The sequence below is a fragment of the Panonychus citri genome, unplaced genomic scaffold (genome assembly GCF_014898815.1).
Source record: "Panonychus citri isolate SS breed McGregor unplaced genomic scaffold, ASM1489881v1 Contig00119, whole genome shotgun sequence".
Taxonomy (NCBI): domain Eukaryota; kingdom Metazoa; phylum Arthropoda; class Arachnida; order Trombidiformes; family Tetranychidae; genus Panonychus; species Panonychus citri.
This window is the reverse complement of record NW_026515524.1, coordinates 65,754-318,548: the sequence shown is the minus strand read 5'-3', so window position 1 is coordinate 318,548 and position 252,795 is coordinate 65,754. Positions and strand designations below refer to the sequence as shown.

General features: G+C 30.3%; 32 protein-coding genes, 5 long non-coding RNA genes and 2 pseudogenes across 53 annotated transcripts; 19 read left to right on the top strand and 20 right to left on the bottom strand.

Moving 5' to 3' along the window:
- The first annotated feature begins 49,648 nt into the window (after positions 1–49,648).
- LOC128390376 (uncharacterized) lies at positions 49,649–70,511 on the top strand. The gene is made up of 6 exons (XM_053350087.1): positions 49,649–51,049; positions 51,137–51,865; positions 64,808–65,118; positions 68,193–68,446; positions 68,575–68,788; positions 68,900–70,511. The coding sequence occupies exons 1-6, from the start codon at positions 49,649–49,651 to the stop codon at positions 70,359–70,361; spliced, it is 4,371 nt and encodes a 1,456-aa protein (XP_053206062.1). The 3' UTR covers positions 70,362–70,511.
- LOC128390370 (uncharacterized) lies at positions 66,333–68,023 on the bottom strand. The gene is made up of 3 exons (XR_008325607.1): positions 67,660–68,023; positions 67,232–67,349; positions 66,333–66,855 (listed from the first exon to the last, which is right to left on the bottom strand). It is a non-coding gene; the product is annotated as an uncharacterized LOC128390370 (long non-coding RNA).
- Positions 70,512–70,905: 394 nt separating the features above from the next.
- On the top strand, positions 70,906–73,570 carry LOC128390385 (uncharacterized). Its single transcript, XM_053350097.1, has 5 exons — positions 70,906–71,062; positions 71,176–72,506; positions 72,603–72,716; positions 72,938–73,152; positions 73,224–73,570. The coding sequence occupies exons 2-5, from the start codon at positions 72,431–72,433 to the stop codon at positions 73,362–73,364; spliced, it is 546 nt and encodes a 181-aa protein (XP_053206072.1). The 5' UTR covers positions 70,906–71,062; positions 71,176–72,430; the 3' UTR covers positions 73,365–73,570.
- A 270-nt stretch (positions 73,571–73,840) lies between these two features.
- Positions 73,841–76,604, bottom strand: LOC128390384 (syntaxin-18-like). Its single transcript, XM_053350096.1, has 5 exons — positions 76,202–76,604; positions 75,696–76,082; positions 75,347–75,465; positions 74,836–75,265; positions 73,841–74,720 (listed from the first exon to the last, which is right to left on the bottom strand). The coding sequence occupies exons 2-5, from the start codon at positions 75,950–75,952 to the stop codon at positions 74,474–74,476; spliced, it is 1,053 nt and encodes a 350-aa protein (XP_053206071.1). The 5' UTR covers positions 75,953–76,082; positions 76,202–76,604; the 3' UTR covers positions 73,841–74,473.
- Positions 76,579–93,270, top strand: LOC128390378 (rho GTPase-activating protein 100F-like). The gene is given in 8 exon segments (XM_053350089.1): positions 76,579–76,880; positions 77,839–79,795; positions 83,489–83,691; positions 85,109–86,333; positions 91,234–91,394; positions 91,482–91,668; positions 91,953–92,024; positions 92,027–93,270. Coding segments are annotated over 8 exon segments (4,815 nt in total). The 5' UTR covers positions 76,579–76,682; the 3' UTR covers positions 92,839–93,270.
- LOC128390391 (uncharacterized) lies at positions 76,722–77,843 on the bottom strand. Its single transcript, XR_008325615.1, has 3 exons — positions 77,563–77,843; positions 76,942–77,430; positions 76,722–76,864 (listed from the first exon to the last, which is right to left on the bottom strand). It is a non-coding gene; the product is annotated as an uncharacterized LOC128390391 (long non-coding RNA).
- Positions 79,777–85,120, bottom strand: LOC128390390 (uncharacterized). Of its 4 annotated transcripts, none has more exons than XR_008325611.1 (10): positions 84,982–85,120; positions 84,652–84,822; positions 84,047–84,337; positions 83,546–83,780; positions 83,144–83,389; positions 81,627–81,964; positions 80,651–81,334; positions 80,272–80,321; positions 79,981–80,138; positions 79,777–79,910 (listed from the first exon to the last, which is right to left on the bottom strand). It is a non-coding gene; the product is annotated as an uncharacterized LOC128390390 (long non-coding RNA). The 4 variants fall into 4 exon arrangements; XR_008325612.1 differs by having other exon boundaries at positions 84,250–84,337; XR_008325614.1 differs by lacking the exons at positions 83,546–83,780; positions 84,047–84,337; positions 84,652–84,822; positions 84,982–85,120 and having other exon boundaries at positions 80,606–81,334; positions 83,144–83,497.
- LOC128390380 (cytoplasmic polyadenylation element-binding protein 1-like) lies at positions 87,859–90,955 on the top strand. Its single transcript, XM_053350090.1, has 2 exons — positions 87,859–90,291; positions 90,363–90,955. Exons 1-2 carry the CDS (start codon positions 88,585–88,587, stop codon positions 90,537–90,539), a joined length of 1,884 nt encoding a protein of 627 aa, XP_053206065.1. The 5' UTR covers positions 87,859–88,584; the 3' UTR covers positions 90,540–90,955.
- LOC128390383 (SPRY domain-containing SOCS box protein 1-like) lies at positions 93,162–96,707 on the bottom strand. Of its 2 annotated transcripts, none has more exons than XM_053350094.1 (3): positions 96,572–96,707; positions 94,469–95,310; positions 93,162–93,370 (listed from the first exon to the last, which is right to left on the bottom strand). In XM_053350094.1, exons 1-3 carry the CDS (start codon positions 96,634–96,636, stop codon positions 93,225–93,227), a joined length of 1,053 nt encoding a protein of 350 aa, XP_053206069.1. In that variant the 5' UTR covers positions 96,637–96,707; the 3' UTR covers positions 93,162–93,224. The 2 variants fall into 2 exon arrangements, with proteins under 2 accessions (XP_053206069.1, XP_053206070.1); XM_053350095.1 differs by lacking the exon at positions 96,572–96,707 and adding an exon at positions 95,556–95,921.
- Positions 96,048–98,266, top strand: LOC128390388 (uncharacterized). 3 transcript variants are annotated; one of them, XR_008325610.1, is made up of 5 exons: positions 96,048–96,203; positions 96,279–96,432; positions 96,596–96,947; positions 97,324–97,985; positions 98,127–98,251. It is a non-coding gene; the product is annotated as an uncharacterized LOC128390388 (long non-coding RNA). The 3 variants fall into 3 exon arrangements; XR_008325608.1 differs by lacking the exon at positions 97,324–97,985 and having other exon boundaries at positions 96,057–96,203; positions 98,127–98,266; XR_008325609.1 differs by lacking the exon at positions 98,127–98,251 and having other exon boundaries at positions 96,057–96,203; positions 97,324–98,100.
- Positions 98,212–99,155, bottom strand: LOC128390387 (uncharacterized). The gene is made up of 2 exons (XM_053350099.1): positions 98,802–99,155; positions 98,212–98,624 (listed from the first exon to the last, which is right to left on the bottom strand). Exons 1-2 carry the CDS (start codon positions 98,863–98,865, stop codon positions 98,344–98,346), a joined length of 345 nt encoding a protein of 114 aa, XP_053206074.1. The 5' UTR covers positions 98,866–99,155; the 3' UTR covers positions 98,212–98,343.
- A 1,331-nt stretch (positions 99,156–100,486) lies between these two features.
- LOC128390381 (glutamic acid-rich protein-like) lies at positions 100,487–102,766 on the top strand. The gene is made up of 2 exons (XM_053350091.1): positions 100,487–100,756; positions 100,890–102,766. The coding sequence occupies exons 1-2, from the start codon at positions 100,749–100,751 to the stop codon at positions 102,505–102,507; spliced, it is 1,626 nt and encodes a 541-aa protein (XP_053206066.1). The 5' UTR covers positions 100,487–100,748; the 3' UTR covers positions 102,508–102,766.
- Positions 102,511–104,489, top strand: LOC128390382 (claspin-like). Its single transcript, XM_053350092.1, has 3 exons — positions 102,511–102,651; positions 102,817–102,879; positions 102,954–104,489. The coding sequence occupies exons 2-3, from the start codon at positions 102,818–102,820 to the stop codon at positions 104,269–104,271; spliced, it is 1,380 nt and encodes a 459-aa protein (XP_053206067.1). The 5' UTR covers positions 102,511–102,651; position 102,817; the 3' UTR covers positions 104,272–104,489.
- A 728-nt stretch (positions 104,490–105,217) lies between these two features.
- Positions 105,218–110,692, top strand: LOC128390375 (general transcription factor 3C polypeptide 1-like). The gene is given in 5 exon segments (XM_053350086.1): positions 105,218–105,257; positions 105,538–105,948; positions 106,043–106,591; positions 106,594–107,616; positions 107,695–110,692. Coding segments are annotated over 5 exon segments (4,932 nt in total). The 3' UTR covers positions 110,604–110,692.
- Positions 110,693–113,607: 2,915 nt separating this feature from the next.
- On the top strand, positions 113,608–134,723 carry LOC128390386 (uncharacterized). The gene is made up of 3 exons (XM_053350098.1): positions 113,608–114,385; positions 114,504–114,677; positions 134,261–134,723. Exons 1-3 carry the CDS (start codon positions 114,325–114,327, stop codon positions 134,524–134,526), a joined length of 501 nt encoding a protein of 166 aa, XP_053206073.1. The 5' UTR covers positions 113,608–114,324; the 3' UTR covers positions 134,527–134,723.
- A 665-nt stretch (positions 134,724–135,388) lies between these two features.
- On the top strand, positions 135,389–137,932 carry LOC128390369 (pinin-like). The gene is made up of 6 exons (XM_053350081.1): positions 135,389–136,009; positions 136,112–136,225; positions 136,328–136,574; positions 136,791–136,946; positions 137,047–137,185; positions 137,266–137,932. The coding sequence occupies exons 1-6, from the start codon at positions 135,897–135,899 to the stop codon at positions 137,871–137,873; spliced, it is 1,377 nt and encodes a 458-aa protein (XP_053206056.1). The 5' UTR covers positions 135,389–135,896; the 3' UTR covers positions 137,874–137,932.
- Positions 137,933–138,229: 297 nt separating this feature from the next.
- LOC128390368 (uncharacterized) lies at positions 138,230–146,080 on the top strand. Its single transcript, XM_053350080.1, has 4 exons — positions 138,230–140,711; positions 144,290–145,364; positions 145,493–145,615; positions 145,691–146,080. Exons 1-4 carry the CDS (start codon positions 138,705–138,707, stop codon positions 145,810–145,812), a joined length of 3,327 nt encoding a protein of 1,108 aa, XP_053206055.1. The 5' UTR covers positions 138,230–138,704; the 3' UTR covers positions 145,813–146,080.
- A 1,567-nt stretch (positions 146,081–147,647) lies between these two features.
- LOC128390393 (tRNA pseudouridine(38/39) synthase-like) lies at positions 147,648–149,374 on the bottom strand. The gene is given in 3 exon segments (XM_053350103.1): positions 147,648–148,626; positions 148,629–149,091; positions 149,162–149,374. Coding segments are annotated over 3 exon segments (1,344 nt in total). The 5' UTR covers positions 149,219–149,374; the 3' UTR covers positions 147,648–147,802.
- A 190-nt stretch (positions 149,375–149,564) lies between these two features.
- On the bottom strand, positions 149,565–151,206 carry LOC128390398 (uncharacterized). The gene is made up of 2 exons (XM_053350107.1): positions 150,381–151,206; positions 149,565–150,271 (listed from the first exon to the last, which is right to left on the bottom strand). The coding sequence occupies exons 1-2, from the start codon at positions 150,381–150,383 to the stop codon at positions 149,780–149,782; spliced, it is 495 nt and encodes a 164-aa protein (XP_053206082.1). The 5' UTR covers positions 150,384–151,206; the 3' UTR covers positions 149,565–149,779.
- Positions 151,207–153,242: 2,036 nt separating this feature from the next.
- Positions 153,243–166,590, bottom strand: LOC128390392 (protein zer-1 homolog). Of its 2 annotated transcripts, none has more exons than XM_053350101.1 (16): positions 166,189–166,590; positions 165,385–165,535; positions 164,053–164,982; positions 159,082–159,481; positions 158,656–158,882; positions 157,218–157,372; positions 157,048–157,102; positions 156,868–156,921; positions 156,456–156,534; positions 156,150–156,320; positions 155,949–156,038; positions 155,689–155,856; positions 155,461–155,587; positions 155,262–155,362; positions 155,043–155,169; positions 153,243–154,933 (listed from the first exon to the last, which is right to left on the bottom strand). In XM_053350101.1, the coding sequence occupies exons 1-16, from the start codon at positions 166,191–166,193 to the stop codon at positions 154,870–154,872; spliced, it is 2,904 nt and encodes a 967-aa protein (XP_053206076.1). In that variant the 5' UTR covers positions 166,194–166,590; the 3' UTR covers positions 153,243–154,869. The 2 variants fall into 2 exon arrangements, with proteins under 2 accessions (XP_053206076.1, XP_053206077.1); XM_053350102.1 differs by lacking the exon at positions 166,189–166,590 and adding an exon at positions 165,708–166,069.
- Positions 166,591–167,006: 416 nt separating this feature from the next.
- On the top strand, positions 167,007–169,520 carry LOC128390402 (uncharacterized protein DDB_G0283697-like). Its single transcript, XM_053350110.1, is given in 7 exon segments — positions 167,007–167,335; positions 167,458–167,513; positions 167,602–167,707; positions 167,779–167,827; positions 167,830–167,962; positions 168,034–168,653; positions 168,722–169,520. Coding segments are annotated over 7 exon segments (1,374 nt in total). The 5' UTR covers positions 167,007–167,284; the 3' UTR covers positions 169,081–169,520.
- A 2-nt stretch (positions 169,521–169,522) lies between these two features.
- On the bottom strand, positions 169,523–170,924 carry LOC128390395 (L-xylulose reductase-like). The gene is made up of 2 exons (XM_053350105.1): positions 170,086–170,924; positions 169,523–169,993 (listed from the first exon to the last, which is right to left on the bottom strand). The coding sequence occupies exons 1-2, from the start codon at positions 170,536–170,538 to the stop codon at positions 169,661–169,663; spliced, it is 786 nt and encodes a 261-aa protein (XP_053206080.1). The 5' UTR covers positions 170,539–170,924; the 3' UTR covers positions 169,523–169,660.
- Positions 170,925–171,414: 490 nt separating this feature from the next.
- Positions 171,415–172,369, bottom strand: LOC128390397 (3-oxoacyl-[acyl-carrier-protein] reductase FabG-like; annotated as a pseudogene).
- A 1,300-nt stretch (positions 172,370–173,669) lies between these two features.
- On the top strand, positions 173,670–177,875 carry LOC128390401 (hexosaminidase D-like). Its single transcript, XM_053350109.1, is given in 3 exon segments — positions 173,670–173,911; positions 174,056–174,685; positions 174,774–177,875. Coding segments are annotated over 2 exon segments (1,995 nt in total). The 5' UTR covers positions 173,670–173,911; positions 174,056–174,345; the 3' UTR covers positions 176,429–177,875.
- A 635-nt stretch (positions 177,876–178,510) lies between these two features.
- LOC128390394 (3-oxoacyl-[acyl-carrier-protein] reductase FabG-like) lies at positions 178,511–179,632 on the bottom strand. The gene is made up of 2 exons (XM_053350104.1): positions 179,052–179,632; positions 178,511–178,983 (listed from the first exon to the last, which is right to left on the bottom strand). Exons 1-2 carry the CDS (start codon positions 179,502–179,504, stop codon positions 178,624–178,626), a joined length of 813 nt encoding a protein of 270 aa, XP_053206079.1. The 5' UTR covers positions 179,505–179,632; the 3' UTR covers positions 178,511–178,623.
- A 154-nt stretch (positions 179,633–179,786) lies between these two features.
- LOC128390396 (3-oxoacyl-[acyl-carrier-protein] reductase FabG-like) lies at positions 179,787–180,983 on the bottom strand. The gene is made up of 2 exons (XM_053350106.1): positions 180,331–180,983; positions 179,787–180,269 (listed from the first exon to the last, which is right to left on the bottom strand). Exons 1-2 carry the CDS (start codon positions 180,781–180,783, stop codon positions 179,952–179,954), a joined length of 771 nt encoding a protein of 256 aa, XP_053206081.1. The 5' UTR covers positions 180,784–180,983; the 3' UTR covers positions 179,787–179,951.
- A 678-nt stretch (positions 180,984–181,661) lies between these two features.
- Positions 181,662–186,246, bottom strand: LOC128390400 (hexosaminidase D-like). Its single transcript, XM_053350108.1, has 3 exons — positions 185,767–186,246; positions 185,008–185,607; positions 181,662–184,957 (listed from the first exon to the last, which is right to left on the bottom strand). Exons 2-3 carry the CDS (start codon positions 185,315–185,317, stop codon positions 183,231–183,233), a joined length of 2,037 nt encoding a protein of 678 aa, XP_053206083.1. The 5' UTR covers positions 185,318–185,607; positions 185,767–186,246; the 3' UTR covers positions 181,662–183,230.
- Positions 186,247–188,059: 1,813 nt separating this feature from the next.
- LOC128390367 (uncharacterized) lies at positions 188,060–191,263 on the bottom strand. Of its 2 annotated transcripts, XM_053350079.1 has the most exons (7): positions 190,853–191,263; positions 190,468–190,642; positions 190,137–190,318; positions 189,532–189,610; positions 189,149–189,275; positions 188,701–188,900; positions 188,060–188,395 (listed from the first exon to the last, which is right to left on the bottom strand). In XM_053350079.1, the coding sequence occupies exons 1-6, from the start codon at positions 190,862–190,864 to the stop codon at positions 188,729–188,731; spliced, it is 747 nt and encodes a 248-aa protein (XP_053206054.1). In that variant the 5' UTR covers positions 190,865–191,263; the 3' UTR covers positions 188,060–188,395; positions 188,701–188,728. The 2 variants fall into 2 exon arrangements, with proteins under 2 accessions (XP_053206054.1, XP_053206053.1); XM_053350078.1 differs by having other exon boundaries at positions 188,060–188,900; positions 190,853–191,261.
- A 3,751-nt stretch (positions 191,264–195,014) lies between these two features.
- LOC128390414 (calcyclin-binding protein-like) lies at positions 195,015–196,415 on the bottom strand. Its single transcript, XM_053350127.1, has 2 exons — positions 196,257–196,415; positions 195,015–195,893 (listed from the first exon to the last, which is right to left on the bottom strand). The coding sequence occupies exons 1-2, from the start codon at positions 196,278–196,280 to the stop codon at positions 195,264–195,266; spliced, it is 654 nt and encodes a 217-aa protein (XP_053206102.1). The 5' UTR covers positions 196,281–196,415; the 3' UTR covers positions 195,015–195,263.
- A 94-nt stretch (positions 196,416–196,509) lies between these two features.
- Positions 196,510–198,832, top strand: LOC128390416 (uncharacterized). 3 transcript variants are annotated; one of them, XM_053350129.1, is made up of 3 exons: positions 196,510–196,675; positions 197,359–197,768; positions 197,851–198,116. In XM_053350129.1, exons 1-3 carry the CDS (start codon positions 196,645–196,647, stop codon positions 197,881–197,883), a joined length of 474 nt encoding a protein of 157 aa, XP_053206104.1. In that variant the 5' UTR covers positions 196,510–196,644; the 3' UTR covers positions 197,884–198,116. The 3 variants fall into 3 exon arrangements, with proteins under 3 accessions (XP_053206104.1, XP_053206105.1, XP_053206106.1); XM_053350130.1 differs by having other exon boundaries at positions 196,513–196,675; positions 196,770–197,768; XM_053350131.1 differs by adding an exon at positions 198,207–198,832 and having other exon boundaries at positions 196,526–197,768; positions 197,851–198,122.
- LOC128390413 (cell growth-regulating nucleolar protein-like) lies at positions 198,785–200,497 on the top strand. The gene has a single exon (XM_053350126.1). The coding sequence runs from the start codon at positions 198,932–198,934 to the stop codon at positions 200,228–200,230; it is 1,299 nt and encodes a 432-aa protein (XP_053206101.1). The 5' UTR covers positions 198,785–198,931; the 3' UTR covers positions 200,231–200,497.
- A 169-nt stretch (positions 200,498–200,666) lies between these two features.
- LOC128390415 (uncharacterized) lies at positions 200,667–201,391 on the top strand. Its single transcript, XM_053350128.1, has one exon. It carries the CDS (start codon positions 200,679–200,681, stop codon positions 201,255–201,257), a length of 579 nt encoding a protein of 192 aa, XP_053206103.1. The 5' UTR covers positions 200,667–200,678; the 3' UTR covers positions 201,258–201,391.
- Positions 201,392–201,499: 108 nt separating this feature from the next.
- LOC128390411 (prolyl endopeptidase-like) lies at positions 201,500–205,645 on the top strand. 2 transcript variants are annotated; one of them, XM_053350122.1, is made up of 13 exons: positions 201,500–201,657; positions 202,218–202,352; positions 202,414–202,541; positions 202,651–203,017; positions 203,095–203,234; positions 203,304–203,841; positions 203,913–204,026; positions 204,099–204,247; positions 204,323–204,439; positions 204,505–204,600; positions 204,685–204,786; positions 204,891–205,101; positions 205,397–205,645. In XM_053350122.1, exons 1-13 carry the CDS (start codon positions 201,613–201,615, stop codon positions 205,460–205,462), a joined length of 2,208 nt encoding a protein of 735 aa, XP_053206097.1. In that variant the 5' UTR covers positions 201,500–201,612; the 3' UTR covers positions 205,463–205,645. The 2 variants fall into 2 exon arrangements, with proteins under 2 accessions (XP_053206097.1, XP_053206099.1); XM_053350124.1 differs by lacking the exon at positions 201,500–201,657 and adding an exon at positions 201,721–201,876.
- A 23-nt stretch (positions 205,646–205,668) lies between these two features.
- LOC128390412 (probable inactive serine/threonine-protein kinase scy2) lies at positions 205,669–215,249 on the bottom strand. The gene is made up of 3 exons (XM_053350125.1): positions 215,111–215,249; positions 209,654–210,795; positions 205,669–207,029 (listed from the first exon to the last, which is right to left on the bottom strand). Exons 2-3 carry the CDS (start codon positions 210,784–210,786, stop codon positions 206,048–206,050), a joined length of 2,115 nt encoding a protein of 704 aa, XP_053206100.1. The 5' UTR covers positions 210,787–210,795; positions 215,111–215,249; the 3' UTR covers positions 205,669–206,047.
- On the top strand, positions 210,790–216,919 carry LOC128390417 (uncharacterized). Of its 5 annotated transcripts, none has more exons than XR_008325620.1 (6): positions 210,790–211,536; positions 211,626–211,824; positions 213,945–214,323; positions 214,450–214,655; positions 215,239–215,423; positions 215,845–216,919. It is a non-coding gene; the product is annotated as an uncharacterized LOC128390417 (long non-coding RNA). The 5 variants fall into 5 exon arrangements; XR_008325619.1 differs by lacking the exon at positions 215,845–216,919 and having other exon boundaries at positions 210,790–211,076; positions 211,254–211,536; positions 215,239–215,539; XR_008325617.1 differs by lacking the exon at positions 215,845–216,919 and having other exon boundaries at positions 215,239–215,539.
- A 16,453-nt stretch (positions 216,920–233,372) lies between these two features.
- Positions 233,373–236,938, bottom strand: LOC128390421 (peroxisomal biogenesis factor 3-like). Of its 2 annotated transcripts, none has more exons than XM_053350136.1 (4): positions 236,798–236,938; positions 235,987–236,112; positions 235,001–235,667; positions 233,373–234,483 (listed from the first exon to the last, which is right to left on the bottom strand). In XM_053350136.1, exons 3-4 carry the CDS (start codon positions 235,640–235,642, stop codon positions 233,887–233,889), a joined length of 1,239 nt encoding a protein of 412 aa, XP_053206111.1. In that variant the 5' UTR covers positions 235,643–235,667; positions 235,987–236,112; positions 236,798–236,938; the 3' UTR covers positions 233,373–233,886. The 2 variants fall into 2 exon arrangements, with proteins under 2 accessions (XP_053206111.1, XP_053206112.1); XM_053350137.1 differs by lacking the exon at positions 236,798–236,938 and adding an exon at positions 236,390–236,698.
- Positions 236,939–236,940: 2 nt separating this feature from the next.
- Positions 236,941–238,651, top strand: LOC128390420 (pleiotropic regulator 1-like). Its single transcript, XM_053350135.1, has 2 exons — positions 236,941–237,339; positions 237,431–238,651. Exons 1-2 carry the CDS (start codon positions 237,108–237,110, stop codon positions 238,528–238,530), a joined length of 1,332 nt encoding a protein of 443 aa, XP_053206110.1. The 5' UTR covers positions 236,941–237,107; the 3' UTR covers positions 238,531–238,651.
- LOC128390419 (nucleolar transcription factor 1-like) lies at positions 238,602–241,415 on the bottom strand. The gene is made up of 2 exons (XM_053350134.1): positions 239,454–241,415; positions 238,602–239,372 (listed from the first exon to the last, which is right to left on the bottom strand). The coding sequence occupies exons 1-2, from the start codon at positions 241,218–241,220 to the stop codon at positions 239,046–239,048; spliced, it is 2,094 nt and encodes a 697-aa protein (XP_053206109.1). The 5' UTR covers positions 241,221–241,415; the 3' UTR covers positions 238,602–239,045.
- Positions 241,416–241,546: 131 nt separating this feature from the next.
- On the bottom strand, positions 241,547–242,857 carry LOC128390423 (uncharacterized; annotated as a pseudogene).
- Positions 242,858–252,795: the final 9,938 nt, after the last annotated feature.

Sequence of the window (252,795 nt, the reverse complement as noted above, 5' to 3'; positions counted from 1 at the left end):
TATGTTAACTGGCCTCATAAATCAAACCCAGTGTTTGGTAATGTTGTTTATCTTATCACACTCTCTTGATTCAAATTAAACTTCAATGGTTGACAGAGTTTACAATTACTGTATTATAATTGTTGAAACTTTTTTACTCGACTTGATTAACTTGAACAATTAAAGCAAATTTTAACATTTGACCACATTAAAATCATATGGTGATAATGGTAATTGTTAATATTGTTAATATGGTAAAAGTTATTTTGTTGAAATTTTAGTTGCAATTTCAGCGAATTGCAATTAACGCTGATTAATAATATTGAGATTTTGATTGTTACTTGATTTGCATAAGAATCAAGTGAAAAAGAAATACAATTCAGATGAAATAACAATTTTATTTATCATTGTCAATGAGTTGATCTCCTCTCAATGTTAACTTATTGTATTTTGTTAGTTTTTTTTTTCATTATCATTACATAACATTTTGTTTTAAAGTATTTTTTTATACCTTGAATGATAAAATGAAATGGATCAATGAATTTGATAGGAAAAAGGTGTGAGATAATAAAGAGGGAAGAAGTTGAAAGAAAGATGATAAAGAAAGAGGATAGAGATTTTTTTTTCTCACAGGGATAGAACTGTAGTTTTCTCACTGGGGATAACATGAAATCTTTTGTCTTTTTTGTCAACCAACACAAAAAAAAGAAGAAAAATCTTGAATTCTCTTTCTTTTTGCTCCTCAGGATGATCAGCTTATTTCAAAGAAGATGGAGAAACATCTTCTTTCTTCCCCATAATCATCCTTATCTTCATCTTCATTCTCTTTCTCTCTCTATTTCTATGTTTCTCTGTGTGTATCCTTAGAAACGCATCTTTTGTTTTTCTTTTGTCTTCCACAAAGACGTAATCTTCAATGAAGATCAGATGATGATGATGATGATGATGATGAAACCAAAACGAATGAAGATAAAGATGTAGATAGTGATGCCAGTGATGATAATGATGATGATAAAGTTTTACCAGATGGAATGAGAATAGACTTGAGAGATTGGTTGAAACAGAATGTGTGACCTGAATTTTAATATTTTTATAACCAATACTATTATTCGGTATATAAGTTAACTTGTCTTCCCAAAAATGATGATGTTTAAGATGAAGATACTGGAAGATAAAGGATGAAAAGTTGAGAATGAGTAAAATGATCAAATTTGTATTCAGATCAACGATATCATCTTTCTTAGTTTGATTTGTTTTCTTTACGCTGTTGCTATTTTATCCACACCCATTGTTTTACTTTATATCTCTGGTTTGAAAAATGACCAAAAATATTGAACAAAATGTTGACCACGATTCATTTTACAAGATAACTGAATAATCTAGAAAAACCATTATGAAGATTGTGATTGGCAAATCCATTGAAACTAAATGATTACCGACTAATCAAATAGTAACAATTTTATCATTAAAAATCAAGCAATTACAATGATCATGCTAATTTCTTGCTCACATCATGATTATCGTTTTATCACTATTAATATTTATCTAACAATTTCTCCCAATCAATAGTAATTATAATCGATAATCACAAATAACTTCCTTGTTCAGTGAAAGTGAAAGTAATCAAAAATATATCTTATTGATTTTTCTTACAAATTTGCATCAGCTGATTACTCACATAACTCATTCAGTTATTAACGTTTATTTATTCTTGAATTGAATCAATAATTTCACTCATCATAATCAAATTGATCCAGTTATCTATTAATATAAAAAAATGTCGATAACTTGATTCGCTAAAAATATCATTGATCAACTTTAATTGTCTTTGAAAGTTCATTTTCTTGTTTATATTACTATCACTATATATAAACTCCCAAGGTAAAGATGATTAAGATGATGAAGAGTATATTAATACCATTTGATTCCTAAGGCATTTTTAGTTTATATGATATCAAACTGTTCAAATTGGGTTAGAAACAAAATTAACTTCTCACATCAATTACAATTAGATTTAATTCAATCTCGAATTTCCTTTTCCTTCTTTATTTTCCCCCTTTTTTTACCACCAGCATCAACATCACCCAGTTTCTATCATCCTTTTCATTTTAACCTCCATGATGAGTAAAAAAAATTATCATCAATCCTCATCTTCTTTCCGGTTCACTTTTTTTTCCATCCTCAACTGGAAATAAATTTGCTCATATCATGAAAACTTAATCATCAACCAATTTGTTTTGCCAAATTGGTTGTTACTGTTAATCACCCTAATCAGTAATTTTAATTGCTACTTTAAATTGTATAATCTATTCCTACGATCAATGTAACAAAAAATATATTGACAAACAAGTAGCTAACTTGATATTCATCTTACCATGAAAAGATTCAGAAGATTCTGAAAATGATAATGGAATTTGGTGAAGAAACAAAAAAAAAGTTATTCTAAAGCTTAAAGGCAAAAGTGTAAGATGATGATGATGATGATAAAGTTTTACCAGATGGAATGAGAATAGACTTGAGAGATTGGTTGAAACAGAATGTGTGACCTGAATTTTAATATTTTTATAACCAATACTATTATTCGGTATATAAGTTAACTTGTCTTCCCAAAAATGATGATGTTTAAGATGAAGATACTGGAAGATAAAGGATGAAAAGTTGAGAATGAGTAAAATGATCAAATTTGTATTCAGATCAACGATATCATCTTTCTTAGTTTGATTTGTTTTCTTTACGCTGTTGCTATTTTATCCACACCCATTGTTTTACTTTATATCTCTGGTTTGAAAAATGACCAAAAATATTGAACAAAATGTTGACCACGATTCATTTTACAAGATAACTGAATAATCTAGAAAAACCATTATGAAGATTGTGATTGGCAAATCCATTGAAACTAAATGATTACCGACTAATCAAATAGTAACAATTTTATCATTAAAAATCAAGCAATTACAATGATCATGCTAATTTCTTGCTCACATCATGATTATCGTTTTATCACTATTAATATTTATCTAACAATTTCTCCCAATCAATAGTAATTATAATCGATAATCACAAATAACTTCCTTGTTCAGTGAAAGTGAAAGTAATCAAAAATATATCTTATTGATTTTTCTTACAAATTTGCATCAGCTGATTACTCACATAACTCATTCAGTTATTAACGTTTATTTATTCTTGAATTGAATCAATAATTTCACTCATCATAATCAAATTGATCCAGTTATCTATTAATATAAAAAAATGTCGATAACTTGATTCGCTAAAAATATCATTGATCAACTTTAATTGTCTTTGAAAGTTCATTTTCTTGTTTATATTACTATCACTATATATAAACTCCCAAGGTAAAGATGATTAAGATGATGAAGAGTATATTAATACCATTTGATTCCTAAGGCATTTTTAGTTTATATGATATCAAACTGTTCAAATTGGGTTAGAAACAAAATTAACTTCTCACATCAATTACAATTAGATTTAATTCAATCTCAATTTCCTTTTCCTTCTTTATTTTCCCCTTTTTACCACCAGCATCAACATCACCCAGTTTCTATCATCCTTTTCATTTTAACCTCCATGATGAGTAAAAAAAATTATCATCAATCCTCATCTTCTTTCCGGTTCACTTTTTTTTCCATCCTCAACTGGAAATAAATTTGCTCATATCATGAAAACTTAATCATCAACCAATTTGTTTTGCCAAATTGGTTGTTACTGTTAATCACCCTAATCAGTAATTTTAATTGCTACTTTAAATTGTATAATCTATTCCTACGATCAATGTAACAAAAAATATATTGACAAACAAGTAGCTAACTTGATATTCATCTTACCATGAAAAGATTCAGAAGATTCTGAAAATGATAATGGAATTTGGTGAAGAAACAAAAAAAAAGTTATTCTAAAGCTTAAAGGCAAAAGTGTAAGATGATGATGATGATGATATTCATTTATCCATAGAACCAACGAGTGAAAGTGAAAATTGAGATAATTACAATCAACCTGAACACTTTGAACTTCTCTGGTTTCGTAAGATTAACTGATAATTGTGACACGATTCAATTTGATTACATGATGATTAGTAGTGAAAGAGTAATGATAATACTAAAGCTACATTATCCTAAATTGGTTTTACAATTTCACTTTTGATACTTATCATCATGTAACAATAATCATATGTTACTCAGAAATGAAATGTGTTTATATTACATTACATTGAACAGTCGAGAATTACAATCCTGATATATATCATGTTTTTGTTTTTCTGGATGAATAATCATCAAACTTGAATTGAAATCTCTCATGAATTGTTATTATTGTTGTTGACCAGATCTACTCATTTAACCTCAACATGTTTTATTACATTGTTGTCAATCAATATGATAGTGATAACAATCAACAGACCCCAGAAAAAAATAAAAAGAGAATTGAATTTATTAATCATGATAAATTCAATGATTCTGATGAATGTATTTACTTATATTATGAATTATTATTAATAATAATATCAGAAATTGATGAAAAAAAAAACCAGAATATTGTTTACTCGTCTATAGCCTAAGGCTATTGATTCAATCATTGATTTCAATGATGAGAAAACTTTTTCTCCCTGACACAACCATGATAATGATATAATATATTCAATAATAAATCAAGGTGAATCATGATAAATGTTTTTAGTCCAATGAAGATTTTTATATATCATTATTATATCAAAAAATCAATGCTCATGATGATGATTATATTGTTGATGAATATATAACCTTAAGGTGTAAAAAAAACTTACCTGAAAATATAAATAAACTAAATCCACAAGATGAATTTGAATTGTCATGATTAATTTACAATCGCCGTTGAAGTTGATCAAAACCTTTTCCTTTAGACAATCAATCTGAAAAATCAATTAATCTTAATTAAAAACAAAAAACACAAAAAGTTTTCGTCTATGTTAACTTATGTAAATTGTTGTAAACATTTAGTTGAATATATTTTAACCATTAACCTTTTAATAAAAAGCTTTAATCATCATTATAATCAACCAACAATCAAAATTACATCAAATTGACTAAGATTTATTGTTAGGTAATAATCAACATGATGTTAATAATTAATGAGCTCTTTTACCTTTTGATTATAATCATAAGTAATAATAATAATATTATGATTAGTGAAATAAATTATCAGAATTGTTTAGTTGAAAGATAATTAATCTTACACTTAAATCAGACTCATCGTCATTATCTTAATCAACTTCACAATCATTATTAATAACATTACTAAAACTTATAAACATGTTAATCAAACAAGTGAATTATCAATCTATTAATAGATTGATGTATCTCAATCGATAAGCATTTAATGTAATGTCAATGTACATTTATAGTTATATTATTGATTGTTATCATTATTATGAAGATGATAATTCAATCATGTTACTTTTTCAATAGTTAATTTTGTCGATACTAAATTTTATTACTCTGTCAATTGAGTTGCTTCTTTGAGAAAAAAAAAATGAAAGAATAACAAAAAATGAAGCAAAATTTTAAAGAACAGAAAAAAAAGAGTAACAATTTTTGTTTAAGGAAAAAGAAAGTTATATTGCTTTTCTTTTTCTATTCTTTCTTTCTAATTCTGATGAAATTTTTTGTTCCTTTTCTTTTCTCTCATGAACGAAATGAGAAACAGTGAACTCTTTTGATAAATGATTGGATTGGAAATAAAATTTCAGTCCAAAAGTATAAGGGAATGAAATTATACTGAGGCAGATTGAAAGTAATATTTTCTCACCTTTACTGTTTTAATAACAAAATTTCATGATAATAATGATGATCATGATGATAATATTGATAAGAGTTAATATACTTCTTTTTAATCATTGTTCCATCATGATGCTAACAGTAACAATTTACTCCCAGCTGATTCTCTGTAAACTCTCAGAGTGTCTCTATTTGGGAATGAAATGTTGGAACATATTTTTTGCATCGAGAGGTAAAAAATCATTCAACCTTAGATAATAACCTCAATGATGGAGATATATCATCGACTTTGAAAGTTTTATCCTCTCTTTTTTTTTCTCTCTCTCTCCTGATGATCAGAACTCTTCGTCAAAGCTTAATCATCATCTTTAATCTAAAATCTTACCCTAAGTTTTAGTTTCCTGTCATATTAAAGTCTCTTTTTTTCACTAATCATGATAACGATGAGTTAGTGATTATGATGATCAAGTTGATCTGTATGTTGATAAGGTGAATGCCTTTTCCTTTCATGATAAAAGGTAAACATGCTTCATGTGCCTGACTCACCGCCTAACCAAACCCACCCTCTAGCCTGGTAAACGGTAATATTATTATACTCAGAATTCATTCTTAACCAGAATTCTGAGAAGCGTGAAATTGAAAGGTAGATACAGAAAAAAGAGAGAAAGACATTTATTCAATGCATTTATATATTAATGCTCATGATGATAAGGATGATTATGGATGGAAGATAAAAATTATGATATTATCCATCCATGCATATCTTTGTCTCTATTGATGATAATATAATAATAACAGGGGTGACGATGACGATAATAACAATACTAATGAGTTGGCCATGATACTTTATGTTGACTAGTTGAAGCAATAAAATGACCAGTCAATTTAATAGTCTTACTAACAATTAAATCAACTGATCAACAATTAACGCTAATAATTTGAAACAAAACAGAGTTACCAATATTATTGTATCATGTCAATCAGTATAAACTGAAACTTAAATTTACCGTTATATCTCAATGAGAGCTATCTGTATCTGTGGAGGAAAAATTCACAGTAATTCCCAGAAGATTTTTCTTCTTTTTTTCCCTTAAAACTGAATCATGAATTCTGATAATATGTCTAGATATATATTACTATTATCTACATGATGACAAAAAATACTCAGCTTTTTTATCATGAGACTATCATCATGGAGTAAAACAAAAATACATGAGATGAATAAAATAAGACTTTATATTTTTTCAATCTAAATTTGATTTAATTTGATTGTAAATGGTTGGCTCGTTTGATTCATTGATTGATTTAAAATTGAATCAGTTATGTATGTTTATTTGATTGAGATCATGGCAACAATTTATCATGAGTCCAACTTTAATTGTTTCCATGAGATAATTACTCTTATTTGTCAAGCATATCAGGAATTTTATTAATATTAATATATTGAAATATTTAGCATAAAGTTATCATCATTTTAATCAATATCAATTGTAGTTTAAAGAGCCACCTAATTTTAAACTAATTGCTTGGAGTTGTAACCGGCTTTAGTACTGTTTCAGTTTCCATCTTCAGTTAAATTTAATGATCATTCAGATTCTTATGCGCTTGATTTATTTGATCAGAACTTTTCAGATAAAAAATTATTATTATTTTCATCATTATCAACCTTTTTTTTTATCATTAACTTGATTACTATTTATTTCAGTTTATCTCAATAGGTTCAAACCTTTTTTTTTCACAAAACCAAAATAAACTTTTTTCTGTCATCATTTATCACTTCATGATGTTCATAATGATTTTTCATGGTGAAGGTAAAATAATTTCACTCTACCTGTTTAATTAAATATCAAACTGTCAACTATCATAGTGGTTTCAAGGATTACCTTTTTTTTTGTTGACACTTATGTCAAAAAAAACCTTTATCTACCTTGATCTGGTTTAGTGGTTGGGTTTGTTGATGTCTCTCTCTCTCTCTCTCTCTCTCTCTCTCTCTCTTCATTCATGTTACTACCCAATTTATTATTAATTTATTTTCACCCATTAAACTGTTGAATAAATGATTAACAATAATAACTGTTTCCTTTCAACATTCATGAGTATTGGCTAATAATTTACCTTGAAAATGATTAAGTTGATATGAAAAATGGAAATGTATCATAATAGTGTCCAGTTTTGTTTCTCATTGGTCAACTTAATCATATTATTAAATTGATTACTTTAGAATTGGATAATGAATTGTAGACAATCAGTGAATTTTGTCTCTGTTAGAATTATAATCAATTGTTTATCGCAATGTTATATATCACTACATGTGATTGTGTATTCAATTGTGATATAACATTAAATAATGTTGAATGCATTATTTATTAACCAATGTTAATGGGTTAAGGTTAAATAATCAATAAGGATGATGATGATGATTATAATGATTATGATAAAAATGACAGTTATTATTATCATTATTATTATTACAATTGAAGAATCAGGTTTAAACATGAGTAAATGTTGATATCTTGTAAGCAAATGATTTATATTATGATGCAATTGAATCATTTGAGAATCAAGTCACACATATAATAATAATGATATAAGACAATAAACACCCAAGACATTCATGGTAATAACCATGTTTAACACAAGTAAATAATACATGGATCATGGTTTATCATTATCACAATTATATGAGTGAGTTTCTTTCAAATATTGAATTGAATCCTAATGAAACTTTTTTCCCCTTCAAGTTTCCACGAAGATCTAATTGATTCAAATGATGATTTTTTTCTCGTTAATTTAGTTCAGCTAATGAATTATCAATCCAATTTTTTTTCGAACAATCTTTTTGTTTCTTGAGAAAACACGAAATCTATCAGGAAGTTTAAGTAAACTTAGATAAAAATGATTTCGTGATTGAACTCAGTTGATTACGTTGTCTTTATTTAGTTCACAGGCACCGAGAGACTCAGAAAGAATTAGAAGAAGCATGAAATACATGGAAGAAGAAAAAAAACAAAAACATGAACAGTTAATGTTCAAGATTTTTTTTCTTCTCGTTTTTTCTCTCTCTCTCATCTCTTTACTAATGATGATGAAAATGATTTTTTCCCCGAAGATGAGATAAGATTCTGGTGACAAGTAACTTAGCATAAAAAACGATGAAGATTAAGAAAAAGGGAGAGAAAGAGAGTAACCATTAATTTGTTGAGGATAATGAAATGAATACACATGGATATTTACAGGGAGAAAGTAGTAGGTGTACATGAGAAAGTGAAACCCGATTGTTCAAGAATCAGGATGGAAAAAAACATCAACATCATCAGAATACACTGAGAAAACAAAGAAGTTGAAAAGAGAGAACATTAAACATGTGGAATTAGATGCAAAGATCAAAATAGAGACGAAAAAGACTTAATTTTAAGAGAAAAAGAAAGTGAAAGTTGCAAAGAAAGACGAATAAAATAAAAAGAGGGATACGGATGGAAGATGAAAGTTCTGGATGATAAAAAAACGAGGTTACGAGAATGAGCTTTAAGTATCATCAATATTAGTTTGCACTTTTTTTCATACTTACCTTGCAACCTCAAATTACTTTGCAATAAATTTTGTGCTTACAATCATTTTTTTCAATTTCACTTTTATCATCATCATGGATCATCATCTCCCTCCCACAACATCGTCAGCATCTTAAATAAATGATACTGATGATGAAAAGGAAAACAGGAAGTAAACCGATAAGATGATAATGATAATCAAATTGAGGAAAAGGGTTGAAACCTAAATTGTTTCACTCACCAACATAAACATGATGATGATCATTTGTTGTAAATTATGATTAAGTGGTAATCCTTTGAATGTTGATGATAAAATCAACATCAAATTAATTTAATGAATCAAAATAACAATTCATCATGACAAATTTATGATAAGACAAACTATTAATTTCCTCTGAACTTATTTCCATGATATCAACACGATGAATATCATCACTTGTGAATAGTTTAAGAAATGAACAAGAAACTTTTTATCCAATTGAATATATTTTACATCTATTTATGAATAAATGTCCAGTAATCTTTAAATATTATCATGGAAATTGTTTCTCAGAACTCATTTGGTAAAAATGCTAATGATAAGTGTCATTACATGAAACTGGAATTTTTATCTTCTCTCAATGAATGAGCTATGAAAAATTCAAATGAATGATAAATTTTTATCACTTATTGTTAGTTTTTTTTTCACAAATTCTGAATAACAATAAAACTACAAAAGAGGTGGAAAAATTTTTTATCAAACAAAATAAAATAATAGCCATTGGTCAGAGAAAACAAGACAAGACAAACAAACAGAAAGAAAACAATGGTAACAGCAAACAATAATGTTCTTGGACAGAGGAATCAGGAACATGAATTGTTATCATGAATGTCATTTTCATCACATGTAATAATAACATGAAAGGTGTTATCCATCTAGGGGAATGTTGTTGATTCTGCAAAACATTTTCATATCTTTTCTCTCTCATAAATATCTGAGAATAGGTTATATATGCAATGTCAAGATATAAAGTCATGATAAATATGTGTATTCAACATGGATTGAAATGTTTTTCTTTCTCCGTGCATTCTTATTGTTACCATTCGTATGGATTATTATTACTTTCTTTATGAGTTATGTTTTCATTGTATTCCAAGAGAAAAAACAATGAAACTGCATAGCCATATGAATATGAGAAATATTCCGGACAATTTTCATTGAAAATCTCATTCAAAAAGATTATATTGAAAGCAAAACAGAGAGGAGAGGGTTGTCGATGTAGGAATATTCTGAACATGTTGTGAATAAGTTGAAACAAACAAATGAATACAAGAAACAAAAGTACATGAAAATATATGTATAAATGTATGAGTAAAAAAAATGAGTAAACATTGAGTAAAATAAACAAAGATATGCTGAGGAAAATGTCAATACATTGTGTGTATTCTGGGTATGGTTAAAAGATGGAGAAGATGAAATAAGGAGAGAGATAGTAGAAAAAGAGTGAGTGAGAGTGAAAAAATCAAGAGACATGATGAAAAAACACGAGAAGATGAAATAACTGTACATTTAGAGAAGGGACAAAATTGAAGGTGAATTGAAGTTGGGGAGAGTATTCTTTGCATACCCTTGAGACAAGCTCAATGTTATCGGATTCTGTTTACTTATATATATGTATATTGACATAAATACTTTCTTTTGGGTATTTTATCATCAACATCTTATTGCAATTCTCACTCTTTTGTCTTCACCATCATATTCATTCATTGAATCAATATCATGTTAAGATATAAATTTGATGTAGAGAATGAGAGAAAACAAAAGTTATCTCAGAATCTGTTATTTTTCACCTTGATTGAATTTTCCCAGAGATTCAGTGATGATAATCATCATGAATAAAGTAATAACTCAATTATTACATCACCTTAAAGTTTTCTCCTCATTCTTACCTGAGATTTCACAGCTATTTATGATTACATTTTGCTGTTCCAAAGATAAAAGTTGAACTTATAAAATTTTAATCTTAATTAACTTTTTTTTCCCTTCTGGTTCTCTATTCATTAATGATGATACTGTTTCTTTTCACAAAGAAAATGCTTCTCTGTGTTATTATTATTCATAATACATCAATTTATCAATATTTGTATGAAAAGATGAGGATGATAACTCATTTATTAATATTTTCTCCTTGTCTCATTTTAAACATAAGATGAACTCAAGAGATAGAGATATTATTCACCTTGAATTTATTTGGAAATTTCTTGAGAAACGGGAAAAAAATTCTGTGAACATATTGGATTATTATTAATAGAGCAACATTAATCTTCATCTTATTATGAATGTAATAATAAGATGATAAGGGAAATGTTTTCATCTTCATCACATGTGTAAACTTAAATTGAGTTGATTGAAGAACCTGATTCTCTACATGTTTCATTTTCTGTTTTGTCAATCAAATGCTATTTTTCATCAATGATTATTGATATTGATTTGATTGTTACCTGGCCTTTCATCATTTGATTAATCAACAGTTAAATGTATTTACTTTCATCAAGCTTATTTTATCATATTGTTTACCATGGATGAGACAATGTAACAAAAAGATTTAACTGATCGGAGGATTTAAGCATAACTTTTTGTTTCTCTTGTCTCATTATTTCACAATATAATAGTTATCCAATTCATTCCCTGGGTTCCAGTTTCCCCTTATGTGTTATAATAATAACATATATGTACACAACAAAGTTGTTTCATCATTCTCGCCTTGTCCAGTTGAAATTGGTATACGCTTGGACAAGCATGATATTAACAAGGATCAGAGAGAAAAAGTAAACTAACCTAAACACAATTAGTTGATCATGGATGGAATCAGTTTTTTTGGCTACACTCACTTCATGATGACCATCATAATGATTCGGATAATAATAATAAGAATTTCTTATTATTGAGAGAGAAAGCTCTTAGAAATTAAGTTTCATCTTACAGAGAAACTTATTGTCTTCAATCATCTTATCTGGGTGATTATCGCTCTAATGAGAATAGGAGGGATTGATCAAGTTCCAAGGAGACAATTTTTGGTCTGATTTGATTTCAAAAATCAATTCAAGTTCAATATCCTGAGTTACAGGTTGTTATTTCAGGGGGAAAATGTCAGAGTGTTGATATCACTACAAGAGTGATGAAGAGGTTGAAGGTGTGTGAGCTTTTTTTGTTAGCAGAATCTAAAAGATAAGACTTAGAGTTTTCATCATTCGGATTCTTAAACCTTATCATCTTTTTTCCTTTATCTTCCTTGATTTCATCTTCTTCAAATCAGTGATTAATCGATAAAATACTTTTTCTTTCATCTTCCTCAAAGCATAATAGGTAAAATAAGAATAGAGATTTACTTTTCTATTCCTTAATCTCGTTTTTATCTGGGAAAAATTTCCAAAATGATGAAAAATTTTCCTTTTCATATGATTAGATAAACGTTAATAATACTTGTTGTTAAGGAGAGGAAGCAAAAAAAAACTCATGACATTTGTTGTTCATGATTCGCTCTTGATTAAGATCATCAAACGAAACAAATTAACATCATTTTAAAAATCAATGAGAAACAAAAAAAATCCTCAATCAATATAATCATCAGGGATGTTAAAAAAAAGTTCTAATGGAAAATATTTCATTCTAATGGATTGATTTAATGATTGTTTCCATTATTATATTATTAGCATCATCATCATTATCATGGTAAATACAAATGCTAATCAAGATAACAAGATGAATCCTTTTGTTTTTGCATAATGATAACTATGCTAATAATGAATGTGGAAAACCAAAATTAAACTCATTAAAAATGTTCAATTTGTCAACCATTGAACAAATTAACTCTCATTGTTAATATCACAATCTATATTTATAATAAGTTACATGAACTTATCATCTTAAATTTGAATCTTTAATTGAATCGGGCACCTTTCCTATCACCATGAAATCATTTTGATTGTTACCTGAGTAAAGTTCATTGAAACTTGAGCATTTGAAATCAGGTAAATTCACTTTTACCTTGAACATTTTTCTTTGTATACTCTTGAGAAAAGGGAAACTCAATTTATTATCACAAGGTAAAAGGATGAGCAAGATGAAATATCAGGTAGATGATGATGATGATGATGATAAAATAAGTTAAGGTAAGGTCAAAGTGAACTTACCAGAGAGAAAGGAAAAATCCAATTGATTATGTCCAAAGATAGAAAGGTAATATTTTATCATCACCATCTTCTTAGGATGATGATGATGCTTTTTATTTGTCACTTTTTTTCTTGTGTGTCCTTCCTGTGATTCAGAGGATTAGTGAAGCAGCAAATTAACGTCAAAACCATTGTCTTTTTTTATCATCTCTCTATCATCATTTTTATCTTCATCCTTTTCCATCTTCATCATCATCTCTTTCTCGCCTCTTTCTGTCTTATGAACAAATGAACCCCATCTCTCTTTCACACAAAGATAATCTCAGATTCCCAACAACTTCAACCTTATTCTGATTTACTGTTCATCTCATGATACTGATTTTCAATCTCTCACAAACTCCACCCTGATTATTGTGGCGCATCTCAAAATAATCAATAAAAGTATAAAAATTGAATTGTTTTTATTTCAATCTACTAAATCATTAACATGATTTGATTGAGATATTGAACTGATAATTTCTGACACGAGATAAACTATTATTTATTGATTAAGATTTCATATATCAAATACTTTACACTGAAAATTTGTTCCCTCCTTTAAATTGTTAATCATTCCTGTTTACCCATTAATCAATTATCTCTATTGACAATTAAATCTTAATTTAAAACAAACAAAAACAACAACATTTAACCAATAGTTTTTTTGTCATTTGATCTCAATGATATTACAAATATAAAGTGATAATTGTTTTTATTGATTGTGTTTTATTGTCAAGAGTAAAGACAATCAAGTTAATCAATTGTAGCGTAATAATTTGATCATGATTAGGATTTTATGAAAACTGATCAAGAGTAAATGATAATAATAATAGCATTATTATTAATCTGATGATAATGATAATATCTGTGACTGTTGTCATTGTAATATTATCACTATTATTGATTGAAATGATTAGTTGACGAAAAAAAAATCAGAGATAAACTTAATCGTTAAATTGTATATAAATCACATTTTCACTTGAATTGATTAGATTTAGCTTGTATTAATTTCATTGTATAAGATAAACATTATATTCATAAGGCTGTAAACAATTTAATAACAATTAAGCTGATTAAACATTGACTATTAACACTCAATGCATAAACAATCAGCCAGTTAGTTGCTTTCAAATCATTTTGATTATATTGTCATCAATATATTTAAACTGGATTAAAAAAAGGCAACTAATAATCAGTATTGTGAGTATAATCACTCTGAAATAATGTATCATGATGTTAATTAACTATACAAATGCAATTACAAAGTAATTAATAGTTTAATTGTAATTGATCAGTATTTCAAGATATGATAGTTGAAAATCAAATTAAATTTGAATTAAATTGTTGGCTAAGAAAAGTCATTGGCCTATTAAAGATGATAAAGATTAGTTGTGAAAATAAATGATGAAACAAAGATGAGAAACTATTTTCTATGTAAATTTGATTACAATTAACTTAGAAAATAGACTTAAATTGTTGACTAAATCAGAGTTTGCATTAAGTGTTTCAAGGGTAAACCATTTTAATTGCATTTGTAAACTGTCTCTTTAATTTCATATCATTTATCATGCAAATGAGTCTCATCTTAAACCTGAAATTACTTATCATTTAGACGGAAATTTGGTTGTTCCATTGATAAGAAAATAAATATTCAGTAAAGAACCAGAATTTACCATTGAGTTGAATTGTTGATGATAACTCTGAATTAGTGTCTTCAAGAGTTGAGAAGAAAATTTTCCCCATTGATATTGTTGACAGTGAATTTAATCATGATGATTTTTGGATATTATCATGAAAGAAATGAACAAATAATAATAATAATAATATTGAGAAACAAGAGTGACTTATATAATTAGATTGTTTCACTCGATTATAAATATAATTGAATTTTATTAGATTGTTGAGTGAAAGATGTCCAATGATGATAATGATGATCATGTACAATCCATGATAATAAAAAGTCTGCCCAACAGATTAAACTGAATCTTCATGAATTGAATGTCTTCATTTTCATCATCATTGATATCATCAATCCTGTCAGATCAATGTCCTCTTCATGTTATATATATATTATATGAACTAATATTTAATTTCATCTTGACAATCAATTACATGAAAGGAAATCATCAGGATTGTCTCATCAACAGACAAACAGTTAATTTAACAGATAATGATTATTAAGATAATCATCGTATCACCTTGGTTATTATTGTGATTGAGTTAATTGTTTTTATCACAGAAATATCAATCAACAGACTAATTAAACATAAAATAAATCCAATAATAAACAATCAAGAATCAATCAACTATCAATAAGTATAATTATCTAATCACATGAAATGTATATATATAGTGATTATATTAAATAATCAATCACCTCTCATCTACTCAATAGTTATCCCTTTCATGAATATTGATTATTTCATCATCATCATGAGTATCATGAACGATTTGCCATGATAAATATACTCAATCATGAAATACATGATATTTCATCTTGGATATTGAAAATTTATGTTATTACATTGGAAAGTTATTTATCTGTATATGTTTTCCTGTCTATTTGTTATGATATATAAAAAGTTTTATACTGACCACTGATCAAAAAAAGCAACAAAAAAAAATGAAAATATAACTGATAGGCTTCAACCCTGAGTTTATCATGAAAATACAATAATAACCTTTTTTTCACCACAAGATGAGGTAACCATGGTGAAAATGAAGGTTGAATTGAGAATACTATGAATAAACATATATATTATTACTTATACAGGGAATGAAGGTCATGATGAAAAGTTTTTTCTTCCCTATCATCATGCACTTCAACTCCACCCATGAATTTTTCACCATCAATATAAAACTTCATCTTGATATTTGTTAAAATGAGAATTTAAAAGGTAAATGAACTTTACGAAAAATTCCAATTTCAGCAATTAAATTGATTGTTTATTATAAATAATACAATTGGATTCATAAACTAACCAATTAATCAGAAAAGTTTAAGATTAAAAAGGTTAATTTAAGGTTAAATGTCATAACATTTTTCTTTTTCTTCTTGTTTGTTTACTATTTGTGTTGAATTTTCTCACCTCTTGTGAAGCCTTTTTTAATTTACTGGACATCAAATGACCACCATTTTTCTTCCTCCTACTATTTACACCATTTTTTATCATCATTATCCTCATCATCATCATCATCATCATCCTGTCTCACATTTTGTTTGTTTTTTAACTTTTTCACCTAAAAACCTAAAGCCAAAACTTATGAGTTTGTTTATGTTTCACTTACTATACTTTCCATTACTTTGTCTTGTTTATTATTAGGTTAGTGCTTTTCAAGTAATCATCATGAGGAGGAATCGTTTTCCTCTCATCATCATTTTAATCTTAGTTAATATCCTTTGACATTACAGTTCAATTCAAGTTCAGGGGAAGATTATATTTCAATTAAGAGAAGAAAAAAAAATTTAATCTTCCATCAGAATCATTACCCTATGCATCATGAGCCCGAAATAGTATCAAGACTAATATCATCTTATCTTCATTCAATAAACTTAAAGATTATCATCTTCATAATTATACAATGAAATGAATAATATGAAAATAATTAAACTCAATTAGTTGTATACATTAGTTTCATTGTAGTGAACAAAAAAAATGATGAAATAGTTACCATAGTAATGTGAATGAAATGATGGAAAAAAAATTTTCTGATTGGAATGTATTTATGATTAAACGTAAGGGTTAATTTAGATCCTGATTAACAATTTAAATTACTTATTTGATGAAAAATCGTGATTCCATCACTATGGAAGCAGATGAATAGGATTAATTTAGTTGATTGCTATAGATTATAAATATATTAATCTAATGAATATATAAAATGAAATGAGATTCATATTGATGTTTTTGTTGTTTGTTCATTGTTGTGATAAAATTTACAGCATTGACCTTGTATTTCAAGTGATGATGACCTTTTTTTTCATATCATCGCAACAAGATTTGGTGAAAAAAAACATTCACGATTTTTGTTGAACTTGAATCTACATTGTTAGGGAGTTACTATCATCAATAAATATCTATGATGATGATGATGATCATCATCTATGGTTGACTAGGTATTTGCGATGGATTTGAAGAGGAAGAAACAACAATAACAATAACAATAACACTGAGATAGTAGTAATAGTATAAAAAAGATCACAATTCATTTGCTTTTCATCTTCATCTTTCATCTTTACTTCTCATCTTCATCATCTCTTTGATATATATAAAAAAAGGGAGTAAGTAGGAGGAAGATGATGAGGAAATATGAAAAGATCGTAAACCATTAGAGTTGCTGATTACATCAACAACAACAACAAGAGTTTCAAACAATGATAGTTACCATGATGAGTAAGAATGGATGATAAAAGGGATGATAATCAACAGAGAGAGAGAGAGAGAGAGAGAGAGAGAGAGAGAGAGAGAGACTCATGTTTTTGCAGGGAGTGAATAAATCGTCTCATCTTTATCATCATCATCAATCTAAAACCGTTAGGTGGCGTGAGAAGATTTCTTATTATTCTTATTCATCATCATCTGTGTCTTCCTCTTCTTTTCATCATCATACCCTTTCATGTATCTTAAGTATTGGTCACTTGTTTTCACTCGCAACCGATGAACTAAGCACGTTTCATTTGGTTTCTAATCATCTTAATCATCATCAGCCTCTTCTTTTTACTTCATCATATCATTTTCTTACTCGCAAGTAATAATATTATTTATCATTAACATTATCTCATTAATTAGGTCACTTGGAAATTGATCAGAAAAAAAAGAGAGTGAGTCATGAAAACGATGAAGAAAACAAATTAAATTGCAAATAAAAGTTTGTTATTAACAATTATCTTTGAGATGATAATCAAATTAATCATCTCAATCAACTTTAATAACTCTATTCACTTATATTGTTTCCAATGAATCGATTGGAATTATTTTCCTTTCCACTTTAAATGAAGTGAAAAATTTTCTTCCCATTCATTAACTTTAACTCTTCTTATTACTACAATTAGTAGTCAAGGAATTCCCTTGAAATTATAAATTCTTGACAATTAAAATTAACTTCTAATTGTGCTAATTTGCTGTAAGATAAATTAGTATATTGACTAATTAATATTTTGAAAAGTTTGCAATTTTTGCTTACCAATGTCTAAATTGGTTGACAAGAATAAAAAAATTCCCTACTGTTAATGGTAATGTTAATGAACTGAATTTAAATTCAATTTCATTTTTTCCCATGTTCATGGTTAATCACAATTACATGATTGATGATGATGATTGTACATAACAATCAGAATCTCACTTTTGAATCTAATTGTTAATCATTGGAAAATTTTTCGTTTCCTTTATCTTTTTGTCACATACAATAAATAGACTTTTATATTATGTTGGTGAAAAAGTAAAATAATCATTTTAGTTACAATTTTCTCTCATCAAAATTTCCAATCTAAGGTCATTTCAAGGATCTGAATAGATATCATCTCAAATGTCATTTTCTCAATGAAATATGAGATTCACTCTTTTTCTCTGGTTATTACAATTCCATGTTACATGGAATTGATATGATAAAAATGAAACAAATTGGATCTCGAAAGAGAGACATTTGAAGATGAGAGGGAGGATGCGGAAACAAAAGATTTGCAAAAGTTTCAAGTATTAAAAAAGTTGAGATGAGGCGTGAACAGCAATGAATTGAAGTTAAATGAAATAGAGATGGATGATGAAATGCTAATAGTAATGGAGGAATGGAAGATGATGACGATAATAATGATGAAAATAGTGAAATAGTAGTTTAAGTTGACAGAAATGATAACATTTTCGCAAAAGAATCGAGATAACAACAGAAATAGGAACATTTTTCAATGAAGAATTGGTAATAATAATGATAACTGGGAGTGTAAATGTGATAGAAATGAAGAGAAGTGATGATGTTGATGGAGAATATTGAAAAGACGAGGAAGAAAAAAGATCTATTCAGAAATAAGTGAGACTCGATGATGGATTAATTGTCGAGATTTTTTTCTCCTCTTTTTCTTTTCGATTCTTGTTCTGATTCTAGAATAATTTATGGTGAAATGTATAATTCATCAGGCGCTAACACTTCTTATTTATTTCCCATGACTGTAAAGAAGAGAAATAAGGAAAGAAAATGATGATTATGATGAGAAATGAAGAGAAAAGGACAGAAATGATAATATTTAGTGTAACAATTCAGTATTTGATTTCTATCAACAGCTAATGAATCTAAACAGTTTCATTACCTTTTCATCATTAACCATAATCATCATCGTTTACCTGATAAGTTCCCTTTCGTAATTCAGATCAATTGACATTAAACTTGCTTATCATTTCTCACCATCAACAAAATCTCATTGACCATTCATAAGATTATAGATTAAGGTCAGTCTCTTTTCCCCTCAGGTTTTTATCCAATTGCGTGTTCTAATATATAACTTTACCTGTCAGGAAAAAAAATCAATCGATATGAATCTAGATTAGCTAATATTAACTCTTGCTCAAACACACACACACACTAACAGTCATAATTCAGAATACCCATCATGAAATTCATCCATGTATCTGACTGGACCTTGAAATTAACTTTTCCGTTTAGTATTTTTTTCTGTCTCATTTGATTTACTTCTCCTACTGAGTCCATATAATCATAATCATGCAATGAAAATTGTATGATGATTATGGTGATGAGTTGAGTTCATGATGATATAAAGTTCAGAATGTCATCTCATAATTCCTCATCATTAATTATTATTATTAGGATTTTCATCATGAGTTTCTCATGAATATTATCATATTATCTGGACTCAGCTTACCATCATCATCATCATCATCACTATGGAACCAAGAAATTGTATTATGTGTTCTCTACTCTCCATTTTCATCTTCCTCTCCTTGTTGTGTTTGATGAAGACAAGAAAAGGATAGTGATGATGAATAACATGATGATAAACATGAAAACGATGTTGTCTTTATCAAACAAGATGATAGACAAGAAGATGAAATTTTTTGTTCCTCATCTTCATCTTATTAGTTCATCTTAACAATAAGATCATTTAATCCGTTATACTAACCATAACTATTATCATTAAAATAACAATGATGGAGATGATAAAAGGGGTTTCTAAGAGAGATAAAATGATGATAATGATGATGATGATGATGATAAAATAAGTGAATATATTGTATTATAGTAAAAGAGAGTGAATTGAATAAGTTACGAAATGAGGATGAAAACAAAGAGATGAAGATGGAGTAAAGGGAGACCATTGATCAACAAATGAACATTCAGAAGATAAATCAGATGAGGAAGATGAACAATCCGATTAAGGTTGATAAAAGAATGAAAAAGAAAATGAGAAAACTGGATAGAAGACGGATGATGAAGTCGAGAGAGAAAAAGGGATGAAGATAAACTGATGAAGATGAGTAAAAGACAATGATAAATGTACAGATAACCAAGAAATAGATAAATTCAATGAGAATCACAATTTTCAAAGATATACAATCAGCTCAATGGATTGAGAATTTCAACTCTGAGAATCGTACATTGAATCTCATATGATAAGAGGAATGATCTTCTCTATCGTTATTCTCATGACTGATTATAATTATGACAACAATAGAGAGAGAGAGAGAGAGAGAGAGAGAGAGAGAGAGAGAGAGAGAGAGATTTCAAATTCAACTGATTGTCTTCAATTCATTTGTTTCTTTAACCATTTGAATGAATTAATAATCAAAATGATCAAATGTCAACTCATCAAGATGGTTATCATGATTATCTACTAAATCTTTGCAACTAATATTATCTCTCACTCTCTGTTAATAACATGATGATGGTTATGACAATGATTGGTTCTAGTTATATATTTATGTCACTACATGAATGATACATGGAGATGATATTTTTATCTTTATTATTGATTTTATTGAATGAAATTCTGTGAAGATGATAAATTGTAATCCCATCGCCAAAGGCAATATCAATTTTTTTTTTCTGAATACTATTTAACATTAAGTTTCTCCTCCATGTTTGATTTTTATCCTCTCATCTTCTTCCTTTACCATGATGAAAGTTCATACAACTTAAGTGCGATAATTGAATTACAGTCAATAGCCAGATAGTTAAACTTGTGTGTGAAACTAATCAAGATTATACATAATAACATTGTCATTATCGTTCTGACGTTATTACATTGATAGTCCCGTTATTCAGTTGACTCCATGCATTCGCATACATGTACATTCAAAATGAAGATTTAATCAGTTAGAGTGTCAACATTTCTCGAATGAAGATAAATAAGTGTTTAAGATAAGCTTAAATCCTTGGTGTTGGTGATGAAGAAAAACAAAATGAAAAGAAAGACGAAAGTTGCATTTTATATTGTTAAATATTAGTTGGAACAAGAAAATGTCGTTCAAAGTGGTGACAAAGATGATGAAGATGATCTTAAAAGGTGTAAAGATTCACCTTATTACCTCTTTCTTTCTCTCTCTCACTCTTTTATCATTTTTCACCTTGAAACGAATTCATCTAGAATCTGAATCATTTTTCTTTATCTTTTTTTTTCTTCTTTCTTTCCTTATGAGTTTACCTTGTCTGCAGATTATTTTGAATAGAAATGCTCAGTGAAAGGGAGAGAGTTTAGTGAGGTTTTCAAGAAAGATTCATGAAAACTCAGCAGAAAAAAAAATGATGATGAAGATAAAGATGAGGAGCCTTTTTGACATTCTCTTATTGTATTTTTACACCAAAAACTCACACTTTACTTATTAGTTTATTATGATTGTTGTTATTATCTCTCTTATTTTTTGTCTCATTTTCTCAGGTAAAAAAAACCAGAAAACCAAATGATATAGAATGAAGATGAAGAGTGAGATAGAAATGGTGAAAGATGATATTCTATCAGTGAAATACTATCACTTTTTTATAACCTGGTTCAAGGACATAAAATGAAAGACACTTTCAAATTGTACTTATCTTCATCTCTTTCTCTCACACACATATCTTCATTTTCATCATCATCTATTTAATACTTGGAGAGCATCTCAAATGGATCATGAGTGTTTTCATATTCACTTATTATAATTCCCTTCGACAACAGAATCTCATCTCTTCATCTTTTTGATCAATTTTCTGTTCGCTTATAAACCTAATCGACACTTTAATTTAGACCCAAAACTATGATGATGAAAGCCAGAAATTATTCCCTAAAATTATCATTATAACTAAAGGTAATTACAATTAATTATTCTCATGAATAATTAATAAATCTCATACATTCAAATTTACATGGTAAAGTTGCACAATATTTTTTGTTATTATCTGAAACCAATCAATTTCTAATTCTAATAAATGATATTAATGGTATTCACATGGTAATTTATTGATATTAATTGTTCATTAAACTTTGAGATTGAGAATAGATTTGAAATCAGTTAAGAGAACAAGAAAAAAAAAGAAATTAAGTTCAATTGGTTTACAATTTAGCTAAAGACTTTTGAGAAAAAAAAAACATTCTTAGTGATTGATTGATTGATTTTCGGTAGTGTTTCCTTTTGATTGAATTAATTTTCTAGTAAAAGAAGAGGCAAAGTTTAAAAAATTGATTGAAAAGCTATAAATCCTTTGGAATTGTGATTCAAATATTTGCAGGGATCTGAGATTTTTTCAACATGATGTTTCATGATTGAATTAAAATGACTATTACCTAATCCATTATCACAGATTGAATGAGCAGGGGGAGAGGGAAACACCATCGAATAACTTATTGGGATTCAATGGTGACTCACCTTGAATCAATGTATATCTCATGATTGCATGGTATGAATGACCTAATTGAGATGTAAATATTATAAAGCTTCAGGTGGAAGGTGAAAAAAATTGTTTATCCTCAAGAGACTTGTTTCTATCATCCCACTGACCTTGTCTTTATTGCCAAGAACGATGAGGATATTTTTTTTATGAAATAAAGTTATTGATATGAATGAGCTTTCTGCTCAAAATCTAAGATGATTAAAGTTTATCATTATTTCAATGTTCACAATTAAGGTTCAATGGATGATTAAAACAATGTCAACAGAAGCTTATATTTCATATTCAATTTGTTTAGATGATTATGTTAAAGGAGGAGGTTAAGTAGGTTAAGGAGGGAGGTGGAAGTGGTAAAATATGTATCAGGTTTTGTGTGTGAATTTGCAGGAAGATGAAGATGATAATAGTTATAATAATGATGATGATAATAATAACAAGGGAAATAATGAAATACTAGAACACGCATTAAGACAACTCAGGGAGTGAAAACAAGAAGATGAAGATGGAGTAAGAAAGAGTAAGAGGAGGAGGTAGTGGTAGTAGAGTGTTGTGGATGATGACGATGATAATAATGATGAAAAAAGATGTGATGATGAGGAAGAAAAATGAAAGGATAAAGTAGTAGAGATGAAACCGTTCATTTTCACCCTTAAGATGATGATAATGATGAAACTTAATGACCTGGGTTTTTCAAAGATGATTATCATACTCTATCATCTTTCTTTTCCTTTGTTCTCTTTGCCTTCTTTATTTCTTTATAAACGCATCTAAATATAACAAATATATATTCTTATCATTAATATTATATTCAAGTGTTCATTGCCTTTGATACGATTTCAAGCTTATCCTGTTTTCTTGTGAAAATTTTTCCTCTTTTTCATGATAACTTTCCAATCTCTGATTTTCTTAAGGTCTACTAACCTTCTCGACATTTAATCTTTTGGAAGAGAGAAATAAAAATGACAACAAAACACGATAATAATAATACATCTCTCTCTCTCTCTCTCTCTCTCTCTCTCTCTCTCTCTCTCTCTCTCTCTTCATCTTATCGCTTTCATTTCTCCATCACTTTAATCAGTTTACTTAGAGCTTTGAGATGAATGGAAACTATTTCCTTTTCTAAAATTGTCAAAATATCATTATAATGATGATATTTTGAAAACCAAGCAGAAGAAACTGTTTTTTGAATGAATTTTTGTTCTAATTCACAAGAAAATACATTCATATCTCATATTACGATCACCATTGATAGTAATGATAATACTAATGATGATAAAAGATGAAGATGAAGGTTGTTGCAAGGAAGGACAAAAAACTGGTCAAGAGTAAGATGATGATTGTGTTATTGTTGTTTGTTGTTATCACATCTCTTACAGATGATGATGATGATGAGTGAAATAAAAAAAGGGATATCATTGTAAAGAGCTCAATAAGTAGATTGTGTAAGTAAGATGATGAGAAAGAAATGATGAAGATAAAAAAAGATGAGAAAGTAATAAGGAACCAAAGTTCCGTTGGAACTTTGATAATATGACAAAAAATGGGTGAGAGAGCAAGTTGAAAATAACAAAATCAATAAAATCAATGGAGGTAAAAGTGACATTTGTCAAGCGTAGCCTTCCCAAAGATTTTTTGTCTTTGCAAAACTTTCCCTACTCCCACAGTCCCTCATCTTCATCTTCACCCTTCTCATCATTCTCAATCTTACTCTCTTTTTTTGCTGCTTTGTTCCGCAATCTTCATCCTCCCTCGATGTTTCCCTCAACTCACTTTGAATTGTATTTTGTTGTTGTTTCTCTTGTTTCAACTTCATTTTTACTCTGACCGTTGGTCAAGCTTAAATTGATGACCAAAAGATTTCGTCCAAAACCATTTAATTCGTGATAATCTTCTTGCCAATCCATTTTGTCTCTCACTCTTTCATCTTTATCTTCCACCATCATCTTTACACCTTCTACTCTTTTGACTATTACATCTCTCTCTCTCTCTCTCTCTCTCTCTCTTAATTTTCCGGTTCCTTACGTTAATCATTTCCATCCGTATCTCTACTTATACAGAACAATAAGTTTTATCTTTTTCTGAGCAATGGATGATAACCCAGAATTTGAATCCTCATTTTCTAAGAAAATTTTCTGATTTTACTTGAAATTTTCGTAACAAAATTTTTCCATCATGGTAATTGTACAAAATAAAACAGAAACAGCAACACTTATCAAGTGAATACATTGATTATCATTATTATTACTCATCTAATAGTGTTATTACAAAACTGAGCTTAAGTTGCTCAGTAAATTGTTATAACAATATTGAAGTTTAATCGATTACCATTAAAAGAAAGCAGGCAAAGAAAAGTTTCTTTCTCTCTCTCTCTCTTCATCGATTAATCGATAATTTCCCATATGAAAATATCGATAATAACTGATGATGAAAATACAACAACAAGGTAAGAAAAACAAAAACTAGATGAAAGTTTTTCATATACATTATTTGTAATAATATTGAAAAAAGACACTGATGATAAGGAGAGCGTAAAAAAACTTCATGACTGTTATTCTGATTTTGAAAAATGAAATATTATCATGATAATGATTGGAATTGAACTTTTCTACTTATCCAATATCTATTTTAGTTAATCATTATCTCATTGTGCTATATTTCCACCATGAAATGATTTATTTTTCATAATCAAGTAATTATAACAATTTTCTGATCCAAACCATGGTTTAATCAATTTTCATACTGATACATTAATGAAATACGATTAATCAATCAACTTGACGATTGTTGGTTTATTAGTCCTGAATTTTTGTTGATTACTTTCAGTTCAATTATCTCACACTAAAAATATCATGAAATTACTAACAATTGGCTGGTGATTGACTTGATAACAATTACAAACAGAGAGTTAATTAAATGATCAACTTGAAAAAAAACTATTCATTATAATTGTTTACTCAATTGCCTAATTGTTTACTAAGTTACGATGAGAAAACGTATCGTTGTAACGAAACGAATCAAGATTTCAGAGGTAAATGAATTAATTTCATTGAATTTAAATTAATCATCATTGTTACTTGTTTACCTTTTTATTCATCTGTATGATACTTTCCATGAAATTATCCATGTAATACCAGAAATAAGTAAACAAAAAGATTCTCATCAGAACTTTTCATTTAGAACTTTTTTTCCTCCAGATTTCATGATTTTAGTAAATTCTTGTAGGTGAATTTCTCATGCAAATTGATAATAATACACTCAGAGTTTCCATCATGAGTTTTTTTTATTTCATTCATATTAATATAATTATTCAATGTAATATTTACTCAATCATGCAAACTTATTATTATCGTTATTAATAATACCCATTGTAATGATAATATTGTTTGCTTCATGATTTTTTTTACCTGGAAAAATTTTATTACTCTGAATAAGTTGATCATCAACTCATGCTAATATTTGGTTAATATGAGATTTACCTTTTAATCCAATCATAATTTAATTTAATTCGTCAGCTGATTCGTGTTAGCCAACAGGTCATTTCGGTTGGTTAATCATTAAATCAAACAGCTAATGATAAAATTAAATAATTGGTTAATCTTGTTTGCCTGGAATTAGGTTGATTTGATTTTTGACTTAATTTATTTTTCAATTTTTATCACAATCAAATATATAATCCTTGATATAATCATGATGATATAATAATAATAACATCAAATGCTAATAACAGACAGTTAATATTACAATTGAAATATTTCATTTGATTCGTTTCCATGGTTACCCTGGGAATGGAGGAAAAAAACTTGACAGATATTATTATTTTCATGGTTTTATATTTTTATTATGTAATAAAAATATTTACAGTTGATTGAAAGATAACCTTTCTCAAGTATTAGTTATTATCATCATGAGAATGGTGAACTTTTATTATTATCGAACTTGTTTTTTTTTTCATCATCATGTTCGATAATTCTGATTTCCAAGGAAGAAAAATATTCTTCTCCATTATCAAATTCTCTGTATTAATCACTTATCAATCATTGGTGGTTCTCTTCAAACACTTCTCAATTCGCGATCATGAAAACAGATACGAAAAGATCATGAAAGTTTCCATTGAGTTGCAATAATCGGGTTGCACTTTGAGGTCAATTTTCATTTCCAATATCCCCATCATGCTGATATAAATAATAATCATCGTTCATGGTAATTAGACGGTGAATATTTTTTATATTTATTTCGAGTCTTACAATTAAAGAGACTAATTATTTTCATGTTTTACATGAATCATTAAGAACCAACATCAATTAATGTAAAAAGATTCACAGAGATACTTAACATTATTCTCATGATTATCAAGTGTTTATCATCATCCTAAATGGAGAGACAGTTATAAATTGAGAGACATGGTGATGATGAGCATAACCATGGTAAAGTAAATTGAACCTTTAGAATTTTCATCTTCAACAACATCAACTATTTTCTTGCTCTTTTCTTGATTATCGATAAGATAAAAAAACGATTAAATTAGTTACAATTATCATTTTGAATCTTGATGATTTACACGCACCAATAACAATACCAACACTGAGTGAGATGATCAAGATTAATCAACTAATTGAAGTTAATTAATTTGTAAAAACAAATGAAAGAGAAATCAACATGCATCTCAATTTATCATTACGGAAGTGAAAAAAAGTTTTAAAAGAAAAGGAAAGTGAAGAGAGAACGAAATAAAAAAAAAGTTCTGAACTTTTCTCATGTGAAAAAAGTTCCAAAAAAGAAGAGGAAAAAAGTTTCCCTTCAATTCAACCTGTTTCCATATTGAAAGGCTGAATTTTCAATCACCATTCATGAGAATTTTAATTAAATCAGCAATTGAGAATCTCAATTTGTTCTCATCTCATAAACAACCTGATGATTAGAGTTCAAATGTCAATTAGAAACGAGAGAGAGAGAGAGAGAGGGAGTTAATCATGTGAATATATTGTGATAATTTATAGAAATAATTTTCTATCTACACAGTTATGAGATTCTATCATGATGAAGATGATAATTATCATGATTAACTCTTCCTCTACGATATTGTTGTACAAAGTTATGAATATGATGAAAAAAAGCAACAATATCCACTAAATATCATTATGATTAAATAGTAGATAGAAAAAACATCGAGAACTGAATCAACTGAATTTATATATTGAAACTGAAACTTTGTTACACTTCTTGTTATATTATCATCCTCATCTCTCTCCCACCCTCTCTCTCTCTCTCTCTCTCTCTCTCTCTCTCTCTCTCTCTTCATCCTCCTTCACATCATCATCATTAATTAGAATGGCAGAAATGTAGTTAATTAACAGTTTAAGCGAAAATATAAAATGTCAAGATCTTAATCATAATAATAATATAACAATATGATGTTATTATTATCCCTTCATCGTGATAATATTATCATGGAGTCAGAATTTGAGATGAATTTTTGCCTTTCAAATTTTTCAGATACTTTAAGGTACATGTGTGGGTGGAAGTTGAAAATTATCTGTCAACATTGCAAATTCTTGTGAAATATATTAACTACAATATTCTAAGTGAACTAGAAGAAAAAAGTTATGGAAAATATTTTCACCAGTCATCATGATCATGATTATTCTGACTGATTAATGATCAATAACATGTTAACTTTTTCATGAATTTCTGTTATTCAAACACATTTATCCTGGATCATCATGAGAATCAACATCTTAACCTTGAAACTTTTAAGTGTCTTGGTTAGTTTTATTGATACTCATGATTCATATTCTCAACAGAATGAGGATTAATGTTTGAATGGTCAAAAGTTCAAAAAGGAATAAATATTTTTTTCATCATTTCTGTCATTTCTCCCTATCAGAAAGTGATTAATGATAAAGGAAAAGAGACTTTCATTCCAACAATAATCATGATTTTCAATATGATTCATGAATCTCATTGAAAAATGAGATTAAAAGTAAAAACAAATGTCAAAAGATTTCAGCATCAACTCAGTTTGTCGGCCATTTCAATTTTTCACCCAAAAGTTCATGAAACTTTTAACCATTGAGTCAATTGATTGATTACCTGTTCATAAGATAACATGAACTTTTTTTCCTGCTCATCATCATGAAGATCATCGAGTACTACATATTAATGATATTATCGTCTCAGTTACTTGTTCCAACCATTCCTAACTGTAAATATTTTTGCCGGACAACGACAAACTTAATGGATTAGTCATTAAGCTGAAAATTATCAGATAAATAACATGGGAATGGCTCAGGGATGAACTTTATATATTTCACCCTCTCTCTCTCTCTCTCTCTCTCTCTCTCTCTCTCTCTGTCTCTCATTTTCTTGTTTCAAGAGTTGATAACTTTTTACTTCCCTTTTAAAATAATGGGAGCCTAATTAACTGAATTTCGGATGATGATAATGGTTGAAACCAATAATGATAATAAGACGGTAAAAGTAACCAAGAAATAGAATACAATATATATTAACCGGAAGTTAATTTAGGAAATTGGATCTTTGCTCTTTCTCTCTCTGTCCCTATCGCTCTCTTAATAATCTCTCAACTAATCATCATCATCTTGGTCATCATTATCATTATTATCTTGCTTGATATAAGTTTCGAGTGACAATATTTAATCGAATATAAAGTTTCCGTTATTCTAGGTTATAACAATCTCATCTTTCGTAATATTATCAATGAGTATCACTTATACACTCTGATCATCATCATAATCATCATTATCATCTTAATATCACAATAAATCAAGAATCAGTTAATGTGACTCTCTTTTTATAATAGTCTCACTGAGCAATTACCATTATCATCAGAAATGATTACATTGTCATTTCATTTCATATACACAATTTATTTTATGTACTAATACAATGTATTAAAGGTAACATGCTAATCTCAGTGTAATAAATCAGTTAAAATTAATATTAAAAAAAATCACTGAGTATTCACTGATTAACTCGTATCTCATTGAATTAGGGTTACAGTGATTTGGAAAAATTGATTGAAGGATAGAAATTTCAATGAAAATAATAACAGATGAAGTATTAATAGATATCTCAACTATCTGATGATGGGGATGCTGTTGTTAATGTAGATGATAAAGTGATGCGAACACAATGAGAAAAAGAGAGAGAGAGAAAGAGGAAGAGGATAATGATGATAAAGAATAATAATATCGAATGAAAGATTCTTTCAAGAAGAATATTCATCATGTTGGGAGGTGACAATACTTTTGTAGAAAGGAAAGAAAATTTTCTCTCTACATGAAATTCATTTTTCTTTCTCAGGTATTCGAGCCTCTATTCATCACCTATTAAGCTACAGTTGAGATTTTACTCTTTCTACTATTATTATCATTGAACTTGTTCATATATATGAACATTTATGACAATATGCTTTAAATATTTACTCAATAATCAGGGTAATCGATATATATACTCTCTCACTCTCTTTCTGCTCCTTTAATATGATCAGAATTTTTCCAATCTCATTCTTTAACTCCATTTACAATCCATAACCCATCATCCAAGGGAGCAAAGTGGAAAAATACCTTTGTTAAAACAACAAGGGAAAAAAATTCCAAACAAAAAATGAGTCTCATGGATAAACATGATAGATCACCCGGTATATAAATCATTTATATCATGTTTTTCATATCTTACACAAAACTGTCTAAATCATCTTATAAATTATCTAATATTAAGACTGTAAACGACTTTATCTTTCCCTTCATTTAGCTCCATTACCAGAATATTTTTTTCCGTCTCTTCCATGATAATGGTAACATTATGATACCACCTTCCACCACCACCATCACCACCACCACCCACCTTATTCTGATCCTCCTACTTTTTTCTTTACTGTCATCATCTTTTAAAAGTTTTTTTCTTTTTTCTTCTTTCCCTCTACTGAAAACAATGAGAAAATTTTATCACAAATACGATCATCCATAGATGATAACGATAACTTATTACTTTTTATCTAAATAATAATAATAACAAAGAAAAAAAAGTTCTTACTTGGAATGAGAATGAAGAGAAAAAAAGTTCTGATTATAAATGTTGGTGTCATGAACATGAACTCAACATGACAAACTATTCATAACAGGAATTGACAATAAGGTGAAAACTTTTAATCTCACTGATTATAAACTAGATCACAACTTTACTCAATTAATTTATTTAAGTAATTTGGGTTAACTCATGGAAAAAGTTTCAACTTGAAACATTTAGATAAATGTGATTACAACTTTAATATCCTTCGTTCAAATGAAACCATTAATCGTGTTAACATAATGAGACTCAACTAAAGGTCATCATGTGGCCTTTTCCGTTAATGGCGAATATTATTAGAAACGAGAAGAAGCCACTTTTACTCAGTTGAACGGGAAAAAATCGGAGCTGATGATTTAACTGAAGGGATTGGTGATGAGCCTGAACAATTTTTGATTTGCTCTGAATTGAAGGGATGAAAAAGGTTAAATCAAGTGAATTCAAGGTTCGAATCCAATGAACAAAACCAATATTGGTATTTCCTGAGCTTTTGAAATTCATTCATACAGATGTAATGATATTGATCAGTTGAGAATGTTCAAGAAAGCGAAAACAAGAAGATGATGAAGATGATAAACCAAAGGTATTAAAGATGATGATAAGCACCATGAACAGGTTATATTGTCATCCAATGGATTTGATTAGCCTTTGAAAATCCTTTTTCTATCATCTAACCAAAATGTGATGAGAAAGTTTCTCATTTAAAGGAAAAACAAACTTTACCCTCATTCTTAACCATGAAGATCAGCAATCAATTCAGAACTTTATTTATAACCCAATTATAAAGTTACGATAATTTTTAGGTAGAAAATTTCATCAGCATATTTGTCATGATGATTACCTTTTTGATGAATTAACTTGAGTTGAGACTTCCCGAGAAAGTAAATATTATCATGGTAAATGAGAATGATAATAATAACGATAAGATTAAATCTTTTCAAATGTTAATTCATTTGAAATTATACCATGAATATGATTGAATCTAACTGGAAGATTTAATGTTTTCATGGTAAGAAACAACAAAAAATCACAGACAGAAATAATTTCCTGAGGGTTACTTAGTCTTCCATGTATTGACCATTATTCATGAACATCATGTCCATTAACTTGATTTAATCAACTAAATTATAATTAATCGTCAGAATTAATTAGTTACAATATGATAAAAGTTGATCACCTTCATAATGAAATATCTTTATTCATGTAGCTGAATAAAAATGTTAAGAATCTTGAATAAAGTGAGGGAACAAATTCCAATCACGAAAAGTACATAATAATAATACATTCACTTTATTTGTTAACTTATAGTTTTGTTGCCCGCCGGGTATATATAGACATCCAAAGAGATGCGATTCTTTCCCTGCTAAATCTAAGAAATAATCAGAATCAGAATCCAGAATCATCAGAATCTCTGCTTTTTTTTTGAAGATTCACCTTATAAAATACCATTAATATCCTAATCAACTTGATCAATTATCATATTTTATTCATTGACTTGATCGCTATTCTGATTCTGCTTATAATTATATGAAACTTTTACCATGATTTTGTTCATTTATTCAGTTTATCATGATGATTGTCATGGCAAGAAAAAAAAATTCAATGATGAAGCAATAATAATAAGATGATAATAATCATAATGATAAGAAATGTAATAATAAAAGTGATAACTAAGTTTCATCATCATCATCATAATTATTATTATCATTGACAATCTAAAGATGATAAAAGGATGAAAAAAATTTCTAATTGCTTTTGCTTCAAGGTATTTTGATTACTTTTGATCAACTATATTAATATTAAATAACTTTATCATCTTCATCATCCACCAATCGATTGCTATCTTATCAGCCGCGAGCATTTTCATCTTGATCAACATGTATATTACTTACATTGATCTAATCATTCAAATTGCTAGCAATTGATTAATTGTTTCACCAAGAATTAAATTAATTATCACGTTGATTGGTTGGTTGAACAATTAACCATTTAATTGACTTGAAAATGTTTTCCATTCTTATTATTCCAGTTGATCTAATTGTTGTCACAGGTTAAATTGTTTCTTAATCTTCAAGGTTCAATCCTCAATTCTGTATCACCAGCAAATCTAATTGTTTAACCAGTAATGGTAACTTAATTGTAATTAACATTTAGGTTAATTAAACTTATCTTTGGGTTTCTAATTTTTGTATATATAAGAATGAGTTGAACTTTCATTGTAAGAATATGATCTGTTTTAATTGTCTAATTATTAATTGTTTGCATATTTGAATATTCATCTTGGGTTTTCAAATTGCTTCAAAATAAATTACTAATCATGATTTGAGGTGAAATTATAATTAAAATAATTGTTGGAAATTTTTTGCTTCCTTATAAAGACAATGAGACTTGAGTTGAGTATCAAATGAATACCCTTAGGGTACATTTTCATTTTCTTTCTCAGTTTTCTCATCATTTTTTTCTTGATCATCATCAGTGTTGTGTATATTTACTCATGAATAATGAAACTTTATTATCATGAACTTGGAATAGGCTTCATAAATATCTAAAAGAAACCAGAATAAAATTAATCGATATCATCATCATAATGTTGAGATGAACTTAGATGATATTTTCAAACTGAGAATCAAATATTATCTCTCTCTCTCTCTCTTATGTAATCATCATGAACTTTATCTTATCAGATTGTGTATCACAATTGGTATTATCATGAATGATCAACATTCTTCTTGTCAGAATTTAGTTTCAATTTTTTTCCTTTTCACCTTTTCAACAGAAAATACTCAATATAACAAGTTTTCATGTTTACGAATTGAAATTGTCAAGAGAGATTATCATGAACTTATTACTATATCATCATGAACATACTGATTGCCTTGGTGATTAAATATCATACATTTCTCATCTTCTTGATTCTGTAATTATAACAGATATTTTCACCTTCACTTTGCCATATCAAATGTACATATTAATAATATTACATAATAATAATTTTTTAATTCCAACTTGAAATATTATCATCATGAAAACTCATTAATATAAATTGTTGATTCAGCTGATGGATGGGAAAGATATCACAAAAAATATGCAAATTAAAATATGAGTTTGATCAATTTCTGTATTGAACTTTAAGATATGAAATAATATGTTGACTGTTGATTCATCATCATGCATCTAATATTAAATGTAAATTCTTGAAATTGAGAAACTTATCTGATCAACAGTTTCCAAATGAATTCTGAAATTTTCGGTTTATTATTTTCTATTCATAAGTCAATAAGAAAATCTTTGTTTCCATCATTTGGAAATTATGTAAACATGATTCATCTCTCTGAATTATCAGAGAGAGAGAGAGAGAGAGAGAGAGAGAGAGAGAGAGAGAGAGCTACTCATGGTGAGAATATTGAAATTTTCGGTTCTCATTTGATTATAAGAAAATGCTCCAAGGTATGAAAAGGAAAATTTTTCAGCTCCATTTTTGGTGAAAACACAAATTTCATGATCTGAATTTTTGGACATAATTGAAAATGTAAACATGATTTCCAGAATTTAGATTTACGTTAACGATTAAAATGAATGGAAAATAATTTCATGGTATTTGAACTAAATATTATTATTACATGAAAAACTGTCCAAACCTTGAGTTTCACCCTGTTAATTCATGACAGTTATTTCTCATTCAATAATAAATGAGATATTAATTGCCCAATATTCAAGGTTTTTACCTGGTAAAAGTTTCTCGTTACTATGAGAAATTGTTTTCTCGTTTCACTGATTATCATGATTTCATCCTGGAATCAAGGTGAACATAAATTTCGTCTCTCAACTATTATTATTATCATCAAAAAGTAAATCAATCTAACAATTTGATTGTTATTCCCACTAAATTGGATCAATAAATTTATAACTCAATTCTTAACGATATCATGTTATCCAGACCATCAAAGTATTAAATTGTTTTTCTTTCATCATCTAATTAGATATTAATTGTCTTCTATAATAATTGGAAACAATCAAGAAATTTAAAACTCACCATTATTAAGATTGATTGTTGAGTATAATCAAATTAATAATTACCAATTACCATCATCAATGAATATAAGTCATGATATATTTTCATTAATATTTTCTGATTTCTGTAACAATCATAATCATCATTTAATTTATTTATTGTTTAGATTAACAGTAATTAAATTACATGATCAATCAATCAAAATGATCCAATGTAATCATCAATCATTAAATTATCAGATTACTTATTTAATTGTTAAGATAATTGTTGTTGTTATTTTGTTAATTATTTTTATTGTGAGGAAGAAGGAAAAAACTCAAGACATGATAATTAAGAGACGAAGACAATTAATTGATTAATTAATTATTACTGTCAATTGGAATCATTATATTAACTGGATAGTTTATTAATTGTCTGCTCAAGTTTTTTTAATGATTGGGAGTGAAAATCTTATGACTTTCATGAAATAATAATAATAATTAACTTGAAGTAATCATTGTAATTATCTTGATTGTGGTTGAATCACAATTATAAATCAGTTGATCTGATATCGTCGCCATCATCATTATCATCAGAATCATCTTAATGATTTGTCTTCATCATTTTTTTTTTCCTTATATTTCAGCTCATTACTTTTTTTTTGTCTTTCCTCTGATGATGATGATGAAAAAATATGCTCCAATTGTATCTTGATCATCAATCTTGATGGTTTATGATGATGATGATGGTGTTGGTGGGTGGGATGATGATGAGCAAGATGAAATCATCTTTCAAGAGTGATTCTTGTGGCTTTTGATATTCATCTTAGTAGATTAGCTTGAAATCCTTTCTTCTGGTCTTGATCCCATTCATGGGATAAATGAATGTTAACCACCAAAGGGAACCAACAACAAATCATCATCATTTTAATCATCACAATGATAACGGTAATCACTGTGATTATAATGATTATCATCTTCATCTTAGCTCTAGCTAGAGATGAGAGAATGAGGGAGAATTTCATTTTCTCTTAGTTTTTTTTTTCACTTTTTTCTCTCTTCTTTTCCATGTCACAATATATATTCCTTCATGCAACTAGATCCTGATTCCTTAAACTGAACTTTATGTTCAATCAAAAAAAAAGCTTTTCATCATTCATGTTTTTTATCTTAATGATGATGATAATGATTATCATTATTAATATTATGCTCGTCGTCTTTATTTCTTCGTCATTAGATTTCATGATTATTATCATGATTTTCTTGTTCCATTAGTAGAAACATCAATTGCACTCACCTACACCCACTTTCACCTTTTCCCCAATTGAACTTATTCCTTTGGGTTCATTAAACTTTTTGAGAATTATTTTTTTCACTTTCCCTCATCATACCACCACCTCAGCTCTTTCCTCCTCTTTCTTGGGTTGAAAGTTTTATCCTCATCATTTTGAACATGAGAAAATGTGGAAAAAAAAGTTCTAACAAAACTAATTAGAGTCCATGATGAGTTATGAAGGATTGGAAAGATGAAGGCAAAAAAAGAGATTGGGTGGAGCGGGAAGGATAAAGAATAATAATAATAATAAAAGGTGTTCGAAATATAAATAAACCATGATAATGAAAAAAAGATTCAGTTGATTGGTTTACAATAAGAAGTTCAAGTTTATTATTTTCCATCATATTTGCTTCTGTTCACAATTTGATAACATACACACTCGGTGCGTATATGTTATCACCGCCAGTATCTGAGAGACTCTGAGTAAATTTGTGATGAAGGAAGTAACAGAAAAAGTTCAGAGCCAAGATGAAATTCAAGTAACAGAATTGACGAAAAAAAAAAGAAAAAAGAAAGAGAGAGAGAGAGAAACGAACAAAATTTGAGCATCGAATGCAAGGTGATCCAGTTCAGTGGAAATTTTTTTTCTCTCAAAACTAATGATGTTTGAAATACTATTGAGAGCGAAACTCAAGGTAATAGATCTTGAATTACATGAGTTGTAGACTAGTTAAATTCTGAGTCAATCCCTCATGATGATCATCATGGTTGATATTTTTTTTTAATAACAACAACGATAATCAATACCTGATGCTGGTGATACTTTGAACTTATACTTATACATGTATTACATGTATGTTGATAAAGTTTAGTATGTGGAGGAAAACTGATAAACTCACCGACTGATAACTTTATTTTCATTGAGTTCATTTCAATTCTCACATGGGAATCATAATAGCAACATGATAACTGTGAATTTGTATTATTAATATTATTATTTCTACTCTTATTATCATTGTTAATAATCATGATGATGATTTGCAGAGAGTGATAATCAAGCAAAAACAAGTAACCAAACAACAACAACAATAATGATAATAACTCAGTTTCATGTAAATTTGAATTGATGGTAAGATGATAACCTACTGTTAATGATGAAGAAGATGATATAGATTTCACAATTCATCATCTTCATCCTTGTTAATGACATTGGATACATATGATGATGATAAAGATTCAATATCCATTGTCAACCCATTATGATTATCATGATTACTGTAATCATTATCATTATCATCATCATCTTTATCATCATTATATCAACACTTTCCCTCTCTCTCTCTCTATGTGTGATTATCATTATTGTATTTAATATCATTTCATCAATTGTTTTCATCATCATTATCATTATCACCCCTCATCACCATTTAAACACATCTTAGCATCTCAACAATAAATTACAAACATTTTTTTTCATTTATATATTTTGATAACTTGTAACTTCATCATCCTATTTATTATAATGATAATAATTTGATAGGAAACAAATTATATTATGTGAAAATAAAATCAACACATAATAATGATATTAATAAGTAACGGTATCCATTCAATTTACCTCCCACTTCCTCATCATCATCATCCTTATGATAAGATCCAATTACCAATCCAATTATATTATATTATTAACTATTGCAATTATATTATATTGTTACAGTTATCATCAACTCTAAATGACTTTAGTATTGAATTAAAAGTCATCAACAACATTTGAAAATTATGCTACATTTCAATTGTTTCCACTTCCTCCTTTCTATCACCATGACTATATGATCATTCATATAACATTTTGTTCATATGAATCGATTGGTATGAAATCGTAAATATTACGACAATAAACACCTAAAGCGATCTAATTATCGGATTTTTTTTACTCTTGTTCAGAAAATTTTCTTATCATTTTCAATTTATTCCCTGAGTTAATCATGTGACTCTCATGTATTTGGCATAATATCTGCTTGTATTTACTTATACAAGAGATTTGGGCAAGGATGCGGAGAGTCAAATAGGTTATCATCAACTTTTAATCATCTTGAGAAATGATGATTATAACAAACAGAGGATAAAAAACATGATCAACTGGGAAGATGAACAAAGTCATAGTCAAAGATTAACACTGAGTGGGAGTGAATCCATCATTGACCACTACCCCCTCTCCTCACTCCAGGGGACATAATCACTGATCAGAGATTACGATGTTGTTTGTTGTTACTATTTATTACCATCACGATCGGGATATAGTATTCAGATGATCATGAAAAATAAAAAAGAACAGGAAAAAAAACATAAAGTCTTGGATCTTGAATTGTTCAGATTCAACGGAATACTGATGTGACCATAGTGATGACCATCACTCTGTGAAACAATGAATCAATGAAATCAATCAATCTTAACCTGGATATTTTTTTCCCTGTTTGATTATCATTAATCAATTACAATCTTACAATGATCGATTAAGAACAAGGAATAAAAAAAAATAACCATTTTGATTAAGGCAATTCGTCTGACTAAACTTAACCTTAATTCAAATTTCGCGTCAAAAAAGACACGACTGAAAGTTCTGGTTCAGCATGGACACTTGTTCCTGAATATCCTGTAACGGGTTAAACACTAGTGTGACCACTTGAATGAACCTTAGTTTTAGAGTTAGTGAATCTTACGTATTTACTATCATGCAGTAATAGTAACATGATGATAATCAGAGATACTAAGCAATGAATAATATAGCCTGAGGGTGGAAGAAAATTCTTGTTTGAGAGAATTCAAAAATCGGAGATAAGTTTATTATCCATGATAGTCAAAAATTGAGAATTTCAATTTGATTTAAGTTTCCTTTTTTGTCCTCAACATGATCGTAAAAGATTGACTCTCATCATCATCATCTTTTTATCATCTTTGAATAAAAATTGAAATGAACAATAATATTACTCAAGAATCCAATAAAAAAACTCATTCATTTGCCTTAAGGTTATTCATTCAAACTCAATATCATCACCTACTTTTATTATTATCAAGTATTGACTCGTCTCAATCCCAAAGTATCATGATTATCCAGATAATATTAATAGTTAAATCAAACTTTTCCTCCATCAATCGGTATATATAATCAATATTATTATTCATTAATTACCTTTCAACATTTGATTAGCATTTCAATCAATTTTCATGATTAACTTGCATTTAATTTACCAGCAAAGTTCAAGTTGACATTTACCTGTGAATTATTTTTCCTAATATACTTATTTTTAATAGAAATCAATAAACAGTTCAATGATTTGATAAAGTTTCCAGAATTTTTCACCCTGTATTTCAAGGATGAATTATCATTTAACCATTTGATTTCATCATGATCACAGTTAATTATGATTATTTCAATTTGAATATTAATCAAGGATACAAAAGGGATTCTGAAAGCCCTCTTGAAACTGGTTAGGGAAATTGAATAGATAACAGAATGAGTTCTGTAAGTAATGGTGATTTTTTTTATTCAATCAGAATCGGTCATCATCATCATCATCATCATCATGGTCAATATTATATGAGAGATAATGTTAATACTATTACGAAAGAGTAAAGAAAAATAAATTCAAAGTAAAATGTCATTGGGAATTTTGAGATTTCTTTTCAGGGTGATTTCATTGAAACTTTTTATTCAGAGTAAACTTTTAGTAACATCATCATGTTTTTTACTCTTACACTTATCCAGGTATATAATACATGTATCAACCTATCAGGTAGTAATGATCATTGTATTCAAGTCTATGAAATTATCTTATTTGAAATCGTCAGAAAAATCTGGTCACCAACATTTACCTTAGTAGATTTCACGATTCTTTATCCAATAGTGTATATATATTGTATATATATCTGATTAGATATTATTATTATTTCAAAAATTGTTTCAAAATGTAAAAAAAAGAAAAGTTTTACTGACCAAATAACTTAGTCCAATAGTATTAGGTATTAATACACTGAATGTATTGAAGATGCAAATAACATTCTTCTTGGATAGAATTAGAAAGGTAGAATCTAAAAGAAATTCAATTTCTTTTGTTTTTTGTTCTAAATTATTTGCTTTTACTCAATTTACGATTTTACTGAAACTCTCAATATCTCCTCGTGGTGATTTCTAATCACTAGGAACAATTAGTTTTCATTGGAATTGATTGTTTAAATTTCCTTAACAAATGATTTAACTTTGATTTCCAAAGGATTAAATTGTCAAGACAAATACCCTCGGGGTCTATTCCATACATCAAATCATTCAATTCTAATCCAATGGTTATTTTAATTGTGAGAAATTGATTAAATGACTCATCTTATGATGATTAAATTTCCATTAGATTTTTGTATCTCTCTCATTATTTAATTACCATTTGATTTGTTAATGATGAAAAAAAAGTTCTATTGCTAAGTTTACAATCAACTCTCGTCAACAATTAAAGATTTTAATCAACTTAGATAATAACTATACATGGAACCTTTTGTTTTCCTTGATTCATATTGATTGTTGAATTGCTGTTGAAATGATCATTTTGTTGGATTTAATTAATTAACTATCAATGATTGGAAACTGTCAAGTCTCTTTGTGAAGTTGATTGTTCACAATTAATTCACAACTTGACTTGATGATGAAAAAGAAGGAGAAAAAATTAACTTGATATTGATGAATTTGATTAGGGAAATGCCTCTCTCACACTTTTCTTTCCCCCTTCGGTCATCACCTTTTCCTTATTGGACTCTCTCCCTTATATGTTAACCAATTACAATTAATCACCTTAGTATAAAAATCCTCTCTCACCTTAAACCAAATCACTGTTACAGATACATATACACAGTCAGTCATACACCCAATTAATTATTCACCTATTGTTGTTACTCTCTTCAAATTACTCTTAGTCGTTTCCGACTTCCTCCTTTACCTTAGTTCCTAATTCTCACCTCAGTTTATCCTTGTACGTGCTTTCCACTCTGTTCAATAAATCTCTATTAAGTTGTCACATCTCAGTATCTATTCTCGCGTTGGCGCCAAAGTCGATCGACTCTGTGCACCTCGTTTGATGTTAATAGGCTGTACCGATCTCGGTTACAGGTTTTTTGTAAGTGGCTTTGCCTCATCTCTCGAGTTAAACTCAAAACACTTACAAATGGTGGAGATGCCGATCCCTCGATCTTTATTCTTGTGATTTCAGTGCGTTACCCAAGTTTGTTAACCAACTCAAACCTGCCTAATTTCACATGCTTGCACGTTTTAAGAAGACATTCGTGTGTATACTATTCATTAAACGTGCGGCCATATTAAAGTGTTAATAGCGAAAGGCTGTGACAACGCCCGAGATAAAAGTGGAGTCTTCAGAATCAGAAGACGATAAAATCTCAACACCTTCTTTCAAAACCTTTCTGTGTAAATCAAAGTCCCTACTATCACTCAACGACTCATCTAGAAATTTTGCTCATTATCATCTCGCTCTTGATTGGGACGTTTCCAATCTAATATCTTTCAAAGACATGACCGAATCAACACCACCTACAATCAACGATTATATTCAACAAAATAAAGAGAATCTCTTCAAAATCTATGGAATCAGATCAGCAAAAGGATCTGATACCGCTTATGCTACAAGATCCATCCGAGAAGCAATGGAAACCGCGGCATATGTTTGTGGTGCAATCAACAAACCCTCTGACCTTAAAAAAGAAACCCCTTTTGACCCTAAATGGTTAGAAGTCCCCGAAATCTTCCGTCGAATGAGACAACATGGCCTAACAGAAGCCACAATTAGAAAGCTAATTGATGAAGAAGTGGTCTATGGAGGTAAGATACTCGATGAACGAGATTTGATTGATTTAAAGTTATCTAAGCTACAAATTAAAGCTTATATTTCATGTTTTGGTAAAAACGATGAGCAAGAAGGTGACTTTGAAGGTAACAATGAAGATGACGAATCATTATTTCATCATCATTACCCTAATGAAAAACCTCGTCATTCATCGCCTTACACCTTTGATGTAAGATTTGACTTTAGAAATGTCATTGAAGAATATGTGGAGAAAGAGTCGACGACTCTTTTCCAATGGTTAAATAAATTAGAAAGAAGAGTAATGCTAAGAGATATTCCTGATAAAATAGCAATAAAAATTTTGTCAGCTCAAGTTCCTGACAAAATTTTTGAGACAATTGAAAATATTAGAAGAGATAATATTCACATTAGTTTCAAATCTCTCATTAAAGAGCTTAAGGAGAGTTTTGTAGGAGAAAGTGAGATTGCAGAAGCAACAGAGAAGCTTTTTAATAAAAAATATAAAGGGACAAATCCTACAGAATACATTCATGAGCTCACCGAAGCCGCAAGACTAGTCATTCCAGGTATTCCCGATAAAGGAATCATTTTCCTAATTTATCATTTACTTCCAATTGATTTAAGCTTCTCCTTGCGTCACAGTCTCACTTGTAAATCGCTCGACTCACTCATTAAACATTTAATCATTTACAATAATCGCAGTAAACATGAATCAAGTTATTCATGCGAAGAGGGAAATTATTCATCACCCAATAGAAAATCTAACAATTCAACTAATTCCAAGAAAAGTTATTCATCCAATTCTAGAGGTGCTAATAATAATAATCGATCTAGATCAAACAACTATCCCTCATCACCTAACAATTCGGGTGGAGTCAAACAAGCGACCAATGCTCAATATCAAAATCAAAGCTCAAGTTCAAACAACAATCAACGTCAAGGTTATTCAAGATCACCTAGAGGTAGAGGTCAAAGAGGTAACTCAAGGAGACAATATAACAACAACAATTACAACAACAACAACAACAACAACGAACAACAATTATCAACCAAATCCACCCAATAATCAACAACAAAGTAATCCTACAAATCAACCTAATAATAATGATTATTGTCCAATGTGTACAACAAATGGACACAATTTAGCAAATTGTCCTCGTCGAGTTGCTGCCGAGAGACAAGAAGGTTACATGTTTGGTCAAATCACGAATCAACCGATAACTAATCCGTATCAAAGACCAAAAATTGTACTAAATGTTGAACATCAAGAAATCAAGTTCATTGATGCTCTACTTGATTCTGGTGCTGGTACAACTGCTATGAGAAAAGACGTAGCAATTAAATTAAAAATTCCTATTTATCAATCAACTCATGATTTTCTTGGTTTAGCTGGAAAAGATAGACCTGTGAGAGCCGTTGGGGTGACACAGTTGGTTTTTTCTGTCAATTTCCCGTTTAAACTGGACCCATTACGAGTATTTGTATTTGAGAATCTACCAACGGATATGATCCTTGGTAGAAACTTCTGGTTCTGGTCTAATACTAGGCTGGAAGCGATTCCTGGAAAGGGTTGGCTTCCAACGAGGAATGGTGCACCCCTCAATGTAACATTAAGGATTCCTAGTTACGAAAGTTTCAACTACCTTTTCAGGACTCAATTTCCAAAGACTTTTGGGCCGGCAAGGAACGTTACCAATGGTGACTCATCAGGATCTACCTTTACCAACTCATCAACCAATATTCAACCTATCCAACAATCATCATCACACAAATCAATAAAACGATCAGAGTCGAACGACTCTGAAGTTTCATTGACCAATCTCCCTCATCAATCAAAGAATCGAAAGATAAAAGATCATCATTTTAAAGTAACAAATCAACAATCTTCATCAACTTCCAATTCCAACATCCAACAAGACAGCAACGAAATCTATTTAGTAAATCTCTCCGATGAACAATACAACGAAATAATTAAACAGAATAAATTAGATAAAAGAAGAAACGAGTTTCCAGAGGAAATTTCTGATCTAAGATCAACTCTCAACAAAGGAATATCATCATCATTAAATAATCATCAAAAGCAGCAAATGAATCAATTTTTTAACAAGTTCGAATCAGTATTTTCAACACACAAATACGACCTGGGTTGTATTCCTGCTGATGTTGTTAACATTAAAATTGACCTTGGTCAACAACTAATTCCTAAATGTAACTATTATCGTCTTGGTCCCATGAAGAGGGAAATCATGGATAAAAAGATTGACGAGCTGATTGCTCATGGAATCATCGAACCATCAAATTCATATGGTGGCTCACCTGCGTTTCTAGTGGAGAAACCTAACAAGAAAGACTGGCGGCTAGTTACATCATTTCGAGAATTAAATTCATTAATGAAAACGAGAAGTTATCCAATGCCGAATGTGGACGATCACATTCAAGCATTGGCCGGTTATGAATATTTTATAACCGTTGATTTTGCCCAAGGATTCCACCAAATAGAATTACATCCCGAAGAAAGAGAAAAAGTCGCTTTCGTTATTGAAAAAGGTAAATTTCAATATGTTCGTTTACCTATGGGATTAGCTGATTCGCCTGCTTATTTTCAACAATTTGTCAACAAAATTTTTGGTAATCTACTTTATAAAAAATGTTTGGCTTACATCGATGATATAATTATATTTGGCAAAACCTTTGATCAATTACTTGATAATGCCGATGCAGTTTTTACAAAGATAAAAGAAATTGGACTTAAAGTGCAACCCGACAAATGTCACTGGGGACACAAAGAAGTCAAATTTCTAGGTCATATAATTTCGGGAAAAACAGTTCGACCTGATCCCGAAAAGATTGCAAGATTACAAGAGTTTCAACCTCCAAAAAATATAAAAGGCTTGCAAAGTCAACTTGGTTTGTTCAACTATTTATCGAAATTCGTACCTAATTATTCAACAATTGCATCTATTCTGTTTGAGCTCTGCTCTAAGAAAAATAAAAGTAAATTCGTTTGGAACGATAATCATCAAAAAGCTTGGCAGCATATTAAAAATGCTCTAATCAAAGATTGTCTACTCTGTCAATTCAATCCTGATGCTCAACATAAATTAATGGTTGATGCAAGTTCGATTGCCGTTGGTGGCATTTTACTACAATTAGAAGATAACGAATGGAGAGCGGTATCTTATTTCGGTCAAAAATTGGCTAAATATCAATTAGCTTATACGATAACAGAAAAAGAGTGTTTAGCTGTTGTCGTCGCTTGTCTTAAATATCAACATTACCTGTGCGGTAAACATTTTATCATCGTCTCAGATCATTGTGCTCTTTGTGCACTACCGAAAATCAATTTCAAATGTGTTCGATTACATCGTTGGGCTACAACTTTATCGCAATTCGATTACACAATTGAATATTCAAAAGGAGAAACTCATCCTGCCGATTGTTTCTCACGATCAAATGAATGGAGACATAAGAAAGTTGGAGAAATAAACGAAGATGATTTTTACAAATATTTACTATTTGCTTACGAGGTTAAAAGTAATTTAAATGGTCAAGTTAATGATGAATCATTTGGAATGATTCATCACAACAATTGGATCGATCAAGATCCGTCATCAATTAAATACAATGATGTCGATGATTTTCAATTAATGAAAAATACTAATAAGCAAGAGATGATTCTATTTGCTAAACAAATCGCTGATGAGATTGGAGAAAAGACTGGTCAACCCGAAATAATTGATGAGAAATTAATTTCTAAATTTATAATTAACTTGGATGGTGATAAAGATTCAACGGATAACAACGAGATTAAAAAGCAACAACAAAAAGATGATTTTTGTAAAAATATGAATAAACAACTGGCTAAAGGATTACTGGTTAAACATTTTACCTTAAGACAAGGAATTTTATATCGAAAAGGCAACAATAACAAAATTTCAATTGTTTTACCTTGTTCATTACAAGAAAAGGTTTTCAAAGAGTTTCACACAGAATCGATTGGTGGTCATTACAGTTACAAGCCTACGGCTAAACGAATCAAAGAGATTTTTTGGTTCCCGCAAATGGATGAATGGATTAAATCAAAAATCGCTAATTGTGAAACTTGTGTTAAATTTAAAACTAAAACAGTCAACGATCATAGACCAAGATCGATGCCGATTCCTGAGCAACCTTTGGAAAGGTTACAGATCGATGTTGTTGGAAAGTTTCATCGATCAAGTCAACAGAACGAATATTTATTTACTGCAGTTGATGTTTTCACTAAATTTGTATTTGCTCAAGCCTATCGGAATCAGAAACATAAAGAAGCAATTAAGTTTCTAAGCTATATAATTCAATTCATTGGTCATCCAATTACAGTCCAAGTCGATAATGGACCTTGTTTCCGATCCAAGGAATTTAAACAGTTCGCTGATGATAATAATATTAAATTACAATTTATTACACCATATAGACCTCAATCAAATGGTTTGATTGAAAGGCTAAACGGTATTTTGGGAAACAGAATCAACATGTTTACGGTGTTACCTAAAGATTGGGATTTATGGATTATGAATCATGTTTTGGCTTACAATTCAGCTTATTCAGAAGCATTGAAAACAAGCCCATTTTATTTAATGTTTGGTAAATTACCCAACACTCCATTGATGAACGAGTTTTCAATCCAGTCAACAACCCTAACAAATGATGAGCTTAATCAACTTCGTGATGAACACAAGCAACAAATGATATTGAAGCAACAGAATCGCAAAGATTTGACTCAACCCGAACCCCCTCCCTATTCTAAAGGAGATAAAGTTACACTCAGTGTCAAAATTCAAAACAAATTACGGGGTAAGAAACTAACAGCTCCTTATAAAGGAGAATTCATTATTCTTGAAGTCTACGATTCAGCTGCTCTAATTGTTAACAAAAAAGGTGACAAGAAAATGGTAAATTTCGAAAATCTAAAAAGAATTGGTGAACAAACAGAGATTGAAGATCTAACTAATTTAGAAGAATCAAATTCTGATTCTGAAGTTTCAGATGAAACAGACAATTAACCTAATTCATTCTCTCTCGTTCTCTCAATTTAAATAATATTCAAACTTATCATAAGTATGAATACTATCTCCTTTTCTCTCAAAATTTAATCTTATTTAAATTTCTCTTACGTTCTCATTCACATAAAGAAGCAATTAATAGACCTCTTTCATTTCCTCTTTCGATTAGTATAAAAGTCGAACGACTTTTATTTCAATTTCTCTCTCTCTTCTTCATACAGAGTTAGAAGATACTTAGGTATCAAAAGTCAATCGACCCTATCCACCTAATCAAAAATTAGAACCTCCTGTAATGGTCAAAAGTCTGTCGACTTTTCCATTCAACCTGGATTGTCCAAACGGCAACTCCTTATTCCAAAGATTAAGTGAAACGATACTTGATAAACCAACCTGAAAAAGAAAGCGAAACAAGGAACAAAATTTCAATTAATCAATTAAATTAACAAATTAAAAGTAAAACAAATAAAAAGACAACTTTTAGAGTGAACAAGGTAATCAGGAAATATCAAGCTATCAATTCAATTCAATCTTAATCCTTTATAAATTTTATTTCGTCATTTCTGAATGATGCTAATTCTATCGTTACTTGATAATTCCGAAGTTATCTTTGGGTCAACTAATTTGTTAGAATTAAACAATCAAAGTCAATCGACTTTAATCCAAATTCTAAATCAGGTCTAATCAACTAAAAGTCTTCTTTCTTAATTATTCTTTAAAAATTTAAAGAGTCGACCGACTCTTAATAGAACGTATACTTCCCATGTAAATCTTTGAATTTTCTCTTCAATTGAACCTGAAAGAAACAAACAGATACAAATTAAAATTCTTATAAAATGGAGTCGATATGATACATAAACTTACCCGAAGCTCTTAATGTATCAATGTATAGAATCTCAATACAATCCGAACGTTCACCTTAACCATTTAGAAAGAAAAAGCGAAAACGCTTTAAAAAGTCAATTGACCTTCACAACGTTGAAGAAATTAGAATCATTTCACAAATTAGATTTTCACTATTCAGATCAAAAGTCGATCGACTTTTGAATCAAATCAATTAGATGCAAATTCATATCTCAAAATGAGATTCAATTCACTTACTTGAAGAAGTCACCAAATTGCTCATCAACCCAAGCAAAGAACATTGATCAAAGTCAATTTCAAATCGTTCGTATCTTATTGAAAAATAGACCAATTCTCACAATTAAGGTAACATTAGATTCACTGAACAATAAATTAATCAAATTAATAAGAATCAAAAATTAAATCAAAAATTAAACTAATTAATTAATCAATTAATTAGGATAAAAAGTCAAACGACTTTTTCACCCTTCATTAATCAATACTAGTGACACCTAGTGAAGCTCCGCCTTTCCTCCCCAAACTGAATTTCCGTTTCCCTCCAAATTTATTCTCTTTAAAGACTCTGTCTTTTTCTCTGTCTATTTATCAACTCCCTCACTTAATTTTCTTCTTTCAACAAGAAAACAACAAAATTAGTTTTCTTTTGTTTTGTCTAAAAGTAAATCAAATTAAGTCTTTTAATTTAGTTAATTAAATTGTTTTGAGGAAAACAATTAAGTAAGTAAAACTAACAATTAGAGTCGATCGACTCTAATTTAGTTTAAATGAAAATTTAAAATTTTCTGTTAAGAGAATCTCAGCTCAACATTCAAGCTTAATCAAGCTACCGACTTAATTTGTTTTCTTTTCTCTTTCATTCATTCAGTGTCAATTTCAAATTTATCTCCAATTGATTATCTCTTACAATTAAAATTCTGGTTCTTCATTTTCTTTTCCCATCTCAAAATTGTGTTAACCATTTGTTATAAAAGTCGATCGACTTTTAAACAATTGGCTCTTCCTTTCCCATCTGATCTTATATTGAAGTCGACCGACTTCAAATTAAGGAAGATTATCCTTTACTCTTTGTATTGTTACCTACTCTTTTCCTTTTACCTTTAATTGTCCACAAACATATTGCCAAGGTTGAAGTTCTTCAAGGTGATAAAAGGTGAAAATGGACAACATGGAAAACCTGATGTCTTCAGCTATGGAAGCTGGAGAAGGTAACAAAGAGGTGAACAGCGATTTATTCAAATCAATCAATCATTTATCATATGAAAGTTTCATCAAGTTGAAAGTTAAAGACAATTATCCTGATATTTCTGATCGTCAATTCTCAAAGGCTTTCAACAAGATAATTGTAAAACCTGGTTTCACAACAATGGACGAAAGTTTTGAACGTTTTATTTACAATTGTTTATTGTGTGATCAATTAGCACATCGCCCAATGGTTTGTAGCGATTGTCAACATTGTTATTGTCGTACCTGTTCAAGTTTCCTTCATGTATTATTTCAAGCTCATTCAAATATTCAGCTAACAACAGATATAAATGTAAAAGGTTTCAAATTATCAAATCTTCAATTCTTCTGCCTGATCAATTCATGTGGTAATAATGGTGTATCCAAATTGAAACCTCTTTCTAATGAAAAAAGAAACGATTTACTTAAAATAAAAGTGAATTGTATTCGATTCAACTGTGATCTAAATGGAGATTACACTATGATGGATACTCATCTAAATATCTGTAGCAAAGGAAATAATTATCGTTTCGATGTTCGTGGTATCGCTGAAACATTTTTAAGAACAGAAAGTAATCCAGTCGAATTAGATCAAGAGTCATTATTATTCTGTGAAGCTCTTGGATCAACAGTTTATAACTGTAGCGAATTGGAAGCTATTTGGAAAGAAAAAGCGAATAACAATTTTACTTCAACTGGCGAAGATGAAACAATTTCACCTCATCAATCTGATTCCTCTTCTTCAAATTCATCAAAAAGATCATCAGATTCAGAGTCAACACAAGTTAAAAAGAAATTAACTCCATCGGAGTATTTACAAAAAAGGAAAAAGCAACAAATTGTAAATAAAATTATCTCATCTCAAGATTCAGAAGGAACTGAATCATCATCATCAACAATTAAAATACCAGAAATTAAACCAAGTTCATGGGAACTTTTATCTAATCGAATTGCTAATTTACGCAATCCTATTCAACCAGAAAATGAACCAGAAAACGAACCAGATATTGAAAAATTAATCAATGAAGATATCGAAAGAGAATTGAATATCGATTTAAGCGATTTTAATGAATCAACTTCTCAAATTGGTAAAACTGCCGCAAGACGTAGACGTCGACAAAATGCTGCTGCTCGAAAACGAGGAGATTTTTCAACAGTTATTCTTCCCCCAAAATTTATATTCAACAGACCAGAAAATGATAAAGGTCTAGATTGGAACGAAACCAATCAAAATGTAACAAACACCGAATCAAAAATTGATTCATCATTAACAACAACAACAATTGAAGTTCTTCCCCCTTGTTCATCATCAAAAGACACTGAACCTCAACCATCCACGTCCAAAGAACCACAACCAGTATTACAATTACCTTCTCCTCTTATCATCTCATCATCTCAACAATCAACATCATCATCACAACAATCAACCTCATCATCACAACAGTCAACATCATCAGCTGATGCAAACGTCAAAGTCGTTTCGGACTTTGTGTTTAGTGATCCGGTTAAATATAAACCAAATTCAATTAAACCGATTCGTTATACTGATGATGAAATTAAACTTATGAGAGAAAGTTCAACAAAGGATCGTGTTAAATATCGTCGAAGAAAAGCTTCGCTCGTCAACAAAAAATTGAAAGATAAACGTAAAAAGGTTTATCTAGAAAAATTAAGGAAAAAATCTGAACCCTCGAAATTAAACATGATACCACCTTCAAATTATATTGAGTTAATTACTCAAAATGTGCAACAATTAAAGAAAATGAATCTCAATGTTTGTGCAATTGACATTGAAAAGCAAACAATCACCATGAAAGATGGTTCAATGAGAAATGTTCCAGTTTGGATCTCAATTGTTGATCAATATAACAATTTAATTTACAATTCATTTGTCAAGAATCCAATTTCTGCCTCTCACCGTTTTAATGCTGAATTTCATGGATTATCTTGGAATGAAACTCAATGGGCACCAACATTTTATAAAGTTCGAATGGAAGTTTTGGAAATTTTAAGAAAATATGATCGAATTTTATTATCAGGTCACATAGCTGATTTTAGTGATTTATATCTAAGCCCTTTGGATCATTATCGTTTGCTGCCTCGAATTATTGATTTGTCACAATATTATAATTGTCGTACAAAGAAAAGCGCTACACTTGGACTCAAATACAGTGTATTCGTTTTATTTGGAAAAATTTTCCAAGATAATTATCATTCACCAATTATTGATTCAATTTATACAATGTGGTTATATCTTGTCGATTTTAATCAAATTGAAAAAGTCTTCAGAGAGGTGAGAAAAAGTCGACCGACTTTTATCTCTCAAGGATACCATGGGTATCATTGGCCAAAGAATTGGAATATGGGAGGACTAATCAAAGACATTCTCAAGCAAATAAAAGATTGGCCAGATTCATTCAAGATTCATCCCATGATGACTTATCAAGAAAAACAAGATAAAATGAGCCTTCAGAAATATTATTCTTCAGATTTTCTCGATGGTGAACCAAATGAAAAGAGACCAATTCCCTACAAGTACAATCAAAGTTTGTTCAAGGCCTACGAGCGTCCCTAGACCCATTTAAAGCCCTAAGTGACGCTTTGTGGGGGGGCTCTGTAAGGGAAATGCCTCTCTCACACTTTTCTTTCCCCCTTCGGTCATCACCTTTTCCTTATTGGACTCTCTCCCTTATATGTTAACCAATTACAATTAATCACCTTAGTATAAAAATCCTCTCTCACCTTAAACCAAATCACTGTTACAGATACATATACACAGTCAGTCATACACCTCAATTAATTATTCACCTATTGTTGTTACTCTCTTCAAATTACTCTTAGTCGTTTCCGACTTCCTCCTTTACCTTAGTTCCTAATTCTCACCTCAGTTTATCCTTGTACGTGCTTTCCACTCTGTTCAATAAATCTCTATTAAGTTGTCACATCTCAGTATCTATTCTCGCGTTGGCGCCAAAGTCGATCGACTCTGTGCACCTCGTTTGATGTTAATAGGCTGTACCGATCTCGGTTACAGGTTTTTTGTAAGTGGCTTTGCCTCATCTCTCGAGTTAAACTCAAAACACTTACATGATTTTCGCCTCTTAAAAGTTGATTGACAATTAACATCAACAATCAGACTCATTTCTAATTAACTAAAACCTTCAAATTTACCTCCAATGGTTCATTATTCACCACAATCATCCACTCACCATGACGACCATCACTCTCCCTCAGTAATTTAGTTTCAGTGATTGTTGATTATAACAATTGATTCAATTTACTTTTTCAATGAGAGTGAACAAAAAATTACACCCTAACGTTAGACAATTAACTAACTGTTGTTAATATAATCAATTGGAATCAATTAATTTATTTTCTCCTCCTACTGTTCACTAGTTAACCAAAGTTAGTTAGTTAATTCAGTTATCACAGTGTATATTTAATAGTTGATATCAACTACTGAATTAAAATTGCTCACCAAGAGGTTAAGAGATTTTCAGATTGTTCAACAATCAAACAAAACAATTACACTAACTAACACAATTCATATTAATTAATTTTCTCATAAATTGTTGCTATCATTATCTAATAATAATAGTAAAGTTAAATTGAGTTATTATCCTTCATTGTGAATGATTAACCAATCAAATTATGAATATATGAATGTTTGAAAAACTTAATTTACCTGTTAATCATAATTAGCGCTTTACTACAGCTTGACCAGTAACAATTAACTTTCTCTCTCCATAAAATTAAGTATGTGATTAGTGGAAACAATTAACTACAATTAAATCATCTGTAACATTAGAGGGAAAAATTTTCATTCGATTAGAGCAAAACTTTTGCCCATTTTAATTAACATGATTACGAACTTATTTCTCACTCAGAATCAATTAATAATAATTCTTATTACTTAATAATCGTAATAATTATCTCTTAATTATTAGCATTCCGATTAATATTAATCGTCAGATAAATTATCATTTCTAATTAGAAAGAGAAAATCAAATTGGAAAATTTTTTTCATCGTTAATTCATCAACCTCATGAACGATTCAGAGGAAATCATGATAACTAATGGTTACTAAGGAGAAATCAGAAAGTTTTCAGAAACTTAATTTAACTGTCATCTTGATTTCGTTACAATTCAATGACTCAACCTGAATACTGAACAATTTATAAACTGTAATGAAAGTGATATACAAAAAATTCATGATGATTATCATGAAAATGAAGCAACTTTATTCAGATGATTAATCAATTGTTTCAAAATGATTTTGAACAAGTTAATCTTTGACACTTTGTTGATTGTTTTCAACAGTTTCTAATCATATTATCTGAGTATATTAGTTAAGTGATTTAGTTCATTATGATGATGATTAGAGATGATGGTTCAAATAGATATTTAAAATTGCTGAGAAAAATTCAGCTTCTATTCAAATGATCATAATCATAATCATGAGGCTTAAAACTTTTCTATTTCGAATTGGTTTTTTTATCGGATTTCCAGCATTCTGACATTCTGAGGCTCTACTCATATTATCATGATCATCATGGTATGAATCAGGTTAGATCTTGTATATATGTGTATGTGTGTCTACTCAAAGGCTTTAGGTTGGATTAACTAAACTCATTATGATTGATTTTTGTTATATACTAAAGGGATTAAGTGATGATTATGTAAAGCATCATCATCTTCATCCTCATCAACATCAACTTTTAGTTTGAAAATGATCATGAAAAAAGAGGTTCAGTTATCTAGTTTATTCATAACTTAATCTAAAAACTCAGAAGCTCAGAAGTTAAACTTATGAAGGCAAAAAAATCTCTATGATTATGAAAAATTTGGGAAAAAAGAACATTGAAAATTGTTGTTGATTCCAATTCTGAATGTTGGTGAATTGAGATGATATAATTTACTATTTACATTAACTAACTGAAGGAATAAAGTTATCAGTTTTATTAGAGGAACAATTAACTCGGACACAATTAATACAACATTTATACTCTTGAGGTAGTTAAACTTGATTGGACAGAGTAAATTGTCAATTGGAACCATTATCATGATCATGATTAGATTTTTTCTCCATAACAATACCTTAAGGTGTTATTATTATTGTTTCCAATGATCAAAATTTCAATGTAATACAATAATGGACAATAATCATGATCACCAATTCTTAAGGTTCAGTTTTCATGGTGAAACTTTTACTTTTATTGATTTCTAAAAATGTTACTTATTAATTATTGAAGGAGAAGAAAAAAAATTCTGGTTCATTTCTGTTTCTTTCTGGTTCAGCTTGACCATTAATTAGTTTTCCTATTAATCTTACATTTAAATCATCATGTTGATGAGTTAAGATGAAGTTTGAAATTTTCTAAATAAAAATTTACTTTTACTAAACTTTTTCTCGAAAAGAAAAGTTCTAAGAGTCAAATCGATCGGGAAAAAGAAAAGTTTTTGCTTCGGTATTGATTATTTAATCTTCCATCATAAAAGATAATTAAAAGTGATATTAGATTATGAGTGGACATAATTAACTAAGCACCAGTTTATTGCAATCAACGATTAGAAAATTAAATCAAAAGAAATCATGATTTAGAGATGCAATCAAAAATTCACCCAAGGTATTCAAGGGTATGATTAATATTAATATCTCATTCTATTGATAATGATTGTTTATGATGCTAATTTTTGATTGATCATTTTTTTGCAAGTTTAATTAACTTATTATGAAGTAAAAAAACTCTTGATAATAATTGATTATCTCTTTTAATCCTCATCTCAAATTGTTAATTGTAAATATGAGTTGAATACTTAATCCAGATTAATATGAATTGATTACAATCAATGTACCTCTTGTTTATCCTAATCATCATCATGAGCAATAATTTGATCTGGTGATCAGTAAATAGTATTTACCTTGATAAGTTATCAAGAAAAAAAAATCAAAAAGTTGATTAAAGACAAACAACGAAAATAAATTCAATTAATTATGGTAAATGTGACCACGATTATCTAATAATATTAATTAGTGTTCGTGATTTGAATTGTGAGGGGGAGAAGATGAATTGAATAGCTCTAAATAATAATAGATAAACATGTATGGATATTTGGAAATGAATTTAGTATTATCATAACAAGAATAACATTTAGACTCTTAGCAATTGATAGCATTTCTTTAACTTCTAACCAACATTTCTCTTGACAGGAATTCTAAGTATTATTATCTCTCTATTGTTTACCTATCTTGTAAAAGTGAATAATGTGCTTCCTACTCATGATTATCTCCATCTTCCTGAATTTCCATTCTTCTGAAGTTCCAGGAAAACCAAAGCTTGTTATTCTGAATACTCTCTCTCTCTCTCTCTCTCTCTCTTTACCAGATACAATGAGATCATTAATATGTAAGGTGATTAAATAATAAGATGAACCTTTATACATAATAGAAATGATCATAATTAACTAATCATAGAAGTCATCATCAAATCTGAATATAATCAACTCTCTAATCAGAATGGACAAAGACAACCAAATCCAAAAATCTTTTGTTAATTTATCAATGGAAACAATTTAATCATCAATTGATTAAAGATAAATGAAAACTACAACATTAAAAAGGCTTAATCATTTCATGATAATGATTAACCACATAACCAAATTCATTATGATTTACAGTTTAGAAAACTATTAATACGTTTGAATTTTGCTTTTTTTGTAATCATCATGAATTTTATGATGATAAAACATGAATATAAAACAATATTAAAGATTAATGATTAATTTTTATTTCTGACTGTTGATATTATTGACATTAAATCAAAAAGATTCAAGTCCAACTATTACTTGGATTTTTATGATTATGAGTTTCCCTTCAATATATTGATATTTAATACTTTATTGTTTCCATGCTGTTGTCGGTGGTTATCATGATGATATCAACAACTGAATTAAATGAATTACCTTCATGGTGCAATTCATAAAATTTATCAATGTACTTTACAAGCCATTGAACTGACGAAATGAAATTGCTTTTGGTCACTTGTTTGGATATTGACCAAAGATGAAACTTGAGGAACAAAATTTCACAATCAAATTAGATACTAATAATAATCTTATGAGTATATGGACAATTCTGACAAGGAGAATATCTTTTTTTCCTGAGAATTTAATATTTTCATTGATATACAGAATTGATATTGAATACTTAATGATCATGATGATTAAAAGGAGTAATGAAAAGTATTCAGGTCAGATGGTTATCATGATTATCTATCTGATGGTCATCTGATTATGAGTTATTACCATGATGATGATGATGATTAGATGGACATAATAATAGTGAAAGAGAAAAGTTTGAGTTATGATAATGATTAAGCTCATAAATATCACTCTGGACACTTTGATGGTTTGTCATGAAATTTCATGACAACCACTCAGAATCAGAGTTATATTTTTAGCACAATTCTTCAAGTATATTTCAATAATCATTTCTTTCACTTTAATTACATTATAATCTTATTATTGATGAGATAATGTTTATAAAACATCACTTATAACATATCATGAATTTGATATTTCAATGCTGATCAAAAAATCATTGGAAACATTTCCAGTAAAAAGCAACTCATGTCTCTGTAATATACTTTTTTTATGATTGCTTATTTTTCCCTTGAAATTTGAAAAGATGTAGAAATCAAATTAAACCTCATGGGGAATGAACAAGTGAATTCATGAATTCAGTCTTGAACTTTTCTTTTCCTTGCTAGATTGATGACAATAGGATTGAGGAAAAAGTAGTAACAACAACAAGAAAATAATCTGGATACTCATTTGATTATGATGATACTTGAAGAGAAATTTACTTTTTTCATTTTCAATTCAAATTTATATCAGAAATCATATCAATCATCATCATCATCATTCACTGAATCTCGGTTCATCTCGGATAAAGAAAAACATGAAAGGATTAGGTGATTGGTGGGCAATCAGGGAGAGAGTTAATAACAATCAAAATCTATGGGATTTGTTATTTAACAAAGAAAATAAGGTTTTCCATTTCATGAGTAACATAATATTCATTCATGTTCAGGTTAATTAACATCATGATCATGACTCTAATTCAGAATCTGAAAAATAGTAACAACAACAATCACTTCCTATGTAATATTGTCAATCATCATCATCTAAATTATTGTTACTCCAGAATTAATGTAAACAAACAATGAAAATATGATCAGGATGATAATGGATTTCATGATAATAGAAACATTGACATTCCAATTAATATAATGATAACTTATCATCTTATGTGGTTTATTTGATGATAATTATCAATTCTCAGCAATCAACTAATCATGATGGTTAACTTAACTATCTCTTTCTCTTATATATAATCTTTGTCTTCCTACTCAATAATATTAAATCATATTTATGTTAAATCGTCATCATTATCATCATGTCAACACTTAATCACCATTTTGATATAAAAGTAACTCCTACAATCAGTTAATCAGATTAGTAAATTGATTAGTAAATTGATATTGATTTATATCGTAAATAAATATTAGCTTGAGGAGGAAAAAAATCTTTAAATTAATTGATTAAGTAAAAAGGGAAATTAATTAATTACTAACGATAATTGGTATTATTGATTTACTTTTGCATGGATTGTATTTTATGTATACAATTTATCATAATCGTTTGATTGTTGTTGAAATATCCTTAATTGTTATCACCTTTTACCATTTAACTCAAGTACATTTAATATATTTAGACATTGACATTCAAGATGAATGTTATTAAATTGTGTTGATATTTAGTTAATATCATTGACATTTTATTTGATTGAATGAAAATTTAAATTAACCCTTAAACTGTTTCAATATTGCCAATCAACAATCAACTAATGACTATTTAATTTACTTTCTAATCAACAATCTATTTTTAATAGTTTCGTCAACTGTTACAATCAAGTGGGGAAAAAAAGTTTAATAATAATCTGAATTAGTATTGATTTGTTGTAACAATTTGCTCGATTTGTATCAATTCAATTTGATTGCCCTGTTAATTGTTCATCTTTAATTTGATTGAGTCGGTTGAGATTTTTTTTTTCATCAATCTGATAATTGTTTTCTTTTGATTATTTGATTAACAATTCGATGGTGTTGATCATGATTTGAATTTAATCAAATTAAGTGTTAATCAAATTGACATTAGATTGTTGGTTTTTTCACAAAATTTGAAATCTAATTATAAAAAAAATTTACTCACAATCAAAACCATTAACTGTAATAGAGAGGCAGGGAAATCTAACTTTAATTCAGTTAATTTTAGTTTTAATTACTGATTTAATTATTAAGGTGTACACAGATTACACGGTGATTAAGGAAATACCTTAATTGCTGGCAATTAAGGTGATCATCAGTGTTAATTTTGATAAAATTTGTTTAAGGTTAAGTGTTAATTGTATTGAAAGTATATTGATATGCTTAAAATTGATTGATTGTTGATCTACTTGTTGTTGTAATGAGCCAATGTTTAGATTATAATGTTAATCCTTATTCTTGTAAATTGATTGTTGATGATTAATCTTGTAAAGAAAAGTTTTATTCAAAGATTTGTCGATGCAGTTGATTGTGTAAGATTAATGATTTAGATTGATTAAAATTGATTAAATGTCGATAGCAGGTCAACAACAGTTGATGATGAAGGGTAAGTATTCATATGAGTATATGGATAATCAAGTTAATCAATTGGTATACATAAAGTTGATGTTTGTTTATCATTCTAAAGGACTTACAACCAATTACAACAATCAAGTCATTCACATCACAATCAAACCTTTTTTTTACAGAGAATTGGGTTAATCACAATAATAATAATCATCTAAATGCCAATGGCAAAGACACTGAGATCCAGAGATTGATTTTTCTTGTTGATTAGATGAAAACTTTACTTTTGTTCATGAGTATCATGTACATGATAGTTGAAGTTAAGTGAGATAAGATGATGATGATAATCAGGAAGAGGAAGTTGAAGGAAAAGATGACGATGGTGATGATAGAGAGAAAATCAATCTCATTTGAATATTTAAAGGTAAAAGAGAAAAGTATTTGTATGAGTATTTGAATACCTTCAACACTATTAGTATATTAACAAAGTTAATTGGGAGTAGTTTTGGATGAGGTGGTGAAGGTAGTTGTTGTGGTGGTGATGATGATGATAAAAAGATGATCAACTTATATATTTAACTGAAATAACGGTTAACTATCATGAAAAGGGAAAGAGCCATTGATTTTGTATGTAACTGTCTATGAATTTAGTGTAAGTGTGTCAGTCTATTGTGTATATTGAATTAAGACGAATCAAATTCAGTAGTTACTCTTCATCATCTTTTGCTCATCTTAACCACTTCTCCTCTACCTTCATCTTCATCTTCATCTTCATCTTCATCATCTATCTTTATCTTCATCTTCGTCTTCTTCTTTTTTTTTCTTATCCTTTAGTAGTTTTCACAATTGATTGGATGCTAACTAAATAATAAAACCTTCTAAACGAGAAAATAGTGTTAAGGAACAAGTTCCAAAAGAATCAGAATCATGTTCATCTCTCATGATGATGATGTTTCATGGAGAAGGTAAAAGTGTTCAATCAAAAAGAAAGAAGGAAAAGAAAGTGAAGATGAAGATGAAGATAAAAGGTGGAGACAAAATTCTGAGACAATTGATGTTGATAATTCGTTAACATCATCATCATCATCTTCTTCTTCTGAATATTATCATGAAAAAGGAAGGAAAGAAAAAAATTGTTCGATATTTTCAAAGGTAAATAAATTTACCGTTAGAAATGTATCAATATGTATTCAGTTGTAATCTAATAATAAGTGAAATTGTTTCGTTTCTTGATTTTTTTTTCTGGTTACCCTGCTAATCAATTACGTTTTATGATTTGTTCACATAAGTTGAAGTTTAATTTTTAATCAATTTTCATGATAAAATAATGATCCTGATGATGAAACAATGATTATTCATTTGGTAAGAAAACAAATTACTAAACCAAGTGATTCCTTTGTGATTTACTTAATTGTGATTAGTGAACAGAGTGAAAAATGTTTTCAGTTTAAATTTATTTGTCTATTTTTTTTGTTTAACTTTTTTTCTTCCTTTCATCTTATTACTTATGTATTATCATGAAAATGAGATGATGAAGGTTGAATTTCATGATAAATGAGATGATAATCGAGGGTATTTTTTAAGATCATTTCCGCCATCAAATTATATTATTAAAAGTTAATATAAATTCAGGGAATATGATTACTCAGATTTCAATGGGGGTGAACTTGGTATTCATCAGGAAGGATATGGTGATGAGGTTGGAACTCTTCAGGTAAACAAAAAGCTGGGAACATATCAAATGTAACTTTAGTTTCGAGTTCTAGTTCGAGTTCTAGTTTGTTTTTTTTCGTCGAAAATGTTTCTCAGGTTCTTAGCTGTCGTCGATTTAGATGAAATTGCTTTTCAACATCATCATTTCCATCTAAATGATTGGCTCATAATCTGTAGTTGTTGATAGATTCAATTCGTCTATTATTCATGATCAGTGGGAAAACAAATTTCTCGAAATGTTTTTATTATTAAATATTCGAGAATAATCCAAGTATAATGATGATATTTAATATCTTAGTTCTAAGGTTATTCGATGATTGATCAAGAAACCTAATTTTCGCGCTCATTTGTTTTCTCTGTTTTTTTTATCCTTTTACTTGGATATTCATGTTCATGATAATAATTTGACAGTTTCCTTGGATATTATTATTACCATGATTTAGGAGAAAACATTTCCAGATAATCTGTAAATCAGAAAACTCTGGTTTCCATCTGAACTTTTCTTAAACCTCATCTTGGAACTTTTTTCTCTCTCTCTCTCTTTCTAATCTTCCACCCTCTTGATTTCCTGATGAAATTTGAAGATAAATTTCTCTCTCATCTTCTCATGTACTTTATCATCGACATTATCTTCATTCACTAACTGTGTATATATCAACTTATTATCTGAAACATTTATCCTCAATTTAATATAATATATTAGCATGAAGAGAAGGGAAAAAAATCCAATCATGAAAAGTAAAGGAGTTAACCTAAAAATCGAGGAGGAAAAAGTTCTGAGAAAGTTTTTCGATACTCGAAAATAATAAATATAAAAACTACAATAGTTTATTGAAAAATAATCATGTTAATGATCAAGGGGATGATAAATTGTGATTAACAAGAGTATATAAATTAAACAATGTTTAACTAATAGTATTATTGAAATATGATGATAAGATTTATTATCATCATATTTGGTTAATTTTTCAATGTATCATTTATTTAATATTAACTTTCACTGTATCATAATCAGAGAGGGTATTCAGAGTTACTCCTCCCTTTTATCCAGGTAAATTCTGGTTCAATTTTACTCTACCTTTTTTTTCAATATGCAAGATTAAAAGATGAAGAGATGAATTTATCTCTTCGATATTTACATTATTCTTTATTCAGTTTCTTTTGCATGTTCAAGTTCATTTTATCACCAAGATGATGAAAAAAAGAGGTGACATTGTCCTTTGAATAATGTTGCCTCTTGATGATAGTGATGATGAGGATAAAAAAAGCTCTCATCATTATCAGAGTCTATTTTGTTATGTTAGATGATGAGGGAATCCTTGAAATCAGAATGAATAGTCAATTGAATTGAATTGGTTACAACATTTACTTTTAGATGATTTTCATCTGATGTTCACAAATTTTATCATCATCATTATCATCTTATCATCTTCATTCTTACTCTTTCAACATTTTCCTTAGCATTTTCTTTTGCTCCTTTTTCATGATTCTTTGAGCGTGTCAAGGTCAATGAAGTGCTATGAATACTAAGAAAGAAGAAGAAGAAGAAGATGATGATGATGATGAAAAGAGAAGGCACTGAATTCTGAAGAAAATTTTCTTTCTTTCTTTCCTCTTTCTTTTACCTTCTTTCTTAGCTTTTTCCTCCTTCTTTTCAAATCAATCTCACACCCGAGAATGATAATGAATTGAAAATACACCAAGAAGGAGGGTATTGGTTATAATATAAGGAGAAAAAGAAGAGAAAACATTTTCATCAGCATTTCCCTTCTGACTCTTTTGTCTCAAACCATTAAGCACAATTAAATATTGTCAACTTAACCCAGAAGCAAATTCAACCATCTATCCCACTCCCACTTATCCTCCACCTCCATCACCTCGATCATCACCACCACCATCATTATCATCATCATCATCATCAACAACAAACATCAACACTCAATCAAGAGTAACAATATCTCCCAATGACATTACCATAAAAAAGACAACAACAAACGAAAGTTAATTTATCCTAATGATGAGAAATTATAAATTTAATTATAAATTGCCAATCAAATTAATAACCATCGCTCTCTCTCTCTCTCTCTCTTTCTCTCTCACTCTGATTAAGATATAAAAGACACAATCAAGAAAACAATTGATTGACACTTGATTGTTATCTTCATATTTAATATAAATAAAAAAGTTTAATCACCATGAAAGATTCATAAGTAAATGAGTTTATCATGATGGTGGAGAAAAAGTTTTTCCAAAATAACAGTTTGTTATAATTCAATCAATTTTTTTCCTTGATTCAGTTGAAAATACAATAGCTACAATGTAATAATAATAATGAGTTTAAGATTTGATTAAAAAAAGCTTCCAACAATTGATTCTATCAATAATGATTATATTAATCATGAAGATGATAATGACAAGGGAGAGAAGAAGAAGAAAAAAAATGATTATATTATCATGATGATTAAGGTTGACACAAGGAAGATGAAGTTGATTATTGTTATTATTTTGATAGAGAATTGGAAAAAGTTATCATTAACTTAATTGTTGTTTCTTTTTGTTAAATTGTTCTCATCTCTGAAATGATAAATGATTGAAGATGGAAACAAAATGTAAACAGAAAGTTAACTAAATAGAATTGAAATTTTCAGGTGAACTGAATAATGATCATCATCATGATAAGAATCATCATCAATGACTAAGGTCAATTGATGGAAAGATGAAGATGATGATGATAACGATTCCTTTGACAATAACTCACTCTCACTTTTAAGCTCCCACAACTTAATCAGTCTGAAAGTGAGTATTTAATTTATCATCATTATCATTCTTGACTATTATCATTTTCCTCTGATTCCTTCAAGTCTCTCATGATTTAAATCACCATTAACTCAGATGAATTTATCTATTTATGCAAGAATACATAGTTAATTCAATTGACCTCATAATCCACAGATAATATCATGTAAATATTATTCATCATGATAACATTATCATGATGAATACAACTATTTATATATATGATTTTTTTTTCAGCTTTACTGTTCATCAGCTTTTTGTTTTATCATCATCTTCATCATGAAGATGATAATTTCATCCTGGAATCATTATCACAACCACATTATATTTATAAAAAAAAAAGATATACACATGAAATGATTCATTGTTATGATGATGATGATGATGATGATAAAAGTTCAGGAATCAGATTCATTCATGGTAATCATAACAATAACAATGATCAATGTCAATAATGATAACGATTATAATGGTCAAGGAATAGACAACAATTGATGGTCAATAGTAAAAAAAATAAATAAATATATTGTTTACTCTTTGTATTAAATGATGACGATGATGATGATGATAAATATCTCGGTTTTATCATCCATGGTAAATGTTCATTATATTCCCAGAGGAATCAATGAGAAAATCTCATGGGGATTTTATTGAACTTTTTTTTTATCTTTTTTCCCTCTTGGTGATAAAATAAACAGTTTTTTAATTTGATCTAAAATATCATATTCCCTTTGATTGCAATTCAAACTTAATTTCAATTTCCATTGGAAAATAATAATCTGATCATGGAAAACGATAATAATAATAATGATGATAATCTAATCCGTTCAGATTAAGAACTTTTTTTTTGCTCTATTTGTTAAAGAAAATATTAATATTTCAATTTCAAATTGTTATTGATCATTAACTGATTTCGGTTTCACTTTCAATTGTATCTTTACAGTTGCAGTTTAAAAAAGATACCTGATGATTCATTTATATCATTAACTAATCTGGTTGAACTGGATTTAAGTAACAATTATCTGGATCATATTCCCGTTGGAGCCTTACGAGAGACCCGATCATTGCGACGTCTTTATCTTAATTTGAATGCGATCAAAAAAATTGATTCCTCAGCGTTTGTCCATTTAAATTCATTACAACTCCTTGATTTATCTAATTGTGCCATCACCTCCATCCAAGCAAATTCATTTGAAGGCCTTGAGAAACTTAATTACCTACTTCTCAATGGAAACAAATTAAAGTAAGTTATTAATTATATCATTTGTTAACTCCAACAATCAAACAGGCAAAGAAAATCCAATCTCTTTCATGGTGTGTTTAGGATTTTTCAAAATCAACTTGAATAAGTAAACAATCAATTCATTGAAATGATGATGATCATCATGATTAAAAAGAGAATTGTTTATGATGATGATGATGATGATCAAGTTAGAAAAAGTTTACCACCGGAAATTTGTTTCTCAATCGGAAATTAGTTCAATTCAATGTTTATGTTGTAAGATTATCTCTTATTTAAAGCTGAAAGTTTCAATCATCATGTAAGATAATTTTCACAATCATGTTAATCAGGAAATCACATATTCTTGGATAATTATTATTACAAATAATCAATAATATTGATGACATTTGGATGATCAATTTAATCAATTCATCTCGTTTCTCACAATATTATCATCACAACGAATCAAATTCAATAGATATTAAAATGAACTTTATCTTAGGTTATCAACTATCAACATGTTATCTTTATCTGAGCTCAGAACTTTTTTTCCCAATCAAAAGTATTTGATAGCTGTTTCTCTCTATGGTCGATATCATCTTCATCATCTTTACCTTGAGAAGAAAAAATCACTTGTCATTTAGATTCTATTACAAACTATATATATTATTATATTCCAATTCTTCATTCTCTTCTTCATCGTCATCATCTTCATGTCAAAGATTTCTACTTTTCCCTATTCTTTGGAAATACAATTTTCCATGATAAGATTGACAGTTTAAGGTTTCGTTAGCAGAGATTACATTTCTCTTGGAAGATGATATGTGAATGAGAATGATGATGATAATGATGAGAGAAAGGAAAGAGAGAAGAAAAAAAATAAAGTATTTGTGATTCTTTTTTCGCTCTCCATCTTCTGAATTGTTCATAGATTTCCGGTTCTATCATGAGAATCAAAATTCCTGAATTTAAACTATCTAACTAAGGATTTAGAACCATTTCCATACACTTTTCTTGTTCTAAATCTTCATGAATTTTACTTTTTCAACACCAATTTTTGGAAAACTGTGTTACTTGAATTCTTGGTAATTTTGTATCTCATTTCCATTAAAAATTCTGAGTCTCATGTTGACCGGGAATCTATGATTCCTGTAACGATAATAATAATAATATAATTTAACCATTTGATAGAGTTGCACAGGAAGATGAATTTATAAATTACAATAGCAACAATCTTAATAGTGAATCAATATATTCATGCAACAATTGAATCATCAATGGGAATCAAAGTGTAACTAACATATCTAATATTCAAATCAACTAGCACATTAAAACATCAATCATTTGAACAATAAACTGCTTCTGTAAATGATTTGATGCAGAAAAAAAAAGTTAATCAATAAAAGAGATATTGATTAACATTTAACTTTTTTTTTCCTCAACGAAAAGAAGATTAAAATTGCTGTTTAAATCTAATAGATCCTTAATCCTTTGCAACTCTATCTCTCTCAATGATTAACTTGAAACTTTTTCCTGGTTAAATTATGATGTAAATCCATGAGATGTTAATCCTTTTCATATCCTTTAACTTGATTGTCCAAAAATTGATAACATGGTGTAAAATTGGATAAGAGTAACATGATGATGATTATGTTAATCACTTGAATGATTGTAAAAATTTTCTCTTCTCGTCTCAATTGTTGTTACCCGGAATTCATTGATTGTTTGTTCATCATTAGTGATCATCATTTTTTTTTGCTGTAGAAAAAAAGAAAAGGATAAAAAACGTTAGTTTGTTGTTGTTCATCTTAAATTTACATATTATATCATTTCGATTATCATTATTACTATATAATAGAACATAAATATATATGAACATATTTTTTTTTCTCCTTTCGAAAGCAAATGGAAAGCATTTTTCTCTCAATTTAAATTCAATTTAACAATTCATTCGAGAATTCAATTCTCCAACCTTAAGCTTATTCCATTGAACGTTGAATATGAACACTTTATGTATATTCCAATCTTTACCTTTCCATTTTCTTATGTTAGTTGCTGACAAAATGATGAAGAAAACAACATCATATCTTGTAATATTTTCTCTCTCTCACTTTTCATATCACTTTTTACTCACCTTTTCTCCATCATGGTAACACAGTCACAATAACTATAATAATGGTAATAGTTTTTTTCCGCTGATAATTCTGACTGATTTAATAAATTTAAATTGTCGGTGACGAAGCAATTTTTTCCTTCAACACACATTAGAAAAAGAGAGCACAGAGAAAAATATGATTAATGTCAATGAAAATTATTGTGTCAAATTTAGTTAATACATTTACAACATCATCAGTCTCACAAAAAGGATAAAGAAAGAAAATTCAAATATGATGATAAAGATAATGAAGATGTTGATAAGGTAAAAACAAAATGGAGGTAAAGAGATGAAAACAAAGAGAAGAAGAAGAGAAAAATAGAAAAATAGAAAAATAGAAAAAAAAGAAAAAAAAATGGAGACAATGAACAGAAATTCTATAATTTCTGTTAACGTTTATATCTCACCGTTGATGGAAAACATTGTAAATGGAAAATTGTATTAATTGTTGCTCCTCTCAGGTACACAATTACGAAACAATTTACAACAATTAAAAGAACAATTTAAATTAATTTGTAAAAAGTTAAACACACAATTAGAAATGAACATTAATCTTACAATTAGATGTTCATCTAACTCCATCTAATGTCTAATTGAAACTCTAATCGATTCTCATTGGTTGATAAGTAGAAATTTAAAATTCTTTTCATTTGTTAACCGATTTCGATTGTGATTTAATTAATTGTTTTCTTTTGTTTTCTATTCTTATTCTGTTGTTAATTGTTTTCTATTTTTTTGGAACATTTTGTATTGTTCTTAGTTGTGAGATTAATTTGTTCTTTTGTTGATGAACATCTTTTTTTTTGTTTCTTCTTCAAATTCTCAATGTGATTATTTAGATTTGAATGTTGAGAGTTTTGTTGATAATTTTGTTTTCATTTTTTGTTTTCTTCTTCTTTCATTCATTTGGTTTGTTATTTTCTTTTCTAAATTAATTTAGAGACTTACCTGGTTCCATTTTGGATTCTTTGGTTTCACTGAAACAAATTAATCTCCATGAGAATCATTGGTTCTGTGATTGCCGGATTATTGACCTTAGATCGGGTTTGATTGACCGATCAATTTCAATTACTGTGCCTCCAATATGTGACAAACCGATCCGATTGAAAGGTTCATCTTGGCAAAATTTGGGTCCAGATGAATTTGCCTGTAGTCCAAAAATTACCTCATTAACTAGTGCCAAATTTATTAAAGGTAAGATTGATCATCTTAGGCCTTTCATCTACCATAATCTCATTGTTTACATTGTAACGATCTAATAACTAATTGGCTCTTCAACTAATATTTATTTTCTCTCTTCAATTGTCTCTTACAATAAACAGGATCAAATGGAACCATAACCTGTCGTATTCATTCAACACCGATGTCCAATGTCTCTTGGTATTTTGAATCGAATCAAATTTCTAGGCAGATAATTAAAAATAGTACCTATATGTCATTTGGAAAACAGTATGTTACCATTAGAGATACTCTGATGGACAATGGACAAACATCTAAATTGACGATTACTGAGACCATGGAGAAAGATTCTGGAACGTAAGTTTTATCATAAACCATGACCATTGACTATCATGATGATGATGATGATGATTAACATTTTATGTTCTTACAATTCAATTCAATTCAATTTTCTCTTTCTTTCAATAGGTATATTTGTTACGCATCAAATAAAGCAGGAAATGCATCAAATTCAATAGTAATTGGCGTTATCCAACCTGAACACTCTGGTGAAGAAGAATTGAGATCATCCGATAAAGATGAACAAATTGGAATAATTTTAGCCACAATATTGGTCTTCCTTTTAGTTATCCTTTCAGTTTGTTTCATATTTCTACGAAATAAAACTTCACTATTCAGTAGCATCTTTAAAACCTCCAACACTGAAAATCTTGCTGGTGAAAAGATTGAATCAAATTCCACCCTGGATCCATCTTACCATAATTGTAAACCAACACTAACCAATCATATTATAAACAAATCGATTGATAATGAACAAGACAGAAAGAGGCCATTTAATCAACTCACCTCTAAATCGTCATCAACAACGTCAACAATTGGTGCCAAAGATACAATAGTGATAACTCAATCTAATGGATCACTTTTAACATCGGATACTTTGGTTAAAGTTTTCCCACCCGATCAACATTCAACAACAATTAACGATAACAATCTAAGTCCAAATATTAGTAATAAATCACCTGATGGAAGTGGTTTTGAAAAGTGCCTTGAATCTTATCTAATGATGTCTGAGGATGAAAATAGTATGCTACTCCCGAACCGAACCAATAACTCAACAATAGAAAATCAAGTTGACTATAATTCAATAATCCAACAACAACAAGAATCAACCGATCAACAATTAACATCACTTCTCTCACAAGAACAGTTAAATCATCATCTCCACCACCCACAACAACAACAACAACAAGCAATCAATTGGGGCCAAGATGTTTACGATCAATCAAATATATATTCAAATCGATCCTTAAATCGACGTTATTCCGATTCAAGTGCTTCTCTCATGGTTAAACAGCTCAATAACAATTTAATTCCAGTAATTAACAGCAGTCGAGTAACAGTGCATGACGATAATTCAATTGAATTATTAACAAGAAGTAATAACAATAATCATCCAACAACAACAGCAACAATTGATAGATTCAGGCCTAGACGGTTATCAGAAGGAATCATTACCAATCGAGTTAATGGTTTATGGAATCGTAATCATCATTTAATTTCAGCAACAATCAATATCCATCCAAATGAAGATTATTCTAATTGGAGTATTGGTCAACATAATCAACAACAACAACAACATGTTGTTATTAACAATAATGATCCCGATTATCTTGGTAAAGTTAATCTAATTGGATCAGAAAAAGATAGTCTATTAAGACGAAATGGTTTCGCTAATTATGATTATTCAACACTTCAATCTCACCGTCGATGCTCAAAATCAGGTTTATCGTCCCTTCATAATAATAATGTGGTTAACAATAATTCATCAGCATATTTGAGAGCTTTATCATTGGAAGATTCAAGTTTATCTCCAACATTTCCAGTTATCCATGAATCTGCTAAAGAATATGAAAGTGAATTAAAAAATTAAACTGTTCCAAATTAATCCAGTAAATCTAATTCGAGGAATCAACCGTTTTAATCGCTGAATCTTTCCATTTAAATTTCGGAATAATATTCCTTGGCCTAATATTTTCATTCTCTGTTATGATAACAGAATAATAATTATCTAATTATATTATCCATCCTACCAATTAAAATATTATTCAATTGTAATTAATTTTTAAATCAATCAAATGGTAATCAAGAAAAAAAAAATTAACTACTTCATCTCATTTGCTTGTGTTCATACATATAACTTGTTATTATTGTAAAGTAAATTGATCTGATCAATTTTCTAATTGTAATTATAAAATACACAACAATTTGTCTTATGTATCAACAAATTGAACTAATTGTACATAAAATAAATAAATTAAGAAAATAAATTGTAATCAAAAAGTTTGAAGAAAAAAATTTTCGAAAATTTTTGCCAACTGGCGACATCTCTTGTTGACCTTTTCTACTAACCGAATTCTCTTTAAATTTTTCCGATTTATCATCAAGGAGAATGAGAAAAAAGTTCAACAATTGAACTTCAATTGACTTTAATTTCCAATTGATAATTAATTTAAAGTTTAATTTGTGGGAAATTTTTTTTCTAATTAGTTAAATTGTGAATGTTGATTCCATCTATGATTGATTTAGAAACGATTGGAATCTTGAGTTGCTGGTCTAACCAAAAGTCTAAAGGTATTTATGTAAATAAGAAAATGACCTTACATGTTAATTGAAACTCTTGTTTTTTGATTGGATTAATTGATTGGTTTTTCTTTGTTGTTTTCTATTTTCTTTTTTAAATTCAGCTAATATACCAACTGATATGAACAATTTTCCATGAGATTTTATCTACAACTTTAATCACCATCATAAACTAATGGAGATAAAAGAAATGGAAACATAAAACCACAGAAAAGCTCTAATGAAAATCCACTGGACTATAAAAGGAATGATGGTTAATGGATAAGCTTTGGAAAAGGAGGAAAAGTTAACCTTTTTGTTTGTCATCATCATGGAAATTGGATAAAAATAACATTGATTGACACTGATAATCAATTGATTAGTTTCAACGATTCTATGGTTATTATTATTAATCTACTCTCACCCAGTGAAAGTAATCAATTTCTCTTGGATGATTTTACCATTTACATGTGATCCATAAAAGGAATAGATGAGAAAACAAAAACCAAAGAGAATAATAAAAAGTCCCAATGGAGAGAAAGACAAAGAAAGCTGATGTTCGTTGTTCTAATAATCAAATCAAATTAGAATTAACAAAATTCAATCTATTTTTACCAAAAGGAGTTACAATTTAATCCAAATGATGATAAACAAGGGGAATGTATTTTTATACCATCAACCGAAAAGACCACAATACATTTATGCTACTATATTTGTAGTTGAATGAACGTTTTAATCAATAGGAAAGGAGGAGAAATTTGGAGGATTAATTGTATTTAAAGCAATTTCCAGATTATCAACAATTTAATAACAAACAAATTGCGTAAAAAAAACAACTGAAAACAAGGATAAACACCTTAGGTACTAACCGAGTAAACAAAACATCATCATCGGAAAATCTAATAATAAGCGACGATTAATCAGTTTATTTGTTTACTTTAAAGTTTATTTTAATTAATTGTTAATCATTTAACATGGTTTATAATTAGTTGACTGGTTAGCAACTGAGGATTGACCATTTAGTTAATTGTGTGTTGATAAAAAAGCAAATTACGCTCTGTCCTTGAGAGTAACAAGTTAAACAACTCACAGAAACTCATCATTATCAAGATTCACACTTAATTAACGGACAATTTATTTGATGAAAGAAAAATTTACTCTCCACCTTTAAATTGTAATTACAATTAATACTCACGTGTACCTCTGGTAATATAAATATTAACCATAAACTTTGAGCTCTTTTCATTAAATCAATTGTTGCCTTCGAGTAAACATCAAGTAAATCAAGTAAATATCTTGTTGATTGTCGAGTGAAATTGTAATTAAACTATTCTAATTTGTTTGTTTCAATAATTTCCTAGCAAAGAATTAATTTAAATCATGAATTTCTTGTTAATTGTTACCTTTATTTCACTAATTGCAACAGTTTATGGATTTGAACCTCCGAGAAAACCATGTAAGTGTAACAGTGATCGAAGTTTAATTCTATTCAACTAATTTAATTCGAACCAATTTATTGATTGTTAATTGTTTTCTAATTGTTTCACAATAGGTGAAAAAGTTGATCAATTCTCTCAGTTAATTAGTATCGTTTCTTACAACAATTCAAATGAAACTTATTGGCAAGCGACACCAGGAAAGGAAATGAAAGTTGATTTCATTTTCGGTAAGTAAATCAATTAATCAATTTAATCACCAGTAATGGACAATCAATTGATTGTCCATTAACAATAATAATAATAACAAAAATTATCAATGAGGAAGTAAAAATATGAAAACAAAACTTTTAATCAAGAAAATTAGTTAATTTGATTGATCATCAAAGTCTTTAATTAAATTTGAATCTCTCATTTCTAATTGTTTCTCTTTAATTAATTAATTAATTAGTGGCTAAGGAAGGTTTCGGTAAAATTGAACAAGCAATTTACGCCATTTTAGATCCTAAAGGTGGTCCCGGTGGTAAACCATTGGAATTGTCTTACGAGAAACCGGAAGATGCTTGTAAATTTATCAATTCTACTTCCTGTCCATCAGAAGGAATTAAAAAAGATCAACCTTACCGAATGAATTTATCATTTGTTGTTCCTGCTGCAGTTCCAAAGGTAAGTTTTAATGATTAAATTAATCTTAATTAGTTCGATAATCACTTAATCATTTCGTTAATTGTTGATAGATCGCATTGGAGGTTCGATTCATAGTCAGGGAAACAATTACATCTAAACGATTAACAAGACTACAGAAAACTAATTGGATGAAACATCCAGGGAAAATGATTATTTGCTATCGACTTCCAGTCCAAGTGGTTTACAATTAAATCATCATCGAGTTAATTATCATCACAATCAACAATACATACAAAACAGAAACTTATTCAATAACTATTAATATAATAATCATCACTTTGGATCAACATTATCATCACTTTTTTAGTAACAATTTGATTAACTGAATTTAACTAAACTGTAAATAACTGATTTGATTATTAGAGTTAAACAAAATAAATTATTTTTTTTACAATTGAATTTAAACAAATTGTAAATTATTTCAATTGCAATGAACGTGAAAACAATTTATAAAAGTTTCAAAATGATTTTTGGTTAATTTTGTTTCAATTTGTAATTGATTTGATTGATCAATTGTTCAGATAAATTTTTTGTTTACTTGATAGTATAACTTTCACTTAATTTATATTATAATTGTTGATGATTAACGTCATTAGATTGTTATCAAATTGTAGTGATTAATATTATTGATGATGTTTAAAAATCATTAGCCCGGGAACTCCCAATCTTGTTGATTATTGATTATACTTGAAGATAACCGGTTTAATTAAGTTAAATAAACTCATTTGTTAATCAATGATTTTAATTGCCAAAGATCATTGAATGATCACCGACCACGAGAGTGTTGATTGTAATTAACTTGCAACTTTATAAATTAATCAAATAACATAAGAATTGATTTCTTGATTGGCCATCTGATTGATTTTATCACAGATTTTGAAGTAGTCCAGATAATTGATTGGAATTGAAATCAAAATCATTTTGGTTTTTAAACAAGTTTGACAGGTTCAATCATTAAATCAAAAGTTGGAGCCAATCAATTGAATCAGGTTTGTTTGTAGGAAAGTCTAGAAAATTAACAATTGTGAATAAAAGTTGATCAATTAATTGTTATTAATACATCAGCGAAAGGGTTGTGATGATGTTTGATTAGGGTTTAGAAAATAAACTTCCAAATAAAATAAATTCTCTCCGATTTTGACTGAATTTGCTTCTTGGTGTGTGTTTGTTTAAATCTACAATTGAGATTCAATCGGTTATTATATAACCAAGAATTAGATTAGATTATCACAATTAGCCGAGAGATAAATTTCCAAGTGTGTTAATAGATATCAAGGACTGATTCCATTCTCTCTCTCTCTCAAGGATTGTACCAATCAAGGAAGAAAAGAGTAAAAGAGAGAACGATGTTAAAGAATAGAATCCAAATTCGAAGCTGTCCTTTATTCTTAATGGCTGATCTAAGCTCTTCGTTTCCCACTCTGATGTTAGACGAGGTTTCCACCGCTGTACCATGGACTCTTTGAATCTCTTCATCTTGTTGGAGGAAATTTTGTTGAAAAGTTTTATGTAATTGAGCAATTTCGAAAACATTTCCTTCAATTGATCTGGAGAGAAAAATGAAATAGAATAAGAAAATATGAAAATATGAAAATGAAATTAAAGGATAAACGATTGTTTTAAGAGACTAAATTTCGAAATAAACAGAAATAAATCACTTACTTGGTTTCGGATTCTAGTAAATTAATGTCGGCAAAAAGTTGGGAATTTTCGTTCTCAAATAATTGTAGCTCCTCTTTGGAGAAATCACTTAATTGTTGAGGAGATAAATCATTATAATCATTATCAAAATTGGAAGTTAAATTTCGTTTCAAGGGTGCGAGAGGATCGTTTTTGATTAAATCGTTGAAATTATCTTCGTCATCATCATCGGCGTCACGAGAATAGATAAACTCATCTGGACAAGGTTCTTTGTTGAACAAATCACGATCTAATCGAGCGAGTTTTTGTTTATCGGTGATTCGTCTGATTCTGAAGGCTCGAAGGTCAGAAAATAGATCACAAACGACTTTTAGATAAGTTTCAATGGATTCGATTATTGCAGTCATGATGTCACGTCTTTGTACACTTAACTTGGTCCCTTTCTTTTGCACTACGAACAATTTAAAAAAAAAAGATTGAAAATGTTGTTAGTTTAACAATTAACAATTAGAATGAATTTTGCTCAACTTACTTTCAGCTTTGAGTGATTCAATCTTAGATTGACAGACTTTCATCGATTCAACCATATCCTGATCGATTTGATCTCTTTCCATGTCACTCATGGTTGATGCCCGATTAGATAGAGAACTACTACTCAAGATAGAGAAGAAATTAAAAGAAATTAGATAAGGTTTAAGATTAGAAAACAAGAAAATGGGTGTTATCAATTCTCAAGTGTTTTGAATGTTACATGTTGTAAAATATTCAATTGAGGTGATTGGTGTTTTTGTTTAACAATAAATTCCAGACAATTTACACTAAAGAACTACAGTTAGAAGGTTGGATAAGCGATAGATTAATTGTAATCGATTGAAACTTACAACATGTCGATATAATCCCGTCTTCTTTTGATGAGAAATCTTTTCATGGCAGCAATAGTTTCAACTAAACTCTTAGCCCGAGAACTTAGTTCCTTAAATTGTTTACTATTTTTGGACGATGAGTTTTTAGATGAAAGAGAAGCCAATAATGAGCCAAGAGGATCATTCGATGAATTAACAGATGATGATGAGTTTCTATCATTGTATTTAACAGAATGAAGTTTCTGTTCAAACACGTCACTTAAATCAACCGACATTTTTTTGGTTACCAATTGAAAAGCAAAATCCAATTACCAGTTAAATGAATTAACACCGAGATGAATTAAGATTTACCACGGAAAAGAAATCCAAACCAAAGGAAACCAAACAACCAGAACGTTTAAAATACTAGAAAATTAATTAAGAAATCGATGGAAAAACAATGGAATCAAATTAATTAACTTAATTTTTAGAAAATGAAAATAAACAAAATCAAATCATCTGTTCAATAACCGTAATCACATTACCGAGAAGGAGAAGGAAAAAACCGCGTCCGGGTTTCCATGGTTACGGGTAAATTCCAACAATTAAAGGGAATCAATTTGGATTGATGTTAATAACTCGAATCGTTTTCATGTAGAAAATATAAACAATCAAATAAATATCAAATTTCGATTTTGGAGAACAAGTAATTGTCTTAAAAGATTAGAAATTATGAAGTGAATTTCCAAAGAGTGAATTGTTGAACCAGAAAAAGAAAGAAACAAACAAAAACTGATCATCGAATTGTCGAGTCGGACTATTTATGCTTATCTATTTTTTCTGGTTAAAACTCTGGTTCCTTTTGGTTGAAAGAGAGAGAGGAAAAAACTCAGGAGAAGAATATCAGTTTGAGTCGGTGTGTTAAAGTTAACCACTTTTCCCTTTTTACAGTTACTTTTAGGATTTTGTATTAGGAAGCCTCGGATGATGATTCCAAGATGATTTAGATTGTGATTTAAATACCACATGATATCACTGCCTTTTCTGTTTCTATTATCATCACCATCATCATCATCAAAACTTGAATCATTCCCGACCCATAAAAACCCACCAGAGAGACCAAAATTTTCATCCTCATCGATTCCAATCCATAGAGTATTATTAATCCAAAGGAAAGTTAAACATATCACTGATACCAAAATGTTGTGCTGTGGACGTAAAAAGGTAAGAATAGTAAATTAAATTAACTTTCAATCCTCGAAACAATTTAAATTAGTCTGATTACCTTTACTTGATCATCTTCGATGGTGATTCAACTTTATCCGGTTGATGAATCCAATCGATGTGAACAATTAAGTCCAATATTTTCATGTCCTAATTTTTGGGTTTCTCCTTTTTCTCATTCAACTCTATTCGTATCCTTTTCAACTTTTTTTCATATCAACAATTAAACAATTTAACCTCCTTCTCTTTCTCTCTCTAATTCTCAATAGAATTAGTTGATTTGCATGACAATTAAATTTCTTTTTCGTTTGTTCATTCATAATTTCTGCATGCGATTTGGCCTTTCCTTTTTTCTTCTTCCATTGGTGTTACTGCCTCTTTCGATTTTCCTTCTTGTTCTTTCTTCCTTTTTACTCTCTTGTCTTTTCTTCCCAAGAATTATTATCTTCCTCTTTATTCCGATTTCTCCTGAAATGTTATCCAACCATTTATCTTTTGTATGTTTTCAGAATTATCTATGGTGGTAAAGGTGTAGAGAGTTCGATTGTCCCTTAAAGAGAAGAGGAAAAAAAAAGAAAGTGAAGATTCATTTCAATTAGATTTCTCTTTCTCTTCAATATTTTCACCTTTCCACAGTCAAGCATCAATTTGACAATTACAGGGAGTTAGAAAAATAACTTACAGGGAGGCTCATATTTCCTCTTCTGCGCAAACAACAAGGTGTCATTTGAATTCAATCATTTTCAATATGTAATTACACATAAATCAGATACAGGTTCAACCATTGAAATATCCGCACCTTGGTACCGGTCAGCTAAATATGATGACCTTTGACTCTTTTTTGAAAGATTGTTGTATCTCTCTGATGAGTTGAAATATAGAATTGAAAAAGTTTGAAATCATTTTTTTATGAAAATTAATTTTTATCGTTTTTTTTTGACGATTATGATTCTTTCAGGATGCTCGAGGTCCAAATCAACGGATTGTCGGTGAAGGTGGCGGCCTTGGAGCTCGTTATATTACTCATCCAAATTTCCCCATCTATCAAGATCCAATGGATTTGTCAACGGGTACATTAATCGGTGGTCCACCTTTACGACGAGCAGTTCATTTTCCGGTTTCAGCTTATTCTTTTCATTCTGGAGATACTGAGGGCTCTCGTCATCCGGATATGGTGATTCAGGGTGATTTCCGAAAGGTTAGTGGTATTACCTCAGAGATATTCCGTCAAATTGAGGCAGTTGAAAGGGAATACGATGCAACAACAGCGGCTCATATGGAGGCCGCTGAGAAACGCGGTGAAATGTTAATTAGACTATTAGATCCTCGAAGTCTTGGTAAAGCGGGAGCTGAAGTGGCAAGAAAATATCTTGAACCAAGTACATCAATGGATGGGTCAACCAGTGTACAGTTTGTTGAAATAGTTAAAAGACCCGGACAAACATTAGGACTTTATATTCGTGAGGGTGATGGATTCCGTTGCTCTGATGGTGTTTTCATATCAAGAATTGCCTTAGAAAGTTCTGTGTACAATAGTGGCCTACTTAAGGTGGGCGATGAAATTTTAGCTGTTAATCTAGTTGATGTTCGTCGTATGTCTTTGGATGATGTTGTTATCATTATGTCCATACCAAGGCGATTAGTTTTAACCATTCGTTCAAGGGCAAGTCGTCTGGGTGGACCTTTGGTCACCGGTCCAGGGGGAAGTTTAATGATGGGTAATAGAAGATTATATGAAGGTGAAGAGTATCGCCAACCTCCGGTTGTTGTGTTGAAAAAGGAGTTTGGTGATGAAGAATATGGTACCGATGATTTAAGTTCTAATCGTGATGATGATAATGGTCATCATCTTTTAACTGATCGATTACAAGGTTTACCTGGAGCTGATTTACCTTTACAACCAATGGGTGGTTATCTTCAACATGATAGTGATGCTTATTCAGAATCACCTTATGGTTATGTTAGACTTGCCCCTCGGCCTCCTAGTGCACGACCAGGTGACTCTTGGTCAGTTTCTGGTACATTATCTCGTAAACCTCCATTTCCTGGTTTACCAGGTTCTAGTATCCCTGGTATGGCGACAGTTAATAGTCCACTTGTTGGTCAAAGGTTTCCTAGAACAATGGATAGTTTAAATCAAATTTACTCTGGTTACAATTCTGATGTACCTTATGCAAGTTTACCTCGAGGGGGATTACCTTCAACACCGAGTCGCTCACAGATAATGAGTCGATCTTTTATGGAAAGAAGTTCACCAAATCGTCAAGGGAATCGTTTTTTAGGTGAAAGTGATTACGCTGGAGTGGGCACAGGTTCACTTCGGCGTAACATTCGTCTACTTAGAACCGAAAGTGATAATAATATAAGTCCATTAAGTCGAGAATATAATCAAGAACATTATATGAGACCAAGAAGTAGAACTGTTGGTCGACCAATGACTTCAGCCGATTATCATAGTTTAGTGTCATATGGTAAAGGTGTAAACGATATAAGATCTTCACTTTCTACCCAAGGATTGTCAAGTATACTTCGTAGACGAGGTCAACATCCATCAGCAACCGATGGAAGTGTTTCAGATACTGAGGTTGGAGGTATAACGGGTTCACATCCGCTTCATTGGCGACATAAACCTCCAGGTTTACCTCCAGGTCGATATAGTGATAGTGGTACACCATCAAGAGAGGGTTACCAATGGAAGAGTAGTTCACTTCCTCGTCAAAGTGCATCTGGACTTGCATCAGGAAATTATCGCTACAATCGTTCAAGTTCACAAAATCGACGAGGGCAACGTGGTGGTCAATCTGTTCGGTTTGAGCGTAAAAATCCCGCCTACAATTCAGCTTATGATGAAGACAGTGATGGTGCATTATCGGCTCCCGAATTACCAGAAAATTATCGGACAAAACGTTCATTGGGTAAGCTTTTATGTCCATCGAAAACGGCACAATCCCGTCACCTCTCTGATTCTCTTTATCTTTCCTTCATTTTCTTTTTTTCGTTCCATTTTGTTTCATTTTTGATAATCGAAACCTTAGAAAAGAAAAACAATAGAAAGATGAGAAAAGGTTAATGTGTGTCATCGAAAGTGTCACTAGTTTACCTTAGAATCTATCATGTTTACTCTCGTTCATTTTTCTTATTTATCATCAATCTATTATTGAATTTGTTCAATTCATGTTTTCTTTTTCATCTTCGTATTGATCTGTCTCTTGAATGTCCTTTTTTCTGGTTCACCAGTCATCACGAATTATTATTTTTCTAAGAGAGAGAGAGAGAGAGAGAACAAAAAGAATCGAAAAATTATTTTCATATTAAACATTTGATGATTTTCCATTGAATTGAATAGTAAAGAAAAAGAAAAACAGAAAAAGTTTTCTTCTCATTAGTTTACCATGAATTGTCATCATGATGATCTTCTTGGAGGCTTAAGGGGCTAAAAGTCTAAACAGAATGATGATTAAAAAGAATAGTTTATCATTAGTATATTATTAATAGTAGAAAGTTAATATTAAGTAATGATTATGGAAAAAGTATCTCATGATCAATAAAGATTCAGGGGATACACACACAAACTGGTAAATAATGTAATAGTTTGATTCATTGTAACAATCAGGGATATAATAATGAAAAAAAAACTATGTTATTATCATTAGTGAATGATAAAGTTACTATTAAAAATCATATGGGAACAGAGGAGGATCAGATGTAAATTAAATTGATTTAACCTAAATCATCATTTACAATTAAATGTCCGTTCATTTTTGTTTCACCTGAGATTGTAACTGTAACCATGTAGATTGTTGTTTCCATGATAATGATAATCAGCATTTGATGACAAATGTTTGAAAAGTGATTTATGATGATGTCCATTTGGAAATGATGAATAACAGGAAGATGAAGAAGAAAAAAAAATAACAATCCAAAGGTAAATGATGATAATTATGATGATGGAGAAGAAGAAAATAAAAAACGATCATCATTTTGATGGTGATAAATGAATAAGCTTATTAATTGATTTGATGGAGACAAGATTAACCATCAGCAACACAATCCAATCCAACAATTAAGGTATCAAGGTTAATAGTTAACAGTGAATTAGAACTTGTAATTTGGTAAATTGTCAAGATAAACATTTGAAGATGATGACAATACCTCTTTCACAGTAAAGATGAAGAAATGATTTTATAATCATTATGATTGACGAAAATATTTTTCCATAACAAAGTTAATCAAAGTAAATGTTTACAGATGATTAACATGATGATGACCATCAAAATGATTATTATCACGATAAGCTGCTCTTTATGATTACAAACTATGTACTGGACAATTGTTGATTACACAATGATAACTGTAAACAACAATCAGCATTATAAAAAAAAGAAAATTAAATTGTGATCAATATTAAGCAATTAATTGAGGACCATTGACATTTAACGATCGTCTATTAGAATCTAATAAGTAATAAAAGAGAGAGAGAAAAATTAGTTTAATCGCCAAATGAATGTAACAAGTTAGATAGAGAATTAAATTGTAAACAATTAATTCGATAACAAAAAGAGAATATTAATCAAATAACATAGAAAAAAAAGAGAAAAGAACAATTTTCTTCTCTTTTCTCTGTCTATTTCTCTTTCTTTTTTGAAAAGATGAAGAGAAAATGACAATCAATCTATTTGAAGAACAATTTTGTTCTTTTCTCTTATTCTTCTTCTCTCTATTTTCCATCATCATCTGTGTTCTTACCTTTTAATTGTTGTTAGTCTTTTGTTTTTCTCTTTTAATTGTTACCATCAAATTGGATTAAATGTTCCATTTGTCTTTTTAATTCCATGTTTTCGTTGTTCTTTTAATCCATCATCACAATTTTATCCTTTCTCGAGTTTTAATCCACTTTCAGTGTGTTTTAATTGTTGTGCATCATCTTAGTCTCATCAACATGAACAACAAGAAAATCAATCACTTTGACAATTAGAATTGTTTCAAAATCTTCTCGCTTTCCAATTTATATGTAAATTGTTCTGGTTATTTGGTGATTGTTGATTGTTGATTAATCAATAGATAAATCGATAGAGATGATGATCCTGTAAATTGAACGGAACACACAAACAATTAGTCAAAAGAAAGAGTTAATCAGTAGAAATGACGATCAACAAGCTAATTGTTGATTAACTAAAAAAGGATCAGAAACAATTGAAACAAAGGTAATGTTATTATTATAATAATTAATAGAAATGAGAAAATAATAATTAAATCAACAAGAAAACACTTTCCCAGGGTTAGAACTGAAAAGTGAGGTCATTTACCATCATCGGACCGGGAAAGGGGAAAAGTGTCATTGCATTGACACATCGAGAAATCAATTTTCCGCCATTTTCTTATTTCTCACTTTCTTTTCTCTCTCATTTGCTCTCTCACTTGTTCTCTTGCTTTCTCACTCAAAAGTTACTTTTTTTAATTGTGTTTTAATCATGTTTAAGTTAATTGTCTCTGTTAATTTGATCAAATCAAATTAATTCTATAAGTGAATGTTAAAATTGTTCTCAAAAAATTGAATTTCATGCTTTCGATTTTTCGAACAATTTGTCAATACAAAATGGCGACTTTTCCGGTCGCCATTTTCTATAAAATTTTCTACTCTAAACTCACTCTACTCTTACGTAAGTGTAAACATCTTATTACTTAAATTGCTATTCCATCTTAATGTGTTTAATACAATTTAATGTTATCCTGATAATCAAATTAACCGATAATCTTGATTTTCTTTTACTTCTTCATCTTTTTGCAATCGTGTCTTGTGTGTGTATTTAATCATCATCATCTTTTTTTTCTGTGGTCATCATCTTAATGATCATCACCGTTATAAAATCAGTTTAACCACTTTAATAATTAAATCAAAGTAGTTAACCTTTTCTCTTGTGTTCCAAGAACTGGACGATTCTAATTTCCATAATCAAATAATCATCTCTTTCTCACGATCTTTCTTATACATATAATTTTTTTCTCTTTCTTTTTTTCTTTCTACTTCATGACAATATTGATCTTCTCTCTTTCTTATCCTATTATTATTTTTTCTCTCTCTCTTTCTCTCAACGATTTAGTTAATTATTTACATTAAACTGTTAATATACATTTGTGATCCTTTACCTACTCATCATCATCATCTTCTTCATCTTCTTTTTTCATGATGTAACCTAACTCTTTCTCTTTCTCTTTCTCTCTTACTTTCTCTCTCTCTCTCTCTTTCTTTCTCTCTTACTTACTTTTTCTTCATTTCCTTTCCATTTTTATCCTTTATCTGCTTCTTCTTCCTCATTACTTTGGTGTCTTCTCATTCCTCTGTTGTTTATTATTGACAATTTCATCTGTTTACCTGGACTTTGTCAAAATTATTCGGTGAATGTGATAAATTTTCTTTTCATCCTCTTCGTTATTGTCCATACCTGTCTTCTGTTTTGCTTCTCCACCTTTGTGTTATTTTATCTTCTTCTTCGCTTTTCTCTACTCTCCTACATCATGGAAATCATCATTATCATCACAATCTAATTTCTAATCAACGTAAATTGCAAAATATTCATATGCAATTGTTGATACGTTAAATTAAAAAGGTCGTCGTCACATGAGTGGTGGTCGACTCCCTCAAGAAGAGTGTAAACAATGGATACCTCGAGCTCCATCAACATCAGCAATTTATGAGACAATAAGACGGCAAACGACAGGTCGATCAACGGCTCTTCCCTCCGGTCTAAGTTCAACCAGTCTCAGCAGGATAGCTCATAGTGCTGAAAGTTTACTCGACACCATAAGAACGGTAAGAATTTACATTTGATCGTTTTCGTCCATAATTAATGTCCTCACTGTCCACCCTTCAAACTTTTTCATTAAGTTATACAACCGAATCTATAAATGAAAATTTAATTATTCTGATTAGTTTAAATTTGTTGTAATTGTTACTTTTTATCAAACCCATTTGAAAAAAAAGTAGATGAGAGATTCACACTAAACAATCAAATACTTTTTACAAATCAGCTGAGAAAAGTAAATTTTCCAAGTGTCAATAAGAAGAAGAAAAAAATCTTATAACAAATCCTGAAGACTTGTAACTTCAAGTTTCCTTCTTATCTTTATCTATCCTTGTATTAGAATAAGATTCACTTGGATTTTACCTTTTAAGAAGCTTGTCTTGGTGAAGAAAATCTTTACGAAAAGCTAATCTATCTTATTACAAGATGAATGATGTAACATCCAAATGCTTATATAATACAATAGAAATGATCAACATTTGGATTGGTCAAAATGATGAGGTGATGAAGATAACTCCAGAATAAGAAAAAGAATGAGAAATAAAAATCTGTTAGTTATTCGTTACCATTCATTTGAAAGGAAACTGTTAATCTGATTTCTTCTTCATATTCTTGGGTATATTCGTTCAGATTCCAAATGCATTCTAACAGCATCTAGGGAGAGAGAGAGAGAGAGAGAAAGAGAAAGAGAATGATAATAATAAAATAATAATAAGGAAAAAGAAATGAGAGAAAAATGTCTAATAAATAGACAAGGATAAATCATAAATCAAATGGATAAGTCAATTGTTGTTTACAAAATGAAGGAAAACAGTTAATGATTAACTGAATTGGTTAGAAGCTCATCTTAATATAAAACCAGGAAGAAGAACAACAAAAATATTCACCTCTAATCAAGTCAAGTCAATAATGATTAGAGTAATTTTTTTCTCTTCTTCTTCGACTATTAATTTGTATTTGTTACTTACAATTCATCACCTTAACTCATTTAACTCTCTTATTTGTTTGCACCATGGAAACTGAAAAAGCTTTCTCATGTTCCAAATTCCTTTGGAACCTTCATGTTATCATCATGGTTGCAAGTTGGTGTTATTCATTGTGATGATACATAGATTAGAAAAGCTCCTCCAATGATCAATCTATCATAGAATGAAAATAGTTGAAATAACATTAATATATAAGTGTCAATGGGTTTAGATGATCTTAGCAAAATGATCATTAATCATTGCAATTAAGGAGATTAATGTATTGTAACCTCAACTTGTGTGTTGGTTAGATTGTGTGTTTATAATACTTACCTTTGATAATTTATTATAATTTGTGGCTCATTTGTATCAATTCTAATTGTTTTTCTTTTGTTTTTCTTTGCATTGATAATTTGCTTATTTTATCAACTGTTGAATTTAATATTGGTCACCTCGTCAGGAACAGCAGAAAAATATGCTCGCCGATATATATGCAAATCGACCAGGAGTTGGAACTGACCGATCAACTACTCAGTTACCTTCAACTCTTAACCCTGATCTCTCAAGTGATTCTGTTTCAACCATTGGTTTGTCTCATTCTTTGCGTCCGGTACCACCACCTCCTCCTCCTCGGCCTCTCATCTCTTCTGCAACAGCAATCGCCATTGGTTCAACTCCACCGGTAGGATTAACTAGTGGTAATACAACTTCCGGTTCAATTGTTCCTACAAGTGGAGTATCAAGTGTATCAACAGCAACTGGATTAATTCAATCGTCATTAACTGGAGACCATCTTAGATCAATTCCACATCCAACACCGGTGAAACCATCGGAGGAAGAAAGACTTCACCTATTAACCTTAAATCCTCGGGAATTTTTCAAATATCGTTATGAAAAACCTCCACCGGAAGGTGAAACATCTCCATCAACTGGTAATACAACAACAGGAGTAACAACAAACACAACAGGCCGAGGAACAAGTGAGGTATCAGGTGAACCAGGTAAAGAAGTGACAACTAAACAACCTTCCGGTTTCAATGGTATTCTTTGGATACATTTACTTGCTGGTCGTGGATTAAGATCAGGAAATGTTCCAACCAATCATCGTGACTTATATTGTGTTATTGAATGTGATCGTGTCCACAAGGCTAGAACAGTAGTTCGAAGTGGTGAGAGTAGCTTCGATTGGGATGAAATATTTGAACTTGATTTAGTTGAAAACAAAGAGATTTCATTCCTTTTATACAGTTGGGATCCTCAATATCGTCATAAATTGTGCTACAAGGGATCAATCAATTTAATTGGTCTCTCTTTGGTTGAAACTCCTGTTCACAGTCTTGCACTTAAAATGGAACCAAAGGGAACTTTATATATTAAAATTCGTTATAAAGATATAAGTATTTCATACCAGCGAACTCCTCTTAGTCCAACAATCGCTCCAGCTAATGCTGTTTTTGGCCTAGGAATGGAAACTTTAGTTAACCGGGAAAATTCTGGTCTATCGATTCCATTAATAGTTAAACGATGCACCCAAGAAGTAGAGAAACGAGGTCTTAATCTTGTTGGAATCTATCGTCTGTGTGGATCAGCTGTACGAAAAAAGTTACTTCGTGAATCTTTTGAGAAAAATTCATGGCTTGTTGATTTGTCCGCTGAACATGTGCCTGACATCAATGTTATCACAAGTAAGTGGGAATCAATTTTTATCTGCTCTCTGCTTTTCTTATATATTTTGGTATCTTCTTGTTGGTAATTGTATCTCGATTTCTAATTAACCCTTGGGTTACCTAAATTAATCAAAAAAAAAGTAGATTAATTGATGGTTCATATGAAATGTGTATGAATAAATTTACGTTAGTTTTGTTGTGATTATAAGCATCATAAAAACAAATCACGTAAATGATAAATTTTCTTCATCGTTTTCTCCATAAGTATTCAGTTGAATACTACGACATGCTTATGGGAAACTAAAAACTCTTAATGTGAGCTATGAATCAAAGTAAAAACTCTGGCTACTCTTGATACACTTGATATTTACAACCAAAGCCCATCATCAAAAATACATTGATGATGATGAATAAAAGGGATCAAGTTCAACTGAACTTTATACACATTGGAGAATTGTTTGTTAAGCATTTGCTCCAATCTTGTAGAGATGATAATTTTGACCAGATTCATGGGAAATTATCTCATCCAATGAGTTAACCAAAGTTAATTCCATAGTTATCCTTTTGTTTTTGTCATTCTTTTCAATGAAAAAAAGACAAAAAAAAACAGTTGATGATATTTGAATGTACCAAGGTTCATCTTTCCAATTTCCAATCATCCAATTGGTTCTTATTGCTTTTTCTTTCAATCTTTTACCAGATTAAAAGGTAATGAGATAAAATAATCCATATCTAATAGAAAGGTTAGAGGAAGAAGAAGAAAAAAACAAGATAGAGAAACAGGTAAAAAGATTATGAGAACAATGGATAATTAGAGAGAGATGAACAAATTAACGAATCAATCTGTCTAATTGGTTTACACGTTATCAATAAGACATAAGAGATTGATTCACAGTTTGAGAATGTATCACCAATCACACTTCGTTGATACATAATCATATCCGGTCAAAAAACTCTTTATCTTGTCAGAATGTGATCATGTTCCCATGAGAGGAAATAGATATGAATACATGAAATAATCAGTAGAATTGATAAAACAAAAATAAGATGATGAGAGAAAACAAATTGAAGGTAACACATACACACACACAAGACAAATACATAGAAAAGAGATAACATTTTCTCTATATCTTTTCTTTATGTAACAATTTATCTTTGTTCTTATAATCAAACTGACCAAGAGCAATGATAAAAAAAAAAAGATTGACCACAAATGAGAAAACACCGCAGGTAAATTAATCTATTAAAGTGAGAAAATGAAACAGATAAAACAAGACACTTTAATCAATAGAAACACTAAACATGATTAAAACTGATTAATTGGTTAACAATTAGTGGTTAAGAAGAGCAAAAAATGAACAGATTAAAATTTAATTTGTTTAACTTTGTAATCAGTTTAAGACTTTGAGTCTCCAGAGGAAATAACGTTCTTATTGGAAAAACGAGCTTAGTGACAAGAAGAAAAGAATTAGTGAGAATGAGGGAGTAAAAGAGAATAAAAAAGAAAGAGAATAAAGAAAGAGAAAAATTGAGTGAGTCGAATTTAGAATAAGAGAGAAAAAAGAAGAGAATGAAACTTTGGAATATTTAATGTTCCATTGTAAGTGGAGAAAAGAACTTCTTGTTTATTCTTTAATTTTATTTTCTCGACTTTATCTCAACTTTAACCCTTAATTTTTTCCTTTAATTTATTCTTAATTTATTAACTTTAATTTTCTATCTTTTTTTTCTATTTCCATCTCTTTCTCTCTCTCACTCTGTCCATTTATGTTCTTATTAAATTGTGAATCTCCCATGTGAACATTAATACGATGTGATTTTCTCCATCTTCTTTAATCCCTTTTTCTGTGTAAATCAATCTCTCTCTCTCTCTCTTCTCTATCTCTCTCTTATATTGACAATTAACATCTTCTCGTTGATTGGATTAATTTATTCTTTAATTTGTTAATTATCACATTCATTTCTAACCCTTTTGTTAAATCAGTTCAGCAAAAGATTGTTTATAATCATTAGTTTTCTCCAGTGGTTTTAAGATTCCCATTGCTACTGTTATTTGATTTTCTCTCTCAATTCTCCAGATTTGAAATTCTGTTTCCCTGTCAATCCTCTTTTTTTTAGTTTTCACATTCTATCTCTCTGTGAATTGTATTTGATTTTTTTTTGTCGAAAAATTTAATCGATCAAAATTGATTCCAAGTGGAAGTTCGATTTACTCGGCTGGGAAACCAGTCTGGGAGCTGAATTGTTCCCTGCCAGTCTGAGACCTTCAATGACGGAAAATATTGACCATGGTGGACGATTTTTCACTCCAACTTCAACTTCCAACTCTTCTAGTAGTGAATCCAATTCTAGTCCGTCCAGTCGATCAAATACCTTTGAATCGAGTTGTGGGAACATGAGTAACCTAAGTAATGGTCTTGGTGATATAAGTAGTCTTTCCCATGGTTCAAATAATGGTATTAGTGGCAGTAACAATGGGCATTCTAATAATTGTACAAACAGTGGAGTTGATAAAGATGGCAATTCTAATAACCTGATGTGGGACAACTATTGGCCTCGAACTAATGCTGCTGCTGACATGACATCTTCTGGAAGTAGTGACAATAGTGGTCGTGGCTCTTCAGATTGGCCTTACCGTGAATGGACTAACCAAGTGAACACCAGTTCTACTCCTATTCCAGTGGATAGTCGAGATGAGAGCTCACGTATTAATCAACGTTCATCCTTTAGCTTTCCAGGGGATGGTAAATTGTTGGACTTATGCGGAAGCTATGGAAGTCTCCTTTCTGCCAGTCTAAACCGTACCTGTGACAACTTTGGACAAGTGCCACCAAGAAGTGGTATCCGTGCTATCAGAGCTTCCAATTCAAATCAAACAAATACCAGCATTAGTTCAAACTCTTCTAGTCGACTTTTTCCCGTTAATGAACCTGCAGCAGCCTCATTTGAGTCATCCTTCTCAAGGTTGAACAATTCAAACAGCTCTGGACGTGATAGTCGAGAATCACCAACCTCTCCAACTAATTCTGATTCTGGTATCGCAATTGGATCATTGGTTTCTGATGAATATGTTTCACAACTTATGTCCCAAATTAATTTGGCCTCTTCCATCAACGAGGTTTGTCGAGCTCAAGTCAAGGCTTCTTCCCGATTACCAAATGCTGCTTCTTCGGTGTTCTCAATGCCTCATTCCAATTCTTTGGTTATGCCCTCATATCCACCTGGACTAAGTCGTACAGCCTCTTTTCCTGATCCATTCATGTTAACATCACTTGGTAGTGACAAACGTTGGATGTATGCTAAATTTGGGTCTCAGCGAGACTATTTAGATAAAGCTATTGAGCTCCAAAGGACTGCAGCTTCATACTCAGAGGCTACTCTTAAATGGAGTGGAAATATATCCAGCACGGACATAAAAAACCCCAGTTACTCGACCAAAGTTTTCCTTGGTGGTACGCCCTATGATCTAACGGACGAGGAATTGATCCAATTCTTCTCAGCATTTGGTCGTGTTGAAGTTGAATGGCCCAAAGAAAATTCCAAAACCAAACAAAAGAAAAAAGGTTATAATTATATGATCTTTGATTCAGAAAAATGTGTCAAATCTTTATTGGCTCGATGTGAAGTACGAAGGGGAAAATATTACATCAAATTACCTTCCCGACGAATGCCTGACAAGGATGTTCAGGTTATTCCATGGGCTCTGGCTAATAGCAATTATACCAAAGACTCAAATTTTAAAGTTGAATTTAATAAGACAGTTTTCGTTGGTAATTTACATGGTATGATGACTGCTGAAGCCTTAGCCAAAATCATGGATGAGCTTTTTGGTAATGTCATTTATTGTGGAATTGATGTTGACAAACATAAATACCCAATAGGTTCAGGTCGTATTTCATTCAGCGACGAACTAAGTCACATGAAAGCAGTTGAAGCTGCTTTCATTGATGTAGAAATGGGTCGAGTCACGAAAAGAGTAAGTATTCATTAACCTCACGATTTTAAAATTAAATTAAATATTAATGATAATTTCTTTTTCTCTTTTAGCTTCAATGTGATCCTTATTTGGAAAATCTCGCCTGTTCTCTATGTTCAACATCACCAGCACCACTTTTTTGTCGAACATGTTCTCACTACTTCTGTGAGCCATGTTGGAATTTCTTACATAGCAATGAAACGATGAGAAATCATCGCACTTTAGCAAGAAAACGCCGAAACAAGTAAATTCAAATATTTGGAAAAAGAAAATCATGGACACTGCAACTGCGGCCATTTAAAGACCAAATTCTATTTTTTGATTCAAGGGATTTAATTTTTTTATAGAGTTTTCATTGGATTTTTGCAATCAATTTCCAAAAAATTATTTTTTTCTAAGAATAGACTTCATTCCCTATTCTTAAAGTCACTCTTATCTTTTCCCACTCAAATATCTTTCAATCTCTCTTTTCTACTCTGTTATATCTCTCTATCTCTTTCTCTCTCGATAAAATTATCGTTATTTATCAATCAATATCTCTATCTCTCTCTCTCTCTCTCTCTCTCAATGATTAATCATTTATGTTATAAATCAAATTGAAATTTTGTGTACCAGGAATAAATTGTGAGCAATATTAGCAAATCAAAACAAAAAGCAAATCAAACCAACCAGATTAACCCGTTTATTTAAATTGATTGTTAATTATCACAACTAATCAAATAATGAATCCAATCAAAGATCAACGAAAATCGTGTATCAAGATCAGTCGAAAAAAATTTAAATCGAATGAGGAGAAATTTAATTATTTAAATTTCCCTCTCTTTTTAAATTCTTTCATTTTTTAATCGACCCCTTTTTCCATAGAAATGAGAATCAATTCCAACAAAGAACAATCTGTTTTCCATGTTAATTTAAATTCTAATTGTTTTAATTGTTAACCAGGTTTACTTAAAGATTACATTCGTGAATTACCTGAGCCTTTATTCACAAAGGCTCTTTTCGATATGATGGTCGATGGACTAAGTGTTTGCCTTCCCGATGATCCCCCAGGCAATGCCAAGTTAATGTTTAGCATATTAGAGTGTTTACCAAAGATAAATAGAGTAAGTGATTTAATATTTTCTTTTTCATTTAATAATAAATTTCCATCTTATTGATTAATACATTTTTCTTCTTAATTCGATATCCAGAGTACTGTTCTTTTCCTTATGGATCATCTTAAATTGATCGAATCTCATTGTGAACGTAATAAGATGAATTCTTCAGCATTGGCAACATCATTTGGTCCACTGTTCACAACTCATTCTGAAAGTGAATCATTGAGAAAACCTATTGAAGTGTTTAAATTTTTAATCGAAATTTGGCCAATTAGAAGAGGTAATTTTTTAAATTCTATTATTCATTAACTCGCGAAAAAGATTTGCGATATTTATTGTTTTCTGTTTTCTTTTTGACTTTTGTCGGCTTAATTTATGTTTGTGATAAGCTAATTTGTTTTGTTTTCAGTTGATGATTTGTATTTGGCAATTTGATCTAAGTCTAATCACTTGTCTATAAAATTAGACAATAACATGATTGTTTAGATTAGATTTAGTTGCAATAACTGTTATCCTTTATCTTACCACAATTAATCATTTTCTTTTTTTTTCTTATTCTTTCAGATTCTACCTCTCGTAGTAATAGTGAAGATTCAATATTGGATAATAAGCAATTACAGTCTAATCAAGGTGGAGGATAACGGTAACATCTACTGATACCAATAATCTTATTAATAGTAATAAAATGTCCACTTCTGGTGCTATTGTTGTAACGTCATCATGTCTACCGCCATCATCAACATTATCTTCCTCATCTTTATCCACTTCATCAGTAGCAACAACTATTCCTGTAATTGGATCACCATTAACCTATGTTACCTCATCATCACGCGATTCTTACCAATCTTCATCATCTCAACAACAACATCAGCCTCCTTCTCATCATCGTCATCGTCATCACTCACAACAACAACAACAACAAAATCATCATCATCACCGTGAATCTCATCAATCTCACCGATTACCAAGTAATGATGATGCTTTGGGAATACCTTCATTAACTCCTGGTCCATCACCAACCCAATTAAATGAAAGACTTACACCTGATTCACCTCCACAATCATTAACACGTAATTTGCCCAATTTGAGTGGTCATCAAACAACAGGTCCAATTAACAATCAGCAACATTATTCAGATTCTTACAGTTCAAATAATCCATTTAGAACTGATTACCATAGCTCAACAATTAAAGATTCCGAGTCAACAACAATCAGTGGGATAACAACAAGAGGTGGCGGTGGTAGTGGACTAATTAACACCTCAGGAATGATTTCCAGCACAATAGTTGATCGGTCAACGATTAAAAAATCTGTTGCTTGGGCAGCAGGAACCAGAAACAATGATGAATCAAATGAATCAGATCACAAGAGTAACAATAACAACAATTCAAGCAACAATAATCTTGATTCTTCTGATAATAATAATAATAATCATCTAAATAATAGTTAATCATCAACAACAACAACGGATCGGCACACAATCGTATTTAGGTTAAAATAATAATAATCTAAATTATGAAAATCTATTCACCATTTTCACCATGATAATAACTCATTTTGAAATCAGATGTCACTACATCAACCAGTTAACTACCAAAAACATGCAACAATTAACAACTAAAATCAAATATGAATCGTTTTTGTTTGTCTTAAATTGTGATTAATAGATTCTTTTTTGTTTTGTTTTCTTCTTGGTGGTTTGAAAAAAAAGAAGAATTGATTTTAACTCTTTTTTCTTAAAAAACAAATTTTTTTCTGCTTTTTTCGCTCTCATTATGTGGAGTTTGTTAATTGTCAAAGACAGTGGTTATTATTTCAATGATTTGTTCAAATTGTTTACAGTAAAAAAGATTTTCGATACAATAAATATGATTTAAGCGTATTAGGTAATGTTATTTCTGTTTGCAGTCGATGTAGACGTTGTTTCCCAATCTGCTTCCTAATGACTCGTCGACATATATCTTTAAGAGGTAATGGTTCAGCTGTGAAAAGAACAAGAATTAAAATTTTAAATTTTAAATTGAATTGAAAATGAATTTTAAACAAAATATCCTTAAAGGTAATTCAACAAGTTTCAAGATGATAAAAATACCAGGTTATATATACCATATATATTAACTTTATTTTTGGATGTTGTAACCTATTTTTTTTTGGAACTTTTCATCTTCATCATCTAGAACAACTTGTTGGATTAGCCTTAAAGGCATTTTATTCATTTAATGTATGGTTTGGTCCGTTTCTTAAAGAATTAAATGTGAAAGAGAGAAAGAATGAGAGAGAACGAGGGAGAAACAAGATAGAAAGAAAGAGAGAGAGAGAGATTATTGAACTCTTCAAGGGGTTAATCACTTGAATAGTAACAATAATAGAGAGAGAAAGAGAGAGGGAGAGATTATATATTTTCTATTCATCTTCTCTTCCTCTTCCTAGTTCACTAAAGATATTTTCCTTCTTCTTCTTCTTCTTCCAGTAAAACCTGAATAAGTTAATTTGAACTTCTTTTTTTTATTTCTTTTCTCAATCTCTCTCTTTCTCTCTCATCTGAACTTGACATGAGACTATCCTCATCAGTAACGCCAACTCATCATAACAACTATAGCAACAAGATAATTGTTGTTTTTGTTGTGGTAATCATTGACATTGGTATTAGGATTGTCGTTTTTACTGTCATCCTCATCATTATTATTTTTCTCTTTCTCCCCCTCTATTACTCTCTCTCTCTCTCACACACACACACACAAAAAAGATTATGAATGTCAATCGGAAATTCATGTAACTTCCTTAAACAGGTTCTCATCCTGACTATGGATGATGATGGGATAAAAAAGATTTCTCATAAAAACAACAAACAAAATCAACAAGAAATTTTATCAATATTTAGAAGATGAGTCACCATAAAACAAAATAAACATGATTAAATTTAAGGGTTGATGAACAGCTTTTGAACTTGAAAACTAATGAAGTTTCACCGTCAGTGAGTTACATCACAAAAGATGAACAATTAGAGAGGAATAAGGAAGAGGAAGGAAGAAGAAGAGATAAAAAGAGGAAAAGTTTGTTAAAAGGTTGAAAACACTTACGATCAAGTCCACCAAGGTATTTCATGGTAATCTCACAATGTCCCCAAACGGCACTAACGATGGGATATAATTTTTTTCCTTTTAGTCCACTAAAGGCAACACCAAGGTATTGATTGTCAACGATAAAGGAAAGTGTTCCTTCATCCATGTCTAAAACGGTAAGAAAACTATCTGGAACATTAAAAGTTTCGTCAGGTCTCAGATAAGCAGGATATGATTGTCCGGTGGTGTTATTCTTGGAATCATGATAAAGTAAACTACGTCCAAGGTCCCAACCCCATGATTCCGTATTAGAACCAACAAGTGACTGATAACCTTGGGAATGTAGGGGAGCTTCAGCAGTGGCAACACCAACCACAGCATGGGTTCCTCTTTGCCTTGTATTCCAGGTGATCTCCCAAAGATGCATTCCCCGGGTATAACCCATTTTACCTCTTATACAATCGGTACTTTGAGCCATTGGATGTCGGTGGAAAGTGAATACATCATCTTCTTTAATGAATATGTTAAGTGACCTATCATCCGGATTCCAGGCATGTTGTGACATTACTTCATAATCAACAGGAGGCATATCTAAAAGTACATCAAGTCGACCTGGTCGACCTGAATCACCACAATCACCTGTACCACAGAGACCATTTCCATATCCAGGTCCACCACCGGAAGAGTTTAAGTGTTTACGGGTGGAGGTCCAGTTACCCGGAGAACAGTGAATAGACCGATCATCTCGGTTGCCCCCATTGGAGCAGCTTTTATGCAAAGAAGAGGTTTTCTGACCCATTAACCAATGATAACCACAATAGATCAGATTACTTTGGATTTGACGGTAAGCCACCCAGCCTCTGGAACCAGATATATAAACAGTTACGTGTTAAGTTGCAAATTATCATACACAAAAATAGAGGAGAAAAAAGAAAGAAAGATAAACAGAAAGAAAGAAAGAAAGAGACACAACCCACGGGTCAACACAACCCAAAAAAAAGTAAACCAAAATGAGAGAAGAAAACGATTGAGAGAAAAGAAAAGAATAGAGTAGGATATTAACTTTTCTCTAAAGTAAATTAATATCGAAGTAACTATTATTCACCTTGGCTTTAAATTAATCCATTTACAGAGGAGAAGAAGAGGAAAACAATCACAAAGATGAAATAGAAGAGAAAAAAATTGATTGAACTCTAAATTGTCTTCGTGAAAAAGTGTCTTTCTTTACAACACCAAGAGAAGAAAAAAAAAGAGAATAGAAAACAAATAGGCACCAGTGAAGAAGAAGAAAGAACAATCAACACACAGCAAAGATGGTGATAGAATTTTTGATGATCACAGATTAATACACTTGATAGACAATTAATATCACAGTTAATTGTAAATGAGAATATTTAATAGAATAGAAAAACAAAATTAACTGAATAAAAAAAGTTAAATACAAAACGCTAACTAAAAGTTTACTATTCTTCCTCTTTCTTTATCTTTACTCTTTTTAATGTCACCAACCTTTTGGCTCTTTCTCTTCTCTTTCTCTCCCTTTAATTTTCTTTCTTTTCTCCAGCGCCACCTCTTGTTCTTTATTGCAACTCACCGATTTTCTTTTCTCTTTTTTCGTTGGCTTTTTCTCTTCTATGTTCATTTAATTGTAGATTGTTTTCTTTTTTAATTAGAGATTAATTTAACTAATTCTTTCTGTTTAATTTTCTATTTGGTGGATAATTGATTTGAGAAGCGATTCTAATTCTAATTTGTAAGTTATTTTGTTGTTTTTCTCTGTCATGGAAAGTTACTAATCATCTTTTATGTATTTTCTCTGGTTGATTAGATTGACTTGATTTTCGGCTTCATATTGTCTTTAATTGTCTTTGGATTATTGGCTATTTGGAATTGGATTTTTTTTTATTCTATTTCTTTTTGATTTGTTGATTAGGACCTGATTAGGTTTTGTTTTTCTGTGTTGGTTTCATTGCTTGATGATTGTGAGTATAAGTGTTTGTGGTTTGTTGGTTTGTGTTTGTCTTTCTTTGTTTTTTTTTCTCTATGGATTTGAATTTGAGAAAGAGTTGATTTTCTTAATCTGTTGATTCTCTTTTTTTTGTTGTTGTTTGATTTACTCACTTTTTCTTACAAACTTGTTTACAGGCCGTCGAACCGCTGTTACCACGATTCCTTGTTCGTTTCATCGATTCAAGAGTCCGCTGAATATTGATTATGATAATGGAAAGTTGGAAAGATAGACAAATGTGTCTAAACAATTTCACTGCTTATTATTGGTTTGAGGTTATTTTATAACAGTGATGGAACATAAGCCAAAGATGATTAACACCGTGATTAAGGCAACTTTATGATGAAGATGATGGTGGAAAATAATTCTATCCTCTTGATGATGATGAGTTTTAATGATTAACCGTTAACCTGTGTAATCTCCGTAAACAAAAAGTGATCACAACAACCCAAAATTAATCCGATTGTAAACTGGTATCAAAATTTCAATGTAAGTAAACAAAACAAATTTAAATAAGGCTTTAGATTAACTTTTAATTAACTTAAAATTACTAAGAAAATAATTAGAAAAGGAGAGATTTGAACAAATTCGGGTTTTGACTAATGAAGAAACAAAAGAAACCCAATGAAGAGAAGAAAATAACTCAATACGAATTGGATGTCAAGTCCGAAAACTCAACATAACGTCTGAGACCATTTTCCTCGAGATCATTAAACGGGGGCTACTACATAATCATCTCTCTTTTTCTCTTCTCTCTCTTTCTCTCTTTCTCTCTCTCTCTCTCTGATCACCATAGTCTCTATCATTTGCAAGTCTGTTTCTTCCGCTGTTTCACTTTTTCTCTCTCTCTCTTGTTCTTTCTTAGGTTCGTTTCCTTTCCTTAGGCCTTTATTTCGACATCTGTCAATTTCCATCCATGATTTCCATCTGTCTGCTTTCCACGATGTTCTACTCTCTCTCGCTCGCTCCTTCATCGGCATCTTCTCTCTCTCTCTTCCTCTTTCCATCTGTCTACCTCACAGAATCTCTCTTACTCTATGTGACGATCTTTCTCTCTATCTCTTTCTTTCTTCCTTTCTTCCTTTCTTTCTCTCTTTCCCCATCTGTCTTACTTCGTTTTCTTATTTTGCCTCTTTTTGCTTCCTTCGCATCATCCTCATCATCAGCTCCCTCATCTTCTTCTTCTTCTTCTTCTTCTCCTTCTTTGTATCTACTATTTAAGTTGAGTGGGTCAATCACTCGATACGAGAGAACAACCAACTTCAATAAGGGAATAAATAAGAAAGCAAGAAATGGATCAAAATCTATGGTTACCTTTGTGTTTATCTTACCTTTAACCTTCATCCTTATGATTGTCATCATTACTTTAAATAACCTTAATTGTTAACCTATCATGTTTAGTAAATCAAGTTGCTTTTCCTTTGGTTTTTAAAGTGACAATTGGTTCCCAAAACCAAACTTACAAACAGCGATTCTTTATCCAAATGACATTGATAACAATTTACTAACAACAATTTCTAAAATTAAGTTATTCCCTTTCTCACTAAACTAATTCACAAGCTTAATTGTTGATAGATTAAAAATCTAATCTCTTATTTTAGCAAATTAATTACTTTACTATTTAAATGAAAGAAATGAACATTTGTATTCTTTTGTTTTTCTTTACAGATCTTCACAAACTCGACAAACTCATCAAAACAATTGATTCTCACAATTAGGACATTTAAAAAAAAACAAATGATTGGCGTTTATTTGAATATGTTATTAAAGTGATTAGCATATGAACAACTTGAGATGGAGATTGTAAAAGTTACTTGATTTGATATTGTTTTCTCCTGATGGTCACTTTTTACTTTAAGAATTATCGGTGATCATTGGAATTGAATTAATCATTATCAGAGACAAACCAACCACGAATCCCTCGTCCACCCGCTCGGACAATGTCCCAAAATTCAACGAAACTGTTGCGAAAATTGTTCCACCTATTTCGACCATAGGTTGTTACTGCATCTCGAAAAGATGGATCATCTTCATCATCATCTTGTCTTTTATTGATGAAATTTTGATTATTTGTATTAATTGCTCCTAATTGTCCAGGTAAATCGGGAAGATTGAATGACCAAACTTCAGGATTATTATTTTTACGCTGTTCTGTTGATGGTCCACCTTTTAAATTACAATATTGCCGAAATGAAAATGTTTTAATCAGTTAATTAGGTCATTTTTTTTTGTTATCAGATTAACTATTAGTAACCTTAATTTACTATCAATCATGATGATGAAAGTGATCAATAATTAGTTCAATCTTTCTTAATTAAATCAAGTTTGTGTCCAAACACTTACCCATCACCGGAAGGAGTAACTTTGTCAATATGATTGACACAATTTGTATTATGATGATCTTCATGTTATTTTATTTTTGTTTATTTCACTTTTCTATTAGATGGCAAGATGATATTAGCTTGATGAAAACAATTTATGGTTAACAATTAACAAAAATTCACTAAATTGTTGTTGATTAACCAACAGTCGTTGGTTAAAAGAGGTATCATCGGCAATGGAGTGGCAAAGAAAACACTATGGATACAAAGGAGGACAGAAAATTGTTACAATACAATCAAAATCTAAGAATCACTGAATTGATTGTTCACCAATAATTTATTTGGATTATAAATTGTTATTAGCAATCATTGATCACAATTGATCATAATTGTTTCACTGATTCAACTAAACACACCAGAACCAACAATAAGAGTAATGGAAGAAAAAACATTTTCCAAATTTCTTGTCTTCTTTTTGTTTATTGATTAATAATCTTCTTAATTGTTATTACTATAAATCACAATTAACATATCAAAATTGTTCATCTTAAATGTGATTTGTATTAATAACTTTTAATCGTAATCAATAATCAAAAAACAGTTAATTTTGTTGGGGAAAATTGAACAAGATTAGAAACATTGATTTCTAATTTCATGATCAACTTTTTGTTTCTTGTTTTTTTTTCTTTCAACAATTTAACGTTTCAAATAATCATGATTTAATTCAGTCAATTGGAAAGTAAATTAAGTTAAGGAAAGCGACAAGGTTTTTGTTTCTCTCTCCATTACTCAAACAATTAAACCCTAATTAGTGAACCATTTTGTCCAATTTTAAAACCGGATAACAATTAACATGGTTAATTGTAATCGCATCACTTGCTCAGGGTTAACAATAAGTATTTTCACTTTTCCCAATCTTTTCATACCTGTTTGTAAATTCATTCACAATTAACTCTAATTGTTTAATCCATTGATTGTAAAACACTTGATTCCTAATTTTGATATCATTATTTATATATTTATCTCGCATAACAATTTACATCTAATCAGATTTACGATCTTAAGATTACCTAAATCAATCATCCATTTTTTTGTTCTTATTATTCTGTTGATCTGACAATTTGATTAACGAGAATTAAAAGTCAATTTGATTTTCTTTTTTTGAGAAAAAATTATTTTCTTTTCGATTGTTGATCAAGACCATGAAGATGGATTAGATGATTAGATTATGATAATGATAATCAAAGTGACGACGACGACGACGATTATGACATGACGATTACAATGGTTTGAGAATTAATTTTGCTTCTTGATTGTTGTCACTTTTTTTTGTTATTCTTTTTGTCGATCGATCTTTTTTACCGTTAACCAAGACTACGATACACATATTGATGGGTTTGTCAAACGAGTTCATCTCTCTCTCTCTCTCTCTCTCTCTCTCTCTCTCCCATCTATCACTTAAATTTGTACAATCTATCAAATCTAATTGTTACCTGTGAGTCTATTCAAGCTTAATGTAATTCCCGTTGAATTATCAATGGATTTTTATGAGAAACTTGGAGGAAATGAAAAGAAATCATTTGAATTATTCTATACATCGTATATTGACCTGTTCAGGTTAAATAGTGCGTTGAACTTTACTCTCTGAAAGTGGTAGGAAATAAAAAGAAAGAGGAAATATTATAACAATTAAGATTATTTTTGAAGTTTATTTATTTTTATTCTTCGAAAAAAGCGCGTAATTTTGTTACCATGGAGATGGAATTGTGACTCACCAGGCGGCGATTATTTTGGCGCCAATCTAATGTTTACCTCGCTTTTTATTTTGAGTTTCTTGTTCATCTTTTTGACTACATTTTAATTTTTTAATTGTTTGGTGTAATTTTGATTATTGTTTTTAATTTTGTTGTTAATTTTTAATTTTTTCTTTCATCTCGAGACTCAATTTGCTCTAGGAAAAGTTGCCAAGATGAAAAGGTAAAGTTTATTTATTTTTGTGTTTTATTCTGTTCATTGTTTGTGTTTGTTTTGGTCTTTTGAGTGAAAATCTTATTAATTTTTTTATCTTCTCTTGTTTTGTTTTCTTTTTCTTTTTCTTTGATCATTATAGAAACTTTGAAGATTTTAAAAATGCTCCACAACCATTGTCTCTTAAACGATATAAATCTGATTTAGAATTTAATTTGTATCAAAAAGTTTTAAAATCTGTTCCCACAATAACAACAAGCCCGCCAGTTGTGACTCGTAATTTTTTCTCGCTCAAAGAGAAACTGTTCAACTCCATGAATGAAAATCGTAGAGAAAGATTCATTCATTATGAGTCTAAAAAGCTATTCTATGGAGAAGAAAGAGACGAGGAAGAAGAATTGGTTCTCAAAAAGGAGCAAGAAGAGATATTGATAGATGAACTTGAAGGAGTTGAAATAGAAGACGAAGAAAAAGAAACAAATGACCAAGATGGAGATGATGAGGATGAAGAAGAAGAAGAAGAGGAATATGAAGATGAAGATGAACTCGAGGAAGCGGACGAAGAAGATGAAGAAGAAGAAACTGATAAGCCTGAAAACTTCTTTCTTGACGAAGCTGAAGAAGACCATAATGATAAAGAAGTAAAAGATGAGGAAAAAGAAGACAAGAAATGGGAGAAAAATAATCGAAAAATAGAATCAAAAGATGACGAATGTAAAGCTGATTACAAAGATGAAAAATATGATGATGATTCAAATCATTCTGATGCCACCCAATCATCTTCAGAAAGTGTTAAATCAGAGGAACCCGAAGAGGAAACAATTGTGAAACCAAAGAGAAAAAGAATTCTGGAAACAATATCGGAGGAAAGCTCCGATGAAGAAGATTACTCCAAAATCAATGATGAAGATGAAATTAAAGATGAGAAGGAAGAAATTGACGAAAAAGAATCTCCAATAGACGATGCTCAAGCAGAAAAAAACGAAGCTGATGAAGATGAAGAAAAATTAGAAGACGAAGACGAAGAAGTCGAGGAGGAAGAAGAAGAAGCAGAAGAAAAAGGAGACGATGAAGACGAAGTAGAAGAGGTAGAAATGATCGATGGTGATGATTCAGATGATGAAGAAATCGAAATCGTTAAACCAAGAGATTTCTTCTTCAATGAAGCTGAAGTTTCAGGTTCTGACAGCTCAGATGACGAGGAAGAAGAAGACGAAATGATGAAAGAGCTGATTGATGAGAAAGCTGATGCTCTTGACTCCGAAGATCTGAGAAAAGATGTTGCTACAACTTATCAAAAAGAATTATTGAGAGATGATAAAAGACTTTTATTACAATTACAAGAACGATATTTGGAAGATGGTGACTTGCATTCTGACCAAAAAAGAGCTAAGAGATTCAAATGGAAAACTGCAGATTCAACTTGGCTTGATGATGCGAGAGATTCATCATCAGATGATGAAAATGCAGATGATGAGGATGACGAAGACGATGAAGCTGAAAATATTCCAGTATTCAAACTGAAGAATACGATCAACAATTCAACTAATTCCAATATTGAACCCAAGATCAATTTGAAGCTTCCTTTGATTCCAACAAAAAAATCGACCAACAAGTCAAGCACAATCAAAGATTTTCTCGTTCGAGACAAGAAACTTGTGGATATTTTATCAACAAAATCGAATGTGGATAAAAAAGTATTGGGATTAAAACGAATTAAACCAGGATCAACTAAAAGTCTATTCGATCTTTATAGATGATCAATTGAATCGATGTAACAAAAATCAACCCGAAGAAAAAGACGAAAACGGAATGTGTTATGGGAATTAAACTTGATTGTTATTCAGACTCAATTCACTTGGCACTTGTTGCTTTTCTCTCTCTGATTAGTTTCAATCATTCATGTAAATTCTTATTCTACTTTTACTTTTATTCTTGTTCAATTTGTAATAGTTAACTAGTTTCTAATCTTTTTCGAGCCGATTAAAAGTAGCGCTCGCTCAGTGCTAATCATTCATAGATTCTCGTGATTCTTATTCAGTCTTGTGTAAATATTTGTTTTCTTTCAGAATGTCTCGTGTTGGTCCAACTTTTATCCATTCAAAGGCGTCCAGTCTCCTTGAGAATCAAAGGTAAGATTTTGTGTTTTTCTTTTCGTTTTTTCTTTAGTCTCATCAAATATAATTTTTTCTATTTCTTTTCATAGGTTAACTTATATTGTTAATGATAATATTCAACTTCGTCCAGATCGTTTGGAACGATTGAATTTGGTCTCTGGTGTTACAGTCAATGGTTCTAATGGTGATGTTAAAGCAGAAGTGAAAACAGAGAAAAAAGAAAAGGAAAAGGAAAAAGAAAATAAAACCGAAACTAAGAAAGAGACCAAAAGCTCAAAGCGAACAACAAATCGACGTGGTAATGGTAACAAAAAGCAAAGTAAATTATCTGGTTTTGGATCTAAAATTCCGAAGAGCGAAAAAACCAATTCATCGGGTGATTCAGGATTCTCCATGGAATCTACACCCGATCCTTTCTCTGAGGAGGAGGAAGAAGAGAAATCACCTGTAAGTGTAAAAGAGGAAGAAATGGAATTCGATCCAAGTCCAGTCTCACCTCCATCATCTTCGGAAGAAAAGATTCCATCGGAAGATGAAAAACCTCGAGGAAAAGAAGATGATTCAGAAGATGAAGCCATCTTTATGGAAGAGGTAAAAAGAAAGTCTAAAAAAGAAAAAAGTAAAAAACGTAAACGTGTTCGAATTTATGATTCGGATGAGGGTGAAGATGAAAAAGCCATGGCTTTAAGAATTTTGGCTGGAGAAGATGGTGACAATTCCAAACATTCTAGTGTCGCTCGATCATCAATAGAAAGTAATAAAACAGAAGAACCCGAAATAGAACAGGTAGAAATGATCGATGGTGATGATTCAGATGATGAAGAAATCGTTAAACCAAGAGATTTCTTCTTCAATGAAGCTGAAGTTTCAGGTTCTGATAGCTCAGATGAAGAGGAAGAAGAAGACGAAATGCTTAAAGAGCTGATTGATGAGAAAGCTGATGCTCTTGATTACGAAAATTTAAGGAAAGACGTTGCTGCATCTTATCAAAAAGAACTATTGAGAGATGATAAAAGACTTTTATTACAATTACAAGAAAAATATTTGGAAGGTGGCGATGTACACTATGACCAAAAAAGAGTTAAGAGATTCAAATGGAAAACTGCTGCTTCAACTTGGCTTGATGATGCGAGAGATTCATCATCAGATGATGAAAATTCAGGTGATGAGGATGGCGAATACGAAGCTAAATGTGTGCCAGTTTTCAAACTAAAGAATACGATAACCAATGCAACTAATTCAAATATCGATTCAAAGATTAATTTGACGCTTTCTTCACTTCCAACAAAAATTAACCAACAAGTCGAGAACAGTACAAGATTTTCTCCTTCGAGACAAGAAACTTGTGGATATTTTATCAACAAAATCGAATGTGGATGCAAGCGTATCGAGATTAAAAAAAATTAAACCAGGATCAACTAAAAGTCTATGTTATCTTCTCAAATAATCCATTTTGTGGATCGAAAAACTTTAAAAAATCATCAATTAAACCTCATTTCTTTTCCATCACAATTCTATCATTGTAATCATCTTATTTCTGTAAAAATGTAAAACAATTTTCAATCACTATTTTATCACAATTAAAATATGCTCAGTAACCATCAACGAAAGTTATAAGCATTGAAATAATTTAAATCTTTTTTTCCAAGAAAAGTATAATTTGTCAATTATTTGGACCTTCGGAGATTAGAATTTGAGTTAATTTTAAACAATTTATTTACTTAGAAAAAAAATAAATCAGATTAATAGAAACAAGTTGCATCAATTATCGATCAGTTCGTTCAATTTCAAAGTTCATTAATAAATTGTTTATTAGATTAGTAGGTTTATATTTTTCTGAAGGGTTTGACATTTAGTTGATTGTGTTTTCTAAACTTGTTGTGGAAATAATTTTCTTGAATATTGGTGACTGTATTTTCGAGCTGTTTGAGCTTTTCTTCCTGTAATTTAAGGCCACTTTGGATCAGCTGAGTTATCGCTTGTTGAACATCAGTTTCGTTTGTTGGATCAACTTTTTCAGGGAAATCAAATTGTGAACATGAGATTGGATCTAAAGCTGATGTATTATTAATATTAACAATTTGTAGTCCAGCATTGGTCAAGATACGTACTAATTTACTAATACGAATGCGTTCATGGTCACCATACGATCGTATGTCGCAGACTAGGTCATTTCTGTGGACGTACGATTACTTTTAATTTCTCTCTCGAATGGGAGTCTCTATGTCTCTTTAGCACATCAGGTTCTTTCTCAATGTTTGCATCAAAATCGTGAATCGTAATTGTGATTAAAATGTTTCGAAAAAGAATGGAAAGTGTCTCCATCTAGTGTAGTCTTTATGAAATGTTCTCTATGGGTTTTGGTTTTAATTCATTTCCATTTCATTCTCATGGTTTGTTTTTAATTCCTTTCTGATCAATTGTTAATTTGTTTTTAAATTCGTTAAAGTTTTTTGTTTAAATGATTAGCATGTTAATTGGTGATTACTAGGATCAAATAATCAACAAGGTAATTAGATTTAATTTCTTTCTAAATGTTGATCAAGTGAAATTTAAATTTCTTTTTCTATATAACCTGTTAGCTAAAATATGGATGAATTTGTTTTTCTTTTGTGAATTAATGAATACAATTTAATACAAAGAATTTGCTTCAATTTTAATCTCGTTTAATAGTTATTTTCTTTGTTCTGTTTTTAGAAATGGACCTGGTTGGTACTGTTTTGGATGAGGTTGCCTTGGAAGGATTAGAAGGCATAACTCTATCCAGTTTATGGGTTCGTTTATCTGATACAAAATTTTCACTTAATCCTGATGATGAGAATGTTAGACAATTCATTTGGTTTCGTATAATTGTACCAAAAGCAGCCATTAAAGATGTACAACTGTTTCGCCTTCCACAACCTCGACCAACAATTCAACTCTACAATCGATACGATTACGTTAATTCAGATACAGGTGCTTGTATTGAAAATGATGATGTTCCCGAAGATGTTTATGGCACTGTGACACCAATTAGCGATGGAACTGTCCGTGGCTCGTGTACAACATTTGAAACCAGAGTCGATGTCACCAAAACTATTCTAGGTAAATACCTCTCTCAATTGAAAATCTGTGTACACAAAACGAATGGCGATATTAAGATTTACATTTGGTTTTCTTTTCTTTTCTTTTCTTGCAGAAAAAAACTTTTCTCTCAAGGAAATTTCCACCAAATATGGAGGAAAATTGGTTATTGTTGCTAGTCAGAAACTTCGAGAGTTTTCCCTGAGGATACCTTGTTTTGATCCTTGTCTACCTTTAACACCGATGCAATATTGTGTTCTTGAGAAAATTGGTCGAGCTCGAAAATATGGTGAAGTAACTGTTGGTAAAGAAGCATCAAAATATCGTGAATCGCCTAAAACATTATTCTATTATCGGAAAATTTTACTTCGACGAGGATTAATCAAGAAACAACAACACATCATTTCGATGAGACAAACTGGACAAAATAGAATCGGTTTAGTTTTAACTTTACCAAGATTTCATTTTATCCGGTTAATGCCTTTGGCAATCGCTGCTCTTAAGATTAATGATTTTCTACTAAAAGAGCCCGATTATTCATTTGATTTTTACGAACTGCAAGAAAAAGTTGGAATCAAGAAGAAACTGTACAAAGCCATGTTCTCAAATTATACAAAATATTTCTCAGTCCATGAATATAACGACGAAACTGATGCCGGTAAAAGGTTATCCGACGAAAAGTAAAATTGGTGAAAATTTTGGAACCTGATGCTGAATCAGATGATGACAATGATGGTGACGAAGATGGTGAAGATGGAGATAATGAGATTGAAGGTTATTCATTGAAAAAGATACGAAATTTTGCCATGTTTGCTAAATCTTTCGACCCAAAGAGACTTCGAGTTGATCGACAATTAACAACCCAAGCACTGGAAACAATTGACAATTGTACAAATCCGGATGGAATTAGTCTTCGTGAATTAGGTGAAACTTTACGTTTACCTAAACTGGAAATACGACAATTATCAAGAGTTTTAGAGCGAAATGGTGAAGTGACCACCATGATGACCGATCATGGTAAACAGAAGATTAAAAAGTATCAATCAATTCATCGAGTAGAACAAAGTAAAAAAAATCTTGACGAACTGGAAGGAATTTCTCTTGAATTTAGTTCCAATGAGACACTAACCTTTATGAAGAGAGCGAAAATAATCTTGGAAGCTTTGAGGAAGAACAAAATTTTCGACGAATTGATAACCTTTAAAAAGCTGATCAGTGCTGCAGAGAAAGATTCACCTTACACCATCGATAGAAAATCAATCAAAACAATTATCAATAAATTGGCCGTAAATGGTTACGTTAGGTACATTAAAACGCTTTTAACTTGTCAAGACAGAGAGCACAAGTTGGAAATTGTTTGCGATCCAAGTATCACGGCCAATAGTCCATTGGTACGAGATCGAATTGAGACCAATAAGTTCAGATTTTTTGGTGCCACTGGTGACGATTCTTACGTTAATCGAGTTAATAAAAAGACGAGAAGTTCAACAATTAGAAATGATTCTCATGAATCATTTGATTGTGAGTTGAAATATAAACCGTCGATTGCCAAACGTTATGGTTACGAGCCGAAGATGAAAAAATTGATGACATTATATAAATTCCTGTTCCATGTGATGTGTGTTGGAAAACAAGGAAATTATAAAGATTGGCGAGAATTTATTCCTAAATTAATTCTCGGTTCTCATGGTAATCATTAATTAACTGTTGTTAGCTCATGTCTATAACTAATTTATTATAATTTGTATTCTCATCTTTGATTTTTAGGTTGGTGTACATTAGGTGATATTATCCCGAGGATTCCGTTATCCATATTTGTTAAAATTGTTTTCATCAATTATGTTATACCAGAATTAGAAGATTACCTTAATGATCCTGATCGTCGTAATTTAACTCTAACTAAATTACCAGGTGATTTTCGTAAAAAATTGATGCACAAGAGGAAATACATTTTCAATATATTTGAAGAATTACATTCATTGAGTCATATGGGACTAGTGAAACTTGATTATATGGAATCATATCCAAAGGAAACCGCTAAAATTAGTATAATTACCACGACATCATTTATGGACTGTGGTACTGTGAAAGTTTATAATTTTAAAACTCTTGCTGATGTGGAAACTTTCAATGGTGATCTATCTTACCATTGTTCTCGAGCTGATTGTAATAATTGCTCACTTGATCCTCGACTGTTTGCCCATAATCAACGGAATTGGACCTATTCACCATCAATACGAAATCATCTTATGAGTGAAGTTATCACTCATTCAGGTCGATTAAGAACTAGTCTCGCTTATTCCCCAAGCGATAATAGAGCTCGATTAGAAGCCCTAAAATGTAAATATCCCAGTCGTAAAAGGTCATTTACTCATGTTGAGGAAACTTCGTTACCTTTGGCAATCGTTGGTGAAAACGGGTCAATAGAGGAAAATCATAATGAGACCTCCGTTAGTTTGGTACCACCGGCAAAAAAGATGAAGAAACAGTCAACTAAAGGAAAATCATCTTCTAAATCAACAACATTGATTGAGAAAGTTAAAGACCCTAAAAGATTATCAAGGCCCAAGAGAAAACGTCATCTTTTATACGATGAGACGGATATTAAAGCGATCGAATTGATGAAAAAACGTCGAGTCCAATGGAGTAAAGAGGAAGATTCATTTCTTCTCATGTGTCGAATTGCATCAATCTTATTAGATCCATCGTGTCCAACTTTTGTCTGTGTCTCTGGTAGTTTAATTCGCGACGAATTGCACAAATATTTGCCCGAAATTTCAATGGACAAAACAATTCGAGCCTGTCAACGTCGCCTTAACTATATGTTGAAAAAATCAAGAACCCGAGAAAATGTAATCGAATGGGTTTCCGATGTAAAACATGAAATCGATAGTCTAAACATTGGTCGTCCTTCAACACCCAAATCGGATACGAAAGCTTGGTCTGGTGCTTTTCTTAAATATCTTCACATTTTATTGACCAAATTCCAGGCTTACCATTTGAACCTTTCATCGGCCTCAACAACACAAATGACGCCAACCTATGAAACACTGGAACAATTAAAGGCCAATCATAAGATAATTGAATCTCACAGTTCAATTTTACCACAAAAACCTGATCTCTACACGGAACCAGAAAATATAGTTGATATTTGTGTTTCCGTTATTCAAAATGTAATCACGTCAACATTGATGTACAATGTTCACGTAGTCAACAGATCCACTGCGGTAAACAATTATTCACATACACTTTTTAAAATTTACCAATGTTATCCTGATGTACTCATACGAACGGTACTCGATCGACTTTCAAAGAATCGTATCATGACCAAAGTGAGGAAATGGGCCACTTCGACAAGCGCTACCGTTGCATTTAAAACTCGTGGACTTGCACCTTATAAGATATCACAAGCTTATCTTTTCAAATTGAAGACTAAATTTTGCATGGACACATTGACCATTCCTATTGAGGATAAAGTTCTCACATTTGAAGATAATGGTGTCCGTACTCAAGTTCCAATTATATCAAACCTTTTTACCACTAATTTGGCCACATTTAACATAACGATTCCCGATAATTTTGTCTTCATTGATAAAGGAAAACTGGAAAACCGTAATCGCGCTGAAATACCACAACCACTAAATTCACCTCCTTTAGCCTTACCATCACCTCAATGTTCAACATCTACTAATCTAGTGACAGATTCGCCATCAACTGCTCTTGTTGCGAAAACTTCAAATGAAAACGTTCGTGCTATATTTGAAGATCCCAAATTGGCTTCTCGATTTGCCTTATATTGTTTCCGAGAGAAACTTTTTGACGACACTTTTGTTAGTAAACAACATTGTCAAGATTATCTGGCAATTAAATCGTGTCCAGTTTTATGTACGAGTAAAGATATTACTTTGAATACCGATAAATTTATGGAGCTATTAAGTACTCATGAGGTGAAAAAAGCGGACACCAAATCTCCATGTAACAATATAATTCCAGATGAATATGTGGACCTTGTTAACTTTATTTCAAACTTTCAAGAAACCGGAGCAACGGAAGAGGATATTTACAACTTTTGTGACCAAAGTTGGCCTGAAGAAGCGATTACAAACTTGATCTCTATCGGTGAAATTTATGCTGTCGGTGTAATGAAATATCGTTTTGTTCACCAGTCTCATGTTTACCATTGGTTAGTTCATTCATATTCTAGTGGAACTGGATCAACGGAAGCGGACAGATCAAAAGCGATCTGTTTTATACCCAAACTATGGAAAGACGCATATGGAAATGTTCACAAGCCGATATTGTTTAATTATCTTTCCTTCGTCCTGGGAACACTTCTTCTTAAACCAGGAATCACGGAAGAAAAATTATTCATTGAATGTTCTGATATTTTACCTCCCGTTCAAGTGTTAGACATAATTAAACTTCTCGATTCGCTTGGTTGTATTGAAAAAATTAACATGATACAATCAAAATCGATAAGTTTATTTGACAATTCAGATGAACTTGATAATGAATATTATGAGAATTTAACATCAGAAACTATTCTTAATGAAATTGATCACAATTCAAATCAATCGATGAAAAAACAATCTAATTTAAAAAATGTTACCTTTTATAAAGCAACACCAATTTCATTTATTAATCTTTGTCAAGTGAAAGCAATTTTAAAAGTCTAACAAGAAACATATAAACTGTATAAATATATTATCAACAAGCTGCCAAGTGATAAACTGAATTAAATTACAACAACAATTTTACGAATTAATCACAATTCACAGAAAAAAAACTTCAACATCAACAAGCTCTCTCTCTCTCTCTCTCTCTTCCCATCTATCACTTAAATTTGTACAATCTATCAAATCTAATTGTTACCTGTGAGTCTATTCAAGCTTAATGTAATTCCCGTTGAATTATCAATGGATTTTTATGAGAAACTTGGAGGAAATGAAAAGAAATCATTTGAATTATTCTATACATCGTATATTGACCTGTTCAGGTTAAATAGTGCGTTGAACTTTACTCTCTGAAAGTGGTAGGAAATAAAAAGAAAGAGGAAATATTATAACAATTAAGATTCTTTTTGGTTTTTTATTTTTAGTCTTTGAAAAAACCGCGTAATTTTGCTACCATGGAGATGGAATTTTGACTCACCAGGCGGTGAGGTGATTCTTTAAGCGCCAATCTAATGTTTCCTTGCTTGGATACTTTGTGTTTCTTGTTCATCTTTTTCAAAAAGACTTTTTGATTATATTGTAATTTTTTTATTGTTTGGTGTAATTTTGATTATTGTTTTACTTTTGTGGTTTATTCTTAATTATCCTTTTATCTTGAGATTCAATTTTCTTAAGAAAAAGCTGCTAAGATGAAAAGGTAAAGTTTTTTGTGTTCATTGCTTGTGTTTGTTTTTTATCTTTTGGTGAAAATCTTTCTATTTTTGAAAATGTTCTTTTTTATTTACATTTTTGTTTTGTTTTCTTTTTCTTTTCTCAATGTAGAAACTTCAAAGATTATAAAAATGCTCCACAACCATTGTCTCTTAAACGATACAAGGCTGGTTTAGAATTTAATTTGAATCAAAAAGTCTTAAAATTTGTCCCCACAACAACAAGCCCGCCAGTTGTGACTCGTAATTTTTTTTCGGTCAAAGAGAAACTCTTCAACTCTATGAATGAAAATCTTAGGGAAAGATTCATTCATTATGAGTCTAAAAAGCTATTCTATGGAGAAGAAAGAGACGAGGAAGAAGAATTGATTTTGAAAAAGGAGCAAGAAAAAATAATTATAGATGACGAGGAAGAGGAAGAAAAAGAAAAGGAAGAAGAAGAAGAAGAAGAAGAAGAAGAAGAAAGAAGAAGAAGAAGAAACTGGCAAGGCTGAAAACGAGAAAGATGATAAAGGAGGTGACACAAAAAAATCACAAATATACGATGCTCCAGCTGGAGAAGACGAAGCTGATGAAAAAAAATTAGAAGAGGAAGACGAAGACGAAGAATTCGAGGAGGAAGAAGAACAAGAACAAGAACAAGGAGATGAAGACGAAGTAGAAGAGGTAGAAATGATCGATGGTGATGATTCAGATGATGAACAAATCGAAATCGTTAAACCAAGTTATTTTTTCTTCAATGAAGCTGAGGTTTCAGGTTCTGATAGCTCAGATGACGAGGAAGAAGAAGACGAAATGCTTAAAGAGCTGATTGATGAGAAAGCTGATGCTCTTGATTACGAAAATTTGAGAAAAGATGTTGCTGCATCTTATCAAAAAGAACTATTGAGAGATGATAAAAAACTCTTGTTACAATTACAAGAAAGGTATTTGGAAGATGGCGATTTACACTCTGACAGAAAAAGAGTTAAGAGATTCAAATGGAAAACTGCTGCTTCAACTTGGCTTGATGATGCTAGAGATTCATCATCAGATGATGAAAATTCAGATGACGAAGATGAACCTGAATGTATACCAGTTTTCAAACTGAAGAATACGACAACCAATGAAACTAATTCAAATATTGATTCAAAGATTAATTTGACGCTTTCTTCACTTCCAACAAAAAAATTGACCAACAAGTCAATCAAAGATTTTCTCGTTCGAGACAAGAAACTTGTGGATGTCTTATCAACAAAATCCAATGTGGATAAAAGAGTATCGGGATTAAAAATAATTAAACCAGGATCAACTAAAAGTCTATTCTATCTTCTCAAATAATCCATTTTATCGATCGAGAAACTTTAAAAAAGCATCAACTGAACTTCATTTCTTTTTCATCACAATTCCATCATTGTATCATCTTAACTTTATTTCAAACTTTCAAGAAACCGGAGCAACGGAAGAGGATATTTATAACTTTTGTGACCAAAGTTGGCCTGAAGAAGCGATTACAAACCTGATCTCTATCGGTGAAATTTATGCTGTCGGTGTAATGAAATATCGTTTTGTTCATCAGTCTCATGTTTACCATTGGTTAGTTCATTCATATTCTAGTGGAACTGGATCAACGGAAGCGGACAGATCAAAAGCGATCTGTTTTATACCCAAACTATGGAAAGACGCCTATGGAAATGTTCACAAGCCGATATTGTTTAATTATCTTTCCTTCGTCCTGGGAACACTTCTTCTTAAACCAGGAATCACGGAAGAAAAATTATTCATTGAATGTTCTGATATTTTACCTCCTGTTCAAGTATTAGACATAATTAAACTTCTCGATTCGCTTGGTTGTATTGAAAAAATTAACATGATACAATCAAAATCGATAAGTTTATTTGACAATTCAGATGAACTTGATAATGAATATTATGAGAATTTAACATCAGAAACTATTCTTAATGAAATTGATCACAATTCAAATCAATCGATGAAAAAACAATCTAATTTAAAAAATGTTACCTTTTATAAAGCAACACCAATTTCATTTATTAATCTTTGTCAAGTGAAAGCAATTTTAAAAGTCTAACAAGAAACATATAAACTGTATAAATATATTATCAACAAGCTGCCAAGTGATAAACTGAATTAAATTACAACAACAATTTTACGAATTAATCACAATTCACAGAAAAAAAACTTAATTTCCATTGGATTTGACACAAAAATCTACTAAACCCAAAAGCGGAGAAACCAAAGTTTCAGCAAATGAAATTGAAGCTCTAATGTCATGAATAGTTGCAAGAGGTCACCATGTAACTGAACGAATTGAACAGAATCGATTAGTTTTCATCATCAATTTTCATGTCATGATAACTGGAAGATAAAAGAGAGAGAAGGAGAGAAACTTGGAATAGATAAATTCAGACCTGATGAGTCTCGTTCTTGAAACTATATCATCATTTTATCCTCATGTGAACACCAAGAAACTACAAAGTGAATAATATATAAATTGTGAAAGAAAAGAAAAAGTAATAAACAAGAAAAAGGAAGAAAATAAAAAGTAACTCAATCGAAGAACAAGAAAAACAACAACAACAATCAAGAACATTTCGACGATTGACAATCGAAAGTTCTAAGTTTGAATGAGAAAGAAAGAGAGAATTAGAAATCGTCAACTCAAGAGAAACAAGTTATTAATATAAAAACGAACAGAGAATTGTCTAAATTGAAGATAAGCGAAAGTGATCAATCAGAATTTTGTTATTCGTTCCCAAAGCTTCAAAGTGATAAATCAAAAAACGAAAAAGTGTCCAAAAAATTGAACCAACGGAGGCCAAGAAAATCCAAGGAAAATTCAACTAGAATGTTAATCTCTTAATCCAGTTAATCCATTGAGAGAGAAAAAGTAATGATCTTCTCATTTCCATTTGAGAAAAACAAAAAAAAAATGATTAATTGATATTCACTTTGTAATATAAACTGAGAATTAAGTTAATCAATCCAAATTGAAGAGAATCAACTTTTTAATCACAATGAACTCACCAAATTTAATCCTACTCATCGCTTCCTTGTTTACATGTTACCATGAAATCGGTGAGTAATTTTCACCCAATTAACACAATTAACTGAGTAAAAAGAGTTGCAGTGAAAAATATAACGTAAAGAAATTATTTCCTAATCAATATCTTATTTTATTCCGATAATTCATCAGATGCAATCGATTGTTTTAAATGTGTTTCCATCGATGGTAAAAATTCATTATGTGAAGATCCTTTTCATAACAATTACTCAAGTGAAGTATTGGAATCACCATGTTGGGCGGGAAGGAAAAATCGTAACGGTAAATTTCCAGCATCCGCTTGTATTAAATTAAGCGGAACTTTTGGTAAGTAATTAACACTTTTCACTAAATTTCATTTACTTAAAATCCATCATCATCACCAACAGATTAGAACCTTGAAACATGTAAACTCAATTTAATCTCATTATTCAATCTCCATGAAATCATCATGTTGACTTATCAGAAAGGATTTTTTTTCTACTTCGAGTTATTTTTTTTTTCAACACTATTCTTTTTACGATTAATTAAATCGTGTTATTATTATGTACATTTAGTTAATGACTTTGTCTCTTTTTTTTCGAGTTTTTTTAACATGATAATTTCGTAAGAATATCTTTTCCCTCCCTGGTGGAAACGTGATTTAGGTTACACACATTTTACTTGATTCGTATGGTGATACAGATACTCAGTTACTATTTTCCACTCCCAGTGTAATATAAATAGCGATTGGATTTTTCTCTTTCTTTTCTTTCTTTTCTTCTCAAGTTGATCAGTTAATTCAGAGGGAAAATTGTGTGTTCAGGTTGACGTGAATTACATTGAAAAAGATTATGATACTTTCCACCTTTGAACGTGACTTTCAACTAGAAAAGAAGAGAAAAAATAACAGAGAGAGAGAGAGAGAGAGAGAGAGAGAGAGAGAGAGAGATAACATCATCATCATTACCTTTTCTCTTTGACCAGAATCATCCTCATGGTAAATTCTTGATATTTCCTTTCATCATCATGATATTTATCATCTTCTTATCATGATAATATTTTATCTCTCTCATATTCTGAATATATGTATTAGTTTATAGTCAATTCTTATTGATAGATTATCATCTTATATTTTTTATCTTCATCACCTTCATTATCTTAACTGTATGTGTCCATCATCATAATATATTGAATCTCATGAAAAAGATTTCATGTTCACCAGAACATGAATATAAAGTTAATTTGTTTTCTTCATCTCTCTTTCTCTCAAATTCAATCTCTACCTGTTCTTGAACTTTTTTTTTATAAACATTCAGTAAACTTACATGAGAAGAAAAAAAGAAAAAAATTTTCTCTAAATCCAATTGTAATTCAATTGAATTTAAATTGAATTGCTATTACCTTTTAGATATCCATGTGTCAGTGGTATTTGTTTTTACCAATACAATTGTGTCACTTATCAAATTGATATATAAATGTAACGATATTAGAAAAGTGATTTATTGATTTCAACTCTAATTTGTGAAGAGCAAAAATTGTCAACTAAATTACTTTAATCAATCAAATTAAAGACACACACAAAGTACAAGAGATTTACATGTTAATTACTTTACTACAATTTAATCACAAGTGTAATTAACACCTAAACAATGATAATCAAAGACCTTTTATTAACCTTTCTCTCTCTTGTCAAAGATACATTCAGTTAATTATTATGTAACATAATTAATTGTTGATTCATCTTCTTCCTGGGAAGTTAATTAGTTTAACTCTCAGATAATTTAGTTAATATACTAACACACAAGTATAAAAGGTTATTAATTGTTGATAATACAATGATGATGATCATGATTCCTTTTGATTATTATGATAATAATTTCTGTCTGTTGGTTTAATGTTAATTCATGATAACGAGTAACAATTTAAGATCAATGTTGATTGTTGATTGTTGATTGTTGTAGTTTTCTGTGTTTTTATTATCATTATTTTTGTTGTAATCGATTGAGCTACTTAACTTTAGTTCATTATATCAACTGATCATCATTAAATTGTCATTGTAATTGTCTTAGGTAATCCATTGATTATTTGCTTGACAATTGTATGTACTAAGCAATTAAATTGTTCATATTGATTTTTATGATAGTTAATCATTACCATTTGTTGATTACTAATGAGAACCAACATTCATATGTATTGTTATCATTCACTATCAAGATGAAGACAAAAAATTAACAACAATCAACTTATTAAATCAAATATGATCAACTTGATTTCATTAACAATTGTCAAATTGTATTCAGGCAAATGTCAATTACCTTTAGTTGATTTATTTTTTTGCTATTAATACAAATTCAATTGTTATGTTAATCAGTTGATTCTGATTGTTGTTATTATAATAATAATGTACATTTAAATTGTTGTTACCTTTTTTTTTTGTGATTCACTTGATTGTTATTAACAGTGTTACGATTGATTTAAATTGAATGAGACAATTTGATTGCCAATGTATTAATAATAATATTATTTGGGTTTACAATTTGATTGCTGATTAAACTTTCCAATCAAATCACTTCAACTGTTTAAATTAATTTGAGTGGTTAAATTGAATTGAACCAATTCAATTCACTCTCATTTTTTTAAACACTAAAAACTAATTACAATTAACCTCCAACCAGATCTATTAATTATCAATTTATTTACAAATTTGATCATTGGTTTGATAATTAATTGTAATGATGACAATTGATATCAACCAACAATCAACCAACTAATCATCTAAATATGTATTAACCTAAATTAATCTCATGAGATTTGAATTGCTTATCTAATTGTATTTTCAGGCTCATTAATTATCAATGATACTTATAAATGGGAAAAGTTAATTGGTTAATCAGAGGTTGGTAGAGCTAATTATCAATCCGATAGAATGTGATTCAAGTTAATTGTTTCAATTCACTTAACTCTTTGAAGATTTAATTTACTTTTAATACATAAATTGTAAATCCATCAAATTGAATCGACTGTCAAAAACTAGAGATGAAAATAAATATTAATGTTTCTCGATTATCATAACAATTTATAAATTGTATTGAATTTTTTTGCCTCCAACTCAATCAAATTGAACCATTGGAAACAAAGTAAACTGTGTTTACATTGAAAATAACGGTAAACTTGAAGCTAGTTTACTATTTGTTTCTTTCAATTTGATTGTTTCCAGGAATTGAATTTGATTAATCAATTTGGGTTTTCCTGTTTTCTACAATAATAACAATTTAAACCAACTACTATCATAATCAACAACAATTTATTGATTTCTGTAACTCAATGATGGACTAGTAAATCCCATAGATATTGATCAGTTTAAAGTAATCATTTTCATCTCGATCAACTATATTAACTGTAAATCCAACTAATGGATAACTTTTTTTTTGTTACTCATCAGATAAAATTCAAAAATTCATTCATTCAGAGTTTTCATCATGAATCTGGAACATTTTCCTCCAATAATTTCAATTGATAAAAATATTAATCAGATTTCATGGATTACACAATTTAGAAAGAGGAGAAAAATTTCTGGACTTGATAATATAATGCTCATAAACATTGTGATCAATATTGAAACTCATGATGAGATATTATCTGAATTATTACCATGATACTTTATTTACCGTTACCATAATCATCATTATCATTATCATGAATTTCTGGTTTGAATTTATCTCCATGAAACCAGAATTTCCCATAAGCAAAAGGTAGAGAGAGGAAAAATTTCTCTTGAATTTAAAGAATTGAAAACTCAACATGATAGTAATGATATATTCTTGTATACATATACTAATATACCCATGGAATCCATTGTCAGAATTCAGAATCAACATCCTGAATATAAATCTGAAAAACTTTTTCTTAATCTCAACAGTCTGAGGTGGAGGAAAAAATTTCCTATTTTCATTGAATACAAATGAATACAAATGATGAAAACCTATCATTCAATTTATTATATTACATTCACAATGAACAAATAACCATGATGATTTTATTATCTTCATTATCATCATGATATCCATACAAATATAATAATAATAACAATGAAAAAAAAACTTGAAATTACAACTTTCATTCTAGAATCACTTGAGATGATGTAAACAAATGAGATAAAATTTCAAGGTAAATACTAAATAATATATAACAATCAATTTGATATTAATTCATTGTTTCAATCTTAATATTATTTACATTATTTTCATCAATCTAATGGCCATGGTGATGATGGTCATCATCATCATCATGGTGACCATCATCACCCATCATATAAACATATCAACAATCAACGAACCATTAAAACTTATTCAAACATGATGAATACCTCACGATAACATGGAGATATAAATTCAGTTTCTGTCAACTGATCAGATCAAAAACTGAATCATATTAATCGGAATTTTTTGTTCCTCTTTCATATTAATCATCACCATCATCATTAAGATGAGACTGAAAGAATCTTGAATATTATCATCACAAAGAGTAATGACCATCAACATTACCATGATAATAATTTATTCCTATGGAGATTTAGTTTTACCGTTAGAATTTTTTTTTCTTTCCACTTTCATTATATTACTATAACTTTGATTCTCTTCTTCTGTCTTAATGATGAAGGAAGAGAAAAATAATAATAATAATAAAAGATATAAATCCCTTGATACTGATCCATATTCTTATCCTTAATTCCTGTATCATGTTCACAAATGATCTCGTATTAATGATATTCATCCTCATCTTCATCTTCATCCTCATCTTCATCTTCATCATAATATCACATTTATCAACTTGAATTATTTACCTTGACATTTGTATTATACTCAGACAACTATCAACATATCAATAAGTTACAACTTTGTTTCAATTTATTTAATTGCTGTTAGTAGATTAATATTGGAATGAGATTAACTCTCTTTCCCTGATTATAATTAATTGTCCATAATTAATTGTCCAGTCTTTTCATAGCTGTAACAAATTGTGATTTACCTGTTTGTTTTTTAGACACTTAATCAAGGTAAATTAAATAATAAATCAAATCAACGATAACTTTTACAACTCATATGGGAATTGAATGTAATCCTAATATTACATTGGTTTCTACTTAATTGTTGTATTAATATCTAATATTTATCTGATTAGTTGTAGCACTTTATTGTAAGGCAGGAATTTTGACCTCCTTAACCTTTCCCATGGATTCTAGATTCAACCTAGATAATCTCCTCTCTTCACTTCTATTTAATCCCTTTTTCTTAATTACTTTTCTTTTGTCTTAAAGTTTTGCATTTACTTTCATTTTTACCCTCAAGTTAAACTTGGATTATGACTAAGCTTTAATTAACCTTTCGAATCACCATTGATACTCATCATGGGAACAAAAGCTAATTTCCAAGTACCAACCCCTTTTTGCTTTACAAAGCCTAAGAGCTTTTATCATCATTTCCTTTTCCTTTCTTGCTGCTATAAAAGCAATTGACCCTCTCCAATTCATTAGGAGTCTTATTGAAGTCTTAGGAGTTCAAAGAAGTTTACTGATGAAGTGTCCCCAGTAACTAATTGAGAAAGTAATTTTCAAATTTTGTGTTTTGATAAAATAAAGATAAACATTGTGTTTATTGAAGTCTCTCTCTCTCCTCCACCTTATTCAAAAGCGTGTTTTCAATCAATAAGATTGTAAGTGAATTACTAGATCTCCGATCCAAAAGAATCTGATCTATGATCTTATAAAATTTTTTGAGGATAAGATCGAATCTCTGAGTTAATCTCAGGTGAACCTTTCCGCTCTAATTTATTTAGAACTACAACCCCTCAAAATGGCGACCTAGGCAGGATTGGTAAATTAGTAATCAATCGCCCACATCTTATTGATCATCTTTAAAGTGATACATCAGTCAACAACTAAAAGTGTTTAGTGTTTTGTTACCGTGACCATCTTATTTCTTTGAGAAATTTTGAATTCTTGTGAATTCTAGTATCGTGAATCTACTCAACTGATATTGAGGTTTCAATTCTCAACCTGTTCCGTTTGTCGGAATTTTCGTTTCAACTCCGTTTGTCGGAATAGCCCGTGATTTCCGTTTGTCGGAAGAGCTTTTTATTTCCGTGTGTCGGAAGGTGTGGAATCCGTTTGTCGGTCCAGTTTTTGCTCAATGGCTAATTTAAGGAAACGTGTTGGTAGACCTAGAAAGGCTACTCAACCTTCAAGGGTTGTAGAGAACCAATCAGATTTATTGGTAGAGATACAAAAATCCATCGCAGATTTGACAGCAGAGGAAATGTCAACCATCTTGGATAAATGGTCGGTAAGTGTTGCTTTCAGGGGCATTATCCCTCAAAGATTTCGAGACTGTGTAGTTACTCATTTAGCTTTAGAAGGTGTTAAATTATCTCTTGATGAGATTAATAGATTGAATGTCGATGACATCAACTCATTTGTTGTACCTGAGTGGACAACTAAGTTAAGATGAGCAGGTCTTAGTGAACAAGACATTCAGTTAATCATTGAAAAATTAGGCAGGAATATCGATTCCTTTAAACATTGTAAGCCTGAAGATTTAGAAAAATTGAATTTAAGTGTAGGAATAAGAAGAACTCTTGAGAAGTTCATTTCAATGATTAAGCCTACAGAACCTAGTAATTCTACTCTGATAGACGAGGTTTGTCCTCCAAGAGAAAGACAGAGAAATTTAGATTCTAGTGTTTCATCAATTCATTCCGAGCCATTGAGACCTAGAGAGCAAACAAGGGTCAATTTTCAAAATTGTTTACCCAGTCAACCTGAGATAAATGTCTCAAATTTAGGTCAATTTCCTCAGATAAGGATCTATCAAGATCCAGTAGTTACTGAATTCAGAAGAGGAGAAGATCCTTATGAATGGTTATTCAAAACCGAGAAAAGGTTAGCCTTAGAAGATGTAGATGAGTCTACTAAGTTGAGAAGTCTTCGTAAAGGTTTTGCCTATGAAATAGCACACTTAGCCGATCTAATCGATCCTGGTGTGACTACTTATCAAGAGTATGTCAAAGAATTATACTCAAAGACTCTCAGTACTACAAGTAAAGCTAATGCGTTACAAGAGTTAATGCGGCTAAATTACAAGTTCGAGGAAACACCAAGTGAATTCGTTTCCAAAGTTAAACGTTTGGTAACTAAAAGCCAAGGAAAAGTCAGTGAAGACACCATGTTGGTTTTTATCCTTAATCATCTTAGTGAAGATATTAAGAAGGAAGTTCTTCGACAACGTGCTAATAAAAGCATCGAAGACATTACCGAAGCTCATCACATTACCACGAGCATCAAGCTAAATTGAAAGAGCGTCGAGCTCAAGATAAAAATGAACACAAAGGTAATCGTTTCGACAGGAAACAAAATCATCGTGATAATCGTCACAAATCAAATGATGAAAAGGAATCCAATTCAGATGGACATCCTAAGAAAAAACCTTATAAGTGTTTCAGTTGTGGATCAAGTGATCATCACATTCGAGATTGTCCTAAGAAGAAAGGCAATCAACAGCTTGATACTGATAAATCTGAATCAGGAAAACTAAACGAACCTGAATCAATCAGAAAAAGTGAACGTGTTTCAGTTTTGTTCACATTAAAGAACCAAGAAAAAACATTAACAAACATTGATGGTTCTGATTTAAGTGACATGCCTACTGTGGCAGTGAAATTGTTTTCAATCAACAAGAAGTTAATCACTTCAGGTGATGTACTCATCGATACAGGAGCAACGACAACAGTAATTGATAGTGACCTCGCCAAAGAGTTGGGAGCTCATTTATTGGAATCTCGTAAAAGACTTCAAGGTGTAGTTGAAGATTGTCCGTTGGAGACAATTGGAAGTTCATATGCTATTATCAAGCATCCTCACATGGAAGATGCTCGCATCCTAAAACTACAAGTCGCCAGAGATTTTACACCAAAGTTGTTATTTGGCAATTTATTTGCTCATTTATTTTACATGGAAATAAATTCCAGTGGAGAAGATTATAATGTAATCGTGAAAGATAATCCACAAGGAAGGTCTTACGAACCTAAATTTAACATTCGATTTTGCAGCCAGAGTGAAACTGAGCTCATCATCAAAAATGCTCCTCCTTTAAATGAAAACAATCAAGAAATTTCTGAGTTCAAAAGTGAAAAGACCCATTCAAATGGTCTAAGTGAAATTTATTCCAATTCAAATGGAAGAAGTGATAACAAAATTATGTTTCCGGACCAAAAAAGTGAAAAAGCCTTTAACGAGGAACCAAAAATAAGTAAAAGTGTCCGTGATGATCATCTATTGTGTATCAAAGAACTTCGTATTCCAGAGACAATTATTGGAGAATGTTCAAGTGAACATAAACCCTTGGTAAATGAACCAGAAATCAGTGAAATTCTTAGTGAAGAAGAATTTGAATCGATTTTACCGATTTTCAACATTGAACGAGATAAATTGAGTTTATCTCTACAAGAACGTTTATTGAAACGAGTTAATCCTGAACTTTCATCATCTAAAAAAGATGAATTACTTGCTGTTCTTCTAAACTACGAAGATGTTTTTTCTCTCCATTCTCATGATCTTGGACTCGTGTCTCATGAAATTTGTCCATTTACAATCGACATTGGCAACAATATTGTACCTTACGCTAAGCCTTATCCTTGTTCAGCCGTGAAAAGGAAAGCATTTGAATTTGTGATTAATGATCTACTTAAAGCAGATATAATCGAACCATCTTCAGCCTATGGCGGTAGTCCAGCTTTACTCGTGGATAAACCGGATGGATCTCATCGATTAGTTGTAGATTATCGTAAGCTAAACAATTTAACAGCCATTCCCCCCTATCCAATGCCTCGGATAGATGACTGCCTGGAAGCAGTGAAAGATTCAACATACTTTAATATGTTGGATTTAGCTCAAGGATATTTTCAAATAGAACTTAATCCGAAAGAGAGACTTAAAACAGCATTTTGTACGCCTGATGGTAAATACCAATTTAAAAGGTTACCTATGGGATTATCAGGAGCCCCTTTCGTGTTTCAAAAGTTAGTGAACACCGTTTTGCAAGGCTTACAATACAGTGAATGCCTTGGTTACTTTGATGATGTGCCTATCAAAGGATCGACATGGGATGAACTCATCAACAACACTAAAATCGTTTTGGGACGATTAAGAAAATTCAACCTGAAGGTGAAAACCGATAAGTGTAAGTTTGGCTTTAATGAACTTTTATTCCTCGGCCACATTGTGAGTGGAACCGGAATTAAGCCTGACCCTGGAAAAGTGACCGCACTTAAACGCTTACCTTATCCAACTTGTGTTAAGGAACTCCAAAGTCAACTTGGATGTTTCAATTACTTCAGCAGATATATAAAAGACTATTCATCAATAGCATCGTGTTTGTATCGTCTAACTTCAAAAGACAAAAAGTTCATCATGGGTTCTGAAGAAAAAGAAGCCCTGAATCGTTTAAGAGATAGTTTAATTGAAACAACTATGCTCGTTCATTATCAATCGCACCTTAAGCATAAACTCTCAGTGGACGCTTCAGACGTCGCCGTGGGAGGAATACTTCTTCAGGAAGATCCTGATGTGAAGTCAAGTGATGATGGTAAACCAGTTCCAATTGAAAAGGTAAAAGCATGGAAGCCGATAAGTTTCTTTAGTCAGAAGTTACTAAAGCATCAAAGACCATATTCTGTGTCTGAAAAAGAGCTACTAGCGATTCTAGTAGGTGTAAGAAAATTTCGTCACTATTTAGAAGGAGAAGAATTCCTGATAGAGACGGATCACCATGCGTTATGTCAATTACCTCGTATCAATTTTAAAAATTGTAGACTCCAACGTTGGAGCATCATTTTATCATCATACCGCTACAAAGTGTTATACAAAAGGAAAACACATGCACCAGATTGCTTTTCTCGCTATCAAAATGAGTGGGAACATCGAAATATAATCGACCCCGAAAAAGACTTTGTCGATAATTTATTAACAGTGCGATCAATTCCACCTTGGGATGTGGAAGAAAACAATGAATTAAGTCTGAATTTAGTTCAATTTGGATTGAATAAATCAATCGTGAAAATGAAAAAACCCGATTTGATATTGTATATCAAACAATCAATTCCATGGATGGATAAAATTAAAAGTTACCAAGAAGCTGATGAAAAATGTGTTAAAATTAGAAAACTTTTAGGTGAATACCTGATAGTGCTATTCATCGTCAATATACAATTAGAGACAATCTATTGTATCGGAAATCAGCTCAACCTCATCAAGTTTCAAGACTTGTTATTGGTCAACCAGTTATTGAACAAATTTTTGAAGAAGTTCATTCGTCCCCTTTGGGAGGACACTTTGGATGTGAAAAGACCTACCTCGAAATTTCAAGGAAATTTTGGATGCCGTACCTCTATGAAGAAGTTCAAAGGTTATGTAATAAGTGTTTACCTTGTCAGTTATCTAAACCCTCTAATAAAACCCTCTCTGAAGCCCATGCTAAGCCCATTCCTGATAGTCTATTTGAAAGACTTGAGATGGACGCAAAAGGTCCATTGACAATTTCTTTGTCAAGAAGAAAGATTATTTTAGTATTAGTTGATACACTAACCCGTTTCGTCTATGCGAAAGCATTTCCCAATCAGAAATCCCCCACTGTTATTGCGTTCTTGAAAGAGTTTTTCAAAACTTTCGGATATCCCAAAGTTATCCAAACTGATAGAGGAACGAATTTTCTGAGTGACGAAACTGAAATCTTTTTAAAAGATCAAGGAATTAGGCATGAGATATCAAATGCATATCATCCACAATCTCAAGGGATTGTTGAACGAATTAATCGTACTTTGGGTGAGAGATTAAGAATTCTTATTTCTGAAAGAGGAACTGAAAATTTTGACGAACTCTTGCAATCAGCAATTTATTCCATAAATTCGTCCGTACACAAGATAACCCGCTTCACTCCATTTTTCCTAACCTTCGGTCAACATCCACGAAAACCGATTGACAATCAGTTAAACTTGCCTATTGCGAACTATTCAGTAGTTCAGGCTCGTAAACTAGCTCATGCTAGATTAGTTGCACAACAAGATTATTATCTTAAAGTTGCTCGAAAAAATGAAAATCCATCCCCTTATAAAGTAGGTGATTTAGCCCTAGTTAAGAAACATAGTAATTCAAATGAAATTACCCAGAAACTGAAGCCACTTTATCATGGCCCACATATTGTTTATGGTGTTAAGAAAGGATCAGTTTTGTTACTTAATCCTGAAACTATTGAGTTGTTTTCAACGAACCTCTCAAATACTAAAGCCTACAATGGCGAACCTAATGAAAAGGTTAAAGAATTAATCAAACAATTTTTTGATATTAATTCAAAAGATTGGTTATCTCAACCTGATAAAGTAGATCAAGAAAAAGAGACGGAAGATCTCATAGAGAAACCAATTCTTAACACCAATTCAATTGATAAAACTATTGAATTAAACTCAACAGAAGATTTTGATTTTCAATCAAATATTGATCTTGATTCCTATTCTGAAAATAAGAAAGTTAAATTGAAAAAGCATGCAGATCATATTATTTCTCAGTCACCTCAGAACATTATCCCAATTGACCCTGATTCTGATAACGATACTGACAATGGTAACATGCGAATTACAAGATCCAAAACTTTGAAAAAGTTTCATCAAATTTTGTTGATCCAAACAATTAATCATCTTGGAGATGATAAGAAGTCAGTTGATGCTAATGACTTTTTGAATTGTAAAGAGTTTAAACGCTTAATTGATTTAAGCTTAAACAAACAAATTGGCTTTATGATTAATTCGTCTAATCAAATTTCCGTTGCAATTAAACGCTCAAATTGCTTTTTTAAACTGTTTGCCTCCATAGCAACAGAGACAATAAAAGGAAGCCAACTAATTAATCGCCTCATCATTTTCGTATTGGCCTTCGAAGCGATCACTTCTCGTTATTCTGACCTTTACAATTGTGTTACATCTAATTCATTTAGAGATAAAAAGTTTCAACTCTTTCTTTGTTTTGTGATAAAACAAGTCAACCTCATCTTTAAAAATTGTTCATCTTTAATGGATAAAATTACTCATTCAGAGATTGTGCCTGATAAGTGTGACAATGTATTTCCAATTGAGTCGGAATTCAACACACATCAAGTTGGAACTGACTTTTCGTCACCAAATGGTAACGGTGAACATCCCACTTCACCAACTGTGTCATCATGCTCAGGAACTCATTCAACAAGAAGTTCCGATGACAAACCCGAAAGTGTATCTCGAATTGATTCCGAGTATTCAACATGGTTATCTGCGTTTAAAGATAACTTTGACCTTCCAGCTTCAAGATCTGGAAGTGAGAGCTCACACGTTTCTGAGAGTAAGGAGAAATCACTCGTGAAGAGTGTAAACAAAACAATTTGGAATTCGCCAGAACTTTTCCCTAGAGGTGTATTTCCTTGTCCCCCAGCCGGACCATTACCTGATTATCTCTCAATGAAAGCTTATGAAAAAGCCCGAGCCGAAGTCTTGGAAGACTTCAAAGAAAATAAAAAGAACCTTGAGATCTACATCCAATTTGTTAAGGAAAAACTCAAGCTTAATGTGATTGATTCAACCCAAATCCTCGATTCAATCGACTACAACAATATACCTCGTGGCCTGCCCCCTTCCAAAATTATCTTGGAAAATTTGGAAACTGTTTTAAATCAGTTCATCTGCAACTTTTGTGAATCAATTTGTATTCAACCTTTAAATTGTTGTAATTGTAAGAAATGGTATTGTTTCAAATGTGCTCTTTGGTTAAGAGAAATTATCACCAAAATTAACTTGGTTCCAGTTCAACACAAAGATGAATTCCTGTGTATTGATAAAGACTGTGTTGTTCGTATTTCCAATGAACAACCATATTCTCGAATTAACCAAATCGATTGGTCATTATCGTCGTCTCTCAAGAAGTATTTCGACGCCAAACTTATTTGTAACCGATCTTTGTGTAAGGAGCAACTTGACGCTGTGAATTATCCAGCTCATTCTTATAACTGTCGCCGTGGATACTTGGAGTATCACCTTAACTTTACAGTTAAAACACCATTTCGCCATGGAGCAATTCGTGAGGAATTAGCTCTGGTACCAAGAAAATTATCAAATTTGGTACCTGCTCATTTAAAAGGAGCCTCTCCATCATCATCAATTCCAACCTTTTGGAACAATAAGTTCAAGCTTTATGCTTGTTTAGTCCAGCAACGTGAAGAAAATCCAGATGATCCTTCACTAGGACCAGTTTCAATTCGTCGACATACCGACTTATCTCTCCAGTGGTGGACAAATTATAAACGGGTACAAGACCCTCACAACCCTCTTTATGACGGGGAACAATTCATTCAAGATATTGGATTTGAACCTACTGTTGGCTCAAGACCTCATCCAAGTATCTTGCCACGTCCTCACACTTTTAAATGGAGATCGATCCCAGGATTTTTACTTCGTGAATCTACTGAATGGATCAAATATTATGAAACTAACAATTGGATGCACCCTGGTCGTATCTACAGAACTAATTCAGTTAGTTCAATAAGTTCAAGTGTGTCTCTCGCCTCTGACATTTCAGAAGTTGATCAACCATGGATCCGAATTAACCCCTTTACGAGGTTAGAACCAGATCAAAGGCGCGGAGTTGAACAAATCATGGCTAGTTTCCCTAGCATAATGACCCCATCGACCGGAATTCGTGATAAAACTGAAAAAAGAAGATTCAGTGAAGAAACAATGAGAAAAAGAAGAAGACTAAAGGAAGCCTTCGATAAACGACCGAAAGCCGTTCTTCCTCCTCTTGATGAGAAGTTTCAATCAGCCATCGCTGCCAGTGCTATTGATTTCAAGAAAAAAGATACAACTTTTATCACAATGGCCTGTGTTAGAGTCTTGAAGGTAATAAATTGAAACCAAGACCTTGTTGGATAATAATTATTGATGGCAACCTTCAAGTTGTTTATGAAACTTTGTTCATCATCCTCGTGTCGAGAGATACGATACTCATTGCCATGGTCTTCGTGAGAAAGACCTTCGACATGCTAAAAGTCTCCAAACTGCTCGAGACCAAGTAATTAAATACCTGTTAGTTGCCGATGTTATCGTAGGTGCAGGAATTTACAACCAACTTTCAGCGTTGGGAATTTCAGAAAGTGAATTCTGTTATTTTAAACCTCACATGAGAGAACTCACCCAATTCTTCTCTCCATACAAAACCTCAGCCATCAACTTGAGCTTGATTGCATTTTTAGTTTTCGGAGGTTATACAATTCCTAATAGTGCACATTCACCAGCCTTAGAAGCTATTACTACTATGCAACTGTACTTGATTTTCTGGAAAGAAATAGAGCAAATGTGTAACGATCTTAAAGATGGTATTCACAATTCAAATGTGACCTCAACTGTTGGTAATACCAAAATATCTTCACTCTTGTATCTTTACTCTTTAAAAGTAAAAGAAGGTAAAGCGAACTGGCCCTCAAATTGGCATCACTATGGACATTTCAAGGAACGAGATGATCCAGAATTCAACTCTAACTGTGTTACCCCTGATGACACCCTTATTGAACAAGGAAAAAGAGTCAATCCACAAGCCCCCATGTTGCCAGAGATTCAAGAAATTGATGAAATTGAAGATCATCAACCAACCACTACTACAGTTCCAGATGAACCAGTAGCCGGACCATCTCATCAGTATGAATCACCCCATTCATCAACCCAATTGGATGAATTAACAGTGTTCGTCACCGACAAACTCAATTCAACTGAGAAAGAAACTCATCCTACCCCCGTTCAGTCAGAATCTGAACCAGAAAGTTCTTCAAGTGGAACAACCACTTCAGATGAAGAAGATAAAAAGGACGATGAAAAGAATCAACTGAGATTGATTTCGACAAAGCCATGGATTCCTATTAATCAATATGAACAAGATGGAATCACAATTGAAAAATGAAAGTGTCCTACTCATTACCAGTTCTGAATTGAAATCAGACATGAGATTACCTATTGCTAAATCTAATAGAATCTCATCAGAAAGTTTAAAGAAGTATCTTAATCAAAAGAGACGGAATATGTAAGGCAGGAATTTTGACCTCCTTAACCTTTCCCATGGATTCTAGATTCAACCTAGATAATCTCCTCTCTTCACTTCTATTTAATCCCTTTTTCTTAATTACTTTTCTTTTGTCTTAAAGTTTTGCATTTACTTTCATTTTTACCCTCAAGTTAAACTTGGATTATGACTAAGCTTTAATTAACCTTTCGAATCACCATTGATACTCATCATGGGAACAAAAGCTAATTTCCAAGTACCAACCCCTTTTTGCTTTACAAAGCCTAAGAGCTTTTATCATCATTTCCTTTTCCTTTCTTGCTGCTATAAAAGCAATTGACCCTCTCCAATTCATTAGGAGTCTTATTGAAGTCTTAGGAGTTCAAAGAAGTTTACTGATGAAGTGTCCCCAGTAACTAATTGAGAAAGTAATTTTCAAATTTTGTGTTTTGATAAAATAAAGATAAACATTGTGTTTATTGAAGTCTCTCTCTCTCTCCTCCACCTTATTCAAAAGCGTGTTTTCAATCAATAAGATTGTAAGTGAATTACTAGATCTCCGATCCAAAAGAATCTGATCTATGATCTTATAAAATTTTTGAGGATAAGATCGAATCTCTGAGTTAATCTCAGGTGAACCTTTCCGCTCTAATTTATTTAGAACTACAACCCCTCATTATTAATGATTGATGTTTAAATAGCTTTGCTTATGGTTAAATTGTTACACCTTAAACAGTGAGTGATCATTATTACAATGTATTAATAATTACATATTATTAATATTTACTGTATTGTTTAATCAATTGATTATATAATTAAGTTTATTAACTGGGAGTTTGAAATGATATTGATGTAATATAAGATTGATTTAGATTTGATTGACTGATTGATCATGTTCATCATTTCTTGATTGATTGATTACTTTCATCAACTTTTGAAAATTGATAAGAAAAGTTTCATCTGATAATCAACCATTAATATACTAATGAGAGGATAACATTTATAAATTAATGGAAAAGGAAAGTGATCTGATTAGTTAAAGTAGATTAACAATCAAGCTTATTGATTAAAATGATACAATTCATGATAATAATAAGATGATTCAAAATTGATTCTGAAATTGATTTGGACTGGAGTTCATCAGGTAATTCAGGATAACAGGTCAATCTTATTTCTCATGGTGAACATGGTAAATACACTGAATTGATGATGATGATGATGATGAGGATGAGGATGAGGATGAGGATGAGGATGAGGATGAGGATGAGGACGAGGATGAAGATGAGGATGAAGATGAGGATGAAAAGATTATAAGAAAGAAACGGAAGAAAAATGAAAGATGAAAAGATGAAGATAATGATGAGGGAAAAGTGAGTTTTTTCAATAGAATGAAAAAAATCTTATTCTCGTTTACTTATCATCCTCATCTTCATCTTCTCAGATTCAGTTTTTATGTGTGAATTGAAATAACCTTTTACACATGATGATGATCAGGGGAATGAAAAAAGACCATGATTGCAATCATGGTGAAGAAAATGCAACAATAATATTAAGGTTTTACCTTGGAAATGTTCAATTGATTGAGTTGATTTTTGTTCATCCATTTCGATTTACCTTGATTGTTTAATCATGTTTCAAGATTGAATTGTGGATAATGATCATCATTATATTCTGTTGACAATAATAACATGGTAACAATTGATTTTAATTGTTAACAAAGGGAGAAAAAAAAAGTTGGTTCTAATCCGATTAAGTTTCACAATTCACTTGATAAGTCTGTAGTCAATTACTTGGATTAACAATCAATTCTAACACAATTTCCATTCTTGATTATATCACAATTTTGTTGATTGTGTTTTAAGCAAATTAAATTTTCCAACAATAATCAGTGTTAATTGATTGAGATTTTCTTATGATACAATTTTCATAATAATTAGGAAAACTTTTCCCTTGTAAAATTGTAAATTTCAAATAAACAGTCATTAAATTGTAACAACTATTGTCATGATGATGATGATGAGACAGAAATACATTGTCGTAAATGTATCATAAGAAACAAACAAATTGATGGTGATGAGAAAACTGCCCCAGGCTAAATTACCTTTTCTTTCATGGAAAAAAAAAGAAAACAAAAATATCGAATAACTTTTTTTTCCTTGTTTCGAAAACAAAAAAGTTCTAGTCTTATGTTTTTCTCTATTTGATTAATCTAATGTAGTTAGTCTCATATCTTCATCCATGATTAATTAATCAACAGTGATTAACTTAAACAGAGAGTTGATTAGATTGAGAGACTTTTTTTCAGGTTGATTATTTAATTATTATCATGATAATGGTTGATAAAAGTGATTAACTAGTGATGGCTCTGGAATGTGATGATATTAACCTTAAGCAATGATTAGATTGATTAATGATGAAACTTTTCCATTTTGATTGTTGTGTTTGGTAAATTCATTGATTCAACAATAACAGCAACAATTAAGGTCATAATGTACTCTGTGACAATTAACCTTTTCAATTCATTGATTAAACGTTAATCAACATTTTCACTTTAGGGTTAACCAGGTTGACTATACAGTTAATTTAATTGTAGTTGGAAACAGCAAAATTAACCAAATGATAATAAATTATTGATGATAGTTGATTCAAAAAAGCAAAACAATTTACTTTTTAATTGTAAGGTAAATTTTTGATTACGATTAATAATCAAGGTTTAAATCTCGTTGGTAATTAAATTTTTTCGTTGCATGATTGTAACTGATTAATTTCATCACAGTCTTAAAGGATTAGTTGATTGTCTTCCTAGGGAATACAAAAAAAGTGATTGATTACTAAACGAAACTTAATCTGTTGATAATCTAGTTTGATGAAAATACAGCAATCAATTTAAATCATGATTAACAATCAGCTTTATAAGATAATCACTTCATTGTTGTTGTTAAATTAAAAAAGGAAAACTTTTCTAATAATAAAGCTGTGTAACAATTAATACAATTAGGATGGGACAATTAAAAATATCAAATTCGTAACTTGTAATCTCATCAACAAGTAATTGAAATCAGATTAGATTATCGTCAAAATTAATCGTAACATTTTCCCTTACCACTGATTAACATTGTTAACTTAATTATCAACCAATTAAAGTTTATCATCCCAGAAAAGTTAATATCCAACAATTGAGAATGAGAAAAAAAAACAATGGAAACTTTCATTTTCTTAATTCAATATCATCCATGTAAAGTTAACAATTAAGTTAATTGTCTTTTGAGTAGGTTGCCGATTTTACTAGTAATTAAATTGAATTACCTGATAATTTATATTCTTAATCTTCATCCTATTATCCTTTTGATTTCTATCATTATTCTGATATATTTTCCTATTCTATTCTAATGTAATTTTCGAAATCGATTTTTTTTCTTATTTTTTCTGTTCATCTTCTGTTTCTAATATATCACATTTTCAATTCGGTTAACTTCATCTTCTTCAAGTGTAGTTATTTGTATATTTCTCTCTCTCTCTCTCTCTCTCCCTCTATTCTACTACTACTCAGATTCCCATGTGAATTACTCATCAGAATGGATCGATTTTCAAATAGACTGTGATAAGTAATTTTCCCTCCCATTCACTGAACTTTTACCTGAACATGAATATGAACTCATATGAATACAACTGAACATTTGACTTTGACGATTATCATGGTTACATTTACAATTGATAATTTTTTGCTCTCTCTCTCTCTCTCTCTCTCTCTCTCTCTCTCTCTCTCTCTTTCTTTGATAATAATCAGTTTCAAATGGTTTTTGATTATATTTTTCATGGTGAAATTGAATTACTCAAGTTGATTGTCATTGATTGTAACTTTTTCAATGAGCAATTAACTTTTCATAGTCAAACTCACTCATCATTGAGTAATTCAAAGTGATGATTATCATTGACTTTGATTGTTATTATTGTTATTGTTGTTTTTATTACTTTTCCATCTGAATCATTGATTTAATAAGTGACAATTAACCTTTAGTATTATTAACGATTAATTTTCATTCATTGACATTTGTTTCATTATTTTTAGTAATTTATTTTAAATCTTCTAGTTTCATTGTTTACCTAATTGATTAATTAATTTTAATTGCTCCTTCTTCAATGTAATTCAATCAGTTATTATATAAATGTAATTGGAGATGAATTTTAATTAACATTGTTATTTTTGTTTCACAATCAATTAGATTTTCATTTACATGGTTATCATATTGAATAAGATTCAAATTTAATTGATATATTCTATAATGTTGATACCATTACTATTTACGATTGAATTTCATGATTAATCAATTGTATTATTTTACAGTTTCACATTTTCATTAGATTTAGTTAATTAACGATTATTTCAACATTAATTAATTTCATTTCATTAATTAATTGTAACAAAATCATCACAATTTCATCATCTGAATAATCATCTTAATTGTTGATGATACATGAAGATGGTGGTTGATTTAATCAAAAAAAAACCTTGATTGTTTGACTTAATACTCTGGGAATTGTAACAAAAAAATAAACCTTTATTATCATACGAATCAAATTTTGATGAATAATCAAGAGTAGTAATTAAGTTAATCATGTACATTGTATGTTTATTATTATGTTCATGATCATAAGCTGAATCAACGGAGCCATCTATTGATTATCATTTCTAATAGTAACAATTAAGGTTAATTATCTCTAGTTTGATGATTAGATTGGTTTCTCTTGTAATAATTTATTAATTGTTTTTTTTTTCTCTCTAATTGTTACAATCTATTTCTTTCAGAGAGTTCAGGTGTATCCATGGTGGTACGTGATTGTGCACTGGACAGCGGCAGTTTGACCACCGACACCGAGTTGGTCAGAATGTCCCATTGTGGGGCATTTTATTTTGACGGTGATTATATTTCGGGCTGCGTTCAAAGTTGCTTCGAAGATGCTTGTAACAATTCAAACAAAATTAACTTTTCACTATCAATGTTACTCTCATTTCTTTCATTACCTTTATTAATTGTTAACAATTTACAACTTCTTCCCATTCCCAATACATAAAAACAAGTTATCATTTGATGATTTTCATTTTAAAATCCACCACCACCACAATAATAACAATACAAACACAACTTAAATATTAATGTTGATCAGTTTTTGTCAAATATTATCAAGAAAGAAAAACAAATTTCAAGAATTAAATCAAATTAATGTTACTTGTTATTAATAAAAATCAAATAAAGGAAAACTTTTCATCGATCAAACCTTTGCCAATACTGTCCAGTTGATTACTCTCTTTGTTGTTATTATTGGACAACTTTACTGACCTCAAAGAAAAACTAAATGACCATCAAACCTTTGGATTAAAGTTTCTAAAAGTTGATTAGTTGTGATGGTTTGATGTTTGAGAAATACCTTCAAGCTTTTTCTGTCAATGGTCAGTTGGACATTTGAACATTTATCGAAAAAAAAAAGATTCAGAGTATTATTACCATTATTTTTTTCTTCGACAAGTTGAGAGCTCATCAAACCAACGATGGTTAGAATGACCCAATCAAAGGTCAGTTTCTCCCTTTTGGTATTGTCACAGATTCTCAAGATTCGATTGGAAATGAAAACAAACTTATTTTGATCAGAATTCTCTCTTTAGATCATCTAACCTTAGACTTCTACATGCTCACTAACACAATCTCAAACTTGAAAGAAGAATAATTGGAAAAGTTTCACAATTTAAATTAATCTAAATTTAAATTTTCTCTATTAAAACTCTTTTGCTCGAAAAGCATTTTAATTATTAATAAGATTAACAAAACTAATTTCGATTTATTCAAATTTCGAATTAGTTCTCAGCGAATTCAACAGATGGCGACACTTTTGTTCCATGTTTTGTTTTGTTTTTCGGTGAAAAAAAACGAATGTTTAACATTTCTAACCAAATTGTTTATCTAATTTAATTATTTTACTTTTCTCTTGTCAATGTATTTAATTGTAATTCGTTAATTGTAAAAAGCTACCTTGGTATATTCTTCTTCAGTGTTTTCTCCATTACCTTTCACCGCAAGTTAATTTTGGTTAATCGTTTGATTGTCTTGGTTTACATTTTGTTTTCTATTTTTTTCCTTCTTTTCTTTTCCATGTTTCTTTTCATATCCACATAGACCTTTGAGTATTTTTCTTGTTTAATCTTCTTCCATTTGTCTTTATTTTATCGGTATCTTTTCTATTTTTCTTTCTCTTCTGCTTTGTTTATTTGATTAGCTTTGTCTTTTTTTTCTATTCTCTTCTTTTCCTTCTCTTTTTGTATGTTCAATTCGCCTAGTTGTGTATGTTCATTGTCCACCTTCAAGTGAAACTGCAACAACAACAATAAGAGTCACAATTGTTCCTCTTTTTTTCTCAATATTTATCATCTTTTATTATTTTCTAATATCATGAGCTCCATTTTAGATGCTTATAATTCTCTGAAATCAGAGTTTAATAAAGTGAGCAAAGATTTACAATCAGTTGATGATAATTTGAAAAAATTGACTGGCGGTCAATCAAGGTTTGTATGATTTTGGTTACAACCTTTTTCCACTCTCACTTATTTATCTGCCCAATTGATTTATTTTCATTCTTTTTCTCTCTCTCTCTTTCCCTCTTTTAGTTCAAAAAGAAATTTAAAAAGAACTGCCCTTGAAAGTGATGGAAACTCTTACATCGATAGTAATTCCGAGGAACCAGCGAAGAGAAATAAATTCATCAGCAAAGCCTTCAGCAGGTAACATTTACTGATATGTTTTTCCATAGCAATTCACATATTGTTCATTTATTATCCGAACGCAATTTTATTCTAAATTATTTTCTCGATATTCTTTCACAGAGTCCATGGACCTAACTGGCAACCTAAAGATCCTGCTGGAGACAATGATGATAAAGAAGATCTACACCATCGCCCTGTATTGTTATCTCAAGTTGTTTCAGCTGTAAAAGAAACTAAATCACGAAATGAAGCACTGGAGGAACAGCCACCAGATGAGAAAAGTAAAGCTCGAAATAGACGAATGTTCGGTATAATTCTAGGAACTCTACAAAAATTCCAATCAGAAGAGTCTCAGAGGAAACAAACGGTACATACATTTCATGTATCCACTTATGAAATAGTATTGAAATCTCATCCATTAGCAAAATGATTGATCAGAATCAAGATAAAAATCCAATCAAAATCGCTACTCTTGTGTTGTCATTATTATATTCAGTTAATCTCGAAATGTTGTTGACATTCTATTGATTTGTTTTTCTCGTGTAATCACTGAAACTAAATTGTTTACCTTTTACCCTTATAGACTGCGAGGAGAGCTCAAATCGAAGAGAAATTGGATCGACAGGCTGAAAAAGAAAGGGATGTCATAAGAAAGGAGAAAAAAGAACTTTACAAAAAGAAGAGAGAAAGTCAAGCTCATCTAAGACGAATCGAACTTAAAATGGAACGAGTTCAAGTTGTAAGTATCCAGAATTTTGGAAACATAGAGAAAAGTAATCACTCTTATTCATGGAATTTAAATTAATTGTTATTTTATTTCTCTTTTGTCTCTTTTCCAGCATCAAGATTGGGAAAAATCACACAAAACGTTGATTAATTTCATTCAAACTAAAACTAAGCCTCATTTGTTTTACATGCCTAAAGAACATACTGATGAAAGCGAGAAAAGATGGAAACAAACCAAAGATAAATATCGACGTAAGTATAATTATCATTGCAACGTAATTAATCATCTGATAAACTTAATTGTGTTTCTTTTTCTGTTTATAATTATTCAGTCATACTCGCTGAGAAACGTGCCAAAGTACAAAAGGAATTATCTGAAATCGATGAAATGTACAAGAAAGAAACTGAATTGGATGACGAAATGATGGATGATCGTGATGATGACAACAATAAATCAATGGAAATGGATTCACATGAGAATACAAATTGCGAGGCAATAAGACCAATGGAGGATACGATAGATCAAGTGAAAGTTTGTAATCGTAGGGATGAAGTTACTGATAGGATAGATAATGAGAAAGATGAAACTAACATTGATTTAGAAATTAGTCAAAAAAATAGTAACAAAATTAACAAGTACAATAAGAAAAAAATTAATGATGATGATGAGATTAAAAATAGTAATGAAAATGTTAAACTTACTAAGGATAACGATGATAATAATAGAATTGATAATGAAAGTGAAAAAAGTAATCGAACCAAAAGTGACAGTAGTAATAATAATCATACCAACAATAATAATAACGGTAATAATAATAATGATAAAACTGAGACTAATGTTGACAATAAGACGGATAATCAACAAAATGATGCAGATAAATCATCATCTGAACAACTTGCCGAAAAGGAGTTCGAGCCAATCTATGATGATGATGAATAAATCACCAAGCGAAGAAACAATTTATTTACTTACCATCAAACTCTTTTTTTTTATTACAGGTATTTACTCACTTGATATTCATTAATCACAATTGAATACAATCAATGAAGTATTAATATTAATTGTGAGCGAAAAGTAAAACAAACAAAAAATCGCAAAACCAATAAACAAACAAATGAACAAAAAAATTTCAATATTAACTTGATAGACGATTATTGTCAATGTTAATCAGTTATAGATGGTCACCAGTTAATTGGTCAATCACCGAAAGAATCATTGAACATTTAACTGATTCTCGATTTTCCACAATGATTATAATTATGTTTAAATAATCAATTCTTTAATTGTTATTACAGAAAAATTCCAATTTCCAATATCATCAGGATTCCAAAAAGTTTGTAAACAAAATTAGCTAACGGAAAATCCGAAATTTAAATGTATCGATGTTTACTGGTCACGATCTTAACTTCAAGTAATCTCCGTATCAAGGTGACCTTTCCCGACCCCCGATCGATCCAAATAAATGGACGAACAATTTTTTCGTTCTTATAAACAAAAAGTTCAATTTGATCAAAAGTCGCGCTTTCGCCTGAGAATTGGAGAGACAGATGGAGTTAGTTGATCGTCGTTGAGAAAACTCAACTTGTCAAAAGTTGAGAGTTTTAATTTGATCAACAATTGGGATTTTATTAATTTCGATTTGATTTTTAGTTTTTGCTTTTCAATTATTCTTATGTTGTTTAATTGTTTGCTTTTGAGTTTGTGTTGTTCTGTGATATTTATTGGTGAAAATCTCTAAGTTTAGTTTAGTCGGTTGATCAGTTTCTCTTCATGGCTGAGAAAAGTGTTTGTTTCGTTCATCATGATGGTCGCCATTTGTTACTTTTAACCTTCTTTTTTCAATTGGTTCTTTTTTCTATAAATTTACAATCATGTTATGGATTTGTTACCATGTTTGCTCCGATCAATACTCTTGGTTTATCGGGAAACATTACCTTTAGACAGGAGAATAGTGAATCGATAACTAATGTTGCCATTTATTTGTCGCCCGTTCAACCAAGAGAAACTTCAATCAATTATAAATGGAAAATAATGTCCAATCCTTATTATTTTGGTTCACCTTGTTCAGAGGATAATTTGGGTCGACCAATTCAAGATATGTCCACGAAACATGGACCTATTCAAGTTGTTTCTCCAAATCTTGGTGGAATTCAAAGTTATCCTGATCAGGATTTATCTCTATTTGGTCGTAATAGTATTTGGTTATCTTCAATTATTATTCAACAAGAAGGTGGACCAGTTGGTTGTTCCAATATTTTGTTAGAAGGATCAACTCGAACAGCTCAAGCACAATTTTTAGGACCAACTTTTAGTGGTACTATTACTGTTAGAGAAAATGAGAATAAAGAAACAGTTATTTTAAGCCAATTAACTTACACTGAGAACGATTTTAGAACCAATTCTCAACATGATTGGAAAATATTGGTTGCTGATATTTTGGATACTCGACCAAATACCGATGCTAAATGTCACTATTTAGATACACTACTTGATGGTAATGATGCATCAAGTGATCAATGTTCAACCGTTGATCATGGTAATTGTAAAATTGGTGATTTAACCAAGAAACATGGACAGATTACAATTTATAGTGACAATGGACGTGGTGTTAAACAAAAGTTTATCGATTCCAATTTACCTTTGGAATATTTAGAATCAACCAGGCCAACATATTTTGTTATCTTTGAGAAAAACAATCCCAACATGTCACTGGCCTGTGCTCTTATTTCACCAGTGGCACAGAAACAGGTCAAGGCCAATTTTGACATGGACGGAGTTAAGGGTTACATTGGATTCAGTCAGACTTTCAATACTGATCCAACCATAGTTACTGTTAATCTTCAAAATTTAAAAGGTCGTGGTGACTTTTTAAAGATTCATCAGTTTCCCGTGAGCCCAAGACTTATGGCTGGAGAAAATATTTGCGCTGAAAATGTTACTGGAACAGTTTACAATCCTTTCAAGTATCGGAAAAACACCAAACCAGGTCAAGGGTCAAATGATCAATATCAAGTTGGTGATCTAAGTGGTAAATATGGACCATTGACCAATCAAGATGAAAATGGTAACGTTTTCGGTGTCCATGTTGACCTTAATCTACCCTTGTTTGGCCGTCATTCGATCATCGGTCGATCTTTGGTAATACACAAAACCGATGGAGAAGCTTGGATTTGTGCCACCATTGGTTATCCGGGAGCTGTTACCACGGCGGTAGCAACTTTCCACTCTCCCGTTGTGGGTAGCATTATTTTCCGACAAATGGCTCAAACACCGGGATCTGATACAACAGTTTTCGTTGACCTTTCATATTCAGCTGAATCAATTAATGACACCACTAATCATGCTTGGCACGTACATGTTTCACCTCCCGGTGCTGATTGGCGTAACTGGACAGCTCGATGTTTATCAACCCAAGGTCATTATAATCCAAGTCAAGTGGGTGTAACCACAAGGTACAACAACTGTAATCCCAATAATCCTTATCGGTGTAAACTTGGTGACCTTACCGCTAAGGCGGCAGAAAGAATCTCCATCGCAGGTCACAAAGGTTCAAAGTTGGTTAAACTTTTCTATACTGATCCTGCTCTACATTTATATGGATCCTACTCAATTATTGGTCGGTCAGTTGTGATTTATGATGAAAACGGGCCACAGCAACGGGGAAATCGCTTAGCCTGTGCACCAATCAAACAAGTTCATCCACTTACAGCGGCAACCAGATCATGGCGATGTGCAAACGCCTTATCCCCAGTATCGGGTTACTTACTTTTCCATCAGGTAAATATATGAATATCATACATTTCAATTTTCTTCCTCATTCCAAATATTTTAATTGTCACCAAATCAATTAGATCAAACTTTTAATTGATCGAAATAGTCTCTCATGAAAGTTGAAACAATTTCAAATTTCAATCTACAAGAAGAGAAACTTCAACAATTTAATCATCAACAACTCATTTGATTTACAATAAGCTACATTACTAATTGAACGTTAGAAACAATTTATTAATCATTAATTGAAATAGTTATTTAAATTCCTTATCAGTAGATATTAGTGATTTATTTATTTCTCACCTTAATATATGAATACAGTTAGATTGACAATATCACACTTCCTGATTAACTTTCCTTTATTTGATTTTAATCATTTTCATCACAATAATTATTGTTTACAATCAAATTTTACCTTACAATTAAAAAACGATAATAATAGGGCCAATATGACCTAATAACAATTTACATCAAAGTTGAACAGCAACACTATTTGAATGATTAACTTGTGGTCATCTTAATTGATGGTCACACAGTGATGATGATGATAAAAAAAAGATTCATTCATCATCATTCATTGTTGTATCTTCAATGTATTCAAGTGAAAATGATTACTTTGTATTTATATTTCTTGTCTCTCTAACAACTTGACAAGTTTAAAGTAAATTAAATGACCTAAATTGTTGAATTAAATTAAATTGTTGAAGCTTAATGAAAATCACTTGTACCAGATTAATTAAGTTTCATTTTCTTTTTCATCCTCATCCTCATCTTCATCTTCATCTCCATCATTCACATCCCTTTCAAGTCTCACCCAAATTTATATCATTTCAACTGAATTCAAGTTAATTATTACAATGATGATCAGAGTAAGATGAATATCTTTCAATCATCATTCCTTGAATTGAGTATTGATGAAGACGAGGAAGATAATGAATCGCATCTATTTTATTGAAGATCTTGTCAAATTAATCATCATAATGATTAATAAGTTTCTCTACCATCAAGTTGATACAATTTTTTAATATTAATTGTTATTAAAATATTAATAGTTTTGATTGTGAATCAATTTTCATGGTTTCACTTGATCAACCATTTCGTTCATTTGACAGTTAAATTGTTATTAAAATCAAAATAATATAACGAGTTGATTATTATTAATGCTAATTGTAACCATCCATTTGATTTAGTTGATGATTGAGATCAATTTTTGACAATCATATTAAATGGATTAATCTAATTTTTTCTTATTGATAAAATTTGTGATTTTAATTTACTAATCAAAATTCTGGTCAATCCTTTGATCATCATAATCTGGCCTCAATCGTTACTCTTGATTGTCATTAAGATAGTAAATTGTAAATGATTAGTTTAAGTAACACTTTCATGAGGAAGTTCAACTTTTCACTTTTAACCATTTTTATTGATTAGTTTTGTTGATTCGCTTGATTGTTATTGATTAAATGTCTTATCCACAATGACAAGTACTTTAAGCAGAGTATCGTTGATATTGATTGTCTTATTTTCACCGTTGATTTTTTCTGCTATTCTTGTTTGTTGATTGATTAATTAAAAATGAGACACGAAAAGCCTGAAGCAATTAACTTGTTTCAATCAAGAGACACAATCAACGTAAAAAAAACTAAGTCAAGAGAATCTGTTGTTGTTAAATTTCAACAATTTAATCCCAATTTAATTACAATTAAGATTCATCAAAATGATGGTTACAATTTGTTATTATATCCTTCATAATAGTTAATAAATTGTTAAATTCGTAAAACTTTTAGCAATTTACTAATCATCTGAGTCTCTCGTAAACAATTTTAGCTAATTATGTTTAGATGTTAATTTTACTTATTTAGAGTTTAATTGTGATTAAGAAAATACAATTAACTATCTAAATAAAATAAATTTCTCATCGTTATTTTCACCAAATTAAAGGTCACATCGATCACATTGTTTAATTGTTGATAAGTATTATTACTTAATTTTAATTCTTTAATTGTTCCTTGTGGTTTCTAATATATTACATTGAGTTGATGATTTTTGTACTATTATTATGATGAAACTAATGTTGAGTTGAAGGTTTTTCATGCTAATTGTTATTCAACATGATTAAGTTTACATGAGAATGTAAATAATTTAATATATTTCATCCTTGTCCCACCCAATTATTTCATCAAAATCAACAATCATCTTATTAAATTGTCAGAATTTTCTGTAAAAATCAACTAACCTTGTCAACAATTAGACTTACCAAACAATTTACCATCTGATTAACAATTAAGCATCTGTAGCTTTGAAACATTGATCAACTTTTATGATAGTTTATCAATCAGTCTGTTAACTATCTGCAATCATCTTTGTCATAATTAATTTTTCGTGATTTAATCCTCAAATCTGGTTAATCATTTCCTGATTTTTCAATTGATTAAATATTCACCCGCAAGGATCACATTTAATGATTATCTAGTCCAATTATCATCGAAAGTTAATTGCTAAAGTGATTTAATCTCAATCAATAACTTTCAATTCATATTTTTATTGCTCATTGATATTTAAAATCAATGAGAAATTAACTAAATCATTTCTTTTTACCAGATAAAATAATCAAGGTTATATTAAATCACTAACTTTATTTAAAGACACATATTAATCAATTAAACCGAACCCTTTTTAGTTAATCAAAATTAATTGTAATCCCACAAAACAGGATCAGTTAATTGTAAGACCTTCTTGTAAATTTTGTTCATTGTCAAAAGACAATCAAGTTTTATTCAATATTAATAATTATCTTTGAGTATTTTTATACAACAATTTATTAAATTGTCTTGAATTAATTTTCCTTGGTGTTAATTGTAGTTTATAATGATTACCCTTAATGGTGGTAATTAATAGAGTTTATGATTAACTTGCCAAGTACAATAGTAATTAAATCACTTGGTGATTACTAACAATTAATTTAACAATAGTTTCTTTCTCTTATAATGAGTATACGATTCACGATTACTTTTAATTGTTAATTTAAATCTAATGATCACCAATGTTTTTTAACACATCAAATAATCAAAACAATAACTTAAATCAACACACACACGACAAGGTAAACGACTGAATTAATAATAAACACTAATGATTTGATTTAAATCCATTTAAACAATTGTTGTTTATAAATCAACGCCAACGCTTAAAACAAAACCAGCTAATCATCAAGACTGATTAAGATCACTATCTTAATCACAATAAGGTTGTTATCATAATTGTTAATCATGATACATATTCAATGACAGTTTCCATAAACAGTGATAATGACTCGTAACAATTTTATATTTAAGTTAAATTTTAAATGATTTACTGTATTGTTTTGGCAATTAAGATAATTAACCGTTACAATTGTTATCAAATTTTTTTTTATACATAAAAACATTAAGATTCAAGATAATTAAGACATTAATGATAGTTGAAGTTTGTCAATCATGTAGCTGATTAAGATCATGTTTTTATTTGATTCTAATTAATTTGTTTGATCAATTCTAAACAACTTTTCCATTGAATTAATTGTTTGTTTACTTTTCATTTGATAGAATACTCAACTTGATGGGACATCGGCTATAATTGAATTGGAAGGACTGAATAAACTTGCCGGTGGATTTCATGTCCACGAAGTATCTGTACCAATAGACCGTGAATTTCCTTGCTCTATGGACTCTACTCTTGGTCACTTTGACCCACTTTTAGTTGGAACCAACATATCTCATTATCCTGGAGTTGGTTCATCTGACCAATACGAGATTGGTGATATTTCGGGTAAAACGGGTACACTTAATGAACTTGAAAGTTACCGACATGAATACATTGATTACAATTTACCACTTTTTGGAGTTAATTCAATCGTTGGTCGATCAATAGTTATTCATAAAGCGGAGAAAAATGACCGTTGGGTTTGTGGGTCAATTAGAGCAGAAGTGAAACGAAATGAAGGGAAAGAAATAGTCGCTTTAGCGTCGTTTCATGATCCAAGAAGTTTAATCATTGGTTACGTTAGATTTAGACAATTTCAATACATCGATGGATCCACAAGTGATACTTGGATCGATGTTGACCTCCGACATGCAGGAAAATATAATCGTAACATTACCAATGGTCATAGATGGGAAGTCTATGTTAACCAAGTAGGGGCTGATGCTTTTCAACCAACTGAATCTGTCCGATGTGTCGCTGGAGGCTATCGTTGGGATCCTCAGTTGAAAAATGCCGATGCTCCACTTTACCGACAATATTGTACAAAAGCTAATCCACTTCGTTGTCAACTTGGTGATCTAAGTGGACGAAATGGTTACCTTGAAATTGGTGGTAAACGGAGACTATTTACCGATATTAATTTACCTTTAATTGGACCTGATTCGGTTGTTGGTCGTTCACTTATTATTTTCAGACAAAACGACGGTGAAACAAAAATGGCCTGTGCCAATATTGGACTGGATGTTCATCATGAATTAACAGTTTCCATGCAAAGTAATCCAACTTTTACCGTAGCAAAGTTCATGGATTATACTAGAAATCAGTTAAGAACAACTGAATGGCAGGTCGTCGCTGATACGCAATCACATGCAGTCATTCACGATGGTGATTGTATCACATTAACTGTTCACTTTTATGGTAATTGTCTAAACTTATTAACTGATCCGATTCAAATATCTTTGAAAAAAACATTCATGAGAGATCATCGGTTCTTAAGTTTGATTGATTGTCTTATTAATTGTTTATTTCTCTCTTTTCTCTATTAGGACCATCTGCATTTCGATTACAAAATTCATTCAGTAATCTTATGATTTTTGGAACTACTGAACATCAAGATGATCAGGGTAACGTTTTCACGATAAAAACCCCATATAAATCATGTAATCCTTGTAAGTAACTATTTCGCTAACCATTGATTGATTGATTAACTAATTTCGAATCAATTTGTTCACTTTCTCATTTAGTAATTTCCGAAGCCACTGCCTCTAGAGCAAATCCTGGTACTTACTTATCTTACCTGGGACTAATCGCAGCAGTGATTGGATTAACAGTTGGATTAGCATTTATACTCAGAAAAAAATTCTAAACGATTAATTCGGAGCAAAATTAATTATTCGGATTTCCAATTACAATAATTACAACTCCATGTATAATTAACTAGTCGCCATTGGATTTTATTTTTTAAACCCTTCCCTTGTTTTGTACTTAATGATGAAATTGATTAACTATTCTCAAGCAATTTAAAGTGCTAATCAAAATTTTTAATCTGTGATATATGTAAATTAATTGCATCTTACTCTATGTGTATACAAAATGATTATTTTATCAATATAAATAAACCTCGTCAAATAGAATTCAAACACCTCATACACTGAACACCGTAAGTAAGTTGAAATTAGAATTTAGAACAATTAATGGTTATAATTAATTAATAAGAAGATGATCACATTGTTAATTTTGATTAATATTTTCTTCAAAGGAATGAGAATTTGAATTTAACAAGATTGAACTTATTTGACTTTGATATTTTTGATTAGTACAATTTTTTGGTAATTTGTTGAAACCGAAAGTAAGTTGAATTTTTGGTTAACTGTTGAGATTGCAATTTGAGATCACAGGGCAATTAATTAATATGATGTGTGACCACCACGAGCTTTGATTACTTGGTTTAAACGCTTAGGAATACTTTAGACTAGCCTTTGAAGGACACTTGGGGGAATTTTCATCCATTCGGCTTCGAGCGCCGATTTGAACATTTGCTTATTTTTTCTCATTGAGATTGGAACGTGCCGATATAAATGATCCCATAGATGCTCAATAGGGTTGAGATCGGGTGATTGTGGAGGCCAAGGAAGAACAGGAATCTTATTTGATTCGAAATAATTAGTTGCGAATTTACATGTATGCTTAGCATTGTTATCTTGCTGGAAGACAAAATCATCTTCAATACCCATCATATGAGCGAGAGTGATTTGCTTATAACCAATAATTGGGACCATATTCTAATTTAACCTTTTAGTAATTTAATATTTCAATGCCATTCTCGTACATATCCGGGGGAAACACTTATTTGTAGAACATGTCAGAAATAGTTTATCTAATAGGCTTAACGATAGAAACTTATCGGAGTGCGTGATACTGGTTCAGAAATAGTTTATCTAATAGACGCATTGATAGAATGTGGAATAATTTTTCAAGTTTTTTGAAAAAACGGATTATTATAGGTGCTGTATAATCCTAAAGATACTGGAGAAAGCCTTATTTGTAGAATGTGTCAGAAATAGTTTATCTAACAGGCTTAATTATAAAAACTTATTAGAGTACGTGATACTGGTTCTTGTAAAATTAAAATTACAAGCAAGGTCGTAAAGGGCATTTTCGTTCTAGAGTATCAAGTCAATTATCAAATCTATCAACACCATTTTGGAACACATACTGGAGAAAGACTTCTTTTCAAAATGGTTCAGAAATAGTTTATCTAATAGGCTTAACGATAACGTATTGGAATACTATTAACTTTTAAGGTCAACTGTCAAATCTATCAGCGCACATACAGGAGAAAGACTTCTTTTTAAAATGGTTCAGAAATAGTTTATCTAGTAGACGCATTGATAGAATGTGGAATAATTTTTAAGTTTTTTGAAAAAACGGATTATTATAGGTGCTTTATGTTCCTATAGATACTGGAGAAAGACTTTATTGTAGGAGTTGTTGGAAGTTAATAAGAGTGAATATCATTATATTCATCAGAAACAATCTACATAAACATTTTGTTCCAGATTATATGGACAAAAGTCACATTTTATACCTGCGCTATATCTTTCTTCGAACGATTATGGCTTTTTCGTCAAAAACAATTTGTTTGACTAACAGTAGTTTCACGCTTTGAGATTTACCGGCTAAGCCGTAGAAAATTTAATACATCGCTTGTGGTAAGAAAAATTTTAACAAATCGTCCAAAAAAATTGAAAGTTTGTATTTTAGTCAATTTTAATCTGCATGAAATTATTGAAAATTTATAAAAAGGGTATTCATTATAAACTTAACGTGATTATGGTCAATGTGATCAATTATAATTAGTTAGTAATTATATCTGAGAATTTAATATTTTCCTCTACATTTCCACATCGAGGTCGTTCCAAGATATTTTTATATGATTTAGTAGCCAGCTCATTGATTAACACATTATGTTGAAAGTTAATTTGATTGTTTTGTTTTAGATGGTCATAAGTTAATTGGTCAATAATTGAACGAATCATTGAACATTTAACTGATTCTCGAGTCCATAATGATTGTAAATGTTTAATCAATTCTTTGATTGTTGTTTCAGAGAAATTCCAATTTCCAATATCATCAGGATTCCAAAAAGTTTTAAACAAAATTAACGGAAAATCCGAGGTTAACATGTATTGAGGTTTACTGGTTATAGTCTTAACGTCAAGTAATTTTTGTACCAAAGTGACCTCTTCCCGACCCTCGCCGATCAAAAATAAAATGGACATAACAAAGCGTATCTGATGCCAAAGGAAACCACTAGCGGCAATTTCAACGATATAAATTGAATAACCTGATAGATTATTTGATTGATCAGAAGCGGGAAATATTCTAACACTTTGGATGGTCCTTATATTGTTGATCTCCTTTCTACTTGTGTCTTTTTTACAGAAATTGGTAAAATCGTGAGTACCCACAAGGTATTGAGCGGCTTCGGTCATTTTACCAATATCCAAATTCGAGGCTGGAAAATAGTAATAATAACATCTTCCCTTACAATCAAATCGAGCACTAAATTCTGGTCGTACCGGTGCCCATGATATACATCGTATCTCATTGGGTAAAACTTTATTCAAAATGCCACAATAATCAATCTCCTCTTCATCGTTGATTGTTGATTGACTTTTTGGCCCATTTCTGGACATTGAACGTTAGCATTTTTAATTAGACCAAGTCCATCGTTTAATTTACTTCGAACATCAATTGAAATAACTTGACTAAATGCTGAGACACCTTTATCAGTTCGTCCACATCTATGGTAATTTGAATTGGTTCGATCTTCAATTAATCGGGTTTTAATTAATGCCGCAAATAAATGATCTTCAATCGTTTGATTTGTATCCTCTTGCACCACGAATCCTTGGTAATCCCATCCAAGGTAAAGAAATTTCAAAACAATGTGACGTTTATGGTAACGGTTAAAATCAAATTGTCGACACTTTCGTATCTTGGTAACTGGTGATTTATCTTCATCTTGATTGTCACAATTTTTTACATTGGAACCATGGCTTGGAATCAAGTGTCGCTTTTTAATAATACCTCTTAATTGTCGGACGTTTGCTTCGAGTTTTCTAACACGAGAAATTAATTCCTACGAAGAGAAACAAAACAAAACACCAATTAGAAACTCGTTGTTAATCATCGTAATCAAGAAAACTTACCTGTTTAGATAGACTTTCAATATCTACATCAATTGTTAAATCTTTTAAAGATGACATAATTTACTAATCATAAGTAATCAATCTAATTGTTTACAAAATTAGAGGAAAAAAAATCACAACAACAAAGAAAAACAAGAGATTAGAAACAGTTGAGAATTCATTTAAATTGTGAGACTCTAAAGGCACCAGAGTTTAATTGAAGAAACAAATTATTATATTGTTACAGAAAACAAATAGATGATTAACAATTAAAAGGAAGTTTAATCAATTAAGAAAACAATTTATTTTCAAATTTCCAATAAAATTGAACAAAAAATGAGTCAGAAAACATATGATTCATGTTACCATGGAAACCGAAGCTCCAAAAATGAATCAACTGATTAATCAGTTGATCAATTAAAAGTTTTTGTTTAACTAGCAATTAAATTGAAGATTATTGTACAATTGGTTTGTGAAAATTTCTCAATAATTAATGTTATCATTAATTGCGTTCGTGTTTGGATTTTATAAGCGATTGAAACTTTGAATTGACTATTGTCTGTTTGGGTTTTTGTGTTTGGTTTTTAATACGATTTTGTAACAATTTAGTTTACAGTTTAATTGTTGAAAATTGGTTAACTATAAGAGGAATAGAAGTGTATTGATTACTTTACGTTTTAATATGAGAAGTCTCCTGAATGCCCAGGTAATTGATCGTCTCTTTCTCGAGGTGATTTCAATTGTTTCCGTTGGAATTGGTGATAAAGATGAAGGTGTTGGAACGGGCGATGGTTTGGCCTCGGGCGATAAATTGTTCTCGAGTAAATATTTATCGGCAAGAGAGGCAAAAGAATCGGTAAAATTTAACGGGAAACACAATTCTCTTCGTCCATCGGCCTTTTGTACCAAATAGACGTTGAAAATTTCACTCGGGTGTAATTGTCGATGTTTAGAAATATCTTCCAATTGTGAAAATCTGACATCTTCCTGATTATCTGATGATTTAGACTCGATTGTTGATGATAAATCATCACTGTTGCTGTTGGTGTTTAAATTGTCTCCATGTATCCCGTTGATCAGAACACTAATCACAATTAAAGAGGAAATAAAACCAATCCAAGATAATCTAACCTATTGGAATCGTAAAGTATTAATAAAAGAAAACAATTAACCATTTGGATGATCAAGTACAAAAAATCAATGTGATCACAATCAATTGATTAATGGATTAATAACTTACCATTATGAATGATTAAGTGTAAGAATCAAAGTTAATCAAAACTAAAAGATGATCAAACTTAATGGTCAGTATTTATACAAGAAATAATAAGTAAATTGTTACTCTTTTCTGATCATGGCTGTTAATTTGAGACAATTTAGCAATTATTTCGTACCTGATTGAAAATCTAATCAAATGTTTATTTAAATTGTTGGTCTATTTTCAGGAGGTAATCAAATCAATTTGAATCGATTCAAAAATGGTGAAAGTGATTGACCAATGAACGACCATTAATATTGACAGTTAATTGATTATTTTCACTTTAATTGTGATCAATTTTTGATGTTGATGTTTTTTTTTCAATAAGATGGTAAAGTTAATCGGCCTCATCAAACATCACTAATTAATTATAGCACTTTCCATTAATCATCAAGTGTGTACGACTTGTTATCACAATGAAATCACTAAATTATCACAATCAACTTTGGGATTAACTTTTAATGAGGATTAATTTACCTGAGAAAATCCCAGTTAACTGATTAATCGTTATTACATTGACAAGATGAAAATTGGAAATGATTTAATTGTAAACTAATGGTTTCTATCGGTCCAACAATTAGAAACATTAACGATTGAGTGACAAGTAATCAACTGATTATGATTATGAGAAAAAAAAGGAAAAATAATAAAATCTAATTGCTAAGAGTTGGATTATCCTCTCAAGTTAATCTTTAATTAACTTAATCACAAGAAATTAAAATGAAAAAGTTTCTCTTTTCTCTTAACCAACAATTAGATATTTAAATTATATAGATTTTACCAACTAATTGTTAATTCAAGTTCAATGAATAATTCCGTTAATAACAATGTTAAAAATAACAATTAAACAGAAACAGCAACAATTAACTAAACCTCCGAATTAGCTGATTAGTCAATTTCTTATGGTCAAAATTAGACAAACAATTAAACACTAACTTCAACCTACAAGTACAATTAAAGTATTGATTATCACATTGATCGATTTCAATCAATTCCAAATCAATCTGTAAACCTAAATTAACCTAAATTGCGATGATTAAACTAATTTTTATTAGACTTTTGTTTGAGGTTCAGTAGTTAATAAGTAAATAAAATCATCTTAACAACAATTATAATCTCACCTTGATGATGGGATTGATTATAATTGACAAGTTATCGTTATATTTGATTTCTCATCTCACTCTAATACTATTAGGGTATTAAAAGTTGCTAATGACGATGATGATGATGATCTAGCGTAATTAATTACTACTAATAGTATATATTTAATCAAGAAAATCAGTAGTTAGTGGGAGAAGTAAATAAATAAAACGAGAGAGAGAGAGAGAAAGAAACTAATGAAAAAAAATATAACGAAAGTTAAGATGATAATTAGTGGAACGTTTGATCAACATTGATCACAATTAGTTAGAATATGAAAGAATGAGAATGATAAATTGTTAACAATTAGCGATGGTTATTATTATGTTACCCTTAATTGTGAACATCAGTTAATCGAAATTGTTTAACTTGTTTTTCTTAATTGTTTATCTTGTTGATTTCATTATTTTTGGTGTTTTCTTTTTTTCTATTTTTGATTAAATGGATCATCTAAATGATCAACGATCTGGGACTAATCAAGTGAACAATTTGTGCCAATCAACAACAACGAGTAGAAGTACAAAAGATTCACCTTGTATTCCGGTGATCAACTCATCGACATCATCGCGAAAATCAAGGTCAAAATGGCGACCTGAGGTTCCTGAGGTCAATTGGCAGGATTGTTTTTGTATTTGTTTCTTTTTCTATTTACTTTGCAGTGATACGGAATCGGAGAAACGACGAAAAAGTGAGAAAAAAGCGGAAAAGGAAATGATAAAACGAAGGAAAAATATTCTCAAACAACAGAAGAAAGAGAAAGAGCAAAGGATCAAGGAGATGATTAAGGAGAGGGAACAAGATGATGGAGAGAAAAAGGTTAAAAGTAAGAGAAAAATTGACCAAGAGAAGAAGGTGAAAGTTGAAGAGGTCAAGAAAAGTGACCATGTAAATATTAGAATTTCAGAGAAAAAAGTTGACCAATCAAACGAGATGAGGATAGAAAAACGTCCAGTTAATTGCGAATCAACATCAAAACCAATTAACCAAATTTTCTCAAATCAACAGTCAACTGAATCAAATAAGATCAACAATTTAGATTCAACAAATTTGGTTCCATCTAAAAATCCAATAATCATCAATTGGAATGATTTAAATTGAAATTGATTCTAAATTTAATTCATTAAGATTTGAAATTTTCTCTCCTCCATTAATCCAATGCTCTTGAAAAGATATTAATTGTTAACAATTAACTTTCATATATAAATAAGTATCAATTAAAACTTAATCATTGTAAATTGTCAAACTATAAACTCTTAACCAACTAATAATAATCACAATTGACACTAAAAGAATCAATCTAATTGTAAATTATTATTGATAATTATTCGTTTTTTAATTCAATTGTAAATTGAAAACAATTAAAACAAAAACCTTGACTAAAAAATGAATATTAAAATAATAACAATTAATCAACAATCAAACTGATGAAAACAACAAAAATTAACCATTGTAACTCATTTTCAATGATTAACAATAATTATCACCAAGATTTATACACAATTATCAAGGAAAAGTTAATTACGATAATAATCATCAACTAAATCACTATGACCTTTAACAATTAACAACAATTAGAATATAATAAAGATAATAATCATGTTAATAACCAATTAGAAGGTGAATCATAATAATTGATTTAGTAAATGATTAAAGTGACAAAAGTAAATTGGGTTGACCGAGAGACGAGAAAATAATCAAATAAGATTTTCATAGTGAACCAATTAAATTGATTAGATTGTTTAATGAACATGAATAATTATTATTATTATTTAATAGTAAATTCTGCTAACGAATTGAACTTGTCATTATTTAGCCTTTGTTTTTGTATTCTTATTGATATTTACAGGAGAGAGAGAGGAAAAAAAAATATTAATACAAGCACGAAACAAAAATATTCATTTTCAACTCTGAGATCAAAATGTAATAATAATAACATTTATGGAGAGGAAGATAAAAGGTGAGAGAGAGAGATGAAGTTTTCCAGGTAAGGTGATGATGATCAGATTGACGATGATTAAGATTATTGAACAATATTTATATTATTGTGTATAATTATTGGTTTGTGAATATATATGTTGATTTGTTAAGCCATTGTGTGTGTGGTGTTGTTGTTGTTGATTATGATTCAGCCAAGTTATTGAAGTGATTAGTTATTCAGATGATGATTAGGATGACAGATATGATGAAAAATAATTATCCTTTTTGTTTATCATCATGTTATCACACTTAATTGTGTATCCAGGGAAGAGATTGTCCAAATTGTTGAGACGTTGGCGATGACGATTATGATGATGATAATATTAATATATATTTATAGTTATTCTTGTTCATTCAATTTTTTGTTGCTTTCAAAATAATTTCGTGTAATTTTAGTTGTAGTAATATAATGATAATAATAGTGATCGTTTAACTATTGATAGTTAATCTCTGTTAATGGTGGTGATAATTATGATCATGACGATGATGATGATGATGATGATGATGGCTTCGTGTTAGCTCAATATATATAAGGAACAAAAATAATCTGATAATCTGCATGATGAATGTTGCTCTTGATTAGATTTTAGTTTCTTTAATTATTATTAACTGGAGTCCTTTTGTTTTCCTCATTGTTGTTGTTGCCTTTTCTTCATTCTGATAATGTTTTGTTAATTGTTGATGATGCTACTGATTGTTTGTGGATTGGGCTTCATGTTAATAGTCAATGGACAAGGATTACTTTTCTTTTCAAATTTGAGCGATCAATTTGTATTCTTGAAATTGATGTTTTCCTAATCCAAAGGTAATTCAAGATCAGGTACATTTGGGTTATCTTAAAATGAATATTTATCTTTTAAAGTTCCGATGGATTTGTGTAGATGTCGATAAAAAGTATTTGGATTAATGTTCTGGAATCGTTTTGTTTGATAAAGATCAACATCATTCTTGAACTTTGATAGTTTTTCCATGTATAAGGATTTTGAATGTATACACAGGTATTCATACAAATATATACATTGGATTTCAATTTGCACAATTATATTGAAGATAGAGGAAGAGTGAGAGAGTGAGAGGAGTACAGAAAGAAAGAAAAACATTGACATGTAAGGAAATTACTATTTCACATAAATCTAATACGATTTGGGTTCCAATGGTTCTTAGGTTCAAAATTTGACGCGTGTAATGGTTAAAGGAGCAGTTAATTGTAATGACAAAAGATAAAAATAATGTCAAGTTGATTGTGACAATCAATTGTCAACAGAAACAGGGGCCACAGAAAAAAATGCACTTTGGCAAAATTCTGCATTTTCTTGTTCTTGTCGATTAACATTTCTCTCCTTTCAAAGTCATTTCACATTTCACATTCAATGTCAGAACTATCTTCTAATCCATCTAAGTGACCTGAGATTTTCCACCTAAAGAAAACAAAAAGAAAACAAAAAGAAAATAAATCGAAATTAGAGTTTTAATTTACAAATCGTAACCATGTTTTAAGAAAATCGTACAAAAAAAACATCAACATACTTGTCAACTTGGTAAAGTGTAAGGACAACTAATTGTCTAACATGAGTTGGTAGATTTGTATCATTCAACAAGTTCTGCAATATCTCAATTCCTCCATCATCGATCAGTAATTGACAATATTTATTACCTGTGGATAGAAAGAAAGAAAACGAAAAATGAAGAGGAAGAAAAAGAAAATTATTAGATAAATTCCATAGGTGGATTAATATTAGTGCTTACAATAAACTCTGGTGAGATTAGCTAAAGCCCAAACTGCCCAATATTGAGCTTCATAAACCGGATTTTTAGCCTTTAATAAACGTAGGATTGGTTCAAAAGATCTGCAAGGGAAGAAAGAGGAAAAGAAAGGTAATACAATTAAGTGGGTTAAATTAATTAGTGATGAGCAAAATTAAGATGAGAGAGATTAATAACAAACCTGTAATTAATATTTCGCTTGGAATTGATTGTCCAACGGCCAATGGCTGTTACCATTCTCGATAGTACAACATCACGTTCAACAACTTCACGCAGGTATGCATGCCACACATCAGGTCCATCGGAAACTGAATAGAAAAAGATATGAGGGAAAATAAGGAAAGACAATTAATAAACAAGGTTGACGATTAAATTATTAATAGTATGATTATGATGAAAAGATTATTACCAAGCTGAGAAAGTATTCCAGCAGCGTTGTAGCTCACTTCAATTCCATCACTTTCACTCATTAAAAGCTCACTAAACCTCTGAATGTACTCAGATCTCATTAGTCGAGGTCGAAGATCTTCACATTCGGCAACATTACCCAATAGACCCATCATATTACGAAGAAGCTCTGATAAAATATAAAAGAGAAAAAAAAAGTTAGTAAATCTATTAAACTCTCAAATTTATCAGTAATAATAAATCTACAATCGAGTTATTTACCTGGTGGTTCGGGGAAAGTTGACATACAGTTGACAAAAAGGTCCATTCCATGATTGTCCAAAAATCGTTGACAGTTGATTGGATTTTCATCTGAAATGGATATTACAAATCGAGAGGGAAAAAAGTAAAACAAAGATTAAAACTTTTCGAATGAAAAATATCATCACCATAGGTGAATAATCATGATTCTCTATGATGTACCTGTAACGTTCCACATTGTACTCCAGGCGATTTCCATTACTTCATCACAAACTCCACGATTTAACCTTGATTCGATTAGAGTAATCAATTTATCGATAGCTCCCAAATCTCCAACCAGTGTTTTCTGTTCACCATCAACATGACAAGCCAAAGAGTTTAACAAATAGATACCTGGTGCGGTGATAATGATGATGGAAAAATTTGATTGACAAAGAAAAACAAAATAATGATTAACAAATGATTATCAAGAATCAAACACATGATACATAAAATATCACATGGGAACAAAAATAGACAAAAACCTACCCAATCTTTGAATAAATTCATCATCATCATTCATAACAATTAAAAGTAGAATCTCTACCATTCGTGTATACTCAAATAGCTGGAAAAAGAAAAGAGAGAGAGAGAAAAAAACAAATTACAATCAAAAGAATATCAATTAATCAAAGAATGTAAAAAGAAAATAGACAAATTCATCATTCTAGCAATTAGAAAACTTCATCAGGATTAATTCAGCAGAATGAATAATCTTATTCAATTAGTGTAACGGATTAAAAAATAATTTCTTTGCTGTTTTGATTGTAATCAGAGCTATTCCAGAGACAATCTTTGCATGGGGAAAAAAGATCATGCCAATGCCTCAAGGTCAATTAGCTACAGTCTATCCAAGAAAAACAGCAGCAAGAAACTAGTTGAAAAACCACCAGCAACTTACAACATCTTGAGGTAATTTAAAGTGAATCAAAGTCAGGCTTCCATTGCGTAGCATCTGAATATAAGAAAATGAATTGAATTAGATTAGATATTTAAAATTAAAGGAGAAAGTTTCATACTGAGTATGAATGGGAAACTTTCAAAGATTATTATCAACAATGGGAGTAGTTGATTAACATACCACATTGTCATGTTTATAACGTTGCATCGCATCTAATAGTCTAGTTACAATTGGCCTAGAAAAATGAGAGAGAGAGAAAAATCAAATAGTGATTAATAACATTTAGATAATAATAGTAATAGTCATGATAGAGTAATTTGAGTTTCCATTTTAATTGGATATTGATTTACCTTTTCACTTGTGAACTGTAGTTTTTAGCTTCATCTGATTTTACAATATAAAACAATGAGGCTGATGCAGCGATTTGTATTTGCTTTTCATTTAAATGCCTCGCCATTGCCGTTAGTACCACATTTAATGATCTGTTGATAGCATGGAATTCACTCTGAATTGATTACAGAAAAAAGGGAAAAGATATTAATCATAATTAGAATTACAATTACAAATTTGGGTTTTAACAAAGATTATCAATTCAATTGGTGATTAGTAAGAAACATTTTTTAAATACAAGACACAATGTTGAAGCTTATAATGATTGTTATCGCTATCAAGGTTATTCATAGGAATTAAAATTAACTGTTCAATTAAGATGGATAATCATTTAAATCACCTTTTTTTGTTGTTAAGCTTGATTATCATAATAATTACATTAATTAGTAAACAGAAGTCTTTTTTTCACATGGGTTATAAATAGAGAGCTGATTTAAAGAAAAATGTTTGTGCAATGACTGAATCGAAAGGTTTTGTTAATCATTTAATGATCAGCAAAAACAAAATTCTATTAATGATTAATCCATTTATCAGAATGGAAAATCAAATTTAAGTTAAAATTTAATTCACATTCAGATTGGAATTGGTTAATTATCTGATCATTTCTATTGATTGGTAATTTGGGTTAACCAGGAATAGGAAACAAAGAATCAAAATGGTAACATTGGAAACATTATTATTCATCTGATGGATGATGAATTTTACATTTTTCTAGGATAAAAATGAGACCACGAATCGTTAAGAGGAAAGGATGATTGAAAATGATAGAAGAGAGAGAGAGAGAGAGAGAGAGAGAGAGAGAGAGAGAGAGAGAGAGTAGGTTAAGGAAGTGTAATACCTAGAGAGAGAAAGGGTTTCTTTTATAAGATAACATATATTTGAATTTAGGAATCTTTCCAACATCATCATCATCTAGAACTTCACAAGTATCAAGAAGAAATAAACAGGAAGAGAAAGTGGAAATGTGATGATAGTGTGTTAATCTGTAATAGATTTTGTTTCCTTGTAGTATTGGTTAATAATCATTGACGAGATGAGAAGGTAAGAAAATGGAATGAAAATTTTGGAAATGATGATGACAGGAGATTCCATCAAGAGTTAATTGAAAAGATTGATGCAATTTAAACTAGTGTGTTTTTGACCAACATTCAAGGAGTTAATTAAATCAACTATTGATAGGTTGACATAGTCTAAACTATGGATAAAAATTTAATTACTTCCTTGTTTATCTTTGACGTTAAATCGAGAGAGGATAGAGTTGTAGTTGATGATAATAATGATTAAGACAGTGATATGATGAATAGCAATAACAACAACAACATTGTATCTTGATGAGTTGTTGAGGTAAAAATGGAAATATAATCAACATTTATCCTTGTGGAAAATTATTGTTTTTACCTCTATTCTGAAAGTATGGAAAAGATCATTCAATGCTTTTCTCAGTGGTTCGATTCTGTCCATATAAACTTCACAAGCGGTCAAAATTTGCTCCTCATTTGATTCACCGGCTACTTTAATTGCTGGAATTCTTGGTCTAAATGATGCATCACACTGAGTATTGTACAATCCTAAGAACTCTAATGGACGTTCGTAACGACTTTCTAATCCAATAATGGAATCAGCTCCTGTTTAGGATGAAAGAGAGAAAATTTAATCAGTTAATTATCAATATAATTTGGTTAATTTAACTTTTTCTCAATAAAAGAAAAATAAAAAAGAAGATAATTTGATTTTTGCCATAAGCCATTTGATTTTATTTTGAAAGGTTGATTGGGCTTTGATTGATCACAATCAGCACCGGTTTTTGAGGCTTAATTAACTTACGTTCACCGGCTAAATTGGTGCCAGAAATATCGAGATGGGTGAGATTGGGTAACGCTGTAACTAACTCAGCTAATTGAGCATCAGGTGACTTGAAACAATGTCCATGACGATCATTTGAAGATGAGATATCCAATGATTTTAAAGTTCTAAGCTGAGCAATTTTCTTTAAAGCGGTAGGCGAGAGTGGACAATTGTACAGTATCAACACTTTAAGATTTTTTAACGAGGTAAAAGCTTGACCATCACCAATTGAATTACAATTACTTAAATCCAGATAGGTTAATGTTTCATTCATCATTGGAGTTATTAATGTATCTAAATAACGTTGATTTCCAGAGGGGTTAACTTCATGGATAACCAAAACTTGTAGAGGAAGATAAGGATTAAGAAGATGTTGTTTCTGTAATGATAATAATGATAATAATAATAATAATTAAATTAGATAACAATCAATGAGAGTAAAAGAAAAATAAATAAACATTAACATCAATTGATAAACAATCATGAGTCAAGTTAATCATCATCAAGATTACTCATTATAATTATTAATTGTTTATGCATACAAACAAAACAGAAATGATTATAAATTACAATTAATATTAAAATAATTTCTACGTGAATCAGAAAAGGAAATAGGTAAACAATCAATCATTCATTTCACAATTAAATATTTAAATCATTCTAAAACAATGTAAACTTAATTGTCTTCATTTTGGTTATCGTTTTCTTTGTTAAAATTATCATTAATTTATGATAATATTTACAAGGGGTAAATTGCCTGTGACTAGTAAAGATTGTTAGGTCAAGGCTGCAATTGTAATTGCAAGAGTTTATAAATATATATCATGACCTAGAACTTCATCAGTAGCATCATCAGAACTATTATATGGATCGATAAAGATAAAACTAGAAAACACAAGAAAGAGACAGAGACAGAGACAGAGAAAGAGAAAGAGGAACCATGGTGATGATGAAATCGACCTTGATAATGTTAGAATTTTGAAATTAAAGGTAAAGGAGAAAACATAATAGAAGAGAAAGGAAGGAAAGAAGAGAGAGAAAGAGAGAGAGAATGATGATGAAAATGAGTCTGAGCGAAACTCTATACATCATCATGTAGTTATTGAGGTAAGTATTAGAGAGATGAGACCTTGACCGAATGAAAATCAATAATCGTAAGATATATACACATGGAAATAGAATCAACAATTCATGGATTTATTTTTCTTCGTCTTTGAACATTTCAATCTGAAAACATTTATAATGCTTCATTCATTCATATTATTTTTTTTTCTTGCTCTTCAAATTGGTGACATTATTTTTTTTTTATTCTCGCTTTCTAATAAACAGCATACATATAACTGTTGTCTAGATAATGTCTTCCCTAAATAATTCAACTGTAATCGTATTCAAGGTTAAATTTACAATATAATTGACTCAAAGAAATTGAACAATTTGTTAATCACTATCAATATTCATCATTGATTCAATTATATTATAATGGAAGAAATGAAACTCTGTACATGCTTATGAATAGATGTCCATTTACAATCAGCTGATTTGAAAGAGAATTATGAATAAAAAATAGTAAATCGATTTTCATTAATGAGATAGTTAATATCATGAATACTATATGATCGTTAGCATTAATTAACACAATTAATGAGTTAAATTTTTCTTCAAATGTCTTGATTGACAGAGAAAATGTTCATCTCCTTATTTCATGTAACTTTCTCACAGAAAATGGAGACACTAGGTCAAGGCCTAGAGAGACAAGAATTTACTCTCTCTCTCTTACTCTTTCTCTGAGTAAATTTCTCTCTCAGAAGGATGATTATGATAGATATGCAATGATGATAATCATCATCTTCAATCAATGTCTTAACAATTGAAACCAAGAGTTGAGTTGATCTTTTTTTCTTAAAATTATGTTACGGAAATATAACTAATGATGATATTTTGAGGTGAAGAAAATGAAATTATTACAAAATATCAATCAGCGAATTGAAATAATTAAGTGACATACAAAGAGATTAGCTGATTGGTATTCTAACATAGTCTCAATTCTAGAATTCAATTCATTTAGAAATTGAGTGACAATTTCAAGCCTACATGTAGAAAGCAATTGAAAGAGAAACTGATGAGAGAGACATTATTAATCAATATGAAATCACGGGAGAATGAGTAAAGTAATTTAAATTAGTACAAAGAAAACAGGGCGAGGATTATTATGCTAATAATAACAATTAAAAGTCAAGTTTAAAGTTAGTTTAAGCTTAAAAGAGAGACAGAAAACAAAAAGTTGGCTTGAAAATGAGATGAAAGAAAAGTGATGATGAAAATAAAAAGAGAGAACAGTTAAAATCAATGGCAACAATTAACATGAAACTTGAATGAAAAGGAGAAACTGGTTTAGTAAACAAAGATTCTGATTCAGAATTCAGAAAATTTTTTTCATGATGAGGGAAAAGTAGGCAATGGGTTAAATTGTAGAGAAAGAAAGATGAAAAATGAAAGAGAATCGAAAGATAAATTTTGCAGTATGTCCAAGAACGAACTCCTACGTTCTCTTAATTTAGAATTTTCTCTCGACAAGAAGATTAATTCTCGAAAGGAAAAAAGAAACAGGCAGATAACTAGACAGAACTCTTTACTTTACCCTGACTTCATAAAGAACAGTATCATTTATATGAGAAAAAGAATTGTACAAAGCTAATAAAGTAACAATGAAATTAGAAAAGTAGGACAATTAGGACAAATTATCATTTGGACAACTGAACAGAGAGAGAGAGAGAGAAAACAATGGTGATGAAAGAGTCAAAAGATAACTGTAAATCTTTCAACAATTGAACTTCCGAAACAAGAAAAAGTTTAGAATAAACAAAAAACAATAAACTGGACAGAAAATGTTGAAAGAATGATATTATCCACATATCAATAATTCATCAACTTTGATGGAAAAGACTCAATATTTTCATGACTGAGAGAGATGATCAATCCAGAAAAGTGAGTAAATTGTGACAGCAAAAAAAACAGTCATCATGTAGTGAAATCAATGATAAAAAATACAGCTAATCAAGATGAAAATGACAAGAAAGAGTCAGCTTAAAATGTCATAGCTATACTTTCATCATCATCATCATCAATAACAAAGTTATCAAGCTTCTTATTGGATTAGAAAGTCAAGAAGAAATGAAAAAAAAGGATGAGAGTAATGAATGGGATGATGGAGAGTATGAGAGAGAAAAGGGTATAACGGGTATGGTGATGGAAACAGGTCAGTAGTGCGGTGTCCCCGACATGTACTAGAAAAAGGTAGATGGACATTCATCTTCAATCTCTCTCAATCTCCCTCAAAATCTCACATTTCATCCGAAAAACTTGATTTCTATTCTTATCTTTAATCTCTTTCACTATGTTTATGTTTTCAATCTGATCTCTCGTAACCACATGCATTCAAAATGATAATTCAGGTTATTCATTATGACAGATAATCTCATTTGATATATTAATTCATTCGTATTCAGTTTTACTCTCTATCAAAGAGAGTGATAAACAGAAAGTTCTAGTTATATTGAAAAATATCTCTCTCACTGTATCTCTATTCCAATTATTACAGAGATAATCAGGATGATAACAAAAAATGAGAAAAACTGATTAGTTTAATTTTCATAGATATTTTTCTAGTGTTAAATGTTTACCTAAAAGATATGATGATGGATTATCAGTAGTGAATGAATTTGGTCAAAGAAAAACAATAACTTTTATCATTTTCTATTATGATTATGATTATCTCACTTTTTTGTTGATTAACCAAATAATCAATTGTTAAAATTATAATCATCATGTATAAATGGTAAATTGGGTTGATCAACAAAATTATTAACTCTTCAGATTATAATTGTCTTCAAGTGATTATTACTTGAAATTGATTATAATCTTACCAGATAAACGGATCAAGTTTATTAATAATAATCTTAAACTGACCACTTACATTCACTTAATCTTGTCCAATATTAAGTTGAGAAGTAATCTTGATTGTTCATCAATAGAGAGAATCGATGATTTAATGATTAGGCTAAATTTTAGTTGGCAATTAATCAAAATCAATCAATTTCTACTGATGATGACAGCTATTAATTCTGATTGTGACTATTTAGACAATGATCAGTAATTAAAATCATGTTTTTATCCAATTCATTTCTCTGAACTTTTTTTTACTAATCATTGATAATTTCTACTTGAAAATTACAAAATTGTAACTTTAAATGTTTACTATTTTTACTAATCTAATAATAAAATCATCATGATTTCAACTTAATTACCAGGACGAGATTTGGATGTTTGTTATATATTTTATTCTAAGGTAAATGGGATTATAAAAAGTTGAATTAAGCTGAACTTTTTATTTCGCCAACAGAATTAATCATCATTAATAGAAGAAGAAAGAATTAAATTGTATATTTGAAAAGCTGTCATTCTAAAATTGAGTTTCTTTTCCTCGGATGAACATGTTATATGAATGAACTCTCATGGAAATTGAAAAACAATCAATTCAACAGAAAAAATAACAATAACAAATTTTCATATTCTATTTATCTATGTCTCACTCTCTATTAACTTCCGCTGATTCTTATGATCCAAAGTGAACCCACTTAACAATTATATAAATAAAGCTCAAATTTTCTGGATAAAGTCTAATCCATTTTTTTCCTATTAAAAGTAAATAATGAGATGATAATACGCTAATTAATTACACATTTTGAAGACTAGTTCTTATAGAGAACAAAAAATAACAACAATAATAATATGAAGTAGCGAGATAGTAATGGAGAGAGAGAGAGAGAGAGAGAGAGAGAGAGAGAGAGAGAGAGAGAGAGAGAGAGAGAGACTGTACCTGGTGAAATTTTCCACCCTGAGCATGAATGATGAGTAAAGGTAGAAAGAGAAATTAACAATTATGATGCTTACCTTTTCTGTGATAGTAACAAGGTCGGGATCAGAGTCTGGAAATATTTGATTGCATTTTCCAATGATTAATGTTTCTAATGAGGATTTACACCAAGCTTTATAATCAAGGTAACGAATTACATCTTGTCCATTTTTTCCTTTCCTGATATGATCTCGAATTATGTCAGAATCCTCGAAAACTGGACTATCATAGCCTGAGACAAGAGGTTCCGATGTTTCTTTACCCATAGGTATTCCAAGACATTCCATTAGGTCATTAGATTTTTCAAATGGTGAGGATGAGGTAGACGATGGAGTTGATGATGAAGATGAGAATGAGGTGTTGTTGTTTACTGTTAGATTGTTATTATTATTGTTGTTGTTAGTTAATGAAGAAGGTGAACATGAAGGTGAAGATGATGTTGATGATGAGGTGGTTGTTGCATATTTTCTGATCATTGATCTACCATCAGCCATTTTTGATAGTTTACGTCTTAAAGTGTCAAAACCGTACTCAAACACACCCATTTCATCAAAAATGGAGATGAAATTGTTTTTAACTCCAACATAGGTCGTCTCACACATACCAAGGTTAGATGTTATCGCACCTTTCTCATATCTTTTATCAAGTAAGATATCAAAGGTATCTTTGTTTCTTGATTCAATTACACGGACGGTGACAACTAATTTATCCAAATTATTGGCATTAATTCGTGTTGGAAGGTAACGAATGTACATTAAAGCTGAATCAGAAAGCTTCTGACAATTATCAATATCCAGATACTTTAAAGTATTCGTGTGTTCCGATAAAATGTAATATAAATCTTGATCGGTAATGGGAAGATCAGCTAGACGAGCTTCACTGATAGGTGAGGTTCCAGCTTTAAATTGTGATAGAAATCGAGCAACTCGTTCACCGTCATTCGTGTTGGCGTTTTGATGTCGGAAAGCCTGAGACAAAAACATGTAGTAAATGATGGATAACAAATTCCAAAGTGAATGGGTGAAGAATTAGATGAATGGAGAGAGAATTATAGTGAGAGGAATAACAATGTGATGAGCAGATGTAAAGCCACGGAAGAGTGGAAAGTCATATGATAGATTAGTGAATGAGAGAGAGAGAGAAAGAAAGACCATTAGAACCCCAAGTAAATTAGAATAGAGATTGCATCAAGAGAATATAAAAGAGAAGAGAAAAAGTAAAACGTAAATTAGCTTAATGTTAAATATCTTCGTTGTTGTTGTTGTTTTTTGTTCATTGTCCATTAACCAAGGTTATTTATGTTCTTAGGAAATTTGGACAGAACAAAACAAGTATCACAATCTAATGGAAAGAAGTAGCTAGTTACATACCTCGAGAAGGTTATTACATATCTCCATGGGAAGGCAAACATTTTTAAATGGAATCTCATTGGTAATTATTTTATTGAGACAAATCATCCATAATGAATCGGGTGTATTGTTATTAGTGGTGGCAAATTGGCTCGACATTGGTCTCCGATGCCTGTGACACAATCAGAAGAGAATTTAAATAAATTAGTTAATAATACCGTTGATTTGTCAAGGGTAAAGATGAGACGAAAAGGATGAGATTAAGAAGAGAAAAAGAGTAGAGATGTTTGTTGTTATTGTTGGTAATCAGCAGATTAATTTTACTTATATAAAGTGAAACGAACAGAGATTTTAAAAGGAGAAGAAGTTAAGAAAACAAACAGAAATTATAGTCTGGTGTTGAATAAGTGTATCCAAAATCAGTCAACAAGTTAAACAATCGCACAATAATTATCACAATCAAGGAAAAACATTTTAGATAACAGGAGAGAAAGAAGGAGAGAGAAAGAGAAACCAGAAAATAGACAGAGAAGGAGAAAAGATAGAAAGAAAAATCTGAACAAGAAGGGAAAAAAAGATGAGTGTGTAGAGAATACAGAAGGAAAAAACAGAAAAACTGAATGTGAGTCAACTGATACGAAAGAATAAAAAGGAATGAATGTTCTGAGCGATGAGAAAATACAAAACATTCAATAAAAGAAGAAAAAAGAGAAAAGAAGAGGAGTAAAGGAGAGAGAATAGGAGAGAATAAAAAGGAGAGAAAAGATTGAGGAGAGAGAGAGAGAAAAGAGGGTCGCGGGGAGAATATAACACTTTAAGGCTTACATCATATTGGAGATAAAGAGCTGGATATTTTTTCAATAACACACAAGTTTTACTTCTTTTTATTTTACTCCACCAAGAACCAATAAAAAAGAAGAGAATATTAAAAGATGTTGAGAGAAGAAGAAGAAGAGAAAACAAGAAGAGAAAACAAAAATGAAAACTGAAGAGAGAAAAGAAAAAAACCAAAAAAGAATAACAATTGTTTTTCTGGTCTTTTTTTTCGTTTTCTATTCCAATGAAATTATTCCAATTGTTTGGGTGAGAAGCTGATATAACAGTGAATTACAGAATGGGTGACAAAGCAATTTATCTAAATTACGATGGAAACAATTAATGAAATAAACAGAGAGACGGAACAATCTAATTCACATTTCAAATCAAACTAATGTAACAAATGATAAACAACATGAATGAATTTCCCTTACCCAAAATAACCGAAAATTGTGCTGCCATCTAGTGGATTTCTTTTCGACTTTTTTAGTAAACAAAATGTTCACTTAATTTTTTCCTTTTCCATTGTGATTGTTATATTTGCTCTTGTTAATTAAATTAATTAAAATCTTGTCTACAATTAAATTAATGTGAGTATTTCGCTTGATTGAAAAGATTAAATTCAAAGTCATCTTGAGAATTTATTCTTTTCGGTTTTCTCATTTCTTTTTTGGAATTTGGTTTAAATTCTCTAAATGGAATAATTTTTTTTCGATTTTTTCCCTTTTTGTTTCCATTTAATTTGATTGTTCTTTTTTTGATTCTATTGATTTTGATTCGATTGTCTTTTTAAATATCTCCATTGAATTTAATTGTTTGTTACGTTGATTCAGTTTTTCTGGTAAAATGATTAAATGTGGCGCTTACCTTTGGATTGTTAATCATTGGCTTAGATTTTTGTGGCGCCAACATTTGTTGTTGTTCATTGTTGGCTTAATGATTCAATTTCTGTTTCTGCTTTTATCATCTTCTACCTTTTCTCCCCTAATTTAATTAGTATTTAAACTAATTAATTTTAATTGTTTCTTTTAAACTTCTCTGTTAACCTTTACCTCTCCATCTCACTTTGTTTTAATTCTATTTGATTATCTGTTTTATCATCAGAATGTCTCATGTTGATAAATTAAAGGATTTGGTTTACTCACAGAAAAGAACGGTAAGTATTTGAACACATTCTCTTCTTGTTTTAATCATTTTCTTCCATTTTATTTATTGTTTTTTCTTTTTTATTTTTATTTTATCTTCGCAAATATTTGACCTTTTGTTATTTCCTTACAGGTTTCAATTCGTGATGTTTGTTATTCTTTGAATGTTCACGTTTCTGAGGCTCGGAGGTAATTACATCATTCACTTTGTGCTACTGTCTCTTATGTCTTCTTACTACGCTTTTACTGACGACTGGTTTTCTCTTTTTATTTATAGAATTTTTGATGAATTTCTTGCCGAACTCAAGGAAAAGGACAGTTCTAAATTAGTCGTTACTTATATCGTGTCTGGTTCTGGTCTGGATTCCACTGAAGATTACAAGGTATTTCCATTATATGACTTTGCTTTATCAATGTTTCTTTAATGATGTTTTCTTTTCATACTGTTTTTAAGGTTCATAAGCTTACATATGCCAAGGCCGAGGAATTGGATGAAATCAAAAAGGATTTGAGACTATTTCTAGTTGTAAAGTTAATTCCATTTCATTGAGAAATGAGGATGAAGAAAACGTTTCATGTAATGGCGACGATGTGAAAGAGCATTTTCTAGATAGAGATGATTTTCTTAAGAAGCAAAAGTAAGATCTTGAGTTATCGATTCTCTTTAGATTAACAACCAATTGTAATTTTTTTCTATTTATTTTCATAGGTTAACTTATATTGTTAATGATAATATTCAACTTCGTCCAGATCGTTTGGAACGATTGAATTTGGTCTCTGGTGTTACAGTCAATGGTTCTAATGGTGATGTTAAAGCAGAAGTGAAAACAGAGAAAAAAGAAAAAGAAAAGGAAAAAGAAAATAAAACCGAAACTAAGAAAGAGACCAAAAGCTCAAAGCGAACAACAAATCGACGTGGTAATGGTAACAAAAAGCAAAGTAAATTATCTGGTTTTGGATCTAAAATTCCGAAGAGCGAAAAAACCAATTCATCGGGTGATTCAGGATTCTCCATGGAATCTACACCCGATCCTTTCTCTGAGGAGGAGGAAGAAGAGAAATCCCCTGTAAGTGTAAAAGAGGAAGAAATGGAAGTCGATCCAAGTCCAGTCTCACCTCCATCATCTTCGGAAGAAAAGATTCTATCGGAAGATGAAAAACCTCGAGTAAAAGAAGATGATTCAGAAGATGAAGCCATCTTCATGGAAGAGGTAAAAGGAAAGTCTAAAAAAGAAAAAAGTAAAAAGCGTAAACGTGTTCGAATTTATGATTCGGATGAGGATGAAGATGAAGAAGCCATGGCTTTAAGAATTTTGGCTGGAGATGATGGTGACAATTCCAATCATTCTAGTGTCGCTCGATCATCAATAGAAAGTAATAAATCCGAAGAACCGAAGAGGTGAAACCGGTCAAAAAACTGAGGAAAAAGTCCAAACCTATGGAAACAAAAACAATATCTGAAGAGTTTGTCGACGATGAAGGTTATACTCAAGTTCGATTTGTGAAAAAATTAGTACCTGTTGAAGAAAATGTCGAGGAATCGAAACCGGAATCGACTGAGAATGGAAACGATAAAAACGACATCACGTCGAAAAAAGTAAAAACCGAAAAACAACCAACCAAAAAACAGAAAACGGCCGAAAACGACGACGAAGAAGATACAAAACCCAAGCCTAAAAAGTTATCGAAAGCGGCTCAAGCCAAGAAAGGCCAAGTTTCGATTACCAGTTTCTTTAAACCCGCAGCAAAGGTTTAAACTAATCAGTGCCTTGTAAATATCGTGATCGGAATCAATTATAATCATCATTCTCTCTCATATTCATATTTAATTGATCGAATTTTTTCTCTTTGCATTTCCTTTTCTTCCTCTTATTTGATTCTTGACTCACTTAGAGAAAACAGTTAATTCAACATGTTCACATAATCTAATTTCAATTCTCATCACAACACCAACTACATTCGAGTACCAATTACCTTCTCAAATCGAGGAAATTTTATCCATAAAACTGTATCCTGTCAAAACTCAAGAGAAATCGGATGTCAATCAATTGGTTAACAATCAAATCAACTGATCATTTTTCCTCTCATAAATAGCATCTTTCCAATGTTAATCTACATGTATAGAGTTAATTGTAATGAAATTATCGCATTACTAAGTTTACCTCTTGTGATTAAAAAGTATTTATATTACGTAAAGGTTTCATTGAGTAGCTTAAAAATGTTTAATGTTGAAGATACAAGAAGCTAATCGAGAGCGAAATTGGAATTGATTGCTTGAAGCTCATTAGAATGTTGAAGAAAAATCCAACTTAATTAGTGTGGATATTTTTCTGGTTCTAATTGAAAGTCATCGTTTTGTGAGGATCGTTAACCAATAGGCCAGAATCAGAGACGACAATTGAACCCGTCATATTTTTGGAAGCATCAGAAGAAAGGAAAGCAATTAACTTGGCGATATCCGCTGATTCTCCGACACAATTAAGAGCCGTTTCCTTGACCATTTCATCCCAAATGCCGTCTCCTTTACCGAAGAAATCAAGTATATTGGTTCGAACTGGGCCAGGATTGACGGAGTTAACTCGAATCTCGGGTGCCAATAATGAAGCCATAGATTTAGTGAACATATCGAGCGATGACTTCGACATACAATATGACCAAAATACAGCATGCTGATGATAGGTGAAGAAAAATCAATATGAGACAAAAAGAGAATCGGCTTTTAGTTAAATTCAGTTAATTTCGTAAGATTATTGGAACTTACTGGTTTTTGACTGGCGATACTCGAAACATTAACTATGGCCCCTTTAGCCTGAGCAAGATGATCTTTGGCCAATCGAGTTAATATTATAACTGCTCGAACATTGATCTGCATCACTCGATCATAATCCTCAAGAGAATCACAATCAGTAAATCCTTTGGTAGAAACGACACCAGCATTGTTAACCAGAATATCCAATTGATTATAAGCTTTAATTGTCTCATCAAAAGTCCTCTTTACATCTTCATCTTTCTCGAAATCCGCTTGGATTACAATTGGTTTTAATCCATTAGGAGATTTAGATTGACATTCACTTGAAACTTTATCCAATTTACTTTGAGTCCGACCAACGATCGCGACCTTAGCACCAAGAGACGAAAACAGAATGGCCGTAGCAGCACCAATACCATCACTCGAACCAGTAATTAGAGCAACTTTACCTGTTAGGTTAATCATGTTCACAATTAACTATTTTAAGTCGAGAATATGAAATAATTAAGATGAATTTCAAAATGGTAACTTAACAATATCCAAAGTGTTTTGGTAAATAAAACAAGGAAAACAAATGTAACCAATTTTAATCACAATTAGAATCAATTGAATATATAGCAAGCCTACTAGGCCAGGAAATGGGAGTGATTTAATTTGGTAATTGTATTAACTATTAATACTTGTTAGTACACTAAGACTCCCCTAATTGTTATACTTGAGAAACTAATTGAACAATTGAAACAATTTAAACAATAAAAGAGTCTCAAAAGCAATGATGAAATTACAGTAGTGATGATGGTCCTTAATCATTAAAAGTACAATGAAACTATTGTTAAGGTGAAATCATTTTAATTTGATTGTAATCAATTGTTAACCCAATCAGTTTGATCATATGATGTGAATACAATCAGACTAGAGAAGAGACTTGATAACCTTGGGAATTAAGAAATTTGGTTGATTGTTTGAGTGGTAATTTAACATTGAATAAAAGATAATCAAGAAACAATTTATTCTTTGTCTCATCTATCTAATTAAGAAACCAAAGAAAATCAGTTAATTAAGTTTAATGTTACATCGATATGAAAACCATTCTTTTAATTGTAGGAAGATTAAACTATTATACAAATAAAGAAACGCAATTAAATTAACTCATTATAAGATAATTTTATTTAATCTTCAACTTTCATCGAGTGGAGGAAATGTAAGTTTATCTTTAATCTTAAGATTGGATTAACTGATATACACTTAAGTAGTTAATTAAGAATTAAAATACGAAAAATTAACAATTCTATTGAAAAAATTTAAGTGTAATGTTGAGGAGAAAATTTTTAGTGGCTAATGTTGATTGTAATCACTTTGATTTCATTGGATCTTTGATCAGTAAACCAGAATCAGAAACGACAATTGAACCTGTCATATTAGCAGCAGCATCGGAGGCCAGAAAAGCGATTAGTTTGGCGATTTCTTCAGGTGAAGCGAACTTGTTTAAAGCGGTTGCCGAAGCCATTGTTTCGTAAAATTGATCGTAATTTTCAATTCCAGGTAATTTAATGCTCGTTTTCACGGGTCCAGGATTCACAGAGTTGACTCGAATCTCGGGTGCCAATAATGAAGCCATAGATTTAGTGAACATATCGAGAGATGATTTCGACATACAATATGACCAGAATAATGTACTCTATTTATTAATATATCAACAGGAGTTAATAGAAATTGAAATTTTACAAAATAATATTTTCACTGTTAAATTATTATGAACAGAACTTACTTCTTTGAGAGCAGAGATACTCGAAACATTAACTATGGCTCCTTTAGCTTGAGCAAGATGATCTTTGGCCAATCGAGTTAATATGATAACTGCTCGAACATTGATCTGCATCACTCGATCATAATCCTCGAGAGAATCACAATCAGTAAATCCTTTGGTAGAAACGACACCAGCATTGTTAACCAGAATATCCAATTGATTATAAGCTTTAATTGTCTCATCAAAAGTCCGTCTTTCTCGAAATCCGCTTGGATTACAATCGGTTTTAGTCCATTAGGAGATTTAGATTGACATTCACTTGAAACTTTATCCAATTTACTTTGAGTCCGACCAACGATCGCGACCTTAGCACCAAAAGACGAAAACAGGATGGCCGTAGCAGCACCAATACCATCACTCGAACCAGTAATTAGAGCAACTTTACCTGTTAAGTCAATCATTTCGTTCAACAATTAGTAGTTTATCAGTTAATTTCAACTGGTACAATAGTTGATTGTTTCAGAGCACAAATGAAAAAAAAACAATACGAATTCAGATGAATTATTGCTTTTATTTGATTTCACACCGAATTAACCTTGGAGTGTATTATGTGGATCAATATTTATAATCTTATTGACATGCACCTAATTTAATTGATCACAATCTCACAATCGGGATAGTAATTCATAATCTATTTGTATATTTATTAATCTAGTACTAAATATAACAAAGTTGCAAGAACTTAATGATGAAATAATGTAATCTCAATATAAAAACTTTTATTACAATTTTCCTAACTAATTAATACAATCCTGTTGATCTATCTTTCTATATTCACAGATAGCAAATCGATAGGATTTAATTATAATCCAATGAATTATTATTAGAAAGTAATTACTTTTTTAAGCTTTGATAGTCTCATCAAAGGCCCTTTTTACATCTTCATCAACTATAATTGTTAAGTTAATCATTTTGATTTCAAAAAACGATGATTAATATGATACAAATACGACAATTTAGATCAGTTTATTGAGTAACTCACGTTTGTACCTGTTAATCAGTTCAGAGATTAGATAATCACATGGAACCACATGACAATTGTGCTTAAGCTAATTCACTTCGATTCGATACAATAAACTGATCACAACAATTATCTAACTGATTAAGTTGTTGTTATCAATAGGAAATCTTTCCGATCACTTTTCTGTCTGACAATTATCTGTTAAATAATCAAGAAGCTAATCTACAATTAGACTCTAATTGTAGACAATTTGCCACTCGATCAATAGTATTAGGTAGAGATCAATCATCTCAATTATATCTAACTTCCATTGTCACTTTTTAGAAAATCATCAAATCGAATCATGGATGAACCAAGTTCGAAGTCAACAATCATTGAGACAAAAGTTTCACACTTCTAATTAATCTCGATAATTGCAATTCAGCTCAGGTAATAATCGATCATGATCTCGAAATTTGATCACCATGAGATTCATATCAACAAGCAGATCGAGAGGAGAAAAAAAAATCCGAACATTGATAAGAAAAGGTTAAGTTTTAATCGAAACGGAAGAAGAAAAAAACAATTCGAATCATTTCCAGTTGAACAATCAGACATTTCTCATGATAATCTTTCGGTGGGAAATTTATCTGATTGAACTTCTCAGTCGATATTAACCACATTATCTTAATTACCTTTGTAATTAAATAAATTTCTAATTACTTCCCCTTCGAGTCAATTAATTCAAAGAAAATGATTTTCATCGTTTTCCTTATAAGTCTTTGTTTACCTTTTTCGTTTTCTCTTCTCTCTTCCTCTCTTTTCCTTTCTCTCTCTTTCAATGTTTTCTTTTTTTCTTGTTGATTCTCAGTTTGTTTCTCGCTCTCTCTTATTGACAACATGTTCATAAATCTCCATTTTCTGGTGACAACAATTATCTCTCAATCAACTATTCCATGTGTAGACAAAGAGCTAATCAGAAAATAAGAGATGTCAATGTTTCTTTAATTTAATCTTCTAAAAATCATCTTCGTATTCCAATAACACTAATTGTGAATTTCTGTTGTTGCCTATACTTGCTAAAGAAAAAGGTAAATATGAATTAATTTGATTACCTTTCGGGTATTTGATTAATTATTTTTCTCCATTTTTTTCTGTTATTTGATCTTCAATATTTCTGTTCTTCTCTCTTGATAATTTCAACTAATTCTGTTCATTATTTTCTCTCTCTTTAGGAATTTACTTTTTGTTTCTCTATAATAATACCAAAGATATGAAAAAATGTTTTAATTGATTGTATTTACCAAAAGGACTTGAAATGTGGTTAAATTATTATTATCCAAATTCATTGAATTCTATTGATTGTCTTGTTCTCTCCTTTATGACAAAGTGACCAGTGTTTTCTGGTTTTCAGTTGACCATCGAGTTGATTTCATCCATTTTATTGATTTGATTGATTTAAAAGGTGTAAACAAGACCATCGAGTTAAAGACTTGGTGGTTCTTGTTTAATTGATCGCATGTGAATGAGACCAATTTGTTATTACATGTTGACCTCCCTATGGAAGAGGAAACCGTTACTTTTGGCCATTGTGATGGTCGCATCTTTCACCGTGATCGCCCTTCAGTACAATAGTGTCTCTGATTCAAAGAGAAACAGTCTCGATCCTCAAATATCTTCTTCTTCATTCAACCCACACTCAACCAGGAATAATGTAAACTCCTACTCTCAGGATAGTCAATCATTACCAAGGAGAAATCTATCAGCTCTTGGATTAGATAATGGAAATATTAATCATAACAAAACAACCACAATCAGAATGAGAATGAGAATGAGTATAACAATAAAAAAGACAAATCAGATCAGTACATTGAAAAGAGACGAGATGAAGATGATCCAAATAACTTGAGTGATGGTGGAGATTCAAGTGATAAAGACAATCAAATTCACCAGTTTCATCTTCATCAATCGCTGCTCCTTATGAATCTTTTGGTGGAAAATATTCTCATTTATTTACATCGGAAGATAAGAATTCAAGAATCAAAAAGGACGGAGAGAGAAACAGTTATTATGTTCCTCCATATAGATTGGTTCACTTCGACCTGAAAGGAGCCCCACCAAAGATGAGTTACCTCAAGTCGATACTGAACTGGTAAAAGAGGCCAGCCACTGGTATTCTCGTTGAGTATGAGGACATGTTCCCATACGAAGGCTATTTAAGTGATATCTCGGCAAAAAATGCTTACACGAAACAAGAAATTGATCTGCTACTCAAGACGGCGGAACAACTTGGTTTGGATGTGATTCCTCTTATTCCGACCTTTGGACACATGGAATTCGTTCTTAAATCACCCAAATTTCGGCACCTTCGAGAATATGATCCATATCCAATGGCTTTGTGTCCTTCTCAAAACGAAACTTTTTTTCTCATCCAACAAATGGTCGATCAAATCATGTCCGCTCATCCCAATATCAAATGGCTTCACATTGGTTGTGATGAAGTCTTTCAAATAGCCTATTGTGACAAATGTCGAAACTCCGATCGGGACACTCTTTTCCTTAATCATGTAATTAAAGTTGCCAAATACGTGAGGTCTAAACACTCAGTTATCCCCATCGTTTGGGACGATATGTTGAGGAACATGTCACCAGAAAGGTTAAAGGAAAGTAAAATTGGTTCTCTGGTCGAACCGATGATCTGGACTTATGTCAAGGACATTTACCGTTTCATTCCCTACCCAACGTTCACCTACTTTGCCGACACTTTTGACAATGTTTGGGCTGCAAGTGCCTTTAAGGGAGCCTTTGGTGAGACCCTTACAGTGCCCAATGTCAAGATGCACCTCGAAAACAACGAGGGCTGGCTCGAAGTGATGGCCGAGCAACATGGACACTTTAAATCTTTCAGAGGAATCGTGGTGACGGGTTGGCAAAGGTACGATCACTTGGGTACTCTTTGTGAACTCCTTCCTTCGGGACTACCTTCGCTCATCATTGATCTCATCACCTTAAAAAATGGACACTTTGATGTGACCAAAGTGTTTAAAGAGTTTGACAAAATAATGAAATGTTCATCTTCATCTTCATACTCTAACAATAACAATCAATATGGTTACCGTGAAGAAAGTAACATGATTGGTTCAAACAATGGAAACACCAATGGATTTGACTTTGAATCGGATCCTTATTTGTACAATCGAGCCTCTAATTGCTTATTCCCTGGATCATCAATCTTTAGGATGACACAAACTGTTGCCGATGCCGTTAAACGTGTAAACGATTACATTTACGATGTGACCATTCACAAGGCCTGGCTAACGGACTATAATGTGCGTCATAATGTTTCTAATCCTTATCGAGTAGACGAAGGGCTAGAACAACATAGTAATGTGCACTTTTTGTTGACTTCTGCTCTTCGATCTGCATCCTCATCACTTCGAGAAGCTTTCGATGAATTCACGGTGAATGAATGGATAGAACAAAATATTTATCCCTATCTTCTTAAAATGGAAAAAGTTCTAAAAGATGGAGAAAATCTAAAGAAATCTAAAGTTTGGCCTCGAAGACCTTATCCTCCTCTTCCTGATATGAAACGATTTGGATTATAAATATCACCTGATTGGTATTAGGATTACAGAAGCAATAAAGCAAATTCTCAACATAATTAACTTAACCATCTCCAAAACCATAGAGTCAATTAAGGACAAATGCTTATTCTCATCGCTTCTCATCTGATTGAAACAGATTCAGTAAATTCAGTGATTTAGATGATGGAAAGAGTCTGAAAGTTGGTGGAAATTGATCTCAATGAGACTTTAATATTGAGCATCAATGTAAAGAAAATCAATCAAATTCATGCCAAAATCATATTCAGACACATATAATAACTGATTTAAAATGATTAACGTTTGATTGTTTTCACCAAAGACAATCGTCTCTATTGATAATTATATCAATTTGTCATTTGTCTTTGATAACCAATTTATCTGATATACTCACAAACCCAAATGACTACTGAAGTAAATTATCATTTCCACTCTATCAAAGTTGATTGAGAGGTTTAATTATCCTCAATCTTTTGACAATTGTTAATCAATTGTCAATTTTCATTAATTTCATTAGGAAATATCTAATCAATATTATCAATGAAACGAAGGCAACTTGTGTCAACCCAAGCAAAGAATAATTAATCGTGATTTTTACAACAAAACAATGGAAATCACCTGAAAGTGTCATGATTACACCGAGTGTTGTACATTCCCAACCTAATTAAGTCAATTTCTGTTTTTCTTTCTCAAATGTAAACATTTTCATCTCTGGTCATTTTTTTTATAACTTTTTTCCTTTTCTCTGATAATGTTTCTCTTGTCAATATTGTTATGATTGTGTCGATTATGCTGATTAAAACTTATTTGTAAATGAAAATAAAACTCCCAATGTGTCCATTGCGAATTCAGTTTGATGAAGGTACCAATTAATCAACTTCCTAAAAGAACATCGATTTGAATTTACTTTAAACGATGATAAGTTTTATTACCAAGTTCAACGAATACAATATTTACTGAGCTCATTTAAAGAGCTGCCATCGCTTTGGTTGGGTCAGCGACAAGAGAACCAGAATCAGAGACAATGCTTGATCCAATCATATTTTTCTCAGAATCTAGACAAGAATATCCAATTGATTATATGCCTTAATTGTCTCATCGATCGTCCTCGAAATCCACTTGGATTACAATTGGTTTTAATCCATTAGAAGATTTAGATTGATATTCACTCGAAACTTTATCCAATTTACTCTGTGTACGACCAACGATCGCGAAAAGTTTGATGATCAAATTTACGGTCGACCTGGTGAACGATATTGGACTCGAGGTGAAGAGGCTACATATTAATTTGATATTGATAATCGTTGTTGAAAATTTCGATGTTGATTTGTATTAACAGCGTTTAAGTTTCGCTAACGAAAACTTTACCAATCTTTTGACATCATGTATATTCAAACAATATACATTTATGTTCAATTTAACATTAAATAAGAGATTTTCATACTTAGAATCTTCTGAAATCATACTCGAATTGTACTGATTGAAATCATCTATCAATGCACAAAATTAGATTAAGGACGATTGGGTTATATTCTTGATGAAATTATTGTTTCCAGCATCATTATCATCACCCAAACAATCATTATCCATGCTACTGTTATGATGAACGGAACAAAAAGTCTAAAAGGAATACAGGAACAATCGAGCAAGAGGTCAAATCATCTCACAAACTCCAAAATCACAATCATAACCCTTGTGTCCAGATAATCCAACACATTAGGGGAACATTATCATCACCTCTCATCCTAATCAACTTAATCATCTCATCAGTTAATCTTACAATCAGTTGGAGAGGAAAAAAAAATTCTCTATTGTTCTTGGAGATGTGATAATGTCAATTACTCTTGTTTACTGATATTCTGTTGATACACTTGCAAAGGCACACAAATTGTCTCACTTTCAAAGTCTATGTTAGTGTTGATCACCCTAGTGGAACTGATTTTGTGAGTTTAGTGATTAAGGTGACGGAGAACAATTTAAAAGTAAATTAATTTCAACATTTGACGAAAAAGAGAAAAGAAAAGAAACTGAAAAAAGTGAAAATGATTCTAAACAACGGGAAAGGAGAGATAATAACATGAATGGTAATAAAACTAATAAGATAACTCAGAAAATGAGATTATCTGGAACTTTAATGATTCCATCTCATGATACATGTATCATTTTCTCAACACATTCATAGAAAAATTTTCATGAAATTATCCTTGTTTATTTTCATCAGTAAAAACAACGGAGGCCAATGTTTTGTGAGGATCAGCGACGAGCGAGCCAGAGTCAGAGACAACGATTGAACCTGTAATGTTTTTAGCAGCATCGGAGGCCAGAAAAGCGATCAACTGAGCGATGTCATCGGGAACACCAACTCTTTGTAACGGCATAGTAGTTGCCATGAGATCCCATAGAGAATTAGGATTTTCAATCTGATTTAAGAAATTGGTTCGAACTGGACCAGGATTAACGGAGTTGACACGAATCTCAGGTGACAGTAAAGAAGCCATTGACTTGGTAAACATGTCAAGTGCGGCTTTTGTCATACAGTAAGACCAAAAGGTTCCACTCTGATAATATAAATAAAACTAAATTTAGCGACACAGAAACAAAGAGTCACAACTAAGATGTAACTTACCATTCTAATACCAGCGATACTTGATACGTTTACGATTGACCCTTTAGCTCGAGCGAGATGATCTTTGGCCAATTTAGTCAATAAGATAACTGACCGTACATTTACTTGCATTACTCGATCATAATCTTCGAGATCACCTTCTTCGGCAAACCGTTTCTGACAAGCAACACCAGCATTGTTAACAAGAATATCCAATTGATTATAAGCTTTAATTGTCTCATCAAAAGTCCTCTTTACATCTTCATCTTTCTCGAAATCCGCTTGGATTACAATTGGTTTTAATCCATTAGGAGATTTAGATTGACATTCACTTGAAACTTTATCCAATTTACTTTGAGTCCGACCAACGATCGCGACCTTAGCACCAAGAGACGAAAACAGAATGGCCGTAGCAGCACCAATACCATCACTCGAACCAGTAATTAGAGCAACTTTACCTGTTAAGTTAATCATTTTCACTATGTAAATAAGCAAAACTTTTACAATCAAGAGTCAAATGAACGCCCAACAATTTAGTTGCAAGTAAACAATTAACTGAAATCTTTTAAATCTAACGATTAGTTTTCAAGTAAACAAGTTAATGCCATCTACATGTATGAGTTTTAATTGAAAATGATGCAAAATCAAGTCAAGATTACAGTTCATTCAAACTTGATCACCTTGGAATCTAATTGCTTATCTACCAACGTTTATTAATCGTCATCAAAATGATTTTATTTCAAAGTCTAATAAAAGTTAATCATATGATATTACGTTTAATTAAGTATGCCTTACATAATTAAGCAAATGATACTAAAATACAAATATTAAGAATCTATTGAACAAATAATCAATCATACAAATCAATTTATTATCAAAATCTTTTGATTTAGCATAATAGATGAACACCAATGTTCATGATTACTTGTGTGGATTGGCTATGAGAGTACCAGAATCAGAGACAACAATTGAACCTGTAATGTTTTTAGCAGCATCGGAGGCCAGAAAAGCGATCAACTGAGCGATGTCATCGGGAACACCGACTCGTTGTAAGGGCGTCTGTGTTTCCATGTGGTCCAGTAAAGATTTTGGATCTTCATGAGCATTCCAGAAGTTGCTTCGAACTGGACCAGGATTAACCGAGTTGACCCGAACTTCAGGTCCAAGTAAGGATGCCATTGATCGCGTGAACATATCGAGTGTTGCTTTGGACATACAATAAGACCAATGAGTACCACTCTAAAAGTTTTAAAAAGAAATGATAATCAGTGATTTTCCAGTGACCAGAATAATAACTTACCATTCTAATACTGGCGATACTTGAGACATTGATAATAGCACCTTTCGATTGAGTAAGATGATCTTTCGCTAATTTAGTCAATAGAACCACTGATCGGACATTGATCTGCATCACTCGATCATAATCTTCGAGAGCATCATCATCAGTAAAATTACTTTTTCGAGCAACACCAGCATTGTTCACAAGAATATCTAATTTATTATAAGCTTTAATTGTCTCATCAAAAGTCCTCTTTACATCTCCATCATTCTCGAAATCTGCTTGGATTACAATTGGTTTTAATCCATTAGGAGATTTAGATTGACATTCACTTGAAACTTTATCCAATTTACTTTGAGTCCGACCAACGATCGCGACCTTAGCACCAAGAGACGAAAACAGAATGGCCGTAGCAGCACCAATACCATCACTCGAACCAGTAATTAGAGCAACTTTACCCATTAGGTTAATCATTTTCAAATCGTTTGTTCAATTGTCGAAAAAAAAACTCAGATAATTAAGGAATTGAAATGTTCACCAGGAGAGTAACAATTAAAATGAATGTTTTATCAATGATATTTACCTTTTATTCATTCAAATCTCATTATAATTTTCAGCCCACTAATTAATTGAGATTAGTTCATTAGATCATAAACAAACAGTCAGGTTGTTTCGTTAATCAAATCTAATTAGATACAATGACTTTCAAACTGGTAAGAGAAACTCTAATTAGATTATTTAATTATCAAGCTAATTTTAATCTCGATCGCGTCACGGGATTATACAGGGTGATCAAAAAGTTCGTGTGAAAGGGAATGGGGGTCGAATCGAATTCAGAAATGTAAATGTTTGTCTGAGCATCTCTAACCCTTATTACCCCTCACACGAACTTTTGATCACCCTGTAATTTGGATCAATCGAGAAAAGATTAATCTCATCCTCGAGACTTGCAATTAAATTACCCTGTTAATTGTTTGATTATGATTAGTTTTACTTTCATAATCTAAGTTGATTAATTGCTAAGAACAATCGTAATTACTAAATTGTCAAGTACATTTGAACTTAACAACAAACAATTAACAATTTTTAGTATTATCTATGTGTATTTGATTAATTAGTTGATTTGGTTCGATGCTTTAAATTGTTATGATTGTTAATCTCATCAATCTTTTATTAATTTGGTATTGATCAACATTTAAGTGATTTTATTATTTGTGAAAATGTTTTTATAATTTGAATTAAACTCAATTGTAACGATTGAATTAAAAGCTTTCATAATCATTTACAAATGTCTATTATTGGGCTGATTAATTTTCAATCAATAACAATTTAAGTTTAAATAGATTTACAAATATCAGTTATGCATTTATATTGATTGAGAGAACAGCAATTAAATTAAATGACAAGAGGTGAAAGTTGTTTACAAAATATTAAGATAATTAACACCGAGAGAGAGAGAGAAAGGAGTTACAACAATTTAATTAATTGGATGTTTTTTTGGTAAACAATTAAGACTTGGTTGCCTTTTAGTTGATTGCAGTTGGTTAATTGTCAATAATTTCATCCTTGATTGGGAATAAAATTGTTTTTCCTTTATAATGGTTGAGGTTTTTTTTTCTCTTCGCGATTTAAATAAGAGTAAATTAAACAATATGCAGTTAATTGTCACAATTAATTACTCACACTACATTTGAGAGACTTTGATGAGGAAGATGATGATGACATTTACAATGAATGAAAATGGTAATTATAAATGTCAATGGTGATTGATGAGTTTGGATCAATCAAGTGATGAGATTAAAAAAGTTGCGATGTGACTTAAGGATTAATCATTGAGAGAGAGAGAGATTAACTCATCTTAGAAGATGGAATCAGGTAAATGATGACGAAAGAAGAAAAAACATCTAAATCTTGATACTTTTCTTTTCATAACCTATGGTCTTATTCTTTGGTGACAATGAACGAATCCTTTAAAAGAATTCTATGGAAAGATAATAATAGTTATCGTGTTCTATTAATATTAATAAGAATAGAATAATAATCAACTCTTTCCCTTTAATTGTCTCTTCATTGTTCACTGATTCTTCATGATATTATCTCTCCTTTTCCCGTTGTTTAGAATCATTTTCACTTTTTTCAGTTTCTTTTCTTTTCTCTTTTTCGTCAAATGTTGAAATTAATTTGCTTTTAAATTGTTCTCCGTCACCTTAATCACTAAACTCACAAAATCAGTTCCACTAGGGTGATCAACACTAACATAGACTTTGAAAGTGAGACAATTTGTGTGACTTTGCAAGTGTATCAACAGAATATCAGTTAAACAAGAGTAATTGACATCAAATCTCCAAGAACAATAGAGATTTTTTTTTCTTCACCAACTGATTGTAAGATTAACTGATGAGATGATTAAGTTGATTAGGATGAGAGGTGATGATAATGTTCCCCTAATGTGTTGGATTATCTGGACACAAGGGTTATGATTGTGATTTTGGAGTTTGTGAGATGATTTGACCTCTTGCTCGATTGTTCCTGTATTCCTTTTAGACTTTTTGTTCCGTTCATCTAAACAGTAGCATGGATAATGATTGTTTGGGTGATGATAATGATGCTGGAAACCAGAAATGGAGAGATAAATTTAGAATGAGAGAGAGAAATTGAAAATAGTTTCCTTTTCCTTATGTATCAGTAACTATTGTATTTGGTTTTACAAACGATTCTCTCTTTATATTTGATAATTTAGATTATTATAAAGTAGGTGATGGTTTTGGTGGGAACTGGTTGAGGTTCAATTATTACACATCGATGTATTTATATTGGAAATGATAAAATGTTGTATCATTAGCTTCAAGCTTAATTATCGATTGAAAGTAAACGATAAAATTAAGAGTAAGTTTGGTTATTCATTATTGCTCTTCGTTTAATCATAATCCAAATCGTTTCATATCAGGAAGAGGAGGATAAGGTCTTCGAGGCCAAACTTTAGATTTCTTTAGATTTTCTCCATCTTTTAGAACTTTTTCCATTTTAAGAAGATAGGGATAAATATTTTGTTCTATCCATTCATTCACCGTGAATTCATCGAAAGCTTCTCGAAGTGATGAGGATGCAGATCGAAGAGCAGAAGTCAACAAAAAGTGCACATTACTATGTTGTTCTAGCCCTTCGTCTACTCGATAAGGATTAGAAACATTATGACGCACATTATAGTCCGTTAGCCAGGCCTTGTGAATGGTCACATCGTAAATGTAATCGTTTACACGTTTAACGGCATCGGCGACAGTTTGTGTCATCTTGAAGATTGATGATCCAGGGAATAAGCAATTAGAGGCTCGATTGTACAAATAAGGATCCGATTCAAAGTCAAATCCATTGGTGTTTCCATTGTTTGAACCAATCATGTTACTTTCTTCACGGTAACCATATTGATTGTTATTGTTAGAGTATGAAGATGAAGATGAACATTTCATTATTTTGTCAAACTCTTTAAACACTTTGGTCACATCAAAGTGTCCATTTTTTAAGGTGATGAGATCAATGATGAGCGAAGGTAGTCCCGAAGGAAGGAGTTCACAAAGAGTACCCAAGTGATCGTACCTTTGCCAACCCGTCACCACGATTCCTCTGAAAGATTTAAAGTGTCCATGTTGCTCGGCCATCACTTCGAGCCAGCCCTCGTTGTTTTCCAGGTGCATCTTGACATTGGGCACTGTAAGGGTCTCACCAAAGGCTCCCTTAAAGGCACTTGCAGCCCAAACATTGTCAAAAGTGTCGGCAAAGTAGGTGAACGTTGGGTAGGGAATGAAACGATAAATGTCCTTGACATAAGTCCAGATCATCGGTTCGACCAGAGAACCAATTTTACTTTCCTTTAACCTTTCTGGTGACATGTTCCTCAACATATCGTCCCAAACGATGGGGATAACTGAGTGTTTAGACCTCACGTATTTGGCAACTTTAATTACATGATTAAGGAAAAGAGTGTCCCGATCGGAGTTTCGACATTTGTCACAATAGGCTATTTGAAAGACTTCATCACAACCAATGTGAAGCCATTTGATATTGGGATGAGCGGACATGATTTGATCGACCATTTGTTGGATGAGAAAAAAAGTTTCGTTTTGAGAAGGACACAAAGCCATTGGATATGGATCATATTCTCGAAGGTGCCGGAATTTGGGCGATTTAAGAACAAATTCCATGTGTCCAAAGGTCGGAATAAGAGGAATCACATCCAAACCAAGTTGTTCCGACGTCTTGAGTAACAGATCAATTTCTTGTTTCGTGTAAGCATTTTTTGCCGAGATATCACTTAAATAGCCTTCGTATGGGAACATGTCCTCATACTCAACGAGAATACCAGTGGCCCCGGCCTCTTTTACCAGTTCGAGTATCGACTTGAGGTAACTCATCTTTGGTGGGGCTCCTTTCAGGTCGAAGTGAACCAATCTAAATGGAGGAACATAATAACTGTTTCTCTCTCCGTCCTTTTTGATTCTTGAATTCTTATCTTCCGATGTAAATAAATGAGAATATTTTCCACCAAAAGATTCATAAGGAGCAGCGATTGATGAAGATGAAACTGGTGAATTTGATTGTCTTTTATCACTTGAATCTCCACCATCACTCAAGTTATTTGGATCATCTTCATCTCGTCTCTTTTCAATGTACTGATCTGATTTGTCTTTTTTATTGTTATACTCATTCTCATTCTCATTCTGATTGTGGTTGTTTTGTTATGATTAATATTTCCATTATCTAATCCAAGAGCTGATAGATTTCTCCTTGGTAATGATTGACTATCCTGAGAGTAGGAGTTTACATTATTCCTGGTTGAGTGTGGGTTGAATGAAGAAGAAGATATTTGAGGATCGAGACTGTTTCTCTTTGAATCAGAGACACTATTGTACTGAAGGGCGATCACGGTGAAAGATGCGACCATCACAATGGCCAAAAGTAACGGTTTCCTCTTCCATAGGGAGGTCAACATGTAATAACAAATTGGTCTCATTCACATGCGATCAATTAAACAAGAACCACCAAGTCTTTAACTCGATGGTCTTGTTTACACCTTTTAAATCAATCAAATCAATAAAATGGATGAAATCAACTCGATGGTCAACTGAAAACCAGAAAACACTGGTCACTTTGTCATAAAGGAGAGAACAAGACAATCAATAGAATTCAATGAATTTGGATAATAATAATTTAACCACATTTCAAGTCCTTTTGGTAAATACAATCAATTGGAACATTTTTTCATATCTTTGGTATTATTATAGAGAAACAAAAAGTAAATTCCTAAAGAAAGAGAGACACAGAGAGAGAGAAAATAATGAACAGAATTAGTTGAAATTATCAAGAGAGAAGAACAGAAATATTGAAGATCAAATAACAGAAAAAAATGGAAAAAATAATTAATCAAATACCCGAAAGGTAATCAAATTAATTCATATTTACCTTTTTTTTCCTTTGCAACAGCAGAAGAAGATGAAGAAAACAAATTGATTATTAGTCACTGGAATTGTAAGTCTGATCAAACAAAAGATGAATCAGAAAATTATAGACAATGAGATATCAATTCTCGAGTAGATTTTACTTTATCTACAGACAGAATAGTTCAATTGACGATAATCATAATCACCAGACAAACGAAGATTAGTTATCATGTTGATATAAATAAAGAGAAGCAAAAAAACAACAACAACAAAAGCAAAAATGGATAAGAGAGAGAAGAAAAAACCAAAACCAAAACAAAACCAAGAATAAGGAGATTAACCTGATCTGAGAAGCGAAAACAGATTAAACTGATTTCATTTAGAATTAATTAGCTCAAGTAATTAATCAATTGTGAGACTGTTGATTATCAAAAGTAAATCAAAATCAGATAGAAAGGTAACCGAAAAAATGGAAAACACAAACTGAAGTGGATAAGCTAAATTTAGGATTTTCTTTCACTCACTTGGCTCATTTCTCTCTCTCTCTCTCTCTTTGCTTTTCTCTTTCTTTTTCTCTGTCTATATTTAGAAAGAGGATGAAGACGCAGTTCCACTCTAATCATCTTCTCTGTCTAATTTATCATCATTCTCTTTCTTTCTAACCTTAATTTCTTTGACTGGACCCGTTATTTTATCTTCATCCTCATCTTCAAATATTAGATGATAAATATTACCTGATGAAAATTTCATTCTAATCAACTGTTAATCCAATTGTAGATCAACAATCATGATGATTAATGGAAAAATTAAATTGTAACAATTTAATTGCATCACAATTGAAAATAAATTGAACCATCATGTTATTATTATTACTCAACAACAATTAACTTTTTAATCACAACTTGGAAACCTTTCTGATGATTATGATTGTTATTTATTAACTTTTTGCTTTTATATGTTTAGTTAATCATTACAATTTAATTAACTGTTATTATACAATCAAAGTTGTTTAATTAATTCACTTGGTTAATTGTTTGTTTTGGTTTCTATGGTTTTGCTCAATTGGTATAAACATGAAAGTTAATTGTTGGAAATTCATTATTGGAAATCAATTTCAATTACTATTTACATAACAATTAGTTGGAAATATTTTTATTGATTTTCAACAATTAAACTGGAAAAATAATTTTAATCACAATTGAAATTGAAATGAAATTTTAATTGGCAATTAACTCAATGAATCCATAGTTGATTTTGTGCTGATGGAAACAATTAAATTGGTAGTTAATTGTATCCATTGATTAAAATGTTTCGTTTTTGATTAACTTTCACTTTTTTTTGATTCTCATCAACAATTAACAAAAGGTTATTACAATCAATGAGTCTTGTAAATTGTTTTTAATTGTTCATCCCCAAAGTAAATTAAAATTTAAAAAGCATAACAACAATTAAAAATCATCTTCGTGCAACCATAAAAGTACAATTTGTTAATTGTTGTATTGATCATGATGAAGATGATGATGATGATACTAATGATTGATTTAATTGTTAACCTTTTATTGTTATTTTCACCAATTGATTGAATGATTTATTGAAACAATCAATTGATTTCAAGTTAAATTGATTCTGATTGCAGGGCAATTAACTTTGAAATCATTTTCTAACAACAATTAAATTAAATTGACCTGATATTAAACTGACCTTCAAATTGTCAAGCAAACAATTAGTGACCATCATCAAGAAAATGTCATCAATGTAATTAGTGAACAATTAAACATTATCATTATTATGATTAACTGATTAGAGGAAAAATGAGATTAAATTAGCATGATTAGTTGATTGTTTCATTTTTAAGAATCAAATCTTTTGTTTTTAACAATTAGAGGAAAATGACATTTAATTTGATTGTGATTAACAAAAATTTCACTCTCTTAATATTAACAATTTAACTTTTTTTTTGTTAATTGTGTTTATGTGAATATATTTTAATGAATGTTTAATAAACTAATTGTGCTTGTAATTTAGTTAAAACTAAATTTTAATGATAAAACATTTAAGAGTTGGAAATTTGTAACATTATCAGCTAATTGTTGTTGGTTTAATTTATATTTTCATCTTCCTCATCATTTAATTGCTAATTGTTTACTACTAATTAGTACTTATACCTAATGGATAAGGTCAATTGTTACAAGGTTATCAAAGTTAATTGTTGTTCATTGGGTTCCTTTTAGGTGAAACAATTAATGTTAATTGATTTTTTCTTTACCATTGATTAGCAATTTAATTTGCGATTTTCCTTTTAAACAATTTGGACATTTGGGTTGAGAATAAGTTTAATTAGTTTCGTAATTAGATAAATTGTTGTTATTATTATTTAAGTAGTAGAATGATATAAATTAACAAATTTGTCAATGGTTGTAAATCAATTGGAGACAATTAAGATTCAAGATTGAACAGGGAAAACAATACAATTATAATTGACAATTTAGAAAACTCAATTACAATTTCATGAGTATCATTCTGGTGATTGTTCATAATTGTTCAGAACTTAGTTCAGAATTGATAATCGTTGACAAATTAGTACGATGAAAGAATAGGAAAAAAATATCTTGATGAATTTTTTTTTATGATTTTTGATTTGATGCTTGAGTCTAAAATTGGATAATAATTAACACAATGAATGAGAGCAAAAAAAGAGGATAATTAACAATAAAACAATCGCTAAATTGTTGTTGGTAATGAAAATATATTACAACGATGATGATAACGATTTGATAACAATCATAAACGCAAGAGAATCATGAAAATTATTCAAATTCAGAAATAATAATAATTCTGAATGGAAACGGAAATTATAATCTCTCTTGTTATGGATTATAATAAAACCGATATTGATAATCGTTTGTTATTATTTTTATCTGATTTTTTTTTCTGAAAGATTATCGTTAATTGTTACCATTTAAATTTGATGATTTCATTGAAAATTAGTAGTATTTGGATGGAGGTGAATCAGCTTTTGGTGCATCGGAATAGGTTCGGTATGGTTGCTCATGGGAAGCTTCATATGGAATCGGAGCTTCATAGTTGGAAGGCCCTGATGATGGATACCCTGTTCTGTACATACCGAGATAGGGTGAGACATGTTGCTTAGGTAATCTGATAGAGAATGAAAAAAGAACAAAAAAAATAGGCATTTAATGTGATTAACCGATTTCTATTATAATCGAAAAGAATAAAAAAAAAGTTCTGTCTTCTCAATTCAATCATCCGAATCTCTTTGGCTTTTTTTCAATACCAAAAGACAAGTGATTACGATTCTTTTAATGGTTATTCAACTTTACCATTGAACAACATCACAGATTTCACTCTATTGTTTCATCTAATTAACAATTAATTATTCTTACCTTTTGTAATTAGAATCATGATTACCATATGAACCAGCCTGTTGACCGTATTTACCATGTCCATGTTTACCATACTTATCATGGGCTCCATATTTGTCATTTTTATAATCACCATGTGAGGCAAGATCTTAATTAGTTGATTAATGAATTAGTTAAGAGATTAAAAGAAATTGAAATTTAATTAGAATTAGAATTAGAATCAGAGAAAGAGAAACAATTAAATTTCGTCTAAAAAAAAGGTAACATTGAAATTCATTGAAAGATTATTCTCATTAGAGTTTCAGTGAGATAATGTCAACTTTGATTCTTTGATTTTTTTAATTGTTGATAATTTTTTTCTTCTTCTTTCAGGTAAATAATAAGTAATTGTGTTGACAACTTACCATGTTGACCGTGTTCATCGTGGTGACCCTGATGACCTGATTGAGTTGCATGATCTGATCCATGCTCTTTGGTTGAAAACTGTCGTCAAGTTGACAAGTTAACAAGAAGAAGAAAACAAAAGTTAATGGAAAGAAACGAGAAACAAAACAAATTATTGTTACAATCAATTATCATCATTATTTCATTTTAAAGTGATGGTTAATTGTGTGAAGAGTAAGTAAATCTTGATGGTCATTATATTAATTTATCTAAATCATGTAATAATCATTTCGGTTAATAATAAGGTGAGTAAATTACAATGTGACCATCAATCTTATTTTCATCTCTCGATTCCCTTTGTTTTCACTTTTTTTTACATCAATCATGACAATTTGATTTCTTTTCATTCATCTCTCTCAGGACATCATCATCATCATCATCATCCACAATTTTGACCTCAAATGGATCTTGTTACGGTAGCGAAAATTGTATTCTATCAATTTGATGTTTTCTTTTTTTTTCATTTATTCATGGGACGAAGAGGAAACGCTTTTGTTTTTCGATATTCCAACTGAATTGATCAGAGATTATTGATCTGTTTGATTATATGAATTCGGGATCTTACCTCTTTGTCGTAAGCATAGTGTTTCTCATAACCATACCCTCGGTTTCGTGAGTAAAGGCCATAACCATGGTTACGGCCATAAGCGCCGCTTTGGGCTCCATCGGCTTTGTTTAAACCGTATTTGGAGTATTTTTTCAAGCCATGAGATCCTTGATTGTGATCACCATACTTGTCATGAGTTCCTGTTGAATTTTCAGTTTAATTTGAAGGAAGAGGGAAGAGCAAGATTGACGAACCAGAAAAAAAAGACAAGAGAAGACAATTAAAAAGATAAATCAACTGAATCAAAAGAGGATAATTATAAAGGAGAGATGGTAATCAATCAACAAACCATAATCATCGTGTCCATGAGCTCCATAGGAAGAATCATGTTTTCCATATGATCCATGAGATTGTTCATATTCTGGTGGTGGTAATGGATATCTTGACGAATAGGCTGTCTCAAGTGTCTTAAGGTCATTTCTAGCTTCCGTTAAGGTTAAGGTCACAATTAAAGCAACGATTGTCTAAAAAACAATGGTGTAACCAAATTGGAGAGAGAGAGAGTGAGGATCAATTTGATGGAAATGTATTAACAACTATTAACTCATATGATTTAATTGACAATCATAATCATTATGGTAATCAAATTGAACGAGTCTAATCAAACTTAATCAACTATTCAGAGTAAGGTAATTGATTTTACATTCGTAGTGAATTAGATAAGATTAACTTACCGATAGATACATTTTGTGGGGAAAATGTTGATAATTAACTGCACGATTGATAATCACCTTGGTTAATGGTAAAAAAAATTGTAATTAACTTGATCACAATAACACAATCACAATCAAATTTTGAATATAACCACAACTCTTAATGGTCGGTAATTGAAGGTTGATTAAAACAATAGGTCAACTATATAGTTTGATCATTAAGTTTTCAAATATGATTAACGAATTAACTTTTATCCTCAAACTTATTAGCACTTAATCAAAGTGGATAAATGAACCGATGGATTGTTCAGAACTTGTTGTAATCTCTCCGGTGAAATAATCAACAACAATCTGCGAACTAAGATATTGTTTCACTCTTTATATAAGACGGAAAATTGTGGTGACCGCCTTCACGAAAAGTTCAGAACTCGATGGTCACAATAATAAAGAGGAAAAAAAAGAGTATATATATTTGTATGTGAATGACGACGAGATGATGATGATGATGATGACGATGAAAATGATGATGATGACAAAGGTGATGTAATTTATTCATATTCATTAAGAAGATGTGGTCAAAACGTCTTGACTGGACATTCACATACAAGGGACACTCCTCCATTCGAACCTTTAATCGACGAATCAAGTGAAGAAAACAATGTCACCATTAGATGTAACAATGTAACTCGACTATTTATCCTCATCAATGATGACGAAGGTGGTGGTCAGTTAATATTATCATTATTTCCCTAATTAATTAAGCTTAGCCTTAGACCTCGTACTCAACACCAACTACTACAATTACAATTACGCTTAATTTACTTTCTCTTTAGTTATCAAATTTTCACTTAATCAAAACTTTTATCTTCTAACTAACGATTGTCCGAAACTGGTTCGTTCTCAAAACAATATTTTTCTTCTTCTTCGCCGAGAACGACCTTATTCTTGTGCTGGACGAACTTTAGAATTTATTAGGTAAACTAATTGTTCACGAAAATTGATAATGATAACAATTTAACTTTCGCTTTTCGTTTTTCGCTTCTCATCTCTCAGCTGATATTTTCTTTTTTCCCTTTCGTCCAGACTTGCTTGACCATCTCTCTCTCTCTCTCTCTCTCTCTCTCTCTCTCTCACGACGTGATGATACTGTCAACAAGCAGATTATATAAACACATTGTTATCACTTTTCATTGTCTTCTCGCTAATTAATCCTCTTAATCCGATGATTATTGTATTAACTTTCTCTTCATCTTCCATACTAATTGGTTACTCTTTTACCTTTTCTCTTTCTCTCACCTTTTAATTGTTGTCATCGTTTAACATTTCAGAATAATAATAATAATCGGATATCCATCAATTGATCACAATTAACTTAATTTCATCACGTAAAATCATCTTGGTTAAACAATCAAAACAAAATCTTCTTCTCATTCATCCGTTGGTCATCTTATATGTTAATTCAATTGAATTAATCATCATCTTTTATTTTCCTTGGTCATTCCCAGTATGTAAACAGAAAAAAAAGATTAACCGGAAGAGAAATCAAATAAAGTCATCATGTCAACCGGAAATCTTGATTCTCATTCATGAGAATCAACTGAATCATCAATTATACAAACCTACTAGAGTTACACAAAGCCAATAACCTTTTAGATTGACCCATAAGGTCAGTTTAAAGGTAAAACGATTAGTAGAATAATAATTAATTAATTGTCTAATTGTTGACACTTTTGTTTTTTCTCATTCATGGTCAGAATTGAATGAAAACAAAGTAATAATTTAATTTATTTGGTGAAAAAAACTCCAATAACAATTAAGATGACCAAAGTTTAGTTATTAAACATTTAAAGCAAATTTTAATTGATACTTTTAAATTATAGTCAACTGTTTATTATATTGTTGTAATAGTCTTGATGATTACTGTTAATATTTTTTGACAATTTAATTTGTTATCCATCATTGTATCATTTATAATGTCAAATAGTTTGTCAATGTTCAACTATTCAAAGTTAATTGTGATAATCAAGGTATCATCTGAATGAACACAAATCCATTGTTAATAATTGTTGTTTGTTATCCTTCATTTAAACATTGGCAATTTAATTGTTACCCAAACAAATCAACCTTAATCCCAATCCCATCACAGAGTTAAATGTTAACCTAGTAAATAGCAACATGATTATCGTTAATCATCATCATCGCTTTAATGATAACGTTACATCATGTCAAGGTTAGAGAGAGAGAGAGAGTCTCTTTGTTATCATCATGTTCATCATCAGAATCTAATAGAAAACATGATTACCTATTGATATACTTTTATCTTTCTCATGGAGGAAAAAATTTCTTTTCTTCAGAATTTTTTTCTTCTTCATCTTCAAAAATGATGTTTTCTTTTTTACTCAAGAAAATATCAAAATAAGAATAGGATGAGAATTAGAATGAAAAAGATAATGGAAGATAAATAAGATGTTATTGTTATTGTTATCTTCTTTCATGATTACAATATTATGTTTCAATGTGATTCATATGATTGAATAAGGTGATAACATTGAAAATATATTAATTCTTTAAAGTAAGGAAAAAAAAAAGGTAAATAAATAGACCCAAAAAGGAATCGTTATCATTGTTGTTGCTTTGTTGACCTGAGAAGATGTGAAAGAGAATTGGAAAAGTCAAGATGACCTTTCGGAAGATGCGGATGAAGATGCTCATTTTACATGTTCTTTCAAAACCGATAACCAGTAATGCATCAAATTTTCACACAAATAGATACTCATATTATCTCACCTTCTACCTGATAATCAACATTGATTGCCAGAATTTCTGATTCTTACTCAATTGTCTGTTGGTGAGATGAGGTTGTTGATGTATATTCATGATGAAAACACCCACTCGGTGTAAAAGAAGAAGATGAGGAAAGAAGAATTGAAAGAGAAGTTGTTCTTCGGTGATGGTGAAATAGAAAAAAAAATAGGAAGATGATGAAGAGCAAAAAGGTTCATCTAATTCAAATTTTCTTTCATCAATTTTCTTTGTTTCTCTTATACCTTTTGCTTATCATTTTGATATTTAATCATCAATTTGATTCCAACGGTGAAAATTCAACAAAAGAATTACCTCTTTTTCATCATCATCATCATCATTTAAATCATTCACTTGCTGGTAAATGATGATTATTCTGATGATGAAAAGAACCCAGGTAGTTGAATTCAGGTAATTTTATTGTTTTCTTTTTGGCAACAATAAAATAACGAGTTTCCTGAGATGATTATGTGGAAATGATTTATTCCAATCTCTCTCTCTCTCTCTCTCTCTCTCTTGATGGATTTACCTGGTTATCTTTTTTTTTGTATAGCAAATTATTCATTATTTCATGATCATCTTCTCAGGCCCTGTGAGTGTTTTTCATTGTTGGTTGATTTTTCATCTCTTCGCATCCTTAACATTAATGATATTGTTGATGTTTTGTCTTTAACTATCCTTAATTGTTGTTGTTTAAAAACCACGATAAATGAGATTACTTTGGATGAAAATAAATCGCTTGGTTAATCATAACACTTTTCTCATTGTCCAGTAAATTTTTATCATTGTTATTTATCACTCATGGAGAGACAATTAATATCTCACTTGATTTTGTTGTTGTTGTTGTTGTTGTTTATCCTCATCTTTTTGTCTTCTTTATTCACTTGAACAAATTTAATTTACTAAATCACTCCAATGATTATTAAATTGTTAGTTTCTCATTTTTTTTCCAATGGTAAAGAAAAACAATTCAATTTAGTTAATCGTATTCACTTTAAATCTTTACCCTTGTGTATCTCAATGATGAGAAGGTAAATCAAACTAATCTTGCGAAGAAGTTGTTTTCATTTGATTGTGAGAATTAATTCACTTTAGAATAGATTTTGATTGGAGTTAAATTCTCATTTAAAAGTTGCACTAAATTGTTTGTTTCGTAATCGACAAATTAGAAGCAATTTTTGTGAATGAAATTCAATAAGAATTGTAATTTGTTTTTCTCTAGTGAAACTTTCGTTTCAACGAAAAACTTATTTGTCTCAATTGACGTTTTCTCGCTTTGATTATCAACGAGTAATCAGTAATTAAAGTGTAAACAATAAGCAAATTAAGATTATCATTAGAAAGGTGAGAATTACAGATTAAATGATTGATTAGTTGGATGTTTTGAAAAAAGAAAGAAATTTGTTATTTAAATGTAATCAGATTGAAACAATTTAAACCAAAAGATTTTCTTTCGAGAAAATTACAAATAATCAATTGATCAATCAGTTACAATTAAAGATGGAAAATGGTTTGAAGGGCTCATTAAACGACAGTAGGATTAGGAAGTAGAATGTAGATTGAAGGGATTGAGAAAATTTGGCAAAATGGAAATGGAAAAGGGTAACAATGTCCCTACCCTTTGTGTCCACTAGGGAAGGTCAATATCACTCTCTTTCTTTTGCTGGGCCTCATACCAAGATTTGGCGATTGTCCTTTTCATCTCGTCATCACCTTCTTGGTACATTTTCTTCATCAAGCTCATAAGTGTCGCCGATGGGTCAGCATTATCATCAGGTCTTTCCTTTTCGTCGACTACTGTCACTGGTTTACTGTATTGGATGTTGGACCAATTTCCTTCTTTCTTTTTCTTCAAGTATAATATGATCTTTGATTTGGTTCGTTTGAAGTAACTTTCTTGGGTGTTTAATTTATCTGATAGTTTGGTCAGGGTGAATTTATAGCGACCAAAAATTACTTTAACAGAATTTTCATCGGCAAATGTTAACTTAATCTGTTCATCTTCAAATGGTTCCTTTATGGTGTCCAGGGAGAGATAAATCTTTATAAATTTGTCACTTTGATCCCAAGCAAAATTTGTCACCGAAGTTAATTCAGTCTCTGATAGTGTTGGAACAGAGATTTTTTTAACTTCTTTAGATGCCAATGATTTCTTTAAATTTTCCAATCTTGAAAGCTCATTAATTAACAATTTTCTCGTTGATTCTCTGGTTACATGATTGTCAAGAATACTTTTCACTTCAATGTAATCCAATTCAACCTGTGAACAAACAAAGAGAAATATATTTAAAAGAGAGAGAAAGAAAAGTAAACAATGGAGAGAGAGAGAAAAAATTGATTAGATTGTTTTTGCATTTAAAACAATAGAAAACAAAATAGAAACAAGAAAAAAACAGAGAGAGGGAGGTTATCAATCAGGAGAAATAAGAAAGGGTAACAAATGAGTCTAACACAATGAGAATCAATTAGAATTGAAAAAAGTGCAAATTTAAAACAATCAACCGATACACAAAATGGATGAAAAGAGTTGATTAAATAATGAAAGAAAACAAAGAGAAGAAAAAAATTCAAAACAAACCACATGAAGAAAATTATTGAACCAAATTGTATAGAAACTACTTACATTTTCCAATTCTTTCGGATCCATTACACTAATTGGAATTAGAATGACAAACTTTTACCAACTGAAATTCTCTGACAACTAATTAACTATTAATTTAAACTCAAGAATAAATTGTAAATAAAGACACGAGATTTTTCCAGAGAAAAAAAAGAAAATTGAAAAAAGAAAAACAAATGTGCTGACATCTGGTGAGAGAATTTGTTCCATTTGATATTCGAATGATTTTTTTTCTCTTCTGAGTTTAAATCGTTGATTATATAACTCGATTTATATAACAATTAATATCTAATTAATTCTCTGTCAGTTAAATCATCAATTATAAGTGAAAATTGATAAACATTTAGTTCCGTGAATCATCTAGAAAATTCATCTCGTGATCAACGTTTCAATGACCAGTCAACTTTCATGGTCAATCTCTGGTAACTGTATCTTTTTTTTTGTTTAATTTTGTTTATTTTTCTTCAGTAATTTACTAATTTTTGGTATTTTGATTCTTTTTTAATTGTTAATTAGGATTATTATCAGTTGAGTTTTTCTTCCATCTGTAAGCGGAATCCAATTGCTGTTTGTTTTTCTCTACTTTGAAGGTTTTCCCGTTTTTAGGTCCCTTTTAGCCCTTTGTTTACTATTAATTGTATGTTATTGTTTCTTATTTGAAACAATTATTGTTACACTTTTTCAGTTGTATTCTAATTGTTTGACAATATCTTGAATATTTTACTGACAAATGATGGACAGTCCATGGTTACCTTTTCTCTTTGTCATGTATCGCCCATTGATACCTTTACATGATATAAGTTGGTGGAAATGATTGTCTACCACCAATTTCTGATGATATTCAAATTCCAATTGTTTGATTGTTTTGTTTTTCTCAGTCACTTAAAAATTAACAATCAAAGTTATGACAGTTAATTGTCTCTCAGTTTGATGTGATTTTCTATCTGTCCACCTCCATTTTTACCAATAGAGAGAGAGAGCTACCATAAGTGATCAAAGGATTGTAGATTCAACCATAATTTTTGCCAACTTGGTATTTTATTCATAATTTATTTTATTCCTACCCAAACAATATAACCATTAATCACTTAATTTTGATCGATAGGTAAACATATTTCAGTGATGGAAAATTGTTTAATTGTTTTTCTCTTGAGTATTGTGTTCAATATTTCTCAAGCTTTACCAACCTCAAAGCAATTAATTTCACCTCGACAAGGAGATTATCATATTGGCTCAAGATATGATCCATTTAAGGAAGCAATTAACAGTGACCGTTTTCCAATCAATGGTGATAATAAAGATTCTGGAGGTAAATTAATTAGTCCAGCACTTAGATCTCCATCTTTACTCCCATGGGAAGATGATCCAGAAATTGGTTATGTAACAGAAAGACAACCAGAAACAACCAAATCTTCAACTTCATCTGAATTATTAACTTCATCAACTTCATCTTCTTTATCACCATCACCATCTTCCCAATCAACAACAATAACGTCAACTCCGATTTCATCAACTGTAAGTTTACTTCCCTGGGAAGACGATTCTTGGCAATTATTTACAACAGTTAAATCAAATTCAACACTCACTCTGATTACAGGACCATCGACCTGGAGGACACCATATATTATAACTGAAGGTTCAACTCATCCAATAACAACGACTAAATTATCAACGACCAATACGATTACAAGCTCATCAACATGGAAAACTCCTGAGATGATCAAAGTTACCAGTTCTACTACTAACAAACCATCAACAATTATTTCATCTACAACAACACCAACACCAACATCAACTTTAGGAACAACTTATTCACCTTTACCATGGGAAGAGGATTATTTTGACATCATAAACAATAAACCAACTCAGGTATTGACCATTAACATTGATCATTTGGAGATATTTTTTCGGCTCAAAAAGTAACATTTTTTTTATACATTTAATTTCTTTCAGGCTCAACCTACATTTAAGCCTTTTGATCCACCAACAACAATCAAATTAACATCAACTACAACATCTAAAGCTCCAATTATAATTACTACCACTACTCAATCAGTTCCCATCAATGGTAATGACGATGAACCCATTTTCAATTTAATTCAGTTTAGACCAGTTCTACAAAATGATCCAAACTGGCCAAAATTTCCCTCCAAATTTCCAACAACCAAAAAATTTAATTCTAGATACATAAATCACCATTAATCCAGTTTTAATCTTGACTACAACAATTAACCTTCACCCTTTAACTAATAACATTTGTTTGGTTAACATTCAGACTCCTAACACTTTTAACACCAACAACAACAGATTAACTCAACTAACTAAATTTATACCGATCAATAATTACTCAACTATTCATTTATTGTAATGAGTAAAAAAAACTAATTCAATCAATTCCACTACAATTTGATGAACTAAAAAAGTTTTCATCAAGATGAAAATATCGATACATCGAACTACAGTTCGAACTTCACCTGATAGATGGCGTTGAAACTCGCACGTGTTTTTAAATGTCTGGAAAAAAATGTTTTCCTAATTGAAGATAAATTCAATTAAATTGTTGATACTTTTTTGTTCAATTTGAACACGTTTTTTTCTTACAATTTGGATTTTTTGTCAATAATATTTTCTGATAACTTAAATTCTTTCTACCTCAGTGAATTCTATTGTTCTCCAAGATGGTTGTTTTTGTTTGTGGTTCTTGTAATGAATCGTTGAAAAAAAATTCAGTCTCATTACATTTAAATCGGTGTCGAGCTCCGGTAATCTCTTGCTGTGATTGTAATAAAGAATTTACTGATAATTCTTACCAGAGTCATAATCAATGTATCTCAGAGGATTCCAAGTATGGCCCTGAGTCTCAAAGAGTATATGGTAATAATGATAAAGGAAAACTTAAACAAGACGTTTGGCTAAACAAGATCAAAGAAACTCTGAAAACGATGAAACTCTCAGGAAGAGCTGAGATGGCTTTAAATAGGCTACTTGAATATCCCAACATACCTCGGAAGCAGAGTAAATTTGAAAATTTTGCCAATAGCTGTTTACAAATCAACTCACCTGATTTAATTGGTCAATTATGGAGTATCTGTGATTCAGCTAATAAAGCAGTCGCTGGTGGAGAGACAAAACCGGTGGAAAATAAAGCTCAAGCTCAGCCGAAAGAAACAACTTCACCTAATGATGGAGTAAAAGAAGATTCAAAGAGTAATAAAAAAGAGAAAAAGAAGAAAATGAAGAAAAATGAAGAAGAAACTGAATCTGGAATTTCGGCTGATAAAGAAGAGAAAAGTGAAGAGCCAAATGAGACTCAAGGTACAGAAAGTTCTGGACAAAATAATGGAATTGGTGACAATGTAAAGAAATCCAAGAAAAAGATGAAACAAGTTAATAAGGAGGAGAATCAAGAGACACAGGAAACGAATGGTGATGAAAAAGACAAAATGGAAACTGAACAAACTGAGAAAACTAATTCAATTACAGAACCTGAACCCAAGTTGGATGAAGAAATGGTGGAAAATGAAGGTGATAAGTCAAAGAAAAAGTTGAAGAAAAAAAAGAAACGAAATCATTCGGAGACAGAGGAAAATGACCAATCCAATGGTCAAGTAAATGGCGATTCCAATGGAAATGCAAATGAAAATGGTCAAAGGAAAAAGAGCAAACCGGATGAGGAAGTAGAGTCAACCCTTGATGAAAAGATAGAACAAGATCTAAATACAATTGAAGGAATGATTAACGAATTGAAAAATGATCCCGATAATCAAATTAGTTGGTTTAAGCAGTTGAAACGGCAAATCAAAGAAAAAGAAACCGTTGATCTGAAAGATTTCAAGAAGATGATTAAGAAACTGAAAAAAGAGTATGAATTAAAAGAGGAATTTACTGATTTAATTGCTAAAGCTAAGACGAAATTAATGAAGCGACATAATTACTCAGTTTCCGAAGGACAAATTCAGTATAAACATTTATTCTGATGATTTAAATGAGTAAATAATTTATTTTGTTAAAAGTTTATCGACACGACTCAACAATTAAATGTTGACTTTGTTAACTAAAAATATTGATTAATCAGTTATGTTGTAATTAAACTATTTCTCTGTATCGTTAAATGTAACAAATCAATCAAACTAACGAAAATTAATGTTAAACTTGATCAATAAGTTGATAATGACGAACAAAATTGATTAAGTTAACAATTAACAATCTTTTTGGAAAATTAAACAATCCTTTTGCAAGACAAATGATTTAAGAAATTACAATTAAATTTACAATCACTGGATATTAAAAGGATTAATTAAGATAAATTCAAATGTAATTTACCCTCAATATCCTCTGATTGTTAATTGTTTCTCGTTAATTTAATTGTAATTTCTTTTGGTTTCCAGATTTTTTACTAATCAGTTGATTTCGTTTTAATCTCCAATGGATCCACCATGTGATTCTGATAAATACTCATTGGTTTCTGGTGAAAATTTACCACAACAATCATCACAACCTATTCCTGGACCAAGTAATCAAATAACTATATCATCTTCCCAATCATCATCTTATTCAGCCAACAATCAAGATGAACTATTGGCCATAGCGTTGAATTTAAAGGCTGGAATTGAGCATCTTCGTAACAATTTGGATACAATTAAAAGTTCAGCTTCCAATGTAGATCAATTATTGGCGATAATTACCAAATTCTCAACACATATTGATCATGTTAATCTAATCATCGGAAAGGAAATTAATCGTATATTATATTTAACAGCTTCGCCCCATCGGTCAAGTACTTTCGCCCTTCCCCATCAAATTGTGTCCAAACCAATGACCACCGAAACCACTGTGATCACCAAAGGCCAAAAGAAATTAAAATTAACACCAAATGATTTACTATCAACTGAATCAATGATGCCATCAACCAGTAGTCAAGTAAATCAACCAATTGATGAAAATTCTGATTCTGATTCCGATGATTTTGGCTTCTGTATAGACGATACAGTTGAAAGTGATTAAGACAAATAATAAATAAAACAATTCACTTACCTGATTAACCAGCAGCAATTAAAACAACAGTTAATTGCCAAGTTGTAACCATTAACCTGTTTCCTTAACAGTCTATTAAACAAATCACATAGTCAAGTGATTAACTAACACATTCCAGTAATTAAACAATCAATGTCTACCCTGTAATAAGTGAATTAAGAGACAATTAAAAGTAATTGAGTAAAAACTGTTTTCCTTTTTGTTTTTCCCTTACAAATTATCATAATCACTTTTCCCTTGGTAATTGTATAAACAAAATTGTCGATCATGTGAAGACACAAACATTAAATTAGTTACTAAATTAGTTGATTGTTCACTTATTATTATGTTATCACTTTTATCACAACAATTAACTCGCTTAGTTACTCAGGTAAATGAATTAAATATTTTCTCCATTTTTGTTAGAAAAGAATAGAACAAAAAGAAAGACAAATGTTAAGACTAATCGATTCTCTTTCTATGTAATAATTTTTTCTTTCTTTTCCAATCACATGTTAGATTTTTCTTTCTCTCATTTAATGTTTTCATTTCTTTGTGTTAACTTGATTATAGATTTTAATTAGAATTAATTGTTTAATCGTCAATTAAGGTGAGTCGATTGTGGTTTCTAATTCTAATTCTAATCAATTGGAATTACAATTGAATTTCTTTTTGTTCTTCTTCTCTTAAAGTCTTTGGTTTGTTTTCCTTTTGTCTCTTCATCTGGTTTTCTATTTATTCTTATGGCTCCAATTTAGTAATTTGATTTGTTTCCCTTTTTCCTTTAAATTAATTTTAATTGTTCAGTGTCAACTTTTTACCCTTCATTTGTCCTTTAATTATTGATGCAAGAAATTTAATCGTTTTGATTAACCAAAATTTTGGATGTTTGGTTTAGAATATATTCTCATTTGAATAATTGTTTTTCTTTTCCTTTTTTCATTCTTCAAGAGATCACAAGTAATTTTATTCTCAATTCCATCTAATCAATTGATTCGTTCATTGTCAGTGGTAAATAAAATGGAATTTAAGTATCCCAAACCTCGTCGAGATGATTCTATCATTGAAAATCTTCATGGAGTCATGGTAAGTTTAATAATCTTCTCATTAAACTAATTACATAATGTAAACATTTTCTGTTGCTAAGGTTAAAGATCCGTACAGATACTTAGAGGAACCCGATTCTGAGGAGACCAAGAACTTTGTCCATGAGCAAAATAAAGTGACCTCCGCTTACATCAATCAATGTGATATCAAGGATAAAATCAGTGAAAAGTTAGTCACCAGACCGAATGACAATTAAATCATATAACTGACCTGTTGTTGTTGTTTTTTTTTCCTAATATTTTCTTTATTGTGTCAACCATTTTATCCTATATTTTAGGTTGAAGCTTTTATTGGACTACCCAAGGTATCGTTGCCCATCTAAACATGGATCTAAATATTTTTTCCGTAAAAACGATGGCCTTCAAAATCAATATGTCATCTATATTCAAGATTCATTGGATGCTGAGCCTAAAGTTTTCCTTGATCCTAATATGATGGACAAAGATGGTTTAGTTTCCGTTGATAGTCTTAATTTCTCGGAAAATGGCGATTGGGTTGCCTACAGTCTTGCCGATTCTGGATCGGACTGGAGACGAATTAAAGTTCGAAACGTTGCCACTGGACTCGATTCTGATGAAACGTTACTTTTCTGCAAGTATACATTCACCTCCTGGACTCACGATAATAAAGGTTTCTTTTATTCGGTAAATAATATTACAGATTTTATAAAGACGATTTTGATTTATCTAATTGTTCTCTTCGATTTCTGTTTCCATTTTAGCGCTACCCTAAACAAGACAATTTTGACGGCTCAGAAAATGATAAATGTCTTAATCAGAAAATGTATTATCATAGAGTTGGTACACCACAAGATGAGGATGTCCTTGTGGTTGAATTTATTGATCAACCAGAGAGCACAGTGTATGTAATATTTGACACTTTAGCGGAGTTAATGATTAACTAACATCTCTCTCTTTCTCTTTTTCTTAGTTCCGGTGTGGTCAGTGACTGTGGAAAATATTTGTTCGTATTCTCATCTGAATCTTGTAAAAACAACACTTTTTACTATGCTCATTTGGATGGAGATTTAAAAGGCAAACTTGTCTTAAAGCCGATAATTGACAAATATGAGGCTGATTACGAGTTCATTGCCAATGATGGTCCACTTGTCTATTTTAAAACTGATCGTAATGCTTCAAACAATAGGATTATCAGGATTAATTTAGATGAACCGGACGAGAAAAATTGGATCAACATTGTTCCCGAACACGAGAAAAATGTTCTCAATACAGCAATTTGCGTGGACGGTGATAAATTAATTACTATCTACACTGAAGATGTGATCGATGCGATTCAATTTCGATCTCTTCAAGATGGTAAAATACTATTCAAGCCGAAAATACCGATCGGCTCTATAGTCCAAATAACTGGAAAACGAACTCAAAGTCAAATATTTTTCCAAATACAAAACTTTCTCTCTCCTGGTATAACTTACAGATATGATTTCAAACAAGATTCTGATATTTCTGTAAGTTTTTTTCTTTTCAACTTCTATTATCCATTATTGTAAATTATTCTCATTTTTATTAATATTGACAGATATTCAGAGAAACTCCAGTAAAAGGATTCGATGCCTCACAAATTGAGATGAAACAAGTTTTCTATCCTTCTAAAGATGGAACTTTAATACCAATGTTTATCCTTCATTCTAAGGTTAGAAATCGATTCGATATTCACCCACGAACTAGTCTAATGTTCAAATCAATAATTATTATTTTTACTTAGGATTTTAAACAAGACGGTGAAAGTCCATGTCTCCTCTATGGCTATGGAGGATTTAATATAACCCTTTCTCCCAGTTACTCTCCTACTCGTCTATTGTGGGTACAAAACTTCAAGGGTATTTTCGCCATTGCTAATCTACGAGGTGGAGCGTAAGTGTTCAATATCGAGTGTGTGTTTACATGTATCATCTTCATCTTCATCTTCATATCTTCTTGATTTAACAGAGAGTATGGTGAGAAATGGCATAAAGCTGGAAGCTTGGAGAACAAGCAAAATGTATTTGATGATTTTATTTCTGCTGCTGAATATTTGATTGAATCTAAATACACCAACAAGAAAAAGTAATTGATTAAATTGGATCGAAAACTCGTCAACAATAATACTAATGGTGAATTTTTCTTTACAGAATCGTAATCGAAGGAGGATCAAATGGTGGACTATTGGTCGCTGCTTGTGCTAACCAACGACCTGATCTATTTACTGCAGCAATTTGTGTTGTTGGGTAAACAATTTACCTTCCATAAATTGATTTGAATTGTGTTATAAATCTAATTAATGATAAATATTTATTAATATTTTTTCTCAGTGTCTTAGATTCACTTCGTTTCCATAAATTTGGTATTGGTAAATTTTGGACTAGTGATTATGGTAATCCTGATGATGAAAAGGATTTCAAAGTTTTAATCAAGTATGTTTAATCTGAAAGAAAACCCAATCAGTCAACCATCATCAACTTATTGCTATTTAATGATCATACAATTTACCTTTTTTTTTATTATCATCCATTTTTAGATACTCTCCCTTGCATAATATTCCCCTTGGAAGTGAAGTTTATCCCAAGATGTTACTTTGCACCGGAGATCATGATGATCGTGTTGCTCCTCTTCATACCCTTAAATTTGTTGCGGAATTACAACATTCCCTTAATCTAAAGGGAACTCCTCTATTAGCTCGGATTGAAGTTAACGCTGGACATGGAGCTTCAAAACCAATCAACAAACAGGTAACATTTTATTCAAATGAAAAGCTTATTAATGTGATGACATGATGACCATCATTATCATCACCATTATAATCAACTCATGTGTTATTTATAGTCCCTTATAAAATATAACGTGTTCATATCACACACACACTCACTTATTCATATATTAATACATGTATTTATATGAATTTTCAACACTCTTTTTTTACCTCTCTTCTTAATTATCTTGATTACTTGTTAATTCACACACACTAATGGCCACTTTTCCCCTTTTTTTCATGTTCGTGTTTTTTATTCATCATAATTACTACAGATTGCGGAACGAACGGACATTTATTCCTTCATCAAGCTCGCACTTGATTTACCATATTATGAATAAATTGGATTATTATTTATGACCAAAGTTCATTTTCTCATAACAATATAATTACAGACTCGAATATTGTCTGATCAACTTTAATAATCTACCAGGTTGATCAATGGAAATCAATCAACTTTATATATTTATGATTAAAATAATACGAGATCATTTTCACAGTAAAAAGAGATGGCATTTATTATAGATTTTTTTTTCTGTTTCTTTGATTGTAACAATTAATGAGAATCACAAAAGTAACAATTAGGTGAAGATGAAGATGATTGAAAAAGGTGATGAGGATGAAAAAACAACGAAAGTTGTTAACAAATTGTTTAAATCTCAAGGAGAAATTGTTGAAATTTATCATTTTCTTACTTGGAAGAAAAAGTTTTTCTTATTAATTTATATATATTATTAAAAGTGAAACAACATTGTACAATTAAATGATGACGATGATGATGGTAAACAATTAACTCAATGATTAAGAGATGAAGATGAATGACGATGAATAAAATAACAATTATTAATACAGTTAATGAGGAGATTTGTAAAAAAAAAGTGACGGAATTACAATCAGCCGGTGGTTGTTAATATTAATTATAATTGTTATGCTGATGGTCTGATTGTTGTGATTGGAGTTGATGATTCTGTTGATTTATCATGTTGACTGGTTAAAAATGATGGTGGTGTTGTTAATTGGTCATCTGATGATGATGATGATGATGATGGTGTTAAAGTAGCAACAATTGGTACCTTGTTAATTGTTGAAGGTGGTGAATTGGGTGTTGTTATTGTTGTAATTGTTGTTGGTGAGGTTGTTGTTGTTGTTGTTGTAGTTGTTGTCTTAATTAATTCATCATCATTAATATTATAACTTTCTTCAATTAGTGATGGATGATTAAAATAATCATTATTATTATATTTACTTGAGAGACTATTCCTACTGTTTGATTGTTGATAATTATTACTATTACTATTTACATTACTATTAACACTATTTAATTGATTATTATTAACATTAAGCTGATTGTTGTTGTTGTTAATTTTACTTTTAACTGGATTGATTGATAATGAGGGATGAATGTAGGTTCCAATTGGGATTGAAGGTGAAGCTGATTGTTTAGCTGAACCAGAGACTCGATCGTGAATTGTGAACTTAATCAATCGGGTATCGGGTGTGTAAAATGCTGATCGATAGGCACCAGGACTCCAATGTTTACTATTCTTTGGAATCCAACCATTGTGAACGGGTGAAAGTGGAACATGTTCATTAACGGTAAATGGACTTGAAGAAAATGAGTTATCACGAATGGACGAAGTGGCCTGAAGATAATCACCGGAAGGACCATGGTGATAGCCTTTAGGTTCAGTTGTGTCTCGATAATAATAAGTTCGAGGTATCTCTTCAATAGCCTCGGCAATTGATTCCGCTGTTTGAATGGGTCCATTTAAAGTGTTGAAATTATTGTTAATCTGATTATTAGTATTTCCAATTGAATTACCAATATGATTATTGACATTGTTACCATTTTGATTGTCACTTGATTCAATTAAAATCTCATCGGGTGTTGATTCCGTTTGCTCTGAACTAAACACACACACACATGATAATTAGTAAATTATAATTATATAATATAAGAAAAAAAAACAAAAAATTAGAAACAAAAAAATTAAAAGGTGATAAGTTTTAAATGGTCACTTTGATTGGGGTCAAAATCATTTTCATGGTTAACTAAATGATCAAGATGATCAGCTGATAATGTTTAATTTTTGTTCTCTTCTTTCGGATAAATTTAAACACCAATTATCAGCGTAGTTAACAAAACTACAACAAAATTAACTTTAATTTGGTCTCTATTTTCCTACTAATCAACGAAAATCAGCTTAAAATTATCTCTCATCAGAATTAAAATCAAAAATAATTAGAAGAAAAAAGAAGAAATTTTTTTCTTATTATCTCTCAAAATAATGTATATTTGTTAATGATGTTAATCACTATTAATAAACTATTATCAACAATTTATCAGGGAATTTAAATTGTTCATAATAATAATAATAACTATTATTCAACCATCAACACGTCAAGTTAATCACAATAAGTGATAATATAACTCAAAGGTGAAATCTCATGTTGAGTGAATTAATCATTCTGATCATTATTATTACAATCAAATGATTATGTACAATCAAATCTAATGATTACTATTAACAAAGATGAAACAAATTAATTAACTAAGCTTTTCAATCAACAGGTAATAACAATAAAATAGACAGTAAAAAGATAAACGTTGATTGATAAACAATCAATGAAACTATTGTGAAAATATTACAATATAAATACAATAATAATACTTTTCATGGTTAAGAAGTGACAATCAATTAATTGGTTAGTAAATTGTCACTTTACACTCAAAACTACACACAATTAGAAAGAAAAAGAAAAACAATAATTGAACTAATTATCTGTCAATTTTTATTTTTCTTTCCATAATTTGATTAACTATACAATATAATATAATATTACATCGTAACAATTTAATGTCATATTATATGTTGTATCATTATTACACTTGGGGCAATCATTTGATTGCTACAATTTACTTTTTTTTTGTTTGCTAACCAACTGATTAACTAACTGTTATTATCAAACATAATCGTTTGTCACACCCAGTTTTTTTTCTGGCCTGACATTGGCCGTCAATAGCCTGCGGCAATTTCATCATAATCAATACAATATATGTATGAAAGAAGCAAGAAATTTAATTTCACAATTTCACCTTAAAAACAACAGCACCAAGACTAATGGTTAATGACCATTGATTATAATGATTATAATAATGATGATAATCAACTGTTGGGTTAACGGTAAATTGGCCTCATTTGGTTTTAACAAATGCGCTCATTTTTCATCATCATCATCATCTGATTAAAGGACACAAACTGATCTGGATGAGCAACAAAAAAAAAGGGATGCAGATGAAGATACTGATTGTGATGATGATGATGATGATGATGATGATGAGTTTCTGATCATGATGCTGATCATCATGATCATTGGGATAACAAACAAGTTACAAGATAAATAAAGATGAAGGTTAAAACTGATCTAGTTTAGGATTTAAACTGTTGTTGATTGATGAACAGGTAAATTATTGACTTAAAACTTATTGGATTATCAGGTAAACTAATAAAAAATTAAGTGTTAACATTAAATAATTGGTTAAATTACTTTTTTCATACATTTGATTGTCTCATTATTATTGTTAATCATATTTTCATTTGTATCATTGTGATTGATGTTTTTTAACCATTTCAAGTTGTTGTTGATTATATTAGCTGGTAATTAGTTAATTATTCAATTATATTAACTTGTAATCAATTCTCGGTTTGGGAATAATTTAATCGCCTACACACATAAAGAGTTAATATTGTTAATTGTTACATCTTATTGGGGATTTTTGTGTTAATCTTAATTAAGATTATCATGGTTAATATAATTGAAAGGTAAATGGTTTGATATATAAAGTGTAATTAATGTTGGATTAATTTATGATTAAAAGTTGCTAATTTTGGTTTTGGCTTATTATCATTATTATTAGTAAATAATAATAATTTTAATTGCTACCTAATCACTAAAAATATCAACATCTGATTGATTTTCAAGCTTCTTAATTGTATTAAAATGGTTGATTAATATATTTTTTTTATCTTTTGCTGGTTTTGGAGAGATTAATTTTATTAGTTGATTAAAAGTTAAGAAAGTTAATTAAATGGATCAAATTAACTCACTTTTATCTAAAATTCATTATTTAATCTTGTAATTTGTGTGAATCGATTGAGATTATTAAATCTTTTAATATCTATTGATTGTTAATTGGAAAAAGAAACTTCAATCATGTTAACTGGAAGCGTTTAATTTAATTTGATTAACGCTGTTAAATTGTTGTTAACCAATATTTACACAAAATTGGTATTAGATTAATTTTCTCTTTGATTGTTTGCTTCAATTGATTGGTAATTATCATTTCTTTTCGTAACTGTTTACAATTAACTATTAATAGAGACGATTATTTAACTTTGGGCTTTTTTTTGCTCGTTTCATGATCAATAATCTTTAACCAAGTGAATGTTAATTGTTAGCAAATTTAGAAATCATATTTGAATCATTAGATGATTAGCAATTTTCTATTGTGATTAATGGATTAAACTTACGTGTTAATGATGATATTTTCATTTGGAAAAGGTGATTCTGAGAAAGGTGAGGTTCCATCAAGATCAATGGCACTTGGAACTTCAATGAATGCGTATTTATCTGATTGTGATTGGGGACCAGACGAGGGTGAATTAGGTGATGGTGATGATTGTTGCTGTTGTGATGGTGGTGGTGGTGAAGATAAAATTGAGCCCGAAGAATGAGGTTGAGATGGGTAACGTGAACGTGATGTTAGTGAGGATAAACTTTTGGCAAAACTGGTTGAACCTTTGGTTGATTTAGAATTGAGAAGTCGCCATATTAATTGTCCAGGTTTACTTGAATACTCTTCTGGGGCGGTAAGTAAAATGGAAGGTTTAATTTTAGGGCCTGATGGTCCGTCTTTCGTCAAGAGGAAAGCTTTAAGGCCTGGCATTGATTGGATACGATCTTTAACTGCTCGCAAAATTTTTGGAATCTGAGAGATGTCTTTCAATTCAGTGATGGTCATCTCGGGTTTAGATGGTCGTTGACCAAGTTGACGATTGTGTCGATGAGGTGGAGGCGGTGGTGGTGGTGGTGGTGGTGGTGAAGAATGAGGTCCACGAAGTGATCCACTACCGGGAAGAACTCTAATCTCTTGGGCAGCCGATTCGAGAACATCAAGAAATCCAGGTTCAGCTCTAGATCCACGGAATAAAGAGGGACGACGTTCAAGGAATGAAATTGGTGCCAGGGAAGAGATAATAGAAGAAGAGGGTCCAGATGATGGTGAAGAATGTGACTGAGGTGGATTAGGCCAAAAACGACGGATTAAAGATGATCCAACATTTGAATTACCATTGGAGGAAAGGAGTCCTGGTGTTGTTGAAGATGAGGGACCAGAAAGTTGCTGATTATGGTGATGGTGCTGTTGATAATGTGATGGTTGTTGTAGATTACGCCGGGCAACTGCTGTTGGATGACCATGACTTAATCCACCATTTGTTGATGATGAAGATGGTACATAATGATGAGTGGAAATAGATTGATGATATTGGCGGTTCAATGATGATGATGATGGTGGTGATGATGATGTGAGGTTAGATGATTGATGAGACTCCACACGTAACAGGCTTCCCGTTGAAAGTAAAAGTACCAAAGTTATTAACATGATTTGTACCTAAAAAATGAAACAACAAAAAAATGAAAGAGAATAAAAAATAATCAGATTAACGGATAAATAGAAAAGAAAAATTCAAACTGATAAAATTTGAAAAAGAATAGAAAATGAAAACAATTTCAATTAGTACATTTTCCCTCAAACGAATCAGCTGATTTTTCCTCCAATTAGCTAATTGATTTAATTGTTTCTCTCTTTTTAATTGTTCTTGTTACTAATTTAATTCTGTTAATTAGTATTGTTTTTTCTAAAAGTATGTATATCAAAAATCTCCAATTCAGGTGAGTGATTCTTTTTTTTACTTGTTTTCCATTTTGTTACCACCAATGAAAAGAAAACACCTTAAGGGGTTCAAAGGGTTTTCTTTTCTTAGATACAATTGTAATTAATTTTTCTTTCTTTTTCTATTTATGGTTATTGATTAATATTTTAATTGTTTTCCATCTTGATTGGATAAGAGAGAGAACAATATAATTATCGGAAATTAAACAAGGTAATTATATCTTTTGGTTGGGGTATATGAATGTTATTCATCCAATGTATTAGCTCATTTTGATATCACTTGTAAGAGTAACATTATTGCCCTTAAGATGTTCACAACCTTTTTTTGTTTAAATATATACTCTTTATAAAAGAGTAAACTATTATTATTGTTATTAATATCATCATCATTAAATACTCTATCATCAGAGTTTTATCAGTAAATTACAATAATCAAAATGTTAAATCAATAAATAAATGGTAAGTTGATATATTCCCCACCCGATAATAGTAATGATAATAAGTTAATCGCTTATGTATTAATCTTGTTTCTCTTCATCTATTCACAGTTTTATCCAAAAATCAAATCAAAACCAAATACAACATCTTAATCGTACTAATGGTTGACAATTTTTACATTTGACCTGGAATTTGAAACACCATTTATAATGTTCAATCGGCATTTACATTCATTTATCAATATTGGAAAATTTCATCATCATCATCTTGAAATATCATTTGGAATGTGTCCCTCTCTTAATGATAATAGTAATTATCGTTATTCAATAACATTATCTTCATCTCTCTTCAATGTGATTTACTGATTGTTGTGTTTTGTTTCATTCGGTATCTTCATCACCATCATCATCATCTTCTCCCTCTAATTTTATTTTTTGCAACAATTTAAACCTTAAGGTTAAATGTTGTTGTTCAAATGTCCACCCAATCAAAAAGCGGACTTTTAACAATTTATTTAATCACCACTTCTAATAACTAACATATTATTATATATATCATCATTAACTAGCCAACTACAACTAACCAATATAAACAATTTAACCCTCTTTAATTGTAACAATCAAATATGTTCATACAACATATTAATAAGAGGCCATTTAAGTATTTGCTAACAAAAACACAACAATCAATTAAATCATCATCTTCATCATAACGATCAACAAAAAAATCAACAAATTAACTAACTAATAATATTAAGATCAATGCTTAAAGGCAATAATAATAATAATATTATTATTATTATTATAACAATTTAATCTGTAACATACATAATATGTTATTTTAAATACTACAATTAACCAATAACCTAATCAATAAACTGATTAAATATATTGGTGAAAACCTGTTAACAAAGGTTGGGTTTAATAGAAGGCTAAATTGTTGTATTTAAAAGACAAATTGATCAAAAATGATTAGTTTAACAGGTTAATTGTTGTATTAAATTGTTTAATTATGTAAAAACAAAAAGCAAAATGATTTAATATTTTGTTGTTGTTTAATATTAGCAAAGGTTAATCTTTAATCACTTATGTTTGTTTTCAGGGTAAAATCATAATTAACATTAAATCCAGTAGTTGGTAAACACACATAGGTAACAATTAGTTAAATTATCATGATTTTTAAAGTAGCTTGAGGTTAATTTAATGATGTTAATTATAATATTTAGTTGATGAGCATAATGGTTTAGGTAATAATCAGTTAATCATTTTTGTTTTTAATGGATCAACGAAATTAAAATCAAACTATAACATGAGATTAATAATAATCTCAATTCATATAAATTGTGTATTGATTATTTTTTAATTAATAACCTTAAACGTCCAACTAATAGTTGGGACTTTAATTGTTAACAATCAAACATCAAAGTCTAAATAATTTGATTGTTTTATTGTTGAATAAAGAAAAATGTCCAAATTGAATTAATAACATTATAATTAGAAGAGGGAAAATAATTGAATCAATTGATGATCAGAATTGATCCAATTGCGTAGGATGAATTATATGTAATTGTAACTTTAATTTGATTATAACAATTTAATTTGTCCTCAATTTAACAAAATTTCTAAATCCGTAATCAAGATAATCTAATAATCATTTAACCCTTGAAAATGTTATTCAGATAATTGTAACTGTCTCAATAATATTTTTGATTGTTTATCATTTCTGATCGACTGTGTAAATTATTACAATTAACTAAATAATAGATAATTTAAGTTAATTGGTCATCATTTATGATTAGATAATTGTTTATCCACGTAAACAACAGTTAAATTGTCACGGTGATTCTTTGAATGACCAATCATGTAGGAGAGATGAAATTAAATGGATTAGAAAACTATTCAATTCTTAATTTGATTGATTTAATAGTGAAAAGTGATTACGATTGATTGATAAGTTACAGGGAGAGAGAGAGAGAGAGGATAAGGATTAGGATTTAGATTGAAAAATAAATCGTCTCTCTCCTTGTATTCAATTGTTGATTCTTGTTTCTTGTGTTTGTTTTGGTTGATGAAGTTAATGATTTTCATTTTTCATGAATCAAACCAGTAATTAGCCTCAAGCTAAAGTGATGGTCATCATCATGATCCCTCTCCCCCCATTCACCTGTAAAAGTATCTAGTTTAGGAATAAGATGAATAAAAGAAGGAAGAAAAATTCAATGAAGAAAAAGATAAAAATATTTTTTTCTCTCTAAAACTCTCGCTTCTAATAACGGAACTTTTTTCATCTTTTATCTTCAATTTTCACCTTTTTCTTAATTCAGTAAAAGTTTATCTCTTTTAACCATCTCTCCATCTATTCTTATCCTCTCTCTCTCTCTCTCAATTGACGAAATGTTTTTATAATCTTATGATGTTTATTTCTAATAGTGTCTTAAGAGTCATTTACTATTCTGACCCATTTGGATTAACAAATCAACAACAGGTAGACATAAACACCCACCGAATTGAGCCAAAAACAACCAACTAAGATTCAAAGGTAAACAAAAAGTAAAGTTTTCTAAGAGATTTGTTGTAAATTCATCATCATGTGTATATAAGTTTCATTCACAATTGTAATGGTCAATTGTCCCTTCTCATTTGGTCAAATACTATTATATTATACATCACACCCAAAGAACAAGAGGAAAAAACTTTCTCTCAACTTGAAAATCTTGAATCAATGTTACCAAAACTTGACCCACTCAGAATATCATCATTATCCTAATCCTAATCATCTCAATCAGCTGATTGTGAAAATATTACTACTGTAAGTAAATGAGTTATAAAAATTTTCTGTTGACCATAAATCACTTTCACCGGTAAAAAAGTGATTAAGGATCAACTGATTGTCCATGTTGATAACTTTTCTCCTATTCTAATTAACAATTTCAAGTGATGTGGAGGACGATGATGAGGATGATACTATTGCTGATAATCACCACCATCATGATGATAAGATAAAAAGATGACATTAAGATGTATAAATAAAAATGACACCAATGATGACCTTTTTTTCTTGATGATGATTATCCTCATCCTCATCTTTTACTCTGTAAAAGATGCACATACCAAATTGATCCACAAATTTGGGTCCTTTTTGTAAGGAAAATTTTACCTTTACTGTTACACTTTAAATCCATTAATTGTGGGTTAGAGTGTAAATCTGATGATAAATTATACTTAAGGGGCAAAGATGTAAAATTAATATCAGAAGCTTCAGATTCTGTATTGGTGAGGCCAAGAGTGAATTCAAAGTGATTAGTTATGTTACAATCTCTCTACTAATCGGACCCTTGGTCTCAATTCAACCCTCAGAAATCAATTAATCAATTAAGAAACAGGAAAAGTACTAGAAGTTGATTGTAAAATGAGAACGTAAAAGAAAAACTTAATCAAAAGGTAATCAAATTACTTAAAATTTAGGAAAGAAAATGAAAAACTTTTTCATCTCATGAATGAACTTTTTTTTCCCATTGGAAAAGTTTTCATCTCATTCATCTGATAAACTTTGATGGATTCGAAAAATATTAATAACAATTGATAACAATTCTCACCTTTGATTGAATTTTAATGATTAAATTAACTGTTTATCCGATTAATTGATTGGAAAATCCTTTGTTTCTTTTCAATGATTGACTAATTAAATAGACTATTGATTCAATCCATATATCACTTTGAATAGAGCAAAAAATTAATAAAGACAATCCGATTTGATGTTTTGGTCACTTTTGTTCACAATTGTCCTTGTTGCACATTAATTGTCCGAAAATGATGATACTAAATGATGAGGATGATGATCAACAATCAACAATAACTAATGTTTATTGATGATTATATTAATAAACACACACACACAATGAAATTAAGGTAAGTTAACTTTCTACTCTTAAGTTACCTTTCTTAATCAACTCTTCCCAAGTAAATAACTAATAACAAACTTGATTCAAAGTCTTTTAAACATCTCACATCATCTCTTTCTCTCTCTCTCTCTTTCTCTCTCTCTTTCTCACAATATTTATCCTCATCATCTCTCTTTTAGCATCTTCATCTTCATCTTCATCTCCCTCATCCTAAATTCAACTTGATTCCTGAAAGTAACCAAACAACCTTAGCAAAAGAAACAGAAACACCAATTGATCAATAATAATACTAAACTATTCCCATTATTATCTATTGATTTAATTGTATCATTTGTGTTATTATTTATTTACTCTCATTTTAATTCATACAATTTATCAATTACTATTATAACAATTAATAAATTTTCTTCTTCTTCTTTTTCTTCCAGACTTAATTGTTGAACAGACAAAGTTAATGGTCTCGATCTCACATGACTTTGTTTCTTATGAGCTTTTGACAATTAATCAATTCTGATAATAATCTTTCTCGAGATAAACAACAATTAAAATTGACTATACTCTTTAATCAACTAATTAAAGGTGATGAGATTTACTGAGAAACACGTTAGTTAACAATTTAATTTAATTTCCATCCTGAAATCATATTCATTTGTAAATTATGATGAAGACAAACAATTAAATGTCAATCAATTGTTGATGATGATCATTAAATAATAGTAACAATTTTCAACTACTAAATGTTAACCACTAGTAATCAAAACTAATCATCATGTGTTGATGATCAGACTGTTAATGATAATGGTGATAATGATTAATAAAGAAACTTAATTTAGTTATTATTTTAAAAGGAGATTCAAATTAACTATAACCAAATCAACAGTGAAACAATTAAATTGTTATATGTATGTTAATAATCATCAATTTGTCTGTAGACACAAATACAAACTGACCTGAAACTTGTTCTTACAATCAATTATATAATTAAATTGTAATTAACAAAAATATAATCTCATCAATAGAAATAGAAAGTCTGATGAACTTTAATTTAGTTAATAAGACCATTAATTAACCTCAACTAATTTAAATCACAATTGATCAGCACATTGATGATTATGTATTGATATTCAAAGGGTAACCCAAATATTTTTCATTCACAAGAAAATGAAAAGTAAAACTTTTACCATTAAATTAGCAAGAAAACAAAAACAAGAAAAAATTTACCAGTTAATTGATTAATTCGTGATTAATAAATTGTTTAGGTTAATTGTTAATCACTTTTCGTTTCCCTCGTCTTATTATTACCAACAGCAAAGAGTAACAATTAACCGTTACCTGTATATGTAATTATATGTATTATAAGGGAAAGGGAAACATGATCAACTTTAATCACGATGATTTAAAACTGATTTGATTAAAGAGGCGAGTAGATCACGTTAATTGTAAGGTTAATCAATTCTGGGAATTGGAGGACAATCAAAATTTTCAATGAAAATGAAACCCTTACAAATCAGTGAATTAATTAGTTAATTATTCTTGGACAATTAACTGTAAACTTTTGTTTTTCTTTATACAATCAAGATCAAGTTTCGTAGTTGAATCTTGTTAATTGTTAATTGTTACTATAAATACTCATCATCATCATAATACATTATTAATTATTTACCAATTTATTATTAATTAAATTCATTTTCATGATAAATTTCACTTTAAATTATCATTATGATATTTTTGATTTACTATTTTCTTATGAGTGATTTAATTAATTGGGATACTAATATGAGTAACAATTTGATTAACTATTAATAACACAATATGATAATAAATATATATTGGATTAATTGTAATTGTATAAACTTAATTGTTGATTAAAGGATATGATTAAGGGCCCAATAGTTTTAACGGTTAAAAATAAACAATTTGATTGGAAAAATTGAATTGAAATTTAAATGGGAGAAAAGTTAATTATTAACAATAATCAACCGATCAGATTAATATGATTACAATCATGTTTACATTTAATCAACAATTAACATGAAACTAAATTGTTGTCACTTGGAAACTTTTACTCTCTCTATTAATACCAAAAAATTATCATTAATTAGCTACTATTACAATTAATTAATCATTGATTTCGATTCAAAAAAGAGAAAGTTTTTACTCTCGAAATTAAATTAGTTTGATTAACAATTAAAGTGAATTATTTTTCCGTAATAATCTTTTATTAACAGTAACTAATTCATCAAATTAAATCATCTCTCTCTCTCTCTCTCTCTCTCTTCCTCATCATCTTATTTTTAACCAACAACAACAATTTAAGTTAATCATAACTTTTATAAAGATAATCAATTAATTATATCAAACATTTAGTTACATACAAGTTAATTGTTGAAGTTACTTTTGCTTTCCCTTCATTCAAATGTTAACACAAAGTGACAAATCAAATCTATTAATACAGTTAATTCAGTTAAGGATTAACCAAATTTGAATAAATAATGATAATAATTAAATTGATTATTAAGATGATTAGTTGAAATTATTTAAATCCAATAATATAAAACTGAATTGATTGTTGATTGAAAGTGAAATTGAAAAACTTTTTCCCAACTTTGTTCATTTCGGATTATCAATAAACAAACATTTATTTTCATCATTAAATTGTTATAATTTGAAGCTATTAAAACTTGATTAAGATGAAGATGAGGATAAGGATTAAGAGGAAGATCATAAAAGGGATTAAATGACTGACAATTATGCAAATCAATATGGAAGTGAATAGATTTAGTAATCTGATACTTTTTCGTCTCATCAATTGTTCATTCCAATCAATTGTTCAATTTGTGACATAATTAACATTATCAGGTTACCTTTAACCCTTTTAGAGTCTCAGATGATAATCATGATAATGAAGATTAGGATAATAATCGTATTCAGATTATGATGAAGCCTACTTTCTCTTCATCATCATCATCATCATCACTCTCTCATGGTGGAAAGTAAAAATATCCAGGTAATAGAGAGGATTACTCTCTCTCTCTCTCTTCCGATAATCATCTTCATCTCCATCCTCATCATTTTCATCCGTAACTTCATCATCACCCAAACTCATTTGCATAAACTATTATAATCAACTGATTAATCTTTATGAGTCTCTACCAATTGTTTAAATTTACTCAAAATTATCAAATCGTGTTCTCATCATCATTAACTATTACAATTTGATTGAAAGGAACATCATCTTCACATTGAGCCAATACAACGTGTATGTATTTAGGATACAAAAAGAAAAGAGGAAAAACAAAATTCAAGCTATTTTTATGGTCATCTCCTGGCAATTGGTCAATTCTTCATCATCATCATCATCATCATCATCATCATCAACATCAACATCACAATATACATAACAATTAACATAATCAACAATCAAATGATCAACCACAATCAAGTTCAAAGCCCATTAAACATTCACACGAAATTTAAAACTTTAACCAAAATTTTCAATTGTTGATTATTATCATTACTAAATCATAATCAACTAATTATCAACGTGTTAAAATCACGCATCTAATTATTATTTTAACCTCTAACTGTTGTTATAATTATTTATGTTATTTTTACAACAGTTACATACATAATTTATGTATCGATCATCATCAATGACCAGTGGTCACTCATCAATTATTTCAATGCCTGAATCTTGATTTTTATTATCATATATTATTTTATACTAACAAGTTAATGGTAATATTATTTTTCAATGAACACAATCAAAGTTTAAAATTGCCCAACAATCAAATTAAAACTACAATCATTTGATGAGATCATGATGTTTGATTGTTGATGATAAATGAAAAAGGGCAAAGATAATCACGATTAATTATTATTATTATGATTATGTTTGGGTTAATCAAACAGATGATCAGATGTTGAAACAATTGATTGTTGTTAAAGGGCATCATCATCATTACCCTTAGACTTAATCAGTTGATCAATTGTAGTAGTTAACACAATTAGACCGCCCGGGATAAATTTTACAATCAACTTATTAACGCAATCAAATTGTAATCATCATTAACGATTATATGTAAACACTGGTAGCTTTTAGTACTACCTGGAAAAAAAATGAATTGTTGATTTAGTTTTGAAAAGATGATCAATGATCAAAGTTAATTGTAATTAGTTGACTCGATTTAAAGATTGATTCATTTGATGAAAGATGATGATGATTAAATGCTGATGATGAAAGATGATAATCAAATTAAAATCAAACAATCTAATCAGATCAATGACATGGTTTCAAATCAAATCAATCGTAATAATTTTCATCTCTCTCTCTCTCTCTTTAACAATTAAACTAAATTTTTAATTGCTCATCGCAGACAAACAACAATTAACTGGCTATGATTAGCATTTTTAGTAAATGAAAAATATTTAATTGTGATACTTTAAATACGGGCTGCCAATTAGTTGATTTGCCTCAAACTGATCATCATGGTTGTCAGTTGATTGTTGATTAGTTTAATTGTTTATCATATTGACATTTAATGATAAACTATTAATATTTAGTAAATTGTTTGATTAAACTTGAAAATAATACAATCAAATTATATATTAACACCAATCAAAGTTGATTGTTGTTATTTTGATTACAATTATCATCACTATTATGATTTCAACTTGATTGTTTAGTAAATTGTTTGTTGTTTAAGTTTAACACTTTTAGTTACTTTTTGGTTAATCTAATTGTCAAGATTGATAATCAAGATAATTTGATTTTTCTCTTATCAAATTGTGTGGTCAGTAAAGTTAATTGTTAATTAGCATGATAACAATTTAGATACAATCACAATACAGAGAGAAATCAAGTTCACGTTTTTTTCGAGAAAAAAAAAGTTCTAAAGTTTTTTTTGGAAAACTTTTTTTTCTTCTTGATTGTTGAGAAGAAAAAAAAAGTTCTGAACTTGATTAACAACAACAATTACAATTTCGTTATCATTATTATGATGATTATATAATTATTCGTGTTAACGTGATCAACACTGTTTATATTTAAAATTGAATCACAAATCACGTACCAAGTTAATTTAAATTAACCAAAATTCAGATAGTAACAATTATTTCAACGATGGACAAGAGTGACAACAAGATAATGATAACACAATCAAATTAAATTAATAAACTAACAATTAACTTAAACCACAAAAGAAAGTATTTCATTTCTTGTTGATAAAATCTCTCAAACAACTACTGGATTAACAATCTAATTAACCAACAAGTTGTTTAAACAATTTAGCCATATGATTTAAAGACTCACAAAGATCTGATCAAAAATTGTTCTGATACTGATGACAACAATTAAGATTGCTCGTTGAAATGAATTGCGATGATTAATTGTTTGTTCATCATGATTAAACTTTGATTGTTGGTTAATCAGAATCCGGGTTTACAATTGTAAACAAAAAGGTATCGGCAGCAATTAAATGTTACAAAATGATCAGCACGATTATATAATATTAACTGTTTACGATACATTATGATTATATTGATAGTTAGAGTTAATTGTAATCAACACGATTAATATGATAATAATTGAATTTCTATTTCTAAATAGTGAATCATTTTTAATTGTAATTGTTTTCGTTGTATTAGTAAATATCAAAGTATTTAGGTGATTTAACTTTTCCTTAATTAACGTTCTCATTTGATTATCAGGTCAGGTTGAGACACCAATTAAATTATATATTTCAAACTAACAAATTCAGTGGTGAAGATAATTATAATTGTTGTTGAATGAATTTCAATATCAAGATCATGTTAATCATCATCATCATCATCTTAATTATGATTATGGTTATGGAAATGTTTACAATTGGGCTCATCATCATCCTAATTGTTTGCGTTTAGCAAAAACAAAATTAACAAAACTTTGTTAACTGGGTGAAAGTTTAAATTATCAACAATTTGAGAATCTTAATTAATCAGAATTAAAATTGATGTTGATGATTCTGATTCTCATTCTGATTGTTGATTATTATCATTATTATTATTTCCCGTGGGTGGTCAATGAAAAACAAACCACAATCATGAGCAATTAACAATTTGATTAGTATCATCAGATTGTTGTTGATGATTCTATGATGATAATTTCATTCCTAATTAACTAATCATTTTTAAATTTCTCAAATTCATTTTAAACAACAAACTTGGTTACATATTAATATTAAACTTGAACTCCTTAACTTTTTCAAGCTTCAAGACAATTAACTATTGATGATGAAATTAATTACAATCAAAAAATGATCCAAATTCTAGATGAACATTATAATATTGTGTTAATAATAATCATTGATAATTGTCTTTAATTGTGTATGCAATGTGAATATTAATTGTATGACCACAATTAATAATATCAAAATCTACCACAAACCATAAGCTAAAGATGAATTGATTAACTCAATTTAGATAATTAAATTGATGTACACACAAACTGTATGTAAATTAACTGACCCTTAATTGTAAATGATATCTATGATGGCCGATTAGATTTACCATATAAATATAAATCATTATTAAATAATAATAATAAACAAAATTTAAACCTTTAATTTACCTTTAAATTATTCCCATTGATAAACCAACAATTTAATCAGAACCATTTTCATTTACCTTTACCTGGAAACCCAATGCAAAAGGCTAAGACATGATCCTAATGATAATAATTATGAAGATGATGATGATACATAATGATTATGTTTTTTGATTGTTGATTTATGGTTAGCATTTCCATAATTGGGTTGACCTTAATATTAGATTAACTAACTAATCAACTAATCAACTATAAGCACAAAACCCAAGCCACAAAGTGACTTTTTAAATTAAGCGAAAAAAAAAGTTACGTTAAGTGACCTGTTAAAAGGTAAGAAAACTGGACCTGAAAGGGAGTTAAAAATGGGAGGATGATGAGAGGCACATACTAGTTAACCCACTCTCATCCTCATCCTCATCATCCTCATCATATAATCACCATTATCATCATGATAAGTATCACCAACAAGAACCACAGGTAAAAAAAAAGGTGATACTTTAAGATACTGAAAATGTGAACTGATTTTCTGTTTTAATCTAATCAGAACTTTTTTTTTTCCTTCATTTGATCTGATAGTTTAATGTCATATTTTATATACTTTTACATATCATTCAAGGGTTGATATTACTTTCAGTGGGCTTTTAATCACAATCAATGAGTGAATGTTTGGTAATCATAATCATCATCATCATCTTCTTAATCATTAGAGTAATTATCGTTATCCATATCTTACAATTAAACCTTTACCTTTTTGTTTTGAGGTCAACTCTCTTGTCCACTTATACACAATATATTTTTATATTTATTTCTCTATTTATCTTTTGTTTAATCAAATGTCAGATTAATTGATTATCAAGATTAATTTAGTTGATGATACTAATCAATGATGAGCCTTTCAGTTAATTAGTGTTAATATTTTAACTAATAACATTCATAATATATGTATGAGTTTTTGTTGTTTTTGTTATTATTATTCAATAACTTTTACATGATTTTATCACCATTTTCATCATGAACTGATTAATGAGTAAAGGTGAATATGATTATGATTAATTGATAATTAATGTGACAAATTGACAATATTGTTTTGAACTAAATTGTTGAGATTATTTCATATTATCTGAACCTGATTTACATGTTGATCCAATATAATAATTATCTCTACATAACCAAGAGTTATCAATTCTTAATCCTGTTATTGATCCTGTTCATTATTGGGCCTTAAATTTTAATCATTAATTAATGGGCAGGTCAGTTAATCAAGTCAAGAATAATTATTATTAAACAAAAAGAGCAAATCATTTAACTAATATTATCTTATCCAAATTGAAACAAGGATTTGGTTATTAAAGATGATGGTAAATTAAATTATCCTTAATTGTTTGGAAAGTTTGTCACCTCCGATGAGAAATTATGTTTAAACAATTAACTTAAATTACAGAAAAAAAAACAATCAAATGAGACAGATGATTGAAAGAATGAGATTAGAAGTAAATTTTAAGATTAAGATCAAAATCTCATGAGATGAAAAGAGATGAAGATGTTAAAGATGATGATAAGGATGATGAGGATAATGAGAGAGAAAGCAAAGATTATCAAGATAAAGAAGATTAAGAAGATTAATACATTAGGTTAGATGAGAAAAGATTAAGGAAAAAGTTATTATTATGTTTGGTTTAATCTCGATTATTGAGAATATTAGAACTTATTATATAATAAGAAAATCGAAAAAAAAAATAAAAGTGGAAACTCGAAAGTTCTAAGGTCAATTTGGAAAAGTTAATAATGAAGATGAAGATAAATTAGATGATGATGAAAAGAAAATCTTACATTTAAATGACCTTTGGGCATTTTGATTAATTTTATCGATAAATAAAAGGAGAGGTCAATCACTAATTACTCTCTAAATCAGTGAAATATAAAATTAAAACAAAAAGAAACACTAAATATATTTGATTCTCCCTGAGGGCAAATTAACAAAACAGTAACGTTTATATTACTCATCTGAATTCTGAGCCTAACAATCAACAAAGTTTTCCCAATCTTCATGGTTACATCATGAATATTGTATATGTATGAAATAAGAACGATTTTAATTCATTAATTGAAAACAATTAGTCTTCTTAATCAATCGTTTTTCATTTAAATCATTCAAATCAAATTCATTTGTTTATTATTTGTATCAATCATTATCAAGAATCTAATTGTTATCCTTTTTTTTTCATTTGATTATCATTAAATTAGGATTGGCCTTTGAATTGAATGTTATCCAATTGAATTCATTGAATCAATATGAATAAATTGTTTACATTAATTTTTCATGATTATCATTTGATTGATTATTTTCACTTGATTTCAATTCGGTTTTATATTAACTGTAACAATTTACAAATTGTAATCTTCAAGGGTCACACTTGCAACTGAATCAATTTAATTTGATTCACAGGTTAATAAATTAATAATATAAATATAATTATTGTAACAATTTATTAATAAATCAGATGAACAATTTTATCATTAAAATTGTTATTAGTAAACTTTTCTTGTGCTAATTGTAAATTGATTGTTGCAAATGATTATCGACGATTAAGAGTTGTATTTATGAATATTATTATCATGAAAGATGATGAAAGAAATTAATTAATTATGTTTTCATTATCATTTTAACAATTTACTTTATTCATGATTATGATTAATTTGATTTTGTTCTGATTTAACTTTGGAAAAACTTTAATCACTCTAATCAGGATGAAGGAACCACAGTTATATCATTGAGCCTCTGATACTGATTTTAAATGTATGATGATTAATTGATTGTAAAGATTAAGATGATGATGATGATGGTTAATGATTAAAGAATGAGAGACAATATTGTATAATATTTAAATATCACAATTTAATTGCTAATTAGAAGAGGATCTTTATCATTTTCCAGATTTAAATTTAATTCGCTGAGTAATTTAACTCCTCATCACTCCTACATTAGTAATAATATTTTAATTATCGTTAACATTTAATCACAATTATAATCATGATCATCTTTTTTTCCCTATGATTAACTAAATTTATATGCCACAATTGGATTTAGAGTTAAATTTAATACTTGAAATAGTGAATCAGATGATGATGATGATGATGATTATCAACTAATTACTATTAAGAATCTTAATTTTTCATTATCAATTCAATTTTGTGCACAATTAAAACCTACTCAAAATTTCAGACGTAATTAAGTGTTGATTAACTTTTTATTTTTAATCATTTCAATCTTAAATCATCGTTGAGTTTAGTGGTCATTAGATGATTATTTTAAATTTTAATCGTTCAAAATTTCCCGCCAAAAATTTCGCGACTGAAAAAAGTTTATGTTCAAAATGATCTTATCTTAATTGACATAATTAACTCAATCATTTGATGGTCACTTGATAAGAAGTTTAATGTTTATGACCAACTAATCATTGTAATCATTGAATTGATTGACAATTAACTTGTTACTGATTAGAATCAAGTGAAAAAATCAGTTAATTATGATTATAAACTCATTTTTTTGCTCATTGATCTTGTTAATTGTTAATCTTATTTGATGAAATAAACCAATTCAAAGGGTTCACTAATTGTTAAGTTAATTGTTCCCCTAATTCTCATGGTAAAATTAACAGTCTCATAATTAAAACAATTAGTTTGCTATGAGAATTAGAAACATAATCAATACCAATTAGTGAAATAAAGTTAATTGTTGTATGTGAATCGTATCAAAAGGTAAATCTAGTTAGTTAATCAAAGTGAATTAAAGGAGAAAAAATCAAATCATTTTTTAATAACTTAATCAATTTAATTCCAATCAACAGATAATTTTAGTTGATTAACTTTAAGCACAAATCTAATTAACAGAATCCAGAAAAAGATGATTAAAAAGAGAGAGAGAAAGTTAATTAATGATAGGAAGAGAAATTAAATTAACCATTTATAACAATTAACAATCAAATGATGATAAATATTAAATTATTGGTTCGGTGAACTCCTACAATCCTAAATTTAATCCAATTTAATTGTAACGCTTTTACCCTAAAGTTAAACGTTAATTAATAATCAATACCAATGACGATTAGTTTGCAATTAAATAAATCCCTTAATTGTTAAGCTAAACTAAGAAAACAAAAAGTTATTATTGTTTGTTAATTGTTACGATTAATAAGTTTCCTTCCTCAATATAATAATTATATAAATTTTAAAACCTTGGAGACAAATTGTTGATACAATTAACTTTAATAGTAACAAAAACTGTCCCTTCCAGCACAATTAACTTTCCAATTTTTTTCCCAAATTGTGACAATTAATATTTCCCCTTCCCTATTGATAAGTAAATGAAAAATTTAATATCATCAAAATAATTAACTAATAAGATTATTATTATTTATCAGAAAACTATTGATAGAAACTGAATGATTATCAAATTGATAATGACGATGATTAAAAAGACAACAAGACAATTAACCTTACGGGTCTTTGTTTTCATATCGCAACTTCAATTTGATTATTAATAGTTACAATCGATACTATGAATCGACGGAACAATGACCTGAACAATTGATCAAAGTGAAAGTGATTCAGTCAAATTAACAATTTATGTATATGATTTACTAATTGCTTGGATGTTGATTGAAACATTATCGTTGATTGTGACATGATTAGTTTACATTTCGTAAGTTCATCAAACTTTAAAAAAGTTTTTCGTGAGAAATGATTAACTGGTTAAATTGTTGTTATTATTATTAAATTAATATGTTTATTAAACGTTGATTGTTATGATTAACTATTTAATTATGAATATATGATTAGATGAAGGTGGAAATTTGAATTATTACCGTGATCACGATTAAATTATGTAAATAGTTGCTCAAACAATTAAGAAAATTTCGAGAAAGTTTTCTGGATATTTGAAAACTTTTTTCATTTCTTTTTCTCTCTTCTCTTTCACTATTTAACTGATTTACCTTAATTTAATTTGATTTTGATTATTAATTAAGTCACGAATGATATGAGATTTAATTTTTCAAACTGTCATTTGGTTTCAATTGTTTTTCTCGGTGGAAAATTAATTGCTTACTTTTGTTATTAGATTAATGATCATGATTCTCTTTGGTTATGTTTAATATTTGTTAAACACAATCATATAACTTAGTAACAACTACGACTCACGATTTTTATATGAAGACCTAAGAAAAACTTGATGTCGTTCAAACATAAAATTTTTTATTAATAGAAAGAACACAAAAGTCTGTAACAACAAAAAACGTAGATCAATGTCATAGGTCAGGGTCAAAAGTTATTAATTAATGAAAAAAGGGAGTTAAATTGATCGCATAGTTTTCCATGTAAAGATTATTCGGTGACAAGAGTAACAAATGTTAACCCATTGTGTATAATAATAATGATTAGATGCGAAACTAGCACAGATTACAAAGATAATCCTAAAATCAAGAAGTTATAATTATTAGTTAAAATTAGATGGTTCTTTATGAGTTAATCCACTAGATTAAAATTTTTGATAATAACACTATAAGTTATAATAATAAAGTAATATAATAAAATGGTAGATAAAAGGAGTAAAACAAAAGATAAAGAGTGGAAGACTGATCAACCGGAGGAAATTGACAATAATCACGAATAGGCAATATGAAAGAGTCGACAATTAAATTTGGAGATCAAAATGATGATCAAACAAACATTGACCAAACCAAACATATTTCTAATTTTTTATTACACCGGATGAACTTTTCTTACAATCTATTTCATCAGTAGAAAGGAAGAAAGAAAAAAGGCGCGATAGAGAGAGATAAGAATAGTTTCAACTACGTCAATATATCGCATTATCATTTATGAGAGATAAATAAGAATATAACAGCCACCTAAAGATTTCTGTTTCTTGTATCATCTGACTTATACCTCATCATGGAAAGTTCTATCAGAATTTTTTGTTGTGAAGTTGAAGAGAGAGATAAATCAATAAATTATGACGGACAGGACAATGAAAGGGGAAGAGAAAGAAAAAGCATCAGATTAATATAAGTTTTGAATATAGCAACTTTCACGCATCGGGAATTCAAAACTTCTAGTGATTAATCTAAGTGTTGATCACTTTATTTAACCTTAGATTCATACAATACCCATATACCAATTAGCCCTTTTGACCAAAAACAAGCCAGAAAAGATTACATTCATGAATCAGATTTCTAAAATTGACTCAAAAAGTGATTATATTGACTGGATGATTTTACTTTTCAAAATAAATCTTAATTGTTAAACCAAAATTTTTGATTCGCTATTTTATGTTTTAAAATGTTTGACAGTTAGTTAATCATTTAGTTTATTAGTAATGACAAATCATCGGGTGTTACTTGATTAACCAATACAGTTTAATTACTTTCTGTTAATTTTTTGTTTTCTGGTTTCTCAATCAACAGAAAATTACAATTAAGGAGCTTTTTGACAATTTGATTTGATTTTTGGCTTTTCAATCAGTTTCTTAATTGTTAATTGTTTTTTCCTAATGATAAAGATTCAACATAGATAAATATTGATTATTATTATGGTTTTAATTTTAGTTACTAAATTGACAAATGATTAATTATCCGTTCACATAACTGAATCAGTTTAATCATTTGCTATTAAATAAACAACCTCACCTTAATTTTGGCATTAAGTTAATTATTGTAACTTGAATTACACACTGATTATGGTTTAGATTGTTAATCACAACTTTATGATTGTGATTTATATCAAATTTAACATCAAAATAATTTAGCTAATCCAGTGAATTAAACATTGTAACAATTAACTTGATGATCTTTACCAGAAAATGTATGTTAATGGATTTAATTTTTTCCTCTTTCTAAACCATTTAAATTTACTTGAGAAACTTAATTGCTCACAATTAACTTGATTGTGTATATGTGACTATTCAAATTCATGTCAAAGGTAATTAATTATTAGAAAATGTCAGAGTCAAATTAATTAACTTTTTCGGGTGAAAAGTTGAATTGATTTTTTCTTCTTATTGATTAACAATTTATGTTGTGTATGTGATTAAATTTGATTTAGTTAATTTAATCAGGATAATCATAGGTTGTTGTTTTCAACATTAATGTTGACAGAATTTCAAACTAAATTAGCTAATCATTGGAAAGGGTTTAATCAGGTTAAATTTTGGACCATCACAAATTGTCATTTCTATCAGAAAATTCAGCTTACAAATTTAATTATAACTAAATTTAATTAACTAAATTGCTATTGGAATTCACCAAAATAAAAGCAAATCAAGTTGATCAAGTCATTTCATCAAACGATCCAAGTAAATTAGTTGATTGCTCTAACCAACTGCCCTGCGATACCCTTAATTATTTGGACTTCCGATGATTTTAACAAGATGAAATTAACTGGATTAAGATGATGTTTAATTTCAATCTCTTACAATTTCAACAATTAAATTTCGATGTGTAATGAGATTTCCTTCCAGGAATTAAATGTTGCCTGTAATTAGCAATTAGGATTATTTCTGATAAAGACGCTGAAAACTGTGACAATCAACCAGAATTGATAACAATTTAACAGAATCCATTCAAGCAAATGCTTGATTGTAATAGTTAAGTGGCTACCAACTTGCGAGATTTGATCAGCGTTTAATTAGCTGTTAACTCATTGATTGTGGTTAAGATTTAGATTATTGAGATTTAAATCTAATGGTGATTGTGGCTCGTGATTATTAACAATTCAATTTAAACACAAATCAATGAAAACTATCAAAATAAACTCTCGTCAACAATTAACTTTGATGCCGTTTCTAATTGCTACTGTTAACTTGTTGATTAGATTGTTTTTCTGCTGTTGTTGTTAATCAAGATGATGATGAGAAAGCTAATCAATGGTTATCAAAGGTTAATTAAAACACGAAGTTGTTTAAATAATTGCTAAAGAAATCAAATCAAATGTAAAATAAAGGTTAACAATCAAGTCTAATTGTAGTATCAATATAATAACAAAAATCACAATTTTATCATCAAAAATCAAATTAAATTAAGTTTTCAAATGTTAAATCTAAAGGTTAATCAATACAATTGACAATTTAATCTTAATTGTAATGAATCCAGCAACATAACAAAGTGTTAATTATGAATGATGATCACAATCAACTGATTGATTAACCTTTAAGATTAATTGTAATAAAATATAAATATTTAGATTGTATTACTAATAATAATTGTTGGTTTGGTTAAACTGATTTTATGTATCAATTTGTTTGATCACAATTAACAAATTGTAACAATTTAATTTAGTCAAAGAGGGATTTAAATTGTTCTGGATAAGCGTAACTTTAATTTTTAATTGTGATTAATTTTCCTGATCCTGGTTGAGCTGTTCATCAATACAATATTATGTGAATGCTTTTTAAAATCCACACCCAAGTTTTAATCATAATTAAGAGGATCATCTTTAATCATCATTAACAATTAAAGATGAGGCAATGAGAGTGAGGATCAATAATTTAAACATATTAATAATCTTGAAAATAATATTAATCAACAGCAACAATCAATTGATTAGCATAACTTGCAAATCAATTGTAATACAATTTAGGTGTGGGACTTTATTAATATTTAAATTGTGATTAAAATGGTAACATAAACAATTTATTAAATTGATTATCAACACAAACTGGATTGATACACATTATTGAGGGATAATTATTGAATAATAATCAATGAGGATGTTGATTAACATCATCAATTGGTTGATGATTCCAGTTAAATTGTTAAACTAAATTAACTATAAAATTTCATGAAAAAAAAAGGTAAATTAAATCACGGATCTTTATTCAAAATGATTAACTTAATGATCAAGGTTAAAGGTGATAGTTAAATTAATCTAATATTAATTATGAATCTTAACTGTGTATCAATTGTTGGTAAGCAAGTTTTAAATTGTTATCGCTATTTGGTTAATTGTTGGACAAGAGATGAAGTGAATTAAAAAAAATTTCTTATTCACTTTGAACATTATGATTACATGAAATTGTTCATTGAGTTGATTAACTGGATTAAATGATTTTGATGAATGTTAAAGATTAAGACTTGAGGTAAACTAAATTAGTTAGAAGACAGAAAAATTAAAAATTGAATGATACTAATCAGTACATTATGATTATATTGTATAAGGAGATGATGATGATGATGATGATTTACTTGATTGTAATCATTAATTAATTAATTTAGGTTAATTCTGGTTTCAATTTTGCTAATGATTCCCTTTGGTGAGAGTTAATAGTTTATCCTTTCAAAATGATTAGTTGCCCTTTAGTTAATCAACTAATCATGTTCCTTGATAATGATAACCCATTGAGAGAAAACGTTGAACAATTAAATCAACCTTTTTCTCCGATTTAAATTGTTATTAAAATTAAAATGAAATTCTTGTTAATTGTATTCACTTATTGTAATATAATCATTTCAATCTTAATATTAACGAGGTTTTAAAATTCCCAAACAACAATTAAACTTTGCTCTCAAATCAATTGAGATCCAACTAAATGACGATTAAGATAATTGTTAATGATTAGTTAAATCACTGAGAACGGACAATTAATCGTTACAATTAATAATCACTTTGAGCTGTTTATGTTTTGTTGTTTTTTTTTCACAATTTTGTTTTTCTTTTTAATAATCAAATGATGATGGTAATTTTAATTATGATGATGAATTAAATTGCTCAGCCTGATGGTGATGATGATGATACAATTTAGTTAATCAAAACAATTTAATGTGTTACCTGTGTAATAGTTAAATCCCTTTGAGCGGCCAAATAATCATGTTACAATTAGATTATTGATCTTCACCTAAATTCATTTAAAGAGTTAACCCTTTTTTGTTTTGTTCATTTAATTTGATTTTTTACTTTTTCGCAATTCCAAACAATTAACCCTTTACCATGTTAACAGTTTACTTTTTAATTCAGTTCACAGTAACACAAGTTTAATCAGATCAAACAACAATCAAATTAACAACCAAAGTAAGAAAACAATTAAAGCCCAACCCGAAGTCACAATAATTTTGTTTTTTTCTGCTCGTTGAAACTTAACTTAGGCCTCGATTAATATTATTAATTGTTGTTAGTTAACTAATTCCCAGAATAATTAAAAGGGATCAAGATAATGATTAGGATGAAACTTTCCAATTTGTCATTGAACAACCAAATTAATTTTAATTGTTATGGGAATTGCGAATCTTTTCAACTATTAATTGTTCAATAAGTTGATGTCTGTTCGGGTTAACAATCAATTCTTACTAGATGATTAATATTATGCTGATTAAAGGGAGTGGAGGTTGAGAATTAGATTGATAAATGATTAAGTAAACGAGGTTACAATTAGGATAATTTAGAGATTAGTTAAACTTGTGGCTTAATTGTTTCTAATCCTTGTGGTAACTTTTTCCAATTCAAGGGTATTGTAACAATTTACCTGAACAATTAACCGATTCAATAAGAAATCAATCTGATTGTTTGGTTGTTATTTACATCCGCTTTTTAATTGATTAACCAATTGATTAAGAGATGTTAATCAACTAATTAGTTGATGAAAATTTAATAATAGATGTTGATGTTTAGATTGATTTAAAATTGAATTTTTTTCCCTCAAAATTTTGTGTTTAATGTCAAATCAATTTGATTGATTGATTGTTTATCGCTTCCTTCATCTTTATTTCCTTGATTGTTAACAATTAATAAATCGTGATTATTTGATTTGTGAGGAAACAGTTGATGATGGATTCAAATTTTGACCACAATTAAGATGAGTGGGTGATGAAGTCAAAACAAAACGTTCAAGATTTAATGATGATAACAAGTTAATCTAATTAAATCAATTTAAGCTTCTGAATTTTTTGTGCAATTTAATTGTAACAATTAAACTGAAACTCGAATCGCCATCTATTGAATTAGTTAAATATTATAACCTTAAACCGGTAATTGTTAAGTCTTAATATTACATGTAACATGCCAGTTAATTAAAATCACAATCAAGAGTCACGAAAATAAAAGTAACTTAATTGTTCCCGTATGAATATCCATGAGATAAGATTAAAGTTAATTATCTTACAACAGTTAATTGTAAAATAGTCTTAATTTTTCACCAAACGGGAAAATACCCTAAGTAGATTGTTAAAATTAACGAAAATTTTAAATTGTTGTTAATTTGACAGTGAAAAATGAAATTGAAAAAAATTTGTTCCACTCATTTCCTCAATTGAATTAATTTTGTTCAATTAACGACCAATATCACAATGTGACCATTTAATGACAATCAGTCTGTTTTGTGTGAAATTAAATTAAATCATTTTATATAAAATGTCCGCTGGATTAAATAATAAAAAGAACCCAAAACAACAATTTAACAGCGAAATCAGGTAAGGTGATCACTTGGTGCATTGTTAATGAACAATTAAGCAGATTCATAGATAATTTTTGATCATTAAACTGAAGGTAAAGTTAGAAAGTGAATCGATTAGGTTTTGATTGATTCTGTAGATTGAGAACTGATTGTTGTGGGTAATGATGAGAAGAGAATCCAATAAGTATATAAATTGTTAGTTTTTAGAAGAAGAGAAAAAAACAAAATTGGTAACAAGAGTTGAGAAAATAATTAGCTTAGTTGAAGATTCTGATTGTTTGTTGTGGAAACCATCAATACGATTGCCGGAATCAGCTGATGGTGATGAGCATGATAAAAATAAAGGATAAGGAAACAGAATATGTGACATTGCGATTGATATTGAGGTACAGGGAGAGTGACCAAAATTTGTGATGTGATAACGGCGATGAAATTGAAAGTGTATAATTAACTTTTCTGTACACTGTCCCCACTGAAAGATTCATAGACATTGGCAGAGAAACAATTGATCACATCGGTACAAAGAAGATGTCGAACCAGGGAAAGTGCTTCATCGGATGATTTACCTCTCTCTTTAAGGGTATTATTCAGAGGTGGTAAAAGTTTAGCAAAGGGAACACTTTGAGTGTGTGGATTCTTGAAACCATTGTTGGTTTCAATTCCAGGATCAGAATCGATACGAAGAAAACAACCAACCAATAGATCCATCATGATTGAATAGCCTACATCGATTGTTGAATTGATTACTTTCTTAAAATCTTCACTTTCAAGAAGATCTTCAGTTTCGATGAGCATATTTTGAATGATTGCCATGTCTTTAGCGGATAAATTATGAATTGGAATGGTGGAAGACGAGGAGAAAGTTGAATTGGATGAGGTTGATGAGGCAGAGGATGAGGATGCTTCTGGTGTTGGTGAGGTTTGACCATTGGGAGTGGATGTTGCCGGTGGATCATTCAATCGTGCATGATTACTGGTGGTAACCAAATATTGGCTAATTTTAAAATCAGGGGAATTCATGAAGAAATTCATGTTTGCTTTTATCTGAAAGAAACAAAAAAGAAAAGGTGAGAAATAATATCAATGAATAAAATAAGGAAATTGACAGGTAAACATCAATTTCTGTAGGAAGAAGTGATTTCCTTTTTTTTACAACTTAGATTGGAAATAAATCATTTACATGTGAAAGCAAACACAGGATGAAACAATCAAATCTATTGTTTGTCTATCAACACAAAACAATTCTTGATACCTTAATGATTAACCATAGCGGTTGACATATGTATTATCAGGTAATCTCAGGTATACTTTGAGGTTATCTCTTCATCTTCTCAATGTGACCTGACAAGTTGCTTGAGTACATTGAATTGAATGGAGATTCTCAATAAGAAAACAAGTATTTTTTTTCATCTACAATTTAGCATTTTGTGATTTCTTCAATAGCTTTTATCCATCTTCTTTTTTTTAAATTCGTCTACTTTTTGATGAAATAATTTCCTCATGATCGTCATGTTTCATGTGAAATCCATTGAAATTTAAAATAATCGGTCAATCAACCAACCTTGTCAAACATTTCTTTCAAATTGGTTAATTCAATCCTTTCCTTTAAACTAATTGATCCAACTGCTTGGATAACTGATTCCTGGATGGGTTGAATTAATTTCTGTATTCCTTGGGTGAAAAAGGTTTCCAATAGAGATAAATAATACATTTGAATATTTTTGTTAATTATTCCTGGAGTTGTACCATTTTTACAACAATCAACATAAAGATAACCGGCAATCAGGCTTAATTGAATACGAGAGAAACAAACAAACAGGGAGAGAGAGTAAATTTCCGAGGTTATCCGAGTGATGATACGAATCTTCAATTCCTCCCAAAGTAATAATTTCTCCTCCGATGATGCACTTGACTTTAATTTATCCAAAAGTGTTTCACAATTAAGTAGATTATCCAAAACAGAGAGAGCCCGAGGTGTTAAATTGATGACCGTAGTGTTACAGGTTTGAATTGTATTGTCAAAGTGCATCTCCTTTTTCCGAACCTCGGAAACAAAATCTTTAACCGATGAATTTTCCCAATTACGTTCAACAGCAGACAAATAACGATTGAGAACAACAAAACCACCTACAACCCCAGAGGCGACCATTAATTTACCTTTATGACGTTTAATCCATTGCCAACCTGAAGAGATGAAGCTCATGTTTTAAGATGATGTGGATAAAAAGCTAAAGAAAGAATAGTAATTTGGATACAAAATAGAAAAAAAAAGAAAATACAAAAACAAAACAATTAGCTTCTTTCCCAGTATCCAAAGATTATAAATCCTTGGCAAAAATATACACAAGGAATCACTGTTAATTGTTATGGTAGAATTGAGGTAAATTAACTGATGAAAGGGACACAATTGATGATAATATTGATGATGAAGATGAAGATGATGATGACACACAATAAACAAGAAACGTTCTCAAATTGGATAATGTTGTCACTCAAGTGGATAACAAGGAAAGTTGATTAACAACTTGTTCATAAACAAGAACTTACCTTTTTTTTCAGCGGGTCAAATAAAGAATTGAAATTGATGGCGAATATTTTGTGAATCAAGAATAGATGAGCAGAGAATTTTTGATTCAATTCGATTTAGAATAATAAAAATTATTCTATTCTATTCTGTAAGAGACAAGATTCCAAGGCGTTGGAAAAGAAACAGGAACAACATGGAAGGAGAGAAGAAAAGAAAAGAGATTTAAGAGAAGAGAAAAATGAGAAAAGAAAGAAAATCAAATGAACACAAAGGAAAAACAAGTTAAGAGAATTGGATAATTAAGGCCTAAGATGATTATTCAACATTGATTCGGTTGTTGTTTTTGTTGATTAACAATCAACATGAACAAACAAAGAGAAATCCTCTTTCACTATTATATTGATGTTCCAACAGTTGGGTTACCATTTAAATTGTGTAGACTGATTTACATTTAAATCATGGTGATTGGAAAGAAATTATCACAATTAAGGATAGTAATTGTTGATTGTTGATGGTTGACAAATTTCACGGATTAGGGAATTTTGTTTAACCAGATTTCCTTGGTGGTGGTGAATGAGTAATAATAATAATACTAAATGATTGGTATGTTTGTCTCTCAATACAAGTCAATTATTGTTAATCATTGATTAACCTTGAAATTAGAAAACAAGAGAAAGAGAAAGAGAAAAGCCTAAATTGTAATTAACATGGTGAATTAATATTCTCCATCCAGTATAACAATTAAAGAGTGTTAATAATCAATAGGAAAGAAACAACAAGAAACAAGAAACATAAATGGAAAATCAAATTATAAATGTTAACCCAACTTACCTTTTATTCATTACAATGGATTAGACCAATTCAAGTGAAACTGTAACTCTGTTTAATAGATTTCCAATAAAAATTAATCGGTGAAAACAGTAATTTAAATAGAAACAATTTGTTCTTCCAATTGATTAATTGTTCAAATTGTTTGTTCTTCAAATGGAATCACAATAAAAATAAGAGAATTGAAAATTCCGCTTGAAACATATGATCTCTTTCTTTGAGAAAGAAAGAGTGAGAAAAACGAGGAATTAGAATTGACAATTTGAGAATAGAATTTGTTTTTTTCTGTTAATTGTGTTTTTCCTTCTTAATTATGGTTCCTCAGAGATTAATTTTTCGATCTATTAAAAGAAGTCATGATCTTTTCGTCAATGATCAGGGTTGTGTTCCAGCTGAAGATCCTCAAGCTGATAAAATAAGTAAATCTATCAGAGCGGTTGACCAATATGGACCCATCATTGATTTGGTTGATTTAAAGACTCCAAACAAATTAAAAGATTTCTCTTCACCTTCTAAATCTTCAATTATCAATTCATCACATTCTCGTAAGTTAATTGTTTGGTTGTTAATTTTGTTTTCTTTTCATCGTCTAATTGGTTCTTTGTATTTGCTTTCTTTCCCTCTTATTTTTTTTAGAATCACTGGTTCTTCATAGTAAACAAAATGAATCACCGATCATGGATCAGAATAATCAAAAATCGGTTGTCTTATCTTCTGGTGGTGTTATTATCCCTCGTAAGGCACCGGTTATGCCGAAACCTCAATGGCATGCACCATGGAAATTAGCTCGGGTTATTAGTGGTCACACGGGATGGGTTAGGTGTTTAGCAATTGATCCGGCAAATGAATGGTTTGCTTCTGGTTCAACTGATAGATTGATCAAAATTTGGGATTTAGCCAAAGGAACACTTAAGTTAACACTTACCGGTCATATTTCACCAGTTCGCGGGTTGGCCATCAGTTCACGACAACCTTACCTTTTCTCATGTGGTGAGGATAAAATGGTTAAATGTTGGGATCTCGAATATAATAAAGTAATCCGACATTATCATGGACATTTAAGTGCCGTTTATGCAATTGCTTTACATCCTGATATTGATATTCTGGTAACTGGAGGTCGAGATAAAGTTGGCCGTCTCTGGGATATGAGGACTAAAGCTCAAATTCATTCATTAAGTGGCCATGATGATACAATTGCTTCAATTCAATCTCAAACAGCTGATCCTCAGGTAATCACAGGATCTCATGATAGTACAATCAGATTATGGGACATTGTTGCCGGTAAAACAATGGTCACTTTAACTCACCATAAGAAAAGTGTTCGTGCTCTTCAATTTCATCCAACATATAACATGTTTGTCTCTGGTGCTCCCGATAATATTAAACAATGGCTTTGCCCTGAAGGACAATTTAGCCAAAATTTAAGTGGACACAATAGTGTTAATTGTTTAGCAGTAAATGAAGATGATGTTCTAGTTTCGGGAGGTAATGATGGTTCCCTTTTCTTCTGGGATTGGAAGACTGGTTATAATTTCCAGAAGATTAAATCAATTCCTCAACCTGGTTCCATGGAATCGGACAATGCCCTGTTCGCATGTACCTTTGACAAGAGCGGCTCTCGATTCATTACCGGCGAATGTGATAAAACCATCAAAATGTACAAAGTGGACGAAGAAGCGACCGAAGAAACTTTCCCGATCAACTGGAGACCCGGAATTTTCCGGCGAACCTTGTAAACTAATATTTTTTTAATTCTCTGCTTTTGATTGTGATTTTTTTTGTTCATTACTCGAAACAAAAAAAAAGATTCAATTTCAAATAATTTCATTTAATAAATTTTAAATAATGATCAAAAAACACAGCATTCAAATAACTTTGTCTTCTTTTGACATGCTAAATATATTGATATTCAATCAGACTCCAATTAAGAGATATTAGTTAAAGAAGGATAAGAAAGGTGGGAATAAATTTGAGAAAATTAATGAATTGATTAATTATTGATTATGTGAGTTCTCCGCGACGTGTTTTGTGATTGATTGTGTAATTTTAAATTGAAGAATGGTGAGTAGAAGGATAGTGGCGATGTTTGTTTGTTGTTGTTCTTTGTAAAAATAAAGATGATGAATATAAGATTAACATGTCGAGAGAGTAAAGAAGTAAACAAAACTCAGCTGGTCCAATTTTCGTTTATGAGCTTTACTTTTGTTTCACTAATCATTTCGTCGATATCAGAGTTTTTCATCTTTCCTTTTTAGATTCGAGATTTTTTTGTTGCTGGTTCTCTGTTCTCATTATCAGAACTGTCCTCAGAGTCTTCAGACTCATTCTCGTCTTCTTCTTCGTCTTCATCTTCCTCCTCTTCTTCTTCTTCCTCTTCTTCTTCTTCTTCTTCTTCCTCCTCCTCCTCTTCTTCCTCCTCTTCTTCTTCCTCTTTGTCCTCTTCTTCGTCAGAATCAACCTTTTCTTCTTGAACGGCAGCGACTTTATTGGGTCTACTTCTCTTCCGCTGACTACTTGCACTTGCTTCAGGTTTCTTGATATACTTTTCATAAAGAGCAAGTTCTTTAGCATTCAGTCCCTGAAAAATTTGAAAGAAAAGAATAGAAAATTAAATTATAGAGAGATCACGATTAATGAATTAAATAGAGAGGAAACTTACCTTGATAAAGGTTTGCAACTCTTTTTCATAATGTTCTTGCGCTTCTTTAACCTTTGATTCGTAAGTTAGTTTCTCTTTTTCAGTCAACACAGATTTCCAGAGACGTGAGACTTCAGCCATGCGTTTCTTAGGTTCGAAATTGCTCAATTGGGCCAACTTTTCAGTCAAAAATATCGAATATGGATTTTTAGGTGGGATTTTGGGTTGTCGTTTCTCTAAGATTCTAACCATATCAATTTCGACACTACTGAGACCTTCCAAACGATCATCTGATTTACCTTTCTTAACTGGAGCTTTTTTAATTGCTGAAGAAGAAGAAGCAGAAGCAGCATTAGTTAGATTTTCGACCATGCGATAATATTTCTCTTTCTTGTCCAATGACATTTCAGCCCATTCCTTGTTAATTTGACCAATCAGCTCTGTTTGACTTTTATTATGACTTCTTGCCTGTAAGGCAACAACTCTTTCTGCTTGGAAATAACACTGAGCGGCTGTTGAATTGTTCGCATCTTTTGCTAAATCTTCAACAGTAAGATTATGATTTGATGAACTACTTTTACTCTTTAATTTTTCACTTGGAGATTTGTATTTTTCTTCTGCAATAAATTGTTCTCTCTCATCGTCCGGTAAAGATGCAAGATAAGCTTCCATCTTTTCAACGTATTCTTTTTGTTTCTTTGTAACCTCTTGATTATACCGATTCTTTTCTTCAACCGGTAACTCTTTCCATTCCAGTGCAATGGCGGCCATTTTATCCCTCGCAGCAACGTCCGTCTTGTTTTTCAACATAATCTTAGAGTAAAGAGCATAACCTGAACAAGGAGGTTTCTCGGGTTTTCCATCATAACGTTGTTTTAAGTCCTTTTCCGCCTTATTTAGAACCTTGATAACTGGTGGCTCGAAGTCAGGGTGATTTTTTTTGTAGCTCTCCAATTCTTCGAGGTACCTTTTTTCATCGGCAATAGATTTTTTAATCCATTTCAAACGTTTCTTATCAGTCAGATCATGCCAAACTTTTCTCAGCTGTTCTAAATTATCTTTTTTAGAAAAATCAACATCCTCAGGCTCCTTTGAATCAATTCGATCTTTTGTTTTTTTCTGTAAAAATATTTGGAATGGTGTCTTGGGCCGAACGGGTCCAGGATAACTTTGCTTCGGAAAATGATTACTTAAATCGATCTCAGGGTGTAGTCTTTTAAACTCTTCCATTTTATGCTTATATTCATCGTTTTCTTGATCAAAGGCTTGCTTGTATTTAGCCTTCTTTTTCTCAGATAATTCTCGGTAAGAAGCAGCCAGAGCTTTAGCCATTTCAACGACAGATGTTGAATCTGGATTTTTCTTTGCGAAACGAGCCCTTTTCTCCATAAAATATCGTAAAAAGGGAGATAATGGTTTCTTAGGTAATCCAGGGTGACGAGTTTTCTTATTAAGTGAAGCATTATTATAAGGATTCTTGGCCCAATCTCTTGCATCGCCAACAACTTCACCCAAAGTCCGATATCTTCTGATCCTGGTTGAAACCAAATCCCATTGAGTTTTACAATCATCGGCAGTATATTCACCAAACTTAATATCTTCCCAATTAAGTTTCTTAGCCGTCGTTGAATATTTAGCAGTATCATTTTTAGGCATATTGGCCTGAATATTTTCCAACAATTGTTGAACATCTTGTGAGGGCCAAATCAGTTTGGCAACAACTTCCTCAGCTTCAACCTCTTCACCCTCTTCAATGGGTAAATCACCAGAATCACTCTGAGGAATCATGTTACTTTTGTTTTCTTTTGATCCAACGAAAGAATAAAAAAAGAACCAAATCAAACTTTCACACGAACACAATCAAGATTAAAAACCAAGATATTGATCACTTTGAACAAATAAATAAAACAAAGAATAAAAAACCGACAATTTACTTAATTAGAAAAATTAACTTTTTCTCTTTCTCTTTCTCTCTCTTTGTAACTTCCTTTTCTTCTTATAGGTTTGTTATGATCTCTGAAGAGAAATCGATAGTATCGGTTATCATCGATACATCGAATTCTAATTTTCTCTTTTTGAAAAAATTGATTAACAATTTAATTTGCTTTCGAATGTTTTTCTCTTGCATTTTTCTTTAATAAATAGAAATTAAAATGTAAAAGATTTAAAGTTTTAAGGTGATTAATTGTGAGATGAAGTTCCAGTGACCCATGAGAAGGAAAATCAATCCATTTATGTGTTGATTTAGTTGGAATATTTTGTTAATCCTTTTATTAGTTTGATGAGTTGATCGTTTTGATGTTTTTTTGAATAAGTTATTTGTTTTTTGTTGTTGTTGTTGTGATTTTGATTATGTTTTTATGAGGTTAGTTTGTTCATTATTGAGAGGAAGGTTTGAACCAATGTTTTGTTGGTGAAATCTACATTCTGTGATTCATTTTCAACAAAAATCTAACCGCTTTTGGTGATTTTCGTCTACAAGTGACAAAATCAGGAAATGTACTACAAACAAGTGTAAGAAAATCGTCTAATCCCTCGGTTAATCTATCGTGCATGTAACCCGAAATATCTAGTGTACTGTTACTTGGACATTTGGGTGATTCTAAAGATTTAGAATCTTCAAGAACCTTCCTTGTGGCACAGCAAAGAGCGGGAATCATTTGAGCTTCGGTGGCGTTTTCTTTGATCATAGACAAGGAGTTTAAGTAAATGGCTTCATTGGTTCGCAATTTTTGTGCATAATCTTCATCGATACACTGGTAGTACTTGAAAATTTCTATGAAAACAAAAAGAAAAGATAATCCCAACAACTGAATCTAATCAAAAAGAAATAGACAACAATTACCTGGATCTTTGGTTCCACAAGCCGCTTTCAAAACCCTTCGTTGGCCATAACCAAAAATGAGAATCACTTGTGTTAAAAATGGTGGTAAACAAGGAGCTACTTTAACTATCGTCGGTATCAATGTTTTATAAGGCCTATTAGGGACCAATCGTCGAAGAGATTAAACAATTTAGTAAATTTTCCAAGCATTCATCTTCCTCGTCTTACCTGCAGTATAAATCTCTGGTCGTTTCGTTGACCGGAAAAAGTGGACTGTCTCTCATGTGAAGAATATCCTTAACCGTCAGATCAATCTGATTAAGAAGCTCTGGACATTTGGTATCATCTGGACAAAAGGTGACACAGAAAAAGTGACACATTGGCAGAAAAGAAAAGAAATTGTTGTAAAATTAATTCCTTGCAATTAGTAAGATGATGATGGTTATACTCACTGGTGACAAAGAAACAACTAATTATTTTACAATTGAGACAAAGGATTAACCAAAGGAAAAGATAATTATTTGAATACATGGTTCACTTGATCGAGTTATATTTTCACCAATTTGAAACAAAATTGACACAAAATCATCACAAGTTAAACGCTCACAATCAAACAAAGATTATCAATGAAATTTCACAATTAACATCATCTAAGTTTTGGGTCGATTTTTCGATTTCTCCCTCCTCCTTTTCTCTTCCTTAATTTTGTTTTCTTTAAATTCTAAATGTCTTTCTCTCTCTCTCAATTTAATTTCTCTTGATTGTTATGGGGTATTTTTCTTGTGCTTGGATCGCCTAAGGCAAGCATAATAAAAATTACACTCTAATGACAAGGGTAAATTAACTGTAATTTTCCAATGCAATGAAAGTCACTTTAAATTCATTGATTGAGAGCTAATTCATGACCATGATTTAAGTGATTACTTTAATTGTCCTTGGAATGGGTTAGATTGTTATTCTTAAACTAATGGATTACGGAAGAAGATTAAATTGCAAGAGAGATGCATTAAATTGTTCATATTACAATTGTAATAATATATCTAATTGTAAAAAACTAGGGAAAATGTTCCAACAACAATTACAATTGATTCTACATCCACATGATAACAACAACAATTTAAATCATTATCCAATAATTTATGATATTATTTTCTCAAGAGTTTAAAAGTAGTTATAAAAAGTCTTCTCTGGCCCCTTTTCCTTTTTCTTTCTCTTTCTTTTAAACGAGAATTTCTACCACTTTTACCTCTTTCTTTTTCCTTTCTTTTTTCTCTTTCTTTTTCTCTTTCTTTTTCTCTGTCTATTTAGTTAAAGGTCACAAACCCATGTCAAAAGTTTAAATTCATTATATATATTTATCCCATCATTTTCTATTATATAAAGGATTGGATGTTTGAATCATTAACATATAATGTATTCTGTTTATTTAAAACACCCTTTTACCATGGTGGTCAGTGGACCAACTGGTTGTGGTAAAACATTTTGGGTACAACAACTTATCAAAAACGCTTTATTTGCATCTCATCCATCACCACAACATATTTATTACTTATATGGAGAATATCAGCCCTCATTCGCTAGTATAATTGGGGTAACGTTCATTAAAGGCTTACAAGATAACCTTTTAGAAAACCTCAACCCCGATAATAATCCAATTTGGGTGATAATAGACGATTTAATGGACGAATCATCGAAAAGTCAATTAATCAGTCAACTTTTCACCAAAGGATCTCATCATCAAAACATATCAGTTATTCTTCTTGTCCAAAACTTTTTCAATAAAGGCAAAGAGATGAGAACTATAACCTTGAACGCTCATTATATAGTCATGTTTAAGAACCCACGTGATAAAACAGTTATTCAACATCTAGCCCGTCAGATGTTTCCCAACAAAGTCAAATCATTTGTTCAAGTGTTTGAAAAAGTGACAGAAAAGCCCTACTCATACTTGTTTATTGATTGTAAACCTGATACAATTGAACAGTTGAGATTGTTATCAAATATTTGGTCCTCACCTATTGATGTTTACCTTATATAAAGTCATCAAGCTTAACAACATTACAATAAATCACCAAGATGGAAGTCTATCTTTCAAACTATTCGAAAATATTGAATAAAATTGAATATAAAATTCATCTTGTTGGTAAAATCAAAGCAGGAGAGAAATGGAACTTCCAAGTCGTGATAGAAACTTATTCGACTGAAACCCATTCACCTCACAATTCAAAAGTTTCGCAAAAAATCCCATTCAAAGTGTTCAATAAAGTCCGAACGTTTCTTCTAGATCATTATCAAGAAAAGATTGGAGACGACATCGAACATCAATTTCGTAGAAATGGTGTATTATCATTCTCACACAAAAATATCAATTATATTTGGACGGCTGATCTACAATCCGTTGTCATGAGCAGAGACATTGATGATAAATTCATGAAAGCCTTACGAAAGTGTAACCACCCTTTCAGAGGTGTTCATAAAGAGAATGTTACTATATGGAATGATAAAATTACGGACCGTAAAGATTTGGGGACTACAAATATACCTGTTGAGAAATTTACAACCTCTAATGGTGATGAATTTTCAATATTTGTCAATACAGCCACTTCAACAGAAGAAGATAGGTGGTATATAAAAATTGAAATACGATTGATAACAAAAAGCCAAAATCATCCTGGTGGAAGTATTAAAGTTCACCCGATCGACTTTTTAGCCTTGAGAGACTACTTCATTCAATATAAAAAAGAACCCAGTTCTTTAGCTCCATTTTCCACACCAACTGGAAAAGCAGCCATTATTGTTGTCGACGAAAAACAAAAACTGATTGTGGATTTTGATGGTCAAATCTTGACTTTTGATGAAGAAACAATAAATCTAATAACTAAAGGTGAATATTTATACAAGTTGGACCACATTTTCTCAGAATTTAACCACGAATTGACTCCTCAACCAATCTATAGATGGTGGTTCAATAATGGAGTATTCATAATTGACAATATTATATATCAAAGTTCATTAATATAAAGTCAATCAACTTCCATAAATTCAATCAATATGACAATTGAAGGTGTCATCAGGTGTTTACCTGAACTTTCAAGGATAGCAAACGCTAAATCATTAAACGAACAACGATCTTTAATTTTAAACTCACCAACTTGTATAATTTACGCAATCAGTGAAATCTGTCGAAACATTTTAAACGGTACAATACACCTTTCAGAAACTGAAAAGGCCATTCTTACAAAGTACAAGAGCTCTCTTAGAGATTTAGCCCAAAAACAAGTAAATCTTGATAAAAGAAAAAAGAAAATAAATCAAATCGGAGGTGCACTTCCGGCTTTATTAATACCTGCTATAACATTACTTGGAACTATTATTGCCAACAAAATATGAACGCTTACACGAAAATGATACTTATTCCAGAAGATGAGTACAACAAGCTCAAGTCATCCACAAGAGATAAAATATCCTACATTTTGGACAGACCTTTACCACCTCAAATGATTGAAAATCAAGTCAACCGTCACTTAGATAGCCAACAATCTATGACACCACTTATCACACAACCAATCACACAAATAACACCCAGCGATTCAATTGATGAATACAAGGACTTTGACTCAGCAGATTTTTCATGGGATCCAGCTGTAATAGGTGTAACTCCTAAACGTCCACCTATTCTTCAACAATTGAAGGACAAATACACCCCAAGAGGAAGAGTTATCAACTCAAGTCAAAAACCAATTCCAGGGTCTAATATTAATACTGTGATGCAGTATCTAGAAAGTGATGATGTCGGATCGGGCCCTTCTGGCTATAAAACTATCGCTCGCGCCTTACAAAATATTGGTGAAGAAGCTGTTGTTGTTAATCCAAAAGGTAGAGAAGCAATGACTCCAAGTGAGGCGTTGAAAGAACTTTTACATAAAGCTGAAGAAAGACAAAAAACAAGATTCCAAAGTGGAAAAGGATGGAGCTCAATAAAGAAATTTTAGATTCAATCTATTATAATCCTAGCCAAGCCGCTAGTTTTAGTTCTCCTAGACAATTATATCTTGAAGCAAAAAAATTAAACAATAAAATTACTCAAAAACAAGTAAATGATTGGCTTAAATCATCTGAAACTTATCAATTATTTAAACAAACTAGAAGAAACTTTCCGAGATTGAAAACACTAACAATTGAAATCGATGAACAGTGGCAAGCTGACCTTCTCGATGTATCTTGGTTCGCTAAATTCAACGAACAAGTACGTTATCTTTTGGTTGTTATTGATATATTTAGCCGGTACGCCTGGGTTAAACCATTAAAAGATAAAAGTAGTCAGTCCGTTACAATGGCAATGAGAAAGATTCTCAGAGCAGGAAGAGTTCCTCAAAAGCTTCAAACAGATCAAGGAAAAGAGTTTAAAAACTTTTTATTTAAAAATCTGATGAATGAGTTTAAAATAAACTTTTTCACAACCACAGATGACGCAGTTAAATGCGCAGTTGTTGAAAGGTTCAACAGAACTTTACGTAGTAGGATGAATCGTTTCATGTATTTTAAAGGTAATTTTAGGTATTTAGATAATCTACAAGAAATTGTTGATGGATATAATAAAAGTTATCATCGTATCATCAAATCATCACCAAATGATGTGAAAGAAGATAATCAAGCCTCAATTATTCTAAACCAACGAGAAAAACATGAGAAAAATGTAAAAGACAAATTTACTAATAAGGAATTTGTTAGAATAGCGAAAAAGAAGAAAATTTTGAGAAAGGTACCACTCTAATTGGACAAATGAAATTTTTAGGATAGTGAGTCGTAAAAACTCACGACGTATATATACAAGCTGCAAGATATTGAAGGTAATGATATAACGTCAATATTTTACCCTGATGAACTAAGTGCAGTAGATTATATAAAGAAACCTGAGATTGATATTAAAATAATCAAAAAAAGAGGACGTCCTCCAAATGTCAAACGTAAACCAGGTAGACCACGTAAAAATGAACAACAACAAATTAAAAGAAAACCTGGCCGTCCACCAAAGCTCAGACCAACCGAGTCAACTCGAGGAAAAGCTGGTCGTCCCCCCAAAACAAGAAAAACAGATGATCAAGTCAAAAGAAAACCTGGACGCCCAAGAAAAAGAGGTGTTTCATCCAGAAAATAAGTTTCAATTGGTACTACTTTCTTCTGAAGACTCGGATGGAGACGCTAGTTTCTTTACAAACAATTTAAATAGACCAATCAAACTTGATGGTGATTGGACAGTTGAGTTGAGTGATATCATCATACCATGTGTTGATGATGATGATGATTATGAAAATGAGCGAATAATTTTAGCTACTACTGACTGTACAAACGCTGAGAATAATGGTGACGTCATAGCCATTTTCAATAACTATTCTACATGGATTCCTACCCCATTCCAATTAGACAAAGGGTCAATACTCAATTTCTGGATCATGTATCATTGAGAATACAATACATTGATGGAAGAGCCGTTAAAATACCAAAGAATGAGATGGCCGCAGTCTTAACATTTATCAAGTTGGAAAAAGTAAAAACCAACTGGAGGTTCAAAAGTAAATCAACGTTCCAAATAATAAGCTGTCTATTGACACTAACAATGAGCCTTCCTCAATTAAAACCATCTTTCTTAATCTTTGAAACAATATAAAGACTTTATCAATAAATTAATTTATACAAAAAAAATGGATTCCTTTAATGACTCAATTCAAATTGACCTTGTATCAAATGCTAGTTTGAATACTTATCCTTCTAATACTTTATCTTCATTTACTAATGATTTACACAAACCAATTAGACTTGAAGGTGAGGAAGTAGCTCTTATCGATTTTTCATCCAACATCAATTGAAAATGACCAAAATAAAATAGTCCACATATCAATAACACGTGATATTGGTGGTTTAGTTAGAACGAAAAAGATTCCTTTCGAATATAAGATTAATGAAAAAATAGAAGATATTATCAGTAGATTAAATAAAAAGCTAAAAGACATGAATATAAGTTACTTGGCTGATCCAACAGATTCTTTCAATGTTTCATCCAAAACTTCTCCAAAATTTAAACCAATCAAGATTGAAAAAGAAAAGATAAGAAATAGATATACTATATCACCAGGCTCCCTAGAAGGTTCTGGAATGTTTGATGAAGAGGAAATTGAGTTTTTACCGATATTTGATGATCCACAGTTTCTTAGATGTTTGGGATTTGATCATGTTAAATACGCAACTGAAGCTTTAAAGTTTATCCCCATCACTTCAGATTATGCACCAACTGATCCTTCACTTATCAATCTCCTTTTTGTGTATACTGATATTGTTAGAGAACATCATGTCGGTGACTCAATGTCAAATTGTTTACGAGCTATTCCTCTACGAGCTGGCGATGACGCAATGATATCTAGTCACGTTTTTCCTAATCCATATTATTTTCCAATCCGATATGGAGACATAAAAAACATTTCAATACTTTTGACTGACGAGACGGGAACCCCAATGAAATTTGTTAGGGGAAGAACTTATGTTACATTACATTTTCGAAGACGATTATATAAAGCGTCATTCAACTGAAAATGATGAATTTCAATCATGAATCGTAAAAAATATTGTCCGGGTGAATGTAACTTCAAGAGTTACTATGAAACTCAAGCAGGTGGTGGAATAACGGATATAAATGTATTTAGAGGCTCACCATATCAAAGAGGATATGGTATTGGATCTCTATTTGCTCGATTTGGGATACCCGTTTTAAAGTTCTTAGGAAAACATTTGTTGAGTACGGGTGTAGCTGTCGGTTCAGATATTCTAGCTAAAAGAAACGCAAAAGAAGCGTTTAAAGATAGGGCTAAACAAGGGGCTAAAACCGCCGCTAAAGAAGCTTTAGAGAAAATTTCTCAAAAAATTGATCAATCTGGGAAAGGTCTATATAAAGTAAAGAAAAAGAGAAAGAGAACAAGAAAAGATATTTTCACATAATGGACTATCTTCATTTCTCGTCTGTTCCCGCTACAAAAAGTGAGCTTGAACTCTTTCATATTCCTCCCACCCAAACTGCTATTGAATCATATTATGAGGTTGAATATAGGCCAAGTTCGACATTGGATAATGCAAAAAATATTGACATTACTATTCCAGCCTCTGATGATTTTACAGACTTGGCAGAAACAATGGTTTACATTCGATTAAGTTTGAAAACATCTACTGACACTGAAATTGATGTATCAAAGGTCAACATTTGTGATGGATTTGCCACAACACTTTTGAACAAATTGATTTTTATCTAGGTTCTATAAACATTGGTCAAACAATCTATATCCTTACCAAGCTTGTATTGAAGATTTACTTTTGGATTCCCATCAAAATCGATGTTAGCAGGTTGGGATACTGCTGATAATAGAAAAGAACGTAAAAAGTCCTTTGATTTCTACTTTAGATTACATATTCCAATGTGTACTCAGGATAATCTTTTACTCAATGGTGTCCCCATCCTCGTCAAAATGAATAGAGCTAATCAACAGTTTGGTCTTCTGAAAACTACACCTGGAGTTGGAGAATCAGCTATTAATTATAAATTAACTATTCAAGAGTTGGCTATTGTTATTCGACGAGTCAAATTATTTAGTAATGTTAGTGTTGGACTTCAGGAAGCTCTTGAAAAGGCTTCAGCCAAATACTTTGTTACTCGAAATGATATGAAGAGTTTCATTATTCCAAAGTCCAATTCATCAATTAGTTTTGAAAGTGTTTACAATGGGATATTACCTAGACGAATGATTATTGGTTTCGTTAAAGATGATAATATCAATGGAAACAGTTCTGACGGTCCCTTTAAATTTGGAAATCAAGGAATTAAAACAATATCATGTGCTGTCAATGGGAACTTAATTCCTACTAATAACTACAATCCTGATTATGATAGTAACTTGTATATGAAAGAGTTTATTGGACTCTATAGATTTATCAATCAACATGAGGGAGTTCCAATGTGTACAATAACATATAAAGAATTTAAAGATACATTTTGTCTATACGCTTTTGATCTCTCTCCGGATGTTTCACTTGGTGGTGAAACTGGAACCCTTAGTCTATTGAAAAGAGGGAATATAAAGATTGAAGTCAAATTCAAAGAAGCTACTCCTTCACCAATTCATATGATTGTTTTTGCTCAATTTGATAATCTGATAGAAATTGATAAATACAGAAACGTATCTATTGATTGGTAATGGCTTTAACAAATTGGGATATTCACAAATATATGAAGAAGAATATTTACTTTGGAGGTGTTTTTCCTATCGATCATTTACCACTAACATTGATAGCTAAACCAAGATCATTTATTGTAAATCTTGATGAAAGCTGGAAGCCGGGTAGTCACTGGGTTGTAATTTATTTTCCTGTCAATGGACCAGCTTACTATTTTGATTCTTATGGTCGTTACCCACCACCATCAATTATCACTTTCATGGAGAGGAATTCCAAATTTGGTTGGAAATATAATATAAAGAAACTACAAGGTGATCTTTCAGTTAGATGTGGTTACTATTGTATCGTATTTCTCAAATTCACGCCTAACTATCAATCATTTTTTGAAAAGTTTTATGAATGTAATAATGATGACAAATTGTTCAAGTATTTGTGAAATAATTTGTATTTTATTAATAATTTTAATAACATATTTTCTTCTTATTTTAAAATATATTTTTGTAAAGAGTTCTGAGAACATTACATTATTTTAATAAAGGTTTTTTAAATTTAAATCAAAGTCTCCATATTTATTTTATAATTTCCATACGCGTATGTTTCAATTGGGTTGATAGCCCACCGTTTATCATCCAAAGGTGATAAGCTAACCTTTTCAGTCGACACAGCATAGATTTGATGCTCCTTACTTTGAAGTCGATGCATTGTATGACGATAAGTAGTGTAATCATATAAACATGAAAAGAAATGGTTATATTTGATTTGTTGTTTCAACACTACTCGTTGAACCCCCTTGGCAGTCTTTTTTTCACCTTCATCACTTTTAATCAAGTACATCTTAGGTTTAATGGCTATTACTTCGTGTATTGGTTTTCCATTCATCTCATCCTTGAGGTAACCAAGCATCTTTTTATGACAATCTGACTGAAGAGGATGATTTTTCGGGTAATCACAAAAGTCCATAATATCCTTAAAGTTGATTAAATCATGAGTGAAGTTGTTTGTTTGAATATGGTAGATGAATGAATCGGTATCAGTGTAGATTAGTTTTATCTTGTTTCCATAGTAAGATTTGAACGTATCATAATGAAGCTGATACATTTTGAGCTTTGCGTACTCAAGAACGGTGAAGCCAAAATGGATTGGTTTATCCAATACAACAGAATTATTTCTTAGCTTACAAATAGCTTTATTTTCATCAAGAATCATGAATAATAATTTTGTTAGTTTTTGTATTTTTTTCCTTGACATTGGTATCTCAACTTTTGAATGTTTCCTCTTGTCTTCTATACTCTTACCATATAAAGAGTTTACCATCAATTTATATAAATCTTTTTCGAATGAGTTCTTGGCTTGTTGACGTTTATTTGTACACATCATAATATAAGGCTCCAACCAAGCTGTTTCAATAAATTCAATAGCTCGATGAACTTTGGTTAGAATTAATCCTTTTTCCAGATAGTATTTCAAGTTTTTGTAGTATATAATATATTTTTTTATCCATCAAGTTTGGTATGAGTTTCTCTGTGGCCACTCTTTACGACCAATTTCACCCATTAGTTGTAAAATATGAGTTTGATGAGGACTCAACTTATCTTCGTGGATGGTCAACTTCTCAACAGCTAATGGATAATCATCATGCCAATCGTGTAGATGAGTTGGGTATTCAAGATCAACCTCTAATATATATCCTTTATCTTCATCACCATTTTTAATCTTGATGATCATCTCATCGAAATCTTCGACCCATTTAAAGTTGTATGTTGGTAGTTTACGAGCCAACGCCCACCCATAAAGATTATTCACATCGAGGTATGTGATGTAAGAATGAGGTTCCTCTGGTCGATAACCAGGGACCAATGGATTATTAGCCTTAACATGATGAGTCATTGCACAGGAAATACCACCACGTATACCATTTTCAATCATTGTGATCATATCAATATCACTAAGTAATTCCAATCCAGCGTTAGTCATCCGTAAGGCTGAATCCCATGATAAACTCGGAATTGAAATGTAATGAGCTGGATCTAATTGAAATTCTTTTAAACAACTATCTCTAAAGCTTTCAAAGATAGCGGCGAGAAGGATAACGTCTACTTTGAGATAAATATCTTGAAATTCACCAAGATTTTTACAGCTGAATTCATTCCAAATTGATTGTAATCGTAGATAGATTTCATCACTTATTGTTGAATTTGTTAATGATGAATGAAACTTATCAATTGGTGGTAATTCAGTATCGTCAAACTTGGACCAATCATCAATGTACTGTATGGTAATGCTCCTTTTTTCATTAGATTATTTATCTTATCACTTGGGAAC

Bases quoted from the DNA above. Each gene is read 5' to 3' on its own strand.
- LOC128390414 (XM_053350127.1), bottom strand. From the start codon at position 196,280: ATGGATCCGAAAGAATTGGAAAAT. The intron at 195,894-196,256 runs GTAAGTAGTTTC...GTTTGTTCACAG, and splicing joins ATCCGAAAGAATTGGAAAAT to GTTGAATTGGATTACATTGA.
- LOC128390392 (XM_053350101.1), bottom strand. The intron at 156,321-156,455 runs GTAGGTTTTTGT...TCACCGCACCAG, and splicing joins TGAATTTATTCAAAGATTGG to GTATCTATTTGTTAAACTCT. The intron at 155,363-155,460 runs GTTTGTTATTAA...CTTCCCTTGCAG, and splicing joins AAGCGAAATATTAATTACAG to ATCTTTTGAACCAATCCTAC.
- LOC128390386 (XM_053350098.1), top strand. From the start codon at position 114,325: ATGAACTCACCAAATTTAATCCTACTCATCGCTTCCTTGTTTACATGT. The intron at 114,386-114,503 runs GTGAGTAATTTT...ATAATTCATCAG, and splicing joins TACATGTTACCATGAAATCG to ATGCAATCGATTGTTTTAAA. The intron at 114,678-134,260 runs GTAAGTAATTAA...TATTTCTTTCAG, and splicing joins TAAATTAAGCGGAACTTTTG to AGAGTTCAGGTGTATCCATG.
- LOC128390369 (XM_053350081.1), top strand. From the start codon at position 135,897: ATGAGCTCCATTTTAGATGCTTATAATTCTCTGAAATCAGAGTTTAAT. The intron at 136,575-136,790 runs GTACATACATTT...TTACCCTTATAG, and splicing joins AGTCTCAGAGGAAACAAACG to ACTGCGAGGAGAGCTCAAAT. The intron at 136,947-137,046 runs GTAAGTATCCAG...TCTCTTTTCCAG, and splicing joins AAATGGAACGAGTTCAAGTT to CATCAAGATTGGGAAAAATC.
- LOC128390394 (XM_053350104.1), bottom strand. From the start codon at position 179,504: ATGATTAACTTAACAGGTAAAGTTGCTCTAATTACTGGTTCGAGTGAT. The intron at 178,984-179,051 runs GTAAGTTACATC...TTATATTATCAG, and splicing joins GTATCGCTGGTATTAGAATG to AGTGGAACCTTTTGGTCTTA.
- LOC128390413 (XM_053350126.1), top strand. From the start codon at position 198,932: ATGGTTGTTTTTGTTTGTGGTTCTTGTAATGAATCGTTGAAAAAAAAT.
- LOC128390396 (XM_053350106.1), bottom strand. From the start codon at position 180,783: ATGATTAACCTAATGGGTAAAGTTGCTCTAATTACTGGTTCGAGTGAT. The intron at 180,270-180,330 runs GTAAGTTATTAT...TAAAACTTTTAG, and splicing joins GTATCGCCAGTATTAGAATG to AGTGGTACTCATTGGTCTTA.
- LOC128390419 (XM_053350134.1), bottom strand. From the start codon at position 241,220: ATGATTCCTCAGAGTGATTCTGGTGATTTACCCATTGAAGAGGGTGAA. The intron at 239,373-239,453 runs GTAAGTTTCCTC...CAAATTTTTCAG, and splicing joins AGTTGCAAACCTTTATCAAG to GGACTGAATGCTAAAGAACT.
- LOC128390376 (XM_053350087.1), top strand. From the start codon at position 49,649: ATGTCTTCAGCTATGGAAGCTGGAGAAGGTAACAAAGAGGTGAACAGC. The intron at 51,050-51,136 runs GTATTACAATTA...TCATCACAACAG, and splicing joins CGTCCAAAGAACCACAACCA to TCAACATCATCAGCTGATGC. The intron at 68,789-68,899 runs GTAAGTTTTATC...TTCTTTCAATAG, and splicing joins ATGGAGAAAGATTCTGGAAC to GTATATTTGTTACGCATCAA.
- LOC128390385 (XM_053350097.1), top strand. From the start codon at position 72,431: ATGAATTTCTTGTTAATTGTTACCTTTATTTCACTAATTGCAACAGTT. The intron at 72,507-72,602 runs GTAAGTGTAACA...GTTTCACAATAG, and splicing joins TGAACCTCCGAGAAAACCAT to GTGAAAAAGTTGATCAATTC. The intron at 72,717-72,937 runs GTAAGTAAATCA...TTAATTAATTAG, and splicing joins GAAAGTTGATTTCATTTTCG to TGGCTAAGGAAGGTTTCGGT.
- LOC128390395 (XM_053350105.1), bottom strand. From the start codon at position 170,538: ATGATTAACCTAACAGGTAAAGTTGCTCTAATTACTGGTTCGAGTGAT. The intron at 169,994-170,085 runs GTAAGTTCCAAT...ACCTATCATCAG, and splicing joins GTATCGCCAGTCAAAAACCA to CATGCTGTATTTTGGTCATA.
- LOC128390368 (XM_053350080.1), top strand. From the start codon at position 138,705: ATGGCTGAGAAAAGTGTTTGTTTCGTTCATCATGATGGTCGCCATTTG. The intron at 140,712-144,289 runs GTAAATATATGA...TTCATTTGATAG, and splicing joins GTTACTTACTTTTCCATCAG to AATACTCAACTTGATGGGAC. The intron at 145,365-145,492 runs GTAATTGTCTAA...TTTCTCTATTAG, and splicing joins ATTAACTGTTCACTTTTATG to GACCATCTGCATTTCGATTA.
- LOC128390421 (XM_053350136.1), bottom strand. From the start codon at position 235,642: ATGAGCTTCATCTCTTCAGGTTGGCAATGGATTAAACGTCATAAAGGT. The intron at 234,484-235,000 runs GTTGGTTGATTG...TGTTTCTTTCAG, and splicing joins TGAAAGAAATGTTTGACAAG to ATAAAAGCAAACATGAATTT.
- LOC128390383 (XM_053350094.1), bottom strand. From the start codon at position 96,636: ATGAAACGAACAAGGAATCGTGGTAACAGCGGTTCGACGGCCTGTAAA. The intron at 95,311-96,571 runs GTGAGTAAATCA...ATCTGGTTCCAG, and splicing joins AAACAAGTTTGTAAGAAAAA to AGGCTGGGTGGCTTACCGTC. The intron at 93,371-94,468 runs GTAAGTGTTTTC...TTCTTTTCACAG, and splicing joins ATACCTTGGTGGACTTGATC to CTGAACCATTACCTCTTAAA.
- LOC128390412 (XM_053350125.1), bottom strand. From the start codon at position 210,786: ATGTTAATAACTTTGGTACTTTTACTTTCAACGGGAAGCCTGTTACGT. The intron at 207,030-209,653 runs GTAAGTTTAATC...GTGTGTGTTTAG, and splicing joins GAAAATATCATCATTAACAC to TTCAGAGCAAACGGAATCAA.
- LOC128390382 (XM_053350092.1), top strand. From the start codon at position 102,818: ATGTCTCGTGTTGGTCCAACTTTTATCCATTCAAAGGCGTCCAGTCTC. The intron at 102,880-102,953 runs GTAAGATTTTGT...TTCTTTTCATAG, and splicing joins AGTCTCCTTGAGAATCAAAG to GTTAACTTATATTGTTAATG.
- LOC128390367 (XM_053350079.1), bottom strand. The intron at 190,319-190,467 runs GTTTGTTGATTG...AAAATTCAACAG, and splicing joins TCATGGACACGATGATTATG to GAACTCATGACAAGTATGGT. The intron at 189,276-189,531 runs GTAAGTTGTCAA...CAACTAATTAAG, and splicing joins CGATGAACACGGTCAACATG to ATCTTGCCTCACATGGTGAT.
- LOC128390384 (XM_053350096.1), bottom strand. From the start codon at position 75,952: ATGTCGGTTGATTTAAGTGACGTGTTTGAACAGAAACTTCATTCTGTT. The intron at 75,466-75,695 runs GTAAGTTTCAAT...TATCTTGAGTAG, and splicing joins CGGGATTATATCGACATGTT to TAGTTCTCTATCTAATCGGG. The intron at 75,266-75,346 runs GTAAGTTGAGCA...AATTGTTCGTAG, and splicing joins TGAATCACTCAAAGCTGAAA to TGCAAAAGAAAGGGACCAAG.
- LOC128390416 (XM_053350129.1), top strand. From the start codon at position 196,645: ATGACCAGTCAACTTTCATGGTCAATCTCTG. The intron at 196,676-197,358 runs GTAACTGTATCT...TTTGATCGATAG, and splicing joins ACTTTCATGGTCAATCTCTG to GTAAACATATTTCAGTGATG. The intron at 197,769-197,850 runs GTAAGTTTACTT...CTCTGATTACAG, and splicing joins CAACTCCGATTTCATCAACT to GACCATCGACCTGGAGGACA.
- LOC128390420 (XM_053350135.1), top strand. From the start codon at position 237,108: ATGGTTCCTCAGAGATTAATTTTTCGATCTATTAAAAGAAGTCATGAT. The intron at 237,340-237,430 runs GTAAGTTAATTG...TATTTTTTTTAG, and splicing joins TATCAATTCATCACATTCTC to AATCACTGGTTCTTCATAGT.
- LOC128390411 (XM_053350122.1), top strand. From the start codon at position 201,613: ATGTTATCACTTTTATCACAACAATTAACTCGCTTAGTTACTCAG. The intron at 203,235-203,303 runs GTATGTAATATT...TCTTTTTCTTAG, and splicing joins GATCAACCAGAGAGCACAGT to TTCCGGTGTGGTCAGTGACT. The intron at 203,842-203,912 runs GTAAGTTTTTTT...TAATATTGACAG, and splicing joins AACAAGATTCTGATATTTCT to ATATTCAGAGAAACTCCAGT.
- LOC128390415 (XM_053350128.1), top strand. From the start codon at position 200,679: ATGGATCCACCATGTGATTCTGATAAATACTCATTGGTTTCTGGTGAA.
- LOC128390400 (XM_053350108.1), bottom strand. From the start codon at position 185,317: ATGAGACCAATTTGTTATTACATGTTGACCTCCCTATGGAAGAGGAAA. The intron at 184,958-185,007 runs GTATAACAATAA...AAAAGAGACGAG, and splicing joins CAGAATGAGAATGAGAATGA to ATGAAGATGATCCAAATAAC.
- LOC128390380 (XM_053350090.1), top strand. From the start codon at position 88,585: ATGACGGAAAATATTGACCATGGTGGACGATTTTTCACTCCAACTTCA. The intron at 90,292-90,362 runs GTAAGTATTCAT...TTTCTCTTTTAG, and splicing joins TGGGTCGAGTCACGAAAAGA to CTTCAATGTGATCCTTATTT.
- LOC128390387 (XM_053350099.1), bottom strand. From the start codon at position 98,865: ATGAAGATCATCATAATACAAATTGTGTCAATCATATTGACAAAGTTA. The intron at 98,625-98,801 runs GTAAGTGTTTGG...GTAATTTAAAAG, and splicing joins GTTACTCCTTCCGGTGATGG to GTGGACCATCAACAGAACAG.